Source organism: Myxocyprinus asiaticus, chromosome 5 (genome assembly GCF_019703515.2).
Source record: "Myxocyprinus asiaticus isolate MX2 ecotype Aquarium Trade chromosome 5, UBuf_Myxa_2, whole genome shotgun sequence".
Taxonomy (NCBI): domain Eukaryota; kingdom Metazoa; phylum Chordata; class Actinopteri; order Cypriniformes; family Catostomidae; genus Myxocyprinus; species Myxocyprinus asiaticus.
In genome coordinates, this window is record NC_059348.1 from 13,271,287 (window position 1) to 13,482,417 (window position 211,131).

Genomic DNA, 211,131 nt, shown 5'->3' on the forward strand with positions numbered 1-211,131 from the left:
GGTGAAAGTAGCTTTCTGAACACATCTTTCCATCATTTTGAGTGGAACATATTGCTTCTATGTAATCCCTGTAATAATGTTTTTTTTTTATTGATTGTTACTGTGGGTCATTGAGCCTGTTTCCTATTTTTTTAGAAACTTTGTAAGGTTTTCAAAGGGTAGAAATATAAGTTTTATGAATTTACGTTGTTTCGTTAAAAGTTAAGTGTGTATCGATGTGAAAATATGTTCTCGTATATCAGCCAAATATGGAGAGACAACTTTAATTAAGCCATCTGTCACAGCAGTTTTAATTTTTCTTTTCTCTCATTTAGGACCGTTGGCTACATTGGAAATCTACATTGATAAGCATAGAGGAAATATTGCAAATCACAATTCATTATAAAGGGGCTTCCACATGACTCGCGTCAGCACTGCTGAGTACTTTGAAATCTAAGGAGTAAAGAGTCAGTGTTACCCCTTTCACGTTGTAACAAAGAGCACAAATAATTTCAACTTTGACCCACAGACCTTCGAAGCATCAATGATTACTTGGCAATTTGCATTAACACATACTGTCTTTGCAATGACAGGTCCAATTTTACAACATGAACTAATAATAATGTTTTTTTTTTATTTTTTTTTTTTTATTGAACTAACATTAACAAAGATTAATAAATACTGTAAAAAAATATATTGTTAATTGTTTGTTCATGATACCCCCCACCCCCCCTTCTGATGGCCAAAACCACCCAGCTTCCCAAATTAAATGACAACAGTTGCCCACCATAAAGATCAAAATGCCCCCTCAAAAATCTCATCCTAGCACAGCCTCTGCATCACTGTTGATGATGAAAGGGATCATTGTCAATAATGTTACACAGCCTTGCACAAATAGATCACCCCACTCAATTAGCCTTGCCAATACAATCTAAAAATTGTAAATCTTTTCAAAAATCTTTACTTAATCTACTTGAAGGCATTCTGGACCTTTGAAAAGCTTTCTCTTTTTATTCACAGTGCAGTTAACTCCAGCCTGTTAAAAGAACAGAATTCTACCACCGCAGAGTTACCACAGAGTCATCTGTGATCACTGAACTGGAAGACTAAAGCACTGGGCTGAGGTACCCGCCTCTGGCCTTGCTGCACCAATGCAGGAGGGCTCACCTGGGTCACCTACGAGACATACAGCCACAGGATGAGCTCCTGAGGTCTGGGGGGTGGTTCTATATATAGGGTCTTTGTGTGGCCTGAAAATGCCATACTTACAGCTGTTTACTTTGAGTCAGTGCAACTGAGATGTGTTTCTGCATCAGAGTCATTTGTGACACGATGCATGTCGTATATATTAACCTTTCACTGTAAAAAAATGTCCTCTTAGATTTACAGTAAAATACTGGCAGCAATTTACTGCAAATATACAGCACACTTAATGTAAAGCTCAAATGCAGCTTTTTACTGTATTCATCAAATACTGACAGCTACTGTTTTTCAAAGTAGTTACAGTACAGTTCTACAGTACTATGTCATCACTTCAGTTCCCAGCATGCACTACGACATGAAGAAATTACATGATTTTTTTTTTACTATTTAATGGTTTATTTTGCTGTTGTTTTTGTTGCAGTTTTAGTTATTTGTTTTTTAAGGTTCAGGTTTGACTTTGTATCTAAAAATATGATTGTTGATTGTCATCATTGTTGAGTTTTGTATGTTGAGTGTTGATATCTGATATATGTGTCTAGTTGACAATTCACAAATTCACCATTAACAATAGACACTCAGTGTAAAAATCTGCATTGCAGAACTCTCTTTGAATGCTTATATTATATTCAATTATTCTGTACTGTATAATGACATAATGCTATTGCCTCTTTTAGTGGCATTTACAATTTATGAACAGACTAATAGTCTGACTTTAAGTCTAACTTTTTACTTTCCAAGTAACTCAGTACAAATGATTGTATTTAACTACCTCACATTAATACTGACTGGAAAAACATTAAGAAAAAAGAAATAAGGTCCCAGGACCCAGCCCAGGGGAACACCAATCACCGTAATGGTGACTTTAAACGAAACAACTATTTAGGATAAAAAAAATAAAATAATAAAAAACACCCACTAAAGAGTGCTTAGAACTCTATTAATTATGAATGAAACTTCTGTACATGCCCCCATAAAACCCTGATACAACCCTGAGCATATAATACTTATTAAAGCACAAGACCTGATCTGTAATTCACAGTTTAGGATCCCACAATGCAGTGCAATACTGTTATTTTACATTTATACAGTACTTTTTTAAAGGTTTAATTGTACTTTTTTAATTGCATTTAGACAAGTGAAGAATGTGGGTGACAGGGTTGGATCCTGTATTGTCTTTATGTGTCAACAACATGAACACTGACAATAAGCCACATAACAGTAGTACACTCTGGGTTTTAAAATATATGGTTCAAAATGTCACTAGCTTTCACCAAGATGGCACTGGGGTTTTTAATGTTCATCTTCCCAAAATGTTTGGCAAATAACAGCTTTTTACTGTTAAACTAGTCATTTCACAATGAGCCTGCTCTTTATCCCCCAGAATGCAATTTTTTTTTTTACAGCAAACTGTTTTATATGAGAATTACAGTAGACTGCTTTTAGAATTCAGCCGTAAATCTACAGAATTTTTTAACAGTGTTGGCTTTGTGTAATGTAGGATTCCACTGAATCACACTGTACAGTGTTCACTGTTAAAAATTCATCACAGCATGAGAACAAACACACACCAATATCTTACTTAAGTGATACTCAATTGGCAGCATCCAATGAGCTTCAATCATTAATCAATCATTAAATTAATCACAAAGGGGAGTATTCACATCCACATAATATAATAATGACAAAATACCACCCGAGAAAGTCAACAGCAACATCATATACTGTATATGCAAAACACAGAAAAAAAGGACCATAGTATAAAAAATGTAAAAAAATTTAAAAAAAAATTCCAAATATACGTATATCTGAATTTAAAAATGACCATAGAAATAGGCTGAACTCATCATTTTCTTAGCTAGTGTAAAATAACTCTCCTATAAAGGAGGGTTAAATACGCTAAACTCTCTCAAATATTAGTTAATACTAGATGACTCATAAAAAGGGAGTTAGATCCAATTCACCATTTATGCCCAGATACATTGTGGCTTTTAACAAATAAATCCAAAAAGAATCCCTTTGTAGTACATTTTTTAATCTCCACCCCGTCTATTCTCTTTCACAACTTCAATTACACTTATTTTGAGAGATTCAGCAGTACTCTGTCTTTATAGTCTACCACCATAGGATAAATTTCAGTAGCCGATCTAATAGCGTAGTTGTGTTCTGCTAATTGATCTTTGAGGCATCGTTTTGTGCATCCAACGTAAAAAAAATAAAAAAATAAAAACAGCATTTTCCACACTGCAACCTGTACATTAGAGGTATTGCAGTTTGCAAAATGTCTCATTTCAGAAATAATACATTTGTCTACATCAGGGAAGGTTTTCGATTTTAGTATGTTTGGGCAATGACTACAATGTCAGCATGGGAATGTGCCAGTGGGCTGCATGAGCCAATTTTGCGTCAAAGATGGAGGAGGGTAACTGCACACTAAGATGTCTTGAAGGTTAGGCGCTTGTCTAAAACTAATTGTTGCTGGCTCAGGAAACACTTCCGTTAATGTAGGATCACTTTGTACAATATCCCAATTTCGTTTTATGATATTTTTATTTTATATGCTTCTGTGCTAGACTGAGAAACAAAATAGAGTTGGTTATTATTAAAGGGTCTGTGATTTTTCTTCAATAATTCTTTTCTATCCAAGAATCTTGTTTTTTGAAATTGTTGATTAAGGGTTCACAGTTTATTCCCTCTTTGGTTTAAATCTTTCCTGCATTTCCCCTGCTTTTCGATAACATCCACGTTGTGAGACATTATTTGAATGACACACAGAGTGGCTCTCTATCTATTTAGATAGAGCCATTTTTTTTTTGTTGTTGTTGTCAATGGAAATGCTGTGTTTTAAATGAGTCAGTACTGCTGCAGCCACAAGGGGGCGCTGCTTACGGACGTTAGTGGCACGTGACATTCCACATTGTAAAATTTCTTTATGGCTTAAACAGTGAAGAAAATAAAGATTATTGATTTAAAATAACTGTGCCATGGTTGTTGAATTAATTTTCCATTATTTATATAGGCTACAGAGTAGAGCTGCAACTACCAACAAATGCACAAAGTGGTAAATTACCGAAGGAACTGTCAGTTGTTAAGTGTCATAATTTAGTTATTACGATCATTTTTATAGCATAATATAACATTAATATGAGAAAAGATGTCGTTTTTATAACATAATCTCTCATCATTATGAGAAAAGATGTAGTTTTTTCAACATAATATCTCTCTATTATGAGAAAAGCTGTTGTTTTTATGACATAATATCTCATTATTATGAGAAAAGATGTGGTTTTTACAACATAATATCCTGTTATTACGAGAAAAGATTTTTAGATGTAAAAGATGTAGTTTTTAGGACATTACCGAGTGAAAAAAAACTTTGTCTTTGTCTTGGAACCCTTTCTGCTTCGCCGTCGATATACACTTACAGCAGACAGAACTTCTCAGCAAGACGCGAACAGGACTACATGTCGCCTGTGCTCAGCGCCTGCACTGAGAGGCTTTCTGTGCCCCTGTGTGTTCCGGTGAAGAGTTCTCCACATTGCTGTAGAAGACGCTGTCTATGAACAGGTTCTTCGCTTCAGGCGCTCGTCGTTGATCAACACGGCGCTTCAGCAAAACTCCTACCTGCTTCCCACAGCGCTCCGGCTGGAGTTACTGTATCCTTTATATATATATATATATTTATATATATACACACACACACAATATTAACTAAAGAGCCACTTGCGTGATATGTGTCTTTTTAAAGATGTCATTCTGCAAGTGTTTCCTATGCGAACGGCACATCCTGTCGTCTGATGAGCACGAGAGCTGTGTTCACTGCCTGGGCCATGCCCATGCACAAGCAGCTCTCATGGAGACAGACTGCCTTCACTGTGGGGGCATGAATCTCTGGACATTGTGCTCTAGAATCGACCTCATTATGAGTGAAGATCGGGCCTCTCGTGCCCTCCCACCCGCCTCTTCTGTGTTAAGTCTCAAGGGACCACATGAGGATGCACATCAGGGCATTGAGGTTCAGCTGGAAGAATTAGAGGAGGATCTCGTGCCAGCACAAGCCCTGCGAGCCCCCCGAACTTCAGATCTAACGTCCTCGCCTGTGCAATATATGATGAGATCCAGCCCTCTGTTGGAGCGCATGGCCTTATTACATTTGGCAGCTCTGACGATGGGGATGATGCTGTGTCACTCGCAGCTTCTCGTGAGGGGTACACGGAGGATGTTTCCGCTCCTTCTGGTGCACGCTCTGCTGCGATGACACAGTCTGTCAATGTCGGCGTTCCGTCTGTTTGTCTTTTGGTCCAAAACATGAGGGGACCGGGTTTTGGACCATTGCTACTCTCCCTTCCGGGATGGCTACAAATCCCTCCCCCGCCCACCATTTGGCAAATCGGACCACTCTTCCATTCTGCTTCTGCCCGCTTACAGGCAGAAATTGAAACAGGAAGCACCCACCCTCAAAACGATCCAGTGCTGGTCGGACCAATCAGACTCTATGCTACAAGACTGTTTTGATCACATGGACTGGGAGATGTTCCGGTCCGCTTCTGATGACGACATCGAGCTTTACGCTGATAGCATAATGTGTTTCATCAGAACGTGCGTAGAGGACATGGTTCCGACCAGAACAATACGGATCTATCCGAATCAGAAACCATGGATAAATAGCGATGTTCGCATGGCACTTAATGTGCGGATCTCCGCTTTTAATTCCGGGAACACGGAGGAGCATAAAAGCCAGTTATGCCCTCCGAAAAACTATCAGAACCGCAAAACGCCAGTACAGGAACAAGATTGAAGGACAGTTTAACACCACCAACTCTAGAAACATGTGGCAGGGAATTAACATCATCATGGACTTTAAAGGGAATAAAAACTCCGCCATGAACACCGCTGCCTCTCTCCCGGATGAGCTAAATACTTTTTATGCTCGTTTTGAGGGAAATAACACCACCCTCGCGGAGAGAGCTCTCGCGGCTGAAGCTACAGAGGTTAGTTCACTCTCCGTCTCTGTAGCGGATGTAACCGGATCCTTCAGACAGGTGAATATCCGCAAAGCCGTGGGCCCAGACAGCATTCTGGGCCACGTCATCAGAGCGTGCGTGAACCAGCTGGCTGGTGTTTTTATGGACATTTTCAACCTTTCCCTCTCTTTGTCTGTAGTCCCCACATGCTTTAAAACATCCACCATTGTGCCTGTTCCAAAACAATCAAAAATAACTTGCTTAAATGACTGGCGTCCTGTTGCTCTGACCCCCATCATCAGCAAATGCTTTGAGAGACTAATCAGAGGTTACATCTGCTCTGTATTGCCTCTCTCTCTTGACCCACTGCAGTTTGCTTACCGCAACAACTGCTCCACTGATGATGCCATTGCATCTACAATACACACTGCTCTCTCCTACCTGGAAAAAAGAACACTTATGTGAGAATGCTGTTTGTAGACTACAGCTCAGCATTCAACACCATAGTGCCCTCCAAGCTAGATGAGAAACTCCGGGCTCTGGGCTTAAATAGCTCGCTGTGCAGCTGGATCCTGGACTTCCTGTCAAGCAGACGCCAGGTGGTTAGAATAGGCAGCAACATCTCCTCCTCACTGACCCTCAACACTGGAGCCCCACAGGGCTGTGTTCTCAGCCCACTCCTGTATTCCCTGTACACATGACTGTGTGGCAACACATAGCTCCAATGCCATCATTAAGTTTGCTGATGACACGACGGTGGTAGGTCTGATCACTGACAATGATGAAACAGCCTACAGAGAGGAGGTGCACACTCTGACACACTGGTGTCAGGAGCACAACCTCTCCCTCAACATCAGTAAGACAAAGGAGCTTGTGGTGGACTTCAGAAGAAAAGACAGAGAACACAGTCCCATCACCATCAATGGAGCACCAGTGGAGAGAGTCAGCAGCTTCAAGTTCCTGGGTGTCCACATCACTGAGGAACTCACATGGTCCATCCACACTGAAGTCGTTGTGAAGAAGGCTCATCAGTGCCTCTTCTTCCTGAGATGGCTGAGGAAGTTTGGAATGAACTGCCACATCCTCACATGGTTCTACACCTGCACTGTAGAGAGCATCCTGACTGGCTGCATCTCCACCTGGTACGGCAATAGCACCGCCCACAACCGCAAAGCACTGCAAAGGGTGGTGCGATCTGCCAGACACATCATCGGAGGTGAGCTTCCCTCCCTTCAGGAAATATATACAAGGCGGTGTGTGAAAAAAGCTCGGAGGATCATCAGAGACTCCAGCCACCCGAGCCATGGGCTGTTCTCATTACTACCATCAGGTAGGCGGTATCGCAGCATCAGGACCCGCACCAGCCGACTCCATGATAGCTTCTTCCCGCAAGCAATCAGACTTCTGAACTCTTGATCTCCCACGATCAAATGCATCAGCACTGCACTTTATTACCCTTACTCTTATATCTCACACCGGACTGTCATAAATTATATTATTATTATATTATATTCTCTCTTAACAACTGACTATCAGCCGACAGCCTGAATGTCAATACAGTACAATACTGTACATTCTATATATACTATATATACTTTTTTTAATATATTTTTATTTTTTATTTTTATTGAATAATGTGTATCTATATAGTGTGTATTGTATACTGTACAGTGTATGTTATTATTTGTATATTGTTGAGTGTAATTATGTGTACATCAGATGTGTAAATTGTGTTGTGTTAATTTGATGTTATTGTAAATTGGTACTGTCTCATCACTGTCACGACTGCTATGTTGATCGGAACTGCACCCAAGAATTTCACACACCATTGCACTTGTGTATATGGCTGTGTGACAATAAAGTGATTTGATTTGATTTGATTTGATTTTTTGGTATACTTGTAAGTTTGTGTGAGTCTCTTATCGTCTGTTATCGAAGTCCACTGTTTAGCTTCATGTCTACAGTGCTGGACCTATACAAAGTGCTTGGGATCGCATTCACAATCTTATAGATTATTGATAACAGCACGGCGCTTGAACCAGAGGCTAGTGGCTACAGACCACTTACCTATAGCTGGGAGGATCTTCTACAGCTACAGTCCTCTATCCTCTACAGTCAGAAGCCAGCAGTTATATTTCCATTAGAGATCCGACCCAGTAAAAGAGGTAGGTGAGGAGGTGTATGCACCAGATTGAGAAAGTGTCCCTTCAGACCCCCTCTTCCCTCCATTATACTGGTGAATGTCTGCTCCCTCCGGAATAAAATGGATTTATTGCATGCCAAGTGACTAGTGGGCCTTCAAAGACGCATGTGTCATCGTCCTGACTGAAACCTGGCTCGATGAGGATGTCCCAGACACTGAGGTCAGTCTTGAACATTATTCTATCATAACGGCTGATAGGACCAGCCAGACGGGCAAGGAGGGGTCTGCATCTACATTAACAACAGGTGGTGTAATAACATCAAAACCCAAAGCAAAGTCTGTACACCAGACGTGGAGATACTGACCCTGTCTCTGCTTCCCTTCTACCTCCCGAGGGAATTCCCTACTGTGAAAATCAGCTGTGTTTACATCCCACCCAGTGCTAACACCAAGTTAGCAATGGAGCTAGTAGCCGAGTGCACTAATTCCATGCTGGCTAAATATCCTGAAGCCGTGGCATTTATTCTAGGTGATTTCAACAACTGCAGACTCAATGATGTTCTGTCCTCTTTCTATCAGTATGTGGACGTCCCCACAAGGAAAGAGAACACCCTGGACTTATGTTAAGGTAACGTAACTGAGGCATTCAGCGCTTGGGCTCATCCTCCACTCGGCTTCTCTGATCACAATGTTGTTTTCCTGCTCCCATACTACAAACGGAATTGAAATGCATCAAGCCGCAAACCAACTGCACCACCCAATGTTCAGGGGACGCCATCAGATGGCAACAGGGCTCACTGGCATGCACTGATTGGGACATCTTCCAAGGTGTGATCTGGATGAGAGAGTTTCACTAATCACTGACTATATCAAGTTCTGCATTAACACCACTATTCCCACAAGGACTTTTATAAAATACACAAATTTAAAACCCTGGATCTCCTCCCACACTAAGTACAGTCTGAAAGAGAAGCACAAGGCATTCAGGCGTAAGGACTCGGCTTCCCTTAAAACACTCAATAAAGAGTTTAAGAATGACATTATTACAGCCAAACTAAAATACAAGGACAAACTGGAACGGGAGTTTAGCAACATGAACATGAAACAAGCCTTCAATAAAGTAAAAATACTCACTGGACATGAATCAAGACAAGATCACTCCTAAACAGCAGACCTAACCACCTTTGCTAACTTCACAATGGAGGATGTCCGACAGCAGCTTGGCAGGTGTAAACCTGGAAAGGGACCAGGACCAGATGGCATTCCATCTTAATTGTTAATTGTGCCGAAATGGCCCAATCAGTCCTGCTTTCCAGAGATAACAGAAATAGATGGCCCATCATGGGAAATACCGCTGAGGAGAGACCTTCTCTCTCAAGCACAAGGCATGATTTGGCATCCCCAGCCATAGCTTTGGAACCTACATGTGTGGCCCCTGAATGGAGCAAAATCGGACAAGCCAGAATTGGCTCAGTTGGTGATGAATACCATTTTACAGGCTAGAGCACCATCCAAGAGATGCCTCTATGCACTTAAATGGCACGTGTTTGCAAATTGGTGCTCTTCATGTGGGAAGGACCTGGTGAATTGCCCCATAGCTGAGATTTTGACATTCCTTCAAGAGTGACTGGATGCTGGACTTACCCTGTCAATGTTCAAGGTTTATGTAGCGACTATCTCAGCATACGATGCTCTGGAGGTTGGCTCTTAAATAGGCAAACTTAATCTAGTCATAAAGTTCCTTAGGGGAGCGAGGCATTTGAACCCCTCTCGCCCTGCTATGGTGCCGACTTGGGACTTAAATCTGGTGCTGAAGGCACTCACAAACTCCCTGTTCGAGCCATTGGAATCTGTTGAGCTGCGGGTGCTTTCCTTGAAGACCGCACCCCTATTGACTTTGGCCTCATTTAAATGGGTGGGTGACATGCAGGTGCTGTCGACTGACAGCTCATGCCTTGAGTTTGGTCCAGATCTGCCAAAAGTCACAATTAAACCTAGAAAAGTCTATGTGCTTAAGGTTGTATTAACACCCTTCAGGGCTCAGGTGGTTCATTTGCAAGCCTTCTTTCCACCACCATTTAATTCAGATGAAGAGCAATCTATGCATATGTTATGCTCGGTGAGATCATTGCATACATACACTATATTGCCAAAAGTATTCGCTCATCTGCCTTTAGACACATATGAACTTAAGTGACATCTCATTCTTAATTCATAGGGTTTAATATGACGTCGGCCCACCCTTTGCAGCTATAACAGCTTCAACTCTTCTGGGAAGGATTTCCACAAGGTTTAGGAGTGTGTTTATGGGAATTTTTGACCATTCTTCCAGAAGCGCATTTGTGAGGTCAGACACTGATGTTGGACGAGAAGGCCTGGCTCGCAGTCTTCGCTCTAATTCATCCCAAAGGTGCTCTATCGGGTTGAGGTCAGGACTCTGTGCAGGCCAGTCAAGTTCTTCCACACCAAACTCACTCATCCATGTCTTTATGGACCTTGCTTTGTGCACTGGTGCGCAGTCATGTTGGAACAGGAAGGGGCCATCCCCAAACTGTTCCCACAAAGTTGGGAGCATGGAATTGTCCAAAATCTCTTGGTATGCTGAAGCATTCAGAGTTCCTTTCACTGGAACTAAGGGGCCAAGCCCAGCTCCTGAAAAACAACCCCACACCATAATCCCCCCTCCACCAAACTTCACAGTTGGCACAATGCAGTCAGACAAGTACTGTTCTCCTGGCAACCGCCAAACCCAGACTCGTCCATCAGATTGCCAGATGGAGAAGCGTGATTCGTCACTCCAGAGAACACGTCTCCACTGCTCTAGAGTCCAGTGGCGGCGTGCTTTACACCACTGCATCCGACACTTTGCATTGCACTTGGTGATGTATGGCTTGGATGCAGCTGCTCGGCCATGGAAACCCATTCCATGAAGCTCTCTACGCACTGTTCTTGAGCTAATCTGAAGGCCACATGAACTTTGGAGGTCTGTAGCGATTGACTCTGCAGAAAGTTGGCGACCTCTGCGCACTATGCGCCTCAGCATCCGCTGACCCCGCTCTGTCATTTTACGTGGCCTACCACTTCGTGGCTGAGTTGCTGTCATTCCCAATCGCTTCCACTTTGTTATAATACCACTGACAGTTGACTGTGGAATATTTAGTGGCGAGGAAATTTCACGACTGGACTTGTTGCACAGGTGGCATCCTATCACAGTACCACGCTGAAATTCACTGAGCTCCTGAGAGCGGCCCATTCTTTCACAAATGTTTGTAGAAGCAGTCTGCATGCCTAGGTGCTTCATTTTATACACCTGTGGCCATGGAAGTGATTGGAACACCTGAATTCAATTATTTGGATGGGTGAGCGAATACTTTTGGCAATATAGTGTATGTTGAGCGCATCTGTCAATTTAGGCTGTCGGATCAGCTCTTTATTTGTTATGGAGGATGCACAAAAGGAATGTCCTTCTCCAAACAAAGGCTCTCTCATTGGATCGTTGATGCAATCACCCTCACTTATGAATTACAGGGTGCGAATTTCCCTATTGGTGTCAAAGCGTATTAATCCAGAGGCACGACCTCTTCATGGGTGTGGACAAACGGTGTGTCCTTACAGGACATATGTTTGGCAGCAGAATGGTCCTCACAAAACATGTTCGTGAGGTTTTATAACCTGGACGTGGTGTCCATCTCCTCACAAGCCCTCTCTGTATAGAGCGCTTCTTACTTTCAAACAGGTGAGCCCAAGCCCTTATACGGGTGGGCTACTTACTATAATCAACAGAACCACCTAATTACATGCTGTTGAACTGCTTCTTTTAAAGTCATATGCACTCCCATTAGAAATAAACCTACTTTCCCAACCTTGTTGTGAGAGGGTTAATAATCCATACTGTGCATAGCTACACAGCAAAATCCCTGGTGATAAATGAACACTCCTGGTGTTTATATGAGTCTCACTCACTTGTGTTAAAAACTAACACTGAAGTACAGTTGAATGTTGATTAATGAAATAAAGTATCTACACTCTGTGAGTGATGATTGATCATTCGTGATGACACCTGCTGTTAACAAGCAGAGTCTACTGAAGGAAAGAGAGAGGAACAACAAGAACAAGAAAACAAGAGTTCAAACCAGCAGACACTACAACAATTTAATCTGTTTTACATCCACACACATCACCGTGCAGCTGGGTGCAACTACAGTAATGCCTTTCAAAATGGTCAGAAATCTAGGAGTAACCATCGACAACAAACTAATTTTCACAGACCACATCTCAAAGACCACAAGATCATGTACATTTACATTCTACAATATCAGGAAGATAAGACCCTTCCTCTCTGAACATGCCACACAACTGCTTGTCCAGTCACTTGTTATAACTAGACTGGACTACTGTAATGCTCTCATTGCAGGCCTCCCTGCATGTGCAATTAGACCTCTGCAAATGATCCAGAATACAGCAGCACATCTGGTCTTTAATCAACCAAAGAGAGTGCATGTTACACCACTTCTCATCTCTCTTCACTGGCTGCCGGTTGATGCACGTATCAAATTCAAGGCTCTGATGCTGACACACAGAACAGTTGCTGGGTCTGCTCCAGCATACCTAAAATCATTTATGCAGAGCTACGCGCCCACTAGAAGCCTGCGGTGTGCTAAGGAACGTCGCCTTGTTGTACCAACACAAAGAGGCACCAAAACACTTTCCCGGACTTTCAGCTTCATCATACCACATAGGTGGAATGACCTTCCCAACTCCATCTGTGAAGCTGACTCACTCTCTGTTACGACTAGAAACACATCTTTTCCATAAGCACTTAACCAGTCATTAAAAACAAAACAAAAAAATTCTTGTTGCACATTAATCTGTTTTGAATACTATTCTGATGCTAGTGAAACTTTGTAATATGGCACTTTTCATACCACTGTCTCCTTAAGATGATTCGCTTATGTCTTCCTCTTTTGTAAGTCGCTTTGGATAAAAGCATCTGCCAAATGAATAAATGTAAATGTAAATGTACACAACCTTAGACACATCATCTGCAAATAAAATATGTAGTATTAAAATAAGTCATTTTAATTTTTTTTCCTTATGTCTAAAAAAAATGTTGAAAGCTCCATTTAGTGTTGCTGATTTTGTTTTAATGAAAATGCTTAATTTAACTTAATTTAACTTTGGTTAGTTACTTGAACCTTGTGCTGTATTGAGTAAATTATCTTGCACTCTGTGCTTTAATGTCTCAACAAAGCACATTCAGTTGCACAATACTGGAAGCGAATGAAGTTAGGCTAGATCAGCTTTTTGACGTAATGATTGTGAGACAAAAGTATAAACTATTGATTGCAGCGTGTTTATGGTAAATTAAATTACAGCTACAATAATTCTACCAACATATAAAGTTCAGACATTACTAAATCAATAAAAAGAAAAGTTGAGCAGATTCTGCCAGTGAACAATATAGCATGCTTTAATAAACAAAAATTATAAATATGTACACCCATAGATCAACAATCAACATACAAATCTCTTCAATGGTGACAATCAACAAACACAATTTCAGACATATGCTGCAATGCATGCTGGGTGCCATTGTTGAGATCTGTACTATGTGAACACCCATAATGCATTGTGGTATGAATGTGAAAATTAGTTTGTGGTTTGTCACCATTGTTGAGTTTTTCATGCTGAGTCTTGATATTTGCGTGTCTAATTCACATTTTTAAAATCTTCCATCGATGACAGCGTCTGATCACTCAGACAAAGCAGATTTCCAGTAATATATCTCTTATTCCATAATTTAGTAGTGTTAATTATAGATCCACAGTTAACATCATAATCACATTGTGCTTTGAATGCAATTATCTCTTCAATGCAAACTCATTAATCCATCATCGTGATGTGTTACCTACATCATATTATCTTGTGCTTGTTCTCTTGAACTGCACTTTTTGGACGATGATGATGTTTATTTGAGCAAGGTTGAAGTGCCTAACCAATCAGAGCAATAATCAAATGACACAAAAAGACATCAGCAACACTAAATTGAGACAAACCTATATTAATTCTCAGTATATACATTTTCTAAAACATACAAAGAGATTTATTTGCAGTTGATGTACATCTAAGGCTGTGTGGATGTGTTTTCCTGTTCTTGTTGTTTCTCTTTCCTTCAGTAGATTCTGCTTGTTAACAGCAGGTGTCATCACTAATGATCAATCATCACTCAGAGAGTGTAGCTACTTTATTTAACTAATCAACATTCAACTCTGCTTCAGTGTTAGTTTTTAACACAAGTGAGTGAGACTCATATAAACACCAGGATTGTTCATTTATCACCAGGGATTTTGCTATGTATATGGCTCATATAGATCCCAGACTACATTAGTTTCCACCTGGTGTCCGCCACGTGGGACTATTCACATTTTCACTTTAATATGATTTATAAGTCATCTGCATGTGGCCTGCAACACCTTATGAATATATATATATATTTAGTGTTATAACTCCGGGAGTGTAATGTTACACAGTGCAGCATGATGGGATATCATTCCCCATAGTGAACTGAATCAAAAGGGAAAGTCTCCAGTTACACATGTAACCTCAGTTCTGAGGTTGAAGGGAACGAAACATTGTGAAAGCTGGCCACACTACTACTTCAGATTTTTATAATATGGATGACTCACTCTTGTCCCTCAGTCAGAAAATTCTGAAGAAATGGTGACTGAGCGCCCACGTATATAGGCCTGCTGTGTGCCTAAAGGGGCGGGGCTCAGACACCATTACCAATCAAAAGATTGGCATGATAGTATAAGGGTTTCAACAAGGTTGTGTGAAGGACACTCCCCATAGTGCTTACAGCAATGTCTTGTTCCATTCATCTCAGGGAACCAAGGTTATATGTGTAACCGGAGACGTTTTTATTGGTAAAAATGGGCGTACTGTATTTGATGATGATTGATAGTTTTATCACCTAACCACACCAGCGTAGAATTGGGTGAATGCTTTGAAGGGGGTGATTTGTGTCCCACCCAATCATGCATCTGTCCTTGTTTATTTATTTTTTATCAACTCTGAAAATAATTTCGTATGAGATACCATGCAATTGCGTGGCTGTGAGTCTGTCATATTGAGAAAAAAAACTGAGGTCCCTCCTCCGTTGTATGAGTTGGTACCACCCAACTAGATGGCAGTGTCACGTGGTACCTGTTACTTTTCTCAGTGCTGGCCAGGATGCATTAACTCACGTTTGTTTATTATTACTGGATGAGGACTTTTAAAATTGCTTTTATAGATAATGTTGAGGCCAATTTTCATTCACAGGCATGAATCCTTGCAATTATCAAGCTTTATTAAAAACAACTATCCAGTGTAAATGTCTCCAAATGGATATAAAGTGTTCTTAGATTCAAATGCTGATGCATTGAGGATTTGGTGTTCAAACGTCAAGGGCCCCCCTGCAGGAATAAAACTCACAAGACAGTCAGTGGCTGACAACGTGCACTTTCGGTCTGTAGGTCAGTAACCCACACAAAAATTTCGTATGAATTTAGAAAACATGAAATATATCACATGAGTCATATGTGGAGTCAGTGAAGATGTTAAAGGTGTCCATAGAAATTATCAGTTGTTTTTCAGTGTGAGAAAAGCAGACAAGCATTTCAGATGAGCAGGTGAGAATTGTAATTTCTGAAAGGGTAAATGTTTTATGAAACATTAACCCTAATGCTTTTTCTGAATGTTTGATATGATACAGTGTATAAATATTTCAGAGTATGCAGTGAATTAGGGATGACGCATTTATACGATTATACTATTAACTGCAATAAATAATTTTACCATAAGAATTTAGAATCCACAGTTAGCAAGGGGGCCTGGGTAGCTCGGCAAGTAAAGCCACTGACTACAACACCTGGAGTCACAAGTTCAAATCCAGGGTGCGCTGAGTGACTCCAGTCAGGCTTCCTAAGCAACCAATTTGCCCAGTTGCTTGGGTGGGAAGAATCACGTTGGGTTAACCTCCTCGTTGATGCTATAATGTGGCTCTCGCTCTCACTGGGATGAGATACACTCTTTGAGTGATGATTGATCATTAGTGATGACACCTGATGTTAACAAGCAGATTTAACTGAAGGAAAGAGAAACAACAAGAACAGGAGAACAAACCAGCCAACACCACAATTAAATCTGTCTTACAGCCACACAACATTAGATGTACATCAACTGCAAATAAAATGTTATTAAAATTGTCAAACAAACAAAATGTCTCAACATCTCACAGGAGAAAGCTTGAAAATGCAACACTGCCATGTTCTATTATTATAAATAACTTTTTTTCATGTGTGCAAAAGATTAGGAGTTAATAAAGCTTTAGCTTCATTTAGTGTTGCTGATTTTATTATTTTTTTACTCTATTAATTATCAGTAAATAACATTTGCAGACATATAAAAACAAACATCCTCACTCAACATATTGAAAGATTGTTGTCCAATAATCTATTTTATTTGCAGTTGATGTAAATCTCAGTAAGACAGATTTAATTGTTGTGTGTCTTTGCTGGTTTGTTCTCTTGTTTTCCTGTTCTTGTTGTTTCTCTTTCCTTCAGTAGACTCTGCTTGTTAACATCAGGTGTCATCACTAATGATCAATCATCTCTCAGAAAGTGTATCTACTTTATTGAATTATCTGCTGTAGATTCAACACTGCTTCAGTGATAGTTTTTAACACCAGCGAGTGAGCACCATATAAACACCAGGAGTGTACATTTATCACTGGGGATTTTAGTGTGTAGACTACAATGTATTCTGCAGCTCTGACGCGAGTCATGTGAAAGACCCTTAACGCGTATAAATATCACTTTTGCACATTAATCATTGCTCTTCATAATCACAAAAGTGACCGATTATGGTTTCAAAATGGCAAATTTCTCAGAAAGGTGAGGAGTTATTTTTTTTCTTCATACATTTATTTATTTTGCAGAATTTGATAATTTTCTACAGCACACCTGACAATCTTTCACACTGCACAGTGGTTTGGAAACACTGCAGTAGCACATCACTGCTCGGGATGCGCATAAGTGGTGTTGTGCCCTAGATTGGAGCGTCTCCTATTACCTCCTTTTGTGTGTGTGTGTGTGTGTGTGTGTGTGTGTGTGTGTGTGTGTATTTATCAGTTTTCATATTATAGGGCTTCCCTTAGCATCCACATATCCCCCAGAAATACATCCATTGATGTTTAGAAAATTGTTACATGATATGCATTTTTTTTTTGCATCAGCGCTGTTGCATAATAAGAAAATGTGCAAATAATTGTAAAACCAGTTAACCCCAATCTTTTTCTCAGACAGTAATCTAACCATCAAAAACTCACACCACGGCATCCCTACATTGAATATACTTTTTATTTATCTGTGCGTTAAGTTGAACTGTTATTATGCATTGTGTAATGTGTTGTAACTAAACGCGGTTGAAACTAAACGCGGTTGAATGAAGGCGGCAGGATACTATTACTTTAATGAGTTTAGCAGAGTGTGCAGTTTGAATAAACTAGGTTGTTGAAGGCTATCTCAAAAGGCTATACTATACTGAAGGAAGGAATGGAATTAGTCATTCATATTACAAAATGTATTTTGAACACATGCCACTAGATTATTTTGTCCCTAAAGAACAAGCTTATAGTAGACAATATTGCACATATTTAAAATAAGACATATTAATAAATCATTAAACATAAGATGTTCTAAAGACTTCCCCCTCTATGTTGAGTTCCAAATAGTCCTATCCATTTGACAGCCTTAAGTGCCTTCACTACAATGGTTGACTCTACAAAAAAATAACAAGACATGAGTCAGCTCACCCATTAGAAGGGCCTTTTTCTAGTAGAGAGTGGTCAAAGCAATATATAGTAGAAGAGATGGCTATTGCTTTGACAGCTTCCATCTCAGAACTCCCAGTGGATGGCCTGAGTATCTTTGGATCCAATTTGGCCAAACAGAAATCAGTGTTGGCCAGCTGAAACAGAGGAAGAAGTCACTGTGTGAGGTCGCAAGGCTTTGCTTGCAACTTTATCTCAGCTCAGTATGTTCAACTGTGTGTACTGTATTTTACTATTAAGAAAATGCTTAATGTCAGTCTTTGCAGGCAGAATGCAGAATGGGTCCGTTAAAGTAGGGGAGACTTATACTGAATTCCTTTCAACTTGAAAAGTCCTTCCTACTTGGAAAAGAGTAATAGAACACCATTTGAAGTCAGACTTCCTATTTGGAAACTCTGAGATGCGGGTGTGTGATGTTGCGCAAACATTGAAGCACCCAGCGAAATAAAACCGAACCCCAAACAGGCAATGCAGTTTGTTTCTTTGTGCATCATCTTCCGAGCGTCGTACAAAGGAACAACATTATAGTTGGAAGTTGGAGATATCAAGCAGTACCAAATATACATTCAAATTAGTGCATTCAAATTTAAATTAAAAATTATTCAGTATTGGCCTATAGTAATTTGAAACAGAATTAAATTATATTAAGCTTTTAATTTAAAATAATCTAAAAGCTTTTATATTTTAAATACATTTTTAAGCTTTTAAAATTAATAAGCCTGTGTGTTCTTGTTGTGGAACAATTTCACTTATGCACTGATGTATAAGCTGTTTTATATATATATATATATTTTTTTATCACATTCAGAATTTGTTTCCAGCAGTTCTCTTGAGCTTTCAAAGCTTTTTGCTGTAAATGTATTTAATTTCTTCATAACTGTAAAGTGATTAATATGGAAGCCCAGGAGTGCCATTTACAAAAGAATGAAGGAATAAATTATCAATCTATTCATTTGAAAATAAAAATATGAATAAATAAACCAATTTATAAATGGACAAATAAATAGACACATTTAAATGTGTTTATTTAATTCATGTTTTAAAATGTACCTATATTTAGCAATAAAACAGCACATTAATAAGTCATTTTTAAATGTATCTTTTAAATTGCATTTTAAAAAGCATTTGCCAATTGCTTTTCTTTATCCATTTGCCAATTGCTTTTCTTTATCCATTTGCCAATTGCTTTTCTTCATCCATTTGCCAATTGCTTTTCTTTATTATTTGACTTTTCCTTTTCTTTTACCATTTGCCAGTCCATATCAGCTGAAGCCCAGGAGTGCCACTTAAAAAAGAATGAAGGAATAAATTATCAATCTATTAATTTGAAAATAAAAACTTGAATAAATAAGTCAATATATAAATGAACAAATAAAAAGACACATTTAAATGTGTTTATTTAATTCATGTTTAAATATGTAATTACATTTAACAGTAAAATTGTGCATTAATAAAACATTTATTTCATGTTTAAATTGTCATTAAATGTAGCAATAAATGAGTACATTAATGAGTCTTTTAAATGCACTTTTTAATGCACTTTAAAAGCACCTTTTAAATTGCATTTTAAAAAGGTATTTGGCAATTGCTTTTCCTCATCCATTTGCCAATGGCTTTTCTTTTTTTTTTTGCTTTTCCTTTACTTTCTTTAATTGAGAATCGAGTTATAATAATGCCATTGGACTGTTGACTTGTGAGAGTAACCAATGAACTTTCAACTCGGTTATAAAACACACCCCCTCTCCCACATGCCACTCGAAGAGGATGTAAGACGGCCTGTCATTGGACAACCGTACGAGCAGTTTACGTAATATTGTTGGATCTGCCATAAGAAACGGATGCAAAACATCAGAAGTTAATGGTGGCTCATTCACTGTTGCTTTGAAATGCTGAACGCATCCTTACATGAGCGTGCACAGTGATGCGTATCCAGGATGGAAGCTGGTAATCATGATGTCGTCAACATAACCAGCCTCCTAACCCACTCTACAAACTGAAACATGCAGTGGAGGTGAGCAAGGACAGTGGCTTGTAGCGTTGTAGAAAGCCAATGGACTTTCCAGAAATGACGCTGGGGAAAACACACATCTCCTTTCAATTATATCACATTCATTTTAAAAACACTGCATGATCATCTTTAAATATTTTATTTATATTAAAATAATTGCCTGTGTATGATTGAGAAAAGGCAGACTGTCGGAATGATGATCATTTGAGGATACAGACAAGGCAAGCGAGCACAATTTTGTGGAACAAATGGTAGTGTTCAAACTAATGTTGTGTATTACTTATGTGTATTATGAAAGTGTCTCTTTCAAATGAAAATTAATATATATATATATATATATATATATATATTCCACACCAACCTGCTGTGTATATCTGTTTATAATGTTGCAAATAAAGTTTGTGCTTAATATTTTGTTGTGCTCATCTTCATAAAGATGTTTATTGACTGACAGTAGCTATACACACAGTAAACACACAATGTACACATTTTTATCACATTGCTCTTTTACAAGTGTAGTCTGGGTCTTATAGATTTAACATTTTGAATTTTGAATGAATTGACATTTTAATTGTACCTGAATCGATTATGTTGTAGGCAAAATTTAATTGACACAGATAATGGCAATTAACATATCAAAGATGTTTGAGGTAAAATGTCCAAGATTTGATCAATAACCAACAAGTAATTTACCCCTTCACTGCTAGAATTGTGTACATACTTAACATAACTTTTACTGGAAGAAGAAATAAAACCTTCTGGTTGCGTAAACGAAAGATAACACTTTATCATCTTTATAAACAGAAACAGTTTAGCACTGTTTCATCGTGTGATCGATGATCTCACAGTGCACAGAAGGTACAGTATATGGGCTTCCTTCACAAATATGGCAGGGAGAGCAGTCATACAGTAATGAAACAGGTGAATAGCTGTAAGGTCAGGCAGTGCAGAGAAGCAATTGCTTTAGTAACCTCTGTGAAGATAAATTAAATCATTACCAAATCTATCCCATTCGTTTGTGCTGATTTATGCTGCAAAAATGAACATTTGTGCTGGTTCGGTGTTTGAGATATTAGACATTATATCTTTTGACTGTGTGACGTCACTTTCCACCCCTTGTGGTCCAAATCGCTCCAAACCGGTGCCGTTCGTTTGTGCTCGATTTGTGCCATTAAAAGAAATACTGTAGCCATTTCCCTTCCTTAGCAAGAAACTTTTCGGGAGCAGTGACGTCACACTCTACTCTATATCGTTCAAATCGCTCCTAACTGGTGTCGTTCGTTTGTGCTCCATTTGTGCCAGTTTGTGCCATTAAAAGAAACATCATAACGTTTTCCCTTCTTTGTATTGTACTTTTGGGAGTTGTGAAATCGCACAGGTAAAACCTCATGTCAGTCACTCTCACCTGTCTTCATTGTTTGTGCTCGCTTCTGGTTTGTGCCGTGTTTGGTATTGTTGAAGCATTGATTTTTTTGGCAAAGATTAATATTTCACTCCATCAAACTCCAAATGCAACAGCAAAACATTTCCATGTTTGTGCTGCAAATTATGATTTGTTTATAGGCTATATGTGACACTGCTGAACAAAGCTATACATCAAGTTTTTATAGGTTAATTATTCCGATTTTTTCCGTAAACAGCCACAATGTTTGAAAACATGTTAGGTGCCGTTCACATGCTGGAATGTTTGTTGTTGCACTAAAATTACACACAGCGCCACAAAAGAGCAAAACGAAGGTGTCTCGACTCGAGACGTTTAACAGTTTAAGTTCTTTTTAACTTGACATGGCATCTAAAACACGAACAAGCCGTCAAAGACGTCTATCTAGCACAATGTTCTAAGCTTGAAAAAAAAAAACTTATTCAGTGTCCTTTTGGACTGGCTGTGTAGGCTACATTTATTTTATATTTATGTTCTTAATATTAATTTTATTTAGTAACTTTTAAAAAAATACATTATTTGATTTGTATTGTATCTTGTTATGTTTTTCTATTACTGTAGATAAATCTAGTTTTTTTTAAGCTTAAAGTAACTATTTAAAGTAATTTTAATAAGGACAATTTAGAAATTTTACCAAACAATTTGGGCAAATTAGCTTCAGAAAAGGTGACTTTAGCTGAAAGGTGAGTAGTTTTCATCCCTGGTTTAAATATAAGACCAAATCTGATATTTCTGACAGAGAAAGAGAGATGTGTTTAAGTTTGATGGGGTAAAAGATTAATCTTTGCCAAAAAAAATGAATGCTTCAACGATACCAAACACGGCACAAACCAGAAGCAAGCACAACAATGGAGACAGGTGAGACTGATTGACATGGTTTAGTCTGTGCGATTTCACAGCTCCCAAAAGCTATCTTGTGATATACAAAGCAAGGAAAATTTGTGATGTTTCTTTTGACAGCACAAATCGAGCACAAACGAACAGCACCAGTTTGGAGCGATTTGCACCTGATGGGGTGGAAAGTGATATCACACAGTCAAAAAATTATATCTAGTATCTCAAACACCGAACCAGCACAAACGTTCATTTTTGAATGGTATAGATTTGGTAAAGATTTAATTATACGGGGTGCTAACTTCATGGAGGTGTTTTAGTACAGGATTTGGCAGCATTCTTCATCAGATCTGTACCTCAAGCGGTGAAGTAGGGTGAGGCAAATGGCGGTTGCTACACGTGTTTCAGTTCAGGGCGCGGGTCAGGAGACTGAAACTGTTGACAGCATCACGATTACCAACTCCCATCCTGGACACATATCACTGTGCACGCTCAGGTAGGGCCGCGTTCAGCATTTCACAGCAACAGTGAACGAGCCACCATTAACTTCTGATATGCTTCACATCTGTTTCTTATGCACGGATTCGCAGATTCAATAATATCACTCTAACAGTATAAGTATGGGTAAGGAGGTGGCTGGAACCAGCTGAACAGTCAACATAAACTTTAATGTAGCCTGATTCAGGGCCGGCCGTGTGATCAGGGCCCAGCCCTGCCCTCCTCCTCGTCACACTCCTCCATCACCTGACTCAGTTCGGGGAAACCCCCGGCATGACGCATTCCCCTCCCCTCCCTTCCTGGAGGGGGGGTGTTGCCCTTTCGACCGTGCCTGCCTGAAGGTCTTCCCCATCTTTCTGGAGCCCTGGGAGAGACGAGGGGAGGGAAAGGAGAGAGGGAAAGAGCGAGGCAGAGCAACAGAGAGAGAAAAACTTGCTCGCCAGTTCCCGGACACGCTGTAGTCCGATCCTCAACCGCTCCTCTGCCCTCTGACGGACATCAGCTCACTCCTCCCCTGGCAGATGGCAGCAAGTCCTCCAGCCCCTGGTGGACGGAACCACTCCTCCCCTATTTTGGCGGACGGCAGCGGTTCCTCCGGCTCTCGGCTGCAGGCAGTGACCCCTCCGTCCTCAGGCAGATGGCAGCGGCGATGACTCCGCGACAGCGCATCCCTCCTCCATCCTGGGTTTCGGCACCACTGTAACAGTATAAGGATGGGTAAGGAGGCGGCGGGAACCAGCTGAACAGTCAACATAAAGTTTAATGTAAAACTCAGCTTAAAACAATATAAAACATAAGACGAACACACACATGTAACGCGGCTGCGTGCGTCTCTCTCTCTCCCGAACTGATGCCTCTGGCTCTGGTATCCTCACGGTTTGGCTTGGCCCGGCCCTCCTCCTCGTCACAATCACGTAAATTGCTCGTACCGTCGTCAAATGACAGGCCGTCTTACATCCTCTTCAAGTGGCATGTGGGAGAGGGGGTGTGTCTTATAACTGAGTTGAAAGTTCATTGGTTGCTCTCACAAGTCAACAGTCCAGTGGTATTTTTTTTTAACTTGATTCTCAATTGGAGAAAGCAAAGGAAAAGCAAAACAAAAAGGAAAAGCCATTGGCAAATGGATGAGTAAAAGCAATTGCCAAATACCCTTTTAAAATGCAATTTAAAAGGTGTTTTAAACGGGATTGCCCCTAGCAACACACCTGTTAAAATGGTAACGAAGGCAGGATTTGGTGCTGCCATTCAAAAGTTTTCACACTCTTTGGGGCAATTATACCAACAGCTCTCCGTCCCACTCCAGGACACCAGCATGATTGGTGTAAAACCCCTGAGGGCTGGAATTAAAGTACATCCCTGCCAATTCTCTCAAAACCAACACTGACACACTGTGTCAAACTGAAGTGGTGAGTGAGGAGAAATGAACTTGCACTGAAGGGGTTTAGATGAAAGTGTTACTAGTGGTGCTGGGCAGCTGACAGCCACTTATATCAGAGGGCCTCCTGTGTAAATCTGAACACACACAATCTTATTTTCTTGACTTCCTCACTCGCTCGCTTGCACACAGCCATCAGCCATCATCTGCAACCACAGTGGCAGGCAGTGAGCTATGAATAGTGAATGAGGACAGCCATGTGGATCAGAGTTCACATAACAACAAATAAACTCACAGCTGCATCACATCCTGCCACTCACACTCGCAATCAGCTCTTCGATAGAGGATCAACAGATGCCACACAACATCTGGTGCTGGAGATGCCTCTTTATGGGACATGTACAGTACTGAGCATTTTTTCAACTAAATATGTTCAGATGATTTTAAAGAAGCAATTTAGCACATTTAGCAATTTAGCAATTGTCTTTCTCTTTAGTAAGTACAATGATAAAATCATCTCTCTGAAATCAGTTAAAGGCCAGGGCTAGGTAAAAAACAAACAAACAAAAAAAGAATTTCACTGAAAATATTTTAATTTCTGTGCAAAGATTTCAAAATACTCTATATTTCCTCCTTGTTCTTTGTCACTAGCAAATCACATACTCAGCACCACGTTTCGGCTGTCACAGAAACACAAACAGATGTACATCTGAACATTAAACATGTTTTAAATGTAATCAACATAAATTATATTATATGAGAAATATGTTTAACCAAAATAATGTACTTAAAAGTAATTAACCTTATTGAAATTCAGTAACTGTTATTTGATTACAAGAATTTAAAATGTAATGCATTAAACTAATAAAATGTAATTTGATTACAGTAATTAATTACTTTGTAATTAGATTACACCCAACACTGGGCATTCCAATTATACACCAACTGTGTTCCACCACCAATTGGTGTTCCATGGAATGTTTTTAAGGAGGAAGTTGGAATGTCCTTCCCACTTGAAAAAGAGCAATGGAACACCCATTGAAGGCAGACTTCCAATTTTGAAACTCATGCGATAATCATCAACTCAGATTTCTCACCACAAAGCCAGGAAGAAACATTCACTTTTAAGCAAATAAAAAGCATTAATGAGTCAGAATTCTGCCTTACATGATAATAAAAATTGTTCAGACAACATTTACAGAGATTATACTCTCTTTTGATAACTGTACACCTGTAGAACAAATGCTAGCATGAACCAGTTTCACATTTTCTTGTTTGGAATGTGGAAGCAAAGCGTCTTTCAAGGCAATTAGTCCACTCGGTGGCCATTTTGGGAATGCTTCCAGGCAACTAATTTCTAAGCATTATTTTTCCTCCCACCCATATTCTGGCAGGTCCCACCTCCTGCGTTCAGATTGGCTACTAAGAGCTTCTTACAAGCAATATGGATTGGCCAGCTGAGAGGTCGTTCATATAGTCTTAATAACCACAAACAGAGGGACATCAGATCCTGTAAGTCGCAGAAAAACAAACAGACACTAAGTACGAAGTTCATTAGACAAGACAAAACTATCACATGCATTTAAATAAGTTGTTTACAGCAGGCGATTAATATTATAATGGGGACGATGTAATATTGCAGCTTCCAGTGAATGAAAATGTGTTTTTACTCTTTTCTGTCCTATTCAACTAATAGACATATTTATATACAGTATATTCATACAGCTCAATATACAATGTGTAACATAAATTATCACTTCTTTTATTTAACTTCTTATCATTAATTCTGAAACTAGTTTTTAATCATTTTGAAAATTTAACTATAGTTAGAGTGTTTAAACTTATATATATATATATATATATATATATATATATATATATATACACACACAGTATATATCAAGATGCCCCATGGCTTTGGGCAGCAAATTTTTTTTTCTAATTTACATTAATAGTCATGTAAATTACATGTTATTATTATTATCAAATAAATGGGTGATTCTATATATATATATATATATATATATATATATATATATATATATATATATATATATTATTATTATTATATTTTTTACATTACATTTACTATTAATAAAAAGAAAAACACAAAGTTTTTCTACTGTCACAACGGCAAAGTGTCAGATGTTATAGAATCACCCTAATGACTTATCTTGAAGGTGGCTACTTTTTCTGTATGGAGCTATCAATTATGAAACTACCAAAAAAGAGATTTAACTGTTTTTTTCCATCTTTCCCCTGCATCTTCTTCCAGCTGCTTTCATTCTTAACCACGTAAGATAACCATCCAATCAGAAGGTGTCGTCAAGCTGGTGATGAATAGACAACTTTCGGCCAATCATTTGATGTCTAATTATATCAATAGTGGGAGTTGCTGGAATACTGGTGGGGAAAAAATAATACATTTTCTAATGATACAATCGGCATGCTGTACAAGTACAGTTCCTTTCTACTTGAATAGAGAAAGGCCAAAATCTCCAAAATTGTTGGTCAAGATTACAATCAAATAAAATATTTCAAATCAGCAGTAAAATCTGACAACAATTGTATCATAAATTATGCTTATTTATCTTAGATTACAATGCTAACAAAGTAATTTTTCAGGCTAATCGAGCTAATGCACATATGCGTTTTTGAGGTAACTATCTGTATCTGAAAGGTGAATCCCTCTTTTACCTTTAAGGTGGGACTTAAACACTGGCCATATTGGGTGTTCCAATTTCTCCCATTCATTTGAATACAAGTGCTCAGCTTCGGGCTAAATAGTCTCTGGCGGAACTAAAGGAAGCAGGGTAAACTTTTGTAGTGGTGAATGGGAGACCACGGCAAATATAATATTGCGTTCCCATTTTCCCTGGTAGCAAAAGAAAAATCCACTTTTATGTTTCCACGACTTTCCATAAGATCATGATGTTGGGTGTCTAGGAGTGGAAGAGGAAGACAGGAGATGCAGGAGTAGAATCTTTAAATCCTTATAAACGTTGGAGTGAAAAACAAACTACAAGGCTAACAGGCTAACAATACAAAAACGTGACACTTCACAATGTAGCACTTCAACTGGAACTGGGTCAGGAGGCCTGGGAGGCGGCCACAGGGCAAGGACTGGGTCAGGAGGTGGAACCGCTGGAGGAGGAGACTCTGGGGAAGTGGGCGGAGACGAGGAAGAGTCTGAGGGCAGAGCCGAGGAAGGCAGAGCCAAGGAAGGTGGAGCCGTGAGAGGCTCAAGCAGCAAAGATAAAAAAGAAGGTTGTGGATTACCAAATTTAGATGCCAATTTCAGATGCCAAATTTACTGTCACTCCCCCTGCAGCTGTATTAGAAAGCCCATCACAGCTGTGGAAACTTTATTATTATTATTATTATTATTATTATTAATGCCAGGGTAGTATAACACAATGTATTATAATTTTGCAGAAAATAATTAATATATACAAAAATTATAATAATTTAAATTGGAGATGTCAACTAGGGTTGCTCCAATCGAACCCCTGCCAAGCTAACAAGATCATTGCAGATTGTTTCCTTAGACATAATCTTCCAAGCATTTGGAAATAGAATGCTTTTATTGTTGGAGATTGGAGAAATGAAGTCGGAATATCCCACATCTGACCTTCAATGGAACACAGCATAAGCCTCAAACATTTTGCCATTTTAGTCTAAGGTCTGTTTATGCAAGGATAGGGCACTGCTATGTGGTTGCTTTTATGTTCTAAATGGTTGGTTGCTGGGTGGTCACTATAGGTGTTCTTCAAAGTGGTTGTTAGGTTGTTCCAGCTGGCTGCTAGGGCGTTGCTTTTTGGTTTCTGGGGTGTTCTTGGTGGTTTCTTAGGCCATGTCCACACTAATCTGGATACATCTGAGAACGGTGTTTTCTTATTTGAAATGCTCTCTGTCCACACTGCCGTTTTCAAACGTTTTCTAAAAGTTGCTCATTTACACTGAAGCTTTATGAAAACGCTTACATCCCCTTACTGCTTATGCGAAAAATCGTTTCAGTTATCCTTGCGTTCCGCCAGACAGCAAGTACGCATAAACTTCCCATCGCCTTTGAAGGAATGCAATAATAAGGTTGTAAAAGTAACATTTATCTTTAACAACACTATTAATGCTGACACAACAATGCTTCAACATGGGCCGTCATCTTGATTGTTTTGGGTTGAATGGATCACATGATGACTACATCACATGACAACAAATACGTCAATGTTTTCAGATATCCCCGCCTACACTGCATTTTCAAGTTTATCCACTTGGGAGATTGTTTTTTTGAAAAGCTCAGTAGCAGGAAATATGGCTCGTAAATCCCGGATGAGCGGTCTTATACGTGGTTGTACGGTTGTTACTCAGAAATATCAGACCGCTAGATGGCGCCATTGACTAATCAGAATCGAGTATTCCAGAGAGCCGTGTAATAAATACTGATAACACACCACATATTACATCTAGATTAGGCATAGTTTAATAGTACTGCCAGAGTGCTGGCAAATATTACTTCATGATTGTTATGTGAAATTTTAGTATTTTAATTGGCAATACTTGATTTACATATCAGTTACTCAGTAGACTAGTTTTATGGAACTATTAAAAATGTGAAGCATGGGACAAAGATAATTTACTGTGATCTATTCAAAGTATGTCTTTATTTGAAAATGACTATTGCTTTAATATGTCTCTGTGCATAGTTGGAGCTAGACAGAATATGTGAAGACTGCCTGATGAACAGCTGAGTGAATTGAACGTATAACCAGCCAGTAACCCACGTCTCATCTGATTTATCTAGGGCTCTTATTGCCTCTGTAGAATTTGCAGTATTACATAGATAAGCAGAGTGTGATAGCACTGACATTTATTTATGATTATGTTTGTGGTGATGTGATGCATATTAATATGGGCTGCTATGAAGTGTGTGTACATGGGTCTATGTACATGACTTAAGTAATGAAGAAGTTAAAATTGTGGGGTTTTGATAAAGATCTGGAGACCTTCTGGTGTGTAATTTAACGGAACGTGTTCTTTCACATGTAGAAGCAAAGAAAACGACATGCTGTCCCTGTGGATGAAATCATTTTCTCAGTCAGTTTTCTCAGTTATCTCCAAAATCCTGGAACAACTGTAATTAAACTTAAGATAAGGAATAATACCTTGCCAGTGTCTCAAAAGTTTTTTGAGGGTCTATGTATATGCCACAAATTTCCAGAAATTCAGTGATGTTAAGTAAAATGTTTGACTTGAATAAAACAAGTTAATTTAGATGCTACATGAAGCACAATTTTAGGTCAATATTTGAATGTGTACCATGCTGAGATTGTATTTTTTGAGCATTACACATATCTTGAAGCACAATACATCATATATGAATGTGGTAATCATTCAGTGGTATTACTTTATCTTATACCATCGCCATCTGATACCATGTTTCCTCCATGGTTTCGTTGTAAGGGAAATTAAAGTCCTAAATACAAATGCAAGGATAGAATAACATTATATTAATATGAAAAGAAATTAAATGAAAGTTGTTTTCTAGGGAAAGTGTCAGCTGAGAAACAAGATAAGAAAAGAGACAAGAAAAGACAAGAGCCCTGATAAAAAGTACTGTGGTGTTACGATAGTGAGACCATGGTATTGGTAATTTCCATATTCATGTACCATGTTATGGTAGTCCAAGGTACTTTTAAGATTCCCATGGTTTTACTATGGTACATGTCATAAAACATGGTACTACTATGGACCATGTATAAAAAAAACATTGTAATACCATGGTACTTTTTTCATAATTGAAAGCTATATTAGAGTAGGATGTTATAGGGGATGAGGGCAGGGATGGAATAAGTTAAAAAGATAATATTTATTTAATAATAGAAACAATATTCATAGATCAATATTTAAGTCCTTTTTACAATAAATTCTACTCCCTGCCCAGTAGGTGGCGATATGCATGGATAATGCGAATCGCCAAAAACAAAAGAAGAAGAATGTGAAAGTGGAGATTTATTTGTAGCCGGTGGGCTGCCAATAACCACACTGGACACAAACATATTTTTGAGGTTTTCTTTTGACGGCTGTTTATTAAAAAGACAGCGATCGATGGGGCTGTATTGAAAAAGGGAATAATAATAAAAATATAGAAAATGTGTTTTCGTACTTATTTGAAGAATGAAAAATGGTAAATTGAAAACGGAAATGGAATTAGTTACATTGAAATACAACAAATTAAATACGGTAGAGGCTAATGTCAAAAGAAAATACTAACAGAACAGTAGCTTACCCATATGCTCAAGGACGGATTAAGAACTGAGAGGTCCATGGGCCGGTACACCATGGAGGCCCCCCATGACGTGTCACGTGACTACGTTCACTTTTATGCGCTACAGGGCGCTTGCCAGATTTGGTTATATTTTTCAAATTGATGGAAGAAAAGTTTGAAGCAATGTCTAACACGGCCACTTATATGTACTTTTTAATTATGAACCGATCCAAAATCATGTGTTTTTAATAGAGATGTGCATGGTATTCAAATTCCAAAATCATTATTTGGTTATTCTGCATGTGTTTAGAGGTCTTCAGCGGTCCGACGGTACATGACAAACCTACAGGTTTTGGGCCAGGTTCGTGTCAGTTTTTCAAGTAGGCTATAGGGCGAGTTACGGACTGTTCACAAATGCGTCGAGGCCATGTAAACATGCACTGGATGGACGTCTTTGATCGTTGTGCCACAACTCACTGTTAAGTTTAAAAGAACTTTAATATTTATAAACGCATCTCAAGACACCTGCGTTCTGTTTTACAATTCGTTGTGCAGGACTGTCGCATTTTTTAGACACTGTTAACTTAAAAATAATTTCAATATTTATGAATGCATCTCAAGACACTTGTTTTCTGTTTCATCATGTATTGCGATGCATTAAGCTTTTACAGCGCTGGTGTCACAAATCGACATTCTGATGAAGTTCAGTTTGTAAAGACGACTTAATGTGACTGTTACACATGAATCCAGATTGTTTTTCACCTGGCAAAGTTTCAGCACTTGATAAACGGCGAGCCAACGTTTTTTCCCCCTTTTGCCCTGGTGTGTAGACAATAATTGCACAAGTTAAATGCTGAATCATTTAAAAATCAAAGCATCCCGAAGAAGTCCTATAATCCGTGGCGTTTGCTGCCTCATGGAAAGTGAACCTGCCTGGGCAGAATTACGCATTTTCCATTGATTGCGAATAGGCCTTCTATGTTGCAGACAGTGACAGACTTTAATGTAATTTTATCATTTGAAGATCTATGTATTGTGGTATTTTGGCTCACAGCTCACTGTGCACTTTATTCCCTGCTATCTGAGATTGTTTGATGCATCCATGGCAATAAATGTTCTTTATTTCCGAGTCCCGACTCCCGACAAATAACACAACCGTTCGTAAATTCTCGTGGTTAACCAAATATTACAAAAGGTTGCCGTGCACTAGGGTTGCTCCGATACCAAAATGTTGGCTTCGGTATGATACTAGCCCTGGTACCTCGATATCAATACTAAATTGATACTATAATCAACAAATAAAAAGCCTTGATTTTTGATGAAATTACACAGAAAAATACATAACTAATAATGGTATAAGATAAAGATACAAATTATGTATTTTCCGTTTTAATTTTTCTGGATTCCGTGCACGTTAATTGTTTTTATTAAATGTTATGATCAAATGGTGTTTAATCAAATTGATACATACAGTTTTAATATAAAAAAAACTCTCTCTATATATATATATATATATATATAGAGAGAGAGAGAGAGAGAGAGAGAGAGAGAGAGAGAGAGAGAGAGAGAGAGAGAGATACAGTACTGTGCAAAAGTTTTAGGCACTTGTAAAACAATTTGGATAGTGAGGGTGTCTTCAAAAATAATGCCTTAAAAAGTTTTCATTTATCACTTAATGTCATACAAAGTCCAGTAAACATAAAAAAGCTAAATCAATATTCGGTGAGACCACCTTTGCCTTTAAAACAGCACCAATTCTCTTTGGTACACCTGGACACAGTTTTTCTTGGTTGTTGGCAAATAGGATGTTCCAATATTCTTGGAGAATTCACCACAGTTCTTCTATCTATTTAGGCTGTCTCAGTTGCTTCTGTCTCTTTATGTAATCTCAGACTGACACGATGTTCAGTGGGGGGCTCTGTGGGGACCATGACATCTGTTGCAAGGCTCCCTGTTCTTCTATTCTAATCGTTTCTATTTGCAAAAGTAATGTTTGGGAGTATATTTCCTATTGACACACTAAAGCTGAAGATATAAATAACCTTAAGACAAATGTTTTTGTGAAACATCTTATGTGCTTTTGCACAGTACTGTATATATATATATATATATATATATATATAATAAAATGGTGCACAACAGAGCTTCACAGTATTAATGAAAACATTAATGAAAAAAAAAACCTGATTACCTGTGGCACAAGGCTGCTTGCACTTGTGATATTGCTTACAGATAATAATAATAATAATACAACCATTTAATACAAAATTGTTATTATGAGTATTATTGCTACTTTTTGAATATTACAATTTTATACATTAGTTATATTTTTCTGTCTTCATTTACATGCATCCAGTTGAATAGAGCTTTCGTTTTAGCGGGACTTTTATTTTGACAGACCTTTGAGTTTTTCCTGTTTTTGACGGGTTAGTTATATCAAGATTCCCATTAATGCTGGTATACTCCCGTTGTGTCTCTCGAGCTGAAATCCCCGAGCTGCACTGGAGGAGTTCATTTAAGTGTTAACAGCCATTTATACTCTTAACACACTGCATGAAAATTAAGCACCATTAGTGTGTTGTGTGTGTTTGTGAAGCAGAGGACAGAGCAGAGCGGCACTTCTCATTCACTCTGTAGTGTGCAGCGCATGTGACTGTATACTGTTTAATTAAATTACATCCTTCTGCTGTTTAATGATCACACTTGGCCATATCTAGAGGTTTTTTATTTTATTTTCAAATTGTCACTGATTTAATCTCAAATTTGTCATATCTCATAATTTAGCTAATGACAGCATACTGTAATATGGTACCGAAATTAGCAACAAGAAGATATTGTACCGTTTAAATTTTTTTGGTATTGCGATACTTCGTTAGTACGTGTAAACCGCGCAACCCTACTGTGCGCATATTTAGAGTATTAAGGCACCTTTCTCTTGATCATAAAACATTAAATGCATGCAGGACTTAAACATTTTAAAGTCCTCTGTATTGTTGCACGAATTCTGTCACTTATGTGAATTTAAACTATCCGCTTTGTACACAGCCAGGGTAAACTGCACCATATCTTTGTGTTTGGAAGTGTTTTGTAAATCAGACGCTGTTTTCTGTAGTCCTTCAAATAAACGCACTGCACATGCGAGACACAGATTCCCTGAGCGCGCACTCGAGTGTCTGTGCTCGCGCTGCTGTAGTCCAGCACGCATTGGGCCGAACAAATGATATTTCACATAAGGCTGACATTTACGTGGATTTTATAATAGGTATCTCAAAATAAATAAATAATTGATTTAGAGCTCGGGGTCCTTTGGGTTTGAAGGCCCCTGGGCAACGGCCCAATCGGCCCGGTGGTTAATCCGTCCCTGCATATGCTTCAGCATACATCACCTTAATACATGCTTATATTAATATCATTCACAGTATTTTATACCTTTAACATATGCTTAAATACTCACAGTATTTTACTTATTTTCAACCAGGCTTTAAGGACATGTGTAACAGTTTAAAACAATAGAATTCTCATTACACATGTTCTCACATATAACACGTATTACACTAATTCACAAAACTGGAAAACACTCTGGGCTATAAATCATTTAATGAGATATGATTCATTCTAAATGTACATACCCAGTTCTTACATGTGTGCACAGAACGTGGTCAAACTTCACACATGCAATCCATATGCATCCCTTAAAATGAACCCAAACACTCAATTTTAACATATGACTCTTGAGAACACATTAATACAATTTAACAACATTTTGTGTAGACTTTACATTTCCCCAAAGATTTATCAAGGGATGAACAAAACCATGAGCTCTATTGCACAATGTCTGTTTTAACTCTCTAAGGGGCAGGCTTGCGCAACAGGAGGAGTTCTTAAAGGGGCCACGTCCAATTTATGATGAGTGAAATTACATGAAATTTCTCCACTTGGCTACATATAGTAAAATAAAAGACCTAAATATTGATCTGTTTCTCACACACACCTATCATATCGCATCTGAAGATGTGGATTTAACCACGTTATGTCGTATGGATTACTTTTACGATGCCTTTATTTGATTTTTGAGCTTCAAAGTTCTGGTCACCATTCACTTGCATTGTATGGACCAGCAGAGCTGAAATATTCTTCTATTGAGTTCAGCAGAAGAAAGAAAGACATACACATCTGGGATGGCATGAGAGAATTTTCATTTTTGGGTGAACTATTCCTTTAAGAACATTTTGTGGTGGTTCGTGTCCACGTGATTGGTTACTATGTCTTTGTTCTATGCAATTCAGATAAAAGCAAAAGTAGAACCCTTTCAAATGAGCAATTTTATAAAAATATCAAAATGTCTAGAAAGCCAGGTTGTTTCTAAAACAGATTATGCCCACAACATGTATCACGGAGCTGTACATTCAATGAAACTGCAATGAAAATAGAGAGTATGCTGAAACAATGTACAGTATGCCATAGCTCTGCAATCAAAATAATTGCAATGTGAATTCTTTACAAATCAGCAGTTGGGTGTTGTCTCTTTGTTTGGCTAGAGACTGAAAGTTCTCAGACTTATCATTATGGTCCAGTAGGTGACACTCTTCCCTTCCTAGTCTGCTAATGTTTGTAACATAACAGCATTTCCTGGAAACATTTCCAACCACCCCTTGTGCCAGGATCAGGGGCTTTAGACCAAACATCAGTCCCCACCATTACACAAATCAGCAGCTGAAGCAGAATTATCCCAGCGTGGATGTGTCATCTATTGGGACATCACAGAGAGAGACATGTTGTTTAGCGTCTAACTTGTTGACCCTTGTGTGAACAACAACACATGGTGACAACTGTCCAAGCAAGCAGCATGTGTGTGCTGACTGCTAATTCTGTGATATTTATGAACAATCAAATCGACCTGTCGTTGCTCATTTGTCCACTGTAATCTGAAGGCATGTTGGTTTGTGGGTATGGGTGACAGTTAGCAAAAATTGTTTAAAAACTCCTATCTTAATTTTTATATTTATTCTCACAACAACGAGGAGATGCACATAAATGCGGCTGCCAATTTGGCCAATGTCCTTACAAAAATCGAGAGCTCATTGCAAATTCGCCAAAAACAATTGTCCATTGTTGCCATAGATTTGCTGCAGGTTCACCACTACTGGTGAAGAACTGCAAACATTTGCGGCGAATCACAAGCTCATTTGCATGTTAAAATAATGAGTGCCAAATTTGCATAATTATGCAAAATTACGGCTTGATTGGAAATAATGGTAAATAAAAATACTCTGCTATAGTGATATTTATCTTGATTTTTCTTTGTTTTCTTCAAACATCACTCGACTCATATTTCATCTCAAGCATGCTCTTCACTGACACTTGTCGACAATAACTTTTGAAAAAACTTTATTGGGGCAAAATATTTTAGTGTGGTGTAAATGACCACACAACTGTAGGACAGTCGTAATTTTTGAAAAATTGACAGAAAACATGTTCACGCAATAAATATTCAAATTGTTTGTGTTTATTTCACTCTTTGTTTAGATTAACATATTTTTAACATTTAATAATTTGTCATTTAATGGATATAGTTTAATGGATATAGTCTGCAACAATGATAAAATAGTATAATCTGAACATAAAATGCATTTGAAAAGTTGTAAAAATAAATGATGAAGGCCTGGTAAAAAGTTTCTAGTAATTAAATATATATATATATATAAAAATTATATATATATATATACATATATACATACATAAGTTGAAATATGTTAGTTTTAGTAAAAATGAACCCAAGGGTTATATATTCAGGTTGGGGCTAGTTGTCATAAAAGGCCAACATGTTTAAAGGTTTTCTTGTTTATTGTGTATATATTCAATTAAGTAAAAAGTGGAACAACAAACCCCAGTCCCTCCCCTACACTGTATGTGTGTGTGTACAGGTTTTACTATCCTTATTGGGACCAAATGTCCCCACAAGGATAGTAAAACCTGAGGTCACCTATGTTGTGAGGACCAGCCAGCGGTCCTCACAAGGGAAATAACATATTAAATGATGTTTTTTTGAAAATGTAAAAATGCAAAAAGGTTTCTGTGAGGGTTAGGTTTAGGGGTAGGGTTAGGATTAAGGGATAGGATCTATAGTTTGTACAGTATAAAAATCATTATGTCTGTGGAGGGTCCTCATAAGGATAGCAAAACCAACATGTGTGTGTGTGTGTGTGTGTGTGTGTGTGTGTGTGTGCATGCCTATTGTCACCACACCATCAAAATGCTACTTTCAAAATTGTTATCCTAAATGACACTATTATAGTGAATTAAAATAAAACCACACCAAGCATTGGATTGAATTCTGTCAACCTTTGTGTAAAGTTTGATTGGATCTGTCTTCCATTGTTTGCATGATGTACACATTCCAGTAAAACAGCTGCATAAACCAAAACTATCTGAACCCTAACAAACAAGATCCCACAACTCTACCCTAAAGAACATGATTTTTCTCACAGGTTGCTCTTTCACAGCTCAGGGGGCTTCATGGAGATCTCAGTTTTGTTTAATTTCAGTATCAACTTCATCTGAGATGTTTCTCCTACAATTCCTTTGAGAGAAATAAAAGATACCAATGAGTATATTAAAAAGATTAGGTCATAGATTTATGATATTTCTTGCCCATTGGTTTACCCTTACTGGAATATCGATGTCTAGTAAATATGTTGATATAATAGTGATGGTCTTTATAATTTATAAAGGGCGTGTGAATGAAAAAAATAAAAAATACCACTTCCCCAAAGAGAGGTGGACGTTGGATCAATAATTGCTGAAAATAACAATCACAGTGGCGATTTAGCTGTCAGCAGTAATACTCTAAATGACAGTTTGTCTATAATAACCCATTTATTTAGAAATAAAAATGACTGCTGTATCAAAAGTTATGGAGTGTGGCTTTATCTTGCTTAGGTGTTGTTTTGAATGACCTTAAATAATACTTATTTATTGTGTTTCACAATGCGTTTACCAAATTATTTTGTTTTTTATGTTTACTTTCCACGTTGACTTGCATACCAATGCCTGAAACACGCAATGCTGTGAGATTGTAAAAAAAAGTCTTCTAGACATGATTAATTTTTTTTCTCATCTGTATCTGTTGTATTCATCTACAGTATATCCATTTATTTGGTCTTGAGATACTGAGAAAAAACCATAACAACAATAATAGGAAAATTATCGCAACATCAATAAGACAAAAAAGCTTATTGTCTGAATGTTGCCGTAAGAATGTCATGACAATGCTTTTCTAGATGTCTCTTGATTAAATCCCACATCTAATCTCCATATTAACAATTGATCTATGGAAAACCAGAACTGACTTCTGAGCTTCTCAAGCTGTCAGTTTAGTTAACAAGGGAAATTAAAAGGCTTAGCAGCTGCATTGAAGAAAATGTTTACAAATTACTTTACAAATCACTTGACACATTATCAAATACATAGACGTGGAATTGTTTACTTAATGCATATTTAAAAATGCAGCTAATATAATTTTTTTTTTTTTTTTTTTAAATAATCAATTAATCGTTTGGGAATGTCAGTTTAACAAGTTAATTTAGTGCGATTAATTATATAAAAATAATGCATTAAAAATGTAATGCAATTAATCATGCCCCCTGATGCATACATAAATTCCATAATAAAAGTACAGGTTTTCTTACCATATGAGCAATTCAAGCTTGAAGTACATTGAGCCGCATTAATAGGTGGTGTTACACCTCAACAAAAGGCAAAGCATAACATTATGCGAGAATCTTGAGACGCGATTTTCAAAGTTTACTTTTAACTTGACACAGCATCCTAAAAATGTGCCGTTTATGATACTGAAGACCAGTGAGACGCTTCAAACACGCCCGTCTGAAGCGCGCACATGTACGTAGAGCAACACTTAAAAATAGCGCAGACGGAACGCAAGAACGCATACTGTGAGAACAGACTGCTGTCAACTGTAGGCTTGCGTAATGATATAATAAAACAAACAATATAATGAGTTCTTAAGCCACATTTTGTATTATCTAATCAATGCTTTATTCATCTGCCAAAATAATGCAATTTATTTCAAACTGAATTTCAATCCGTATTATTATATTTATTTTAGGCCTTACATATTATATTTTTAAATAATTGAATTAAGCATTCACTGATGCTTGAGGTAAGGGACAAAACATATCTTACATATAAAAGACATCTTTATTCTAAAAATCAAGAAATTCATAATAAAACTTCTGGAAAAGTACTGAAAAATACTTTATTTTGACTGATATTTTTAAATAATTTCATTAGAATTATTTCAAATGCATGCTCTATACTTGGAAGCACATGCAACTTAACCTGTCCTCAGCAAGAGGCCACAATGTTAAACTACCAAACAAAGTGTTTAAAAATGCAACAAATTCATAAATATAAATATCAAATGAAAGATACAAATAATACATAAAGTAAAGTTTAAATGATATTTTCCAAAAAAGACTGCCTATCAAAGTTGTGTCCTCACTTTGCATCAACTCCATCAGATTTTTTATAATCCTGGATAAATCAGACAATGTCATGTTCAGTTATAACTCTGAGGACCCCTTTCCCACTTTCTGCTCATGGTGGATGCAACAGTATGACACATGGTCTGGTAAGTTTGATATATTTGATATTTTTTTCTATTTTAAACAAACAATGTTTAGGTTTCTGCGGTCACAGCCTCAACATGTCAACTCCGTCATTCCCATTATGATAATTTCTGTTAGAATTGATGAATCATTTTGGCATTTAGGTTATACGTAGAGGCAGCTTCAACCAAGGAAAAAACTAAATGGCCTCAGTGTACAACACATGCTTAAAATGGAAAAATATTCAATTTTGTCAACTCCATCAGAATTTTCAGAATAGTGTGAAAACAGATTTTTTTTTATTTAATTTTTTTTTTTATATAGAATGTATTTTATACTGAACACCATTATTAGATAAAGACTTTACACTCCTGTTGGATGGATAAAATTAAAATAGCATGCTTTTAGTATGTCTGACGGAGTTGACACAAATTTCAGTAAGATGTAAGTTATGAAGGGAATTTATGTCCATTCACAGAAATATATATATATATATATTGTTTTTTTAAACATATTCCCTTACATGGATCATTAGCAGACACCTTTGTCTACAAATATATCCATTTCAAATTAATTTAGTATTAAAAATAAAAACTCAAAAACATTTAAACACGTTTTGTCCCTTATCTCAAGAATCAGTGCATTATTTATATTATCTTTATTTTAGGGGCCTTTCTCAGCAAATCACGATGTATGTGATTTGTTGCGAATAATGCATGTCATGGAATTAATTTGATAAAAAAATTTCATCCATTCACAGCCCTATTTTAAATGCAGTTTTAATGTTTAGATGTGGCTTATGTTTGCCGACAGTTTTTTTCTGGATTGCACCAACTCAATGAAATTCTCTCTGATTTTATATAAAAATTCTAATATCTGATATTTGATAACTCTAAATTAAGCCTAAGTAACCTAATGTAATTTAAAACTAATAATAAAAAAAATCTATATATTGGTCTACAGTTTGTGACTGTGCAGTTCATTGAGAGTTGGAAGCAAAATGTAATTTGAAACAAGAAGAACCAATTGAACAGCCCAGTGTGAATGTGAGAGATCTCAAAGAGATTTTAGAGAGCTAATAAGAATTATATCAAATTGAAAACTCATTAGTTGGAACAATGGGAATGAAGCTCTTAGGTCCCTAAATAACTTTTAGGTCCCCATATAACTACAGTATGTAGCTAATACACATTGATCCTTCTCGTTTTTTTTGGCTTTCATAAAGGACGTTTTAGCTCAACCACCGTTGTAGGTCAGAACAAAGTGGCATCACTTTTTACTGTCCACTTGTACTCTTAACTACTCCCGAGTTGCCCACTGCAGTCTGGCTTATATGTCTTCTCACCACATTGTTAAATTGTTTGCTGAGCCCAAGCATTATGGCTGCATTTAGACGTGAAGGTCACTTCAAAGGGGGTCAAATGACAATTGCCTTTGTAATTTAGTTGCAATTCACCCAGGGCTCATACCAAGTGAACAACAGGCCACTGCCAAAATAACTTTCTGGACAGATCTTGCATGGTTTACAAGCTTGTGCTATGCAGCCTCATGTTTGAAATACATTCAACAGAGATCACCTGATATAGTCTTTACAGAGCCGGTGTTGTTATGCAAAGCTAGAGCCATTTATAACCACAGCCAATGCACACGGTTCTGTCCATCTGTGGCAGGTAGAGGTTGGCCATAAAGTGGACTTTGTATTAAGTTCACAGAGGTGTCAAAAACAGATCTGGATTTTGGGATTGATGCCGTTTTCATGCATCGATAATCATTGAGACAATTTTCTGATTGTCGATCTATATCTACTGGTCACTTTTTTGGATGTTATGGTAATCTAAACAATGCTATGATTCTCTTTCTCCTCCCTATCATGAAAGGGCTGTTTAAACACACATAAAAACACATATAGAGTGGATTTACTTTTGATAGTTAATTTCTGTATAGGCACATACATCAGAGAATTGGCAGCAGATCTTGGAAAATTAATTGTCTGAACATTATTTTCAGTGACCCTTTAGCAGAACCTCACTTATAATCCCTGAGCTCCAACAGGATATATAGCAAACATGCTTTATAGTGTTTGTTCAGATACAGCACTCTTAACACAGATGTAGTCTTGAAAACTTCTTGTGTGGGGCATACTCGAGTGCTGGATTACAGAATTTGCACAGTCCTTTAAGCATCTCATTCATTATTCATAACTCGTCTATCTTACTCAGACCCAACACTTGGAACAATGCACAGGAACAGTGGAGGCCTCATTAACAGATGTTCTGTCATCAAAGAAAAGAGGGTCTGATCCATATATAAGAGGCTTTAACAAACATCCCAACAGATTTAAATCGCCTGCGGACTCATGCAAATTGTAATTGTGTGCATAGGTTGATGGCATGAGGTCATAGTGTGAAGTATATTTATCTGTGTCACGGTTCCGGCATGTGCGCCAGCTCTAACTGTTGTATGTTTTTCTCTCCCTCGTGATTCACAAGTGGAACCGGCAAGCATGATCAGCGTTTCCATGGGAACAAGATCACACTGATCACAGTGATGAGTTTCATGCCTGCTGCCACCTGCTTTCTGCTAATTGCACTCCCTTCTTATCCCTTGTGTTTCCTCTCCTTCTTCTATTATTAAAGGCTTGTAACATGCTGATTAATAAAACTAAATTTAGAAAGAAAAAACTTTATGGTCTATAGACGCTCTGGAAACGCCTTATGTTTACTCACATGCGGGGAAAAGAAGAAACGCGTGCAGAGCTGGACAGGGCATAAATGAAGTGTGTTTAGTGCTAGAGAAAAATATTCAAGAATACAGCGCAGAAAGATCAGATATGATGTAACTAGCACTATTGTTTTGTCGCGCTGCTCACTAGAGATGATGAGAGGGTGCAACTGTCGTCATGATGGCTTGCAGTCTGGATGGAATCAATCCAGTTCCGGACCCACGGTGACTGACGTAGCGGGGACATTTGCAACTTCATACAGTCTGAGGCTGCATTTCCACTGATGTGGAAGAAATCAATTCAAAGCTACTCCCAACGCTAGGGAACAGCTTGCCCCATGCTGCTGTCAATTTTACAATCCACTTCGCGAACGTGGCACTAAGTTTCCATAGGAAGGAATTGGAAGCGCTCACTCACCTTCGCTCACCACGCGCCAGTGGAAACCTACAATAAGAAAGCCAAACTGCTAGCATTTTTAGCAACACACACCTGATCGTCTAGATGTAGAATACAGGCTAAATATAGAAAATTACTCAAAAGCTTATCATTGATATCATGGAGTTTTTTTTAACACGATAAATATCGATATCGTTTTATCACCCAGCCCTACTGTTGACGTGTGCTGTTTACGGTGAAGTCTAATTTCTCTCTCTTGTGTAGTTGGAATGAGCTTGAGTATCTGTTGGTTGCCTGTCTATTGAGGTGCAGTTACCTGTCTGCTTGTATTCACTTTTAGCTGGCACCCAGAACTGTGGAGGAAGATTCCTCGAATTCTGCCAGTGTCTCGGGAGATTCGTCTGGGCTTCGCTTGCACCTCACCAGCCTTCTACGGACCTTGTTGGTTGAGGTTGTGTATTGGTTGGCTGCCGGTTGATTGAGGTATGGTTACCAGTCTGCTTGCATTCGCCCCTGTCACTTGGTGCCCAAGACTGTGGTGATGTAGTGAAGATTAGTCTGGGCTTCATTTGCACCTCATTATCTTCAACGGACTCTCATCCGAGTGCTCCTGACTTCCACACGCACACACTCCCCTCATTGATACACTCTCCTCTAGCCTGGAGCAGCTTTGTTTCCCTTGCTGCCTCAGCTGGCATTGGCACGCATAGACATGGCTGCTTGAATTATAATTAATAAAGTTGAACTCTCTCTCTCTCTCCTCTTTCTCTGCTTTTGGGTCCTTCATCCTCCCCCGCTCCCCAACCATGACAGAATAAACTGGCCCACATACACAGCAAAATCCCCGGTGTTAAATGTACACTCCTGGTGTTTATATGGTTCTCACTCGCTGGTGTTAAAAACTAACACTGAAGCAGTGTTGAATCTACAGCAGATAATTCAGTAAAGTAGATACACTTGCTGAGTGATGATTGATCATTAGTAATGACACCTGATGTTAACAAGCAGAATCTACTGAGAAAAGAGGAACAACAAGAACAGGAAATCAAGAGAACAGACCAGTAACCACCACAACAATTAAATCTGCCTTACAGCCACACAGCCTTAGATGTACATCAACTGCAAATAAAATATGTTATTAGACAACAAATTAGGCAACCAACACTGTACTTGCTTGGAGCTCTTTTTGTTCTTTGCATTGTCTTAACTCTGCTGTCTCCGCTGTCCAGTCTTGTGTTTCGTTACAGGATGAGCTGGCTGATATGTCATGAGTGGCGTTGGTGTATCATGATCTGAGGGTGGTGTTCAGCAAGTCCCGCACCGCTACCCTCCCTCCTCATCGCCCGTTCGACTGTGTGATTGAACTGCTTCCTGGCACTTCTCCTCCTCAAGGATGGTTGTTTTCACTTTCGGCTCCCGAGAGGGAGGCCATGAACAGGTACATTACTGATTCTTTGGCAGCCTGTCTCATCCGCCCTTCCTCATCGCCTGCTGAGGCGGGGTTCTTCTTCTTAGAGAAGAAAGATGGTTCACTCAGACCGTGCATAGATTATCGGGGGATGAATGACATCACGGTAAAGAATCGTTATCCTTTGCCGTTGATGTCTTCAGCCTTCAAGCTCTTGCAGTAGGCATCCGTCTTTATAAAGTTGGACTTATGTAACGCTTATCACCTGGTTCGTATCAGGAAGGGGGATGAGTGGAAGACGGCACTTAACACACATAGGTGGTACTTTGAATACTTGGTTATGCCTTTCGGATTGGTCAACACTCCCACCGTCTTCCAGGGGCTCGTGAATGACGTGCTTAGAGACATTGTCAATCGTTTTGTCTTTGTTTATCTTGACGACGTTTTGATCTTCTCCCAGAATATGCAGGACCATGTGCGGCATGTCAGGCAGGTGCTTCAACGGCTGTTAGAGAACCGGCTGTTTGTCAAGTTGGAGAAGTACGCTTTTCACACACAGTCGGTTCCGTTCCTGGAGTACATAGTTTCATCCGAGGGAATACGCATGGACCTGGCTAAGGTAAAAGCTGTCTCCGAGTGGCCAACCCCAGATTCTCGCAAGGCATTGCAGAGGTTTCTGGGGTTCGCCAATTTTTATCAGAGATTACCATCCTCTCTGCTCCTTGAGTGGTGGGTATGGTATCCTGGGAGGTGGAAGCTAAAGTCCACACTGTGCTATGACATACCATGTCAACCGCCGCCTGCCCAGTGGGCAAAATGTTTTTTCCGCGATCAGTTCGATCGCACATCCTTCAATGGGGCCATTCGTCTAGGGTCACCTGCCGCCCAGGTGCTACTCATACTCAAACGCTCATTAGACAGCGTTTCTGGTGGCCATCGCTTGGCGTGATGTTCGCCAATTCGTTGCCACTTGCCCTATTTGTGCGACCAATAAAACTTCCTGCAATCCCCCAGCTGGGCTCCTCCAACCGCTGTCAGTGCCTTTGAGACCCTGGTCGCACATCCCCATAGATTTTGTAACCGGTCTCCCCCCCTCCCATGGCAAAACAGTTGTTTTGACTGTAGTGGACTGGTTCTCGAAGGCTGCTCACTTCATTCCCCTCCCCAAATTACCTTCAGTGAGGGAGCCAGCGGTAGCGGTCATTAATCACATCTTGGCCTCCCGGTTGATGTGGTTTCTGACAGAGGCCCCCAGTTTGTGTCTCGTTTTTGGGCAGAGTTCTGCTGACAGCTGGGGGCAACAGTTAGCTCGTCATCTGGGTTTCATCCTCAGACAAATGGACAAGCGGTATGAGCGAAACAAGAACTAGAGAAGACCCTGTGGTATATGGCCTCCCGTAACCCATCTTCTCGGAGCGAGAATTTGGTTTTGGTTGAATAACTCGTTGCTGTCAGCGTCTACGGGGTTTTCACCCTTCCAGTGTAGCCTCAGCTACCAGCCCCCTCTGTTCCCCACTCAAGAGCCTGATGCTCAGTTTCCATCCGTCCATCCGTTTTTGCAGAGGTGCCGGAGCACCTGGAAAGTCGCTAGCTTATGTGTGCGGGCAGAAGGTTTGGTTGTCCTCTCAGGACATCCCAATCCATCTCCCCTCATGTAGGCTGGGCCCCAAATTCATCAGACCGTTTCCCATCACCAAGGTCAATAGTCTGGTGGCGGTTCACCTCAGATTACCACCTCACCTTCGTCGCGTTCACCCCGTGTTTCATGTATCTAATATTAAGACTGTTGCGGATTGCGCCCTCTTTGAGCGGTTCCATCAACAACAAGGTACGTAACTCTACTGGGGACGCCAGGAGGCGTGGGGGGGGGTCCTGTCACGGTTCCGGCAACAGTTGTTTGTTTTTTTCTCCCTCGTGTCTCACAGGTGGAGCCGGCACATGTGATCAGCATTTATATGGGAATGCTGATCGGTCCCATGGAGACTCTGATCACAGTGATGAGTTTCATGCCCGCAGACACCTGTTTTTTTCTATCTGCACTCCCTTCTTATTCCTCATGTTTCCTCTCCTTCTTTGCCAGTTTATTGATCCCTGTTACTGTTGACGTGTGCTGTTTATGTTGAAGTCTATCTTCTCTCTCTTATGTAGTTGGAACAAGCTTGCATATCAGTTGGCTTCCGGTCGATTGAGGTGCGGCTACCTGTCTGCTTGCATTCGCCCCTGTCACTTGGTGATCAAGACTGTGGAGGAGGATTCCTCGATTTCTGCCCGTGTCTCGGGAAGATTTGTATGGGCTTCATATGCACCTCATTATCTTCAACGGACTCTCATCAGAGTGCTCCTAACTTCCACACGCACACACTCCCCTCATGAACACATTCTCCTCTAGCCCGGAGCGGCTTTGCTTCCCTGCCTGCCTCAGCTGGCATTGGCGCGCCTAGACTTGGCTGTTTGAATTATAATTAATAAAGTTGAACTCTCTCTCTCTCTCTCTCTCTCTCTCTCTCTGCTTTTGGGTCCTTCATCCTCCCCCACTCCCCAGCCGTGACAATCTGGCAGTTGAAAAGGACATATTTACATGTTTATCACATTGAATTCAGGAACAAGCCCTCTACAATATGTACTGAAATGTCAACACACTTATATTGCATATTTGCCTGATTCATGATATAACATGTTTGTGGCTTACTTCCAGTCTTGTCTTATTTATTAGAAATTGGCTATATTCTTTATAATGGTAGTATTTATATGTGTCATACAAATATGGAAAAGAGAGAGAGAGAAAAAAAAAATACAATTGTAATTTAAAAGTCTAATTCAAATTGTACCCAGTACCTGGTATATATTCTATAACTGGTGGGTTGCAACCCACAGTGGGTTGCAGATCTTTTCTGATAGGGTTGTGGACAGCAAACTCCATCTCTGGATAAACTCCAATAAATTCAAATAATCAAATGCAAAAAAATAAAATAAATAATAATAATAATAATAATAATAATAATAATAATAATAATAATGCATTTTGTTTACATTCTTTATAAGAACATTCACACTGAGAATTTGGCTCCTTCTCATTTGATTTAAACAGGGCACCAGCCACAATGCATCTGGTTTGTGTCATTTCCTAATTCCATTCATATAATTTAAATAAATAGTATTATAAATTTTCCCCCCTCTATACAATCTCTATGAATTAAAGTGGCAAAAGGCCAAAAAAATTAGTTGGCTATCAATTAAGCAGAGTAAATTGCTTTGACATGAATTTAAACACTGTGGGTTAGGTGTGTGTAAACAAATCACTTAACAGCTGATCTTGTTTGTCAAGCTGTCATCAAACATGGAGTTGAATCAGCTGTGACGGCACACATTTGCAACACTTAAGGACTGTTGGTGGTCCTTGCGTGATGCCTTGAGAACTCCAGTACATCATACTACAAGAACTTCATTCTAATCTTTTCAGAATTTCTCATTGGAAATGCAGATATTTGGGGGGATTTTCAACAAAAGCATGTATTTTTTCAAAGAAAGAAAGAAAGAATGAAAAAGAAAAGAAAGCATATTTAGCTTAAAAAAATTAAGCCTCTCATCAGCATTAAGATTTGTTTGCATTGTGAGTAAAAATTTATGTATTAAAGTAATGAGAATCCCCATTGAGAATAATGGGAATGACAAAAAACCTCAAAAGTTAAATGTCTGGATGCATTTCAGTAATAAGAATGGACCTGCATGGTATGTTTCCGTGAGATTCACCAAGCTACATCAGTTACCTTAGAGGACTGCTTTCTTTGCATCTGCAGATTTTAGCTGGTATTGTTTTATGGATTACTGTTGATATGATGTGTCATGCTGTGTGGAAAATATCCAGATTAATAACACTGATTTATTTCAAGCAAGATCCAGGAAAATTCTTTGAAATTGCCCTCTTTTGACAACAAGATTTTGACCTGTATTTAATTGGCGTTCTGCTCTTTTTGCTACTGAAATTATTTTTCTATTACCTTTAAATTAGCAGAAAATCCCCAATGGCTTCTGCTTCTCACAGATGAATGTTGAAGAGTCATAATTTACCACTTATGAAACCATTGGTAATTATTTATTTTAAACACCCCTCTGAAATAAATCTTACATCAAGGTCCATATATTTAAATAATTCTGTATTAGCATAACATCAGGACCTACCTAAATATCTCAGTGATTAAGAAATGTATACTATTTCAAGAGTGATCTCACAGTGAAATCGGATAAAGTAGGTTGACTATTCTTTAGATAAAATCGGTCTGATCTTACCGGAATTCGAAACACTGCCCCCAGTGTTGTTGGGCATATATGAGCTCCATTTTCTGGGTGTATTGTCCACAGAGGGGCACAAAAAGCAAGTTGTGAAGCGAGTTGTTTTCAGTTGTACAGGCTGTGGAACAGTGAAGAGGAATGCATTTTTTATAAACTGCACTCCCCAACCCAAACCCCAAACCTAAACCTAACCAGCAATGGAGTAAAATTGTAATTTTAGAGGGAAAAATGCAAAGTCCAAATCCTGCTCGTCACTGATTATGCAAACACGATTACTTCCTGGTATCAATGCGGGATCTGAACCTGTGTCTACCATGTTGTTGATGCAACAGAAATTCCATCCATCATTTCAATTCAGAAAACAAGAAAAAGATTATGTAAATAAACCTCTTTTCACTTTTTTCAAATTTCAAATAACATCATGTTGTTCAATTTATCCATGCATAGCTAAAGAACTAGAGTCAGAGATGTGACATGCATAGGCTAATAAAGAAACCAGAGCATGACCCTAAACAACAGGCAGTGACCTCATGTATCTCTAACTGTGTCTCCTCTTTGTCTAGAAGTGTAAAGACAGCCAAAAGTCATCACCTTAAATTTATAACCAAATTAACAAACTCTTTAGTCCCTCTGGCCCTGTACAGATGGACGAGAGCGTCTGTTTTGAGAGAACTGTGTGTCTCAAATAGAAGCCAGAGAGCATGTCCTTTTATGGCCTTCCTCTTCGTATTTGGCACCATCCTGGGACACAAGGAGGTGGGCACACCTGGTAGGGTGAGGATAAAGTGCCCCCCGGTTGCATGGAGCCCTGTACCCAGAGCGTGTCTGACCCTGTGCTGTCTCTGTCCCTCTGTGTTGCATCGTAACCCTCATCATGGCCCCCAAGAAGAAGGAAGAACCCAAGCCAGTAGCTGCACCCAAACCCCCAGAGCCTGAACCCCCCAAGGAGCCAGAGTTTAACCCAGCTGAAGTCCAGGTACTACCTCTAAGACCAAAGAGCCTGTATGGTGTTTAGATCTATTGGAAGGGATAGGCTCTAAATATCGTAATCCTCATGCTCTGTTGATTTAAAGCATGTTGATTTCTGTTGAGTCTGATGCCACTGGAGAAACTTTTTTAAGTTCCACAAAGAACTTAAAGTTTTTTCTTTAGTTATTTAGTGCTTTTAAGAACCCAGGAACCAATATGTTGATTTGAAGAATCTTTAATGTAACATAAAGAAATTTTTGACTCATCAAATAACCATATCGTCAACTCAAGAACCCTGTACAGTGACAGATGACCATTAAAGAACTTTCATTTTGAAGAATGCATGTCTGGGTGCCCAGAGAGCCCAATGAGGTGCTTGTAAAAATAATTTTGAAATTAGCATCTTCTATTGAAAGTTGTTAAATATGTTCCTCTGACCTAATCAAAACCTAGTAGGCAATATTATTGAAGCTTCAAACCTCAATTCAGTTGTAGTGATGTTGTATTTGTTTCAGGTCAATGACCCCAGCAAAAACACATTGCAGAAAACAAAAAAGAAAAAGAAAAAAAAAAATACATCTAAATAGACAGGAGAGCACCTGTATAGTGTGTATTCCAGTCAGAGAATCTTAACATGTGAAAATTAATTGCATTTATTCATGTTTTATATATGGGGTCTCTGAGACCCCAAACAGAAGTACAATTTTTCATGGATGACAGTGGAAGAATGTTATCAAGTTTATCAAGATTTAGAAAAGACATGAAGTATCAACTTGATACTTCAATATTAATTATGTATTTGAACTATAAAACTGCCCTTTGGATCCCTCTGGACCCAAACAGAACATGGGGTTCAATGAAACTATAGTGTTTATTTTTGGTTAGCAAAAGACTTATTTTGCTTCTGTTTTTCCCATTAATATGGTGAAAAACAAAGAGAAAGAGATGACTTAGTTGTTCTAGCGTTCCTGCTGCTCACGACTGAAGAGTTCATGGTGCTCTTTCACGATACTCTGCATCTGAGCATTGTTCCTTTAAGATTAGAAAGGACAAAAGTTTTCCTGTTATCTTGACATCATCCTCTATTGAATTTCCTGAGGACAAATGTGACCTTCTCACAAAGATAACTGTTATGCTCTTGTTGCTGTCTTTGATGTCCACATGCTATTTTTGAGCAACAACAGAGCTGCCATGTGATGTAGATTGTGCAGTGCATCCAGGGACAACCTGCTGTTGAACAATGACTGTCAATTCCATTGGCAGATCCAACGGCTGTGGATTTAGAACAAATGATATCACCAACAGTTGGTTGAATGCATTTGGATTTGGCAGTGCGTTGTGTATATATTTGTTTAATCTGCAGAGCTCATAATTAATTTGAGAAGCCATTTGCCCTAAACAAAACAAGTGTCAGTGTTCACTTTGATATTGTCTGGGGATTTATTAGGCCCACTTTGAAATGATTTTGCAACTAAAAAATTCACACATTTGGACATGCAAAAACATATAAATACAGTATATCATCATTAATACTCAACGACATATCCCTTTCCCATTTCAATTTGTGCAGATAAAGTAATATTTTGTTTTCCCAGTGAAAAATTGAGTACACTACTCAAGTTTCAGAAGAGCCAACAGAACAAAAGTTATTTTATTGGTCACCGTTGCCACCCCACACCTCATTTCCATGGTCTGGAATTTTGGGGTTAGGGAAAGCCATTATATATTCCAACCCATTGTGGTTTAGGCCGCACACAATGTGATTTTGATTATTCTGTTCCAGAGTGGACCACCCAATCTGTCGTCTGAATTCTGCCTTCATACATTCACAGTTTTGAATATATACATAGATTTTGACTGAAGACGTAAAGCATTCTCATGCCACTAGAAATTATGCAAAAGTGTGAAACAGAATTTAAAATGGTTGGGCTGAATTGGTGTTAGCCTCGCCACACAAAGAAATGGGGTTTGATTCCCAGGGAACACGTAGGCTACTGAAAAAATGCACATTATATTTTGAATGCAAAAATGAATTATTGTAAATAATTGTTATAATTATAAATTGTAAATGGGCTTTGATTACTGAAATCTGATGATTAGCATTTAGCACTATTGTGTTTTGAATCCCATGTCATTGTTTAGCCAGTGTGTTTACATGCACATCAATATGCTGATAACTACTAACTACCCAATTGTCTCCGATGATGCATGTTTGCATGCGACTTGAAGTCATCATTCTTTGCTTTTGACGTCAAAACATGCGCACAACACTTGCACACATTGCAGGGCCGGTATTAAGATGCGATCTTTAGGGGGTGGGGGGGGCAAGTAGTTGTCTCTTTATCGGACTGGGAGGGAGGTGTCAGATGCTTCTAGAAGGGCAGAAGGAACCCCCCGGCCTCCTTAGACATGGCCATGGCACATTGGATAATCTGGTAAGAACGTTGGTGTTGTGCCGAAATCTAAATCGCCCCTAACCCTAATCATAGTATAGGAAGTCATTGGTCCCTACCCCTAAACATAACCATACTAGGGAGTCATAAAGGTGTTTACATGCAACACAATATCGGGATTATGGGCAAGGATCTTTTTAGCAAAAATCTACTTGTGCCGAAAGGTTTTTGCTTAAACTGTTTATGACCTTACCCCAAAAAAAAAAACAAACAAAAAAAAAAAACATTTGAGGTGTTTACATGACCTTACACATTGTCATCTTATTTTGCATAATCTGTGTAAGATCGTGCAGGTAAATGAGCCTTTTAAGGTTACTTTTTTGGCTACGCATCTACAAACGTTCGCTTAAAAATGAAATACCTCTGTTCTTTTCATAAATCTCTTCTATTAAGATTGACATGACATAATACAAAGGCATATTGTATTTGAATGTATTGTAGTGGCACTATTTAAAACATTAGCTCTCAATACCTAATCCAGCCACAACTGTTTCCACAGTGGAGCTCATCTTTTGGCGCTTATCCATTTCCTAAGTAACTTGTCAGTGCCATATGTTAGCTCCATTCAATCACTGTCTAAGCTTGCTAACCCTGACCTATATAGTTTGCACTGAAATGACAAAAGAGATATCGGGTGTTCACCAGCAGGGCCACACGTGTCTTCTGGCCAAGGTCGCTCATACATTCTTCCGGACAATGAATCACTGGACAAAAGGCATTGAGCTTGTGTAACCCAATACGGGTGTGTGCAGACATTTGTCAATGGTGTGCACAAATAGCACTTGAACATTAATAATCACATTTCCAGTACGCAATTCTGTCGTGTGTCTTTCATGCTATTTGTTACATTTAAAGGTTTCATATTTGTTACTTGCAAATAGAACAGAAAAATATAAATAAAAAAATAACAAGATTGTTTGAGTTATTTTCATTATTATTATTTACTTATTTTTTGCAGATTGAATTCACCGCTGAGCAGCTTGAGGGTAAGTTCTCTGATTTTTGCATACATGTCAAAATCTTAAAATCTATTTCTTTAACTGAGAAGCTCATTTAGTATCTATTGCCCAAATGAGGCTAGTGTATTTAGATTTTCTGATTAATCAGATATTGCAATATTGTTAGGGTTTTTACTTTGCACCCTGTTATGTTTGGTAAAGACTGATAGAATAGAATGGAATAGAATAGACTAGAATTTTTACCACCACTCAACCAGCACAAGTGGAAATTGATTTATCATGATGGCTTAAACCCAGCGCCTATCAGGGAAGGGATCCAACTAACACTTTAAATGGCCGGCCCCTATGGCTTTGAATTCCACAGAGATGTGGATGTCACAGAGGGTTTAAGTCTGTTTGAGGGTGATAAACCCGGCTGACGTCTCATTGTCTTTTTCTCTTCAGATTTCAAGGATGCATTCCAGCTGTTTGACAGGACGCCAACCAATGAGATGAAAATTACTTACGCCCAGTGCGGTGATTTAATCAGGGCTTTGGGTCAGAACCCCACAAACGCTGAAGTCTTGCACGTCCTTGGCAAACCTAAAGCTGAAGGTGAGACCATGATTGCTTGAATTAGGTCTACCTCTCACCACAGCTGCCTTTCCAAACTTAAACTTTTCAGACTTTGGTTTGTAAATGTTACATTTTCTATTAGCATTGTATCAGTAGTGAGATCTTGTCAGACTGTACTGTCAAATGCAAAGAACCAATCTGTATAGCCTGATTATTGCACAGAAATGTGGTAAAGTCTCATATATACCTCGCTGTTGTGTTGTCAGATATGCATGTGAAGATGCTGGACTTTGACCAGTTCCTGCCCATGCATCAGCACATCTGCAAGGCCAAAGACCGCGGCACCTTTGAAGACTTTGTTGAGGGTCTGAGGGTGTTCGACAAGGAGGGTAATGGAACAGTGATGGGTGCTGAGCTTAGACACGTCCTCGCTACACTGGGTGAGCTTCAACAGTCATAATAATAATAATAATAATAATAATAATAATAATAGTAATAGTAATTATAATGAAAATATATCTGTTTTTGACATTTCATTTTCTTTTGTTTAAGAATGTCCCTGTGGTTGGTGGCAATCCCTTCAATGTACTTTTTCCGTCCTTATATTGGGGTTTCTACTATTATAAGTACTTGAAGCAGTTGGTTTGAAATGATGAAGTATTAATTTACTTTAATGGAATCATGGGATTTCAAACCACAGATTTTTTTTTCTTCTTTTTTTTTCAGTCATGTTTTGGATTGGATGTGTGATTCTTAATGTGAATCAGATGCATACTTGGACCTCAGAGAAATTTTCTGAACTTAACCAAGTGAAAGCATTATAGTTATAAATGGGAATTTATAATGCAATAATAATACTAGTGTTAATGTCATGATAGAATGTCAATAATTTATTTCTAATCTTACTATTTCAAATTTCAGATGGACATAATCCATCCATTAGCATCAGGACTCCAACGACATGATGATGATTTAAAGGAATAGTTCACACAAAAATTTAAATTCTCTCATTTACTCACCCTCATGCCCTCCCAGATGTGTTTGACTTTCTTTCTTCTGCAGAACACACATGGAGATTTTAGAAGAATATCTCAACTCTGTAGGTCCATACAATGCAAATGAATATAAGGCAATATAAAGGCAACATTAAAGTAATCCATACAACTCCAGTGGTTTAATCGATGTCTTCTGAAGCAATCCAGTTTTTTTGGGGTGAGAACAAAGCAAAAAATAAGTCCTTTTTTAATGTACATCTTGACATTGCAGTCTCTAGGCACGATCATGATTTCAAACTCAATTACACTTCCTAGTGCTTGACACATGCACAGAGCCCTAGATGGCTATAGGAAGAGTAGTCGAGCTTGAAATCATGATCGCCAAGGAGACTGCTGTCAAGATTTAGTGGTGGTGGTGTAGTGGACTAAAGCATTGAACTGGTAAGCGGAAGGTTGTTGGTTCAAGCCCTACAGCCACCACCACTGTGTCCTTGAGCAAGGCACTTAATTCCAGGTTGCTCCAGGGGGATTGTCCCTGTAATCAGGGCACTGTAAGTCGCTTTGGATAAAAGCGTCTGATAAATGTAAATAAATGTAAGATTTATAGTGAAAAAGGAGTTACATTTTGGTCTGTTCTCACCCAAAACTGATTGGATCACTTTAGAAGACATTGATCAAACCACTGGAGTTGTTTGGATTGATTTTATGATGCTTTTATGTGATATTTGGACCTTCAAAGTTCTGGTCACCATTCACTTGCATTGTATGGACCTACAGAGCTAAAATATTCTTCTATAAATCTTTGTGTGTGTTCTTCAGAAGAAAAAAAAATCATACAAATCTGGTATGGCATGAAAGTGAGTAAATGATGAACACTTTATAATCACACAACATGCATGGGAAGAGAACTTATCCTTGCCTTGAGATGAGGAGTGTTGTCTGCTGCATGTGTAATACTGAGTGAGAATGTGTGGTCGTTTCTTCTCTGTAGGTGAGAAGATGAAGGAAGATGAGGTGGAGCAGCTGATGGCTGGGCAGGAGGATGCAAACGGCTGTATAAACTACGAGGGTGAGTTGAATTGTTCAGTGTCAATCTATGCACGAGATATGTGATACTTTATAAATCAATATCTGCTATCAGTGGTTTGATAATATCACAGTTTAAGTACCAATCTAGTACATGCATGCACAACTGTTGCAGGAGCCATGAGAACAAGTTTTATATATATATACTCTCTAATCAGAATTTCACTGCTGTCTTTACCTCTAGATGGGAATGTTGATTGATTTATCACCATTGGTTTTTTTTTTCTTGAAACTCACAAGAATAGTGGACCTGTGTATCATTCCCCCATAAACTGAAAAAAAGAAGAACAAATCCTGGCCTTATATTTCCAAACCAGAAAACGAATATGGCAACACAAGGATTAGAATATTGATTTATATGTTTTCTTTTCTTTTTTCCCCACAGCTTTTGTAAAGCACATAATGGCTGGTTGAACAGGTAGGACAAACCACTTTTTTTCTTTATCTCTCTCTCTCTCTCTCTCTCTCTCTCTCTATATATATATATATATATATATATATTTGTTTTTTAGGAAGCATAAACTAAACACAATCATAAGATGTTAAAATCAAAAGTACACATTCAAATTATTTGTTCAAACTTTGGGAAAATTTGAAAAATCTCCCACTATGATGCACACAGAATATAAACAAATGTTGATATCTCATTTTTTTTTTTTTTTTTTATTAATTTACTTATTTACATATTTTCCCCTCTTCTTCAGATGAACAAGACACATCTAACGTGGATACAAAATGATGACAGTGTTATTACGCCAGTGTTCTTTTTTAACAAGAGCCCATGCAAGTGTTTCCTACCGTGGGTCTATTAGCAACATCTGCCTCCACTGTCTCCAACCGTCTCTTAAACGTTCCTTTTTTTTATGCCTCCTCGGTCTGTTATGCCCAAAATGACTCCATCATACATCATGCTTGTTCTTTTTGTGGATAAAAAAAAAAAATATATTAAATGTCACTCTTGATTTAAACAGCCTTCTCTCTCTCAGAATCATTTTCATTTCATGATTCCTGGAAAACATCATCACTTTAACATAATGAAATGTGTGCGTTTAAAGCAGTGATGTGGAGGAGCTAATGAAATGGGTGGCTTGCATATGTTTTCACTAAGATGTAGTCTGTGACGGCACATGCCTGTTAATAAGACGATGATGCCCAGGAGTGAGTAATGTGGTCACTGGCACCACAAGTCAAACTTTACCCATTAAAAGAAAAAGGGAACAAATTAAATTCTAGTACTGAGGTCCAGTTTTACAGTAATAGAATGCTGTAGATATTGCACACTTAAGCCACACTTAAAAAGACATGAACGTTAATGCATTAGATAACAAAGTATGATAGATGGACAGACAGATAGATAGTTAGTCATCATTCTTGGATATGAGTGAATGCAAACATTGCAGGTGTTGGTGGAGGTGTTTTACTGTCTGACAGGAGGCAGAAAAGATCTCCAGAACCTTCTCAGTGATCACTGACTGCGTTCAGCAAAATCACATTCCAACATAAATTTTTTTCCTCACCCTTTGGTCTCAGCACTGTTTTCAATCAGTGTTGTCCCCAGTGCAAGACCCGGTGGTGATATTCTCATTTTCTGTGGCAGTGGAGTTCACATCACCTCCCTGATTTGACAACTTTAAATGAACTAATCTCAGGTGAACTCAATCTCCCACAATCCTGCCGCTTGTGAAGTAATGGGGGGTGTTCCATTATCCTGCCCCTGCTGTTCAGGAGAGCTGTCTCACTCATACACTTTAAATTCATGCCATATGAACACTTGAAGTGAACAGTCTAAGTGAAGGAAGAGAAACAGGTGCAGGTTAATTTTCTATCAAAAATGTGAGATATACTTGCCATAGCAAGATTCGCTGCCAGGATGTTGGAGGATATTCCTGTGCAGAGATACTGTAAAGCAGTAGCCCCCTAGGGGCCCCCATGGTGCCTCCAATGCTATTTAGTTTACAGCCCCAAGTCAAATGAGCCCAGTCGCGTGTCTAACAAAATGTGATTTAAAATGGTGAAAAACTTGGTGACCAGTTACAGGACCTAATATATACACCTTATCTTACACATTCATATAAATGTTAACTTAAAATCCTATATGCTGAAAACACACACACACACACACACACACACACACACACACACACACACACACACACACTTTAACAGCAGTTAAACAGCAGTTGTGTGCCATCAACTTCATTTAAATATACTGTATGCCTGTATGACTGAATGCATGTTCCTGCATTCTCCAAATGAGCCACTAGATGGCAGAAATGCATCATATTTAAACAAACTTCAGATTCGAAAAGGTAAGTGAAAAGTATGGATTTTGATAAATATTAAATTAGCTTATAAGGTCTTTGACAGTTACTAATTACAATAATATATATATATATATATATATATATATATATATATATATAAAAATTTGTTTTAATGATTTCAACATAAGTGCATTTAAACTTCTGACTTCAACTGTATATATATATATATATATATATATATATATATATATATATATATATATATATATATATACAGTTGAAGTCAGAAGTTTAAATGCACTTATGTTGAAATCATTAAAACAAATTTTTTAACCACTCCACAGATTTCATATTAGCAAACTATAGTTTTGGCAAGTCATTTATGACATCTACTTTGTGCATGACACGAGTAGTTTTCCAAAAATTGTTTACAGACAGATTGTTTAACTTTTAATGAACTAAATGACAATTCCAGTGGGTCATAAATTTACATACACTAAGTTAACTGTGCCTTTAAGCAGCTTGGAAAATTCTAGAAAATGATGTCAAGGCTTTAGGCAATTAGCCAATCAGCTTCTGATAGGCTAATTGGAGTCAATTGGAGGTATACCTGTGGATATATTTTAAGGCCTACCTTCAAACTCAGTGCCTCTTTGCTTTCTTTTGCTTGATAAAATCAAAAGAAATCAGCCAAGACCTCCAAAAAAATAAAAAAAAATAAAACAATTGTGGACCTCTACAAGCCTGGTTCATCCTTGGGAGCAATTTCCAAACACCTGAAGGTACCACGTTCATCTGTACAAACAATAGTACGCAAGTTTAATTACCATGGGACCATGCAGCTATCATACCGCTCAGAAAGGAGATGTATTCTGTCTTCTAGAGATGAACGTAGTTTGGTGCGAAAAGTGCAAATCAATCCCAGAACAACAGCAAAGGACCTTGTGAAGATGCTGGAGGAAACAGATAGACAAGTATCTATATCCACAGTAAAACAAGTCCTATATCGACATAACCTGAAAGGCTGCTCAGCTCAGAAGAAGCCACTTAAGAAGCCACTGCTCCAAAACCACCATAAAAAAGTCAGACTACAGTTTGCAAGTGCACATGGGAACAAAGATTTAACTTTTTGGAGAAATGTCCTCTGGTCTGATGAAACAAAAATTGGCCATAATGACCATACTTATGTTTGGAGGAAAAAGGGTGAGGCTTACAAGCCGAAGAACACCATCCCAACCGTGAAGCATGGGGGTGGCAGCATCATGTTGTGGGGGTGCTTTGTTGCAGGAGGGTCTGGTGCACTTCACAAAATAGTTACTCAACAAAATTAAATTATCTGATTACAGTTACAGACATGAATAAAATTAAATTACTTGGATTATTAATTAAGCAGAATGCATTTTAAAATGTGTTATGCTCCTATGTTGGTGCTTTTATGTATGTTGCTGTGTCAGCTAATGAGCATGCACTCTAACAAACCACCATGGCATAGAGGACACATATCGAGGTGACAGCAGATGAGTGAGTGGCATTACTATGGACGCAGCGGAATGTAGTTGTTTATTCAAATTGAAAACGAAAGTGAAACGTTTCAAGTTTTCATGCGCTCACAATCAATCTCAGCATGCTCTGTGACAGAGTGACCCCAGCCCTGGCTGAGGGCAATAAATCCTCCTCAAATCTCCGTGCTCTGCCTCATCCTTGCGCGTCTGCCTTGGGTGTCCCTCTGCAGCTGCCACGGGAGGAGAGGGGTTCAGTTTCGTGTGTATATGGAAAACAACGCTTGTTCTCGTCTGACAGAGGTAGCCTATATATCGCTCACGAGGTGGAAACATTTGCAGAACAGCGTCTTGAAAAAGACGTCGCTAAGCAAACAGCTTTTTAAAACAAAGTGATAAAGGATACTCAATTCATCCAAGCACAAGAAGGGAGGTAGAAATAATCCACTCGCTGTAAAGTTGTGTAAACACACACATGCTGCACATGTACACATACAAACAGACATACATGCACACAGACATGCATGATACAACACACACACACAAAAACCTGTATATGCACACTGAAAAGAAACAACAAACATTCAAATACACAATGGTTTTACTATCAAAGCTGTCTGCAAATGGGTTTTCAGAAATATTTTCAGTTCATTAGTATTCTTTTTACACCAACACAAACACAGGTAAACAAGCTTACTGTACACATTCATGCCACACACAGCTAAGAAGGTTGTAGATATCGGACACACACACACACACACACACACACACACACCAGAAGATACTTCTATAGCATATTTGAGATAAGAAAGTTAAGTTGCATTTTAAGAAATGCATTGGATCTCTTTTAAGTTGCTGTCTTTGTCATACTGATGTAATTTGGTTAATATTTCAGTCAATATTAAAGTACTAAGGAGCTATTAGTGTAAACATTTGTTTGTTTTTTCGCAGGTTTGATTGGTTTTAGAAAGTAACTTCAAAGTAAAGTAATTATTAATCTAATTACTTTCCAGATGAAGTAATGAGTAAAGTACTCTAATTTCAATTTTACAAAAGTAATTTTTAATCAGTAGTGGATTACTTTTTTTGAAAGTAACTTACCCAACACTGGTGAGAAGCTTGTGGAAGGCTACCCAAAATGTTTGACCCAAGTTAAACAATTTAAAGGCAATGCTATCAAATACTAACACAGTGTATGTAAACTTCTGACCCACTGTGAATGTAATGAAAGAAATAAAAGCTGAAATAAATCATTCTCTCTACAATTATTCTGACATTTCACATTCTTAAAATAAAGTAGCGAACCTAACAGACCTAAGACAAGGAATGTTTTCTACGATTAAATGTCAGGAATTGTGAAAAACTGAGTTTAAATGTATTTGGCTGTATATATCTATATCTATCTATCTATCTATTTATATCTATATCTATATATCTATATATCTATATATATATATATATATATATATATATATATATATATTTATGCGGGTTGGCGCTGTTTTGGTGGCACAAGGGGGACCTACACAATATTAGGCAGGTGGTTTTAATGTTGTGGCTGATCGGTATATATATATATATATATATATATATATATATATATATATATATATATATATATATATATATATATATATCTGTAGTATTCATAACCTTGAATTGATTTTAACATCTATTTACAAAGTATTGTCAACATGCTAGAAAATGTCACCAAAATAAATGAGACAATTGTGTGTTTACTGGATTATGCAAACATGTCACTCAACCCACAAACTTTCCTCACAGTTATATCAATTATAAACAAGTTAAAATAAAACAAGAACCAGTGATACAAAAGTGGCTCAGATAAGAGAGATGTTTGCATCCTATGTATTGTAGTTAAGAAATAGGTTTGATTCCTGATGTTATTACAGTAACATCAGTATCACAGCATAGCTTTTGTGTTAGATCTCAGGCGGGTCCTCTGCGATCAAGACAGAGCATTGACATTTCACTCAAAATCACCACACCTGATCAGAGGAAGATGTGTGTTTGTATATTATTAATGACACATCCTTAACTCAACATGACTTATGTGGGGGATACAATCCATAAACACTAAATAACAATTACAGAATTGGAGTGATGTGGTGAATATCAAAATACATTGATTGTCTTTACCAGTGATATTTCATGTTTTAATATTACATGTGTCAGATTATGTAACAAAATTATTTATTAGACATTTCAACATGATTCTGCGTTGTGAGTTGTCATGTTAAAGTGAATTATGGCACAATGATAACAGTTAAGTTCTCAATGAAGAGCAAATTAGAATTTAGGCATTTTAACATTGCTTTGACATGAAATCTTTCTTCCATTACATAAAGAGAACTGCAAAAACTCTACAAATCACTGATGTGATTTGATTAGACAGAAGATCGTCTTTCTTGAAGAGGTGCACAAACACTTCATATGATTTGCCAGTTCAAAACTCGACACAACGATGCTGGAGTGTCAGGCGTTGCTGGTTGTGTACGAAGGTTTTTTTTTAGCATGTTACTATGTGCTTGATAGGGTGTTCTGTGTGCAGTGTCATAACTAGGATCTTATGGGCCCTAGTGCAAAGCCCCCCTGCTCCGCCCGCCCCCCTTGTCACGGACCCCCCTTTACTCCCGGGCCACTACACTGCCTGTAGTTAAGATACTGGTGTTGGGTAAGTTATTCAGAAAAGTAATCCATTACAAATTACAAATCATCTTAAAAAATGTAATCAGATACCTAACTGATTATTTCATAGAAAGTAATCACATTACTAATTACATTACTTTTAAGCAATTTTCTAAAAACAATTTACAGATCCGTTTTTGTTTTTCCATTTAGTTAATACAAAATATTGTTTTTAATGTTCTGGTTATGGGGTGCACGTCCTACAGCTGTCACAGAAATGCAAATAAAATAAATAAAAATGAAAAAAGATTTAAATCTATTCTACATAAATACAATTTAAGAAATGTGTAACTCAAATACAGTAATGTATTTACATTTCACATTTACTTAACAGTAATTATTTTAACTGAATGTCAGCAGCTGTAATCTAATTAACCTACTTTTTGACAAATGTAATTAGATTACAGTAATCAATTACTTTGTAATAAGATTACACTTGACACTGGTAATCAATTGGCCTATAGGGTAAAACAAAAACAGTTTCTTTTAATTTAAGTTTAAGTTTCTTAAGTGTAATGTTAGATATTTTTACAAGAAAACTAAGAAAATTACCTTTGCGTAGATGGCTTCAAAGCTAATAGACATGGACTAAAAGCCACAGAAGTCCAAATTTAATTTAAACTTTGGTGCTTTCCTCATCCCATATGTTTGTGCTTTACTGCTACTTCAACCTAGCAATGCCCTAGCAACCACCAAGACAGTGACATAACTACAGGCAGTGCAGGGTGTGCAGTCACACTGGGGCCTGGGGCTAAATGGGGGCCCAAAATGATTGAAGACGCCCCCCACCGGATGCCGAAATTAATCAAGGGGGATGAACAGCGACGGGAAGGGGGAACTTGACAAGTGCTTTGCACTGGGTCCTGTAAGACCCTAGTTATGACACTGTCCAACATTGTTGCCGACTAGCAAGTAGCAAATCATGGTTCATGGTGGTGACATATACTAAAGCCTATTGGCTTATTTATTTAAAAATAAATAAATAAATAAGTAAAAAAGGACGAGACCTTGATATGCTCCACCCAAACTTCTTGCTTCAATAAGAAATAGTGACGAGCCTTTCCCTTAAATAAAAAATCTATTTAGAGGTCTGGCAAACCCCTGTGGCAAACATGCACCAGCTTTGCCCCTCATTATTTTCACATGCAAATGAGCTTTGCAATTTGCTGCAAATTATTGTCAGCTTACAGAAGTTGTGGTGAACCAGCAGCAAACCATTGACAACAATGCACAGCTAATGCTTCTGTGGCAAACCTGTGGCAACACTCAAGAGTTTGACGCATTTAGGGTTGCCACCCGTCCTGTAAATCATGGGATCGTCCCGTATTTAAAGATGAAATAATGCGTCTCTGATCGAGTCAATGCAAGATGCAGTTTGTCCCGTATTTAAGGTGGTCCGATCGCATCAAGGCGAAATCATTTAAGAATATTAATTTAACCTTGATATTCGTTACGTTAACTTACGGTGGATAAGGGACCGTCTAAAAAGTCCACACATTAAGGTAAAATGCACTACAACTGTTGAGGGTGTGGTAAGGGACCATCTGAAAATGTCAGCCACCACTTCTCCCTTCCCACCCCCTCCAGTTAACAACTCTTGAGAGTGTCTCGTATTTTACAACTTCAAAAGTGGCAACCCTAGGCTCAATGTTCATTTGCATGTAAAATTAATGAGTGGCAAAGTTGCAGCATGTTTACCACAGAGGTTTGCCAGAACTCTAGATTTTTCTAAAGGTTTGATATGCCCCACCAAAACTTCCTGTTTCTTTAAGAAATTCAGACATAGGGCAGAAAACAGCACTTGTCAAGCGATTTCATGGGGTCTTTAACACTTATGGTTAGGGGCAATAGTATGAGCAATAGTAACAGTGATGCTTGACTTTGCAAGCACAACTAATTATTGTTTATTTACAGTAACAAATCACAGAGACACATTTAGCAAGCCTCTTTGGAATTTGACCTTGGGATATTTTGTTCTTTTTCCTTTAGTGCTTAAATTAGTCTAGGCTGAGATTTTGTTTGGACAGTGTTAAATTATATACGAGTCTATTTGACAGGCTTCTATCATGTTGACAAAATTTAGTACAGCAGTTTTTTATGCCATTATACTGATGCTCAGTTGCACGGAGGTCTGGGTCTCGACTGAACCACTCGAGGATATTAACCCTCTTAGTTAATCCACTTCAGTTTTTAATCCACGCCAGCTAGGCTTTTGCAGTGTGTTTTGGGTCACTGAAGATTAGTCATTCTCCAAGTCTCAGGCAATGCAGTACATTTCTCTCTAGTTCAAAAAAGACACTCCATTTTCAGAGCTGCAAGAGAGCAATGCAGTGATGATTCTAAGACATAATTGCTAGATTTTTCGGCATCCAAGCAACCAATGCACCAATGTTTAATTACTTTCGGGTTCTTAGTTTTAGAGAATCAATATCTCCACTGCAGGGCATGTTGTCACACTAGCCTATATGGGGTAAGTTGTCACAATAGAAACTGCCAATTAACATTTATAATGTTAAAATCAAACAAATATAATATAATTATATTTGTGTTATTGTCATGAAACCTCTCAAGAAAAATGTCCTGGTCCATTTCACTCCAAAATCAAAAGAAACAAATAAAGTTACATTTAGTTAAGTTATGTTTTGCATAAAAATTAAGCCTATTTTTAGGGCAGTTAAGTTTATTTGCATTGCGGAATTATTTTCATGACAGATGCGCACATTTTACCTCCAAATTCTAATATCTGCAACTCAAAAAAGATGATCATTATGATATTCTCATTACCGCAACATGAAATAATATAGTATTTCATTTGTAAAGTATTTATACATTATAGTAGTAGGCTTCTTCCTAGGTACAGTACTGCCTTTTAATTTTCGTCGATTTTAATAAAAAAATAATTGTACAACAGCATGTAATACAGTAAAAAAAAAAAAAAAAAAAAAAAAAAAACTTTTACAGTAATGAGAATCATCATTGAAAACAATGGGAATAGTAAAAGTAAAACGTCTGGACATGTTACGGTAACGAGAATTGTGGCGTAAAATGTGCTTAAGTGTCCTTAATAATACCACAATGCCAAAATTGGTCCTAAATATAGGCTTCATTTTCTTTTCAATTAAGCTAAGATGTACTGTAAAATGTAACATACAAAAATCCAAACAAAACCATCAACAAATATTATAATTAATGAATTGCGTACATGTACGTATGTTGTGTATTTTTCCAGAATGTAAATTAATGGGGTCCAAAATTTAAACCTCCAAAAAGCACTTAAAGGCATCATGAAGATAATCCATGTGACACGAGTGGTTTAATCCATGTCTTTTGAAGCGGTACGATCATTTTGGGTGAGAAAATGACTAAAATGTAAATCCTTTTTCGCTAAACATTGACATCTGCAGTTTCCTTGGCGTGATCATGGGAAAGCTCGATTACACTTTCTTGCGCTTGACTCATTATTGTTTTTGGCTGAACCATTCCTTTAAGAGGGTTTTCAAAGAATAAAAATGAAAAAAGCATTTGAGTATTTAGACTTTTGGCTCAAAAGATTTGAGATAGGCCTAGAGCCTTGCAAATGTCCTTGTGGGAAAACTAGCCCCAGTCACCCCTATTTAGTATGTCACCCTTTTGCTTTAATGACAGCATGCACTCGAGCTGGCATGGCATGGCATGATGATTTATGTTATCCAGCATGATTTCAGAAAATTCCAAAGAGCATCTTGTGTGATTCAATGAAACAAGGAAATCTGACCTTTTGTACAAAGGAATTAGGATGGTGTATGTCACAAATTTGCTTAAATTAAATTAGTGACCAGTGGTCTCGACTTTGGACCTCTCAGTACAAAAATATTTTGTTTTTCTTGAACATTATCTGTAATTGTCACTAAAGGTTAGCATCAAACATCCTGTTAATGGTGAGGGAGACTGAGCTCCATGAGATGGTTGAAGGCTGAAATACATCGGCAGCATTTTATGCTCCACTTCATGCCTGGCCAAGTAGGACTTGCACACAGAGAAATCAGTGTACAAATTACATAACCTGACACTCACCCTCTGGCTATACCAAGATACATTAGCAACTAGCATCTGGATATAATGTTCTCATTTAAACCCTTATTAATGTCACTGCTGATTTTAGACCCATTTGCAATCATTTCAAGGGGTGTAATGCTTTGGTAAACCGTGAAATGAAAGTGTAAAAGTACATTCACATTTCAAAACTGTGAGACTGGGGAGAATGGGATTTGGCACATGAACTACAATGGTGCTCTGCCTGTGTCTAATGTAGTTTGCAATATTTTGCTGGTGAGACTCAGCAAGTTTGTAATAGATTTAAGTCTGGAATTTAAAGGAATGTCCCAGGCTCAAAACGAGTTACGCTTTATGGACATCTGTGGCATACTATCAGTTACAATTGAAAAACATTTTTACTCATCCCTCAGTTCAACAAACAAAAATGATGAAATGTATACAGTAATGCACTTACAATGGAAGTCTATGGGGCAAGGGATTGAATCGTAAATAAATGTTAAAACACATACTGTTATGAAAGTATAGCCACAAGATTAAAACAATTTAAACATTGAGACTAGTGTGATCAAATCGCAAGTTATATCCAATCTTTCAACTCTTGTCATGACCATGTAAAGCCGCAAACCTGGTAACTTTAACTTGATATGAGCAAGAATACCAGCAAGGAACTGTTTTTATAGATAAACTTCACCTACTGCATTAACGTAATAAGTAAGAAATAAGTTCAGAAGTTAATCCGAGGATAAGTTAGAAAACTTTACAGCTCAAATAAAACACATTTCTGTATGGAGGAATCAATATACAGGTGCATCTCAATAAATTAGAATGTCGTGGAAAAGTTCATTTATTTCAGTAATTCAACTCAAATTGTGAAACTCGTGTATTAAATAAATTCAATGCACACAGGCTGAAGTAGTTTAAGTCTTTGGTTCTTTTAATTGTGATGATTTTGGCTCACATTTAACAAAAACCCACCAATTCACTATCTCAAAAAATTAGAATACATCATAAGACCAATAAAAAAAACATTTTTAGTGAATTGTTGGCCTTCTGGAAAGTATGTTCATTTACTGTATATGTACTCAATACTTGGTAGGGGCTCCTTTTGCTTTAATTACTGCCTCAAGTTGGCGTGGCATGGAGGTGATCAGTTTGTGGCACTGCTGAGGTGGTATGGAAGCCCAGGTTTCTTTGACAGTGGCCTTCAGCTCATCTGCATTTTTTGGTCTCTTGTTTCTCATTTTCCTCTTGACAATACCCCATAGATTCTCTATGGGCTTCAGGTCTGGTGAGTTTGCTGGCCAGTCAAGCACACCAACACCATGGTCATTTAACCAACTTTTGGAGCTTTTGGCAGTGTGAGCAGGTGCCAAATCCTGCTGGAAAATGAAATCAGCATCTTTAAAAAGCTGGTCAGCAGAAGGAAGCATGACGTGCTCCAAAATTTCTTGGTAAACGGGTGCAGTGACTTTGGTTTTCAAAAAACACAATGGACCAACACCAGCAGATGACATTGCACCCCAAATCATCACATACTGTGGAAACTTAACACTGGACTTCAAGCAACTTGGGTTATGAGCTTCTCCACCGTTCCTCCAGACTCTAGGACCTTGGTTTCCAAATGAAATACAAAACTTGCTCTCATCTGAAAAGAGGACTTTGGACCACTGGGCAACAGTCCAGTTGTTCTTCTCCTTAGCCCAGGTAAGACACCTCTGACGTTGTCTGTGTTCAGGGCAGTGGTAGCTCAGCGGTTAAGGCTCTGGGTTACTGATCAGAAGGTCGGGGGTTCAAGCCCCAGCACTGCCAAGATGCCACTGTTGGGCCCTTGAGCAAGGCCCTTAACCCTATCTGCTCCAGGGGCGCCGTATCATGGCTGACCCTGCACTCTGACCCCAGCCTAGCTGGGATATGTGAAAAAGAAGAATTTCACCGTATATGTGCAAATGTATAATGTGTGATAAATAAAGAAAATTATAATTATAATTAATTAGGAGTGGCTTAACAAGAGGAATATGACAACTGTAGCCAAATTCCTTGACACGTCTGTGTGTGGTGGCTCTTGATGCCTTGACCCCAGCCTCAGTCCATTCCTTATGAAGTTCACCCAAATTCTTGAATCGATTTTGCTTGACAATCCTCATAAGGCTGCGGTTCTCTCGGTTGGTTGTGCATCTTTTTCTTCCACACTTTTTCCTTCCACTCAACTTTCTGTTAACATGCTTGGATACAGCACTCTGTGAACAGCCAGCTTCTTTGGCAATGAATGTTTGTGGCTTACCCTCCTTGTGAAGGGTGTCAATGATTGTCTTCTGGACAACTGTCAGATCAGCAGTCTTCCCCATGATTGTGTAGCCTAGTGAACCAAACTGAGAGACCTTTTTGCAGGTGTTTTGAGTTGATTAGCTGATTGGCATGTCACCATATTCTAATTTTTTGAGATAGTGAATTGGTGGGTTTTTGTTAAATGTGAGCCAAAATCATCACAATTAAAAGAACCAAAGACTTAAACTACTTCAGTCTGTGTGCATTGAATTTATTTAATACACGAGTTTCACAATTTGAGTTGAATTACTGAAATAAATGAACTTTTTCATGACATTCTAATTTATTGAGATGCACCTGTACTATAAGTGCTTTGAAAAATATATTGTGCAAGCTACACATTTCTGCTTTTAAACACTCTGGAATGCCTTGCCCCAATAGACTTCCACTGTAAGTGCATGTATTGAACCCGGAATATTTCTGTAAGTCACATGATTGCGATAAGGAATTAACGTTGACTAATAACAACATTCATAATGAAGTATCATGAGACAGTGTTTCTCTGAATATTTACTCTTTTTCTTTTCAATGTCTTATAATTGAACATTGTAGTAACATTTATTTATGTATTTTTTACATTTATGTATATTGTTCATATCCACGCATTTCTCTTTTTCACAATTTTAAGGCATTTTTGGCTTTTTCATGAAATGATAGAATTATACAGTCACTGACTACCATGACAAAAACAAAATTAAATGGTAAGAAAACATTCTGAAATACAAAAAGCAAACTGTACATGAACTATTCTTATCTTTGGTGAATATATTAAGTGAAGAATTTGATTTTGATATGATCAGAATTAGTCAAACTAGCTGCAATTTATTCAAAGGTATCAAAATTACACTGTACATTGCAAATTCTTATGCAAAATGAGCACTCTAGATATTGAATCAAAAATACACCATTAAAGTCATATCATCGAGCTTAATACTGAAGTCAAAGTTCACTTGAAAATAACTCACTTTCTGTCACCACATATAAAATCTATTTAAATCCCGCACACACAATGTTAGACAGACATACCTGTACACTGAGAACATTTTGTTCAAAAAGGTCTTATGTGATCGATTTTAGGTTGACATTTGAAGAATAAAAACCAAAAACATAAAAATAAAATGAAATAAATAATAATAATAATAATAATAATAAACAGTTACATTTTTGCCCTTCAGAGAGAATTGCAACATATCCAATGCTACAGGCTATGTGCTCATTTGAAGAATTATTTATACATAGAGTACGGTACCTGGATTGAGACAGTTGTAGTCATAGCTGACAACAAATGTATTAATCACAGAAATATTAATAACAATGCATTAAAAACAAAAATAAACAAACAGAAACTGTGTATTCTTATAATTGTATAAAAGCACTTACATTAATTCTTCTGTTAAAACTTGTGTATTATTTGAGTTGTAAAGTTGTTTAAATCGTTGTTTTTATGGTCGTTTTAGGGTTTGTTGACATTACATCGTAATGGCAACAATGTTGTAAAATTGGATATAACTTCACACAGAAACAGTTAGTAACTGAAATCATGTTAACACGCATATCGTTTATGTCTTGTGGCTCTACTGTTGAAATAGTGAATATTTTAAAGTTTACAGATTAGCCCCATTCACTTCCATTGTAAGTGCCGTGATGTAAAACAGTTTTCTTCTTCTTCTTCTTCTTTTTTTTTTAAAGATAAGGAGGGACAAGTCCAATTAATTGTTGTGGTAATCAACATTATGTCACAAATGCTGTCTATTGAGCTTCACTTGTATTGAACCTGGAATATTCCTTTAAACTTGATCTCACATAGTTTTAGAGAAAACTGGGAACAAATGACAGTTAGCATATATAGCAACTCTGAACCCTAATGGATTTGCTGTACTGCATTTCCTCATTGGAGATTTTTATAGATACTGTCAGTACTGTCATACTATCAGTTATATTATTGCAGTTACATTATTCATGTATTCATAAGTGTTTATACAATTTATACAATAATGATTTATGTTTCATGTGTTTCAAAGAGATGTACTTAGCTATGGTCTACAGAAGGGGTTTTCAAACTGGGGTCCGGGGCCACCAGGGGTCTTAAGGGAGTGCTTGAGGGGATGTGGTAAAAATAAATAAATAAATAAATAAATAAATATAACAATAATCTAAATGTGTTTTCCAGGTCAGAGTTCACCTTTTTTTTAATTTTTTTTATTTTTATTATTATTACTATTTCATACCTCTTTCTAAAGAATGATTGCAATCATGAGGTGAATCTAATATACAGTGTCAACTTAGTACATAGTAAAAGATTTCCAAATAATATTTTAATTAAACCGAATTTAATTAAAGGAGTATCATCAGGGCATAAAAATGGTTCAAGGAATGAAAATGAAAAGCGAAACCAAAATTATTTGCAAAATGTAACCGAACATTTAATCCCCTTCCAATTGTGAATGAAAACATATATATATATATATATATATATATGGATGTGTTTAATATTAAATTTAATGGAAATATTATATATTGGCAACTGTACAGTATACTATGCTTCCATTAATTTCTATGCTAATAATTTCCAAAAGATTGAATCACTTATTTTTCGCTTATTTTGGGTGAGTTAAGTCCCTTATTTTGAGCTTGTGTTTCCAGACATGGTGTCTTGTTTATGCAACATGATCACACGGGAAGTTGGCATGCTTTCCCCGAAAGTTCCGTTACCCTAGGATCAGCAACAGTATGCCAATTACTTTCCCTCATGGCTTGACTGATAGCGCATTACGTCAGTTGCATGGGAGACAACAGTTCAATCCCCAATCAAATGAGAAAGTATTGTATAAACAATCACATGTATGATAAGGAGGTTGCATTTTGTCCCTAACATTGCATTTTGTCTCTACTAATGGTTAAGGTTAGATCTGGGTTTTGATTGGGGGTAGATTAAATAAAATAAGCATTTCTCTTCACTGTTTCACACCCTGTTCAGCTGAAAACAATTATTTTTACAACTGGCTTCTGGTGACCTCTCCTGGATATAAATGGAGGTCACACTTGTTTATATGCTTTGAAACACTTACCGCTTTAGCCTCTGGAGGCAGTGTTTTCAAATTCGGTCAATGTATACCGATTTCGGCTAAAGAAATATCGGCACACACATGCCGATTTTTATATGATATCAGGCTGGCTTCTCTTATGAGATCTGGCAAACGTGTTATTAACCACTCTTTTATTTAGTTCTAACTGGTTACCATTTGGAGAGGAGGCCACAGAATGGCGGAACCCGAATGAAAAAATACTATTTCTCAGAACGAACTGAAAAAAAAAAAAAAAAACTTTTCATTTGTAATCCCTTGTTTTAAGTACAGAATATAATGTATCAATTGAAATTAAAAACCTGAATTTAATTAGAGGTGATATTGACACTTTTTAAGAAAAATGATTTTTTTTATTTATTTTCTTTTAATTTTTTTTTTACTAATTACCATTAGTAAAAAAAGAGTTGCCCTTCCAATCCCCCCCTCCCCCATAAAGTGAGCACCATAGATGGTTAAACTCATATTATGAACATTTTTATTTTCCTTGAACTTTAACCTGAGCTGCCTTCTTTTCACCCATCTTCTTATCTATCAGCATCTAAAATGTCATTCAAAATCTGGTTTGATCATGCCACTATACGCTGTGAATATAGCTTCACATGACAGGGCATCCTACTTCCATTTCTCCCATTATAATGCAGACTCAAGCCTGTGCTGCTGGGTGCAATCATACAAGGGAATTTGTCACACACTGACATGAGTAAACCAATTCCACAGGCCAAACAGAGTTCACTTGCAATAAAATGGGCCGTACAGCTTAAAACAGCAGCACAGACACATCTGAGCACCAGTGGGATTAGGAAAATAACAGCATGTTCCCTCATCCAGTGACACTAACAGATGTGTTTGAAGGATGCTACTGGGCTCATGGTACATCTGATGTGCAAGCAGATTAGCAAATGCATTAGAGCTAAATGACATGAATAATATGGAGGACTGAAAGGGACAAAAAGGATTTGTGGGTTGGATATTCCTGATCTTTTAAGTTATGGTCTGAGGACAGGTGGTTTTATAAGAGGTAGTGAGTGATAATGTCATGTACTGTCATTATTTGGATAAAGTCAAATGCAGTGTTGGGTGTAATGCATTACTAAGTAATTAATTACTGTAATTAAATTACTTTTTCATTGAAAAAAGTAAAGGATTACTCTTAATTTTTCAGAAAGATTTAATTAGTTACTTCTGATGTAATTGTGTTAAATACTGTATAGACTATAGAACAATTCTATATAAAACAACAGTGAATTTAAAATCGAATTTTAATATGTAATGTTAAAATATATGTTTTCTAATTTAACGCTGCCCCCTTAAATTCTTTTGCTAGTTCATGAATAATTTATTTGATTTTATTTGATTTATTTGAAATAAATAAAAGAACAGTTTCATGTCTATCCTTGTATTTTTCATCTGGTCGAGGTTGATAAGGGTTTTAGAAAGTAATTAGTAATAAGTAGTGCAATTACTTTTCAGACAGAGTAATTAGTACAGTAATCTAATTACACTGTAGAAGATGTAATTATTAGTTAGTAATTAATTACTTTTTTAGAGTAACTTACCCAACACTGGCTAAATGTAGTAAAAACATTCTAGTGATCATCTCTGATTAATTTCAAAGTGGATATGTTGCTGTTTTTAAGTTGTGGGACACATTTTGCTCCAGTGTTTTAAAATCATTGATATGCTTTGTCATAAAAAATAAAAAAAAATAAATAATAATAATAATAAATAAATAAATAAATAAAACAATAATAATAAAAAAAAATAATTAAAAAAAAATGCAAAGGATGCTTTACAATTCATCAATACAAAAAAGACAACAAAGTTTTTCTTCTCTTACGACCCTTCAATTTAGGCCCCACAGTCAAAATTTCACAGATAGATAAATCAGATTCACAGGTTATTGGATGACTCAGACTGGCAGAAAGGCAAACAATCAGTTGGTCTCTTGCGCCACCGTGTTGCACGCTTGCAGTCCATCTGTGTGGCTGAAACATAAATGAGGAAAAGCAATCATGGAAAGGTCAGACAGCCGTGGTCTGTTTGATGCTGTGAAAGCTGATTCGGGTCGGGGAGGTGGGGATGGACATTGCCCGTGCCACCCGAACTCGCAGAGCATGATTATCCTGCCAGCGATGCCAGCGCTTTCTGGCTGCAGAACGCACCTGCAAAGTAGAAATGTGTATTGGTAAATGGTATTGCATGGGGAAATTTAGACTTTTTTAACTAAAAAATGGAATCAAATGCTACATGCAAACTTCTAAACAGACACAAAATGTCAGATAAAGAAAATGATACATCTAGTATTAAAAGTAATTTGTGTATGCTTTATCTCAACACATTTTCTGCACTGATTGTGGTAGAAAATCTGAAGAATTCTGTGAATTCTGATTTATTTAAATAATTTGTTACTTTCTATTTCCAAATAGTTATTCAGATTCAGAACTGCTGTATACTGGTTGCTGGTTATGAATACATACATACATAAATAAAAATAAATAAACCTTCAGTATATTAAAGCGTACTGTTTGAAATTGGGGCTTGAAAGCCTATTTTTGCACTAGAACTAATCTCAATTCCCAATATACAGAAAAACGTATCCATTTGTCTTTTACGATCCACACTCTAAAAGTGAAATGTGATTTTGAAACTCTAAAGGCCTTTGTTTTTATTTAAAGGACACATATCACATAAAGACGTTGTTTTTACACTCAATAACCTATTTGTAAAAACAAAACTCACAATAGTCTCTCAATCTACAGCTCAATCCAGTGAAGCATTTGAAATGGAAAAGGGATGGAGTAATATGGACCTGATTAAGAGCTTTCTAGCTATCAAAAGAACTTCAGCAAATGCCGATAATAGGAGCTATAGGAAAAGCTCAGAAAAAGAGCTATAAAAAGAAATGGATCAGCTTATAGAAGGCCCTTCCTTTTAAAACTGTCTTCATTTAGCCAGTCAGGCATAAGAGATTGTGTTGTTGCCTACTTCTTTATTTTGACATAATATCTAAGGGTCACAGTCGGTGATGACATGATTTGATTTGATGTTGAAGGTCTAGATATTTGGTAAGATGAGATGAGCATGATAACAAAGTTGTGTTGTACAGATGAATATTTTCCATCTTGCCCAGGGTCATAACAAAAACTCAAATGATTTGCCTTCAGACAGATCGGATACGAAGAGCGGCAATCATTCCTGCAGACTGCAGAATAACAACATTCTAAAATTACATAAATACACATTAATGAATAAACAAATATGTGAGTGGAAGGGACCCCAAACAATGATTTAATTATATATTATACTGTATGTCTTTAATAAGTTGATTGGTAAAGCTTCATCTACATTTCCTGAGGCCAGAGAAACTAAGGGTTTAATATTGTGAAAATGTCCATCATTTGCTTAGAGATCTCTGGTATACTGTAAGCTACTTTGTGGAATTTGTGGAGATAATGATAATATATGGGGGCCAAACAGAAAAGAATTATATAAAATCTGAATATATAGTTATAAATCCTGAAATATTTACTGCTGTACATATTCTGATTTTTAACTACATATTCAGATTTTATTTCATTATATCCTGTCTCCCCCATAATACACAGGCAATATGTGGCATTCTGTGGTCAGTTATTTATTTTTTTTCTCCCCAATTTAGAATGCCCAATTCCCAATGCGCTCTAAGTCCTCGTGGTGGTGTAGTGACTTGCCTCAATCCGGGTGGCGGAGGACGAATCTCAGTTGCCTCCGCGTCTGAGACCGTCAACCCACGCATCTTATTATGTGGCTTGTTGAGCGCGTTACCGCGGAGACGTAGCGTGTGTGGAGGCTTCACGCTATTCTCCACGGCATCCACGCACAACTCACCATGCACCCCACCGAGAGCGAACCACATAATAGCGACCACGAGGAGGTTACCCCATGAGACTCTACCCTCCCTAGTAACCGGGCCAATTTGCTTGCTTAGGAGACCTGGCTGGAGTCTCTCAGCATGCCCTGGTTCAAGCTCGTGACTCCAGGGGTGGTAGTCAGCGTTAATACTCGCTGAGCTACCCAGGCCCCCTCTGTGGTCAATTATTTATTTTTTAATAGAAAACAGATTTTCTCAGAATTATACTGTGTATTTGCCGACAGTAGGTCGAAAGTTCTGCTGCTGAAATCGGTCTGTGCTTACCGAAATTCAAATGAATGCCCCAAATAGACGAAGCTGGAAGTATTTTTGAATGTATGGCCACGTGTGAGCTCTGGGTGAAATGTCCACAGAGTGGCGCCAAAAGTGAGTTGTTTTTAGTTGTCAGTGTTTAAATACAGTCAACAGGAATGCATATTTTATTAACCATACGCCCTAACCCAAACCCCGATCCTAAACCAAACCCCACCATTTCACTCAGTGTAGTGAAAATTTAATTTTAGAGTGAAAATGCAATTTTTGAATCACACTCACCATTGTTTATGTGAACGTGATTACTTCCTGGTATCCACAGGACTAGAACCCGTTTCTCGGAGGTTGCTTGCGCAATGTGCTACCAGTTGCGTAAGATAAAACGTGATAAGATAAAAACAGACAAAAACGGTTGTATGGCAAATGGTTGAATTGGTGGATAAATAACCGATGGTGCAAGTCAGTAAATCAGCAGCATGGGGTGATTTTAGGGAACATGAACTTTTGGAAGCTATATGACGATTTCATCATGTGTCATCATGTTGTATTTCCTTCATATAGCTGTGCTAGTTTAATGTCAACCTGTGGCTTTTTTATCTCACAAAATGTAATTATTTCCACTCAAATCAATATTTCATGTCCATTTATTTATTTATTTGGTAAGTAGCCATGTAATAATTATAACAATGTTATAATGTTTTCAAGCTAATTTCATGCATTTTAGCATAAGCCTTTTAAATATTAGACCAAACGTTTCAAAGAATTCACGTTATTATACCTACACTGTTAAACATTTCTGTAACTTTACAGCTGAATTCTAACAGCAATCTTCTGTAATTCTTAAAAACAACAGTTTGCTGTAAAAATGTTGCATTCTGGGAGATAAAGAGCAGGCTCATTGTGAAGTGACTAGTTTAACAGTAAAAAGTTGTTATTTGCCAAGCATTTTGCGAAGATGAACATTAAAAACCCCAGTGCCATCTTTGTGAAAGCTAGTGACATTTTGAACCACATATTTTAAAACCCAAAGTGTAGTATAGATCTGTGGCTTATTGTCAGTGTTCACACTTTTGACATATAAAAACAATACTGGATCCAACCCTGTCACCCAGGGCCGGAGTGGGATTCATATTCAGCCCGGGATGTCATGTCCAAGTCAGCCCACACCCAAAAGGGGGGTTGAAGTTGAAGATAATAACAATAAAAAAAGATCACAGCAAAAATGTGCAATATATGTAATTATTTGAAAATTATTGAAGCTCTCCATGTCATTATACCACATACAGCATTCACTAAGATTTTCACTTTGTCATGAGACATCACTGTATGTGTTGTAAAAATAAGTGAATGTTAAAGGGATATTTGATCATTTCCTCACCCTCATGCCATCCCAGATGTGTATGACTTTCTTTTGCAGAACATGAATGAAGATGTTTAGAAGAACTGTTGGTCCATTCAATGCAAGTAAATGAGAAGCGGTGAGAAACAGATCAATAATTAATCATTTTTTACTATAAATCTCCACTTTCACTTTCATAAGCACTCTTGTCTCTTAAGAGTTCTTCTTCTGTTTTTGGTGATTTACATAAGCATATCGCCCCCTACTGGGCAGGGAGGAGAATTTATAGTAAAAAAAAAAAACTTAAAATATTGATCTGTTTCTCACCCACACCTATCATATCGCTTCTGAAGATATAGATTAAACCACTGGAGTGGTATGGATTACTTTTATGCTGCATTTATGAGATTTTTGTACCTTCAGAGTTCTGATCACCATTCACTTGCATTGAAAGGACCAACAGAACTGAGAAATTCTTCTAAAAAGCTTCATTTGTGTTCAGCAGAAGAAAGAAAGTCATACACATCTGGGATGGCATGAGGGTGAGTAAATGATGAGAGAAATTTCATTTGTGGGTAAACTAAGTTTATTTTAAAGACTATCTAGGCACATAATAACACTATAGAACTGTAAATGTTTATAACTCTTTAAATGGTCAGTGCTTTGTATTTTAGATAATTAAAATAGCAACAGATCCAGTGAAACAATGAAGGTTGAGTGATTGTTTTTACATTTTTACATGCCATTCAAAAATGTGCCATTTTACAATGATAAGAGTGAAATAAAAGACTAAAAATAACACATCTGTACTTTTCTTTTACTTGGAATGTAAATGTTCAGGACAAAGCCAAAATGGTTTCTGTCTCTTTAAGAGGGTTTTATCGCATTATACAACATTGAAGGCACTTTGTGCAGTTTGTTTCGTTGAGTTTAATCTTTTGAGAGCAGTAAAGTCCCATTATTTTCGTACCGTGTCGTGCTGTTGCATCTGTATTCATATACTTTAAGTATTCTGTTATTTTGTGACAAAAAATAATTTTGCTATTATCATTCTGCACTGCTAAGGAAGAGGATTTCAGAGATTAATTGATTGAGATTGTGAGACTGCAGTCAGTATTAAACTTGTGATGATCTTGTACCTGAAGCATGTTCATCCATTCAGCTATTAGTAGCCTATCTGTTCTCGATGGATCTTCCGTGATCCTTCCAGCACTGTCAAGTGAAGCGGCACAACATCAGTTTCGTCTCTCACAGGCTTCTCTCTCATTTGTTTGGGTGTGAGATGATAAAATACAGACTGCGTCCGCTATAATACAGAACGCAATTCTGATCCTTTAAATACCGGATGTTACGGACTGTGGCAATTGTTATGCGACATATGATGAAAGTTTGTCAATCAACATGCGGACCTAACCGGCCCAATATTTGACCGGCCCAGCAGGAATTCTCCCGATCTTCCCGATTGCCACTCCGGCCCTGCTGTCACCCTCATTCTTCACTTGTCTAAATGCAATTAAAAAAGTACAATTAAACCTTGTAAAATAACAGTATTGCACTGCATTGTGGGATCCTAAAATTGTGAAATACAGATCAGGTCTTGTGCTTGAATAAGTACTATATGCTTGGATTGCATCAGAGTTTTATGGGGATATGCACAGAAGTTTTCATTCAGAATTAATAGGGTTTTTATCACTAGTTAGTGTTTTTTTTATTTTTTTTTATCCTAAATAGTTGTTTTGTTTAAAGTCACCATTACGGTGACTGGTGTTCCCTTGGGCTGGGACCTTATTTCATTTTTCTTAATGTTTCTCTAGTCACTGTTAATGTGTTGTAGTTCAATACAATCATTTGCACTGTGTTACTTCAAAGGAAAAAAGCTAAACTTAAAGTCAGACTATTAGTCTGATCATAACTTGTAAATGCCACTAAATGAGGTAATAGCTTATGTCATTATACAATACAGAATTAAATTATAAGCATTCAAAGAGAGTTCTGCAATGCAGATTTTTATACTCTAGAGCGGGCATAAAACGTGTCCAGCACTTTTACATTTTTATAAATTCTCTCTCAGGGGACTCTGAACCCCCATACAGTATTTTTTATCTGTCAAAAGGCCTCCTATGTCCCATACATAGTTATAGATTCTGAATGTAAAAATATTTCAACACAAAAACTGGACTGCTGTCATTCAGTTCAGAACGAACTGTTGATCTTATGTTTTAATATTCATATCCACGTGCCCTCGACTGATGAAGTCTTGATGAAATATTGTAATCTTTTGGTAGAAAAGATCTCTCAGACCCCACAACTTTAGCTGTCTCTAGGCCCCCAATGTCCTCATCCCTGCCCAGTTTTGAAGAGACTATTTTGACTGTTTAGGATTTAATTTTTAAGTACTATTGCTATAAGTTATAAAAACTATTCCAAAAAAAAGATACATAATTTCCTAGCCATATAACTACTGACACCATGTAAGCTACATATTATTATCCGGACCCTTGCTGGGAAGGAAACGTAGAGACCGGACCTGGAACTTTGTAACTTTAATTGAGTAACCCTGCGATAGAGCATTACCATTAAAAAATGTAAAAATCAGTGTGGGAGAACATTTATCTCCTTTTAGCACCACACAGTGGATATTTCACCTTAGAACTGCTGCAATACATGTACTGAACAACTTGATATCATTATGATTTTTTTTTGCCAAAGTCATGTAACCTTCATGAGAACAGGATGCACATTTTACGATATTAACATCCTTTCCACAATTTTTCCCCAACAATCAGCACAGAAAATATGAAAAATGCATGTAGATTCCATATGGACCAACAACTTAGAGTGCATTACAATAAAAAGCAAAAAAATAAAAATAAATGTTCCTTATAGTAGTTTACCATTCTGTTTGGACAAGGAAGAATTACTGGAAACAAACTGACTGTCATCTGTCAACTGATACTGATATAAAGATTAAAAATTTGCATGAGGTATATCAGGTGTTTCATATAAGTATTACAAAAATGACCCCATTAAAAGAGCTCAGTTTGCAGGGTGCTGATAAATTGCTCTGCTCCTCTTTGTGTTTGTGTGTAAGTGTAATAGCCTCCCACATAATAAAAGGTTTGTGTGGCAGAGAGGAGATAAGGTGACAGGATGTTACGGCTGGTGAAAGGGCCTGCATATTGACAGAGTCATCTTCCAGCTCTGTCCATCCATGAAATTACACTTATCAACGTACCTCCCCATTTAGAAAGCAGTAAAATACCGACACAAAGAATCCCTGCGAGAAAAAAACAAAAAGCAAAGTCAACATTAGCTAAACAGCCACTTCAATTAACACCAGACAACATTGCAAGTTATTAGACACTTTATCAGTATGGCAATGGTGCATTATACAGCCACATTAAAAAGAAAAATTCTTTCATTATCTACTCACTCATGTAATTCAAAACCCTTCTATATTATTTGTCCAACAGTTACATCAGCAAATTAGTCAGCACTTTGAGAAAATTTTTCAATTCAAGACAAATGAGGAGGATTTTGGGCATTTCACCCTCTAAGGTGCACAATGTAGTTAAAGATTTGGTCTTGTAAAGGAATTCGGTCAAATCTCGGATGTCACTGTCTTAAAAGCTGTCCTTTGTCTGTAATGGGTATGACATCCCTAGTGAAAAAATAATATACTTAAGCACACTTTATTCTTGGGTGCTTCAGTATACTAAAGTGTATTGCTGGCAGACTATAAATTGGTATACTTAAAGTCTTCTAAATACAAATTTTGTACTTAATGCACTTTAGTTTGCCGAAAGCAGTGCTGTGTTGCAACTATGTTGTAAAGATGTGTTAAGTATACTTGGTTGTGCTAAAATGGAACTATTTCAAATATACTTTAAGTAAGAAAACAAGTATACAATAGCGACTATATAACACTATAGTTAACAAGTTGATCATGTGACTTACTAAATGATTGCTATTACTCTCACCTATGTGAAGTTTGTTTGTTACTCTCCCTGTGGAAGGCTCATGCTGAAATGTGTTGGAGAGCTGTTTTACCTTTTGTATTAAGCCATGTGATAATAAAGGCTTTTTAATTAATAAGAGTGCCATGGTTATCCAGCTTTTTGTTTTTTATAATTTAGTGCACTTTAAATATCTACCCTTGCATTTAATTTTCGAAATACACAGAATTAACTCAATGTAAACTTATAATATATATATATATATATATATATATATATATATATATATATATATATATATATATATATATATATATATATATTGTTTTTTTGACATTACAATTGCAACTCCTTTACACTGTAAGAGTGCTGGACATCCATTAATGTTATACTAATAATATAGTGCTTGCCAACTGCATTTTGGCTGGAAATAATATATATACTTCTGGCACTTGCATTAAAAGTATTATAGTGTGTGTATTTTTGGAAAGAAAGTTGGGGGATCAAGCATGGTGTCTTTTTTTTTTTTTTATCCCTTTTTCTCCCCATTTGGAATGCCCAATTCCCACTGCTTAGTAGGTCCTCGTGGTGGCGCGGTTACTCACCTCAATCCAGGTGGCGGAGGACAAGTCTCAGTTGTCTCTGCTTCTGAGACAGTCAATCCACGCATCTTATCGTGTGGCTCATTGTGCATGACACCGCGGAGACTCACAGCATGTGGAGGCTCATGCTACTCTCCGCGATCCACGCACAACTTACCACGCACCCCATTGAGAGCGAGAACCACTATTCGCGACCACAAGAAGGTTACCCCATGTGACTCTGCCCTCCCTAGCAACCAGGCCAATTTGATTGCTTAGGAGACCTGGCTAGAGTCACTCAGCACACCCTGAATTCAAGACTGCAACTCCAGTGGTGGTAGTCACCATCAATACTCACTGAGCTACCCAGACCCCCAAGCATGGTGAGACTTAAATCTACAATTAATAATCTACAATAATAACATTGAGGTAATGCATTAAGTCTTGCATAGTGTTACACAGGATCACACCTATCTCAAAGCAACACTAATCTCAACCAGGGTAACTAAAAATATAACCCCTTTTCATAACATAAAATTACATATTTAACATTAAGCTGAACTCGAAACAATTACTTTTAAATGTTAGTTAATAAAACCCCAAACAGTCCTCAAAACCTACACAGACCAACCTCATTAATTATGCAAACACAACAGCCAATAGCAAGTCCCCAAGCAGAAACATCAACAGATGTTACAGTATATTGGAAAGGACTATAATGATATGGTTATATAATTATATATAACACACTCTTGTGTATATTACACACTCTTGTGTTTTAAGGAATGTGCATTGTGCAATAAAAAAAAACTACTCAAAATAATGTTTCAATTATCATTTTTAAATGAATACGTTTCCAGCGTTAATAACCTCTTGTCGTTAGACATCCGAGTTATAAGACAGACAAATAAAGATTTTGTTCTCTGTTAATATAACAGTATGCTGAAATGCAAATGCTCTTAAAAGTTCTCAGAACAGACATGGCGTAATATAATATACAGTATACAGTATATAATAGGAAACTATTTATAAGTCATATTACTAATAGGGGACAAAGTAGTGCTCGAAGAACATTATTATGACTGCTTTTAACACTGTTCAAACAAGTTGTAGTATCATAAAACAAGTTTGATGGAAACAAGCACCTAACGGGTGTACTTTAAGAAAGTACACTATATTTAACCTTAACGCATACTTCCCCTAATTGCATTTGTAAAAGCTATACTACTTTACCACTTCATTTGTAGTGATCAAAGTTTCTCTGTGTGCATTTGATTAAAGCATGAAATAAGTGCAATTACATGGTACTTTTAATTAGTATGTTAATGTATTTATAGTATACTTATCATGAAATAAATTTATTTTAAATACAATTTGGTGTATTACTTTTTCTCTAAGGATTAGCTTGGGAATACTTCGGTAAACCTTTGTCAGACAACACCATTCGCTACTGCATTCACAGATGCAAGTTAAGGCTTTACTAAGCAAATCTGAAGCCCTACATCAACACTGTCCAGAAGCACCGCCGACTTCTCTGGGCTCAGTCTCATCTGAGATGGAAAGCAGAACGGTGGAATTGTGCTTTATGGACCGACAAGTCCACATTTCATATAGTTTTAGGAAAGAACAGCCGTCGTGTTCTCCGGTCCAAAGAGAAAAAGGACCATCCAAGTTCTTTTCAGCGACAGGTCCAAAAGCCAGTGTATGTATGGTATGGGGGTGTGTCAGTGCCTATGGCATGGGTAACTTGCACATCTGTGAGGGCACCATTAATACAGAAAGGTATGTAAAAATTTTGGAGCAACATATGCTGCCATTGAGATGCCGTCTTTTCCAGGGTTGTCCCTGCATTTCCAGCAGGACAATACCAAACCATACCGTCTGGATTACAAGTGCACGGCTGCGTAAGCAGAGAGTGCGGGTGCTAGACTGGCCTGCCTGCAGTCCTGACGTGTCTTGAACTGAGAATCTGTAGCGCTTTATAAAACGTAAAATATGGCAATGAAGGCCCCTTACAATTTCACAGCTGAAGACCTGCATGATAAATGATTGAGGGACAATTCTGCATGCTAAATTTAACAAACTTATGTCCTCAGTGCCCAAACACTTAAGTCTTATTAAAAGAAATGGTGATGCTACACAGTGGTAAACACTCGACTGTCCCAACTTTTTTGGAGCCTGTTGCAATCATCCGTCCTGAAACTGAATGAAAGTGAATATTTGCAAAAATAATTTCCTGGTTTTAATGGGACCAGAACCCGTGTCTCAGGGTGAGCGTGATTACTTCCTGGTTTTCAAGGGACCAGAACCTGTGTCTCAGGAGCAAATGGGATTACTTTTTGGTTTTCATGGAACCAGAACCTGTGTTTCAGGAGTGAATGGAGTTACTTACTGGTTCATGGAACCACAACCCATGTCTAGGAGCAAACACGATTACTTCCTGGTTTTCATGGGACCAGAACCCATGTCTAGGAGCAAACACCATTACTTTCTGGTTTTCATGGAACCAGAACCTGTGTTGCAGAAGCGAACGTGATTACTTCCTGGTTATAATGGGACAACAAACAATGTCTTGGAGTAAACGCGATCACTTTCTAGTTTCCATGAGACCAGTACCCATGTTTTAAGTAAACACAATTACTTCCTGGTTTTCATGGGACCTCAACCCATGTCTAGAAACAAACGCGATTACTTTTTGGTTTCCATAGGACCAGAACCCGTGTCTCAGAGCAAACAGATATTCTTCCTGGTTTTCGCGGGACCTGAACCCATGTCTAGGAGTGAAATTGATTACTTTCTGGTTTTCATGTAACTAGAACCTGTGTTGCAGGAGTGAACACGATTGCTTCCTGGTTATAATGGGACAACAACCCATGTCTCAGGGGTGAACGCAATTCATTCCTGGTTTCCATGGGACCAGAACCCGTGTCTCGGAGCGAACGCGATAACTACCTGGTTTTCTTGGGACCACAGTGGATGTCTAGGAGCAAACGTGATCACTTTCTAGCTTTCATGGGACCAGACCCCGTGTCTCAGAGAGAACGCAATGACTTCCTGGTTTTCATGGGACCAGAACCCATGTCTAGGAGCAAACAAGAGTACATTCTGGTTTACATAAAACCAGTACCCATATTTTAAGTGAACACAATTACTTCCTGGTTTTCATGGGACCTGAATCCATGTCCAGGAGCAAACGTGATTAATTTTTGGTTTCCATGGGACCAGAATCCATGTCTTAGAGCGAATGCAATTACTTCCTGGTTTTCACGGAAGCACAACCCCTGTCTCAGAGTAAACGTGATTAATTTATGGTTTTCATGGGACCAGATCCCGGGTCTCAGGAGTGAATGCGATTACTTTCTGGTTTTCATGGAATCACAACCAATGTCTAGGAGCAAACGTGATTACTTTCTGATTTTAATGGGACCACAACCCATGTCTCGGAGTGAAAACCATTACTCCCTGGTTAACATGGAACCAGAACCTGAGTCTCAGGAGAGAACGCAATTACTTCCTGGTTTTCATGGGATAAGAACCCATGTCTCGAAGGTTGCTCATGCAACGTGCTATCAATGGTTCCAGAGGGAAATGTGAACACGGTTGAATTCATGCTGAAAAATGTAAAGTTAAGGCAAGTCATTTTTAGTTGTATTGCACTTTTCATAATACACACCTTTTAAAAGAAGCCTTCCAGAAAATCATACTGTAGTTTCTGTAATGTCAAAGTCCCTGCTGAGCAGTTTTAATGAAATATTTAATGAAAATTGTGCCTTAATGTTTTGTCTTTAGGCTCCCATTTCAGATGGGAGAAGGCGCTTGTCAGTAATTTGGCAGAATAGGGTCAATTTCAGGGTACATGGACATTCAATTCCAAGTTCCTCTCAGAAACTTTGAATATAGGATATGAATTATATGGACTATTTTAATGGTGCTTTATTGTTTTGTTTTGTTTTTTGTGTTTTTTTTTTTTTTTTTTGTCTTCTGTGGAGCCTGACAGCCTCAGTCCACATTCACTTTCATTGTATGGAAAAGAGCAGCATCAACATTCTGCTAAATATCTCCCTTTGTGTTCTTTTTACGGAAGGAAATTAGATGGTTCAGTTTCAACAGTATGAAGAACAGTAAATGATGACAGAATTGTAATTTTTTGAACAAAATCCTTGCACACTGTCAGAATTAAATATTTTTGGCCTTGTTTGAGATGCAACATGCCAGATTATGGCAGTTTGACAGGGGGTCTTGTACCACAGTCATTTTTCACTCACTACAAAACAAAAGAGCTCAGTAGAAGAGAGCTCCATCCATGAATAATTGGCAGTTGTTGTTACAAAGGTGTCAGCTCCCATTCTAGCTGAGGGCAGACTGCAGCGAACAATCAAAGGCTGCTGTAATATAATGTTCTCCGTGGAAACAAAACTATTTTTCACACTGAAGCATTTAAAATATTTATGTGAGCGGAAGAGGAGACAGACTCCAGACCTTAAAGTGATTGGTACCGTCCTCTTGAAACAGCAAGAAAGAGAGAGATCATGCTTAGAAGTAACATAAGACAAATAACAGTTCCTAACTGTCTCGTATGTATCAAGATGGAAATCAGTGGCAATTTCTTTCACAATACTGACATCTCTACAGTTCATTCAGATATACACAGCACAAGTAATAGGGTGTTTCTTCAACTACAGGCAAATGTATGTCCCAGGGACTGATTTGTATTGCAACAAAATGATTTAAACTATTTTCTTTTCATGATTTGATTTGACGGTTACATTAAAAATGTCAATGTTTTAAAACTACAATAGTATAATAGTATAAAAAAAAGAGAGAAATAAACTATTTCAATATCAAAGGAGATGAAATAAAATACATGGGTGAAGAAAACAAAGAAAAATCTATGTAAATATCAATTGTGTCATTTCTAATCAAGCTGTATTTTGTCAAAGTAGGCAATAATTGTGAAAATATTATGTAATTGTATGCATTTATGATACACACAATGGTTATTGTCATTAGCCTCAGCAAGACATAGGAGTCTGCAATTTTGTCCCCAAAATTTTTAATTGCATTTTGTGGTGGAAATGACATTTGTTTATTAGGCTTTGGGCCAAAAAAAAAAAAAAAAATGTATGCATATATACACACCGATCAGCCACAACATTAAAACCACCTGCCTAATTTTGTGTAGGTCCCCCTCGTGCTGCCAAATCAGCGCCAACCCGCATCTCAGAATAGCATTCTGAGATTATATTCTTCTCACCACAATTGTACAGTGCGGTTATCTGAGTTACCGAAGACTTTGTGAGTTCAAACCAGCCTTTCTCCGTTGACCTCTCTCATCAACAAGGCATTTCCATCCACACAACTGACACTCACAGGATGTTTTTTTTTTTTTTTTTTTTTTTTTGGCACCATTCTGAGTAAATTCTAGAGACTGTTGTGTGTGAAAATCCCAGGAGATCAGCAGTTACAGAAATAGCCCGTCTGGCACCGACAATCATCCATGCGATTATCTAATCAGCCAATCGTGTGGCAGCAGTGCATAAAATCAAGCAGAGACGGGTCAGGAGCTTCAGTTAATGTTCACATCAACCATCAGAATGGGGAAATATTTTGATTTCAGTGATTTGGACCATGGCATGATTGTTGGCGCTGTTTTGGTGGCACGAGGGGGACCTACATAATATTAGGCAGGTGGTTTTAATGTTGTGGCTGATCGGTGTATATATATATATTCATATCTACACTTAAGACATAGTTAGTAGCCATATTAAATCAACTAGTGAGAGTGTGAAAAGTGTGTATTAAAGGAGATTCATCTCTACAAAAGTATAAATAGTTGAGGAAACATCCAATAATGCATGGTTAAGAATCGACTCCCACACAGCCATTAATGCAGTGACAGACAGTTGACATGTAGATGATCTGTTTGCCTACACTTTTCCTATAACTGTTTGGAAAATTGTCATAGTAGCAAACTATCTCCCCCACACTTACTATTGACATATAACTGCAAAACAGGTTAACACACAGAGCACTCGCCACATTCTATATAAACTGCATCTGTGTAATATAAACTGCTTTAGAAAGCTAGTTAATAAGTGACAGATTGCAAAGCAGCAGTTCACACGGAGCAGATGTTGAGAGAATCTGGACTCTTATTACAAGCTGTTGTATGTGATCAATGCATCTATGTGTTATATTTTTTCTTCTATAGGAGAAAAAAAGGCTAAATGTTTTGGAATGATGAAGGGCTGAAAAAATTATGACAAGTTTTTTTTTTATTTTTTTTTTTTTTTAGAGTGAACTAGTCCTAAGACATTTGTATCTCTTCTATTTTTGTTTCAACTTGAGAATGAATTGCTGGTTGCCCGAAAAAAAAGAAGCATTTTGTAAATTTTAGCATAATGTTAACAACATGTTTTTAAGAGCTGTTTGATGTTGTAAGAGCCAAAAGAAAGTGATTTTAATCACACCTAATACCAAAAAAAGGTATTTTTTGCTATTCAGATCAGTCATCCCCCTGGGTCTGCTCATGGCTGAATGACATCTCTCAAGGTACAAAGATTTGGAGCAAACAACCACGCTATATCAGTCTTCTTCCACCTGCAATTTTCTCTGAACTGAGACAGAAATTCTGTTCAATGAACGTGATGGTGGTTTAAGTATCAGTACATAAACAGCATGTTGGTAAAGTACTGCATAGCAATCCTCACCTGAAATGACTGTAGAAATGAGTTGAAATAGATAAAAACAATTTGAGATATGTCATCCTCGCCTGGATTCACAAAGAATAACATGTATGTAATTCCAAGCAAAGGCAGCAGCACTAGAGTGGCCTTCACAGCTTTCCTGTAGAGAGAGAGAGAGAGAGACTATAATAGTGAAGGAGAGGAGCAGATATTATAATATAGATTTCCACCATCTATGACACATAAAATGTTTTAACATATAAATGCATTTATGCCTACATAGCTAGACCACTAACTTCCAAGGCGCCGTTTAAAAAAGCTAGACAGAGTGCAACAAAATGGAACAAAACAGGTGTCTCAAGAGATACGTTTTTAAAAGTTGACCGTAACATCTTTAAATTCGGCGCTCATGGCTTGAGATGCTGAAAAACAGTGAGACTTTGACATTTTGCAGCCGTCAAATCGGTCTAGCGCTTGTTCACATAGAGAAAAACAGAGCAGACAGAAACAGATGGTTCATATTCAGAACGGTTCCATTAAATAATAAATAAATAAAGCCTAGTGGAACTATATGATTTTCATGACTTTCAGTTCCGTTAACAGTTCCTGGCATGCAATTTTTCTGCATTGCAGATGGAACGCTGTACTAAAATACTCAGGCAGTGTTTCCTACAGCACTATTCAGCGGCAGCTATTCTGAATCTACAGTGTGAAACACACAGCGTGTCCAGTGTAGTCTGATTCCCGATCAAATGAATCTTATAAGACATTTCTTTTTAGTGAATCAAAATCATATAGAGAGACCAGTGTGGTTTGGTTCCAGATGAATGACTCTTGAGCCGGTTCTTTTGAATTTACAGTGTGAAACACAAAGCGTGTCTAGCAGTGGCGGACTGGAAAGAGAAACTGGCCCTGGATTTGAGATAAAAACCGGCCCAAAAGTTGTTGAAGGGGTGTTCGGTCATATTCGGTCAAATAAAGGTTTCACAGCTGGCCCACCGGGAAAGGTCCCGTTTCTCCCTATGGCCAGTCCGCCCCGGTGTCTACTGTAGTCTGATTCCTTAACAAATGAATTTTATGAGCTGATTTTAGTGAATCAAAAACATACAGTCTGACCAGTGTTGCGTGAATCCTGAATGAATGACACTTATTAGTTGTCTGTTTTTAGTGTATCAGAAATACTTATACATTAGTCAAAGTGGTTACAGAATTAATCTTACTTATGCACAATGACTTTTGTCACGTCCAGCTCGAAATGAATTAAGAAGTGTTACTGTGTTATGCAAGGGTGCACTTAAGGCTTGTGAGACTTTAATCAGGCAGTGCAGCTACTGACTGTTTGTTGTTCATATGACCTTTAAGATCCACATGAGTTTTGTGGTAATCAGTAGAATTTTTAAAAAGAATAAATGCATGAATTAAATATGTTATCAAATTTTTCTATATGTTTAAGATTTTTATTTAATTTATAGTTAGGATCAATTATTTGTTTGCATTTATGCCTAAAAAATTATTTCTGAGTAAAACTGATTTGTTTTATTTGCTCTGTTGAAATCAGAAATGATCTCATAATTTGCTGATAGGCTGCTGAGGGCAGTAAATGCAATAACATATGCATTTCATATTTACAAATAATTCTTAAATACTAAAAGAATCTTTAATGGAACCATAAAGGAATCAGAATAGTTTAGAAGAATCAGAATCGGAACAATTGTTAAATTCCTTACGATTCTTATGCCTAGTTTGGTGATGCCTCCTGATGCGCAACTTGCGTGTATGAGAGCACTATGAAAATGTTTGAGATATTTGGTGAATAACTTGAGAATGTTGATTCATTGCCATGAAGCAGTTCAAACTGTCCATTTCAAACATTCATTTCAACTCTGACTAAATTACTTGTTTTTGTCATCACTCAAATGTTCATGTATGTGTGACATTCATATATATTACAATACACAGATTATTGTTATTTTGGCCAGTGCTGATATTTAGAGAGCAGAGTGGCCGATAGTCAGATATAATGCTGATATACAGTATATGATATTGCACAACTGAATGTGATAACAAAGGACATGTGCATAAAATTGCCAAAAATTTAATTACGTTTAAATGTAAGTTTTTGCATTAAACATTTTAAATATAATTGGCTGCAATTCTGTTTGGTAAAAAAAAAAAAAAACATATCAGAGCAAACATATAAATATCATAATACATATGGTTGAAAATATTTAAATATTCATTTTTAAGCCGAGTAACATGACAGCAGCGGCCCCCTGCTCTGCCTTGTATCACTAACTACCTGCTGCATCTACGGTCAGATGTGAATCTCAAACCATAAACTGCTTTTCACTGAATTCTGTTCTTCAGAACTGTGTGCTTGAGAGGTCATGCTCCAAATAAGCTCTTGAAACTAAATAATTTGTCTTTCAAGCTAATTCATTTCCTGTTGCCCTTGAATAGTTTTTCAGTGGCACATTATTCGATCTCTCATCAAACATGACAAAAAATATGCCTGTGATACAATGCATGACGTCTGATGAGAAAATGAGGTGTGCATCTAAAGTGTGCAGTAATAAGTTTTAGAGTGTCATTGAGAGCTAAACACATAGCAATGCCATGGCAACCACCTACAACACTCTTGCATTGTGGCAGTGAGTTTTGCTTGGGTTACATTCACATTTTGTCAGAAAACGTAAAAAAAAATAAAATAAAATAAAAATTAATAAGCATAATCGTGACTTAGCAATAATGTTGTTACAAATGACCAATAAATCACTACGATCATGAGGTTTTATGAACTCTGATAGTGAATGAAAACCTAGCAACAAAGAAATCCTGCTGTTATTGAGAAAAGATTAATTTTACATATTGCTTGTCCTCGAGACTCAAACTACCTCCATTAAGACTCCGCAAATCAAGTGAAACGCCACAAGAGAGTTTGGAAATGCATTACCAGCAAACCTCAGATGAAAGACTCACTATATTTTCTGCTCTAACTGAAGTAAGCATTGCCCTGAGATACTCACACATCAGGAAGTCAAGCATGCAGGTCCACATTTTCTGAGTTTCAATAAATCAAAATGACATATAGTGCAAGGATAAAAAAAAAAAAAAAAAAAAGTAAGGCCAAATATCAAATTTTTTCCTCAAGTAAACACAACAGTTAGAGAGTGTCCTTAAATGGCATGACAACAAAAAAAGTATATGAATAAAAAGTTTGGCTCTGTTAATGACAGATAATAAGCCAATCATTTAAATAAAGGTTGATACAATTTTTAAACCATACTTGATTTGAGAGTGGCAGCAGTAGCACTTAAAAAATGTAAATTTAAAATGAAAAAGATAACTTCAGGCAAATTAGTTGTGCTAACTTAACAATTCAAGTTGGATTGTAAGTTTCATTAACTCAATACAATAAGTTCAGCAATATCAAAAATATGAATGATTATTAAGTTCAATACACTTGCATTTTTAAGTTGATCTGATCTTAAATTGCATAAAAGTTGACTATTGATTGTTTTAAGTAATCTCAAGCTTTTTCTACATTATATAGTCAACCTGGTCTCATAGTGAAAATGTGACTATATACATTTTTGCAAAACTTGTCTCCAGGTACAATTCCCTGCAGTTTCCAGCAAATAGGTATAGCTGCAGGATGGAGACCTCCAAATGGGGGCAGAATCTCCAAAAGAGGGTGGGGTTAGATAGACAGACAGACAGACAGACAGACAGATAGATGAAGCAGGCAGACAGACAGACAGACAGACAGATAGATAGACAGATAGACAGACAGACAGACAGACAGACAGATAGATAGACAGATAGATAGACAGACAGAAAGACAGACAGACAGATAGATAGATAGATAGATAGATGAAGCAGACAGACAGACAGATAGATAGATAGATAGATGAAGCAGACAGACAGACAGACAGACAAGATAGATAGATGAAGCAGACAGACAGACAGACAGACAGATAGATAGATAGACAGATAGACAGACAGAAAGACAGACAGACAGATAGATAGATAGATAGATGAAGCAGACAGACAGACAGACAGACAGATAGATAGATACTTTATTGTACCTTTATTTGGTTACTCCAAAATGAGGTTGCGCCAACTCCAAAAGAGGGCCTCACTTCCACTCACGGTTAAGGTTAAGGAAAGGGTTAGGTAAGGGGCTCCCTATTTCTTCAATGGCAGTTTGGAGCGACCACCCCTTTTTGGAGCAATGCCTGCAGCTATACCCTACTCGTTTCCAGGTGATATGAAAACTAGAGGCTCTACAACAACTGTGTGTTTTATTGACTTTCCCTCAAATCATGACTTAAATGGCTGATTATGACTTTAGAAATACTTATTTTTCTCTCTATTAGTCATAACCTGCTATTTTACATATCGACACACTTTTACTCTAACACATTTTTTGAAAAACAATACATTTTAATGCTTTTATTACAGACTCATCTACATATATACACTTATTCCTATTCAATTAACTTGTGCAGTAGCTCATCTGACAGGGCACTGGACTTAGAGTTGGTGGACTGCAGCTCAAGTCCAGCCATGAACTCAAGCTGACACAAGACATTACAGAGTTGCAGAAGCAGCATGAAATGAGGTGGTTGCTTCAGAAAATGTGCTTTTTCATTTTGCTTCTGCATTTAAAAAAACTAATGGTTAGATTTAGGCATTAATAAGCTAAGGATGTATTTTTTAACTTCTCATATATATTTTAAAACACCGATGGTTAGGTGCAGGCAAAAGTTTTAGGTTAGGGAGGTGTTAAAAAAAAATATACATCTAAAATTCACCTTAAAACCGCATCTGAATACGACACCATTTTATTTGCTTTTGGCGCCCCCAGCTGGACATTTCATTAGAAACCTGCAGCCAAACGTGTTATGCAGCAAATTTTGGTTTGTTTCTCAAACAGTGCTATTGTATGTCGTATGAACGTATGGTAATTTTATGGTACTTTTTTGTTGTCCTTGAGGTTGCTATGCACTGTCATTGTGTGAAAACGAGCAGCATGAAGATTCTTCAAAAATTCCAGCATAGTCTCATGACAACTCGTAATATTTCATACAAGATGGTGAAATCGACAAGACTCTTATGAAAAAGGCTGGTTTTAGATCAGCCATTAAAAATTCAGAATTTCAAATCAATACAATACAGGCATTACATTTTAACAAATCTCCTGTTCAATACTTAATTTTAAGAAAGGAAACATCAGTGAACACATTTTGTTACTCATTTCATATTTATTTATGCAATACAAATGACTGACATATGTCAATAACCTATAATACGCTTCCCTCTTCTCATCCAAACCCTGATGTTTTCTTTCTTCTATGGTACACAAATGTTATTTTCCTATTAAAATTATGGATAGGTGTAGGGTTTGCATATAGTGGTTAGACTTTATTGTTAGGTTTAGGGTTTGGGGTTAAACCTAGGAAAAATCGTAATATCATTGTCCATTGATTAGTTTATTTTAAGGTTAGGGTGGGAGTTCTTGAGATGTGGGAGTAAAAAGTATTAGTTTTTTGAATGAGTCAACTTCTCATCTCATTTATATTACAACCTGTCATGAGACCTAAAAGGTACAGAATAAAGGTATAAGTGCTTTACCTGTACTGTATTGTTTCAGATGTTGTCGATGCTCTCAACTTCGTCATTAAAATGCGTACAATGTTGAACAGGAAAACAAAGTTTATCTGTATTGGGGTAGCAGAGCAAACAGGTAGGTTAATGATCATTTAAAAGTGAAGTTATTAAAGGAATAGTTCACCCAAAAATGAAATTTTTTGTCAAATAAAATATGCAATGAAAGTTAATAGTGACCTAAGCTAGCTTTCTGCCTAACATCTCTTTTACAGGTGCATCTCAATAAATTAGAATGTCGTGGAAAAGTTCATTTATTTCAGTAATTCAACTCAAATTGTGAAACTCGTGTATTAAATAAATTCAATGCACACAGACTGAAGTAGTTTAAGTCTTTGGTTCTTTTAATTGTGATGATTTTGGCTCACATTTAACAAAAACCCACCAATTCACTATCTCAAAAAATTAGAATACATCATAAGACCAATAAAAAAATTTTTTTTAGTGAATTGTTGGCCTTCTGGAAAGTATGTTCATTTACTGTACATGTACTCAATACTTGGTAGGGGCTCCTTTTGCTTTAATTACTGTCTCAATTCGGCGTGGCATGGAGGTGATCAGTTTGTGGCACTGCTGAGATGGTATGGAAGCCCAGGTTTCTTTGACAGTGGCCTTCAGCTCATTTGCATTTTTTGTTCTCTTGTTTCTCATTTTCCTCTTGACAATACCCCATAGATTCTCTATGGGGTTCAGGTATGGTGAGTTTGCTGGCCAGTCAAGCACACCAACACCATGGTCATTTAACCAACTTTTGGTGCTTTTGGCAGTGTGGGCAAGTGCCAAATCCTGCTGGAAAATGAAATCAGCATCTTTAAAAAGCTGGTCAGCAGAAGGAAGCATGAAGTGCTCCAAAATTTCTTGGTAAACGGGTGCAGTGACTTTGGTTTGCAAAAAACACAATGGACCAACACCAGCAGATGACATTGCACCCCAAATCATCACAGACTGTGGAAACTTAACACTGGACTTCAAGCAACTTGGGCTATGAGCTTCTCCACCCTTCCTCCAGACTCTAGGACCTTGGTTTCCAAATGAAATACAAAACTTGCTCTCATCTGAAAAGAGGACTTTGGACCACTGGGCAACAGTCCAGTTCTTCTTCTCCTTAGCCCAGGTAAGATGCCTCTGACGTTGTCTGTGGTTCAGGAGTGGCTTAACAAGAGGAATACGACAACTGTAGCCAAATTCCTTGACACGTCTGTGTGTGGTGGCTCTTGATGCCTTGACCCCAGCCTCAGTCCATTCCTTGTGAAGTTCACCCAAATTCTTGAATCGATTTTGCTTGACAATAGTAAGGCTGCGGTTCTCTCGGTTGGTTGTGCATCTTTTTCTTCCACACTTTTTCCTTCCACTCAACTTTCTGTTAACATGCTTGGATACAGCACTCTGTGAACAGCCAGCTTCTTTGGCAATGAATGTTTGTGGCTTACCCTCCTTGTGAAGGGTGTCAATGATTGTCTTCTGGACAACTGTCAGATCAGCAGTCTTCCCCATGATTGTGTAGCCTAGTGAACCAAACTGAGAGACCATTTTGAAGGCTCAGGAAACCTTTGCAGGTGTTTTGAGTTGATTAGCTGATTGGCATGTCACCATATTCTAATTTTTTGAGATAGTGAATTGGTGGGTTTTTGTTAAATGTGAGCCAAAATCATCACAATTAAAAGAACAAAAGACTTAAACTACTTCAGTCTGTGTGCATTGAATTTATTTAATAAATGAGTTTCACAATTTGAGTTGAATTACTGAAATAAATGAACTTTTCCACGATATTCTAATTTATTGAGATGCACCTGTATGTTCCACAGAAGAAAGAAAGTCGCATGTGTTGGAACAGCACAAGGGTGAGTGAATGATTATAGATTTTAGGGTGAACAAGGGATTTGGGCAGATGTAGTCAACAATCTTGAAATGCCTTTATCCTTCTGTACAGAATATGCAGAAATTTCATATGCAAAAAAGTTTTGGAGAGCTTATTCAGATTTTGGAATTATGTACTACTGTTTTTTTCTTCTTCTGCAGAGAGGCTTCTGTGATAATACTATTCTTATAATGCTCTTACATGAAAAAAAAAAAAAAGTAAAATAAAGCAAACACAACTCCTTTTCTAACATCAGTTCAAGAGTAATCTCAAAGATCAAGCACTCTGTCTGAAAATTGGAGCCATTGCTATTATGTAAAAAGCTAATATCCAGGCATGGTGGACAGACTGCCATTTGCTGTTGTCAATCATTTTTAATGGCGCTCTTCAAGATCACATATGAGCATTTCAATGCATTTGGGTGTCAAAATGTTTCTACTGATATAGGAATGCATCTGGGTTCCAGATCTGTGTCCGCTATATATTCTGCATACTATTGTGTTGGAGGAATTGACAATAACCACAAATTTGAGCTGTTATACACAGTCAGATAAGTGAGGAGAATATGACAGAGCCATTGTATTGCAAATTACATATGAATTACAATGACAATTTTGGTTTTGAAGAACTTGCTGTTCAGCTAAGGTTCATGTGAATGAAGAGAACCTACATGCACTTTACTGGAGAATACAGTATAATTACTAATAATACTTACAAGCAGAACTAAAATTACTGGCCCTTGATAAATGTAGTCTATATACTTCCCAGGTTCCTTCCCAAACCAGCATCTAAAACACAATTAAAAAATGTTTTAGTGTGTAGACATATATTAGTTAATGCATTAGGTTTCATGAACAAACAATGACCAATTATATTTTACAGCATTTATTAATTAAAAAAATTCCAGTTCAGGCATTTCAATTTGAAAAACAGAATTCCATTTAATTGAATTGAGTAATCTTTAACGAGGCTAAAATATTTTCTGAGTGTAATGTTAATTCATCAAAACACAACTGTTCATAATAGTTTAGCTAAAGTTAACTTAAAGTTAAGGGTTAATACAATTCTAAAGACACAGCAAAAAAAGATCTACTTAAAGCTAACAACTCCATCTTCAGCAGAAAACACAATTACAAAAATAAATGATGCACATAAATAAAGAGCAAAAATACGGCACTAATTTGAGCCTTTTCATGTTCAGTTACTGGGACAAAACCCACCAGAGGCTGTTGTCATTTCCCATAGAGGCCTGTTTACCTGTTCAGACAACACATTTCATATTGACTTTGATAAGCTCTGGGGAATACATGAAATGTTTTTTGTTGGTTGAATATGAATTGAGAGTGGGCATGAGCAACATGAAGCATTTACATGTTTCCAATGATCATGGTATAAATATTTGGGTGGGAGGGGTTACCTCCCTTCATCCCCCCCTGGAATCTACACCCCTGAGGATTGTTTAAGGTAAAGTGTGTCATTTTTGCAATGTTATAATACTTTCTCTTATGGCAGATGAAAAAAATCTTATAAACTTACATTGAAGGGGGAGAGACAAAAATTTCATAGACTTTGGCTATGCTCTTTTGACTTGGGGAACCACCCAGCGACCACCCCGAACACCCTAGCATTGAGTTTTGCATAGGCCTAATAGTCTTTAGAAATAAAAATAAAAAATCACATTCGGAGCATGAATATTTCCTAGAACTGAAATCACAGGCTCAAGTAAGATATACTCTACAATTAACCTCCTTTCACTCTCAGCATGAGCTCATTTCACTATTTCTTCTTTAAATCAGCAACTTACTGTTCATTTTCACTGTAGAGTTTTCCAATGGCCCACGCTATAATTATCGGACATGGTATACCTGCAAGAGAGAGAAGATACATTTGCATACATTTGCAGCTCTCACACTTTACACACTCAGTAACAGTCACCTTTGGCTTGCCCACTGGGGCCCTATAGATAATCATTTTTAAAGGATTAGTTCACCCAAAAAAAGAAAATTCTCTCATTATTCACTTACCCTGATACCATCCCAGATGTGTATGACTGTCTTTCTTCAGCAGAACACAAATGAAGATTTTTAGAAAAATGTTGAAGCTCTGTAGGTCCTTGTAATGTAAGTAAATGGGTGCCATCAGGCTGCTGGCTGTTTGACGGTCCAAAAAGCATATTTCGGCAGCATAAAAGGAATCCACACGACTCCAGTCGATCAATGAATGTCTTCTGAAGCGAATCGATAGGTTGGTGTAAGAAACAAATCAATAATTTAAACGTTATTAAAATTTCTTCCTGCCAGCAGTCGACGCATCAGCGATGTAAGCGCTATGGCACGTTCATGCGAGAAGTCGGAAGCGCACGCTTTGTATACAACAGAAGAACGAACATCATGCGAGAGTTAGTTCATTTCAAACAGCATCCCAGCGCTGGCCGTAAGCAACGATTTAAAGTTAAAAACGTTTTATTATCGATTTGTTTCTTACATTAACCCATCAATTCGCTTCAGAAGACATTAATTGATCGACTGGAGTCATGTGGATTACTTTTGTGCTGCCTTAGTATGCCTTTTTGAGAAAGACAGTCATACACATCTGGGATGGCATCAGGGTAAGTGAATAATGAGAGAATTTTTTTTTGGGTGAACTATTCCTTTAAGGCATGATTTTCAATCTCGTTATTCATTTAAACCCCACAATGGAGACATTAAGACATTTCACCATAATTTTCCATTTATTGTTACAGCATAATTTATGTAAAGCTGCTTGGAAACAATGTGTGTTGTGAAAAGTGCTATACAAATAAAAATGACTTGACTTGATTTGTTGAGGAGTAACTAACTAAAAGCAGTGACGCTAATGACTTAAAGGAAGTAGCATTGTAGTGTGACAAAACACTACATAGCTTGAAAAAAACTAAAAAACAACAACATTGCACAAAGATAAATTCTCCTAAACTGTCCTCTGAAGTGCAATTCATTTGAGTGAATTGGCTCATGCAATTTTTTTAATTTATTTAAATAAAAAATGCTTAAATTGCTCTAGCATGTGTTTGCGCAAGAGGATGCCACAGTAATAAACTACACTGCTGTCTGCATTGTGCTGAAAGTGCTGAAAGCAACCAACTTTAATAGAGCAGATCAAATGAGAATATGGGCCCAGTCGCGGCACCAAACTGAGTCATTCTGAGCCCGAGTTGTTTTGATCATGCTCGAAGGAATGTAATTGTGCTCTGGAGCGTTTGGTCACACCTATTAGGTTAGTCTGGTTTCCACAAAGCCATGTTTAACAATGGCATGAACCGTGTGGACTGCTTAAACACCAACATTTCCCTCAATTAAATGGGCAGGTAGCAAGAAATCCAGGACTCTATGAAGAATTTACATGGAGAAGCCATTAAACTGGCCCCTACTGGGTTACCTGGCCTCAGCAAAAAGCAGATTGTCCATCCAACAATACTAAGTATGCTCATAAACAAAGATAAATACCAATTCAGTCATACCAACTTGAATGCATTTCACACTGCTTATAGAAACCAACAAAATTGTCATCTTGCAATATGCAGCTGATGCCATGAATCACACGGGAAGTCAGCCTGTTGTTTCTGATAGTTATGGCACCCTAGGATTGGCAACATTATGCAGACTCACCAACAAGTGGCATCTCCTATCAGACATCTTTGCATCGGCTCCAGTGTGTTTACCTTCATTCGCATAATCAGTGTCTAGGCGATTCGGAGTTTGCATTTTCCCTTTTTACATTATTTTTTTATTCCACTGATGGTTAGATGTAGGTTTAGATTGGGGGGTTCAGTTTATAAAATATGCATTCCTCTTCACTCTATTTCAGTCTGTACAGTTAAAAACAACTCGCTTTACAACTTACTTTTGGCACCCCTCTGTGATTTGAATCACACACTGACGTGGCTTCCCTAAATTCTGTAAAATTATTCGATCAAATAACCTAAAATATGTACTACATATGGTAACATCTAAATTAACTGTTATTTAATATGACTGGATAGTTATTTTGGGTTAAACCAATGGGGCCAGATTTTAAGGGCCAGGTTAGGTAGAAATAGCTTTTTAAAGGAATGGTCTGAGTTCAGTAGAAGTTGAGCTCATTCGAAAGAAATTTGTGGCATAATGTTGATTACCACAAAAATTAATTTCGACTCATTCCTCCTTTTCTTTAAATAAAAGCAAATATTGAGGTTACAGTGAGGCACTTACAATGGAAGTGAATGGGTGAATGGAGGGTTTAAAGTCAGAAATGTGAAGCTTATAATTTTATAAAACTCATGTACTATTTGAGCTGTAAAGTTGATTAAACTGTAATTTTTACAGTAATTTTAGGGTTTGTTGACATTGAATCATCATGGTAACGAAGCTGTGATATTGGCTTTAACTTTACACAGAAAAAGTTATTTTGTTGCAATCTTATCACACTTTATGTCTTGTGGCTATACTTCTGAAACAGTGATACAATTTTTGACAGTTTCAGACTCATCCCTCCTTTTCCTTAAAAAAAGCAAAAATAGAGGTTACAGTGAGGCACTTACAATGGAAGTGAATGGGGACCAATTTTTGAACGTTAAAATTTGAGGGAAGATAATAAAACAATAAATAGAGCATTTCATGACCCTTTAAACTTTACAAAATTATGTTTATCATAAAATTGTAAACATATACAATGTTATTTATCAATTATTGAAATCATTTCTGAAATTATATGGGGTGTTGAGGTTGCCCGGGATGTGAGTGGCTCGCAGCGACTTGAGGCTTCCTTGGGTTCTTGGCGGCCAGCCGTGAGACGGGTGGCATCTGCTTCCTGCGGTGGGCTCCACGCCGGCGCCGGGCCACAGGGGCGGGCTGCGGCGGAGCCGGTGCTGTTGCTGCAGGAGGACACCCTTGGTGACGAGCAGACAGGGTGCGGGGTCTTGAGGTGCGCCAGGGCAGGATGTGCTGTATAGCCTCCGTCTGCTTCTTCACCGCCGAGAACTGCTGGGCGAAGTCCTCGACGGTGTCGCCGAACAGGCTGACCTGGGAAATGGGGGCGTCAAGGAATCGTGCCTTGTCAGCCTCTCTCATCTCGACCAGGTTGAGCCATAGGTGGCGCTCCTCGGCCACCAGGGTGGACATCGCCTGCCCGAGAGACTGCACCGTGACCTTCATCGCCCGGAGAGCGAGGTCGGTCGCCGAGCACAGCTCCTGCATCAATCCCGGGTCAGAACTACCCTCGTGCAGTTCTCTTAGCGCCTTGGCTTGGTGCACTTGCAGGAGAGCCATGGCATGCAGGGCGGAGGTGGCCTGTCCAGCGGCACCTCAGGCCTTAGTCACCAGAGATGACATAACCCTACAGGCGCTGGACGGTGGTCTCAGGCCGCCCCTCCAGGTGGCTCCGTTTTGTGGGCACAGGTGCATCGCAACCGACTTATCCACCTGAGGAATCGCCGAGTACCCTCTGGCAGCCCCACCATCGAGGGTAGTGAGAGCAGAGGAGCTCAGAGACCGGGTCCGGGCAGTGAAACTTGCCTGCCCCGACCTTGTGAGCTCCTCATGCACCTCCAGGGAGAAAGGGACCGGGGTGGGGCGCGGCCGTGAGCGGCGCTCCGGGCCCAGGAACCAATCATCAGGCTGCGAAGGTTCAGGGGGGTGGAGGGTTCCACTCCAGCCCGACACACACAGCCGCCCGGGCAAGCATGGCTGCCAGCTGCGCGTCAGGCTGTGACTAGGTGACCACACCCGAAGGTGGGAGTCCTCAGCGTCAGACTGGACAGCCCGCTCTCCAATGCTGCAGTCAAGAGCTCATCCACTTCGCGAGCGCCGTAATTGAAATTGCGAACCCACCCCGAGACGAGCCAGCGGTCTCATCCCAGCGGGGCAAATGAGCGTACTGGGGAATGGGAGGTCCGTGGGGAGTTACCCAGTGGAGTGGCTCCCATTGGGGTCCCCAAATCGCCCCCAGTGCTAACCGACGTGGCCTCAAACCCAAAGGTAGAAGGACCGAGGCAGGGAGCCGCTGGGGTGGTCTCTCCCTCTAACGAAGTAAAAACCACGACCGCAACGTTGCCATGGTCATGCTCTCGCAGTGAGAACATGACCCGTCCACAAACGCTGTCTCCGTGTGGGCAGCGCCCGAGCACGTATGACTGCAATCGTGGCCATCGGAAGCGGAAAGGTAACGACCGCAACCAGGAAATACACACAAACGGAGAGAGGCATCTTTAAAAAGACGCTCTCCGTTAATGCCACTCTTTTAAGAAGGGAAAATATATTATTTTAGTAGGAAGAATATACTCTTTTAGCTGCTGAAGTGCCCAGGGGCATTCTCTGCACTTCACCAGTGCAAGAGGGGGAGAAGCCACTGAAATGCGGCGTAAATCCAACAGATTTTCGAGGTGAATAGATCGGTAGAGTAATTTAGCTCGCTGAACACAACCGCTCGGCTCCGAAGAGAAAATCTGAATGAGTGGTTGCATACCAGCTCCTTTTATACCCGTATGTCTGGGGGAGTGGCATGCAAATTCCACTTGCCAATTCATTGACACAACTTCGAGTGAGTGACAGATAGGGAACTTAATGTTTCTTTATGTAATGGCTTGGGCTTTGTGTGCTTCCAAATTTGTGGCAACTGTTTGGGGATAGCCCTTTTCTGTTCCAGCATGACAATGCCCCTGTGAACAAAGTGAGGTCCATAAAGAAATGGTTTACTGTGTCTGGCGTGGAAGAAATTGACTGGCCTGCACAAAGCCCAGACCTGAACCCCACTGATCACTTTTGGGGTGAACTGGAACAGCAACTGTAAGTCAGGCCCCATCGACCAACGTCAGTTCCTGACCTCACTGATAGCCTTGTGTCTGAATGAGAGCAAATCCCTGCACCCATGGTACTACATACAGTATAGTGAAAAGCCTTCCCAAAAGAGTGGATGTTGTTATTACAGCAAAGGGGGAAACTGATGCCTAAGGTTTTGAAATCAAATGTTCATCAAGCACATATGGTGTCCACAAACTTTTGGCCATATAGTGTGTGTATATATATATATATATATATATATATATATATATATATATATATATATATATATATATAATTTTATTTTCTCAAGGAGGGTAATGTAAAAATCTTAATCCCAGTGACAGACTTATTCTTATAGACATATTATTTAATCAAATTATGTGGTGAAATATGATTTTTGCATGTTCTTGACAGGTTTTGTGAAATTCATGCTAACAAAGTTATTTGACAAGCATAAATGTTCCAACAACACAAAACAAAGGCAAATAGCAAAAAAAAAAAAAAAAAAAAACTTTAATTCAACTTTCATATCTGCAGTTAAATTAAATTACAGTTGATTAGACCTTTCAAAACAAGCAGACCCATATAAATACTGTAAACTCACACCATCCGATGAAGAGGAAGACCCATTTTCTGAGCTTGTCTGTGGAATATGTCATCACAATAGCCGTGTGAAGATAACAGCCCTCCACAAACATCCAGAAGAAATTGGTCACCACAAAGTAATTATAGATTGTTGTTATGAGGCGACACCAGGGCTGTACAGAGAAAAGGAAAGGGTGTTAATTGGGGTGAACTATTTGGACGGCTTACAATACTGAAAATCTCTAACAGCAAAACTTGATGCTAAAATTAAACTTATTCTGGGTCTTATAAAAACACCATGTCCCACCATGTGTCTGAATGATATTATAACTTTACCTAAAAATACCTATTAATCCTAATACAATCACATTATCTACAAAGGTGTTTGGAAGCAGCAATCTAAATTTCAGCTAATTTGAATGCAATCCCAATTCATTCAGTAGAAGGTTTCTGTAAAATACCATACATAAACACAATCTTCCCTAATTACTCACAAGTTTGCTATCTTTCACTAGGGTGAAACGATAATATTACTCTGCCTTAAAAATTAGTGTTATTGTTTCCTTTCAATTGGAAAACATTCCACTAAATTCATACTCAATCACATTTTCCCATATAGGATTGTCAACTTTTGTTGTTAAATCAGTTGAAATTACAGTTAATCTTGGCAGAGATTCTAAATGCACATTGCATGATGGGTACATGATAGAATGAAGTACTTTTGACCATCACAGTCTCAGATCTCTGCTCTCCACTGTCAGTTATTTTCAAGTTGGAAATAAAAATGCAGGAAAACTCTAATGAGGTGCTAGATGTAGAAAAGAAAGTCCTTTGAGAAGCACAGAATGCATCTTTCCAGAGAGAATAAAAACAAATCAAAACAAAACCTCCACTCGTAATCTTTAGTTACTTGTTTCAGATGTTTTGAAAGCTGCTTTGGTAAGGAATCGTTCGCCAACAGCAACAATGCAAATGTTCAAAGCCTGCTGATCCGTTTGCAAATAGGCTGACATGTAAGTAGTTTAAAATAGTTTTCTACCTCATTCATCTCATGAATGTTGTGGTCAATCAGCTGAAGCAAAAACCACATTACATTCCTCAGAATGAACGTCGTAATTAAGTTCCAGTGGATTATGTTTCGAAGGCATCGGATGCTCCTGGAATTAAAAGAATAAAAAATAGTAATCATTCCGACTTTTACATGGTGACACATTTGTGTTTCCATTTGCATGAGCTGATTATACTGGAAATATGTATGCATGAATATCAAGAGAGTGCAAAGAAGGGCCAGAGGTGAACTGTTCAGAAACACTTTCTATGAAGCCTATTATGCCTGATGAAGGTATGATTCATGTATCATGACTCATTATACACTATATGGCCAAAAGTTTGTGGACACCGTATATGCTTGATGAACATTTGATTTCAAAGCCTTAGGCATCAATTTCCCCCTTTGCTGTTATAACAGCTTCCACTCTTTTGGGAAGGCTTTCCACTATACTGTATGTAGTAACATGGCTGCAGGGATTTGCTCTCATTCAGACACAAGGCTATCAGTGAGGTCAGGAACTGATGTTGGTCGATGGGGCCTGACTTACAGTTGATGTTCCAGTTCACCCCAAAAGTGATCAGTGGGGTTCAGGTCTGGGCTTTGTGCAGGCCAGTCAATTTCTTCCACGCCAGACACAGTAAACCATTTCTTTATGGACCTCACTTTGTTCACAGGGGCATTGTCATGCTGGAACAGAAAAGGTCTATCCCCAAACAGTTGCCACAAATTTGGAAGCACACAAAGCCCAAGCCATTATCATAAAGAAACATTAAGATTTTTCTTTACTGGATTTAATGGAGTAACCAAATTTGTTAATTAGAAGGGGGTGTTCACAAACCTTTGGCCATATATTGTATGCATTAGGGGTATAACGCAGTTCAAAAATGTGAAGATGTGCATTGTGGAGATTGGATGTTAAAAAAAAAATAAAAGAATTTCAGTGTTGGGGAAGCTACTTTGTACGGATCCCCTGAACTTCGCTGTGAAAAAAAAATATGTCACTAGGTGAAATATATATATATATATATTTTTTTTTTGGTGTCTTTGTGACTTTTTACAACGGCGTTTTGACAAAAGTCATAATATTTTGAGAATAAAGTCAAAATTACGAGAATAAAGTCAAAATTTTGAGAATAAAGTCATAGCACTACAAGATAACTAATATTTCGAGAATAAAGTCAAAATTTCAAGAATAAAGTTGGAATATTTTGAGAATGAAGTCAAAAACGGGGGCCTGGGTAGCTCAGCAAGTAAAGACATTGACTACCACACCTGGAGTCACAAGTTTTAATTCAGGGTGTGCTGAGTGACTCCAGTCAGGCTTTCTAAGCAACCAATTGGCCCGGCTGCTAGGGAGGGTAGAGTCACGTTGGGTTAACCTCCTCGTGGTCACCACAATGTGGTTCTCGCTCTCAGTGGGCGAGGTGACAGGGACAGACCGAAGGGGAGGACCTTGTACTGGTATGCCCGGCCCTCGAAAGCAAACCACAGGAAGGGTCTGTGTTGAGGTAGAACCGAGATGTGGAAGTACGCGTCCTTCAGGTCTACCACCACAAACCAATCTTGATGCCGGACACTTGCCAAAATGCGTTTTTTTGCATCAGCATCTTGACCGGGTGTCTGTGCAAGGCCCGGTTCAGAACTCGCAGGTCCAAGATTGGCCACAACCCACCACCTTTTTTGAGTACGATGAAGTAGGGGCTGTAAAACCCCTTCCTCATCTCGGTTGGAGGAACAGGCTCTATCACATCCTTCCATAGAAGGGAAGCAATCTCTGCGCACAAGGCAGTGGCGTTCTCGCCTTTCACCGAAGTGAAGCAGATGCCGTTGAACCTGGGCGGGCGCCTGGTGAACTGAATCATGTAGCCGAGTTGGACGGTCCTGATCAGCCACTGCAGCGGGTTGGGGAGCATGAGCCATGCCCCCAAGCTCCGAGCGAGGGGGACAAAGGGGACAATCGCGTCGGACATACCGGTGGGTGGGGCCTCATGATGGGGCGGAGCCTGAGGTGCCAATCGTGGCTTTGCTGAGTCCAGGGACATCGAAGCATTTAGCTGGCTCCTTACACCCACTGTAGGAGCAGTCTGGGACGGGGAGGCAGGGGAATTGTCCTCGCGACCCGTCGAGACCGTCGTGACGATGGTGGGATTGTGCCACAGCTGGGCGCGCGGGGGCCGTACCTGACAAAAAGAAATGGTGCCCGGCAGTCATGATAACAATGGCCGTGGACACCGACTGAGTGACCCAGGAAGTGAGGAAACCACTCTTTTCTTGAAAATGTGGGTACCTCAGCCCTTTGGGCTTGCAGTGAAATGATAAGAAAAGATAAACAAGGATTCTCCGCCCGGCCCTCCACCAGGGGAAAGAGTGGTGCTCTTACCAGCTCCTTTGTAGCGGGTCTCCGACTTCCCAGGCTGCCTGTCTCAGGGGCGTTTCGAAGCCTTCCTGGATTCTTGGTGGCCGGCCATGAGACGGGTGGCGTCTGCTTCCTGCAGCCGGCTCCACGCCAGGGCCGGTCTGCTGTGGCGGGCTGTGGCAGAGCTGGTGTTGTTGCCGCAGGAGGACGCCCTTGGCGACGAGCATATGGGGTGTGGGATCTTGAGCCACGCCGGGGCAGGATATGTTGGATGGCCTCCATCTGCTTCCTCACAGTTGAAAACTGCCGGGCAAAGGTTGAGCCAAAGGTGGCACTCCTGGACCACCAGGGTGGACATCGCCTGCCCGAGAGACCACGCCGTGACCTTCAATGCCTGGAGGGTGGGATCGGTTGCCGAGCGCAGCTCCTGCATCGATCTCAGGTCAGAACTACCCTCGTGCAGTTCTCTGAGTGCCTCGGCTTGGTGTGCTTGCAAGAGAGCCGTGGCGTGTAGGGTGGAGGTGGCCAGTCCAGCGGCACTGTAGTCCTTAGTCGCCAGTGACAACGTAATCCTACAGGCCTTGGATGGGAGTCTCGGACGGCTAAGCCATGTGGCGGCGATCTGCGGGCACAGGTGCACCGTGAACACCTTATCCACCTGGGGAATCGCCGAGTACACCCTGGCAGCCCCACCGTCGAGGGTAGTTTGAGTGGAGAAGCTCAGAGACCGGGACCAGGCAGTAAAAGGTGCCCGCCACAATCGCGTGAGCTCATGGACTTCCTCCATAGCAATTCAAACTAGAAAATTCTCACTAGAATCCAATCCGGAGATACAGTACATTAGAACAGATCATTGGCATGAGTTCTTTGTGCACTCGCATGAAAAACAAGCTTTAATCGCACCACAACAATATAGCGTTACAGAGAATCCTTTTGCGTGTATTAGTTTATCATTAAATTGGCCTTGGCAGTCCTAAATTTAATGTGGGTGGGGGAACCACATGTTCTTTCCCTGCTGTCCGCGACCCAGTCCAAATAAACCTGCGACCCACCAGTTGAGAAACACTGCTTAAACACTGCATTAATGTCTATAGGAGTTAAACTTTTTAATGAGGAAAAAATTACTTAGTGCACCTTTAAAAGATGATTTAGGTGTCTGGATCACAGTGAAGATGTACAGTCTCGGCAGGGTGTGACAAATGCGGTCTGTGGCGTCCTCCACTGTAGAACACTCAGAATCGGCCTGCAAAATCACAACTGCGCATGCAAGTTGCGTTCTGCACACTTTTTGCAGGCGCGTTTGCACTGTTGGCTGGTCTGCATAACTCCTCTAGTGAATGGGGGCTAAACCAATGGAGAGAGTGCGTGCTAGTAAATAGCGCATTTACCAGGCACAATTCATTCGAGGTTTTTTTACAATCGTTTACGATCATCTTAATGTTTCCCAAACTAGCACAGTAGATTGCTAGTTATAAAGTAGAATGTAAGTGCTTCTTAATGGGAGCTGTCTGGTCCAAAGGTGCTGAAACTTTATCTTCCCAAAATGAAAGAAACGTGGAAATACTGACAAATATAGAAGTTGTTTGTAACCTTGTCAAGGCGCTGAAATGTATTAACTATTACAGAATTTAATTACAGAAATAATGATGGCTTTAGTAAGATGGGGTTTCAAATGTTTTAATTCTCAACTTCATAGAGATTAATGAAAGTGATGCAAAAAAATTATTGGAACATGAATGTACGCGATGTGCATCATAAGGGGCTCTCATATAGCCTAAAGTTTTGTTTCTTTGGCTGGGACCTGAACAGATGCCCAAAGAACAGGATTAAAATGACGGACATCAGTAGGCTGAATTATAGATACAAATATATGCACTTGAAGAAACACACTTTATTATATTTTGAAGAACAGATGACAGAAAAGCCGTCCATGCGTGTCTCTGATGCGCTGTTTGTTTAGAGGAGTGCAGCGGGAGCATGTCTCCTGGAAAACCTGTGAAACGGCAGGTTCACTTTATATAGCAGACGTGTATACAACCTAAACATGTTCACCTTGAACCTTTAAATGTATTTATATTTTAATTATTGTTATCATTATCACTATTATGTTTACATTTATAATTGTCTTCAGATTTTAATTTGTATTATTCATTTTCCACCTGTTGGAGAAGATACTTGCGTGATAGCAAAAGGAAGGGTGCTTATATATTCTATTTTTTGACCTCTTCATTGTCACTTCATTATTCTTATAGCTTTTTCATTTAGTCTGAAGTGTAATTTGATGTAAACAGACTAGGGCCTCATTTCCCAATAACGATTGATCTTAGCAGTTAAGAGCGTTTTCTATGAGCGATTCTAAGAACGTTCGTTATTTTTTACGTGCGTTTCCCAAAACTGCACTTAACAAGAAATGTGTGAGGATGCACTTTAAGTGCTTCTTCAGTTGCTGTCCGTGTGACAGTGCTGAAATGTGAATGTATAGTGCTGCTCGTCATTGTAACTTCATTATATTTGTGCATTGTCACGTTTATGTGTGTTTTGTTTGTGTTTTGAATAATGTTTTTGACTTCATGTCTTTTATTTGAAATAAGTTTACTTCTTTGTCTGGTCATGTGTCTTTGTCATGTGTTTTCCTGTTTCCCTCATGTTTCATGTGTCTTGTTCTTATGGGTCTTTGGTTTACAAATCTTGTTTTCTTTTGTTTGTATTTAAGCCCTCATGTTAGCCATTGTCTCTTGTCGAGTATTGTTGGTGTAATGTCTTTGTTCATGATTATTGCATAGGCATTGTTCATAGTCAAGTTTAGTCTAGTCTAGTTTAGTTTATGTTCTGGTTATACTCTGTTTTGAATTCACGTTTGGATACCAGCACTGTAAATAAAACTGCACTTGGGTTCTCATACATCTTTGTCTCGTCCTATCTTCAGCCTGTTCTGCCTGCTCTGTAATGTTACATGCATAATATTTTACAATCATTTCCTCCACGAGACCGTCAATCCACGCATCTTATCACGTGGCTTGTTGAGCGCGTTACTGCGTAGACATAGCGCGTGTGGAGGCCCACGCTATTCTCCGTGGCATCCACACACAACTCACCACGCGCCCCACCGAGAACGATAACCACACATTATAGCGACCACGAGGAGGTTACCCCATGTGACTCTACCCTCCCTAGCCATCGGGCCAATTTGGTTGCTTAGAAGACCTGGCTGGAGTCACTCAGCATGCCCTGGATTCGAACTCATGACTCCAGGGGTGGTAGTCAAATTACAAGCATTCATTGAATATTACGAGGTTCACCGTGATATCGTGGAGTGCAAAATAAGGAGATGTTTAGAAGATGCGCTTTAGGGACATTCACCAATAAAGCAGAGGTCTGCTCTTTCTCCCAAAATTGACAACGGTGACAGCAATGCTGCATGTGCGGTGCTACACAACTTGCGAGAGCGCCTTTGGGTGTCAGATAGGAAGTGGAGACTAGGATGATGAGCCAACTGATGATTTTCAGGCAGTTATTTACTTTTTTTTTCTCTCTCTGATTTTAATTTATACAGTTGTCTGAATCAATCAAGCCACCACTTTGCTGTTACCAACTAGTCCAACTAATCCACACAAATAACTTTATTTGTATACTAATTAATGTATTCATCCATTTATATAGACTATCTATTTTATGCATTTCGTTTTTATTATTAATATTATTATTGTTGTTATTATAAGACTTGTCTGTTAAAATAAAAATAAATAAAACAAAGGTTTCCTGATATTCAAGTTTTAGCATAAAGTCTAGCTACAGATATTTAAATTGTACCAGGTGTAAATTCGCGTTTGTCCTGCAGGTGTCTGCATAAGTCTATGTCCTTACGATGCTCTTAACGCTGTACAAGTACTCCAGAGCACTCGTAAATCTACTACTTCAGTTACTATTCTTTTGGGAAACGGGACGCAAAACTAAAATGAATCGTAAGATGGGTTAGGGTAGGGATGTCGGTTTTGTTCATTTAAAACTCGATAGAGCATTTATCTTAAAAACCTATTTGAGAGAAAATTTTACTCACTTCTTTGTGCCATTTTACCTGGGAACTACTGTGTGTCCCTCCCATAGATGGGTCTCTCCACTCGATGTTTCAGAGAACTGGGGTTACAGAATAGGTAACCTATCATTTCCCAAATGGGGGTTTATAACCCTAGAGGGTTCGTAAGTGGGGAAATGTACCCTCAGTTTATATTATTAAAATAAAGATTATAATGGTTGCTGCAGCCCTGGCTTTCTTACTGGCTTTTTTTTAATGATTGAAAACATAAATTTTGTCTATATCAAATCAAGATATCAAAGGTACATACACAAATGGAATGACACGTTTATAATAATATCAGGAAAATGAAAACAGAAATGACAATGTCAATTTTACAAGTTTTTGTGACAGATAATAATTAATTGTAGTGCAATCCCTGATTAAGAAATTGCATTGGTGAATTAAATTAAATTAAATGTATGAATATTACAAGAAAAAAAAAACAATAGCTGTAATAAAGGTTCATTAAAATAAAGTAATAATAAGAAAAATGAAAAGACTGAAAATGTCTTAACATTAATTTAAAAAAATTTAACATTACTTTAAATATCGAGGGTACTTCAAGTAAATCGTTTAGGTCAAAGAGGTCCAGCTGATATTTTAGGGACCCCTGCAGCTGTATGGTGTGATGAATGATGTGCGATCATTTAGCAAAAAAGTCACCACCGTCACATAATTTTCATGAGATCATGCTGGAACCTATTTTCCCCTGATCTGACCCTTAATTAAAAAATATACAAAACATTTGACCATACTACAATTGACCAATCAGAATCAAATACTCTAGAGAGTCATGTAATAAGTAAGGCACAATATACTGCCAGCTGGCTGTTGTTATCACAAAATAAACCCTGCATGGTGCAGCTTGAAGGGGTTTATTTTGCGATAACAACCGGCTGACAGTACATTATCCAGCTTAATACATGGCCACTAACCAAATAAATAAATAAATGGACGTGAAACATTGATTTGAGTTTAAATTATGTGATTATGTGAAGAAAAAAAAAAAACTGTTTGTGTTTATTTTGTAATTACTGGCCATCTAACTCCTCATTATCCTGTTCATAACAAGACTACTTGCCAAATCAATATATAAACAGACAGGAAACATTGATCTGCTGTCACGAAATCAGCAGAGGCAGGACCCAAACACAGAGTAAAAAACAAAAAGCTTTATTAATACAAAAATAAACAAAAACAGAAATGCAAACTATCCCGGAGGGGGGGAAAACGAGGTAAAGGATGGGCTGGAGGAAAAAGGGCAGGACCGACTGGACGGGGAACAGGACCAACTCGAGCAAGACCAACAAACAAGACGAAGTGGCACTGGACAGCACACACGAGGAGATTAAAATAGGGAGAGAAATCAAACAGGTTAACAAGCAGGGCAGATGTGACTAACGAGCTAATAATAAGCAAACAAGGATGCAGGGTATGACGCAAGACAGAGAGAAATGAGGCAAAACAGAAATAAAACAAAGCCACGTGCTCTCACAAAAACTCTAATGGCACTAGCGCATATCGCCAAGACAATAGGCAACATGAGCTCATGCCAACCGACAGATAGGACGAGAGAATGCACGGCAACGCTAACAAAGCAATGCCATGCATTCTCACACTAGACAAAGCCTGAGCGTACATCGCGAGGCAAACACCACGCGATGCATGCAACAGGCGACAAAACGAGACAGGACACCTGTGCGAGAGTTCGAAAAACAAATCACTAATTAAAACACTATATTAACTTAAAAAAAAAAAAAAATCGCTTCCTGTAAACACTCAATCCCTCATACCGCTGCTACGTGACATCATCACGTTGGAGTGATCACGTGAGAATTCATAAGTTCCGCTCTGTTTACCACAGAGGAACATACTTCATGTGAGAGTTAGGTCAGTTTAAACAGCTACAGAGAGCTGGTGGAAGTGCCGATTTTAAGTTAAAAACATTTTAATTAGCAATTTGTTTTTCACAGAAATGTATCGATTAACTTCAGAAGACATTACTCTATTGACTAGAGTCGTGTGGATTACTTTGATGCTGCCTAAATATGCTTTTTGGACCTTCAAAAATTGGTTGCCATTCACTTGCATTGGATGAAGCTAAAACCCTGGGATACTTTCCTAAAAATCTTAAATCCTGTTCTGACAAAGAAAGAAGGTCATATACATCTTGGATGTAAATTATCAGCAAATTTTCATTTTTGGGTGAACTATTCCTTTAAGTATATTAACAAGAGCACACAACTGAATATTAGGTATATTATAAGGCATTATGAATGCATTATAATGCAATACCAATATATTTGTAACTCATTATATACTGTATACAGGCTTCACAGAGAGTGAAATGCATAGTAGGTGTTCCGTACAGCAAATCTAAAACTATAAAAATGATGGCATCACTTTTCATGTAGTTTCCTTTTATTGATCAACCCTAAGCAAGCCTTCAGCACATGAGAACACTCACACAACACTACATAATTATCCTGGACACACTTACCTCAAGCACAGGAAGAGGATGAAGGCAATAACGAGAGCTCCAACAGATATACAGTGACCGAAGTAATTAATGATGAGGGCTATCTTGTAATGCATGGGGTACTTCCTCTGTGAAGAACACATTAATTATTCCTAATATTGCCATGCCTAAAGTAATAACTCAGTGTTCTTACAACATATGATTGTATATGAGGTGTTCTTCAACTATGGGTACTTCTAGTATGTCCCAAGGATTGATTTTTATTCAAACTAACAAATTTCAACTTTAACTGCTCTTTGTTGTTTAAAAGGTCACATTAAAGCTGTCTTTCAACTTTCTAAATTGTACTTTTCAAATGCCTTTTATGTACAGATTGTTTTATCCTGGCCCCAGAACAAGACTTTCAATCTTAAACTATGAAATTGCATCAGAAAAATACTTAATACTTAACATAACCATGAACAATTTTAATAAAAATTGTGTGAAATTGATTTATATTAGTTTTTACACAAATTATGACTGTCCCTTGTCATTTGTTGGTTGCCACCACAACCAAAGATTTTGCTTCTAATAAAGTTTCATCAAAAGTTAGTGTACTTGGGTACCAAGGAGAATAAAAATGATGAGCTTGCTTGATAAATATGAGATGTGATGTGTCATTTCCAATCAAGCTGCAATTTTGTCAAATTATGCAAAAAGTGTTAATATTATTTGTGTATATTTAGGATATGTAAAATGTTTGCTATGAAATCAGACTTACAAAGATGAGTCTTCTGTTCCAAACAAAACTTAAATGTCATTTTCACCACAGAAGGATATCAAAAACATCATTTTGAGATACTGTATGGTGGAAATACTCATGATGTTTCAGACCAAAATGACATAAATAACATACTTCTCTTGTGATGCATGCACGCTCACTGTTGCACATTGTTAGTAACCTAGTGAGAGAGTGAAAAATGTGTTGTACAATCAAGTTCATTTTCCACATGACCAAAAGTGCCCATTTAGTTGAAGAAACACTCTATTATATGATTATAAATTATAATTACAAATTATAGATTATGAAGTTTAGTACAAATCAATAGTTATTACTCCATAATTGTGTCTTTAATGAATTCATAATGGAGACTTACAATAGAGTTGTGTGGATCGAGATTCATTTATATATTCCTTGTGAGCCTTAAGTTAGAATGAGGTCACAAAACTGTGACACAAGGGTGAAAGAATGCAATTGTCCTTTTGCACAATATTTGCATGCAGAAATCATACGAAGTGCAGTGAGAACTTAAATGATGCATGAGCAAGCGATACACAGCTCCAGTAAACAGAGTCTACGGAGAGTACATCAGTTACACAACATCCAAACCTGCCTACCACTCATGCAAATGCTAAGCAGTTTCTCACATCAAAAAATAGGCTTCTTCATAACATACAGCAATAGAGAAATAATTGGGTCAAAATTGATTATATACTATATATGTCATTCAGCATATTAAACCTGAGGTATTTTGGATTCTAGAAACAACAGAACGCCCACAAACAACAGAAAGCCCAAAAGCATTGACATGAATCACATTATCTGATTCAAGCTAATAAAACAATTGGATTTGCAATGGGGAATGGGGGTAACTGTTTTCAGCAGGGATGTAGAGACGTCTTACAGTGCAGCAGTAACTAAATCATCTTTTACAATCTCCATTATAACTGAAAGCAGAAAAGATAGGAAATGCAGTTATATTTTAATGTGTCCTTCTTGACTCATAATACGGATAAGATGTAGGACTTTTGCGTTCCTTTAGATTTCCGACATACAGAATCATACAGTAAATTAAATTATTCAAGGTTGAACAGATAGTCCTGATAAAACTAAGACAATTTTTACAAAAGCGTTGTCATGAGTCTCAACAATGGGACACCATTTGTCTGAGCCTTTTTAGTCATTTTTATTTAGCTTTAGTTGGATTGCTGTAAATAAGTGTTAAAGACCCCACAAAATCAAAAATACTGATGACTCATGAAGCATTACACAGATTTTTGTCCAGTCAAATGCTCTCCAGAATCAGAATGCCCCTCCCCTTTCAACCGACCAGCAAGTTTTGCAAAAATGGCTCATGGCTGCAGTGTTGGGTGTAATGAGATTACAAAGTAATTAGGTAATGTAATCGTATTTTTTATTTTTTTTTTAGTTAAAATATTTTACTTTTAAGTAAATTCTTGTAATCAGATTAAAGAGGAAATACACATTATTTTGAATTCATTGTGGATTTTCTATTTCATTGTGGAAGTATTTTGTAATGGCCTAATATTGATTAGAGTGAGTAAATTTAACAAACATTTCAGTTAATACAGTAACTTTTACTTACAAATCTGATGTAAATGGTACATAAACTTAGTAAAATCTACATGAGCATTTTATTAGAACATTTCAAGATTTGAACTTTCCTTATAAACACGTTTTATCATGTACCACATGACATACAGTGGCCTGCCGGAGGGAGGCTCAATGCATGCTATGTAGTCTACTAGACAACATTATCAACAATAATTTTGAGTAGAAAATGAACTTCAGACTTCACAAAACAAGAAGTTACCAAACGTAACAACAAAGGCAATGTCCACATTAACGTCCACGCGTTTTCATTTTCCAAACGCTCTCCGTCCACACTGCCCTTTTAATACATTTTTAAAAATTATGAAACATTATGAAAACACTTAAAAAAATTGCTGTTCCATGTATGGTCTGAAACGTAACTGTCCTCGTGTTCTGCCGCCAGACACATATTATGAGAAATCTCCCCGTCGCCTTTGACGAAATACAATGTGAAGGTTGTATAAGGTAACATTCATCTTTAACAATGCCATCAAAGTGGATAGCAGACACAACAACACTGCTACAATGTGGGCTGCCATTTTAATTGTTTTGGATTGGATGGATCACATGACTGTGTCGTATGACAACAAATATGTAATTGATTCCAATGTCTCTGTTTTTCCAGTCCACACTACAACATGCAGATGGCGTTTTCAAATGTATTCACTTGGGAGAGCATTTTCGAAAAGCTCGGAAGGACGGAAGGCCAAAACGTAGAGAAAAAGAAGCGTTTTCAAATGAAAACATATTATTGTAGACATGGCCAAAATCAAAAATAGAAATGGTGTAAATAAACTTGCAAACAGTGAAACCATGCAAGCTTATTAATTATTCAAGCCTGGTGCATGCTGGAAAAAACAGCTTTGAAAAGTCGAAAACATATTTTATTTACCTGTGAACTACTCAAATTAGCTAAATAAAAATGAAAAGGATTTATACATAATGACACATTGTAAAGATAGCAAACTATCATAAATAACATTAAAGGAATAGTTCACCCACAAATTAAAATTCTCTCATGATTTACTCACCCTCCTGGCATCCCAGATGTGTATGACTTTCTTTCTTCTGCAGAACACAAACGAAGATTTTTAGAAAATATTTCAGCTCTGTAGGTCCATACAACACAAGTGAATGTGTGCCAAAATGATGAAGCTCCAAAAAGCATATTAAGGCATCATAAAAGTAATCCATATGACTCCAGTGGTTAATCCATGTGTTCAGACAGAATATTATAGGTGTGGGTGAGAAACAGGTCAATATTTAAGCAATTTTACGCCTCAGACTCCAGAGGGATAAATGTTGATCTGTTTCTCACAAACACCTATCATATTTCTTCAGAAGATATGGATTTAACCACCAGAGTCATCTGGAGTACTTTTATGTTGTACTTATGTGGATTTTGGAGCTTCAAAATTTTGGCACCCATTCACTTGCATTGTATGGACCTACAGAGCTAAAATATTCTTCAAAAAATCTTCATTTGTGTTCTGCAGAACAAAAAAAGTCATACACTTCTGGATGCCAGGAGGGTGAGTAAATGATGAGAGAATTTTCATTTTTGGGTGAACTATCCCTTTAATTTATAAGCTGGAACATTAATTCCTACATGTTTGGATTGAGTACAAATGTAGAATTTAAGTTCACGCTTAAACTATTTAATTTATTCGATGTAGAAAGTTCTTAATCTTTTCTGCTTTATTTACTGCACCACCCAAAAAATTAATAAAAACATTTCAGTGCACGGCTGTCACGTAAGCCTATTGCCAGTTAAGAAAAACGTCAATATGTCCTGCCCAAACTTCCTGTTTCAATAAGAAATATGTCAACACAAAAAGGCAAGAAAACTGTGCACATCGAGTGATTTCATGGGGTCTTTAAAAATATGACTGTGACAAATATTTATTAAGTCGGTAGTGATGCCGATTGACCAGACTCAGACTCAAAGCCACATCGGCCAAATTAAAGCTTCAGTGCAGTGTCGGAGCATGCCAGGCCCCGCCTCCAACATAAACATGGTTTTTATTCATAATTCAATCATGAAATTTAGCATTGTTGTCTGGTCACCCTAGCTTATTCAACAATTCTTGCTTTGTGAATCTAAAAGTACATCAAGTACAATGAATAAACATTGTAAGTGAAAGCACAGTTCAGATTTCACACACATTTACCCACCTTTTCCTCCAAGATGGGCTCACAGTTGGAGTAGTTACTCTTCAGAGCCCATGTGCCATTCTCCAAGCATTCTCTGTAAGCACTTCCTGCACAGAAAGAAAACAGTTCAAAACTCAAAAGCCCAAAAGAGATGTTCATTAGTCTGCAGTACATCTCCTAATATGCTTGACTGTTCATTGGTCGTAAAAAAGCAATATCCAGACAAGCTAACAAGACAGGAACTTACTGAACAGCTGTTATGACAGTTCCAATAATATTAAAGAAATAATACACTCAAAAATAACAATTCTGTCATCATTTACTCACCCTTGTTTCATTCATTGTGTTGGTGGCCAGAATATTCTTCAAATTTACATTTTGTGTTCCACAGAAGTAATTTTGGAACATCATGAAGGTGAGTAAATAATAACAGATTTATATACACTGGCGGCCAAAAGTTTGGAATAATGTTCAAATTTTGCTGTTTTGGAAGGAAATTGGTACTTTAATTCAACAAAGTGGCATTCAGCTCATCACAAAGTATAGTCAGGACATTACTGATGTGAAAAAACAGCACCATCACTATTTGAAAAAAGTAATTTTGATCAAATCTAGACAGGCCCATTTCCAGCAGCCATCACTCCAACACCTTATCCTTGAGTAATCATGCTAAATTGCTAATTTGGTACTAGAAAATCACTTGCTATTATATCAAACAGTTGAAAGCTATTTGGTTCGTGAAATGAAGCTTAACATTGTCTTTGTGTTTGTTTTTGAGTTGCCACAGTATGCAATAGACTGGCATGTCTTAAGGTCAATATTAGGTCAAAAAGGACAAAAAAGAAACAGCTTTCTCTAGAAACTTGTCAGTCATTGTTTTGAGGATTGAAGGCTATACAATGCTTGAAATTGCCCAAAAACTGAAGATTTCATACAAAGGTGTACACTACAGTCTTCAAAGACAAAGGACAACTGGCTCTAACAAGGACAGAAAGAGATGTGGAAGGCCAGATGTACAACTAAACAAGAGGATAAGTACAGAGTCTCTAGTTTGAGAAATAGAAGCCTCACATGTCCTCAGCTGACACCTTCACTGAATTCTACCTGCTCAACACCAGTTTCATGTACAACAGTAAAGAGAAGACTCAGGGGTGCAGGCCTTATGGGAAGAATTGCAAAGAAAAAGCCACTTTTGAAACAGAAAAACAAAAAGAAAAGGTTAGAGTGGGCAAAGAAACACAGACATTGGACAACAGATAATTAGAAAAGAGTGTTATGGATCTTAACCCCATTGAGCTTTTGTGGGATCAGCTAGACTGTGAGGTGTGTGAGAAGTGCCCGACAAGACAGGCACATCTATGGCAAGTGCTTCAGGAAGCGTGTGGTGAATGGCACCTGAGCATCTGGACAAACTGACATCTAGAATGACAAGGATCTGCAAAGCTGTCATTGCTGCACATGGAGGATTTTTTTGATGAGAACACTTTAAAATAGTTTAAGAATTTCTGAAAAAAAAAAAAAAAAATCAAATTGTAATATGTAAATTCATAATTTTTCACGTTATTAATGTCCTGACTATACATTGTGATCAGTTGAATACTATTTTGGTGAATAAAAGTACCAATTTCTATCCATAAGAGCAAAATCTGTACATTATTCCAAACTTTTGGCTGCCAGTATATATACAGTTGTGCTCAAAAGTTTGCATACCCTTGGAGAATTGGTAATATATGTACCATTTTTAAAGAAAACATGAGTGAGTAGGCAAAACTAATTTCTTTTATTTCTTATGGGATTCATATTCAACTGTAGGTTATAACAGAATGGCACAATCATAAATCAAAACATGGCAACAAAGAAAAAAATTAAATGACCCCTGTTCAAAAGTCTGCATACCCTTAGTTCTTAATACAGTGTATTGCCCCCTTTAGCATCAATGACAGCGTGCAGTCTTTTGTCATAGTTGTCTATGAGGCCCCAAATTCTTGCAGGTGGTATAGCTGCCCATTCGTCTTGGCAAAATGCCTCCAGGTCATGCAAAGTCTTTGGTCGTCTTGCATGAACCACACGTTTGAGATCTCCCCAGAGTGGCTCGATGATATTAAGGTCAGGAGACTGTGATGGCCACTCCAGAACCTTCACCTTTTTCTGCTGTAACCACTGGAGGGTCAACTTGGCCTTGTGCTTAAGGTCATTGTCGTGCTGGAAAGTCCAAGAGCGTCTCATGCGCAGCTTTCATGCAGAAGAATGCAAATTGTCTGGCAGTATTTTCTGATAACATGCTGCATTCATCTTGCCATCAATTTTCACAAGATTCCCCATGCCTTTAGAGCTCACACACCCCCAAAACATCAGTAAGCCACCACCATGCTTCACAGTGCGGATGGTATTCTTTTCACTATAGGCCTTGTTGACCCCTCTCCAAACATAGCGCTTATGGTTGTGATCATAAAGCTCTATTTTGGTCTCGTCACTCCAAATTACAGTGTGCCAGAAGCTGTGAGGCATGTCAGGGTGTTGTCGGGCATATTGTAACTGGGCTTTTTTGTGGCACTGTCACAGTAAAGGCTTCTTTCTGGCAACTCGACCATGCAGCTCATTTTTCTTCAAGTATCGTCGTATTGTGCTCCTTGAAACAACCACACCGTCTTTTTCCAGAGCAGCCTGTATTTCTCCTGAGGTTACCTGTGGGTTTTTCTTTGTATCCTGAACAATTCTTCTGGCAGTTGTGGCTGAAATCTTTCTTGGTCTACCTGACCTTGGCTTGGTATCAAGAGATTCCCGAATGTTCCACTTCTTAATAAGTGATTGAACAGTACTGACTGGCATTTTCAAGGCTTTGGATATCTTTTTATATCCTTTTCCATCTTTATAAAGTTCCATTACCTTGTTACGCAGGTCTTTTGACAGTTCTTTTCTGCTCCCCATGGCTCAGTATCTAGCCTGCTCAGTGCATCCACGTGAGAGCTAACAAACTCATTGACTATTTATACACAGACACTAACTGCAATTTAAAAAGCCACAGGTGTGGGAAATTAACATTTAATTGCCATTTAAACCTGTGTGTGTCACCTTGTGTGTCTGTAACAAGGCCAAACATTCAAGGGTATGTAAACTTTTGATCATGGCCATTTGGGTGATTTCTGTTATCATTATGATTTAAAAAGGAGCCAAACAACTATGTGATAATAAATGGCTCCATATGACCACTATCATTAAATAAAACACGATCAGTCATATTTTCAAAATCAATGCCAAAATTTCACAATTTCTGCTAGGGTATGCAAACTTTTGATCACAACTGTATATATATATATATATATATATATATATACAGTGGTGTGAAAAAGTGTTTGCCCCCTTCCTGATTTCTTATTTTTTTGCATGTTTGTCACACTTAAATGTTTCAGATCATCGAACAAGTTTAAATATTAGTCAAAGATAACACAAGTAAACACAAAATGCAGTTTTTAAATGAAGGTTGTTATTATTAAGGGAAAATGAAATCCAAACCTACATGGCCCTGTGTGAAAAAGCGATTGCCCCCTAAACCTAATAACTGGTTGGGCCACCCTTAGCAGCAACAACTGCAATCAAGCGTTTGCGATAACTTGCAATGAGTCTTTTACAGCGCTGTGGAGGAATTTTGGCCCACTCATCTTTGCAGAATTGTTGTAATTCAGCCACATTGGAGGGTTTTTGAGCATGAACTGCCTTTTTAAGGTCATGCCACAGCATCTCAATAGGATTCAGGTCAGGACTTTGACTAGGCCACTCCAAAGTCTTCATTTTGTTTTTCTTCAGCCATTCAGAGGTGGACTTGCTGGTGTGTTTTGGATCATTGTCCTGCTGCAGAACCCAAGTTTGCTTCAGCTTGAGGTCACGAACAGATGGCCAGACATTCTCCTTCAGGATTTTTGGTAGACAGCAGAATTCATGGTTCCATTTATCACAGCAAGTCTTCCAGGTCCTGAAGCAGCAAAACAGCCCCAGACCATCACACTACCACCACCATATTTTACTGTTGGTATGATGTTCTTTTTCTGAAATGCAGTGTTACTTTTATGCCAGATGTAATGGGACACACACCTTCCAAAAAGTTCAACTTTTGTCTCGTCAGTCCACAGAGTATTTTCCCAAAAGTCTTGGGGATCATCAAGATGTTTTCTGGCAAAAATGAGACGAGCCTTAATGTTCTTTTTGCTCAGCAGTGGTTTTCGTCTTGGAACTCTGCCATGCAGGCCATTTTTGCCCAGTCTCTTTCTTATGGTGGAGTCATGAACACTGACCTTAACTGAGGCAAGTGAGGCCTGCAGTTCTTTGGATGTTGTTGTGGGGTCTTTTGTGACCTCTTGGATGAGTCGTCGCTGCGCTCTTGGGGTGATTTTGGTCGGCCGGCCACTCCTGGGAAGGTTCACCACTGTTCCATGTTTTAGCCATTTGTGGATAATTGCTCTCACTGTGGTTCTCTGGAGTCCCAAAGCTTTAGAAATGGCTTTATAACCTTTTCCAGACTGATAGATCTCAATTACTTTCTTTCTCATTTGTTCCTGAATTTCTTTGGATCTCGGCATGATGTCTAGCTTTTGAAGATCTTTTGGTCTACTTCACTTTGTCAGGCAGGTCCTATTTAAGTGATTTCTTGATTGAGAACAGGTGTGGCAGTAATCAGGCCTGGGTATGGCTAGAGAAATTGAACTCAGGTGTGATAAACCACAGTTAAGTTATGTTTTAACAGGTGGGGCAAACACTTTTTCACACAGGGTCATGTAGGTTTGGATTTTGTTTTCCCTTAATAATAACAACCTTCATTTAAAAACTGCATTTTGTGTTTACTTGTGTTATCTTTGACTAATATTTAAACTTGTTTGATGATCTAGTCAATGTTTTTTTGCATGTTTGTCACATTTAAGTGTGACAAACATGCAAAAAAAAATAAGAAATCAGGAAGGGGGCAAACACTTTTTCACACCACTGTATATATATATATATATATATAATACAAATGTCAATTCAAAAATCTTTGCACTTTAATTTATTTTCTGTATTTTCTGACTACAAATGACTCAGTCATAGAGATGAGTATGAAGTTCTACTCTATTTCAAGGGCTATTGGCCCGACTGTATCCAAGGCAAACCTTCCAATTCAGAGTTTACCTTTCTAAAATGCTGTTTTTAATTTGGGCATTTGAGCATGTAAACTCACAGAACTGATTTAGTTATTTTCTTATTCCTAGGGGTTATTTGCATGTTTATTTTTAAATCTGTCATGTTCCAGTCTACTTGCTTTGCATTGGTTTACCCTCTTATTTTTCAATTTCACAGTAAATTTGTAACTCCCTTCCAAGGAGCACTTTCATACTTAATAAATTCGATTATTCGAAATCCTCTTAATTTTCGGAATCTCCTTATTATGGATATTTTATTAGAGACACTCCAAAATTCACAATGAGTCAGCTTTTCTATGGTAACCGAAGAATACTTCTATTTTCAGCATTTTTTTTATTTTTTGAATAATTAAGGCCACGAAAGGCATGGTTGACATCTGCCAGCAGTCTTAAAATTGTTTTAGACTTGGACAGTCTTTTGTGGACAGCTGTCTGAATGGGTATTGATGAAACATGTGTCATGTGTCAGCGGCTATCAGACAGTGTTGAATTTGCAGCAAGTTTGCGCCAACTCTAGTTTTTTTTTCTAAGAGCCGAAATAATGAGCAGATTTTGATAGTTATCAGCATTTTGCAGTACATGTAAAACACTCATAAGTGTGCTACATACTGTACAGTATTTTGTTGCTCAAGAGTATTGTTAGCTAAATTTGCTAAATGCTAACATCAGAATCAGCTCTAACATGAGGCAAATCTATTGTTTAGTTCACACAAATTCACTTTAGAAGTTTCATTTATGTAAACAGATCAGTCAACTCAACAGGTTTTGAGATGACTGGTGCTCGCCTGAAGTTGAACACATTTAAATTGTGCAGTAGCTCAACTGAGCTGTTAAGGACAAAAGATATGAAATCCCCTGAGCATGCAAGTCAACACATGAGCTGAAATTGTCCACAAAATGATGTGGTTGCTTCAGCAATTGTATTTTTCATATCAAATTTGCTTTTATTATGCTATCGGTTAACTTTAGATGGAAAGTTTACGGTAGGGAGGTTAGTTTTGTTTATTTAAAACATCTTTTAACTAAACGTAACAAAATCTGTTTGGGAGAACATTTAACTTGCTTTAAGCGCAATTCAGTGGACATTTCACCTCATAGCTGCCGCGATATGTTTCATGAACCATGTAATGTTATTTTGCCAAAATGATGACATGTAATTTTCATGAGATCAGGCTGAAAATTACCTCCAGTGTGCATGTGGGCATGGAGTCATTACTTTTTGTCAAGCCACATGAATGTTTTTGATCTCAAATAAGCTTGGTGAGGTTCTCACATGAATTGTCAAAGTGCACTTTAGTCAATTGGAAGACAATTTGAGTGAAAACCTAAGCTGTAACAATAAGAAAGCACACTGCTTTCAGCAGGCAAGGTCTTCATAATCAATAAACCTTGACTCAGAGCAGTCTGTTAAGTCACAAATGTTGACAGTTCAGTGAATGGTACCAAGGATGACATAACATTGATGTAATTTTAGGTGACAGAATTCACATTTCTAAAAGTATTTGACATCAATGAAAGGCTGTAAAACTAGACACAACAGGAAACTGTAATTTGTCAAGGACAAGCACAGACTCCTCAAGGAACAATTGCATCGGATGAGCTGAATTAGTCTTGAGAGTGAAGTGAGCTAGACTGAAAGGGCAGCAGTGTGTATTTAGGCCACACTTAGCCATAACTGCAAGACAAGAAAGTTAATGGGAAGAAACAAGTAAAGAAACTGGACACCTTGCACCTGTACTGGCTCTGTCAGAGTAAGTTTGAGCAAGATTCTGTTATGAACTGCTTTGTCAACCTATCCCAGTACAGGGCATATTAGTCCCCGAAGTGGGGCTGGCTGCGAACTCCTCCGCCGAGTTCACGAACCATAGGGCTAGGGAGGAAGGACATCCAGGGTACATGACTTCGTGAACTCGACTGGGGGTAAAAATGCACGGTTTTCACCTCAGGGGAGGGGAAAAGCGCTATACACAAGCGATACACTGGTCAGCTGTTCCGTATTACCGAACACTACCTGTTCATACCTGAAAGAACACGGGATGAAACCGGCTCAACCCGGAGATTGTAAAATCTTGCGAAAGTATTGGGTGTTGCCCAGCCCACTGCTCTGCAGATGTCTGCTAGAGAGGTGCCATTGGCCAGTGCCCAAGAGGACGCCACACTCCTTGAGTGTGCTCAAACCCGCAAGGGGGCGGGCATGGCCTGGGTCTGGTAGGCCAATGCAATGGCGTCCACGATCCAGTGGGCAAGCCTCTGTTTGGAGACGGCGTTCCCTTTCCGCTGTCCACCAAAGCAAACAAAGAGCTGCTCAGAGCATCTAAAGCTCTGTGTGCGATCCAAGTAGGTGCGCAAAGCACGCACCGGACACAGCAACGATAGGGCTGGGTCTGCCTCCTCCTGAGGCAGCGCTTGCATGTTCACCACCTGATCCCTGAAGGGGATCGTGGGAACCTTGGGCACATAGCCCGGTCGGGGTCTCAGGATCATGTGAGAATCTGGCGGACCGAACTCCAGGCAAGTGTCGCTGACAGAGAACGCTTGCAGGTCCCCCACCCTCTTGATGGAGGCGAGCGCAATCAGGAGGGATGTCTTTAAGGAGAGGGCTTTCAGCTCGACTGACTCTAGTGGCTCAAATGGGGCTCTCCGAAGGCCCAGGAGGACCACGGTGAGATCCCATGAGGGTAAGAGGCATGGCCTGGGAGGATTAAGACTGCGGGCGCCTTTGAGGAACCTGATGATCAGGTCGTGCTGTCCAAGGGACTTAATTTGACTGCGTCGTGGTGAGCCGCTATAGCGGCTACATAAATCTTCAAGGTGGAGGGGGACAGCTGCCCCTCCAGCCTCTCCTGCAGAAATGAGAGCACTGACCCAACTGCACATCTCTGGGGGTCTTCGGCTCGGGAAGAACACCAATTTGCGAATAAGCACCACTTTAGGGCATAAAGCTGCCTGGTAGCGGGAGCTCTGGCTTGAGTGATCGTGTCTAAGACTGCTGGTGGTAGACCGCTTAGACCTTCCTCGTCCCATCCAGGGGCCAAACATGGAGATTCCAGAGGTCTGGGCGCGGATGCCAGAGGGTACCCCGTCCCTGAGAAAGAAGGTCCTTCCTCAGGGGAATCTGCCAGGAAGGTGCTGTCGCGAGGAGCGTGAGGTCCGAGAACCAAGTCTGAGTGGGCCAGTATGGGGCCATGAGGGTGACTTGTTCCTCGTCCTCCCTGACCTTTCACAGGGTCTGTGCAAGAAGGCTTACTGGGGGGAATGCATATTTGCACAGCCCCCAGGGCCAGCTGTGTGCCAGCGCGTCTGTCCCGAGGGGGGCTCCCGTCAGGGAATACCAGAGTGGGCAGTGAGAGGACTCCAAATCAGCTGGACTGCATGGGGGTGGAGTCTCCACTCTCCACTGAGCATTGCCTGCCACGACAGTGCATCCGCTGTGGCGTTGAGGCTGCCTGGGATATGAGTGGCCCGCAGCGACTTCAGCCGCTGCTGACTCCAGAGGAGGAGATGGCGGGCGAGTTGCGACATGCGGCGAGTTGCGACATGCGACGAGAGCGTACGCCGCCTTGGCGATTTATATATGCTACTGTCGCTGTGTTGTCGGACCGGACCAACACATGCTTGCCTTGGATCAACGGCAAACCCTCCGCAGGGCGAGTAGTACAGCCAGCAACTCTAGGCAGTTGATGTGCCAACCCAGTCACGGTCCTGACCAGGAACCGGTGACTGCGTTCCCGTAGCACACGGCCCCCCAGCCCAGTTTGGAGGCGTCTGTGGTGACCACGACACGTATGGACACTTGCTGTAGGGGAACTCCTGCCCGTAGAAATGCAAGGTCTGTCCAAGGGCTGAATATGTGGCGGCAGAGCGGCGTGATAGCTATGCGATGTGTGCTGTGGCGCCATGCCCATCTCAGGACTCGAGTCTGAAGCCAGTGCAGAAGCTGTCTCATATGCATCAACCCGAGTGGCGTGACTGCTGCCGAGGAAGCCATATGCCCCAGAAGCCTCTGAAAGTGTTTCAGTGGAACCACTGTCCTCCGCCTGAATGACTTCAGGCAGTTCAGCTCCAACTACGTGCGCTTGCTTGTGAGGCGTGCTATCATTGAGACTGAGTCTAACTCCATGCAGAGAAAAGAGATGCTCTGAACCGGGGAGAGCTTGCTCTTTTCCCAGTTGACCCGAAGCCCTAGACGGCTGAGGTGCATGAGCACCAAATACCTGTTCATGCACAGCAAATCTCGAGAGTGTGCTAGAATCAGCCAGTCATCGAGGTAGTTGAGTATGCGGATGCCCACTTCCCTTAATGGGGCAAGAGCTGCCTCTGTGAATGTGAAAAAAAATAATTTCACTGTATATGTGCAAATGTATAATGTGTGATAAATAAATAAAATTAAATAAAATAAAATTAGATTCAGCCACAGATGGCGCTCCTGGACCACCAAGGTGGATATCACCTGCCCGAGTGCTCACGCCGTGACCTTTGTCGCCCGGAGGGTGAGGTCGGTCGCCGAACGCAGCTCTTGCAGCACATCGGGATCAGGACTAGTGTACCTGCAGGAGGGCCATGGCATGCAGGGCGGAGATGGCCTGTCCAGTGGCACTGTAGGCTTTGGCCGCCAGAGACGACGTAGTCCTACAGGCTCTGGAGGGGAGCGCTGGACGATCCCGCCAGGTGGCGGCGTTTTGTGGGCACAGGTGCATCGCGACCGCCTGATCCACCTGAGGGACCTCCGTGTACCCGTGGACCGCCCCACCATCGTAGGTAGTAAGAGCAGACGAACCCAGAAGTCTGTTTCGGGCAGCAAAAGGTGCCCTCCACGACCTCGTGAGTTCGTCATGCACCTCCGGGAAGAAAGGAACCGGCGGGGGGGGGGGGGTCGTGGCCGTGAGCACCGCCCCGAACCCAGGAACCAATCATCAAGCCGCGAGCGCTCAGGGGAGGCTGGAGGGTTCCAGTCCAACCCCATACTCGCGGCGGCCCGGGCAAGCATGGCAGTCAGCTCTGCGTCTGCCTCAGACTGGTCGGGCAGACCCGAAGGTGGCCGCCCAGTCGAGTCCTCGGCATCCGACATCACCAGTGCGCTCTCCGATGCAGCAATCGAAGACTCATGCTGCTCGCTGGCCCTGAAAGAGACGTTAAGCCGGCCATGATGGGGAACGGGAGGTCCGTGGGGAATTACCCGGCGAGACCACGCCCACTGAACTCCCCAAATCGCCTCCAGAACCAGCCGGGCCGGCCTCACACCCGTGGGTAGAAGGCACAGTGTGGGAGGTGGCTAGAGTGGCTTTCCCTCAGAAGAAGGAAAGCTGCGACCGCAATGTTGCCATGGTCATATCCTCACAATGAGAACATGAACCATCCGCAAATGCTGCCTCAGTGTGATCGCTGCCCAGACACGTGAGGCAGCGCCCGTGGCTGTCGGAGGCGGAGAGATAGCGACCACATCCAGGAATCACACAAAGATGGAAAGGCTTCTTTAAAAAGACGTTCAACGTCAATGTGTGTGCTCTAATAGAGAAAATATACTCTTTAGCAGGAATATACACTCTTTTAGCGCTGTCGAAGCGCCCAGGGGATAAATCTGCACTCGTCGTGCAGAAGGAGAGAAAGCCCCTAGAAATTCGCCATATATCCAACAGCATACGCTTCTTAAGAGGTGAATGGAACAGCAGTAATATTCAGCTCGCTGATAGTACAACCACTCGGCTCCGAAGAAAAAATATGAATGAATCCTGCATTCTAGCTCCCTTTTATACCCGTATGTCCAGGGGAGTGGCATGCAAATTCCACTCGCTAATTCTCATTGGCCTTTTCTCAAAGATCTGTGGTGATCGGGGCTCTCAAGAGCGACCCCTAGTGTCACTACATCGACACAACGTCGAGTAAGTGACAGAAGGGGAACCATAATCAACAGTATAGGTACACCATGTCACAGAATCGACTCAGTGGTCTTGTGAAAATAAGTATCAACCATGTGATTGCTGGGCAGATTTGACAAAGTCATTGATGATTTTGCATCAATGAAAACTAGGAGGGGAGGGTTACATTTGAAATTAGGAATTACAGTTGAAGTCAGAAGTTTACATACACTTAGGTTGAAGTCATTAAAACTCATTTTTTAACAACTCCACAGATTTAATATTAGCAAACTATATTTTTGTCAAGTAATTTTGGACATCTACTTTGAATCATGACACAAGTAATTTTTCCAACAATTGTTTACAGACAGATTGTTTCACTTTTGATTGACTATATCACAATTCAAGTGGGTCAGAAGTTTACATAAACTAAGTTAACTGTGCCTTTAAGCAGCTTGGAAAATTCCAGAAAATGATGTCAAGCCTTTAGACAATTAGCCAGTAAGCTTCTGATAGGAGGTGTACTGAATTGGAGATGTACCTGTGGATGTATTTTAAGGCCTACCTTCAAACTCAGTGCCTCTTTGCTTGACATCATGGGAAAATAAAAAGAAATAAGCCAAGACCTCAGAAAAAAAATTGTGGACCTCCACAAGTCTGGTTCATCTTTGGGAGCAATTTCCAAATGCCTGAAGGTACCACATTCATCTGTACAAACAATAGTACGCAAGTATAAACACCATGGGACCACGCAGCCATCATACCACTCAGGAAGGAGATGCATTCTGTCTCCTAGAGATTAGTTTGGTGTGATAAGTGCAAATCTATTCCAGAACAACAGCAAAGAACCTTGTGAAGATGCTGGAGGAAAGAGGTAGACAAGTATCTATATCCACAGTAAAACGAGTCCTATATCGACATAACCTGAAAGGCTGCCCAGTAAGGAAGAAGCCACTGCTCCAAAACCGCCATAAAAAAGTCAGACTACAGTTGGCAATTGCACATGGGGACAAAGATCTTACTTTCTGGAGAAATGTCCTTTGGTCTGATGAAACAAAAATTTAACTGTTTGGCCATAATGACCATCATTATGTTTGGAGGAAAAAGGGTGAGGCTTGCAAGCTGAAGAACACCATCCCAACAGTGAAGCATGGGGGTGGCAGCATCATGTTGTGGGGGTGCTTTGCTGCAGGAGGGACTGGTGCACTAAACAAAATAGATGGCATCATGAGGAAGGAAATTTATGTGGATATATTGAAGCAACATCTCAAGACATCAGCCAGGAAGTTAAAGCTCGGTCGCAAATGGGTCTTCCAAATGGACAATGACCCCAAACATACCACCAAAGTTGTGGCAAAATGGCTTAAGGACAACAAAGTCAAGGTATTGGAGTGGCCATCACAAAGCCCTGACCTCAGTCCGACAGAAAATTTGTGGGCAGAACTGAAAAAGCATGTGCGAGCAAGGAGGCCTACAAACCTAACTCAGTTACACCAGTTCTGTCTGGAGGAATGGGCCAAAATTCAAGCAACTTATTGTGAGAAGCTTGTGGAAGGCTACCCAAAACATTTGACCTAAGTTAAACAATATAAAGGCAATGCTATCAAATACTAACAAAGTGTATGTAAACTTCTGACCCACTGGGAATGTGATGAAAGAAATAAAAGCTGAAATAAATCATTCTCTCTACTATTATTCTGATATATTATTTCACATTCTTAAAATAAAGTAGTGATCCTAACAGACCTAAGACTGAGAATTATTTCTACGATTAAATGTCAGGAATTGTGAAAAACTGACTATAAATGTATTTGGCTAAGGTGTATGTAAACTTCTGTCTTCAACTGTATGTGTAATAGCACAAGCAGCAATCTGTAAGTATTCTGACATTTTCTTATTTATTGACTCTATAATTTAATTGTGCAATTTAAGTTCTGTGTATATATAATGTCTGTTAACATAATTTGCCATATATATATATATATATATATATATATATATATATATATATATATATATATATATACAGGTGCATCTCAATAAATTAGAATATCGTGGAAAAGTTCATTTATTTCAGTAATTCAACTCAAATTGTGAAACTCGTGTATTAAATAAATTCAATGCACACAGACTGAAGTAGTTTAAGTCTTTGGTTCTTTTAATTGTGATGATTTTGGCTCACATTTAACAAAAACCCACCAATTCACCATCTCAAAAAATTAGAATATGGTGACATGCCAATCAGCTAATCAACTCAAAACACCTGCAAAGGTTTCCTGAGCCTTCAAAATGGTCTCTCGGTTTGGTTCACTAGGCTACACAATCATGGGGAAGACTGCTGATCTGACAGTTGTCCAGAAGACAATCATTGACACCCTTCACAAGGAGGGTAAGCCACAAACATTCATTGCCAAAGAAGCTGGCTGTTCACAGAGTGCTGTATCCAAGCATGTTAACAGAGTTGAGTGGAAGGAAAAAGTGTGGAAGAAAAAGATGCACAACCAACCGAGAGAACCACAGCCTTATGATTGTCAAGCAAAATCGATTCAAGAATTTGGGTGAACTTCACAAGGAATGGACTGAGGCTGGGGTCAAGGCATCAAGAGCCACCACACACAGACATGTCAAGGAATTTGGCTACAGTTGTCGTATTCCTCTTGTCAAGCCACTCCTGAACCACAGACAATGTCAGAAGCATCTTACCTGGGCTAAGGAGAAGAAGAACTGGACTTTTGCCCAGTGGTCTAAAATCCTCTTTTCAGATGAGAGCAAGTTTTGTATTTCATTTGGAAACCAAGGTCCTAGAGTCTGGAGGAAGGGTGGAGAAGCTCATAGCCCAAGTTGCTTGAAGTCCAGTGTTAAGTTTCCACAGTCTGTGATGATTTGGGGTGCAATGTCATCTGCTGGTGTTGGTCCATTGTGTTTTTTGAAAACCAAAGTCACTGCACCCGTTTACCAATACATTTTGGAGCACTTCAGGCTTCCTTCTGCTGACCAGCTTTTTAAAGATGCTGATTTCATTTTCCAGCAGGATTTGGCACCTGCCCACACTGCCAAAAGCACCAAAAGTTGGTTAAATAACCATGGTGTTGGTGTGCTTGACTGGCCAGCAAACTCACCAGACCTGAACCCCATAGAGAATCTATGGGGTATTGTCAAGAGGAAAATGAGAAACAAGAGACCAAAAAATGCAGATGAGCTGAAGGCCACTGTCAAAGAAACCTGGGCTTCCATACCACCTCAGCAGTTCCACAAACTGATCACCTCCATGCCATGCCAAATTGAGGCAGTAATTAAAGCAAAAGGAGCCCCTACCAAGTATTGAGTACATATACAGTAAATGAACATACTTTCCAGAAGGCCAACAATTCACTAAAAATGTTTTTTTTATTGGTCTTATGATGTATTCTAATTTTTTGAGATAGTGAATTGGTGGGTTTTTGTTAAATGTGAGCCAAAATCATCACAATTAAAAGAACCAAAGACTTAAACTACTTCAGTCTGTGTGCATTGAATTTATTTAATACACAAGTTTCACAATTTGAGTTGAATTACTGAAATAAATGAACTTTTCCACGACATTCTAATTTATTGAGATGCACCTGTATAGTTACTTCATTTCAATATTCATTGTCTAGTTATACCCAAAAATGAAAATTCTCCCATCATTTACTCACCCTCATGCCATTCCAGAAACTTGGCTTTCTTTCTTTTGCAGAATGCAAATTAAGATTTTTAGAATAATATTTCAGCTCTGTAGGTCCATACAATGCAAGTGAATGTTGGACAGAACCTTGAAGCTCCAGAAAGCACATAAAGGCAGCATAAAAGTAATCCAGAAGACTCAAGTGGTTAAATCTATGTGTTTAGAAGTGATATGATAGGTGTGGGTGAGAAATAGATCGATAATCCCTTTTTACTCTAAATCTCCACTTAAACTTTCATATCTGAAAGTGAAACTAAACAGGCATCACATGTGACTTTAAGATGTGAAAGTGGAGATATAGAGTAAAAAAATACTTAAATATTTATCTGTTTCTCACCCACACCTATTATATCGCTTCTGAAGATATGAATTTAACCACTGGAGTCTTATGGACAACTTTTATGCTGTTATGTGATTTTTGTAGCTTCAAAGTTCTAACCAACATTTACTTGCATTGTATGGACCTACAAAGCTGAGAAATTCTTCAAAAATGTTTTTACTTGTGTTCAGCAGAAGAAAGAAAGTCATACACATCTGGGATGTAATAAGTGTGATTAAATTATGATAGAATTTTAATTTTTGTGTGAACTAACCCTTTTATATATTTTGTGTTAAAGCATAGTTCTTAAAAAAAAAAAAAAAAAAAAAAAATTAACATCGTAAAAATCCAGAATTTTGTGTGTGTAGGGGCGGGGGTGGGGCACCAAGGGGGTTGGGAAGCTAAGGGGGGCACCAAGTAAACCAGAACCACCACTGGCTCTAAGTCTAAAAATCGGAGCCTTAATATACTTTATGGTGGCAGCCGTGTGCAATGGCTTTATATTTGCCAACATCTCCAGCACCGCAGCAGGGCATCATCTTCACAAATAGCGGTTCAATTAAAACCTGCCCACACATACGCTTTCATTTCTACTATTATGACTAATATAATATATATATATATATATATATATATATATATATATATATATATATATATATATATATATATACACACACATACACACACACACCGATCAGCCACAACATTAAAACCACCAGCCTAATATTGTGTAGGTCCCCCTCGTGCCGCCAAAACAGCACCAACCCACAACTCAGAATAGCATTCTGAGATTATATTCTTCTCACCACAACTGTACAGAGGGGTTATCTGAGTTACTGTAGACTTTGTCAGTTCAAACCAGTCTGTATATATATACTGTATATATCTATATATCTAGATCTGCTTCTAAAATGTTAACGGTGACATCAGTGTAGGAAAACAAGGATACAATGTGGCCGACAGCATCCTTGAGAGTCAGAAAGGAAGACGAGGATGATTGTAGAAGAGGAAGGTGGGAACACGAGCCAAGATAGACAGATTTCCCCTTAAATATAACATCTCTATTCCCTCTGAATTTAGTTTGTAATACAATCATGCAACCACTTTGTACCAACTACTCTATGTGGTCCTGCACACAAATCCATGTATTTTGTTTATTTATGCTGATTTATTTTTTTTCATACATTGTTTTTTTATTTTATTATTTTATTTTACTCATCTATTTTATGCCTTCATTTTAAATTATGTAATTTTATATTATTATATATTATACAATAAAAATTATGTAAAATTATGTAATTTTACATTATTATATATTATATAATAAAAATAGGCTTATGTAGTTGAAATAAGCAGACCGATATAATTTGAATCTTTTTTAATTTAAATTAACTACATTAAAAATGTATGTACTGTATCATGGTTACTGTATAGTACTGCATAAAGCGTAAGAATCTCAACATTAACTGTATTAATTGTTTTAAGTGTAATTTTGCCTGCAGGTGTCTGCATAAGTTTGTCACTACGTTGCTCTTAAGCACTCTACAATTACTCCACAGCACTCATAAATCTATGACCATTTTCAAGTACTACTTAAGTTACTATGCTTTTGGGAAACAGCCAATAATTCTAAGATGATTCGTACAATCATTACTACGATCGTACTTAAGCTTACGATCCTTTTGGGAAACAAGGCCCTGAAAAATTTCAGGGGGGAAAAGCGCTTCTTTTGAAAATAATGTCACAATGCAAAAAATCTTAATGGTCCTAAATACAGGCTATAATGTCTTAAAGTACAATTCAATTAGCAATTTTTTTTTATTTTTGGGCGAACAAAAGGTTTCATAAGATTCACCCGGGTTTGCTGCATCACTCCGTACATTTTCAGTTAGATTTCAGTTGGACAAAAACAATAAGACGTCTTTTTGAAACACTTTAGTCCAACTGAAATTATATCAGTTTATGCAAAGTCTGACAAACAGACCTAGAAAATGCTATTGTCGCTAGGCTTCGTCCAGCAAACATACTAAGTAATCGGACCGCAACTGACCCCAGCACGTGCTCCGAAACACAGAGGTGGCGCACAACATTTAATCAGGCGTATATGTTCGACCTTCCTTCACATATGCGATTACATATTGAGCCATGTATTTGGATGGACAGATCAAGACTGTAGCTCCACTATGTAAAAACCCACTATAGCTCAATTATAACTGTGCATGTTAACGTACTGATTGGTAAAGCTAAAAGCTATAGTGATTTTAACATTTCTCCCACTCATATGTCTGCATTAAAGCTGTTTATACATTCAGAGCCTTACTTCTTTCATTCCACTAATCTTTTCTTAAAATGGCAATTTTTAAACCTCTCTTTAAAAGCGGTCCTTTTAAAGTTGCATTATGAGTGATTTACAGATGCTGTGATTCATTTGTTGCATTGTGCATTAGTTTTACACTTTATTGTGATGTAGCTAAGCAGGCTGCTGAGCTGTCGTGCCATCCTGAGGATTGGACAAAATTTAGCTTGTTGCAGAGAGATGTGCCAGTACTTTTCAAAGTGATCAGACCAGAGGTGGAAAGTAATGAATTACAACTACTCTCGTTACAGTACTTGAGTATATTTTTCACATTTTTCTACTTTTTTAAGTATGATTAAAAAGCATTCAACTTTGCTACAGTTATTTTTCACCACAAAAACATTAAAAAAAATACATCATATTTCAGAATTTTTGGGAAGTTTTTGTCGAGAAGAAATCGGCAATTTATAAGCGCTAAATCTGTTTTATAAACTAAAACGCGCTGTGCGCTGCACGACGGAAGCCTGCAGGACACAGCATCATGAGCACATCAGCTGGCATAAACTTCCGCCGGTGTCCTCTCTTCTCTAGCTTCTCCAAGACTTTCTGCCCTGTCACTATACAAGAACTGTAATACTGTGATTTTCTGCATATTTCATTTTATTCTGGAAAGGAGCTGTTCATTCAGGTACGAGGGAACCATTTGAACACATTTAATCACTGATCAAACTTCACTTGTTTTTAAGGTAGGTAATATTTTAATTGTCAAACATTAACACAATGTAGTTTACAATCTTGTTTACTTGCTACTATATGTCTAAAACAAACTTTTAATACCTTTGAAAGATACAATGCCAATAGTGTCGGAAATTAATGGGGACTCAGGGCAAAAATGCCACAGAATTGTACAAAAATATCCCCGAAATTCAAAATATGGGGCAAAAAATGCCTACGCAACGAGTTCCCGTGTTTTATTAATAATATCTGATATAGTTACAATTACGTACATTGTGATCTTCTTTTGACTTCACTGAACATTATTTCTTTCCCCGCCGTCCAGTTCCTCGCACCATCGCACGCATAGACGGGCTCTCCGCTTCTATCAATGAGCTCGGTATTGTACTCCTGCAATAAATTCCATAACCGTTTGCCCCTCTTGTTCAAAATAAATTGTCCTAGTGGTTAACACTCTCACTCAAGGTGCTGTACTGTACTTCCCTGCCCTGTGCTGCTGTTTATCTGTCTGAAAAGCCTCACACGCTAGAGGCCAAATGTGCGCAAAGGATGAATGTTATATAAAGAATGTATGAGAAAACACAAAATATAAATGTAACCAAATGCAACAGTTTACTTAATAATAATAAATGTTAAATAACCATAATGTTAATTATGAATTTATTATTACAATTGTAATACAATACATATACAGATCAACCGCTTTTACTGTTTGAATAAATCATATCTCTCACTCAACACTGTGTGTTTGCCTTATTTTATTCAGTTGGCATGTAGGAGTTGATAACAGTTGCTTAATAATCTCATTCCATATCTGGATAAATTTCCTCCTCTATAATAATATTGGCAATAAATTATTTTGGCAATATTTTTGATCAGTTTAATGCATCCTTGGTGAAAGGAAGCATCAGTTTATTTCAAGAACAAAAATGTCTTTGTGTTCTAAAAATTGAAGCGTACATATATACAATATATAATATAATTTTCATAAAGTAATTACTTGAGTTGTTTTTCGAAAAACTACTTATTTACTCGAGTCATAATATTTCTCAGTACTTCTACTTGTACTCTTATTTCTTCAGTAGCAGTACTTTTACTTAGGTAAAAAAAAAAAAAAAATCAGTACTCCTTCCACCACAGGATCAGACTCACGATCATATGATAAAACAGGCAAAACAATCCCATAGACTTGCTTTGAAGGAGGGACTCGAGGCATATTAAAAGACCAAAATAATAATGTAGAGACCTGAGGAGAGGGTGCATGTTCTCATTATCCTCATTTCCTGACACTCTTCACTTCTATCTGTTTAATAAAGAGCCAAAAGCCCAAAACAAATATGAAAGGATAAGATTCCCTGAGTGCACTAAAGAAATTGCTTTGACTTCAGGCATCTAATATTTGAGAGCGTGCTACAAGACACTAGGCCTCACTTGACACAGGTCACTGAACAGGACATATTTCCCATGTGGAAAAGCACCTGCAGTAATTGGAGCATTTGTGTAGGAGTTTAATTAGGGCTGAACGATTAATCCTTTTTAAACCAAAAATCACGATTTGAAAGGGTGCGATTTTCAAATCGCAAAAGCTGCGATTATTTCTTTAAACAAGGGATATCAAATATGATAACAACAAGCATCCACGTAGACTGTTTGCTTCCTGAATGTATTACGTTTTATGCAGAGTTGAACCAATAGGAGGCATTTTAACACTGCTCGTGCTGAGTGAATAACAAGCCAAGAACGTGGTTCGGCTAACTTATGAAAAGATGAGCGGGAGCGGTTCATCTCCACAACAAAGTTTGTCTGTAGAAGTGCAAAGTCCTGCAGATGACTTGGTACCATAAAAAACAGCAACACATATGTGTGGAATTATTTTGGGTTTTGAAGTTCTGATGTACTACAAATGCAATAGTGTTGGGTTCAAGTCCACCTTAGTCGAGTCTGAGTCAAGTCCGAGTCTTTAAACAATCGAGTCTGAGTTGAGTCCGAGTCCAAAAAGGGCCGAGTCGGACTCAAGACCGAGTCCATAACAGGCTGAGTCCGAGTCGAGTCCGAGTCAGAATTAATCTGTTCATGAATCTGAATTAAAATTGTACCGTAAACTCAACATCAATATTTTAAGCTTATTTTAAACTTCACAACTAAGAAAAAACAATTGTCAATATAAATGTAACAAAAACACCTCTGTTGTATTTCATATATACATTTTATGATTAGTGTCCTGCTGAACAAACTTCAAAGTGGTTTCAGAATGAAAGCATATGCTTTAGGTGTATGAAGACAAAACTGTCCTTCAACACAATTCTTATTGAGTTCTGTTGACATTTCAATTATTTGATGGTTTTTCCCCTCCACTCTAACATACACCAAGGAAAGTGAAAGCTGAGTTAGTTATTATTATTTAAAATTTTAATTTAGTTTTTATTTCTACTTCATTTTCAATTTGTCAATTCGATTTGATTTAATTTTATTTAAAATGATCCCTATCTAAAGAAATAATAGTATATACTGAGATTTCTTTCTGAATCTTTTTTCTCTACCTGTCAACTGATTTGAGAAAATACAGTACATACAAATGAGTCACAGTAGTAATTAGCACTCGCTGAGAAGTTTCATCTCACGATTTGATTGCAAATGCTACATCCAAAAACAATGGAAAAGCCCACTGATAATATTAGCGTCATGTCCTCATTGACATTATTTTCTAGTTAATTTGCGGGAAACCGAACAATGCAGGGCACTTCTGCGTGCTGCTGATGTACATAAATCCCTGATGTGTCCGTGTGCATCTCGCAGCAGCTGCCGCAGAAGATAAAAAAATAAAATAATAACTGATATTTGCTTGAGCGGCAGCCGTGTTGGTCTGCAATCAGTCTGAAATCTTTAAATACCATCCAAAGAAAATTTTATTGAGCTCTTCTTTAACTGCAAAAATATGGAGAATAATAATTTTGAGTCATAAATTGAACAGAATTGTCCTTCAAAAGTGTCAGAGATGTAGGCTAAAAAAAGACGTGCATAAGTTACCCGGTGGTTTACAATAAAAATAAAAAAACATTTAAAATAAAAACGTCATAACCATCTAAATTAATCTCGTAACATGAAGTTTAGCTTCATACACACACACACACACACACACAAAAAGATAATATAACATTTATTTTATAGTCTATAATTAAATTATAAACAAAACATTTCACTGCCCAAAATATCCTAATATTCTACTGTGAATGGTTGAATGTTGTGAATGGTGGACAAATGCTGTAAAAGAATGTATTTTAAGCAGCTCGTCAATGCTTTGAAAATAGTTAATCAATAATAAATAGGTGCTGTTTATCTATTTAGAGTTGCTGTCTGCTTTAGCAATAACGCTTTTTTCCCCGACTATTTAAAATGTTACACAGTTAATTCATCAAGCTATTATGGACCAGTTCAAGCTGACAACACTGCGTGGACCACAAGAGTCTACAGAAGCCTACATGTGTAGATACATTACCCCTAAAAATGTATGTAATTTTTATGTATTTTTATTTCAATATCCTGTTTTAAGTAAACTGTGAGAGACATGATGTGGGTGACTTGACTCAGTGAAGTTCTTGATTTTAAGTTTTTAACCTCGATGAATCAGCAATGCGAGCACCGTCTTGGCTGCACAAACGCCACATGCAATTTTGCATGTGAAACTGCCTTGTTTAGTTTCTATTACACTGGATACATACCCATCTTTATGTTTTCGTCATGCCAGCCACCTCGGTATTCAATGTTATACAGTAGTCTCTGTAACATTCAAGCGTATTGCTTGACTGATGAGTGTGCCTGTGCATGTGCGTATGTGTGTGTGCATGTGTTTGCTTAAACACAGTGAAACAACTCTGGCTACTCTACGACTTCAGGGGCTAATACAACTGCATGCAGACAGAGATGTGGTCATTAATTTCTGTTTTGTTATTTATTTATTTTTTTCATTGCATTACAAATGTCATGATCTCGGAAAAAAATCCAGAGTCCCAAAGGCTCGAGTCCGAGTCGGAGTAAAAATGCATCCGAGTCCGTGACAAGTCCAAGTCCATTAAAATTGGACTTGCAACTCGGACTCGAGTCCCAGTCCAAACTCGACTACCCCAACTCCACTTTGTAAAACCCGGCGAACGTCTGTGTCGACCTCGCGAGGCAACACAACCAACCTATATCAACACCTGAAGAAGCATCACAGGCAACTCTATGATGAATGCAAGGCTAAAAGATCCACAGATGAACACACTGCTTCATTACAACCCCCACAACTGACAGCCACGCAAACTTCTATTGCTCAAGCCTTTGAAAGTGAAATAATAGACGCCATAACAAGGTACCTAGCTAAAGATATGCATTAGGGTACGATTAGTTCACACCGTCACAAAAAATGGTTTTAAAAATCGTACCCTAATGCTCAATAAAAGATACCACATTCCCTCTCGTACATTCTTTAATCAAGTTGCCATCACAGAACTGTACGATACGTGCAAGAAGGTTGAAGTTGAGCTGAAAGATGTGGAATATTACGCGACAACAACCGACATGTGGTTCAGCAGGACCACTGAACCATATCAGTCTCACTGTTCATGTCTTCCGTGAGGATTTCGAATTAAAGAGTTGTTTACAAACGTCATACTTTCCCATTGACCATACGGGAGAAAACATCACTTCTGGATTGAAAGATGCAAAATCTAGCTGGGGTCTGAATAAAGAAGGCCAGGTGTGCATCACCACAGACAAAGCAGCCAACATCATAAGGGCAGTGGAAATAAATGGATGGATCAGGCTTCAATGTTTTGGCCACAGACTCCATCTTGCGATTGGGGTTTCATTTATAATATTCATTTTATAATCTGAAATTCATATAAAATACATAATCAAAAATGTGTCATTTATTTTTAAAAAGACATTAGAATTGCACAAGTATTAGATATTGGGAACACTACAGTTAAGTTCAAACTGTTAATATTAATGTAAATACCGATCATGCAATAACACATAGCTCGCATAGTACACAACTCAGCAATGGCACCCAGCATGCATTGCGGCATAAATCTAAAAATCAGTTTGTTGATTGTCACCATTGATGAGTTTTGTATGCTGAGTGTTAATGTCTGTATGTTTAATTTTGCAAAAAAAAAAAAAATTTTCGTAAGTGGTTATTGCATTTTTCACTAGCAATATCTGCTCAACTTGACAAATATCTGTTGCAGTACCTCTTTCATATAAACTGCTACTGGTATGAATAATGTAGCTTTAATTTTATTTATAATAATAATGTAATGAAGCTCAGCAGGCAATGACAGGCAGACAAAAAGAGAAACCCAAGTGCAGTTTTTCCAATCGTGATAACCAGAAACCCTAACTATAATTGTGAACAAAAAAAACATATACAACTTGACTTGGAAACAACGTAACATTAGCAACATTGGGGGGGGGATTGGGGGGGGGGGTTGTGGTGTGGCTACATGGCATGACATGTAAACATGGAATGGCAGGATCCTGACTTGGCCCTGGTAGGCGTTGATGACGACGACTTGTTGGCCGTGGCAGGCGTGAACGCTGGACCGTAGAGCGAAGGCGGCCTGGATCGCGGAGCAGGAGGCGGGCCTGGACCATGGAACAAAGACATGCTTGTGACATGGCATGGAGCAGACTGAAGCTTGGCTGTGACATGGCATGGAGCAGACTGAGGTTCGGCTGTGACATGGCATGGAGCAGACTGAAGCGTTATTGTAACAGGCTCAGGCGTTGCTGTGACATGGAGCAGGCCGAGGTGTGGCCGCGACATGGCCTGGAGCTAACTCTGGCATGGCCGTGACATGGCCTGGAGCTGACTGAGGATCTGGTGCAAAAGGTGGCGCAAGCTCAGCGACCATGACATGGAACTCTGGCTTGGCGGCCATGACGGAGTGGAGCCGTGGATGACTGGAAAACGACCTCCGTGGTTGTGATTACAGGCAGAGACTGGAGAAAAGATGTCCTTTTCCTTCTCCAGACAGCTAGGAGCGTGGTTACGGGGACAGTCGAGGCTACAGGCATGGGTGCTGGCTCGTTAACTGTGGCAGGCATGGGCGCTGGGTCATTAACCGTCTCCCCTACAGTGAATGGTGAACCACTTATCAGTAGGGCAAGGTCGATATACTGATTAATGCTGTCAGTACACTGACCGTTAGGCAAACCGGCTCATTTAGCCCAAAACGGAAACAGTCCATGAGGGCCAACTCATTAAAATCCACCCTGCAGGCCAGAGCGCAGAATTCGAACGATTCCCCTGGCGAAGACGAAATAGCTGAACTGCTGGGTTCATCTTGTGTCGGTCAGGTATTCTGTAACGAAGCTCAGCAATGACAGGCAGACGAAGATGAAGTGAGAAACCCAAGTGCAGTTTACTTCCAATCATGATAACCAGAAACCCTAACTATAAACGTGACTTGACTTGACTTGAAAACAACATTACATTAACAATACCTGAAAAAACAACAATGGCAAACATGAACAATGATGCATTGCGGAATGAATCTGAAACTGAGTTTGTTGATTGTCACCATTGATGAGTTTTGTATGCTGAGTCTTTTCTGTTCACCTTATCACAAAATTGAACTGATCATTCTTGTTACAAAAATATTATTCAATAGTATTTCTGAATTTCATATTATGATTTTACTTTTAATGATAATACTTTAGATGAGATCTCACTTAATTACACTAGATGACAACCAGTTGGAGTCTTTCTATCACAGTGTTTTGTACTTGAACAGCACTACACTGTCCTGAAGATAGTCAAGGTTCAAGTGTCTAACCAAAGAGAACACTAATCACCATAATGGTGACTTCAAATTAAATAACAAAATGACATCAGCAACACTAAATAGAGACAAAACTCTAGTAATTATCAGTAAATAACTTTTGCAGATATATAAAAACAAACATCTTCACTCAACATATTGAAAGATTGTTGTCTAATAACATATTTTATTTGCAGTTGATGTACATCTAATGTTGTGTGGCTGTGAGACAGATTTAATTGTTGTGGTGTCTGCTGGTCTGTTCTCTTGTTTTCCTGTTCTTGTTGTTTCTCTTTCCTTCAGGAGATTCTGCTTGTTAACAGCAGGTGTCATCACTAATGATCAATCATCTCTCAGAGAGTGTATCTACTTTATTTAATTACCTGCTTGGGCAATTTAATGTTCAACACTACAAAGTATATATTCAACACTGCTTCAGTGTTCGTTTTTAACACCAGCGGGTGAGACTCAAATGAACACCAGGAGTGTTAATTTAACACTGGGATTTTGCGGTGTTGTTTCATCTGTTTATTTTAGTTAGAAAATAATAAGTTTGTAATTATGCTTGGTCTTTGTTTGATGCAATGCAAACCACCACAACAAACTTGTAGATGTTTTATTTTTTTAAATAATCACATTTTAAATCACAATTTTGATCAGAAAAACCGCAGTTAGATTTTTTCCCCAAATCGTTCAGCCCTAAGTTTAATTGACTTTTCCTCCCTACATATCATTAGTTGAAGTGCACTGGCACTCATAAAGGGCAAGCTAACAGCTTTGAGCAGCTGCTTTCATCTTCAGCGAGGATTCCCTCTTCTGTTATTCATGTAACATGCTGAGAATGAAGCAGGTCAAATGTGCTTTATGATATTGACTTAAACTCAAATCAGACCACAGACATTTTTACTGGCACACGAAATCTCTTTGTCTATTGGAACACACTCAAAACAGGAGGTTTGGTGAGCTTTTAAGAGACTTGGGCAAAAGAGAAAAAAGGTGTAATGACTTCAGTGTTTTGTACATTAATATTTCTGTTTTTTCATTAAAGGGTAATCTAGCAAATCTTATCAATAATCGTGCAACTCTAAATCACAATATAAAAACATCTAAGTCCAGTACGCATCTGCAGTACCACAAATCGTTTCTGTGGTCTTAGTCTCCGAAGACTGAATGCACCCAACATGTGAAACATGTTTATGGCCTGCTCACTTGCTTATAGTTTTAGTTAATGTTTCATCCACTGTCTTTATTTATGAAAGCCAAGAACACATGCAGGCTATTCAAAATTCCAATGAACACAAACATGCAACCAACTACAAGGTTAGGTCACAGCATATTTCTGCTTTCTAAATCTACCTATTCCAGATTTGTTGACCTTTACTAGTTTTAATTCACATTCATGACAGAGGATGTCCTTAAACATGTTTGTCATTCTTTGGCCTGATAAATGAATGATTTTTGTCATGCATTTCATCATGTGAGAAATGTGAATCAACATTTGAGAAGAGCAATGTGTTGAATATCAATACAATCTACTGCATGTATTGCTGGAGACAGAAATGTAAAAAAAAATAAAAATACTTTGGGAGGCAAACAATCTGATAGTAAAACATTCTGGTTCAGACTTCTCTCCATAAATTCGTTTTAAAACACAAATGTGATACAGGAACGAGGGGACCTCTAGGTGGGCAGAAATCTTCTAAATTGTTAACATCAAAAACAGCTGACTTGAACAATGGGAGTAGTTGTAGTATGAGTGACTGGCGAGTCAACTGGCTCCTACTTGTAATTCAGAGAAACTTTAACTATGTTGAAACATCACATGTCCCAGAAAAAGACACCTGATCATCATTTTGATCAATCTTCAAGAGGATTCTGTTATTATAAGAGTGGGGGTTTGTGAAGGTTTTTTTCACTTTTTACTTTAGGACAAAAAGTTGGATATAACTTGAACTAAGTTAACTAGAAATCAATTCACATTGAATTTTATTTGAAATAAACTGATTGTTCCTTACTTAAATTCTCATATATTTATCAGGGGTGTGTTTCCCAAACAACGATGTAACTCACTGCTTAACCACCATAGTACGATGCATCGTTGGAGAAATTAACTAGCTAGTCACGACTTTCCTGAAACCATAGTAACAACATCGCACGTTCATCATTCGAACCAAGCTGGTTCAAGATTCATTTGACTCGCTTGGACTTAGACTTGTTCAAGGTTGTGGCAGAGGGAATCGATTCCTTTTCGGAAACAGCTCTCAACAGCAACTTCGTCTTGTAGTTCAATTTAGAAAAGAAGAAACGGAACGCAGCAAAATCAGCGCTATTGAATTAGAATGCTGTCGTGATAATAGCTCATTTACACATACACCAGAAAGATGTTTAATGCAAGAAAGCTGATGAAGACGTGAAATCGTCATGCACCGTATACTGAGACAGCTCCTTCGTGCTGCAATCGATGTGTTTCTCTCGACATCAGACTTCGGTGTTCCCGAGGTGCTTGAGCACAAACGCACATGCATACTTTTCAAATGGGCGCATTCTTTTAAGAAGAGATCATCCCTATGCCCTATTCCCTTCAAAGCCTTTACCATCCACTGTGAGAGCAGTTGAGGGCTGAAAGATATGGGGCTCCAAAATAACAGTCATTTGGAATTCACTTTTTAAGCCATTTTTTTTTTTTTTTATTATAATTCAGTTTGAAGCTATCTATTATAATTGTTCTCCCTCCCTTCGGAGGCTGATTTATCCTGCTTCGAACACATCCAAAAATGCCACTTGTGCATTAACATGGACACAGAAGCTTGTTCTCCAACAGAATCCGCTTATGTTAAAGCGCTTTCTCTTAACAGCCTTTAATCCCTTAAATGGCTGAATTCATGTTTATATTACATTTAAGAACGACGCTTTCAGTAAGACCCTGAATAATTTTATTTTTTTTAAGCATGTACGTAAATGTGATCAAAGTCTTGACAGAATGAAAGATGTATACGTAATAAAAGATACAGTAGCCTCAGCGAAGTGAAATGATGTCCACAAAGAAAACAAGGAGCTATGCTTCTTACCACAGGTAAAGAGCTTTAGCTCCAATCACACAGCTTTGCGATGCTGTTTGCGAATGTTCGTTCGAACTACGGTTTCAGAAAACACCAAATCGTTGAACTATGTTGGTAGCGATGGAAGCTCCGACCATAGTTGGCTAACGATGTTTTTGGGAAACCCAGTTTGGTTATGGCACCTAATACTCCTATTTAGATCATGATATAAAAAGTTACAAATAATACTGTTTCTGTTCTTCATACTGTCACTGTGCAGCTCCGTCATTTCCATCATAACCAAATAATTGTTATTATAATTATTTTATATATATATATATAATTTATTTTTTTTGGAAAACCTCACGTTCTCTAAAATGCTTGGCTGGAAGGTAATAACAGCAGTATTAGGGACAGTGATTACTGTCTATGTTATAAATTACAAAACAATATGTTATATTTAATATACATAAAATTATAAATTGTATACATATGAACTACTAAATAAATAAAAAATATGATTTGTCTCAGATAAAAGTGCAAGCAATTATTATTAATATTATTATAGTTTTTTCCCCCCTGATTTCAACACTTAACCTTATATAACACTTTATAAATGTATTATTAAAGTTCTGGCAAATTTAACACAACATTCTTAAAGATTTGTAAACGTTAACAAAGAGACACAATTCTGTCCTTTTTTTAACTAATTATTGTGACTGTACATTTATCTGCATGCACATCTTTTTGATAATTGGTTAGGTTTAGGCATGGGGTGGTTAATTTATATTATAAATTATATAACTAAATGTAATATATAATATAAATAAATACATGTTTTTACACATACATAAATACCAACAAATTATATTTATGATTTGTTTTTTCTTAGGTGAAAGTGCAAAGTAGAATTTTTCATATTTTAACACTTTACATTTAATAATAATTTTTTAGCACTTTATGAATCTTTATACATTTATTATAGAAGGAGGAAAAAATATTTTTGTTCAAAGTCATCCTATGGGACAGGAAAGTTCCCCTAAGTGTGAAGCACTTGTACAAAAAACAAGCATGCGTTGACATTAAAAATCTCTAGATCTTTCCAAGATTGCTAAAGTTGGACTTGACTATAATTTCATAAATTGATATTTTAGCCATGCTATAAATGAATAGCGAGAAGGTCCAGCATAAATATATAGGTGCAAAATCTATGCAATTTTTATTATATACAAATTAATATTAAAAACTAAATTCTGATGAGCCACGCTTAAAGCTGTTGCCGACAAAATGCACCATTTACGTAAAATGCGGCAAATTAAATTATTACTTGGCAGAAGAATTGTTTATTCATATTAATATTATGAATAAATATAACTACTTATTGAACATTTGTGTCTTTTGTAATATTGCAGTTGCCACAGTTACAGTTGTTTTACAAAAGCAAAAAGCCACTTGAGGCCACGATACAGTTATTTTTCCATGGTTAACAGTCCAACGCATGGACTCGAGTAGCTTATTGCTTTATTTAATGAAAATTCTACCATCACTAAAATGCAGTTTGCTACATTTTGTCAAATATTCCTTATTTGCAAAAGCCATCACTGTACAGCTTACAAATTTCATGGTTACTGATTTTATGTTTTTGGAGCACCTATATTTTGATTATCTGACAAATGTCTAAAGAAAATGACTTTTGCAGGAACTGCATTCAATGTTTGAAGGAGAGACGCCCTACTGAGATGGAGAAGGTGCGTATACCTCAGCAATGGCCTACTTTCCACAGAGCACAAGAGGTTAATGATACTAATACAAAGTATCCATTAAAATTCAATAGCACCACAGAGAAATGAGGGCGGTGGGGAAAGGCACCCTTACAAAAAATAACTGCAGGACAAGTGTGGTAATTTGGACACAGTATTACTGCAGTTCCAGAGACTATTTAGCAGAGACAGAGCACTTCTATTTAAACAAATAGGATAAATTGGAAGGCCTTACAACCAATCGATTTTGAAAAGTAAGTACCACCTCACAGGTAAAAGAGCCAATCAGCTTTTGGATAGAGAGATCACCTGTCACTCAATGTATGTCATTAGCAGAACCTGCCTGAAAAATAGCATTTTTTAGTGTGATCCGACCAAAAGAAGTACAATTAATGATACCACTGTTGTCAGATTATACTGCTGATTTGATATATTGTCTTGATTGTAATACTGACCAACCGTCTTGGAGACTTCAGTCTTTCCCCACTTAAGTAAATAGGAGCTGCACTTTCAATGATGGTCACCAAGTGGACTGACTTTCCTTGAAAAAAAGGACTTTAAAAACTGCCGTAATACTGCATCAAAATTACCATACTTGTACTGCAGTAAAGAAAATTACAATAATACGTTGTCCAAATTACCACACTTGTACTGCAGTTATTTTTTGTAAGGGCAGGTTAAGAGAACTCCTGGTGGAAGCTATATGATCAAACAAATTTGGATTCAAATGAGTTTGAATTTCATCTTTTCTTCATATGCCACAAAAAGGCAAGAGGTGCATGATTTATTTCCTGTAATGGAGATACACAGCCTGAGCTATAGACCTTATTCACGCTAATGCCATCTTTGATTTTTAATGGAAATGACAGCGAGGCTGTGATGGATAGACTTACCATCTCTTCAATGGTATGAATGGTATAAAGCTGTATAAAGCTCCTAGATCAGGGAAAGCTGCAGATAATGATTTCTGTTTTACTTCTCTGTTTAAAACAGAATGACTTCTGTTTTACTTCTCTCATGATGGCGCCGCGGATGGCCGCCTCGGTGTGGAGTGCTCCTATTGTTTTGTTGTTTTTGTTTGTTGTCCTGTGTTTAGTCATCTTTTTCCAGTCAGTTTTACCAGAGATGAACTGCTGAACATTCGACAGCTTATACCAGACAGTCTTTTCCTGGTTTTTGAATATTCAGATGTTTTGCTGGACATTTTAGTTGGAGGCGCGTCTTTGTTGTTCAGGAGACGCAGGCGAGGGAGACGAGCCGGTGCGCTGGTCAAACTCTGTTGGCGCGGCTTTCGACCAGCCCTGCCGAGCATTCATCTTGCGAATCTCCGCTCTCTTCCTAAAAAAACGGATGAACTACATCTCCTCACACGCACAAACAAGGACTTTTCAACCTCTGCTGCCTTGTGCTTCACAGAAACCTGGCTGAGTGAAGCCATTCCAGACAGTGCATTACATCTGCCGGGCTTTCAGCTGTTCAGAGCGGATCGCATCGCAGAGTTAAAGGGGAAAACGAGAACATGCTTTTACATCAGTGAAAGTTTGTGTACAGATGTAACAACGTTAAAGAGGATGTGCTGTCCTAATTTGGAAGCGCTCCTTAACTGTAAGCCTTTCTACTCGCCGTGGGAGTTTTCCTCGTTTATTCTGGTGAGTGTGTATATCGTGCCAAATGCGTGTTTGAACACAGCGCTGCGACAGCTGGCTGATCAACTCACAGACACGGAACAACAATACCCGGACTCAGTTATTATTATTCTTGGGGATTTTAACAAAGCAAATCTCACGTGTGAACTGCCCAAATACAAACAGCACATTACATGCCCCACCAGAGACAGGAACATACTGGATCATTGCTACACAACAATAAAGGATGCATATCGCTCTGTCCCTAGAGCAGCTTTGGGACTCTCTGATCACTGTCTGGTTCATCTTCTTCCAACCTACAGGCAGAAATTAAAATCAACCAAGCCAGTAGTAAGGACTGTAAAGAGATGGACCAATAAAGCAGAGTGGGAACTACAAGCCTGCTTCGATTGCACGGACTGGAGTGTTTTTGAGGCTGCAGCCACAGACCTGGATGAGCTCACAGATACTGTTACATCATATATCAGTTTCTGTGAGGATATGTGCATTCCTACTAGGACTTATTTAAAGTTCAACAACGACAAACCGTGGTTTACAGCAGAGCTCAGGCAGCTTCGTCAGGCCAAAGAGGATGCTTACAGGGGTGGGGATAAAGTCGTGTACAATCAGGCCAGGAACACACTGAACAAGGAAATCAGAGTGGCTAAAATAAGATACTCTGAGAAGCTGAAAAACAAGTTTTCAGCTCAGTTTGCTTATTGAACAAACAGGTCTGTGGATGATGCAGTCAACATGGGATTGCATCATAACCTGCAACATCTGGACAGACCAGGGACATATGCAAGGATCCTTTTTGTGGACTTCAGTTCGGCTTTCAACACCATCATCCCAGCTATACTCCAGAATAAATTACACCAACTTTCAGTTCCCATGTCTATCTGTCAGTGGATTACCAGCTTTCTGACGGACAGGCAGCAGCTTGTGAGACAGGGGAAACTCACTTCCAGCACCTATACAATCAGCACTGGTGCCCCCCAGGGATGTGTGCTCTCTCTCCACTACTCTTCTCCCTCTTCACCAATGACTTCATCACCAAGGACCCCTCTGTCAAGCTCCTGAAGTTTGCAGAAGACATCACTGTAATCGGCCTCATCCGAGATGACGATGAGTCTGCATACAGAAGGGAGGTTGAACAGCTGGCTGTCTGGTGCAGTCAAAACAACCTTGAGCTGAACACGCTCAAAAGAGTGGAGATGATTGAGGACTTTAGGAGGAACACCCCAACACTGACCCCCTTCACCATTCTAAACAGCACTGTGGCAGCAGTGGAGTCATTCAGGTTCCTGGGCACTACCATCTCACAGGACCTGAAGTGGGAGACCCACATTGACTCCACTGTGAAAAAGGCCCAGCAGAGGTTGTACATCCTTCACCAGCTGAGGAAGTTCAACTTGCCACAGGCGCTGCTGATACAGTTCAGCTACGAAATCAGACATCAGAAAACCACAAAGGACAGTTCGGACTGCTGAGAGGATTATTGGTTGCCCCCCCCCCCCCCCACACACACACTTCAAGAACTATACACTTCCAGAGTGTGGAAAAAGGCTGTAAAAATCACTCTGGATCCCACTCACCCTGCCCATTACCTTCTGGCCGATGCTTCAGAGCCAGATGCTTCTGAGCACCAGAACCGTCAGGCACAGGAACAGTTTTTTCCCTCAGGCTATCCATCTCATGAACAGTTAAATTGCCCCATTGAGCAATAACTATGTGCAATACACAGTTTAGTCTTTTTTTTATATTTATCCAACACATCCAACCTCTTCTGCCATTTCATTCCTCTGAAAAAAAAAACAAACAAACATTTGCACTGTACATAACAGATTTGTATTCGCACTGTACATAATAGATAACAGATTTGTATTAGATTGCACTACGTATGTGTATGTGTGTATGTATGTATGTATGTGTGTGTCTGTGTGTGTGTATGTACGTATGTGTATAACTATTTTTAATTTTTAATTATTATCTATGTCTTGCTGCTGTTTTTGTATTGTTTTTGTATTGTTGTACACTGGAAGCTCCTGTCACCAAGACAAATTCCTTTTATGTGTAAGCATACTTGGCAATAAAGCTGATTCTGATTCTGATTTTCCACAACTCGTTATCTGGAGTTCTTTGTATACTGAATGTTCTTGGACAGATGTTGCAGTACAACTCACTGATGAGACTGTAAGTCTATCCCTCACAGCCTCGTGGTAACTCCCATTAAAAATAAAAGATGGCGCTAGCGTGATTAAGGTCTATTGCATGAGTTTCCTTAGCTGTGAGCTATTGTGTACTGAATCAGAATCAGAAATAAAAACTAAAATGAGCTTTATTCACCAAGTTAGCTCACACAAGACATTTGTTGTAGTTTACAGACCAGACTACACAAATAAACCCCCTAAAAGACCAACACACTGTAGAGAGGGAGAGAAAGATAGATAGAGAGAGAGAGAGAGAGAGAGAGAGAGTGAGAGATAAAGAGAGAGACGAGAGAGAGAGAGAGAGAGAGAGAGAGAGAGAGAATATTAAGAAATAATATTTTAAGAATTAGTTTTGCAGTGCAATACCAATGCCAGGAATATTTCACAAACATGAAATTTATGTTTTGTTGTTCAGACGTTACAGTAAGTTACGTGATAACTGGTCTCTCTTACCAAACAAAACTAATATGTACTTCTATAAATGTTTAGTCCCTTGATGCGGCTTCAGTTGTTGGCAACAAGAGCATTTTTTATTTATTTTTTCCCTGTTTTCCATTATTATTTCTTTGTTTCTTTATGTATTTAAAATTAGTTCTTCAGACAGACAAAATCTTGTTTTTCAGCAATAGCCCACACTTACAGGAAAACACTAGAGAACCCCTGACATGTACACCATATTTCTATTCTAGAGAGATTCACTCATCTCAGTGTCTAGTTGCAAAAAAAGATATGTAGAGAGCAACTGTTATTTTCCAGTCTTCAGTTTCCAGCAAAATGATCCTTTTTTTTCCCTCTTACATTCATGCAATGGTGAAGAGAGAGGTTTATATCTTCACTTGCAAAATTCTGTGATACTAAGCTCTTCTACTATTGTTATCCTGCGGGGTATTAAGTGTGTTGCCTTGTTCATTTGTTTATCTGACTTATTAAGTTATGGAATTTGCACATTTGTATTAAGTAGTGCTATATATGTTCTGCTATTGGTTACATTAATTGTGTATTGAGTAGTATATGTGCGATATTTTGCTGAACACTAAACTCAGCAAATCTCAACCCAACTCGTTGCACTATATTGCACTGAAAGCTACTGTAAGCTATTCTTTTTTGGAATATCACACATAAAATGCCCCAAATCTCTTACAGATATCACTGAAATAGGTGTCTTCAGAAATGATGATTGTACGCATTCAGTGTGGCAAGCGATACTGTGGCTGGGAAAGCAAAAGCATACTAAATTAACACTGTTTATTTACTGTACTTTGGGCATTTGGACATGAAGCTTGGCTCTTTCCAACTGTAATCGGCATATTTAAAATGATATTATTGCTTTGACCATTGCACAGCGTCTCGCACAGGGCCGTCTTATTTTTTAGACAAAAAGAACTCGAAGACAATGCATCTCTAGACACCTGCGTTTTGTTTCATTTGGTGCATCGCGCATAGCTTGTTTTTAGCTTTTGTTTTTACCTTTCTGCTCAACGAGAGCTAATGCCACGAAGGCCGCTGCACCAGGGACTTGCACTATTACTTAATTGGGAAAGGGCCAAGTCTTAATGAGCTGTTCATGCAGCTCTGGGGAGGATGTTACCAAGCGGCGGAACTCGAAGTTGTGGCGACATGGTAAAAGCATGAGAGTGTCAGAGGCTATCATGGCTGAACTGAACAGGCGATGCCGCTTCAGAGGAAGAAAAGAGACTTAAAGCCTGGGCCACTGACTAATCATCCTCTGATTCTCCATGCTTCCCTTATCCCGCTATCACTTCCCTTGTAAGCCACATAGGCAGTGGCGGATTTAGGCATGGGCGACATGGGCAGTTGCCCCCCCCCCGGTCAACGACTTTGGGGTGTTGAAGTGAGTTTCGCCCAGGGCGCCATACAAGCTAGAACTGCTCCTGCACAGAGGTCAGATATCAGGAGAAGTGGGGATCGGCGTCAGATTTCGAAAAGAAATCAGGCATTCACATGCGTTCACAATGACCACAAATTGTCTCAGTGAGCACTACATCAGCATGGACTTGGCCCAGGCATTGAAAACAGCAATCATGCCCATCATACAGAGAACTCTCTGACATAGAGGAAAACACTTGCAAAATGCAATCTTGAAAAAGACTTGTTACGCTAGCAGCTATTTTAGTTTCTATAGTCAGAAAGAAACACAACAAATACACACATTACACCACAGTGTAAAGGATACGCTGATTGTTGTAGCACAAACTTGCTTGCAGAGCACGAGATGTAATCATGAAAGATTCAGAAGGAATGGCAATGTGCAACGTATTATATGCCAGCAATGATGGGCGCATAAGGGGCGGAGTGTCAAACACCATCTACCAACAGGTTGGTGTGATTACATATGGGTTTCAGAGATCATCACTCCTGGGGGGAGTTCCAATTGCATCAGCAACTGACGCACCGTCAAGAGGTCAACTTGGATCTCATTGTTCATTGTTCAAGTCAAGTCAAAATTTATTTCTAGAGCACATTTAAAAGCAACAGAGTTGACAAGTGACAACATTAATAAACAACATGAAGCGTACAAAAAATACAGTGCAATAAACAGAATACAGTCTGTATAACTAAAACTTAAAACACTTAAGCTAAGAATTATCAAAGACAGAGAATACAGATAAGATTTAAGAACAGATTTAAAACTAGCAAGTGATGGAGCAGACCTCACGTGAAAGGGCAGGCTGTTCCAAAGTTTGGGAGCAGCAGCGGAGAAGGCCCGACCACCCTTAGTTTTACAGCGACAATGAGGGACAGATAAGAGAAGTTGATTACATGACCTAAGTGCTCTTTGGGAAGAGTAAGGAATCAAAAGGTCGCTGATGTACTTCGGTGTGACACCAGATAAAGCCTTGTACACATAGACAGCAATTTTAAAAATCAATTCTATAATTTACAGGAAGCCAATGTAAAGTTGCTAAAACAGGAGAAATATGATCCCTCTTTTTTGTGCCGGTAAGAAGTCTAGCTGCTGCATTTTGAACAATTTGAAGATGAGAAATAGCAGTTTGAGGCAGACTGATGTACAGAGAATTACAGTCATGGCTGGGAGGGTTACTTTTGAAATGTATTCCACTATAGATTACAGATTACAGAATACATGCTGTAAAATGTAATTTGTAACGTATTCCGTTAGATTACTCAAGGTCAGTAACTTGTTTATTTTTATTTAATAAATCAGTAACTTATTTATTATTTTTTTAGATATTTTTAAAGGAAAACGATACAAAAATTATTGTCAATAATACGATTTTTGCCCTAATATCAAAGGTCTTACTAGAAAAAAAAAAAATTATGATCTAATATGAATTTTCTTGATAAAAAATATGATCATGTCTGGTAACACGTTCATGTAAAATGGCTAGAAATAGCATTTTAGCTTAGCGTAAAGCTGACAATTGACACAAGGTTTATTTCTATTTCTTCTGCTCCAAACTTCAAACTTGCTTCTCTGTCTGCTCATATGAATGTAACACATCATAAGAAAGTGTTTCACCGTTGTTCAAATGCACTTTGGATCGCATCATTTATATGTTTTCCATCTGAAAGGACTAAATATTAAATGAAACAAATGACAATAAAATGCAAAGTAATCTCTTCATTAATCAAAATACTTTTTGAATGTAACTGTATTCTAATTACCAATTATTTACATTGTAACTGTAGTGGAATACAGTTACTTATATTTTGTATTTTAAATACGTAAACCTGTTACATGTATTCCGTTACTCCCCAAACCTGATTACAGTTATCCAAATGTGATGTTATAAGAGCATGGATTACAGTCTCCAGATCTTTAGGAGAAATAAACTGTTTTAATATAGCAACAGATCTTAGATGAAAGTAACTACCCTTTACCACTGCACTTATTTGTTTATCAAAAATTAATGATGAATCAAAAATAACCACAAGATTTCTCACTTGTGATTGACTGCTGGAGGAAAAGAACCCAACTGCAAGGCAGATAGAGGCCTGGGAAGGCCTAAAATCAAAATTTGACTTTTACTTTCATTTAATTGCAAAAAATTATTTGCCATCCAACATTTAATGGTGCAATATGTAATAATTTTCATGTAATATTTGCCTTTTGTTTGCCAATGTGTGAACGGCTTGTAACGCAACTTAAAAAATGAGCCCTTACCGGACTTCCTAGGTTGCCTATTAAAGCCTGTAGACTGATTTTCATGCGAAGCGAATGGGTCGCTTTTGCCGGGAAAATGTGACGTTTATGCGCGCTCCCGAGAGCCTTGCCTCAGTGCTTCTCTTCCGCTTTTCAACAACGTCAACAAACTGCAACTCTAGGTAACGTTATCTTAGGCCAGCTCCCAGCACAACAGCGACTCCTACACAAACTCTGAGTAAGCCAAAAAAAAAAAAAAACATTTATCTACTGAATCCCGTCTGGCTGAGCGGGAACATGATCGTGGTCGAGCAAAAACTAGAGTGAACATCGGCAGGGCATTTGATTCCTGGAAGGACCTTCGTTCGGTTTTGGGGATCAAAACCGACCCTGAATTGGCGTTCTTCTTATTGGACAGGTAAGCTTATATATCTGCAAAGCATGTGAAATATAGTGCCATAAGGATCGATGTGTAATTTTAGCTAAACTACAATAACACATGAAATGAATGGTAGACAATGTTCAAGATAATGCAAAAAGACCCATTCATTAGTGTAACGTAACTTGGTTATACAGAAAATATATACATTCTGTTATTACAAAACAATAGCACATCGATATATCAAAGTGACAGTTGTGATGGAATCACATCAATACTGAATTGTGTCAACATGTTTATAATGTACAGTCTATTTTATAAACAGCTACTGTCATCATCCACCAAATTTAGCTAACAGCTATTGATAAAGCTGGTTAGCTAGCTAACGCCGACATAGGCTATCGTATAAATGCAGTCAATGTACCATGCAAAGAAAAGTGATTACTTCAAACTACAGTCTCGCATAGCCAGACCTATATCCACACTTTGTTTTAGCCCTGTTCCAGCACTGGAGAGTCAAATATAATATACAGTCTCAAAGTCTGTAGTAAAACAATCATAACTGTGTCATTTTAATTATGCTACCTCATCTGTCAGCATGATGCTGGTGGATCACGTTCAGTCTCTTTGTACGTTACATCATTGTTTTGGATGCTCGCTCGCTCACGTCCCTATGGAGTGTGTGCACGAGCTCGAGCAGGAGCAACAGGTAGCTGGCTGCAGTTCCCTTAATGGCCACAGGTGTCATTAATAACAAGGGTTTCAGAATCTTAAATACTGCACCACTCAAAACAGTCACAAAGCACTTCAAAAGGACAACCACTGTCAATTTTAACCGGTAGATAAAATTGTGTGTCATCAGCATAGCAATGGTAAGAAATCTTGTATTTCTGAAAAATAGCACCCAGGGGAAGCATGTATAGTGAAAAAGAGAAGAGGGCCCAAAATGGACCCCTGAGGCACACCGCACGATAAGGGAGCTGACAAAGAAGAATACTTCCCAATGCTCACTGAGAAAGTTCTGTCTTTGAGGTAGGAGGCCAACCACTGCAGGGCGACACCCTGAATGCCCACCACACTATCCAAATGATGTAACAGAATGTTATAATCAATTATATCAAATGCAGCTCTGAGATGCAGAACAAGACAAGCACAACATGCGATCCAGTATCGAGTGCTTCTAACAGGTCATTACTGACCTTCAGCAGTGCAGTTTCAATACTGTGCAGAGATCTGAAACCAGAATGAAATGTATCTAAAATATTAAATGCGCTAAGATAAGAATTCAACTGACAATACACAACTCTCTCCAAGAGCTTTGAGATAAAAGGTAGTTTAGAAATAGGTCTAAAATTACTAAGGACATATGGGTCAAGATGAGGTTTCTTAAGCAGAGGGTGAACAACAGCATGTTTAAAACTGGCAGGTACACCTCCATTTAATAAAGAGCTGTTAATAATAGCTGTTACAGCTGGGCTCACGATTTCAAACACTTCCTTAACAAGACGAGCTGGAATAACATCTGTCTCACAACTGGAACATTTAGCCTTAGAAACAAGATCAGCTAGCTGGGCAGAGGTGACTGGTTGAAAACAAGTTAACAAACCTGTTGGTGAACATATCATAGGGGGATCAAATTTTGATGGCTTAATAGAAGCCTTGATCTCCAGGATTTTATTGTCAAAAGTTTTTTAGAAGGTTCTCACAGGTTTCCCGAGATGGTTAGTTCATGATGCTTAATGCATTAACTAACATTAACAAATAGAACCTGACTGTACAGTGTTACCTGTAATGCATTGTAGAAAAAGCTATAACAGGAGTCAAGACATCTTGTGGTATTTAAGTGTCATGAATACCGCCTTTGTTGTTCCTCCCACTCACCACCAGAGGGCTCCATCACCTGAATATTGACTTTTACACTCTGAACTCCATTTCCCATAATCCCTGTACCTGGCACCTGCTCACCTGTTCCTCATCTACTCAGCAATTTAAGTCTCACTCCCTGTCATTGCAAAGTCTTGTTTTGCCTGGCTGACATTTCTGAGTGTTCTCTGAGTTTTCTGAATTACCTGTGTATGATCCTGGACTATTTACCCTGTTTTGACCCGTTGCTGCCTGCCTACTATTACTGCCTTGTTTACCTGGATATAATCTGTGATGGTCTGCTGCCTGCCCTGACCTCTTGCCTGTTTATTGACTACCCCTCTGGAATGCCTTTGATATTACTGTTGCTGGTGATTGACCCCTGTATTACTACGTTTAATGTTATTAAAGCTGCACATGGATCTCAAACCCACTGATTCTTCATTACATTAAATGTAAAACTTTTATCTATAGCAAACACTGTCTAATAGATCTGTGCCATTGAATTTTTATTTTCCTGTGATCTCTTCACTGTTGCATCATTAAATTGTGGCAAAAAGCAAAAAATAAAAATAAAAATAATAAAAAAATACTAAAATCCTATAAATCTAAATAAAAAATTAAACCTTTGACTAAAAAAACTGCATACTTCATACTGCATACACTGAAAATAAGGTAACCTACAAAATTTGCTTGATGAGGTAACATCTAAATTAACTGGTTGTATTCAATATATATATTTAAAGGGGTATACATGAGGAATTAAATTTCCTTGATCTTTTCACATGTAAAATTTCAATGTGCTATTAAAAACATACTGTAAGTTTCAGAACTCAAAACTTCCTCCTCACTGCAAAAAGAGCATTTGATGAAACCAAGCTGCCAAAACGACTTGTTCTCTATTTCCTCCACATTGTGATGTCACACTGTGGTAGACATTTGTTTCTTACTGCCTCAACAAGAACACATCAATGCCTACTTTACTGTAGGCCACTTAACTTCCATTGCCCCGCACAGTAGCGGTGAGCAGTTTGATGGCAAGGAGAGAGCAGTCAAGAGCAGAGAGCTAATTATAACAGTGGGCGTTTACTGTCAAAATCAAAAATCAAATCACTTTATTGTCACACAGCCATATACACAAGTGCAATGGTGTGTGAAATTCTTGGGTGCAGTTCCGATCAACATAGCAGTCGTGACAGTGATGAGACATATACCAATTTACAATAACATCAAATTAACACAACGCAATTTAAACATCTGTTATACATAATTACACAACTTAAAACATCAAATTAACACAACACAATTTAAACATCTGTTATACACAATTACACTCAACAATATACAATAATAACATACATTGCACAGTATACAATATGCTGTTTTTGTTTTTTTGTTTTTTTTGTTTTTTACTATATAGATACTATATAGATACACATTATTCAATAAAAATTTAAATATATATGAAAAAAGTATATATATAGAATGTACAGTATTGTACTGTATTGACATTCAGGCTGTCGGTTGATAGTCAGTTGTTAAGAGAGACATAATATAATGACAGTAATATAATTTATGACAGTCCGGTGTGAGATAAAAGAGTAATAAAGTGCAGGGCTGATGTATTTTGATCGTGGGAGATCAAGAGTTCAGAAGTCTGATTGCTTGGGGGAAGAAGCTATCATGGAGTCGGCTGGTGCGGGTCCTGATGCTGCGATACCGCCTACCTGATGGTAGCAGTGAGAACAGCCCATGGCTCGGGTGGCTGGAGTCTCTGATGATCCTCCGAGCTTTTTTCACACACCGCCTTGTATATATTTCCTGGAGGGAGGGAAGCTCACCTCCGATGATGTGTTTGGCAGTTCGCACCACCCTTTGCAATGCTTTGCGGTTGTGGGCAGTGCTATTGCCGTACCAGGCGGAGATACAGCCAGTCAGGATGCTCTCCACAGTGCAGGTGTAGAACCGTGTGAGGATGTGGCGGTTCATTCCAAACTTCCTCAGCCGTCTCAGGAAGAAAAGGCGCTGATGAGCCTTCTTCACAACGACTTCAGTGTGGACGGACCATGTGAGTTCCTCAGTGATGTGGACACCCAGGAACTTGAAGCTGCTGACTCTCTCCACTGGTGCTCCATTGATGGTGATTGGACTGTGTTCTCTGTCTTTTCTCCTGAAGTCCACCACAAGCTCCTTTGTCTTACTGACGTTGAGGGAGAGGTTGTGCTCCTGACACCAGTGTGTCAGAGTGTGCACCTCCTCTCTGTAGGCTGTTTCATCATTGTCAGTGATCAGACCTACCACCGTCGTGTCATCAGCAAACTTAATGATGGCATTGGAGTTATGTGTTGCCACACAGTCATGTGTGTACAGGGAATACAGTAGTGGGCTGAGAACACAGCCCTGCGGGGCTCCAGTGTTGAGGGTCAGTGATGAGGAGATGTTGCTGCCTATTCTAACCACCTGGCGTCTGCTTGACAGGAAGTCCAGGATCCAGCTGCACAGCGAGCTGTTTAAGCCCAGAGCCCGGAGTTTCTCATCTAGCTTGGAGGGCACTATGGTGTTGAATGCTGAGCTGTAGTCTACAAACAGCATTCTCACATAAGTGTTCTTTTTTTCCAGGTGGGAGAGAGCAGTGTGTATTGTAGATGCAATGGCATCATCAGTGGAGCGGTTGTTACGGTAAGCAAACTGCAGCGGGTCAAGATTGAGTGGTAATACAGAGCAGATGTAATCTCTGATTAGTCTCTCAAAACATTTGCTGATGATGGGGGTCAGAGCAACAGGACGCCAGTCATTTAAACAAGTTATTTTCGATTGTTTTGGAACAGGCACAATGGTGGATGTTTTAAAGCATGTGGGGACTACAGACAAAGAGAGGGAAAGGTTGAAAATGTCCGTAAAAACACCAGCCAGCTGGTTCGCGCACGCTCTGATGACGCGGCCCGGAATGCCGTCTGGACCCGCGGCTTTGCGGATATTCACCCGTCGGAAGGATCGGGTTACATCCGCTACAGAGACGGAGAGTGAACTAACCTCTGTAGCTTCGGCCGTGAGAGCTCTCTCCGCGAGGGCGGTGTTATTTCCCTCGAAACGAGCATAAAAAGTATTTAGCTCATCCGGTAGAGAGGCAGCGGTGTTCATGGCGGAGTTTTTATTCCCTTTAAAGTCCGTGATGATGTTAATTCCCTGCCACATGCTTCTAGAGTTGGTGGTGTTAAACTGTCCTTCAATCTTACTCCTGTACTGGCGTTTTGCTGTTTTGATAGTTTTTCGGAGGGCATAACTGGCTTGTTTATGCTCCTCCGCGTTCCCGGAATTAAAAGCGGAGGTCCGCACATTAAGTGCTGCGCGAACATCGCTGTTGATCCACGGCTTCTGATTTGGTCGGAATCACTTCCTCTACACACGTTCTGATGAAGCACATTACGCTATCAGCGTAAAGCTCGATGTCGTCATCAGAGGCGGACCGGAACATCTCCCAGTCCGTGCGATCAAAACAGTCTTGTAGCGTAGAGTCTGATTGGTCCGACCAGCACTGGATCGTTCTGAGGGTGGGTGCTTCCTGTTTCAGTTTCTGCCTGTAAGCGGGCAGAAGCAGAATGGAAGAGTGGTCCGATTTGCCAAATGGTGGGCGGGGGAGGGATTTGTAGCCATCCCGGAACGGAGAGTAGCAATGGTCCAAAACCCGGTCCCCTCGTGTGTTGAAACTAATGTGCTGGTGATATTTTGGTGCGACTGATTTTAAACTGGCTTTATTAAAGTCCCCGGTCACAATGAACGCGGCCTCAGGGTGCGCGGTTTCCTGCTCACTTATACTCCCATACAGTTCCTTGAGTGCCCGGTCTGTGTCGGCTTGTGGGGGAATGTACACAGCAGTGATAATGACCGCTGTGAATTCCCTCGGTAGCCAGAATGGTCGACACAGAAGCATAAGAAATTCCAGATCAGGAGAACAGAAAGACTTGATAGAATGTACGTTCCTCTGATCACACCAGGATTTGTTGATCATAAAACATACACCACCTCCTCTAGTTTTACCTGAGAGGTCTTTCGCTCTGTCCGCTCGGAGCATGGAGAACCCCGCGGGTTCAATGGCTGAGTCTGGAATCTCCGCAGACATCCAAGTTTCCGTAAGGCAGATAACGCAGCAGTCCCTCGTCTCTTGTTGGAAAGAGATCCGCGCTTTCAGCTCGCAGAGCTTGTTATCCAGAGACTGAACATTTGCCAGTAGAATAGTGGGTAGCGGGGGTCGATTTGCGCGGCGTCTTACTCTGATGAGAACGCCGGCTCTGTTTCCCCTTTTCCTCCTGCGTTTCCGTGGCCGTGCTGCCCAGACAAAGGGCTCCGCTTGCGTGTTTGTAAACAGCGGGTCGGCATTGAGGAATGTGAAGTCCGGTTTACGGTGTGAGATCGCTGAGCCAATGTCCAAAAGTGTTTGTCTGTCGTAGACAATAAGGCAGACAACATCCAAGACAAAAAACATAAGAATTGTAAACAAAACAAACAAACCATTGCTAAGTTGTGTCGGAGCTCGCAACGCAGCAGCCATACTCGGCGCCATCTTGAGTCCAGTCAAGTCTTAAAGGAGAAGCAGCACCAAAACTGAGTGTTTCTGACAGTCAGAATGAAGGTGTAAATTTATCATATATGACTGTTTTATGTGAAGAAAAAAATAAGCTTTATTAATATTACAGTATATGCAGTGGTGGAAAGTTTTTTTTTTACTTAAGTAAAAGTACTGCTACTGAAGAAATAATTCACTGAAGTACAAATAGAAGTACTGAGAAATATTATGACTCAAGTAAGAGTAAATAAGTAGTTTGACAAAAAACTACTCAAGTAATTAAGTTACAAATTACTTTATTAAAATTATATTATATATAGTATATACGCTTCCATTTTTAGAACACAAAGACATTTTTGTTCTTGAAAGAAATTGATGCTTCCTTTCACCAAGGATGCATTAAATTGATCAAAAATACTGCATAAAGGATAGTGAGGAGTTGATAATATTAAGAAGAGGTTCTGAGATTACAGGGAATACCTCTTTTAAGAGCTTAGCTGGTATTGGATCTAACATACATGTTGTAACTTTAGATTTTTTTAGTTTTGCTAGCTCTTCATGCTGTGAGAGCGAAGCATTGATGTTGCTCGAGGAAAATTATGATGTCACTTTAAGCATTATTAGTTCAAAAGACTTAAACTTATATCCTGTCCTTTGAGTAGCACCAAAAACTTCATTGTAAACTGTAGCAACACCTCCTCCTCGACCCTTCAGACGAGGCTCATGTTTATAACAATAACCTGAGGGAGTAGACTCATTTAAACTAATATATTCATCTGGTTTAAGCCAGGATTCAGTCAAACAGAGCACATCCAAACTATGATCTGTAATAATTTAATTTACAATTAATGTTTTGCTAGAAAGAGATATAATGTTTAGTTAACCTATCTTTATATGATTTACATTTTTTCTAAATGATTTAGTGAGGGGTTTGTGTTTGGTAATTCAGAGAACAGACATAGTATCTATATGATATATGATCATAAAACAAAAAATGGCAACAAAGAAAAAAATGAAATGACCCCTGTCCAAAAGTCTGCATACCCTTAATACTGTGTATTGCCCCCTTTAGCATCAATGACAGTGTGCAGTCTTTTGTAATAGTTGTCTATGAGGCCCCAAATTCTTGCAGGTGCCCATTCGTCTTGGCAAAATGCCTCCAGGTCATGCAAAGTCTTTGGTCGTCTTGCATGAACCACACGTTTGAGATCTCCCCAGAGTGGCTCGATGATATTAAGGTCAAGAGACTGTGATGGCCACTCCAGAACCTTCACCTTTTTCTGCTGTAACCACTGGAGGGTAAACTTGGCCTTGTGCTTAGGATCATTGCTGAAAAGCCCAAGAGCGTCCCATGCACAGCTTTAATGCAGAAGAATGTAAATTGTCTGCCAGTATTTTCTGATAACATGCTGCATTCATCTTGCCATCAATTTTCACAAGATTCCCTGTGCCTTTAGAGCTCACCCCCCCAAAACATCAGTGGGCCACCACCATGCTTCACAGTGGGGATGGTACTCTTTTCACTATAGGCCTTGTTGACCCCTCTCCAAACATAGCGCTTATGGTTATGACCATAAAGCTCTATTTTGGTCTCGTCACTCCAAATTACAGTGTGTCAGAAGCTGTGAGGCATGTCAAGGTGTTGTCGGGCATATTGTAACCAGGCTTTTTTGTGGCATTGGCACAGTAAAGGCTTCTTTCTGGCAACTCGACCATGCAGCTCATTTTTGTTCAAGTATTGTCGTATTGTGCTCCTTGAAACAACCACACCGTCTTTTTCCAGAGCAGCCTGTATTTCTCCTGAGGTTACCTGTGGGTACCTTTCTTTGTATCCCGAACAATTCTTCTGGCAGTTGTGGCTGAAATCTTTCTGTTGCCACCTGACCTTGGTTTGGTATCAAGAGATCCCTGAACTTTCCACTCCTTAATACATGCTTAATAAGTACTGACTGGCATTTTCAAGGCTTTGGATATCTTTTTATATCCTTTTCCATCTTTATAAAGTTCCATTACCTTGTTACACAGGTCTTTTGACAGTTCTTTTCTGCTCTCCATGGTTCAGTATCTAGCCTGCTCAGTGCATCCACATGAAAGCTAACAAACTCATTGACTATTTATACACAGACACTATTTGCAATTTTAAAAGCCACAGGTGTGGGGAATTAACCTTTAATTGTCATTTAAACCTGTGCGTGTCACTTTGTGTCTGTAACAAGGTCAAACATTCAAGGGTATGTAAACTTTTGATCAGGGCCATTTGAGTGATTTCTGTTATTATGATTTAAAAAGGAGCCAAACAACTATGTGATAATAAATGGCTTCATATGATCACTACCCATAAATAAAAGACAGTTTGTTTTGCATGATCAGTCATATTTTCAAAATCAATGGCAAAATTTCACAATTTCTGCCAGGGTATGCAAATTTTTGAGCACAACTGTATACTGAATCTACTGTTCTTTAAAAGTAGTATGTGAAAGTATGTGTAACGTATGCTGGAACTGCTGACAATGATGGCAATGACGAAGACGTGAAGATGAAGAACCCATGTGCAGTTTATTAAATATAACCAATAAACCCTAACTACAAACGTGAAACATAAACATGACTATGACTATGACTATGACTATGACTATGACTATGACTATGACTATGACTATGACTATGACTATGACTACAAACATGGCTTGACTATAAACATACACATTCACATTCAATACTAGACAACTCCACAATGGAAAACATGAGGCTTAAATACATGGACATGGGGGAACATAAACCAATGAACAAACAGAACTGATAACAAGATAATTAAACAATAAACCAATGAAAACATGACACATGAACATGGAGGGAAAACAGAAATCACATGACAAGGGAAACAGGAACTAAACATTTCAAAATAAAAGACATGAATCAACAAAATACACATGACAGTATGCAAACTACACATTATATATATATAAAAAACTGCTGATATTGATTCCAGTTCATTCTTTTCTAGATATTCCATGCATAAAGAAAATTTGCATAATGTGCACCAGGAACTAGAAATGGTTCATGGGACAAAAAATAATGGATTTTTGGTGTCTATCTGGGTAAACCAAGGTTTAAAAAAAAAAAAAAAAAAGAAGAAAAATTTGAGGGGCACATGTGGGCGAAGGCACTGCTGACTGGATGTCAGTTAAATTATATGAAGAGTTATAAAACTAAGTTTCTTATAAACAATACAGTATAATAAACCTGCTTTACGTTGACATGGGACCTTGATCTCTTTGGGGTGTCAATTCACTGTCAGATGAAGCATTCAACATTATCTGCTTTTCTCTCCCATGATACCCACCAGATTGCAGTAGCTTCTCTCTAGTGTAAGACCTGCAATAGATTTGACCTCTTCCAAGAAATTCCCAGAATACATTTATTGGAATTGCTTTGTAAAGATGGCAATCTTGTGTAATACTGAAAAGTGATTCCTTTAGGTGCTGTCAAATATGGCACCGTGAGCACAAGCGAGAAGATGACAAAATTCACTTTTCATAAATGCAATTTGATGCAATTTGGTGTTTCAAATCCTATGTTCAAAAATCTTAATTTTAGCAGAAAAAGAATATAAAAATATAATGTTAATTGTTTGCTTTACCTTACTATGTACATTGAATAAATATATTTTATTTGACAAATATATTTTATTTGATACATGCAATTTTTCATTGAAATATAAAGTGAAAATGTCTTGGTTACTTTCGTAACCTCTGTTCCCTGATGGAGGGAACGAGACATTGTGTCGATGTAGTGACACTAGGGGTCATTCTTGGGAGCCCCCAACACCTCTGATCTTTGAGAAAAGGCCAATGGGAATTGGCAAGTGGAATTTGCATGCCACTACCCCGGACATATGGGTATAAAAGGAGCTGGCTCGCAACTACTCATTCAGGTTTTGTGCTGAGGAGCCAAGACAAGGTCCCGGCCATTTCAGCGGGTAGTTCAGTGTTGTGGCAGGAGGGACACAATGTCTCGTTCCCTCCATCAGGGAACGGAGGTTACGAAAGTAACCAAGACGTTCCCTATCTGTCACTAATTCTGCGTTGTGTCGATGTAGTGACACTAGGGGTCCCTATACGAAATGCCACAACTAGCTGAACTGTGTTACTTAGACTGGTGGTGCGAGACGGGCAGGCCATTGCGTGCCTCGTAGCCAGCACACCTGGCCGTCACGTAACCTCCACCAATGCTCCTATGGGCGTCGTACAGTCCCCTGCACCTCGGGGACAAGTCGACTGCCAAAAAATGGGGACAGGCTGCCCCAGCCGCGGCCTCTTCTCTTTCTTCTCCCCAAAAGGAAAAATCTTTCAGCTGGGGGCCATTTAGCGTCCGCATTGGGAGGGTGTCACTCCCAAGCGGAAGACACTGCGGAGACCACACCCTGCCCGAGGGGGAGGAAATCGTGTGGAAATATGTCACATGGTCTTACCGAGTCTTGTCGGCAGTATCTCATGTGGAGAAGTCCCTGTGGTAGGTCCTACCCAGGGGGGAGGAGCTCTACAAACACGGTGACCAGGGGCAGAGAGGCCTCTGCCCAAGGAAGATGCAGGTTCACCAACAGGGGAACCGTCTCGCAGAAGATACATCACACGGGGTTACATATGGGTAACCAGTGCATGTGGAGCACCTACCCCAGTACAGGGCCAAGTTAGCACACATACTGGGCTGGCAACGAGTTTCTCCGCTAACTCGCCTGCCACAGGGCTAAGGAGGAAGGACATCCAGGGTCCACGACTTCGTGAACACGACTGGGGGTGAAAACTGCACGTCTTCGCTTCCGGGAGGGGAAAGGTGCTATACGCAAGCGGTACACCCGACCAGTTGTCCTGCCAACTTACCTGTTCATACCTGACAACATGTTGCCCGGCCTGCTGCTCTACCAATGTCTGCCAAAGAGGCGCCATTGGTCAGGGCCCAGGAGGCCGTCACACTCCTGGTGGAGTGTGCCCGAAGCCCCAAGGGGGGCGGCACGTCCTGGGTGTGGTATGCCAAAGCGATGGCATCAACGACCCATTGGGCAATCCTCTGTTTGGAGACAGCGCTCCCATTCCGCTGTCCTCCGTAGCAGACAAAGAGCTGCTCAGAGATTCTAAAGCTGTGCGTCCAATCCAAGTAGATGTGCAAAGCACGCACCAGACACAGCAACGGAAAGGCTGGGTCTGCCTCCTCCTGGGGAAGCTTCGCTTGCAGGTTCACCACCTGATCCCTAAATGGGGTCGTGGGAACCTTGGGCATATAACTTGGTCGGAGTCTGCCCCCACAGCGTCATGCCTACCATAAATGTGTGGTGTCTGGCGATCGCAATCATGATGGCCATAAACACCGGCTCTATGACCCAGGAAATGAGGAATCTACTCCTTTTCTGAACATGTGGGTACTGCAGCCTTTCGGGCATGCAGCAAATCAAAGAAAAGGCAACAAAGGATTCTCCTCCCGGCCCTCCACCAGGGGATGGAGTGGTCTGCTTACCATCTCTAGGCCTGCAGCAGGTCTCCACGTGCCTGGGTCGCCCATCTCAGGGGCGGCTATAAGCTTTCCTCGGGTTCTTGGCAGCGGGCCTTGAGATGGGGGGGCAGCTGCTTCTTGCGGGTGGCTCTACGCTGGGGCCGGGGCGCTGGCCCGGGCTGCGGCTGAGCCGGTGTCATCGCTGCAGGGGGACGCCCCTGGCGACAAGCAGATGGGGTGCGGGATCTTGATCCGCGCCGGGGCAGAATATGCTGAATAGCCTCCATCTGCTTCTTAACCGCCGAGAACTGCTGGGCAAAGTCCTCGACGGTGTTGCCGAATAGGCCGACCGTACCTTGTCAGCCTCCCTCATCTCAACCAAGTTGAGCCATAGGTGGCACTCCTGGACCACCAGGGTGGACATCGCCTGCCCGAGAGTCCGCGCCATGACCTACATCGCCCAGCGGGCGAGATTGGTGGCCGAACACAGCTCCTGCATCAATCCCGGGTCAGAAATACCCTCGTGCAGTTCTCTTAGTGTCTTGGCTTGGTGCAACTGCAGGAGAGCCATGTCATGCAGGGTGGAGGTGGCCTGTCCAGCGGCACCGTAGGCTTTAGTCGCAAGAGTTGATGTAAACCTACAGGCGCTGGACAGAGTCTTGGGCGGTTCCGCCAAGTGGCGGCGTTTTGCGGGCATGGGTGCACTGCAACCGCCTTATCCACCTGGGGAATCGCCAAGTACCCCCTGGCAGCCCCACCGTCGAGGGTAGTGAGAGCGGAGGAGCTCAGAGACCGGGTCCGGGCAGTGAAAGGTGCCCGCCTCGACCTCGTGAGCTCCTCATGCACCTCCGGCAAGAAAGGGACCGGGGCGGGGCGCGGCCGTGAGCGGCACAGTCAAGCTGTGAGGGTTCAGGGGGGAGTATGGGGCTCCATTCCATCCCGACGCTCACAGCCGCCCAGGCAAGCATGGCCGCCAGCTCCGCGTTAGCCTGCGACTGGACGACCGCACCTGAAGGTGGGAGCCCAGTTGAGTCCTCGGAGTCAGACTGGACCAGCCCGCTCCCCGATGCTGCGATCGAGAGCTCATCCACTTCGCGAGCGCCGAATAAGATCGCGAACTCGCCCTGAGATGAGCCGGCGATCTGATCCCAGCGGGGTGAATGAGCGTACTGGGGAATGGGAGGTCCATGGGGGGTTACCCGGTGGAGCGGCTCCCATTGGGGTCCCCAAATCGCCCCCAGTGCTAAACAACTCGGCCTCAAACCCGTAGGTAGAAGGACTGAGGCGGGGAGCTGCTGGGGTGGCTTTCCCTCTAACAAAGGAAAGTCACAATCGCAACGTTGCCATGGTCATGCTCTCCAAGTGAGAACATGACCCATCCACGAACGCTGTCTCCACATGGGCAGCGTCCAAGCATGTAAGACAGTGATCGTGGCCATCAGAAGCGGAGAGGTAACGTCCGCAACCAGGAAATAAACACAGACGGAGAGACATCTTTAAAAATATGCTCTCCGTCAGTGCCACTCTTTTAGTAGGGCCCGTACGTCTGGGGGAGTGGCATGCAAATTCCACTTGCAAATTCTCATTGACCTTTTTTCAAAAAAGCAGAGGTGTTTGGGGCTCCCAAGAGTGACCCCTAGTGTCACTACATCGACACAACGTCGAGTGAGTGACAGATAGGGAAGTATAATTTACCTACAGTGAAAATTATATTATGTATAACAAGCTAATACATGTAATTTTATAATTTAATTTTCATAAAAGCTATGTATATTGGGGTGTTTTGTCTTACATTTGGTATTGTTTAGTGTCAGAGTTTTGTGTTTTTGTGAGTGACACTGCACTCTCTACATATTTGTTGTCCCACCTTAGAGGTCTTGAATTTCTCAGCTGTGTCCAACAATTAAAATTACTTGACAATTCCATAATTTTGTCATAATTTTTACCTAATCTGTTAAATTGATTCTCAATTAATTATAGTAAAAACTATTTTTGAATTACTAAATAATTTTAATTCATTAATAAAAATTATTAATTAACAACAATTTATTTATAAGCTGTGTCATTCATTCTTTGTGCAGCCTTGTTAACACATGATTTTCCACTATTGCAAACTATGCAAAACAACTTAAAATTGTGACACCCAATAAGTAACATCATTTGGATATAAATCAACACTTTGTCCAAACTAGCCCCTTATACTGAGTGATAATTTAGGGTAAATTTGAAACCCTGCTACCTTTTATGCAGAAATGTTTTCTACATATGGAACTTTCTTTCTTTCTTCTTCTTTTTTTTTTTTTTTTTTTAAATTCCATCTGTGTATTTAATTTTTACTGCTATAAAAATAACAAAATCACATAAATCAATGTTCTTCAGACATAAAAATAATTTTTGTTACAGGATTACAAAAATTAAAAACCTCATATAGAATAAATGGAAAATTATAGCTAAGACACCATAATAATTTAGTTTGAATTACTGAGTTTGATGAGAAACATGTTCTGAAGGTAAAGCACATCCTATCATTGAGCACATCCTATCATGGGGGGGGGGGGGGGGGTTGACAAAAAAACTATGACTTAAGATTTTAGTGCTTCAGGCCTTTTTTCCATCATTAATGGAAAGTGCTAAATATTACATGGTTCAAACAAAGAACCTCAAAGCTAAAAGGAAAGACAGCAATAGTTTTTTACGTCTTTGCTATGTGGGCCTTTATGTAACTTGAATACAACTCTATGATCAGTTGATTGCTCTGAGACCCTTTTTATGCACAACTGTGTTGGCACAAACGTTGAGCGAAACAAACTCTCGCCTCCACAGTAGCTGTTCTTTCTGACTCCTCAGAAGTCTGCACAATACATGGCTTCACATCTTCACACTGTTTTCCCTTCATGCTCTGTAAATAATTCACACTTTATTTTTACAAGCCAACCATCCTGTTCTTTCATTTATCCACTGAGGACAGTTTAAATGAGCAAGTTTCAAATGACCTCAAAACTTCACAGCGGTATTCAAGCAAAAGAAAAAATAAGATAAAATGAAATGAGCAGCCACCATTTACCTACAGGCAAAGAAAATAATAAATGGCATAAAGGAACATTTATTTTAAAAGAAAAATGTGTGTATAATAACATACATATTATGTTATAATATGTATGTTATACATATTATATAATGTATAATAAACACCACTGAAAAATGTCCATTACAAACGTAATTTCAAAAAGTTCGAGGGAAGCTTGTGAGTTTTCTGTAAATTCCACTGATACATTTTTAGAGAGAGGTCTAAACAATTAATAATGTCTTACCTGTCCAACAAAAAAGATGCAACATCTGCATCACTTCTCTTGTTTTTCTTGTCATTAAATCTTTCCACCTTGTGTATGCTGTACCAGTGTTTACACTAGTTTTTAGTCTTTGCCAGTCTTCCTGTTTTCTTGCTTCAGACCTTTTTTTGCTTCTTCGGCAGTACAGCTACTGAATCTCTTGTTGTCTCTGCTTCTAAAGCATGATAATAAGTATGTTCCATTGTATTCTTTTTCCTCTTCGCATCACCAAACAACACTGCGTTTAGCATAGCCAAGCATATCTACATAGGCGGCAGCCAATGAGCGCAAGGATTTTCTTCTACGATGTTTAATGAAACACAGCGGACCATGTCATTTTAATATGGCGAAACACATTGGAGGTGTGACCTGCACCATGTATAATAAAAACACTTTTTGTAGAAAATTATTATGAGTAGAGTCTTCATCTCATGTGAGTGAACCATTCAGATCACTCTTCACAAAAACACAATTCATTTGTTAATGGGTAAAACTTTTTAAATTAGCCCCAAGTTACTGAATAAACCTTTAAAAGGATTTTCAATGTAGCACGTGGCACAATGTGATGAGCTTATAGAGCCAATTTGAACATCTGAAGCAGATAATGAATGAGCCGAAAATTTGCTTATTACTGTGCCATAATGGCTTTGAATTCAGTCTGTCTGTGAAAAGAAGTGGGTGAGAACAATTTGATTATACAGAGTTTACTGAGGGAAAAAATGCTAATAATCTCTATGAGGGAATCTTTTAGGATTTAAAGTTGCTAAAAGGGAACCTTGGAAAAAAAAGGAAACAAGGAAAAACTTTAAACCCAAGCAAATAAATGTAAAAGAAAAAGAATGTAAAAAACATTAAAAACATGTTAATTCAACGTGATCTCACGAGTATTCATATGCATTCTTACATAAATTGTGGTTTTCGCACAAGTACATTTGCTTACATTTGCACAGACACTGAAACGAACAGTAATGAGAATTAACAGCATCTAAAACATAAATAATTTTATGTATGAACAACTTTAGAGATGAACAACTGTTTACGGATCTTTATTGAATCCATGAAAATTTTATTCATTGAATTAATCGGTTGACTTTATGGAATTTATAATCAGTTAGATTAATTTAATTTTAAATCACATCCCATCATATTTATTTAACACAGTTGACGCATTTACCTCATTTGACATTATAACAGTTCTTTTTTATGTTCTGATTTGTGGTTAGTGCTGGGTAGTAACGGATAACGTGATAAAGATTACATAATCAGATTACAAAAATAAAGTACTTGTAATTGGATCAAATTACATTTCAAAATACTCATAATCAGACTACAATTACTTTTTTGTGAGGCTATTTTTGTTAGTAATAAAGAATAGAATATATTTCCTTTCTTTTTGTACTTTTATGTTAAATTGATTACAATTTACAAGTAATCCGCCCAGCACTGTTTGTGGTGGCGAATTCAACTCTTTCCGAAGGATTGTCACTAACCAAAATTTTTAAATGTTCATAATAATAACTTAATAATGTAATCTGTATTATTTATATTTTGACTTTTCTAAAAATAGAAATACGTAAACAAATGATGCTTGTGATGCTGTCAATATGTCAATTTTCTATAGTTCAGCATCTATCCAAACATGCAAAATTTAAGTTTAAATGTTGCATACATATTGCTACGAATAATAATGAGATCAGGCTTCTAAATTATTAAAGTTATTTTACCATGTATTGTAAAAATTATATTTAATTAAACAGTAATTTTGCAATAATATAATTTTACTTCAAAGTACACTAAAATCGATTTTTGGAAGTAAAAAGATACCTATTAATTTACAGTGAAATTTTATATTATATTTAATATTTTACTTACTCCATTGGCATTTTTTTTATTTTATTTTTTTTGTACCTTAAATCAAACAAAAAGTTTAGAAATGTTTGATTAAAACAAAAATAAATGGCTAATGGAGTAAGGATTATCCAGTAAACTTATCTTGTTTTAAAGATGATTGGATACTTTTACTGGAAAACAAGACAAATGTACTAAAAAAAGTTTTTATGCAGTGCAGTAAACTCCTAACTGAATCAACTAAACCCAACAAAATTTTACATGTCAAAATAACTCAAATGAAACTCTTTTACTGATTGTGATGAGGAGGAGGGCGTGGCCGGGCTGTGAGGATGCACGCCTGGTGCTGAGTTGCCCCAATCAGCAGGAGAGAGAGATAAGGAGGAGCCAGGGACGCCAGAGAGAGAGAAAGATAGAGATAGAGACAGGTGGCAGTGTGTATATGTGTCTACATGTCAGCGTGAAGCAGTGTGTTATTGTGTGTGACTGAAAAGTGCAACAATAAATGTCTATGTGTACTGTTCAACCTGGTCCCAGCTTCCTCCTTCCCACACACCACGAACCTTGTCACCATTGGTGCCAAAACCCGGGAAGGGGGTGGGGGGGGGGGAGTAGGTCTGGCCGGTTGGTTGCCCAGCCCGAATCGGGCGTTGGGAGTATGTGACAAGGAGGAGGGCATGGCCAGGCCGTGAGGATGCACGTCTGGCACTGCGTTGCCCCAATCAGCAGGAGAGAAAGATAAGGAGGAGCCGGGGACACCAGAGAGAGAGAGAGAGAGAGAGAGAGAGAGAGAGAGAGAGAGAGAGAGAGACACGCGGCAGTGTGTGTGTGTGTGTGTGTGTGTGTGTGTGTCTACGTGTCAGCGTGAAGCAGTGTGTTATTGTCTGCGACTGAAAAGTGCAACAATAAATGTCTATGTGTACTGTTCAACCTGGTCCCAGCTTCCTCCTTCCCACACAACAATGAACCTTGTTACACTGATATACTAGCTAGTGACAAGAAATGTTAGCATGCTAAAGACATGATGGTGGGAATCACTACTGCAACTTGGTCACTATGCTACGGTTAGCACAGAAACTGCTCAATGAATAAAGCAATATGTAGAATACTCAAAATGTATTGGTCCTCAACACAAGTTCAAGCTCATCTCTTCAAAAACAAAGACCAACACTACAACATAACATAAATTCTTCTAAATCTATACATGACAAAACATTGCACACTTACAAGTCTCCCCCTTTAAATTCATCTTGCTGGGAACTAAAAATCCTCTGTCCAGTGTGTTAACCAACCAAAAAAATATTGATGTCCTCCCAACACACATGGATTAAGCATTGCTGACAAGACACTTCTTTTAGTTAAATCAACTCAGTTAATTTAAGTTCCCTTGATTGCATAATTTGTGAAGTAATATGAACATGGCAGGATTGAGTAAAACTGATGACATTAAACGTTTTTTTCATTATTATTATTATTATTATTTTGTGTGTGTGTGTGTGTGTGAATGTAACCTACATGCCTCTGAGCATTTCCCCAGGTTTTGCCCTGTCAAATTGCACAAACCCGGCAAACAGGCATCTGGTTTTCAAGCTCTCATTAATCAAAAGGTTACAGGTTTTCTACACAACATCTAGAGAGCTGTCAGCAAGGACAGAAGATTTATAACAATCAATGGAGGTGTCCTTTCTGGCAACAAGGGAACAATAAAGCAAACAGGCTCTGGAAAATGAAAAATAAGATAGCACTGGCAATGGTGAATTCACAACATGATCACACGTGAAGTCGGCATGATGTTTCCAATAGTTTCGGTACACTAGGATCAGCGATTGTATGCTGACATGCTGACATGGTTTCAATGTGTTTACCTTTCCACCTGGTGTGACTGGTAGCGTGTTGCATCAACTGTGTGGGAGACTAGGGTTCAAAGCCAGGTTGTAACCACATTTGAATTATCAATGATGAGCATGATTCAGAGGTTTCACTTTTCCCTCTAACATTATTTTTTACTCAACTACTGGTTAAGGTAAGGTTTGGATTTGGGTTGGGGGACAGAATCTATAAATATATGCTTTTCTCTTCATTGTATAACGTCATGTAAAGCTGAACACAACTTGCTTCACTACTAGCTTTTGGCAATCTCTCCTGGACATAAATGGAGCTCACACATGCCCATAAGCCCTACAACATTTACCGCTTTGGCCACTGGGGGCAGTGTTTCGAAATTTTGGTCAACGTATAAAGATTTTGACGAGAGAAAAGTCGATCTACTCTTTCCAATTTCACTGTGAGATCAGGCTGGAATTCAAAGGTGTTTTTTCAATAATGTGTTAATACTGGAGATGTTGAGTGCCTTGAAGGCAGCTCAAATTCGGAAAAGCATGGCAGCGGTTGTATCATGCTAGACAATGAAGTACCTTGTGACACATTAGAGAAGTCAGGTACACATGAAAATCTTGAATAAGGAATGTGCCACGAACAAGCACAAAAGGAGTGAGCAGCTTTAAATGATGCATAAACCTCTTAAGCAACCTCTTCCACCTCCATTAATATTTACATACATCAGGCAAACTGGGAAGTGGCAATTTATAACAGCTTACCTGGAGAGATCTGGAATTCAGTGAGAAATTTCTGTTGAATGTTGCTAGTGAATAGGGTGGTCACGATACCTACCAATACCAGTGACACAACTCTCAATACCAATTCAGATATCAGAGCAAACACTATACTAATTTCTTATTTAAGTAGACATTGTGTCAAGTTATCATGCAAATGTTCAGTAATAAAATAAGACCAAAGAAACACAAAGCAAGCAATAGAATAAATAAAGACAATAGCACAAAAAACAAATTAAGCAAGTAGTGTTTTTTCCTGAAACTACAGTAAAAGCAGCACAAAGTATCAGTAAACAGTATTGAAAACAAGTGTAAAATGTAAAATAAAATGATAACACTTTACATTAATGTTGCCTTTGTCAAGGGATTATAAAGAGGTTTATTAACAATTAAATGCATGTGTGTTTCGCCAAACATTCTGGTTTTTAGCGACCCTGCACGGCATCACAAATGCATATAAAAAATGCCCAGATAGTATACAATTTTCAAAACATTTTCAAGACAATTAGAAAATAATAGAATAGTATATATTCTGTTATATTTTGATGTTTTATTTTTCATATATCAAAGAGATGATGCAACACTATTCATTACTTCCACACTGTAGCAATTGGCTGTCAAACACATATTGAGCTATACATAACACATAAGGCACACACAAGTATTGTCTCAGGCAATTTTTGATAGACACACAACTTGACAATAGCCAAATTAAACTGTTCATGTGTTACACTTGCTATAGTTTACTTCCAAGTCGCTTCATTGTCAAATTGCAATCTCAAGTCTATCTCTGAAACCAGCCTGATCTCACATCAAATTCGGCATCAGCACCACCTTGAGTAAGAAATAGCATGCAAAATATATATGACTACTTGTATAGATACAAAATAATAATCAGAAAAATATGATTTATGGAAGCACAAAAAAAAAAAAGCAGCACTGTTACATATACCAGGTCTTTAATGACCCTGTACACTTTTAGTAATTAAGCAGTTATAAAAAAAATATATATATCTTTGCAATTTTGCCATTTTTGCCATATTTTTTAAACTATCCAGAAGAGAAAGGTTCCCTATCTGTCACTCACTCGACGTTGTGCCGATGTAGTGACACTAGGGGTCACTCTTGGGAGCCCCAAACACCTCTGCTTTTTTGAAAAAAGGTCAATGAGAATTGGCGAGTGGAATTTGCATGCCACTCCCCCGGACATACGGGTATAAAAGGAGTTGGTATGCAACCACTCATTCAGATTTTCTCTTCAGAGCCGAGCGGTTCTATTCATTGAAGCTGAATTCATCCGTGAGTTCATTCACCTCATCTGCTGGATTCTACAGCGCATTTCAGCGGCTTCTCCCGCTCTGCACCCGTGGAGTGCAGAGAAAGCCCCTGGGCGCTTCGGCAGAACAACAAAAGAGTATATTCTAAAAGAGTATATTTTCTTTCTAAAAGAGCGCACACACGGAACGTCTTTTTAAAGATGCCTTTCCGTTGGTGTGTTATTCCTGGTTGCGGTCATTATATCTCCGCTTCTGATGGCCACGATCGCTGTCTTACGCTGCCCATGCGGAGACATCGTTCGTGGATGGGTCTTGTCCTCATTGCGAGAACATGACCATGGCAACGTTGCGGTCGCAGCTTGCATTCGTAAGAAAGAAAGCCACCCCAGCAGCTCTCCTCCTCGATCCTTCTACCTACGGGTATGAAGCCATGCCGATTAGCACTGGGGGTGATTTGGGGACATCAATGGGACCACCTCTGCCGGGTATACCCCCATGGACCTCCCATTCCCCAGCACTTTCGCTTGCCCCGGTCGGGCACTCGGACGAGACCGCCGGCTCGTCTCAGGGCGAGTTCGACCTCTTGTTCGGAGCCCGGGAAGACGATGAGCTCTCAATTGCAGCATCGGAGAGTGGGTTCATCCAGTCTGACGCGCAAGCTTCGGCTGGGCTTCCTCCTTCGGGTATGGTCGCCCAGTCTCAGAACGACGTGGAGCTGACGGACATGCTTTCCTGGGCGGCTGCGAGTGTCGGGCTAGAGTGAAACCCTCAACTCTCCCCTGAACCCTCGTGGCTCAATGATTGGTTCCTGGGCCCAGAGCGCCACTCACGGCTGTGCCCCACCCCAGTACCTTTCTTCCTGGAGGTGCATGAGGAGCTGACGAGATCGTGGGGGGCACCTTTTACTACACGATCCCGGTCTTTCAGCTCCCCCGCTCGCACTACCCTTGATGGTGGGTCGGCCAGAATGTATTCAGTGATCTTCCAGGTGGATAAGGCGCTCGTGGTGCACTTGTGCCCGCAGAGCGCCGCCACCTGGCAAGGACACCCGAAGCTCTCGTCCGGGGCTTGTAGGTTTACGTCGTCTCTGACGACTAAGGCCTACGGTGCCGCTGGACAAGCCGCCTCCGCCCTGCACACCATGGCTCTCCTGCAGGTACACCAAGCCAAGGCGCTAATAGAGCTGCAAAAGAGGCCACGGCTGGGCTAGCCTGTCCCTATTTGTTGGGCAAGTCGACTTGTTCCCAAAGGACTGTTCGATGCTCATAAGAGCGTTGGGGGAGGTTACGTGACAGCCTGGTGCGAGACGGGCAGCGGTCTGCCCGTCTCGCACCGCCAGTCCATATAACACAGTTCAGCTTATTGTGGCATTTCGTATAGGGACCCCTAGTGTCACTACATCGACACAGCTTCGAGTGAGTGACAGATAGGGAACATCCTGGTTACTTTCGTAACCTCCGTTCCCTGATGGAGGGAATGAGACGTTGTGTCCCTCTTGCCACAATGCTGAACTACCCGCTAAAATGGCCGGGATCTTGTCTCGGGTCCTCAGCACAAAACCTGAATGAGTGGTTGCATACCAGCTCCTTTTATACCCGTATGTCCGGGGGGAGTGGCATGCAAATTCCACTCGCCAATTCCCATTGGCCTTTTTTCAAAATCAGAGGTGTTTGGGGCTCCAAAGAGTGACCCCTAGTGTCACTACATTGACACAACGTCTCATTCCCTCCATCAGGGAACAGAGGTTACGAAAGTAACCAGGACGTTGAGAAACACTAAAGAGGTGTGGGCATAACTCCATAAAATTGATGAGGTACAAGGGGTGGAATGAGGTCCCAGGTAACTAAAGACCCTGAGGTACACTGTAAAACATTTTAGTGTGAGTTTACAGTAAATTATTGGCTTCGAGTTGCATGACTTTCACAGTATATTTTACAATAGTATTTCTACAATTTATTACAATTAAAAGACAACTGTATTCTGTGATTTCACATTGAACAGGGCCATGAAATTACTGTAATGTAGCAGTTCTGTATTATAGAATAAAAAATATCAGTTGCATTTTTTTTTACCTGCAATGTTTGTTCATCATCACCATTGTTGAGTTTTGTATACTGAGTGTTGATATCTGTGCATACCTGGTTGTCAACTCTATTTAAGTTTATGTGCAGTAACAGATCAATCAAATCACAGCGTGGCATTGCAAGCATCACTACCTCATTGTTTGATTACAACTATTTTTTTTTTCTTTCAAATGCACCATATAGTGTAGACTATACATTTTAATCAGATTTACTCAATCTCTAAATTAAAAATGTTTTGAAAGCAGTATGATATTTTTCATCAGGGCAGTGGTGGCTTAGCGGTTAAGGCTCTGGGTTACTGCTCAGAAGGTCAGGGGTTCAAACCCCAGCACTGCCAAGATGCCACTGTTGGGCCCTTGAGCAAGGCCCTTGACCTTAACTGCTCCAGGGGCACCATATCATGGCTGACCCTGCACTCTGACCCCAGCTTAGCTAGGATATGTGAAAAAAAGAATTTCACTGTATATGTGTGATATATAATATATAATTAAAAAATTATTATAATTGTACAAACCCAATTCTGAAAAAGTTGGGACAAAAAGAAAAATGAGTGATTTGTAAATTATAATCACCCTTTGCTATATTGAAAGCACTACAACTACACATTATACGATGTTTTGACCTGTGAATTTAATTTGTATTTTTTATTTTTTTATTTTTTTATGTACAGTAATTTCAAATCAGATGATTTCAACATGCTCCAAAAAAGTTGGGACAGTCGAGTGTGTTCCACTGTTAAACATCACCATTTGTTCTAATAACACTTATTAAGCATTTGGGCACTGAAGACAAAAGTTTGTTAAGTTTAGAAAGTGGAATTTTCCCTCATTCATCTATTATGTGGGTCTTTAGCTGCACAATTGTACGGGGTCTTCATTGCCATATGGTGTGCTTCATAACGTGCCACACATTCCCAATTGGAGACAGGTCAGGACTGCAGGCAGGCCAATCTAGCACCCACACTCTCTGCTTACACAGCCATGCACTTGTAATCTGGGCAGTATGTGGTTTGAAGTTGTCCTGCTGGAAAATGCAGGGACATCCCTGGAAAAGATGGTGCTGGATGGCAGTATATGTTGCTCCAAAATTTGTACATATCTGTCTGCATTCATGGTGTTCTCACAGATGTGTGAGTTACCCATGCCATGAGCACTGACACACCCCTGGCCCATACAGACACTGGCTTTTGGACCTGACGCTAATAACAGCTTGGTTGGTCCTTTTCCTCTTTGGCCTGGAAATGTTTTTCAAAAACTTTTTGAAATGTGGACTCTTCAGACCAAAAAACACAGTTCCACTGTTCTACTTTCCATCTAAGATGAGACCGAGCCCAGAGAAATCGGCAGCGCTTCTCGACAGTGTTGATGTAGGGCTTCTGCTTTGCATAGTAAAGTCTTAACTTGCATCTGTGGATGCAGCGGCGAGTGGTGTTGACTAACAAAGGTTTAATAAAGTAATCCCAAGCCCATGTTCATGATATCCATTACAGATGAATAATGTTTTCTAAGACAGTGACGTCTGAGGGACCAGAGATCACGCACATTCAGAAGTGGTTTTCGTCTTGCCCTTTAAGCACCAAGATTTGACCATATTCCTTGAATCTTTTAATAATATTGTGCACTGTAAAGGGTTAAAATGCCCAAAATCCTTCCAGTTTGTCTTTGGGGAACATTGTTCTCAAAGTGCTGGATTATTTGCTGAAGCATCTCTTGGCAAATTGACAAGTCTCGAATGATCCTTGCTCTTGAAGATTAGGCTGTTTTTGGAGGCTCCTCATATACTATGACACAATTGCTTCACCTGTTTAACATCTCCTGTTTCAAATCGCCTTGTTATTTCAACTCGTCCAATTGTTATTAGTCTTAAATCGCCCCTGTCTCAACTTTTTTGGAGGGTGTTGCAATCATCTGATTTGAAATTACCATACATTTAAACAAAAACAAAAACAAAAAAAACAAAAAAACAATGAAATTCACAAGGTAAAACATCATATGTGTAGTTGTGGAGCTTTCAGTATAGCAAAGGATGTCCCAACTTCTTTGGAATTGGGGTTGTAAGAAATTACTGTTAAATCTTGGTAAAAGAAATCCTGGCAAAAAAAAAAATAAAAAAATCAATGTATGCATTAAAGGGTTGATGACAATAATTAATATACAGATGCATTATAAATCACTGATATGCAGTTAAAGCCAAATTCATAAGAAGGGTGACTTTCATGCAACACTGCTGCCAAATAGTGAGCCATTTTACATCACATGTTAAAAATGCTTAAAGACACTTATTCAACATTAGTATTCTATGAAAATCTACCTTAATGTAAAGTGGATAGCTATGAAGCATTTATTGAGTTCCAAAAATTTGAAACCTGTACATAAAAGTGAGATATACTGTACATAGTAAATGAGCATGAAGACCTGAAAAGTGTTTTTGCAGAGGAAGTTTTATTTTATTTTATAATTATATATATATATAATTTTTTTATTTTTTTATTTATTTATTTATTTATTTATTAACAAAGCACTTAAAAACAACAGTGTAGACCAAAGTGCTGTATATTGAAAAGATTGAAAAAAAAAAAAAAAAACATAAAACGAATAAAACACATTTGCATTTGTCCAGCACACAATGACCATTATGTTGTTCACCGTAAAAAAAATTTCCTCTTAGATTTACAGTAAAATACTGGCAGCAATTTAAAGCAAATATACAGCACATTTAATGTAAAGCTCAAATGCAGCTTTTTACTGTATTCATCAAATACTGACAGCTACAGTTTTTCAAAGTAATTACAGTACAGTTCTACAGTACTATGTCATCGCTTCAGTTCCCAGCATGCACTGCGGCATGAAGAAATTACATGATTTTTTTTATTTTTTTTTTATTTAATGGTTTATTTTGCTGTTGTTTTTGTTGCAGTTTTAGTTATTTGTTTTTTAAGGTCCAGGTTTGACTTTTTATCTAAAAGTATGATTGTTGATTGTCATCATTGTTGAGTTTTGTATGTTGAGTGTTGATATCTGATTTATGTGTCTAGTTGACAATTCACAAATTCACCATTAACAATAGACACTCAGTATAAAAATATGCATTGCAGAACTCTTTGTTTTACATGTTTACAATTCAGTTACTTCTGTATTGTATAATGACATAATGCTATTGCCTCATTTAATGGTATTTACAAGTTATGATCAGACTAATAGTTTGACTTTAAATTTAGCTTTTTTCCTTCCAAGTAACTCAGTGCAAATGATTATATTTAACTACAACACATTTACACTGACTGGAAGAACATTAAGAAAAAAAGAAACAAAACAACTATTTAAAACACTAAATAGTGCTAAAAACCCTACTAATTCTGAATGAAAACTTCTGTACATGTCCCCATAAAACTCTGATGCAACCCTGAGCATATAGTACTTCTTCAAGTGCAAGTTCTGATCTATATTTCACAATTTTAGGATCCCACAATGCAGTGCAATACTGTTATTTTACATTTATACAGTATTTTTTAAAGGTTTAATTGTACTTTTTTAATTGCATTTAGACAAGTGAAGAATGAGGGTGACAGGGTTGAATCCAGTATTGTCTTTATGTGTCAACAGCATGAACACTGACAATAAGCCACAGATCTATACTACACTCTGGGTTTTAAAATATATGGTTCAAAATGTCACTAGCTTTCACCAAGATGGCACTAGGATTTTTAATGTTCATCTTCCCAAAATGTTTGGCAAATAACAGCTTTTTACTGTTAAACTAATCATTTCACAATGAGCCTGCTCTTATGTCCCAGAATGCAATTTTTTTACAGCAAACTGTTTTATTTGAGAATTACAGTAGACTGCTGTTATAATTCAGCCGTAAATTTACAGAAAGTTTTAACAGTGTTTCAAATGCCAAAGAGAACAGGTGAGGTGGCTTTTAAACATGTTAATAGAAGTGTAAGGCCTAACAGAAAGTGGTAAACTATTCCACAACCTTGGGGGAGCAACATAAAAGCACGGTCACCTTTACACTTCAGACATGACTGAAGGACAGAGAGGAGCATTTGGTTGGATGATCTGAGAGAACTTTGGGTATGATGGAAGCTGCTGAGCTCAGAAATATAACCAGGTACCACACCATATAAAGCTTTAAAAACATATAACAACATTTTATAATGGATTCTGAATTTAACTGGTAACCAGTGGAGAGAGGCTAATATAGGTGACATATAGTTCCTCTTTCTCATATTATTCAAAAGCCTTGCAGCAGCTTTTTGAACTAGCTGCAGACGAGACAGCGAAGACTGACTGATATCCAAGTATAAAGCATTCCAGTAGTCAAGGCAAGATTAAATAAATGCATTAATTACTTTCCCCAGGCCAGTAAATGAAAGGTCAGGTTTAAGCTGTGCAGTGGCTCTAAGATGGAAGAAACTACTCACAACAGCATTAATCTGCTTTTTACATTTAAGTTGAGAGTCAAAAATCACACCCAGATTTGTAACTTGTTTATGTCTATTAACTGAGAAGGAGCCTAGTCCTTTCGTAATATCTGTACACATCCATTTTGACCAAAAATAAATAAATAAATAAATAAATAAACAAATATTATAATTTAACTGGAGAACATTTTTAGCCATCCAACTTTTAACATCACACATACACTCAAAAGAGATTTCATGATGTTAAGATGATGTCAAGAGATGTCAAGAGGGGTCATCACCGGACTTCAAAGGCAGGTATATTTGAGTATCAGCAGCATAACAATGATAAGAATTGCCATGTTTTTGAAATATTGCTAAGGGGAAGCATATATAAAGAAAATAAAACTGTCCCAAAACTTAATCTTGTGGAACCCCACATAATTGATGCTGAAGATGATGAGAAATTTCCAATTCTGACAGAAAATGTTCAATTATACAAGAAGTAAATCAGGCCATGTCTTGAATACCAAAACACTGGTTGAGATGGTCAATGATAACAGCATAATCAATCATGTCAAAAGCTGCATTGAGATCCAAAAAAATCAGGGCAACATAACTGCCAGACTCTACTTTTGATAATAGATCATTTGTTACACTAAGGACAGCTGACTCTGTGCTGTGAAATGGTCTAAAACCCAACTGAAAGCGATCAAATACATAATTTTAGTTAAAAATTATTTATTAATTACTTATGAAAGTAATTTGCACTCTTTGTACGACTGAATTAAAATATCATCAAAGCTCAACAAGTAGAAAATATTGGTGAAGCACTGTGTAACATTAAAATATGTTTCAAACAAAAACTTTAGAAATCATAGAACAGAATTAAATGCTATGTATGTTTATAACAGGGGTCGGTAACCTTTTTGACAAGGAATGCAATTATTATGTTTTTTTCCTGGTTAATGGCTGTGCCGATGCCAAAAAAACCATGCAAATGTATGTGTGACGCTCCTGTTCTACCCGCTCCATACGCGACTCGAACCAGCGTCTCTGCCATGGGAGGCAGGTGCACTAACAAGGAGGCTAAACGCTACAGCCCCTAGTGTTGGTTGCTAGTGCACCTCTTGAGGTCAGGAGAGTGAGCTTTATACAAATTGCACAGCTATCTATCAGCTGGCCACCGTTACACTCATCCCCCTAAACCTCACTTCCATCCGGGTCACTGCACCACTGTAACCGGTCCTGCTCAACCCGCTCTAAACGGGACTCGAACTGGCGTCTCTGGCATGAGAGGCGGGTGTGCTAACAAGGAGGCTAAAGACTACAGCCCCTAGCGTCAGTCGCTAGTGCACCTCTTGAGGTCAGGAGAGTGAGGTTTATACACATTGCACAGCTATCTATAGCTGGCCACCATTACATATGCAATTTTCCGAAGTATGAGTCCACTTGTGAAAATGTTTCTATTTTGCATTTTTCTAATTTAATTGTTTATATTTCATTACAAATGATATTATCAGCATAACAGTTTGACTGAAAATTTTGTGCAAAACCCAATGATTATGATATAATCATGATCATGTATGTGAATTTTCACAGAGCATCTTGTGAAAGTGCTTTAATGAAAGAGAACCTGTCCTTTTGAACAAAATGAGTTAGCACAGTTAATGTCACAAATTTGCTTATTTGATTACTGATCACGAAATTGTGTGGAATCTTACAAATTCCTTATATTATGCCATTGTAATCATGTCATCACTAACACGCAAGCAACATTGAGAGATATGAAGTTTTTCGCACCTGCATTCCAATCTAAATCTTGATGTAATCCTTCCTCATGATCAGCATGTTTTCATCAGTTAAATGGGAGACTAAACACTATTAAAGTGTGATGAGACTTACGCATGCAATCCATTCACGTATCACAAGATGATCAACTATTTAGCCCTTTTTGGTGAATCGCATCTGCAATATCCTAAAACTTTATTTCCAGGTTTAATTTATATTTTGAACAGACCTGAAAAGATTTTTGAACCCCACGATGTGGGTTTATGTTTTCTGTTTTACTGGTTTAATGTAATTTTGAGTGTGACTCTGGTTTAAGGAGGGTGTACCTGTATACTGGGTTGGAAATCTCAAGGATTAACAGTGGTATTTTCCTTATTACATCACGTTTCTGAAAGCAAAAAGAAACTAATGAAACACAGAATGTAGGCTGTCATCCGCACAGCCTGTCTTCGGTAAAGCAGGCACGTTTATTAACTGAAAGTGAAGCGCTGCCGGCTCGTGATGTGCGAATGGCTTGCACGTGCTGCACGAGTCTGTTGGGTATACTGCAGTTTCGTCTAGGGCTGTGCTAAAAAATCGATTCGGCAATATATTGCTATATTTATTTTCGTGATATACTACTACAAAAATCGATTTTTTGAAAAAACAGTGTGAACTACAAGCTCCGTTCCTGTAGATGTCGCAGTATGGCTAGCAGCCCAGAATTGCCGGGTGATATTTTTGGTAGAGTGAATAGCTGGAAGCAGCATGGCAGACACAGCTGATAAAATTACAGCAGCCCCTTCAAAATATAAAGCCAGTGTATGGGTGCACTTCAGTTTTAAAAACAAACCTGGGAGCATGGACTTGGATAAAACCAATGCAATATGCAAGCTTTGTCACACTGCTGTAAAATATTCAGGTAACACAACCAACTTGCGAGCACACCTTGTCAGACGCCATGCAGATTTAACGTTACAGCAGCAACCGAAACCTGTCGACCACAGGCAGACTACACTGGATAATACCACTAACAAACTTCCATCTACCTCAGCTTGAGCTCGTTGGTGCATTTAATTTGTCATGATTTGCACCCCTATAGTGTCGTTGAAAACACTGGCTTCAGATATATGTTTAACATCATGGAGCTGCGCTATGTGATCCCGACTTGCATCCGTGATGGCTGGACATCGAGAGCCAATGAATCTTATGTTACGATCACGGCGCACCACATCAGTGAGGACTGGGAACTGATTTCTCATGTTTTGCAGACGAGGGCAATGCATGAGAGCCATACTGGCAGTAACATCGTCGAGCTGTTGAAAGGCGCATTAGAGGAATGGGACATAAAAAGCAAGGACCCCGCTATAGTTACAGACAACACATCAAACATGACCATCGCAGCACAACAAGCTGAATTTGGCTTCACAGCGCGCACTGCAGCTAAAACCAGTTGTCCGATTGCTGGGAAGAATGAGAAGAATAACCAGTTTTTTCAGACACAGCTCCACAGCCAGCTGTGTACGGCGTGAAAAACAAAAGCTGCTAAATCTGCCTCAACAAAAATTGCTCACTGACATCGTTACCAGATGGAATAGTGCTCATGACATGCTGCACCGCTTCTTAGAACAGGAGCCAGCCATCCATGCTGCCCTCCTCTCAGCTGAGGTGAGGAAGACAGAGAAGGAGATCTGCACCCTCAGTGAGTCAGACATAACAGCTGCTGAAGAAGTTGTCACTGCTATGAAGCCCATGAAGGTAGCTACACTTGTCATGTCAGAGGAGACCACTCCAACACTATCAGTTGTAGCACCACTCCTTGTCCAGCTGATCCATGATCTACAAGACAGCCCAGCTGATTCCAACTTGACAAAGGAAATCAAATCTGCCATATGCCAGGACCTTAACAAGAGGTACTTGAACAAGGAGACTCTTTATGTGGTCTCAGCTATGGAGAGGTTTAAGGCCCTGCCCTTCCTTAAAGAAGACCAACACCAGGACATCTATGCTAGAATCACTGCAGAAGCTACAAGGAGCAAAGGGGCATTACAGGTAAGATAAACAATGCCATAAACTAAAATATTATACTGCTGTCAATATTTATCAATACAACATTTAGAAATATCCATTCACATTTTCAGTATTTAAAGCACAAATACCAGTGAAAGATAGTCAAACATTTATTGAATTCAATTGTTTGTTATTGTATTGGGCTTAATATTTACTTATTCTTTAAAGCTAATGTTGATTACTTTGCTGTTTTTCAGCAGAATGAGACTGGAGTGGAGACAAGAGAGACAGAGAGTGATGTGGATGTGGTGCCAGAAGAAGATGAGGACAGCAATCAATGCCCTGTGCAAAAAGACATCTCTGCAGTACCATCCAAGAGATCAAGGCATTTTCTAGCTGACCTACTTGGTCAAACATATGCTGCAGGTTAGTGTGATAATACTTTGAAGGCCACTGGGAAAACTACAAAGAATGCCCATTGTCTCATCATATAAACATGTCTGAAAAACAAATGTGCTAAGTGTACTTGTTGTGTTCTGCTTGAATGAATTGCACTTCCCTAGCACCCTGTAATGAAAGGGTGCTGCACCAAGTCATTAAGTCATTGATGCTATTAATAAATAATGTATTGTGAAATGTTTAAGATGTATAAAAATGATGAATGATACTTTATTGTTATAATATTGTTATTGATTTATTATGTTGTCCACCCCTACTGCAGGTGCTGCAAAGAAACTGAAAACCGCAGAGGACCAGGCAAAGGAGGAGATGGCAAGATACAAGGAGGAAGCTCCCCTGCCACTTGGTGCCAATCCACTGGACTGGTGGAAAGGGCATCAGAGCGAGTATCCTCTCTTGTCACACATTGCAAAGAGATACCTGTGTATCCTGGGGACTAGCATCTCCTCGGAGAGAGTTTTCTCTACCATGGGGGATATTATTACAGCTCAGAGGAGTGAACTTACCCCAGAACATCTTGATCAAATTCTGTTCCTGAACAAAAATCTGAAGTCAAAGTAGGCCTGCCATTGTATTCATGTTTTTACTAAGTGTTCATATCAAAGTATAATGGACACATGCCTATAACATTTGAGGTGGACTACATTATGTTTACAGTTTATTTACATCATATTGACTATTTTAGTTTTATTAATTTTGTTTATAATAACACTTAATATGCACTATGTTTTACTCATACATTTCAGTTCATTGTGTTCAGTGACAATAAAGAGTACCTGAGTATATGCACTTTATTTTCATGTCTACATTTAAGCTTAGTCCTCTACTAGCCCCACACAATCCTCAGTGAGTTCACTGTGCACTTTATTTTCATGTTTTCATTATCAGTGTGTGCACTGTTAAAGCGCAGGTTCATTTTGTTATGGCAGCTAAAAAATAAATTGGAAAGGAAATTTTGATTTATATCGTTTTGACTCCATTTGTCCGCTGATTTATCATTGTGATGTATTAAGACTACCCAGATCGTACAAAGTAACTTGTATTTCAGCTCTGTTTTTACATTTTCAGTGAACTGTTCAATAATCGCTATATTGTGATGTAATCATATCGTGATCCATGTATCGTGATGCGTATCGTATCGTGAAATCCTTGCCAATACCCACCCCTAGTCTCGTCACATTTGAAATTTTTGTTTAGTCTCCCATTCAGCTCATGAAAACACGCTGCGTGATCATGAGGAAGGATTACATTAAGATGTAGATTGGAATGCAGGTGTGGAATTTATATAAATAAAACAGTCTACTCCTCTCTCGCCGTTGCTGGCATGCCGGTGATTACCCCTCCGCATGCCAGTGCTGGCATGCGTGCCATAGGGTGTCGACCCCTGGTTTATAAAATTGTTAAGAAGTAAAAGGGTTTACGTTTTTGATGCTGTCAATATGTTGGCATTATTTGTTTCAATGTGGATCCAAACAATGAAAAGGTTTGTGTGCTAGAACCAAGCTTTATGTACGAACACTAATGAGATCACATTGAAACAGTGGAATAAACACAAGGACAAAGTGTAAGGATGTGATGGATTTGTGGAGTGAATGTGTCAGGGTGCTGCACTTCCACAAATCCCATTAGCAATGCACTTACAACATAAACTCTGGCATGACTTCAACAGGTCTTTACCATACATGACAAGACAAATGACTTTAGTGTTTCACAGCCTTGATTCAAATCCCTCTGCGTATGCTGAAGGGGGAAGATTGTATTTTTATTTTTTAATTTTTTTTTATTTTGTTTGCTAAACTAGTAAAATACGGAGGTGTTGACAGCATCTAAAATGCAGATGTTTAAATGTAAATACAGCTTAAGAAATTTCAAATATATATTTTTAGTTATATATTTATTATTCTATTTTATGGATATTTTACAGTAGGTCCCCTAAACAAACCCTAAATGCAACCACCTCTTCACAATATATATAATGTAAAAATGTAACAATAATTTTTGTCAGAATATACTGTGCGTGTGTGTGTGTGTGTGTGTGTGTGTGTGTGTGTGTGTGTGTGCGAGTTTGGGTGGTTTACAAGGAAATTTTTTTTTAGGAAACAAACTGGTAATTACTAGGGATGCAACAATACAGTTAGCCCATGGTTCAATACATACCTCGGTTTTTTAGCCATGGTTTTCGGTTCGGTTCGGTTCTGATGGCTTGGCAGATGTGCAGTCATGTTAGACGTGTTTCCATTTGAGTAGGTGACACGTGTAAAACAATGCTTGCACACATTAATTTTTTTGCATAACATACCGTGTATAGTGTATAGTGATTGGATATTTACTCACGGGGAGGCGTTTCCTCATCTCAGCGTGTAGACTCACGGGCACACACAAACAGAGCCAGTTCGGAGAGAAATAAAATGCACGGAAATGATTTAAAAACCGAAAAGAACGCAATTCACAAGCGCGTATTGAACCGTGGATGTCGTACAGAACGGTTCAATATTATATTGAGAATTGTGGCATCCCTAATAATTACAAGGGTATTATGCTATAAATGTGGTTTATGAGGACATTTGTAGTGTCCCCATAATTCAAATCGCTTAAAAAACATACTAAACGATGTTTTATTGAAAATGTAAAAATGCAGAAAGTTTTTTGTAAGGGTTAGGGGATAGAATCTATAGATAGATACAACTATAGTTTACAGTATACAGAACATTATGTCTATGGAGAGTCCTCATAAGGGTAGCTGCACCAACATCTCTCATCAACAAGGCATTTCCGTCTGCAGAACTGCTGCTCACTGGATGTTTTTTGTTCTTGGCACCATTCTGAGTAAATTCTAGAGACTGTTATGTGTGAAAATCCCAGGAAATCAGCAGTTACAGAAATACTCAAACCAGCCCATTTGGCACCAAAAATCATCCATGCAATTAACTGATCAGCCAATCGTGTGGCAGCTTTGCAGTGCATAATATCATGCAAATACAGGTCAGGAGCTTCAGTTAATGTTCACATCAACCAACAGAATGGGGAAAAAATGTGATCTCAGTGATTTGGACTGTGGCATGATTGTTGGTGACCCTAAGCACAAGGCCAAGTTGACCCTCCAGTGGTTACAGCAGAAAAAGGTGAAGGTTCTGGAGTGGCCATCACAGTCTCCTGACCTTAATATCATCGAGCCACTCTGGGGAGATCTCAAACGTGCGGTTCATGCAAGACGACCAAAGACTTTGAATGACCTGGAGGCATTTTGCCAAGACGAATGGGCAGCTATACCACCTGCAAGAATTTGGGGCCTCATAGACAACTATGACAAAAGACTGCACGCTGTCATTGATGCTAAAGGGGGCAATACACAGAATTAAGAACTAAGGGTATGCAGAGTTTTGAACAGGGGTCATGTAAAACATGGCCATGTTTTGTTTTATGAGTGTGCCATTCTGTTATAACCTGCAGCTGAATATGAATCCCATAAGAAATAAAAGAAATGTGTTTTGCCTGCTCACTCTTTAAAAATGGTACATATATTTCCAATTCTCCAAGGGTATACAAACTTTTGAGCACAACTGTATATATATATATATATATATATATATATATATATATATATATATATATATATATATAATCTTAAATCCTAATCTAAATGTCCATGGATGTATAATGCATCAGCTACCCTGATATCTAAAACATTTTTGGGTCCAGCAAAAATAACTATATTCTGACATATACCATCATGTAGAATTACTCATACTGTGATATAGGATTCTGGTTATACCGCCCACCCCTTCTGTAATATGTGACATATGAGCAGCAAGGTTTTAGAAGACTAATGACTGATGACATTTAATTTGCTTATTGTTGGGATGGAAAAGAACCTTTAAGGAGGAGAAAAATCTAATGGGAAGGGAAAGGGTCGGTTAAATATAGCCATCTTCATCAGCTCAGTCTATTTTTACATTTTCTCCTCAACACCAGCCCTGCAGTGGGACTTTTTTATTTCTGTTAAACCCCGAGAGCTTAACAAAACCTCTCAAAATATGCCTGATCCACATTTGAACAGAAATAGCCAAACCATAAAACAGGTGACAGGTGGAGAGAGCCCTGTATACACACACACAAAAAAAAATGCTTATAGTAAATCCAGTTGCATTTCATTTAACAAGGAGTTTTGATGGTACAAGCTTCTGTCACTTCTGAGTGTACTGTATCTGGTTTAAGGATTATTGCACCATGGTGGTGGTGGAAAGACCCAATGCAATAAATGTTATTAAATGCGATTAATGACAGTTCAGTTACTGAGATGTAAAAGCCATGATTAAAGAGCCATTGCATGCTGTAGCACACATAATAAGCACTGAAGAAAGGTCAAACAGAAAGCGCTTAAGTCCTCACTAAAGGTTAAACCCTCTAGAACAGCTGAAAGGATGAATAGTTTGATTTCAGCTTTACAGTAATCTGAGGGTTCCCCTTCAGCATTTTGCCACTTCAATACGGGACACAATGCTTTTGTTACAGGACATTTCGCCATCCAACCCCCTCGAGCATTTTGCCGCTAAATACAGGAATATAGGCATCCCACATGGGGCGTCTTCATTTCAGCAAAGATACAGGACATTCCGGCTAATACGGAATAGTTCTAAAATCTTGTTTACAGGCAGACTCAAAAATTTGGATTCTTTAAAGATTATCCCTTTGTGTTCCACAGAACAAAATAAAGACCAACAGGATTTTAATGAGACAAAATTTCATTTGAGAGAACGAAAATGCAAACACAAAGATTTCCAGTGTCTCTTCAGCACAATGATGCTACTTTACTATCCCACAGGGGAGGCAATCTTCCTGAGTGATCAAGCCAGCTCAAGTCATGCAGTGTAAAGCTGAAAATGAGTCAGCTGTTACGCATGACTGCACTGAGCTGATTAATAATAACTCCAGGCATGATTAGTCACTCCTATCAACTTCTATGCTCATATAGGAGATGTCATTGTCAACAACAGTGTTGTCAAACACAGTTGTTTCTCGGTCAAATATTGTTGTAACCTCTCTAACCTGAAGACAAATGTTCTAAACGGCTTTCATGAGGATCAGAACATCTCATCGCAAATTAAAATTGAAGTAGCACAAAGATCTGAATCCAGTTGGCAATTAGAGCGGCAGCTTTTAATGCATACATTTGTTTTATTGAATAATGACATTAGCAGTAATGAAGACAGGGAGTTAGATGGGTTTCTTCATTACAAAAGTGGCACTACTGAGCAAACTACTGAGCCGAAGGACTAATAATAATGGCATTTCTTCCAAATGTGATATTCTGAGTCATGGCATAGTGAAACTGTAATTGACTTCTGGTTTTTCTTCTCCCTGGTGTTTGTGAGCTGGTGCTTCATTTTGAGTTGATGAGCCCTGCTCATTAAGCCTACCCAGATTCACTTGTGCGGAGGGCGGCAAGGGCTTTTAAAAACCGGCTCTTGTCATTCCTGGAGTGCCTCTCCCTGATCCAGACTTGTGTTGTTTGGCATTATTCTTGTTTTGTTATTATTTCATTTCCTGTACATATTCTTTCCCTTTATTAAATTATATTATTTGAGCCTGTATCCACCATATAGTCTCCCTTATTGTTGGGGCTTATGAGCCGGCCGTGACAAGTGGGAGCTCGTGTCTGGGATTTTTGTCGTTTTGGTGATCCCTTCGTTCTCAGCGCGGTTTGTACATTTAGTTTCAGTGATTGAGGGGCTTTGTTTGTTTGTGTTCACTGGCTATTTGGTAGGTGTGTGTCGCCCACGTTGTTTCTTCAGCCGATTGATTACAAACATTGTTTGTAGCGCTATTGTTTTGAATATTTGTACTCGCTGTTTTGGTTGGAGATACGCATTGGATTTAAAAATATTCAATCTGTTTGTTTGCCGCCCCAATTTAAAAAAAAAATTTTTATGGGGAGGATATTTTGGGAAGTTTCTATTTTCCCAGTTGTTCTGTTATGGGGAGAGGAATGTCGCGGCTCTGTTTCTAGCTGAAGTTGTTGGTTCTCCATGCTGTTTAAAACAGAAGTGATCATTTTGGTTTAAACAGTGGGGGATTTTAGTAGCAGCTTTATTGCTGCTGTTGCTGTTCTGTTCCCCTGTTGGGTCTTAGTGACTTGTTCTCTTTTGGGACAAGCTGAACTCATCGAAATTGTTTGTTATTTTTGTGTGGTGACCGTGGGTAGAGCGGTTGTCTCGGGGGCACATCCGTGGCACAGGAGAATTGCCAGCTTGCTGTTTGCTTGTACTGTGCCAGTGGGCTTTAATGCATAAATAACTCCCACCAGTAACTGCACGAAGACTAGGGTGAAGTTAATTAGCATCTTGTCTGTTTAGATAGGAGTGGGGAATTTTCCCCTTTACTTAAATTCCTCCTGTTTGGCTTTTGTGATCACGTTATTTATCGCTTAAGTACATTCTGCGCATCGTTTTCATATTATGGCTAACTTGGTACAAGATTTTATTCATTCGCCATCTGTTGCTTTGCTTGATTCGTGTACAAAAGATCAGTTATTGAAGATTGCTGAGCATTTATGAGACTGAAGTAGGTGACATGCGATTGAAAGACACTATTAAAGAAATATTCAAAGCTAATCTAATGGATAATGGTAAGCAGTTACTAAAATAACTTCTCATTCTGGAAGTTCAGCGTGCTCTTTAACGTGTGAGCAGCAAGAGAGACATTTAATGTTGCAGCTTGAACAAGAGCATAAGAAGTTAGAACTTGAAAGTGACAAGCAAACAAGCAAACAAACCTCAATCTCCAGAGATTTTGTTTAGATCTGGTAAGAGAGGGTAAAGTTGTTAATGAGAGTCCTGCTGATTTTTCTTAGCATGATCCTTCATTCGACACCGTCGGAAATTTGCGGTTGTTACCGAAATTTTATGAGAAAGATCCTGATATATATTTCACAATTTTTGAGCATGTGGCTGATGCAAAAGTTTGGCCTGATAAAGAGCGAACACTGCTTTTGCAGTGTTTTTTTACCGGTAAGGCTCAAGAGGTTTACACTGCTCTGCCCGTATCAGAGAGTGAAAATAACACTACGGTTAAAAACGTTGTTCTAAAAGCTTGTGAACTGGTACCAGAATCATACTACCAAAAGTTTAGAACTTTGTCCAAAGGGGTGAATGAAGCTCACGTTGAGTTTGCCAGAGAGCTAACCACCCTGTTCAATCGTTGGTGTGTTTCATCTGAGGTACAAGCTTTTGAGGAATTGTGTGATTTAATTGTGCTTGAACAATTCAAAAATTCTGTGCCCGCTCGAATCGCTACTTATATAAGTGAGCATAAAGTTAACACCGCTGCGGAAGATGCTGTGCTCTCTGATGAATATATTTTTTTACTCATAAGCTTAGTTTTGGTGGGTCTCGTAAAAATAAGGAGCTGTCTGGTCTTAAAACTGATTGTATGACACCTAAGAATGCTGATTTGGTTTGTAACTTCTTGATAAAGGACATTGGAAAAACGACTTTCCTGTGCTTAAGTCTAAAGGTAAACATTCAAATAATTCTACACGCATTAAGCCTGCTGTGCTCGTGGCGCCCGTAACTATTAGTTCTGTTAAGTTTGCCTGTGAACACTGTTAAAGACTTGGAGTATTCTCCATTTATTACAAATGGTCATGTGTCTTTGACTGGAAGTGACGAAAAGATTCCAGTCAAACTTCTGAGAAATACAGGGGCTTCAGAGTCTTTTGTCTTACAGTCTGTACTGACATTTTCCCGGGTAAGTGATACTGGGACCAGTGTCCTTATTCGGGGAATTGGGTTAACCACTTTGTACTTTACACAAAGTACTGTTATTCTCTGATCTGGTGAATGGGGAGGTCTTGGTTGGCGTGTGTCCCTTACTGCCAGTTGAAGGGGTTGACATAATCCTGGGAAACAACTTGGCAGGTGGATGGGTTTGGCCTGAAGTTCCTCCACCTTTTGTGGTTTCTTCTGTTCAACTGTAACCAGAGGAGTCTGATGAGAGTACACAGTAGTATCCCGAAGTATTTACAGCTTATGCTTTAACTCGAGCTATGAGTGCTAACCAGCCTTCTCTCTGTGTACCTAGGACAGACAACAGTGAAGTATGTGTGGAGCCAAAGTTCTCTCCACCTGAGTCTCTTTCTGTGTCCTGCCCTGACATGATAGCTGAACAGTGAGCTGATTTTACTCTCACAGAAATGTTTGATTATGTTTTACCTTTTGATAAAATCAGAAATGTTGCTAATGGCTATTTTTTGCAGGAAGGAATGTTAATGAGAAAATTGATTCCTCATGGCAGCAGTTTGCAGGTGACCCATTATGCATGTGGTGGTTCCAGCCAAGTTCCATTCTTTAGTACTACAGATTTCCCACGACGCTATTGTTGGACATTTGGGTGCTAAAAAGACATATGACCGCATTCTACACCATTTCTTTTGGTCAAAATTGAAAAAAGATGTTTCTCAGTACAATAAAACTTGTCATACTTGTCAAATAACTGGGAAGCCGAATCAAAAACATTAAGCCTGTCCCATTGTTTCCTATTCCTGTAATAAGTCAGCCATTTGAACACTTGATTATTGACTGTGTAGGTCCACTGCCTAGATTAAAGTCTGGCAGTACTTATTTGCTCACCGTTATGTGTGCTTCGACATAGTACCCTGCAGTGTATCCTCTTCGTATTATTACGGCAAAGTCCATAGTGAAGGTTTTAACCCAGTTTATGTCCATATTTGCCATTCCCAAGATCATACAGAGTGATCAGGGATCTAACTTCTCTTCTCACTTGTTTTCACAGGTGTTATGACAGTTGCAGGTTAAACACAATAAAGCTAGCTCCTATTATCCCCAAACCCAAGGTGCTTTGGAACATTTTCACCAGACACTTAAGTCTTTATTGCGTGCTTACTGTATGGAGATGGATGGTGATTGGGAAGAGAGATTATCATGGCTGGTGTTGGCATCCCGAAAGGCTTTTCATGAGAGTATAAGTTTCAGTCCGCATGATCTAGTGTTTGTGCACACTGTTTGAGGCCCGTTAGCAGTGTTGCGGGATAACTGGACAAAGACTGAGCCACCTCAAAATTTTATAAATTACGTGAATGATTTTAGTCTCAGACTTTATGAGTAAGTTAGCAAAAGAAAAGCTGCTCACCTCTCAGTCAAAAATGAAGTCTCTTTTTGATCGGCGAACTGAACACCGTAATTTTTTCCCGGGCAATCAGGTTTTGCCACTTTTTCCAATAGATGGTTCCCCCTTCCCTTTTACTGTAGTGAAGCAGATTTCTGATCTGAATTATCTGGTTGCTACCCCTAAACAGAAAATCCACTCAATTATGCCATATTAATCTGTTAAAGCCATACTATTGCCGTTCGTCTGGGTTGTGGGATGGGGTGCTACTAACGTTAAACTTGTTCTGGTGGTTGAGACTGTCTCGCACTCTCCTTTGGGGAATGAGGTGGATGAGGGAGTCTCACCACCAGATGATGCTATATTGCTGGGTCGTTTAAAGAACTCTGAGTGTATGAATAGTCTGGATGTTTTGCTTGCTCATCTGACTGACTTTAGACGTGCTGAACTTATTTGCCTCATTAAACGATACGCCACCCTGTTTGTTGACGTTCAGTCTTGTACATACTGGATGGAACATGATATTGACGTTGGTGATGCTGAGCCCAGCCGCCAGCGTTTCTATCGTGTCCCCAGAAAAGCATAAGCATCTCGATGCCGAGGTTCAGTATATGCTTGATCATGCCATTGCCGTCATTTTCAAACTGGGCATCTCCCTGTTTGTTGGTGAGTAAATCTGATGGCACATTTTGCTTTTATACCAATTACAGGAAGGTAAATAAAGTGACTAAACCCGATTCCTTCCCTCTCCCTTGAATGGAGGAGTGCGTCGACCAAGTTGGGGCTGCTGAATTTGTGAGTAAATTCGATCTACTGAAAGGCTATTGGCAAGTCCCTTTGACACCACGTGCTCGAGATATTTCTGCTTTTATTACACCTGCGGGACTATTCTCGTATAGCGTTATGAGTTTTGGTTTACGCAACGTCCCGGGTACATTTCAGCGTTGAATGAACAGAGTTGTTTTTGGGTTGGAGGAAGTGGCTGTTTATTTGGACGATGTTGTCGTTGTTAGTGATTCCTGGGAGCAGCACTTGTATCGCATCGCAGCCCTGTTCAGTCGCCTAGAGGAGGCGTGTCTCATATGGGAGCAAAATCCTGCCAAAACTATTGGGATCATGGTTCCAAAAATAATTCGCGTGAATCAAAATAATAAGCGTGAATCAAAAAATAATAAGCGCAGATTAAAAAAATTAGCGCAAAAATAAATAAGCGCATATCAATATAATAAGCGCAGATCAAAATAATTAGCGCAGATCAAAAAAAAACAAAACAAGCATAAATCAAAAATATATAAACACATTTAAAATGTGCTGCAAAAAAAAAAAAAAAAACAGAAAAATTAAAGCAAAGTCATCAGAATTGCAAACAAAATTTTGGGCCAGCAACGAAGGTGCAGGAGCGGTGCTACTTCAGGAGAATGGTGAGGGCATAGATTGACCGATGAGCTACTTCTCAAAAAGGTTATCATCATACCAGCTAAACTATTCTGTGATTGAGAAGGAGGCATTAGCTTTTATTTGAGCCCTGCTATATTTTGAGGTCTATGTTGGGTCAGTGGTTGTTCCGTTGGTGGTGTACACTGATCATAACCCCCTCACATATTTACATTCTTTGCAGTGCCCAAATCAACGCCTTACCCGGTGGTGTTTGTTCCTACAGTCTTATGCGCTGGACATAAGACACATTAAAGGCTCTGATAACGTGTTGACTTTAGCCTTACCTAGAGCCTCCTTTCCCTAAATCTTTGCAATCGCCGTTGTTGGGTTGCCCTACTGTATACCCTGTTGTCTTACCTTCTTAATTTGCTTCTGCAGAGCCCATGGTTGCTGAAGGCCTGAGTTGGCATGGTGTACAGGTTGAGGCTATCCAAATGTGTGATTGTATTTTTTTGTTTGTTTTTTAAGCAGGTCTCCTATGATCCCTTTTTTTACGGTGGAGGGTGTGACGACCCCTGCTGGGCTCACGGTTTTTCTTCTCCCTGGTGTTTGTGGGCTGGTGCTTTGTTTTGAGTTGATGAGCCCTGCTCATTAAGCCTACCCGGATTCACGGGCGGCGAGGGCTTTTAAAAACCAGCTCCCGTCATTCCTGGAGTGCCTCTCCCCGATCCAGACTTGTGTTGTTTGGCTTCATTCTTGTTTTGTCATTTCATTTCCTGTACATATTCTTTCCCTTTATTAAATTTATATTCTTTGAGCCTGTATCCACCGTGTAGTCTCCCTTATTGTTGCAGCTTATGAGCCAGTCGTGATACTTCCAAATCCCTCATCTCTCTGAAAGAGTGACTGTAATAATTTGCTCAGCTGGTTACCTGGTTACTCTAAAAACCACAAAGAATATTTCATTAAGGTCTGACCTTTCAAACTACCTGCTCACATACAAGGGGAATTAATGATTTAGGTTTGTGAGATCTGCTAATAAATTTCACCAGATGGTCTTTCTGAATAGAAACAACGGGATTCCTATGAATGGATTCACATGGGGTATGGGCATTTGTTTGCAGCCCAAAAGTATTTTATTTTTTTTAAGTCTGATTTATTTATTTATTTTTGCTGACAAATAAATCTGACCAACCAATGAGACACAAGCTTTTGGTCATGTTTCCTGACCAGCTGTTCAGCAACAAGCTAAGCTTGATAAACATGATGTCCACATATGTTGAAATTAGGACCGCTTTTTTCAAAAGTTGAAAAAAACATGTTAGTTATTTTGAATATTTTTCAACATTAACACATCTGTGGGTCAATTCACTTCATTTTAATATAAACTTTGTTATTGTTTTATTTTGTTATCACTGTACAATATGGTTCTTTTCATTTACATTAGTAAATGCATTCCTATGTTTACTTTGCATTTTCACATTGAGAATCAATGGGTTCATCCAAAAGTTGAAAAATGTTGCTTTCAGAGGCTTTATATGGAGTTTTGATGAAAATAAGGTGCAATTCAAACTGTTCTGAGACCAGTGCAGACAGAGAGCTAACTGGAGGTTAAGTCATTCACTAAATAGGGAGCAGGGAAAATCCTATAGCTTTCTATGCATTCACTCCTACAATCTGACCAAAATCTCAGTTTCAGGCTGCAGATGATGTTTGGACCACTCAACATGTTTGGCAATGACATGAGGCAATGGTAATCAATACATAGAATCAATTTATAATGCTACACTTTATTTTAACATAGTTGGCAGTGATTGGATGAAGCTTGCCATTACTTGAATCAAAATTATGTATTCAGCTTTACAAAAAAATCAGCTGTAATGTCTGTAACATCTCAAAAACATGAATAAGCAACACTCCTGGAAACATAAACAATTTGATGAAAAAAAAATTCTGACTTTCTATAGCTTGGTATTATTTAAAATCTCACAACTTAGTTCAAAAAGGGAAATCAAAAATGCAGGAGGTTAAAAAAAAACATAAAAGAGGGTGAGAGCATCTCGTCAAGAACCTTCTTGTCAAGATTTATCAAGATCTCTGTGACAAGGAGGAAGGTGTGGCCTGGCCATGCACCATTCAGCTGATCAGCAGGAGAGCAAGATAAAGGGGAGCCTGAGGCACCAGTTCGAGAGAGAGAGAGATGCACGTGGCTGTGTTGCATGTGTGTCTGTGTGTCCTTATGTTTATTTTATGTTGAGTTTATTATTAAACTTTACGCTGACTGTTCAGCCGGTTCTCGCCTCCTCCATTCCCGTCCTTGTACTGTTACAGTGGTGCCGAAACCCAGGAAGGAGGAGGGATGCGCTGTCGCGGAGTCCTCGCCGCTGCCATCTGCCAGGGGAGCAGCCGCGGCCATCTGTCTGGGGACGGAGGGGTCGCTGCCTGCCTTCATGGGCTGGATGCCATCCGCCGAAGAAGGGGAGAGCTGGCGTCCACCAGAGGGCGGACGTACAGTTGAGGACCGGGCGACAGCATGTCCGGGAACCAGCGAGTAAGTTCTTCTCTCTCTCCCCTCTCTCTCTCTGTGTCTCCGCTCACTCTTTTAATCTCCCCACGCCTTCCCTCGTCTCTACCCCAGGTTCACAGAAGCAGGGTCCCTTTAGCCTCGAGGGACGTAATCTTATCACTCTTTATTTAACTAAAAAAAATATATATATTTTAGTTACTTTTTTATATTAATGTGGCTAGTAGATTATGCTAAATTTTATATTTAATACATTATGGACACATGTAATTAACAAGAATAAAATAAAACATATATAGATATATAGCTTATTTATTGTAAAAGTGTGGTTCTTTGTAAAACAAAAATTTATATTAAAATAATGATTATACATAGGCTTATACAGTATGTGATTTTTTTTTTTTTAGATTCACACTTTTAAAAGTAGGCTATATACTGCAGCATAATGCACCACTGCCAAAAAATGTTTAAGTTAATTTAAAATGTATATTTTGTTAAATGTCTATATTTATGCCATATATAGAAAGAAGAGATGATCTGTTCTGTTGTCAGTCTCAAAGACTGTCATGACACACTGGCTACCTAGTGAACACACACACACACACACACACACACACACACACCAGAAATACAGTACCCTCAATACAAGACAGATATATCCAATACTAGCTCCAAAAGTGCTTAAATCAGAAATCATTACCATCTATGATTACCCACTTTATAGAGTTATTTTAAGGTTACTAACACAAATAACTAATAATAAAACATTTGGGAAAAGATGAATAACTCAGTTATTGCAGGATAAACCTTTTTTTTTCTCCTGTTATTATTGTTCACGACGAGCATATATCTCTGTTGAGCTCTTCAAATGGGTTTGTCACCTGACACTCATTGACTCGCACTGTGGCAGTGATGAGCGGGTGTGGAAGAGACAGTACGCGCACAAACTGTTTCTATCAACATGCACACAGTCTGACACCGCACTCATGTTATAGTTTATAATCAGATTTATACTCGCGGCTTTGAAGTTTCTTTTCCGTTTCTTTTCCTCTGTAATGGTCCAGTAACCTAACAGCACTGAGGATTACCATAAAGGCTCTAGAAAATCGACATCTCAAAATTCATGCACATTAATAATTTAATGTCATGACAACATCACATGGGCCACAAAAAGATGTTTTGAAGGCCGGATGCGGCCCATGGGCTACCTGTTGAGTTCCATGGATCTAGCGCATATATGATATATTACAGATATATTGAATAGGGCTGGGTATTGATACAGATTTTCCGATTCAATTAAATTCCAATTCACAAGCTCTTGATTCGATTAGATTTCAATTCAATATCAATTCATATGGGTTTATTTAAGTTATTATGTCCCTTTTGCTTACATATAAAATAAATTATCTCCCAGCTAATGCTGTTAATTATACAGTGGACATTTTAACTAGGTACATTAGGAAAATATTAATTTTACTAATTATATTTTATTACTTTTTCATCATTTTGGTCACATTTTGGCTTTTTAAAAATAAACAAATAAATGTATTCAATCAATAAATAAGATATTATATTTCATATATTTCTGTTACATATTTATTGTTAAATTGCATAATTCTTACTATTTACAAGTATTTACATTGATTTGTTGAGCACAGGCTAAAACCGGTACCGTCTCTTTAACAAAAAACAGCATTTCTGCAGCCGCGGTCTGTGCATTTTAAGTCTAGGCCTTCATTGCAATTCATGCCATTAAGAAACATCATGGTTACTTTCGTAACCTCAGTTCCCTGATGGAGGGGTCACTCTTGGGAGCCCCAAACACCTCTGCTTTTTTGAAAAAAGGCCAATGAGATATGGCGAGTGGAATTTGTATGCCACTCCCCCGGACATACGGGTATAAAAGGAGCTGGTATGCAACCACTCATTCAGGTTTTGTGCTGAGGAGCCGAGACCAGGTCCTGGCCATTTCAGCGGGTAGTTTAGTGTTGTGGCAAGAGGGACACAACGTCTCATTCCCTCCATCAGGGAACGGAGGTTACGAAAGTAACCATGACGTTCCCTATCTGTCACTCACTCAACGTTGTGTCGATGTAGTGACACTAGGGGTCCCTATACAAAATTCCACAATTATCTGGACTGTGTTACGTGAACTGGCAGTGTGTGACGGGCAGACCACTGTGTGCCTCGTAGCCAGCGCGCCAGGCTGTCACGTAACCTCCCCCAACGCTCTTATGAGCGTCGAACGGTCCTTCAGGAACAAGTCGACTGCCCAACGATAGGGACAGGCTAGCCCAGCCGAGGCCTCTTTTCCTCTATTTTCTCCCCAAAAAGAGTGGAATTTGTTAACCAACTGGGAACCATAAGTGTCTGCATCGGGGGATGTCCCTCCCAAGGGGAAGACACCGCGGAGACCACACCACGCCCAGAAAGGTGGGGGGGGTATTTTGAGTGGAATACGTCACATGGTCTTACCGAGTCTTGTCGGAAGTATGTCATGTGGAGAGGTCCCATGGTAGGGCCTACCCAAGGGGGAGGAGTTTCTACTAATCATGGCAATCAGTGGCAGAGGGGCCTCTGCCCAAGGAAGACGCAGTTTACCGACAGGGAAACGATTTTGCGGAAGATATCACATGGGGTCACCTTTGGGGAACCAGCACATGTGGAGCACCTACCTCAGTACAGGGTCTCATTAGCGCATGTACTGGGCCGGCAGCGAGTTTCTCCGCAAACTCAACTGCCAGAGGGCTAAGGAGGAAAGTCATCCAGGGATCACAGTCTGTGAACACGACTGGGAGTCAAGAGCGCACATCTTGCCTCAAGGGAGGGGGAAGGCGCTATGTGCAAGCGGTACACCTGGCCAGCTGTCCCAGAACTTACCTGCTCGTGCCTGCCAATACACGGGACGAGACCGGTTCAACCCGGAGATTGTAAAACCTCGCAAAGGTGTTGCGTGCTGCCCAGCCTGCTGCTCTGCAGATGTCTGCCAAAGAGGCACCACTGGCCAGGGCCCAGGAGGCCACCACACTCCTGGTAGAATGGGTTCGTAACCCCTCAGGGGGTGGCACATCCTGAGCCTGATATGCCATCGCGATGGTGTCAATGACCCAGTGGGCGATCCTCTGTTTGGAGACAGCGCTTCCTTTCCGCTGTCCACCAAAGCAGACAAAAAGCTGCTCGGAGCTTCTAATGCTCTGCGTGTGATCCAAATAGATGCGTAAAGCCCGCACCGGACACAGCAATGCCAAGGCTGGGTCTGCCTTTTCCTGGGGCAGTGCTTGCAGGTTCACCACCCGATCCCTAAAAGGGGTCGTGGTAACCTTGGGCACATAGCCCGGTCGGGGTCTCAGGATCATGTGAGAGTAACCCGGACTGAAATCCAGGCACGATTTGCTGACAGAGAACGCCTGCAGGTCCCCTACCCTTTTGATGGAAGTGAGCGCAGTCAGGAGGGCAGTCTTCAAAGAGAGTGCCTTAAGCTCAGCTGACTCCAAGGGCTCAAAGGGAGCTCCCCATAGAACCCAGAGGACTACAGAGAGGTCCCACGAGGGGACAAGGCGCTGTCTGGAGGGATTCAACCTCCTAGCGCCTCTCAGGAACCTGATGATCAAGTCATGCTTCCCCAAGTACTTACCATCTACTGCATCATGATGAGCCGAAATAGTGGTTACATACACCTTCAAGGTGGAGGGGGACAGCCGCCTCTCCAGCCTCTCCTGCAGGAAGGAAAGCACCAATCCGACTGCACATCTCTGGGGGTCTTCGTGTCGGGAAGAACACCACTTAGTGAACAGACGCCACTTCAAGGCATACAGGCGCCTCATAGAGGGAGCCCAAGCCTGAGTGATCGTGTCTACCACTGTGGGTGGTAGGCCACTTAGGTCTTCCGCGTCCCGTCCAGGGGCCAGACGTGGAGATTCCAGAGGTCGTGGGTGCCAGATGGTGCCCCGTCCCTGAGAAAGAAGGTCCTTCCTCAGGGGAATTCACCAGGGGGGGCTGTCATGAGGACCGTGAGATCCGAGAACCACATCTGGGTGGGCCAGTAGGGTGCTACTAGGATGATCTGCTCCTCGTCCTCCCTGACCTTGCACAGGCCACTTAGGTCTTCTGCGTCCCGTCCAGGGGCCAGACGTGGAGATTCCAGAGGTCGCGGGTGCCAGATGGTGCCCCATCTTTGAGAAAGAAGGTCCTTCCTCAGGGGAATTCACCAGGGGGGGCTGTCGTGAGGAGCGTGAGGTCCGAGAACCACATCTGGGTGGGCCAGTAGGGTGCTACTAGGATGATCTGCTCCTCGTCCTCCCTGACCTTGCACAGGGTCTGTGCAAGTAGGCTCATTGGGGGAAATGCGTATTTGCGTAGTCCAGGGGGCCAGCTGTGTGCCAGTGCATCTATACCAAGGGGTGCCTCGGTCAGGGGGCGTACCAAAGCGGGCAGTGGGAGTATTCCCGGGAAGCAAACAGGTCTACCTGTGCTCGACCGAACCGACTCCAAATCAGCTGGACCACCTGAGGGTGGAGTCTCCACTCTCTCCTGACATGACATGCACGTCCGCTGAAGTGTTGAGGTCACCCGGGATATGAGTGGCTCGTAGTGACTTGAGGCGCTGCTGACTTCAGAGGAGGAGACGCTGGGCAAGTTGTGACATGCAACAGGAGCATAGACCACGTTGATGGTTGATGTACGCTATGCTTGCTCTGGATCAGTGGCCAGAACCTCCGCAGGTTGAGCAGTACTGCCAACAACTCTAGGCAATTGATGTGCCAACGTAGCCGTGGGCCAGTCCAGGAGCCGACGGCTGTGTGCCCGTTGCATACGGCACCCCAGCCTGTCTTGGAGGCATCTGTTGTAACCACGACATGCCTGAAGACCTGCTCTAGGGTAACCCCTGCCAGTAGAAATGCAAGGTCGGTCCAAGGACTGAAGAGGCGGCGACAGATCGGCGTGATGGCCATGCAATCTCTCGTGGCCGCCGCTGAGAATGCCATATGTCCCAGGAGCCTCTGAAAAAGTTTTAGTGGAACCGCTGTCCTCCGTCTGAATGCCTTCAGACAGTTCAGCACCAACTGCGCACGCTCATTTGTGAGGCATGCTGTCATCGAGACTGAGTTCAACTCCAAACCGAGAAAAGAGATGCTCTGAACCGGGGAGAGCTTGCTCTTTTCCCAGTTGACCCGAAGCCCCAGTAGGCTGAGGTGCCGGAGCACGAGGTCCCTGTGTGCACACAGCAACTCTCGAGAGTGAGCTAGGATTAGCCAGTCGTTGAGATAGTTGAAGATGCGGATGCCCACTTCTCTTAGCGGGGTAAGGGCTGCCTCTGCGACGTGAGAGGACAAGGACAGGCAGAAGGGGAGGACCTTGTACTGGTATGCCTGGCCTTCGAAGGCAAACCACAGGAAGGGTCTGTGTTGAGGAAAGACCAAGACGTGGAAGTACGCATCCTTCAGTTCTACCGCCGTGAACCAATCTTGATGCCGGACGCTCACTAGAATGCGTTTTTGCGTCAGCATCTTGAACGGGAGTCTGTGCAAAGCCCGGTTCAGTACTCGCAGGTCCAGGATTGGTTGCAACCCACCACCTTTCTTCAGTACGATGAAGTTAGGGCTGTAGAACCCTTTCTTCATCTCAGCTGGAGGGACAGGCTCTATCGCGCCCTTGCGCAGAAGGGTAGCGATCGCCGCTGCAAGGTAGCGGTGTTCTCTGAATCGCGTAGCCGAACTGAATCAGACGGTCCTGGTCAGCCATCACGACGGGTTGGAAAGTGCAAGCCACACGCCCAAGCTCTCCTATATTCTGGAACTCGCCCTGAGACAAGCCGGCAGTCTCGTCCGAGCACCCGACCGGTGCAAGCAAGCGTGCTGGGGAATGGGAGGTCTGTGGGGGGATACCCAGTGGAGGTGGTCCCATTGATGTCCCCAAATCGCCTCCAGTGCTAACCGGCATGGCCTCATACCCGTAGGTAGAAGGATTGAGGCGGGGAGCTGCTGGGGTGGCTTTCTTTCTTACGAATGCAAGCTGCGACTGCAACGTTGCCATGGTCATGTTCTCACAATGAGGACAAGACCCATCCACGAACGATGTCTCCTCATGGGCAGTGTAAGACAGCGATCATGGCCATCAGAAGCGGAGATATAACGACCACAACCAGGAATAACACACAAACGGAAATCTTTAAAAAGACGTTCTGTGTGTGCCGCTCTTTTAGAAAGAAAATATACTCTTTTAGAATATACACTTTTGTTGTTCTGCCGAAGCGCCCAGGGGTGTTCTCTGCACTCCACGGGTGCAGAGGGGGAGAAGCTGCTGAAATGCACCGTAGAATCCAGCAGATGAGGTGAATGAACTCGCGAATGACTTCAGCTTCAATGAATAGAACCGCTCGGCACCGAAGAGAAAATCTGAATGAGTGGTTGCATACCAGCTCCTTTTATACCCGTATGTCTGGGGGAGTGGCATGCAAATTCCACTCGCCAATTCTCATTGGCCTTTTTTAAAAAAGCAGAGGTGTTTGGGGCTCCCAAGAGTGACCCCTAGTGTCACTACATCGACACAACATCGAGTGTTCACAATGAATAAGACACCATATGCCCATCATACATTTAGCAGTCAACTAATAATACCAATTGAAATGTTAAAAACACATCCATGCATGAAAGCCAGAACCAAGGAGGTGTAATACCAAGAAAAAGCTCTCTAATAATATTTGCGATTTAAATTTTGCTTGCAATACATTTTTTCGTCAGGGTACATTGTTACTTTTCAAGCAGCTCAAGCAGCCTAATTTACACTTAGAAAACTCCTGATGTTACTATAACAATGTAAAAACACTTACCAATTTGCTTGAAGTGAAAATCAGCCCTTCTTTCCTGTTTAATTAATCAATCAGATGATCATGCAGAACATCTCAGGTTTGTAAATCCATAAGGATCTCTTTCTCAACGGCAATAACAGCAGTGATGACAGCTGACTCGTCAGAAAGATCTCGCGCTCTTCGCTTTCAAATTACGTACATCACTTAAAGTGTGATTGCGTCACTCAAGTCAAGCTAGTAGGCCTGGACTGAGGCATATCCTATAAGACCACATCCACCAAGAACAAATAAATCAATCTGATTTATGATGAATCTGACAGTCTGACTTTAGATGCCTATTCACTTCAGTGTTGAGGGATTCTGTGGAAATTCTGAAGGCCCGGCGGGGTGTGTTGCTCAGACTCACGCGCTGCTTCAGCTAAGGAGCATGGCTTCGGGCATGTGATTTGTGAAACAGTTGTCACACTTTGCTTGTAAGCATTTTTTTTTTCTTGCTATTCGTTTGTAGATTAATTAGGAGTGGAAAGCGATTGGATATACATATGCAAAAAGGTGAATGAGAATGAAAGGATGAAAAAATATTTATTTATTAGGCATGTTACGCCAGCAGAGATGGCTTTGCTGGCCCTGAGAAATCGCCACTGCATTTCTGTAAACAGCGCCTTTAAATGAGCACATGTTAACTATAGAGGACTCTAATCTGTGTGATGCATGATTAGAATTAAATGTTTTTTGTAGTTATTTTTGATCAACAACTGACTGTAAAGAACAGAATGGGTATTAAAAGAGACAGTATTCAATGACAAATGGGTCACGTGGATTTCTTACACGATTTCTTACACGTAATGTGTGTTCACCCTTGAACACACATTACACGGAACAACTTTTACTCTCAACATGCTGTGAAAGGATCTTACTGCTGAACACTTCACGACTAAACTACACAATTACTGGTGAGTGAAATCTGAACATTTACCAGCCAGTTGCCAAATATATTCAATTTAGTCATAGCGCGAAATTTGGTTGCAAATGCAAGTGATTTCCTCTTATTGTAGTAGAGGGTTGCACATTGAGTGAAAGCTCAATCTTGGGATTTAAGAATCGATATCGAGATCGTTCAAATGAAGATATTGATTAATCGGAAAAACAATACTTTTACCCACCCCTAATATTGAATATATGATATACAGTATTACGAATGAAATTGTAATGTAATCAGCAGGTCACTAGCAAACAGAAAGACATTCTACTAAAAGGAATAGTTCACACAAAAATTTATATTCTGTCATTGTTTATTCACCCTCTTATTGTTTCAAACCTGTATGCTGTATTTTTTATTTATTTTTCAGTGAATAATGACTTGAATTTCAGTGTATTCGTTACCATAGAGATTTCATATAGCTTCAGAAGACTTGAAAAATAGTGGACAAGTCATTTGGACTACTTTTATGGTGCTTTGAAGTGATTTCTCTCCTTTTTAGAGCTTGACAAGCCATTGATCACTTAGAATGGTTGTATGAAAAAGATGTGTTTAATGTTTCTTTAAAATACTGTGTACTCTTTTTGTGTTTTCTACTGTAAAATAACAGTATTCGAGTTAATAATGACAGAATCTCACTTTTGGGTGAACTATTCTTTTAAATTATTCAGTCCTTGCTCAGAAACGAAAGGCTTAAATTTGCCTTGGAGCCTCGTATTATCCTCCAATGTGAAAGTCACAGAAAAACACTGAACAAAGTTACATCCTGTATGAGCGAACAAGGGAATTCCACTGAGCTCTGATTTGTGCACAAAACCGCAGCAGTTAAGAGACACTTTAATTCTCATGCACTCTTTAAAATACACAGTTTACACAGTATGTATGCAGTGGCACCTCATGGATTTGAACACAATTCATATTGCAATTCTAAGACAACACAGGCTACAGCCATACAATGAATACAATGTAAACAAAGCCATACCACTGAGATTTCACACACCATGTATCAAATACTGCATGTCTTTTGCTTCTGTTTTGATTTTGATTTTTGATTTTGATTTTACAGTGTAATGCAAATGACTCATCATCCGATCATCAACTTTATTACATAATCATGAGAAAAAACGTGTGCTTTGATCAAACTTTTTTTTTAATAAAAAAATACAGTATGTCTCCATCTCTCATACTGTGCAGATTGTGAATAATTTAAACAGAAGATGACTTATCAACTATATAAACATATGCTGTATACTGTCTCTGCATAATGTTATTTCTCTGATATCAGACTATCATTAAAAACTCTAACTCTTTCATTTCCACCAAGGAAACATATATTTCTATGATTGAACATATTTATACAGTAAGGTAGGCTCATAAGGTGAAATTGACGCTCATGTAAATTACGTGATTGATCCCATTTGGAATGCCGAGTCTTTCAAAACAACAGCAGGCGCTGCATTCATAGTGACTTTAATAAAGGTCTCTCCCTCGTCTGCTTCTAAAACTTGACAACTACTTTCTTGACACTTTGAATCATCCTTACAGACTCTACTCTATGGCTATGTTTACACATGGTGTTTGGGTTAGGGCATAAAATTAATAAGCATGTACACAACGTCTGACACACGGAACTTTCGCTTCCGCATTCCACATCCATTTGCAAGTCTAGAATTCATACGATTTAGCTAACTCGTACAAATTCATACGACTTCTCCTGAGACCGTGTTGAATTTATCCTAACCCTAACTTGACACTGAGTCCTAAAAACACGTTTATGATTCTGAAAACCAATGAGATGCTCCAAAAGCTGACACATTTGTACATAGACAGAAAATTAAAAATAGCGCCAATGGATTGCAAGGACGCCTAATATATGTGTATACAGATACAATACTGATCATTTTGGGTGCAATAGGTTTTTAAGGGCAGTCAGTCAGAAATCCGACAAAGACATCAGTCAAATATATGAAACCTCTAACAAACATGAACCTATGCTAAATGGAGTGCTGTAGTATAACCTGTTTGCTCCGATTCATTTACAATGTATATTAATACAAAGAAGTTTCTTTCTGGATTCTTAAAACAGTTAATTGAATCTTGTTTTAGAAGCTTTTAGTCAACAAATGATGATCTACAGACCATTGCTTTGACCAAATCAGTGAAAAATACACCTGATGCCTCTTTACAGACAAAATAATGTTATGAGATTTCAATTGATGAACAAATTATTTACACAAGACACAACATGAGCAACCCAGGCATTGGTTGGTCTCACTTTCATGTCTGGAGTCTGCAAAAAATACTCTGAGATTATGTGAAACAGCGTCACAGTGTGTGTGTGTGTGTGTGTGTGTGTGTGTGTGTGTGTGTGCGTGTGTGTGTTAAAAGAACATCACAGCCTGCTTCATTTCACACATTAAAGCAAAGTGCATGTGGCAGGGCAGATAACATTGTCCTCCTCTCACAGAAACCCAAATGGCGAGCAAACTATTGCCTACATTATTAATATCTATCTATCTATCTATCTATCTATCTATCTATCTATCATATATCTGTCTGTCTGTACATACAGTATATATATATATATATATATATATATATATATATATATATATATATATATATATATGATAGTAAAAATAGCAGTTTCATAATAATAATAATAATAATAGTTGTAGTAGTAGTAGTACTAGTAGTAGTAGTGCACATAAATGAACTGTCCTAAAGGGATGCACCTGTCCACAAACTTTTTTTGTTTTCATTCATATTTATATATATATTGGGGGGTACGTATAGGGAGCAAATATGTCCCGAACAAACACAGTGTTTTTAGTTATAAATAGCCTATACCGAAAATGCACTTACTAGTTGTGTTGTATTTCACGCCATTGATGTACTCCGGACACGGACGCTCAACCATTCGACCAGAGTTGCTTCTCGGCCAGCAAGTTCCGATCTCATCCGTGGTGGCGTTACAGTTGAGACCTTAGAAGAAGAAGACAACAAATACTCATGCACGTGCACTAAGTAAAACATACGCGTGAACAAATAAGAGAAATCCGCACCATCTAGACCCATCAACGCGAAAGACGAATTCTCGTAAGTATCCTGAAAAGCATCCATAAAAGTGCAGTTGGGGTCGCCGAACTCCCCAATAAAGAACTGAAACAGGGAGGCATCCATGATTTTAAAGCGGCTTAAACCGGGCTCAAATAAAGGTTTCAGACGGTAAAATCAGCAACGAGTCTGTCTTCCTGTCAACTTGATACAGTTTCGCCTCTTCACTGATGACAAGTGCGCCTTGAGCGCGCGTCACAGCGCGTAGTCTTGTCTGATTCAAGCAGATCTGTGGATTGTTCTGTGCGCGCGCCGATTGGCAATGATTGTGATGTCACAATAAAGGGATGTCGCGGATCAAAGCGGCCGCTCTGGTAATATCTCTTCGGCAAAGAACAAACGTTCCATAATTGCTTTGCCTCTGCTCTTTAATGTTACCATGCATTTTGA

The 211,131-nt window shown here is 39.2% G+C and overlaps 2 protein-coding genes across 2 annotated transcripts; one reads left to right on the plus strand and one right to left on the minus strand.

Annotated features, from left to right (window-relative positions):
* Positions 1 to 48,829: 48,829 nt before the first annotated feature.
* Positions 48,830 to 56,013, plus strand: myl13 (myosin, light chain 13). Its single transcript, XM_051698063.1, has 7 exons — positions 48,830 to 49,000; positions 52,405 to 52,432; positions 52,850 to 52,999; positions 53,227 to 53,400; positions 54,947 to 55,024; positions 55,427 to 55,459; positions 55,746 to 56,013. Exons 1-6 carry the CDS (start codon positions 48,899 to 48,901, stop codon positions 55,453 to 55,455), a joined length of 561 nt encoding a protein of 186 aa, XP_051554023.1. The 5' UTR covers positions 48,830 to 48,898; the 3' UTR covers positions 55,456 to 55,459; positions 55,746 to 56,013.
* A 12,255-nt stretch (positions 56,014 to 68,268) lies between these two features.
* Positions 68,269 to 210,807, minus strand: LOC127440956 (corticotropin-releasing factor receptor 2-like). Its single transcript, XM_051698049.1, has 12 exons — positions 210,690 to 210,807; positions 210,490 to 210,609; positions 117,104 to 117,189; positions 112,576 to 112,682; positions 103,633 to 103,750; positions 102,613 to 102,766; positions 97,016 to 97,076; positions 95,927 to 95,999; positions 93,321 to 93,406; positions 87,708 to 87,843; positions 79,696 to 79,737; positions 68,269 to 73,121 (listed from the first exon to the last, which is right to left on the minus strand). The coding sequence occupies exons 1-12, from the start codon at positions 210,805 to 210,807 to the stop codon at positions 72,981 to 72,983; spliced, it is 1,242 nt and encodes a 413-aa protein (XP_051554009.1). The 3' UTR covers positions 68,269 to 72,980.
* Positions 210,808 to 211,131: the final 324 nt, after the last annotated feature.

Excerpts from the sequence above, each read along its gene's own strand:
- myl13 (XM_051698063.1), top strand. The coding sequence starts at position 48,899 with ATGGCCCCCAAGAAGAAGGAAGAACCCAAGCCAGTAGCTGCACCCAAA. Across the intron at positions 49,001-52,404 it reads TTAACCCAGCTGAAGTCCAG|ATTGAATTCACCGCTGAGCA; the intron begins GTACTACCTCTA and ends TATTTTTTGCAG. Across the intron at positions 53,401-54,946 it reads ACACGTCCTCGCTACACTGG|GTGAGAAGATGAAGGAAGAT; the intron begins GTGAGCTTCAAC and ends TCTTCTCTGTAG.
- LOC127440956 (XM_051698049.1), bottom strand. The coding sequence starts at position 210,807 with ATGGATGCCTCCCTGTTTCAGTTCTTTATTGGGGAGTTCGGCGACCCC. Across the intron at positions 97,077-102,612 it reads CTTCCTCTTCATCGGATGGT|GTATACCATGTCCGATAATT; the intron begins GTGAGTTTACAG and ends TCTCTCTTGCAG. Across the intron at positions 96,000-97,015 it reads CTCTACAGTGAAAATGAACA|ATGCTGGTTTGGGAAGGAAC; the intron begins GTAAGTTGCTGA and ends ATTGTGTTTTAG.